A 288,358-nucleotide genomic window follows, 5' to 3' on the forward strand; every position below is an offset into this window, starting at 1 on the left:
TCAGATGGGGGTGGAGGGGCTAATGGTTTTACTGGGGGTGATGGCTTAGCATACGAAGGTGCGGTAATCTCTTCAGATGAGATTGACAGTGCTGGTTCTGTTGGCAGGAGTGACTCACAGGAATTTAGGGGCTCAGTGTCTCCAGTTTCCCGTTTAAAAAAAAAAAAAAAAAAAACTAACTAAATGCATTGACATCAAGTCGATTGCAACTCATTGCGAACCTGTAGGACAGAGTAGAACTGCCCCATACTGCCCCATAGGGTTTCCAAGGAGCAGCTGGTGGATTAGAACTGGCAATCTTTTGGTAAGCAGCTGAGCTCTTAACCACTGAGCCAACAGAGCTTCCTGATTATCTGCCCATATGTCCTCATCCCAAGTTTCAAGACCCCATTTCTTCCCAAGCAATGCCCTCACTTTAATTTCAGGCACCATTTGAGAATAAGAATTCAATTGGCATTGTAATTCGGCCACTCTTACGATAACATGGCAGGGCTGGTTTTCAGCAATATCGGCTCTGTGACTACCAGAAATAAGGCTGTCTTTCAAGGCACAGGTGGAAACTCGGAGGTCATTTACGCAGCGCTTCAGCTGTGACTCTGAAGTCCTGAGCTCATGTCTTTCTTTCACCGTTTTGTCTAGCAAAAGCAGGACCAGTGCACAAGCTTCTTTATACTTCTCAATCTGACAAAATTGTAGAAAGTTACCAAACGTGAGATCACCCAGAACTTGGACTCTCACCAATACCTGATCTATTGGTGGTGATATTTTTTGTATTTCTATTGGCACCTCGTGCCTCGGATTAGCAGTGTTCTCTTCACTTCTGGAAGCAGAGCTATCAACATCTCTAAGACTGACCAGAGTTAAGAACCAATTCAGGAAACTCAGCCTTACAATTTTGTTTCTGTAGAAACATTAGTCAATGTTCAACCATTTCGGGAGGTAGTATATAATCAAGAATCGATGGTACTGAAGGAAGAAATCCAAGCTGCACTGAAGGCACTGGCAACAAAACAAAACAAGGCTCCAGGAATTGGCGGAATACCAACTGAGATGTCTCGAAGAATGGATGCAGCACTGCAAGTGCTCACTCATCTATGCCAAGAAATTTCAAAGACAGCTACCTGGCAAGCCACTGGAAGAGATCCATATTTGTGCCCATTCCAGAGAAAGGTGATCCAACAGAATGCGGCAATTATTAAATAATAATACCACATGCGAGTAAAATTTTGCTGAAGATAACTCAAAAGCAGTTGCAGCAGAACATAGACAAGGAACTGCCAGAAATCCAAGCCGGATTCAGAAGAGGACATGGAACTAGAGACATCATTGCTGTCAGATGGATCTTGGCTGAGCACAGAGAATACCAGAAAGATGTCTGCCTGTGTTTTATTGGCTATGCAAATGCATTCAAATATGCGGATGACAAAAAAATTATGGATAACATTGAGAAGAATGGGAATCCCAGGACGCGTAATCGTGCTCATGAGGTACCTGTACATAGGCCAAGAGGCAGTTGCTTGAACAGAACAAGGGGATGCTGCTTGGATTAAAATCAGGAAAGGTGTGTGTCAGGACTGTATCCTTTCACCATACCCATTCAGTCTGTATGCTGAGCAAATAATCCAAGAAGCTGGACTATATGAAGAAGAACGGGGCATCGGGATTGGAGAAAGACTCATTAGTAACCTGCGATATGCAGATGACCCAACCTTGCTTGCTGAAAGTGAAGAGGACTTGAAGCACGTACTAATGAAGATCAAAGACCACAGCCTTCAGCATGGATTCCACCTCAACGTAAAGAAAACAAAAATCCTCACAACTGGACCAATAAGCAACATCATGATAAACAGAGAAAAGACTGAAGTTGTCAAGGATTTCATTTTACTTGGATCCACCATCAATGCCCATGGAAGCAGCATCAAGAAACCAAAAGACACGTTGCGTTGGGCAAATCTGCAGCAAAAGACCTCTTTCAAGTGTTAAAAATCAAAGAGGTCACTCTGAGGACTAAAGCGTGCCATACCCAAGCCATGGTATTTTCAATCACCTCATATGCATGAGAAAGCTGGACAGTGCATAAGGAAGACCAAAGAAGAATTGACCCCTTGGAATTACGGTGTTGGAGAAGAATATTGACTATACCAGAAGGACTGCCAGAAGAACGAACAAATCCGTCTTGGAAGAAGTGCAGCCGGGGTGCTCCTAGGGAGCAAGGATGTTGAGACTTCGTCTCATGTACTTTGAACATGTTATCAGGATGCATCAGGCCCTGGAGACGGACATCGCGCTTGATAAAATAGACGGTCAGCAAAAGAGAGGAAAACCCTCGACAAGAGGGATTGACCACAGTGGCTGCAACAATGGGCTCAAGCATAGCAAAGAGTGTGAAGGTGGTGCAAGACTGGGCAGTGTTTCGTTCTGTTTCACAATGGGTCGCTGAGTCTGAACTGACTCGACGGCTCCTAACAACAACAACAACAAGAACCATCTTCGTACCAAATGTCTCAGGCTGGGCTCTCTAGAGGAGCAAAACCAGTGACGTGTGTAAATATATACAGAGAGAGATTTATGTCAAGGAAACGACTCATGCAGTTGTAGAGTCTGGCAAGTCCCAAATCCGTGGATCAGGCTGTATGCTTCTCGTGACTCAGATAGCTGTAGGGGCTGGCACCCCTAAATCGGCAGGTCAAATAGCAGAGCACTGGTTCACAGGCTGCGGAGGCTGGCGAATCCCAAGATCAGCAGGGAAGCTGCTAGCCCAAGTCCCAGGAAGCGGAGGTCAGATGAACAGGAGCCTGCTGCAGGATCCCGAGCGAGCAAAACCCAGCGAACTTGGCCGGAAAGTCCACCAATATTGGATGCAGGCCACAACCCCGAGGAATAAGGAAGACCAAAGAATTGGTGCCTCTGTATTATGGTGTTGGCGAATAATATAGACTATACCAAGGACTGCCAGAAGAACAAATAAATCTGTCTTGGAAGAAGTACAGCCAGAATGCTCCATAGAAGCAAGGATGGCAAGACTTCGTCTCACGTACCTTGGACATGTTATCAGGAGGGACCAGTCCCTGGAGAAGGACATCATGCTTGGGGTAAAGTAGAGGGTCAGAGAAAAAGAGGAAGACCCTCCTCAATGGGATGGATTGATGCGGTGGCTGCAACAATGGGCTCAAGCACACCAACGATTGTGAGGATGTCGCAGGACCAGGCGCTGTTTCGTTCTGTTGCACATGGGGTCGCTCTGAGTCGGAAGCGACTCCGTGGCACCTATCAACAACAGGATGGCTAGAATTATAAACAAAATCAAGTGTTAGTGAAGACGTGTAGAAGTTGAAACCCTCCTCCATTGCTGATGGGACTGTAAAATGGTATAGCCTCATCTCTGTGGTGTATTCCCTTTCAGGCAACAATGCTAACTGTGGACACCAGAGAGTCCAGGTGAGGTAGACACCTTGGTTCTACGACGCTTTAAAGTGAACTCTACCCGTGCTGCGCCCTGCCCACCATTCCCCGGGCTTGAGCCCACATGCCCACATCCTGACACCCAACCTATCTCCTTTGCTCACATGCATGCTTCATTGTTTCATCAGACTTCACTTATAACACACCGGTTCATCAACAGATGAATGGATAAACCAAATGTGGTACATATATACAACGGAACATGACTCAGCCGAAAAGCATTGTTCCCAGTGGCAGCACAAACCTAGCTCTGCGTACTCAGCACTGTTCTACTCCCCCACCATGTGTTTACCCCCACGTATGTAACCTGTGTCACGGTTCCCTTCCGCCCACCCCCTAGTAAGCAGGGCAGGATCAGAATCCCTGAAGGCACCCAGGTGCACTCAGGGTGTCAAGCAGGTTGGGAGCTGAGCTTCAGTGCTGTGAGGAACAACAGGGAAAGAAGCCAGGCAGGAAAGTTGGAGCCAAGGATACTGTCTCAGTGTCTGGGAGCTAACAGTCAGACCCTGACCCAGGAGGTGGCATTGTGTCCTCACTTTCTGGAAAAGATGACTTGGCCAATGGGAGACAGGCCCTGAAATGAGGCTGTGAGGTGGCTGGAGCCTTCAGGAAGCAGCAGGCCTGAGCCCGGCTGTCTGCTGCAGAATCCTGAGCCCTCATCCCTTCCAGAGCAGAGGAGTGGCCCCAGCCCAGCCGGGATAGAGCCCCGCCTGAGGGAGGCAGAGTAGTGCACCCTGTCTCAGGACTGTGTGGGCACAGGGACCATCTTGGGTCAAGGAGAAGCGGAGCCGTCTCCGCTGTCTCAGCCGGGCACCTGGGATGAAGATGAGAGGAGCACCTACCAAGAAGATGCTGGGCTCCCTACGGATGCTCCAGAAGCTGTGGCGCGAGGGGAACCAGTTGTAGGAGCTGAGTAGACATTTGTCTTCCCTCCTTTGGCCCACGTGGCAGGTCTGCCCCGAGACTCAGGAGTGGTCAAGCTGAATCTGATGGTGGAGCAGGGGGAGTGGGGGGACACCCTAGCCTTGGCCCTCTCAGCAAGGTGTCAGCTCCTCCATACTCTTTTGGTTTCTGGTGACACTTGTGTGTTTGAGAATCTGCGTGGTTTCTGCATCTGTAATGCTGCTTCGTCCTGCTGCCTCTGCTCACCTTTGAGTGAAGAGCCCGAACCCCAGTCCCCAACACCCAGCACCCAGCTGCAGCTCTCGAAGAGCTGGACGCCTGGGGGACCGTTCTCAGTCTCACTGGGCGGCACAGCCTTGCAGCTTCTGCAACTGCCTCGGGTTCCTGGTGGGCATCCCTACTGTGACCGCCCCCCAGGCTCTTCACTTCTCCCCGTCAGCCTCCTAAGGGAGCTGGGGGTGCCGGCCCCACCACATCCCAGCCTTTCCCCCACAGCAGAGTGTGAGGTTGCCCTGTGAGGGGATTGTCGCTGGGTGCCATTGAGTCGATTCCAACTCATAGTGACCCTATAATAGGGCAGAGTAGAACAGTCCCAGAGGGTTTCCAAGGCTGCAGTCTTTACGGGAGCAAACTGCCAGGTCTTTTCTCCCACAGAACAGTCGGGTAGGTGTGAACCACCACCCTTGGGCTGCTAACCGAATGCTTAACCATTGCACCACCAGGGCTCCTCGGCTTGCTTCTCCTCAAAGGCCGAGTGAGCTGCAGTGCTCAGCGGATGCTATGGAGTCAGCCACGCTCCGCCCCAGCTGCAGAGACAGTCAGATAGTGGATGAGGATGGCAGGAAGGAGCCAACGAGATGAGCTGCTGTGGGGAGAGCAAGCCTGGAGCAGACACACAGGAGACAGAGAAGGAGCCGGGGTGCCAGGTGGTCCCTGCGCAGGGTGGGTGAGGACTGCCTCACCCCTCAAGGCGTGCGAAGCGGGTCTGAGCAGGGCTAGCATCCTCACTGCACGCCCTCCCCCTGCCCACCCACATCAGGGACACCCGCACCCTGCGTGCACGTTTACTTGGAAGAAGGCCAAGGAGGGCAAGAGTTGGTAGGCAGAGCTGGTGGGGTTCTCTGGGGACCCCTCTCCCTCCCACAGGGACTGAGCCATTCTCCTGTTCAGGCATGCTGTCTCCCTCGGGCCCAGGTGAAGGGAGCAGGCTTGGGGTGGCAGGGCAGATGGGCAGCGCACAGTGAGGCCTGAGAGGGCTGCAGAGTAGCCAAGCATGGAGCCCCTGACCTGCTTCCCGAGGAGGTGTCACCAGTCCAGAAGCCAGCTGCCCCCAGTCTCTAATGCGGCTACAGGTCGCCAGGGAAGGCATTCTTAGTTCACTCCCCCTCCCTGTGGACATGAGGAAAGGAGCAACGGTTTCTCCCTGAAGATCGAGCAGAGACCGGGGGTCTGGGGGGGGGGGGGGCGGGGGGGCTAGAATGGCCAATTCCTCCAGCGCCCTGGCTCCTGCCAGCCCGTCTCCTGTAACTCAGGGATCCTCCCTGCCCTGCTCCTCTCAGGGGTGGGGAGGAGGAAGTGGTCACCTGGCTAGTCATGGGCTACCTGGCCTCGGCTGGCTGGCAGGGGATCAGTGCTCTGGTCATCAGGTGGGGGTCACCTGGGACGGAAGTTCCCTGGGCTGCAGAAACTGCTTTCACTCCCTGCGGGATGGCGGTGGTAATGGCACCCTGCCCAGAGAGTGTCCTTGTCAGCTGCTCTTTCAGCCTCAGGAGGGGCCACCCAAGGTGGCCCAGGGCAAATGAGAACAGCACCAGGAAAGAGGGGCAGGAACCTCTGAGGCCGAGGCCAGAGCAAACGGCGGTGGGACTGTCAGGTGGCCAAAGACTGAAGCTGGCCAGGCCCAGGCAGGAGTGTGCCTTCTTCAGACCTTCAGGGGCCAGCCTGAACAGCCCAGGAGGCTCTTGGCTAGTGGGTAGGGTCAGACCAGGCCAGCCTTCTCGGCTGGGAATCAAAGCTGTTGGTGGTGGTGGCCCCCGCCAGGGGCCTATGGCTTCAAGCACGCATTGGTGCCCAGGCCTGGAGATGCCTATCCATCTGCAGCCCCACGGGCTCCCAGCTTGTAGTGGGGTGAGAGGTGCTGCTGGCAGCACGGGTTCTGGGGATAATGAACCTAGAATGAGGCCTGGGCCTGGAAAGGGGAAGATGAGCTCCACTGTGCTGAAACAACCGCCAAGGGGAGGCCGGCCATTGTGAGGCCAGTGGAGAAACGGGGGTGCTCAGGCAGAGAAGGGGAGAGAGGGAGAGCCAGGTGAGGAGCCGAGAGAAGAGGAGAGGGTCTGGGACTCCGGAAGCGGCTGCTTCATTCCTGCTGAAGGGAAAGGGGAAAAGCGATGATCAACGGGAATGATGACACCCCAAAAAGAGATGGGGAAAGAACGGTTAAGAGTGCAAGTAGAGGCAGAGCCACATGTCCCCAGACCCACATGGCCCCCGGAGCCAGGTCACCGTGGCCAGCCGGGATCCTGCCCAGAGGCCAGCCGAGGTTCCCCCACAGAGAGAAGGCAGACCACAGGATCCAAGAAGTACTTTATTTTGCAACTACAGAAAACGTGGGGATGGACGCTGTGCCAAACCACAGGGGATGGCCAGCACGGCAGACCTCGGAAGAGGCAGGCAGGGAGGATGAGGAGGGGACAGGCGGGAGCCGGTGTGGCTACAGCTCCTGGCCTCAGGAGATACCTGCTGCTCCTGAGTGCAGAGAAACTCTGTTCAAACTGTCAAAGGGAGCAGAGTCAGGGAGAAGCCCCAGGTCATGGCCAGCCCCTGGTCCCCCTACTCGGCCACAGCTGCAGGAAGGGGCGTGGAATGTACCACTCACGTCAAAAGATCTGCAACTTGTTGATGAGGCAATACATGTTCGCTGAAACAGAGAAAGGCATAGCCAGGCACTGCAAGCATAGGGATATGGAAACCCTCCCCTGTCCCCCGGGGACAGGCCTAACCCTGCAACCCCACCCTCCCCCATCCAAACTTGGCTGTGTGCAGCCCTGGGACTGACCCGCCCACTTGTCACCTGAGTTAAATGTAGATATGTTTCTAAATGGGAAGACAATGTACAAGCACTTTGCAAACTGGTGTGTATCAGAAGCATTCAGAATCTGTCCAAAAATGCATATTCCCTGCCAAGCAGCAGTTAGAGAGAAAATAAACATGCGTCTCTAACTGTACTAAGAGAAGGCGATCTCTAGGACCTGGTGGCAAAGTGTACAAGCAATTCAAATAATGCATTTCTGCGTGAGTATCTCTCTCTCCACACACACACACACACACACACACGCGCGCGCGCCCCTAGATGTAAATGCCCAGAAGGCTCCAGGGCCAGGCCCACCAGGGTCTCCTTCCCACAGGAATGCTGGTCCCTGGGAAGCGGCCTGCAGCCCCAGCCCCCACACCCCCGGGGTTCTGCACTAAAATACCCTGCTCTGTCCCTGCCTCAGCCAGGAGTTCGTCATACCAAGTTGATCTTTGAGGTCCTCTATTTCCTGTTGCAATAGAGGACACTAGACCAGCAGGCAGGGGAGAAAGAAAACTGGTTAGAATGTCCTTGCCTCTTCTCTCTCCTCACCCCCCTCCCTCCCAGGCCCCTATCTCCCGCGTCCCAAAGCCCAGTGGCTAGACTGGAAGTGAACTTTCAATGGAAGGAAGGTGCCCTCCCTCCTCCGTGGGCTGGGAAGATAGCATAAACCCACTTAACCTGGACAGAGACCCCACCACCTAGCTTAGCTAGCATTACTTGAAGGCAGCACTGTACTACAGACGGTTGCTGGTTCCTCTCTTCTCCTGAAGCATGGGGACGTGGCCCCTGGTCACCTGAAAGAGAACACCAAAATCCAGCTTCAAAGCCCAAGTGAGGTGGAAAGGGGCCGGCACGGTCTGAAGGGAGGCAGCAGCACCCTCCGCCAGCAGCAAGTTGCTCCTGCTCTGCCCAGCAGCGCCAACCTTCTCTCCAGGCCTGCCTTCCCTGCTCCCCAGTCTCAGCCCATCAGAGAGAGGCTGGGGGCCCAAGAACTCTGGCTGGGCTGGGCCCAACAGAAAAGGCTCAGTCCTGCCGAAAGTCGCCTCCTGGAGTTGAAGTTTGGAGCACTGGTGTAACACAGCCTCCCACAGAGGACAACTGGGCTCAAGGCCAGCCCTGTCTCTACCCTGTTTCCCCGCGGGAGAACTGCCTGGGTGGGCAGAAAGTTCTGGGAGCAAGGCTGAGGTCCCAGGAGTGACAGAGCCAGATTCTTCCCCCCATGTCCTTCTCCCCACAAACCAAGCCCTCGAGACTCACCAGAGGGTGAGGGCACTTTGGGCGTGGCTCCCTGGGCCGTGGCCAGCAGCGGTGAGTTTCCCGAAATTTGGGGCTCTCTGGTCTTGGGGTCCCTATCGGCGCATCCTCCATGATCTCCACGGTGCACGGACAGGCGAGATGGCCCTGGCCTGCATGCTGACGGCTAAAACACAAATCTCTGGCTGATGAGGATTTTTGCATGTGTGTGCACCCACACACTCAGGGACTGGGATGAGGTGGGGAATACGCAGGGGAAGCAAGAGCCCAAGATCTTGAGCACTTTCTCCCTGGGTCAGCCAAGGAGGCCATCGGGGCAAGGAGGAATCAGGAAGCCGACAAGTCTAGACTGCAAGCTTTGCAGCCCAATTCTTGAGGGGTTGGCCAATAGAAATCAGCGGCCAGCCCCCCTTCTTCCCAGCGTCTCTCTGGAAAAGAGGCCCAAAGCGTGTAAAGTGTTGCAAACAGGGCCTGGCGCTTTTTAAGTGCTTGCTCTTGTTAGAATGACCCCAGCTGGGCATCCTAATGACAACCTCAAAGGACAGAAGGAGCATACGTAAAGTAAAGACGTCCGTGTTGGGGATAGGGATGGGACAGGGAAGGGAGGGGGAGGGGGAGGGAGGAGGGTGGCCTACTCACTTGGCCCTTCAAGGCTGGCCTACTCACTTGGCCCTTCAAGGCTGGATCTCTATGTGGGAGGTTATCTTCCTTGGCCACCAGCTCAGATGCCCTTATCCTGCTCACCACCGCGTTCTTGCCAGCATTCTGTTTGGTCATTTTGGGTCCCCAAGGGCCCAAGGAATAGCCTTCAGACCTCTCAAGCACTGGAAGTCCAGAGATCGGGGGGAAGGTGGCTGGTCCCTGGGGACCTCGTGAGAGGTAGGTTTGGGACTTTCTCCCCAGGACCAACTTTGTGGTGGTGCCAGCACCTAGCGATTTCTTCTCCTGGGGCACCTTCCCCCTAGAAGTGGTCTGGGGTGGGTAGCTGGGCCTGTCCCCTCTCTTCCTGCTCTCCACACTCTGCATTTTCTTAGCTGATGGTTTCCTGGGAGAACAGGTGTCGATCTCAAACTGCCTTTCAAAATGTGAAGCTAAGGAACGCCGGATGGAGCTCAGCCCACAGAAGACATTGTCTCTGAGTATGCCTCCAGGGTCCTTCAGGAGGCTAGACCTTAGCTGGCTTAGAGTTTCAGGGTTAACGTCCACCCTTATCGGCTGTGGCTCCGGGTACTCATCTGATGACGGGTCAGAGGCCTCAGAGTCAGACGGTGGCTGGTCCAGGGATGTCGGCCCCTGGGGTCACACAGAGATAGTCAACCTACTCTTAGTCACTCTCAGGGTTTCCCCAGCCCCGATCTCTCTCACCCAAAAAGGTTGAAAAGGGTGGGAGCAGCCTGGGGGCCCCCATTCAGTCAACCCTCAACTGACTGCTCCCTCCCCAAGGACATCCTCGTCCAGGCCCACCTTGTGCCCCCTGCCAAGTGAGACCCCCTTACCCAGGCCGCACTCGATGCTGTCCGGTGGGGGAATCCCTCAGCCAGGCCCCGCTTGCCCCCAACTACCAGTGAAGCCCCCTCACCAAGGCCAGGATCACCCTTGCCGCACCGAGGGCCCCTCACCCGGCCACCATCTCCCCCGACGATGCCCCATATAGCTCCCTCGTTGGCCGCCATCTCCGGGACGGCGCCAAGTGCCCCTCACTCCCCAGGGCGCCTCCCTAGACGCCCCGAGCGAGGGGCCCCGTCGTCACTCTTGCTGCCCTCCCCAGCCCCGGGCCAAGGTCCGTTCCCCAAGCGAAAACCTCATCGTTGGGGGAGCTCATGCCTCCGTGGAGCCCAGCCGCCGGACACGGAGAGGACGTTCCTCAGGACTGAAGGGCGCTGAAACCCTGGTTGGGAGGGAGCGGGGGGGGGGGGGGGCACTCCGCAACCATGGCAGCAGTGCGCACCTGCCCCAGCCCGCCAATCGGTGCGCACCTTTGAGTCCCACGCCACAAAGCACCCCGCCTCTCATTTACAGCCTGGTCCTTGAAGGGCCGGCCATGAGGCGCATGCTGATTGGCCAGGGTGGGAGAGGGCCCGAGGGGCTGCAGCAGGCGCCTGCCAGGTGCTGAGGCGTTGGGAGGCCCATGAGGTGGTGGATCCGGGTCGAAGGCCCTGGTGCAACCACTTCCAGTGCCTCCTCCGCTGAGCCTCAGTTTACCATCTCTGAAAGGCAGAAGTCGCAGCCCTTCTCTCCCGGGGTTGTGAAGACGAAATGCAAAGATGAATGTAAAGCACCTGGGGCAGAAAAGAGACGCCATCCTATACTCCCACACGAGACTAACAACCCACTAGGCAATGAACAGAGGATGTGAACGGTTTGTCAGGGGTTGGCCGACCTCTTCCGCAAAGGGCCAGACGGTAAATAATTTCCCCTTTGCAGGCCGTGTGGTCTCCATTGAAACAACTCCCCTCTCCCATGTGGCGGGAAAGCTGCCCTAGCCGATATGTGAACTAATCAGTGTAGCTGGGCTCCAATCCAACTTTGTTGGCTGGCTTTGGGTCGCCGACCACAGTTTGCAGACCTCCGCATTAATTCAAAGGAGAAGGAATTCCAATGCTCATCGTCACTCAGCTGGAGATGCAAAGTAAAACCACAAATCAATGGTCACACGTCAGATTTGTAAAACTTAAAGAGCATAACAAGTCCGAGGTGATGAGGAAACCGGTGCTGTTCCACACCGCTGGCGGGCACATACATGGGGACAGCCACTTGGCAGGGCAGTTTGGAAGAATCTATGAATAGCAAATTGTACACTCACTCAGCGTCTATGATAAACGGAGAAAACATTGACGTTGTCAAGGATTCATTTCACTTGGATCTCCAATCAAAGCCCGTGGAAGCAGCGTCAAGAAACCAAAAGACGCATTGCGTTGGGCAAATCTGCTGCAGAAGACCTCTCTCAAGCATTGAAAAGCAAGGATGTCGCTTTGAGGGCTAAGGTGCGCCTGAGTATTTTCAATCACCTCATATACATGCGGAAGCTGGACAACGAACAAGGAAGACGGAAGAAGAATTGATGCCTTTGAATTATGGTGTCGGCGAAGAACACTGAATATACCTTGGACTGCCAGAAGAACGAACAAATCGGTCTTGGAAGAAGTACAGCCGGGATGCTCATTAGAAGCGAGGATGGTGAGACGTTGTCTCGCATACTTTTGGACATGTTATCGGAAGGGATCAGTCCCTGGAGAAGGACATCATGCTTGGTAAAGTAGACGGTCAGCGAAAAAGAGCATGTCCCGGTACTGATTTATTTAAGCATTGCTCTATGTCCTGACATTTAGAGCTTTTGTCCAAAATTCTTACAATCTCAAACGGTGCTTTTTAACAAGCCTTCTGGTACATACGTGCCATGTGCGTATGTATTTCTGTAGCACGGATGCATAGAGGTGGCGTGATGCCGTGAGGTGCCAATGTGGGTCTTTTCTATTTTCCTGGAATTGGTTATTAAAGTTCACAGCTGTGGGGAGAAAAAAGTCCTGAAGATAGCTCCCATTCTAAAGTAAAAAAAGACCACCTGTCCAAGACCAACCACCTCCTGAGGGGAATTGCCAAAAGCTGCCATTTCAGAGGAGCCCCTTCCACAGCATCTTCATAAAGAGGGTTAGAGTGGAAGAGTCACCTTTGGGTAGGGTAGTCACCTTTGCGAGAAACCACCCTTATCCTTCTCATAGTTCCCCCCCAAATTGGGGAGGGTACAAGGGCAAGCACCTCACTTGCACAGCTGTGGGAGTCTGCAAAAAGCATAAGCTGGCATTTCGTTCCTGGTTGGGCATTAGCTGAGCCACTCGACTTTCCAGCCCACCTCAGTACTTTCAGAGTGGTGGGAAGAAAAGCAGATTGCTGCAGTGTGAGGGAGAGGTGTGCGATGCAACTGCCAGCTGAGGGCCAGCTGCTCAACTAAATTGATTATCCGAATGTTTGATTTTTACAGCCCCCCCAAAAGGGCTGCACCGATTTGCGCTCCCACCAACGGTACTTCCCCAAGCCCTAATCCACGCTAAATGTTTCTCATTTGTGTTAATATGATAAGTGAAAAGTGATTTTCTTGTTGTTGTTTAAACGCGAATGTTTGTTTCTTCTCTACTGAACTGTGTATTTGTACCTCCAAAGTTAGGCAACGGTCCACAAGATTTCCCTAAGTCCTGACACCAGCTGCAAGTTTGAGGGTCCCCAGGACCACCCTCAGGTTCGATAATTCACTGGAAGTGTTCACAGAATTCACTGTAAGTTGTTATTCTCACAGCTACCGTTCATTACAGTGGAAGGATACAGATTAAAACTGGCCAAGAGAAGAGATGCAAATGGGACAGAGTCCAGGAAAGTTCCAAACACAGAGCGTCCAGTTGCCCTCTCCCAGTGGGGCCACAGACAGCGTTAGCTCCTCCCAGAAGTGATGTATGACAATACGCATGGAGCGTCGCCAACCAAAGAAGCGCACCCGAGCCTTGGCGTTCAACGTTTTTATTTGTAGCTCAATCACGTAGACATGATTGACTTCCCACCTGGCTGACCTTTAGCCTCCAGCCCTTCCAGAGGGAGAGCAGATACCACATGGCCCAAAGTCCCCGTCGTAAATCGCATTGTTAGACTCTCTGGCGTGGCCTAACGCCCCCTGATAAACAAAGGCACTCTTTTCAAGCAGGGCATTCCATGGGCCTAGAGGTCATCTCCCAGGAGCTGAGGGCAAAGGCCAGACCTCTCTTCGGGTAAGGTTAATCCTTTGCTACGCAGTGCCCTCCGGCCGTTTTCCTACTGGAGTGTTTATCTTTCACCTGAGTCATCTGCAAGAGGTTTTATGTAGAAAGACTATTATTTTTCCGCTGTGTGTGTCGCCAGCCTTGCTCCTCGTGTGTGCCTTGTATTTTATTTTCATTTAAGATGCAGGCGACTCAGCAGTTTTGCATTTCTGTGTCATCAGATCTCTGCCTGTGGGTGACTTATTCCATTAGGTTTACGCCTTGAAAGTCCTTTTGCATTCCACAAGTGTTCACTCTCAGATACAAAACTTCCAGGGCACCTAAAGCCATTGTTGTGTCACTGTCCGTCAGGACTTGATCCTACACGCTACCCCCCTGAGGGCAGCTTTCACATCCTCATTTCTCAGGGTGTAGATGAGGGGATTTAACACTGGGGTCACTGCTGCATAAAATAGAGAGACGATTTTGTCCCTATCTTGGGACTTTTTGTTCTGGGGTGTCACATAAATATACGCGAGTGTCCCAAAGTAGATGGCGACCACAACCAGGGGAGAGCCACACGTGGAAAAGGCTTTAAGCCTCATCGTAATTGGGTGGATTCTTAAGACAGCCCTGAGGATACCAAGGTAAGAGGTCAGAATGAAAATTAGAGGTACTGGCCTTGAAATGACAGCACATACCATCACTGCAACCTCTAGGGAAACGGTGTGAGGACAGAGCAATTTAAAGGTGGCTTGGACTTCACAGGAAAAGTGATCGATTGCATTATGCCCACAGAAGCTGATGGGAAAGAGCAGAATGGGCATAACAGTGAGCAGGAAGGCTGTCGTCCATGCAACCAGAGCCATTAAAATGCAGGCTCGGGAAGACATGACCAGGTTGTACCCGAGTGGGCTTGAGATTGCCACAAATCGGCCGTAAGCCATAATGGCAAGAAGGAAACACTCAGCCCGTGCCAAGAAGGCTCGAATGGCAAGTTGGGCAAAGCAGGACCTGCAGGAGATGGTGGGGAAGTTCTGCAGTGAGTTCACCACGACCAGAGGCACAGCACTGGTGGAGAAAAGGATATCCCGTAAAGATAAGTTACCATGGAAGGAATGCATGGGGGTGTGGAGCTGAGAATTGGCTCCTACCAGGAAAACGCTCATGCTGTTTCCTGCTAAAGTAACTCTGTAGAGAAACATCAGTGCCCAGAAGAGGACACTCTGGGATGGGGGGTGTTTGGACAGTCCCACGAGAATGAATTCAGTCATCTTGGTGTGGTTTTCAATTTCCTGGGACTTCCTCTCCTCTATCCACAGCTGCAAGAGGGGAGAAAAAGCAGGCAGATAAATCAGCTTTGTCAACAAGGAATGCACTGATAAACACTCAGGTTGGTAAAAGTTCAGCAGCCCTCGAAAAGATCTCATCTCTGAAGTTTTTAGCCCCTAACCCACCAACAGCTTCAGTAACCCACCCCCACCGTTGCATTCCCTGTTGGGAAAACAAAAAGGCAATCTTCCAAGGGGGGGGGGGCGGAGATCAGGATCCCTGAACTTGTGTGAACGCGATTTTTCCTTTAAGGAGATGAGACCTGACCCCAGGTGGAAACCGACTGCCTTGTGATTCAGGCTCTTGGTTTTGGAGAGGACAGAGGAAGCAGAAAGATGAAAGTGTGGTAGCACAGGAAAAGGTCCTGAGGACAACATTTGGATTCACTCGCGCTCACCACTCAAGGTCCTGTGTCCCTTCCCACTGTGAGGCTGAGACTAAAAGACCTGTAAGGGTTTCCTCCTGCCTCTTCAACTGGCAACTCATAACCCTGCAGGGTAAAGAAAGAGAGAAAGGGAAACTTGGAAGGTCTGGCTACTCAGGCAGGGGAGGAACCCATGGAGGGCCAGCTAAGGACTGTCCTGTTGGGTGTCTTTTTGTTCCCTTTTGACTCTTCCTTACACGGGAGCAAGTGAGGGAGCAGGCCATCCAGGCCGGTGCTGCTCCAGGCTTTGTTGTAAATGTTCTCTTTCTATAGCAAGATCTGACTAGAGTGGTGAGATCTGAGATCTTGGTGCGGGCTTGGTGAACGAGACAGAGTTGGCCACAGATACACGTCTGACTCCCACATCTCTTCACCTATTACATAAAAAAAAAAAAAAATTATATATATATATTTATATATATATATATATAATATGTGTATATAATTTATAACAAACAAATCTCCAGCCCCACTTCTTCAGATTTATATCTCCATTTGTGCATTTGCTATCACCTTAAATACCACTTGAGAAATGTTAGACTCATGATTTTGTCCCCCACCCCTCTGCATTGTTAGTAATGTTTTGTATACTGTTTATGCCATGTGTAAGGGCTTCTAACAGTATACAAAACATTATAAAGAATGTAGAAGAAAAACTAGATAACTGGGAGCTTCTAAAAATCAAACACCTATGCTCATCCAAAGACTTCACCAAAAGAGTAAAAAGACTACCTACGGACTGGGAAAAAGTTTTTAGCTATGATATTTTTGATCAGCACCTGATCTCTGAAATCCACAGGATAGTGCAAAAAATGAACTGCAAAAAGGTAAATAACCCAACTAAAAAATGGGAAAAAGATATGAAAAGACTCTTCAGTAAAGAAGGCATTCAGGTAGCTAACAGATGCATGAGGAAATGCTCACGATTATTAGCCATTAGAGAAATGCAGATCAAAACTACAATGAGATTTCATCGCACTCCAACAAGGCTGGCATTAATCCAAAAAACACAAAACAATGAATATTAGAGAGGCTGTGGAGAGATTGGAACACTTTTACACTGTTGGTGGGAATGTAAAATGATACAACCACTTTGGAAATCAATTTGGCACTTCTTTAAAAAGCTAGAAATAGAACTACCATATGATCCAGCAATCCCACTCCTTGGAATATATCCTAGAGAAATAAGAGCCTTTACACAAACAGATATTTGCACATCCATGTTCATTGCAGCACTATTTACAAAAGCAAAAAGATGGAAGCAACAAAGAAGCCCAACCAAGGGTAAGTGGGTAAATAAATTATGGTATATTCACACAGTGGAATACTATACATCGATAAAGAACAGTGATGAATCTGTGAAACATATCCTAACATGGAGGAATCTGGAAGGCATTATGCAAAGTGAAATCAGTCAGTTGCGAAAGGACAAGTATTGTGTAAGACCACTATTATAAGAACTCAAGAAATGGTTTAAACATAGAAGAAAATATTCTTTAATGGTTATGAGGGGGGGAGGGAGCATGGGAGTGGGGTATTCACTAATTAGATAGTAGATAAGAACGACTCTAGGTAAAGGGAAAGACAACACACAATACAGGCGAAGTCAGCACAACTGGACTAAACAAAAAGCAAAGAAGTTTCCGGAACAAACTGAATGCTTCAAAGTCCAGCGTAGCAGGAGTGGAGATTTGGGGACCATGGTTTCAGGGACATCTAAGTCAATTGGCATAATAAAATCTATTAAGAAAACATTCTACATCCCACCTTGGAGAGAGACTTCTGGGGTCTTAAACTCTAGCAAGCGGCCATCTAAGATGCATCAATTTGTCTCAACCCACCTGGATCAAGGGAGAACGAAGATCACCAAGGACATAAGGTAATTACGAGCCCAGGAGATAGAAAGGGCCACATAAACCAGAGACTACATCATTCTGAGACCAGAAGAGCTAGATGGTGCCTGGCTACAACCAATGGCTGCCGTGACAGGGAACACAACAGAGAACCCCTGAGGGAGCAGGAGAGCAGTGGGATGCAGACCTCAAATTCTCATAAAAAGACCAGACTTAATGGTCTGACTGAGACTAGAAGGACCCCGGTGGTCATGGCTCCCAGACTTTCTGTTGGCCCAGGACAGGAACCATTCCTACAGCCAACTCTTCAGACAGGGATTGGACTGGACAGTGGGTGGGAGAGGGTTGCTGGTAAGGAGTGAGCTTCTTGGATCAGGCGGACACTTGAGACTATGTTGGCATCTCCTGCCCAGAGGGGAGATGAGAGGGCGGAGGGGGTTCGAAGTGGAGGAATGGACACAAAAAGAGAGAGTGGAGGGAGAGAGCGGCCTGTCTCATTAGGGGGAGAGTAATTGGGAGTATATGGGTTTTTGTGTGAGAGACTGACTTGATTTGTACACTTTCACTTAAAGCACAATAAAAATTATAAAAATTTTTTTTCTAGAATCAAATGAGAATGAAAACACATCATACCAAAACCTTTAGGACACAGCAAAGGCAGTCCTCAGAGGTCAATTTATAGCAATAGATGCACACATCAAAAAAGAAGAAAGGGACAAAATCAAAACATTAGCTACACAGCTTGAACAAACAGAAAGAACTGCCAAAGAAGCCCACAGCCAGCAGAAGAAAGGAAATAATAAAGATCAGAGCAGAAATAAATGAAATAGAGAATAGAAAAATAATAGAAAGAATCAACAAAACCAAAAGTTGGTTCTTTGAAAGGATCAAGAGAATCAACAAACCACTGGCTAAATTGACAAAAGAAAAACAGGAAAGAATGCAAATAATCCAAGTAAGAAATGAAATGGGGGCCTTACAACAGACCCAACTGAAATAAAAAGGATCATAAGAGAGTATTACGAAAAACTATACTCTAACAAATTTGAAAACCTAGGGGAAATGGACAAATTTCTAGGAACACACTACCTACCCAAACTAAAACAAAATGATGTTGAAAATCTGAAGAGACCCATAACAAGAGAAGAAGTTGACAAGACAATTAAAAAAAACTCTCAACAAAAAAAGCCCTGGCCCAGATGGCTTTACTGGTGAATTCTACCAAACATTCAGAGAAGAGCTTATGCCAGTACTAATCAAACTATTTCAGAACATAGACAAAGAAGCAATACTTCCAAATTTATTCTATGAATCCAGCATAACCCTGATATGAAAACCAGGCAAAGACACCACAAAAAAAGAAAATTATAGACCAATATCTCTCATGAATATAGATGCAAAAAATTCTAACGAAATTCTAGCCAATAGAATTCAGCATCATATCAAAAAAAAATAATACACCACGGCCAAATAGGATTCATACCAGGTGTGCAAGGATGGTTCAACATTAGAAAATCAATCAGTGTAATCCACCACGTAAATAAAAAGAAAGAAAAGAATCACATGATCATCTCAATCGAGGCAGAAAAGGCATTTGACAAAGTCCAACACCCATTCCTGATAAAAATTCTGTATGAAATATGTATAGAAGGGTAATTTCTCGACATAATAAAGGACACATGCAAAACCAAAGGCCAACATCATTGTTAACGGAGAGAGACTGAAAACATTTCCTTTGAGAACAGGAAAAAGACAAGGATGCCCTTTACCACAGCTCTTATTTAACATTGTGTTGCAAGTCCTAGCTAGAGCAAAAAGGCAGGAAACAGAATTAAAGACCATCCAGACTGGTAATGAAGAAGTTAAACTGTCCCTATTTGTGGCTATACATAAAAAACCCAAAAGACTCCACAAGAAAACTATTGGAGCTAATAGAAAGATTCAGCAGTGTAGCAGGATACAAGATAAAAGTACAAAAATCAGTTGGATTCCTATACACCAATAAAGAGAACTATGAAAAGGAAATCAGGAAAGCAATACCATTTATAATAGCCCCTCCCCCAAATAAAATATCTGGGAAAAAAATCTAACCAGGGATGTAAAAGACCTATAAAAATAAAAATATAGGCGGGGCCAAGATGGCGGACTAGGTGGACGCTACCGAGGATCCCTCTTGCAACAAAGACTCGGAAAAACAAGTGAATCGATCACATACATAACAATCTACGAACTCGGAACAAGAAACACAGATTTAGAGATGGAGAACAAAAAAATACGGGGAGACAATGATTGTTTTCAGAGCCAGGAGCCAGCGTACCAGGCAGGTGACCTTCGGAGCCCGATTTGGGGCAGAGCCCAGGGGGGCAGACGGCACAGTCAAGGGGCCCAGCCCTAGCCCCTGAACTCATCCCGGGAGGGAGCCCAGCCAGTTGGCGCGGGCGCCGTGGCAGCACAGCCGGTGGGAGAAGTCCCCGGGAGGCAGTGACTGGTCTTGGAGCGGGGAGAGCAGCGTCCCAGCCGGGGAGCCGTCCCGCCAGGATTTTGGTGGGCGTGGGCGTGGCGTGAGTGCGGAGAGCAGCTACATCCCCCTGAATTGACCCCGGGGGCGGGCCCAGCCGGTTCGTGTGGGCGGCGCCCAGCCGGTTCACGCGGGCGGCACGGCGGCACAGCCAGTGGGAGAAGTCCCCGGAAGCCAGTGACAGGTCTTGGAGTGGGGAGAGCAGCGTCCCAGACAGGGAGCCGTCCCGCAGGGATTTTGGTGGGCGTGGGCGTGGCGTGAGCGCGGAGAGCAGCTACAGCCCCCTGAATTGACCCGGAGGGGGTCCCAGTCGGTTCGCGTGGGTGGCGTGGAGGCGCAGCCGGTGGGAGAAGTCCTCGGGAGGCAGTGGCTGGTCTTGGAGCGGGGAGAGCGGCGTCCCAGCCGGGAAGTGCAGTTGCGGGGCAGGCGTGGGGAGCTGCTCCGCTCTCCTGAGCTGACCCGGGGGGGGACCAGCCGGTTTGCGGGGGCAGCGCGCTATGCGGCTGGCGGGACAGGGAGTCCCCGGGAGGCAGCAACTGATTTTGGAGTCGGGAGTGCACCGTCCCAGTAGGGGAGCCTTAACCTTGGAGGTGGGGCTGACAGCGGAGGATCTGACCGTGACTCAAGCGGGCCAGACCCCCCGGGGGGAATCTCCACACAGCCAGTACATATAGGCGACGCGCCCCGCGGAAATCTCACATATAATAGTCATTCCAAGCAAGACAAGCAACTCTGGCTATATTTGGAGGTGCTACTCTCCTAGCTCTCTGATCCCTCCCCCACCCTCCCCAGGAGGCTCCATTAACATCCAAATAGCCTGAGCCAGAGGGAGAACTCTGATGGGGATCTGACTGCATTTTTTTAGCGGATTTTCTGGAAAAACTAGTTTCCCAGTGATGGCTCGGAGACAGCAGTCCATATCAAACCACATAAAGAAGCAGACCATGACAGCTTCTCCAACCCCTCAAACAAAAGAATCAAAATCTTTCCCAAATGAAGATACAATCCTGGAATTATCAGATACAGAATATAAAAAACTAATTTACAGAATGCTTCAAGAGATCACAAACGAAATAAGGCAAACTGCAGAAAAAGCCAAGGAACACACTGATAAAACTGTTGAAGAACTCAAAAAGATTATTCAAGAACATACTGGAAAAATTAATAAGTTGCAAGAATCCATAGAGAGACAGCATGCAGAAATCCAAAAGATTAACAATAAAATTACAGAATTAGACAACGCAATAGGAAGTCAGAGGAGCAGACTCGAGCAATTAGAATGCAGACTGGGACATCTGGAGGACCAGGAAATCAACACCAACATAGCTGAAAAAAATCAGATAAAAGAATTTAAAAAAATGAAGAAACCCTAAGAATCATGTGGGACTCTATCAAGAAGGATAACTTGCGAGTGATTGGAGTCCCAGAACAGGGAGGGAAGACAGAAAACACAGAGAAAATAGTTGAAGAACTCCTGACACAAAACTTCCCTGACATCATGAAAGACGAAAGGATATCTATCCAAGATGCTCATCGAACCCCATTTAAGATTGATCCAAAAAAGAAAAACACCAAGACATATTATCATCAAACTCACCAAAACCAAAGATAAACAGAAAATTTTAAAAGCAGCCAGGGAGAAAAGAAAGGTTTCCTTCAAGGGAGAACCAATAAGAACAATTTCAGACTACTCAGCAGAAACCACGCAGGCAAGAAGGGAATGGGACGACATATACAGAGCACTGAAGGAGAAAAACTGCCAGCCAAGGATCATATATCCAGCAAAACTCTCTCTGAAATATGAAGGAGAAATTAAGATATTTACAGATAAACACAAGTTTAGAGAATTTGCAAAAACCAAACCAAAGCTACAAGAAATGCTAAAGGAGATTGTTTGGTCAGAAAACCAACAATATCAGGTACCAGCACAATACAAGGTCACAAAACAGAACGTCCTGGTATGAACTCAAATAGGGAATTCACAAAAACAAACAAATTAAGATTAATTTTAATAAATAAATAAAATAATACACATAACAGGGAATCATGGAAGTCAATAGGTAAAAGATCACAACAATCAAAAAGAGGGACTAAATACAGGAGGCATTGAACTGCCAGATGGAGAGCGATACAAGGCGATATAGAACGATACAAGTTAGGTTTTTACTTAGAAAAATAGGGGTAAATAATAAGGTAACCACAAAAAGGAATATCAACTCCATAACTCAAGATAAAAGCCAAGAAAAACGTAACGACTCAACTAACATAAAGTCAAACACTATGAAAATGAGGACCTCACAATTTACTAAGAAAAATGTCTCAGCACAAAAAAGTATGTGGAAAAATGAAATGGCCAACAACACACATGAAAAGGCATCAAAATGACAGCACTAAAAACTTATTTATCTATAATTACGCTGAATGTAAATGGACTAAATGCACCAATAAAGAGACAGAGTCTCGGACTGGACAAAGAAACACGATCCGTCTATATGCTGCCTACAAGAGACACACCTTAGACCTAGAGACACAAACAAACTAAAACTCAAAGGATGGAAAAAATATATCAAGCAAACAATAAGCAAAAAAGAAGAGGAGTAGCAATATTAATTTCTGACAAAATAGACTTTAGACTTAAATCCACCACAAAGGATAAAGAAGGACACTATATAATGATAAAAGGGACAATTGATCAGGAAGACATAACCATATTAAATATTTATGCACCTAATGACAGGGCTGCAAGATACATAAATCAAATTTTAACAGAATTGAAAACTGAGATAGACACCTCCACAATTATAGTAGGAGACTTCAACACCCCACTTTCGGAGCAGGACAGGACATCCAGTAAGAAGCTCAATAGAGACACGGAAGACCTACTTACAACAATCAACCAACTTGACCTCATTGACTTATACAGAACTCTCCACCCAACGGCTGCAAAATATACTTTTTTTTCTAGTGCACATGGAACATTCTCTAGAATAGACCACATATTAGGTCATAAAACAAACCTTTGCAGAGTCCAAAACATCGAAATATTACAAAGCATCTTCTCAGACCACAAGGCAATGAAACTAGAAATCAATAACAGAAAAACTAGGGAAAAGAAATCAAATACTTGGAAACTGAACAATACCCTCCTGAAAAAAGACTGGGTTATAGAAGACATCAAGGAGGGAATAAGGAAATTCATAGAATGCAACGAGAATGAACATACTTCCGATCAAAACCTCTGGGACACAGCAAAAGCAGTGCTCAGAGGCCAATTTATATCGATAAATGCACACATACAAAAAGAAGAAAGAGCCAAAATCAGAGAACTGTCCCAACAACTTGAACAAATAGAAAGTGAGCAACAAAAGAATCCATCAGGCACCAGAAGAAAACAAATAATAAAAATTAGAGCTGAACAAAATGAATTAGAGAACAGAAAAACAATTGAAAGAATTAACAAAGCCAAAAGCTGGTTCTTCGAAAAAATTAACAAAATTGATAAACCATTGGCTAGACTGACTAAAGAAATACAGGAAAGGAAACAAATAACCCGAATAAGAAACGAGAAGGACCACATCACAACAGAATCAAATGAAATTAAAAGAATCATTTCAGTTTTTTTTTTTCAGATTACTACGAAAAATTGTACTCTAACAAATTTGAAAACCTGGAAGAAATGGATGAATTCTTGGAAAATTACTACCTACCTAAACTAACACATTCAGAAGTAGAACAACTAAATAGACCCATAACAAAAAAAGAGATTGAAACGGTAATCAAAAAACTTCCAACAAAAAAAGCCCTGGCCCGGACGGCTTCACGGCAGAGTTCTACCAAACTTTCAGAGAAGAGTTAACACCACTACTACTGAAGGTATTTCAAAGCATAGAAAATGACGGAACACTACCCAACTCATTCTATGAAGCTACCATCTCCCTGATACCAAAACCAGGTAAAGACATTACAAAAAAAGAAAATTATAGACCTATATCCCTCATGAACATAGATGCAAAAATCCTCAACAAAATTCTAGCCAATAGAATCCAACAACACATCAAAAAATAATACACCCTGATCAAGTGGGATTTATACCAGGGATGCAAGGCTGGTTTAATATCAGAAAAACCATTAATGTAATCCATCACATAAATAAAACAAAAGACAAAAACCACATGATCTTATCAATTGATGCAGAAAAGGCATTTGACAAAGTTCAACACCCATTTATGATAAAAACTCTCAGTAAAATAGGAATTGAAGGAAAATTCCTCAACATAATAAAGGGCATCTATGCAAAGCCAACAGCCAATATCACTCTAAATGGAGAGAACCTGAAAGCATTTCCCTTGAGAACGGGAACCAGACAAGGATGCCCTTTATCACCGCTCTTATTCAATATCGTACTTGAAGTCCTAGCCAGGGCAATTAGGCTAGACAAAGAAATAAAGGGTATCCGGATTGGCAAGGAGGAAGTAAAGTTATCACTATTTGCAGATGACATGATCTTATACACAGAAAACCCTAAGGAATCCTCCAGAAAACTACTGAAACTAATAGAAGAGTTTGGCAGAGTCTCAGGTTATAAGATAAACATACAAAAATCCCTTGGATTCCTCTACATCAACAAAAAGAACATCGAAGAGGAAATCACCAAATCAATAGCATTCACAGTAGCCCGCAAGAAGATAAAATACTTAGGAATAAATCTTACCAAGGATGTAAAAGACCTATACAAAGAAAACTACAAAGCTCTACTATAAGAAATTCAAAAGGACATACTTAAGTGGAAAAACATACCTTGCTCATGGATAGGAAGACTTAACATAGTAAAAATGTCTATTCTACCAAAAGCCATCTATACATACAATGCACTTCCGATCCAAATTCCAATGTCATATTTTAAGGGGATAGAGAAACAAATCATCAATTTCATATGGAAGGGAAAGAAGCCTCGGATAAGCAAAGCATTACTGAAAAAGAAGAAGAAAGTGGGAGGCCTCACTCTACCTGATTTCAGAACCTATTATACAGCCACAGTATTCAAAACAGCCTGGTACTGGTACAACAACAGGCACATAGACCAATGGAACAGAATTGAGAACCCAGATATAAATCCATCCACCTATGAGCAGCTGATATTTGACAAAGGACCAGTGTCAGTTAATTGGGGAAAAGATAGTCTTTTTAACAAATGGTGCTGGCCTAACCGGATATCCATTTGCAAAAAAATGAAACAGGACCCATACCTCACACCATGCACAAAAACTAACTTCAAGTGGATCGACGACCTAAACATAAAGACTAAAACGATAAAGATCATGGAAGAAAAAATAGGGACAACCTTAGGAGCCCTAATACAAGGCATAAACAGAAAACAGAACATTACCAAAAATGATGAAGAGAAACCAGATAACTGGGAGCTCCTAAAAATCAAACACCTATGCTCATCTAAAGACTTCACCAAAAGAGTAAAAAGACCACCTACAGACTGGGAAAGAATTTTCAGCTATGACATCTCAGACCAGCGCCTGATCTCTAAAATCTACATGATTCTGTCAAAACTCAACCACAAAAAGACAAACAACCCAATCAAGAAGTGGGCAAAGGATATGAACGCACACTTCTCTAAAGAAGATATTCAGGCAGCCAACAGATACATGAGAAAATGCTCTTGATCATTAGCCATTAGAGAAATGCAAATTAAAACTACGATGAGATTCCATCTCACACCAACTAGGCTGGCATTAATCCAAAAAACACAAAATAATAAATGTTGGAGAGGCTGTGGAGAGATTGGAACTCTTATACACTGCTGGTGGGAATGTCAAATGGTACAACCACTTTGGAAATCTATCTGGCGTTATCTTAAACAGTTAGAAATAGAACTACCATACAACCCAGAAATCCCACTCCTTGGAATATACCCTAGAGATACAAGAGCCTTCACACAAACAGATATATGCACACCCATGTTTATTGCAGCTCTGTTTACAATAGCAAAAAGCTGGAAGCAACCAAGGTGTCCATCAACGGATGAATGGGTAAATAAATTGTGGTATATTCACACAATGGAATACTACGCATCGATAAAGAACAGTGACAAATCTGTGAAACATTTCATGACATGGAGGAACCTGGAAGGCATTATGCTGAGCGAAATGAGTCAGAGGCAAAAGGACAAATATTGTATAAGACCACTAGTATAAGATCTTGAGAAATAGTATAAACTGAGAAGAACACATACTTTTGTGGTTACGAGGGGGGGGGAGGGAGGGAGGGAGGGAGAGGGATTTTTATTGATTAATCAGTAGATAAGAACTACTTTGGGTGAAGGGAAAGACAACACTCAATACATGGAAGGTCAGCTCAATTGGACTGGACTAAAAGCAAAGAAGTTTCTGGGATAAAATGAATGCTGCAAAGGTCAGCGGAGCAGGGGCAGGAGTCTGGGGAACATGGCTTGAGGGGACTTCTAAGTCAATTGGCAAAATAATTCTATTATGAAAACAGTCTGCATCCCACTTTGAAATGTGGCATCTGGGGTCTTAAATGCTAACAAGCGGCCATCTAAGATGCATCAACTGGTCTCAACCCACCTGGAGCAAGGGAAAATGAAGAACACCAAGGTCACACGACAACTAAGAGCCCAAGAGACAGAAAGGGCCACATGAACCAGATACCTACATCATCCTGAGACCAGAAGAACTAGTTGGTGCCCGGCCACAATCGATGACTGCCCTGTCAGGGAGCACAACAGAGAACTCCTGAGGGAGCAGGAGATCAGTGGGATGCAGACCCCAAATTCTCATAAAAAGACCATACTTAATGGTCTGACTGCGACTAGAGGAATCCCGGCGGCAATGATCCCCAAACCTTCTGTTGGCACAGGACAGGAACCATCCCCGAAGACAACTCATCCGACATGAAAGGGACTGGTGAGCGGGGGGCGGGGAGAGATGATGCTGATGAAGAGAGAGCTAATTAAATCAGGTGGACACTTGAAAGTGTGTTGGCAACTCTTGTCTGGAGGGGGGATGGGAAGATAGAGAGAGAGGGAAGCTGGCAAAATTGTCACGAAACGAGAGACTGAAAGGGCTGACTCAATAGGGGGAGAGCAAGTGGGAGAAGGGAGTAAGATGTATGTAAACTTACGTGTGACAGACTGATTGGATTTGTAAATGTTCACTTGAAGCTTAATAAAAGTTAATTAAAAATAAATAAATAAATATATAAAACGCTACTGCAAGAATCCAAGAGATCTACATAAACGGAAAAACATGCCATGTTCATGGATAGGTAGAATCAACATTATGAAAATGACAGTTCTACCAAAAGCGATTTACAAATAAAATGCAATCCCTATCCAAATACCAACAGCATTCTTTAAAGGGATGGAAAAATTTATCATTAACTTTATACAGAAAAGGAAGAAGCCCCAGATAAGTAAAGCACTATTGAAGGGGGAGGACTCTCACTACTTGACCTCAGAACCTACTGTGGAGTTACAGTAGCCAAAACAGCCTGGTACTGGGTACAACAACAGATACATTGGCCAATAGAACAGAATTGAGAACCCAGGTGTAAATCCATCCACCTATGGTCACCTGATCTTTGACAAGTGCCCAAAGTCCATCAAATGGGAAAAAGCCAGTCTTTTTAACAAATGGTACTGGCAAAACTGGATGCTCATGTGCAAAAAAATGAAACAGGACCCATACCTCACACCATATACAAAAACTAACTCAAACTGGATCAAAGACCTAAATATAAAGCCAAAAACCAAGAAGTTCATAGAAGAAAAAATAGGATCAATAGTGGAGGCCATAATACATGGCATTAACAGCATGCAATCTACAACCAACAACACACAAACTCCAGAGGATGAGCTAGATAACTGGTATCTTCTAAAAATTAAATACTTGTGCTCATCAAAAGACTTCAACAAAAGAGTAAAAAGGGAACCTACAGACTGGGAAAAAAAAATTGGCTATTACAAATCAGACAAAGATCTAATCTCTAAAATCTACAAGAGAACCCAACAGCTCTACAACAAAAAGACAAATAATCCACTTAAAAAATGGGCAAAGGAAATGAACAGACACTTAACCAAAGAAGACATTCAAGCGGCCAACAGACTTTAGCCATCATAGAAATGCAAATGAAAACCACAATGAGATACCATCTCACACCGGCATTACTGGCACGAATCAATAAAACAGAATATAATGAATGTTGGAGAGGCTGCGGGGAGATCAGAAATTTTATGCAGTGCTGGTCGGAACTCAAAATGATACAACCATTTCTGAAAATGATACGGTGCTTCCTTAGAAAGCTAGAAATAGAAATACCATATGATCCAGCAATCTCACTCCTAGGAATCTATACTAGAGAAATAAGAGTCATCACATGAATAGATAAATGTACACCCATGTTCATTGCAGCGTTGTTCACAATAGCAAAAAGGTGGAAACAACCTAGGTGCCCATCAACAAATGAATGGATAAACAAACTGTGGTACATATACACAATGCACCAATAAAGAACAACTATGTATCTGTGAAGCATCTCTTAACATGGATGAATCTGCAGGGCATTATGCTGAGTGAAATAAGTCAATCACAAAAGGACAAATATTGTATGAGACCACCACTGTAAAATTCATGAGAAGGCTTACACACAAAGAGAAACAATCTTTGAGGGTTATGAGGGAGGTGAGTGGTGGGGATGGAAAAACACTTAATAGATAAGTGGTAACTTTGGCGAAAGATAAGACAGTGTACAATATTGGGGAAGTCAGCACAAATTGTGCAAGACAAGGCCATGGTAGCTCCATAGACACATCCAAACTCCCTGAGGGACCGAATTGCTGGACTGAGGGCTGTGGGGACATGGCCTCGGGGAACATCTAGCTCAACTGGCATAACATAGTTTATAAAGAAAATGTTCTACATTCTGCTTTGGTGAGTAGCGTCTGGGGTCTCAAAAGCCTGTGAGCGGCCATCTAGGATACTCCACTGGTCTTACCCCTTTGGAAGCAAGGAAGAATGAAGAAAACTAAAGATAGAAGGGAAAGATGAGTCCAAAGGACTAATGGACCACATTTACCACGGCCTCTATTAGACTGAGTCCAGTACAACTACATGGTGCCCAACTGCTGCCCCTGACTGCTCTGACAGGGATCACAATACAGGGTCCCAGACAGAGCTGGAGAACAATGCAGAACAAAATTCTAACTCAAAAAGAAAGACCAGGCTTGCTGGCCTGACAGAGACTGGAGAAACCCTGACAGTATGGCCCCCAGACACTCTTTCAGTTCAGTAATCAGGTCACTCCTGAGGTTCACCCCTCAGCCAAAGATTGAACAGGCCCATGGAACAAACAAGACTAAAGGGGCACACCAGCCCTGGGGTAGGGACTGGAAGGTAGGAGGGAACAGGAAAGTTGGTAATAGGTAACCCAGGGCTGAGAAAGGAAAGTGTTGACATGTTGTGGGGTTGGTAACCAATGTCATACAACAATGTGTGTACTAACTATTTAATGAGAAACTAGTGTGTTCTGTAAACCTTCATCTAAAGTTAAAAAAAAAGAGCAGGTTTGGCGATATTAATCTGACAGCATAGACTTTAAAGTAAAATCCACCACAGAGAATGAGGAAGGACACTATATAATGATTAAAGGGTCAATACACCAGGAGGGCATAACAATAATATTTACAGACACAACAACAGGGCACCAAAACATATAAAACAAACTCTAACAGCATTGAAAAGAGAGATAGGCATCTCCGTACTAATAGTAGGAGACTTCAATGCACCACTTTCAGTGAAGGACAGAACATCCAGAAAGAACCTCAATAAAGACACAAAAGATCTAAATGCCACAATCGACCAGCTTGATCTCATAGACAAATACAGGACACTCCACCTAAAGAGCCAAGTATACTTTCTTTTCCAGTGCACATGGAACATTCTCTGGGGATAGACCACATATTAGGCCATGAAGCAAGCCTTAACACAATCCAAAACATCAAAATATTACAAAGCATCTTTTCTGACCATAAAGCAATGAAAGTAGAAATCAATAACAGAAAAAGCAAGGAAAAATAATCAAACACATGGAAACTAAACCACACTGTGCTCAAAAACTACTGGGTTATAGATGAAATTGAGGATGGAATAAAGAAATTCAGAGAATCAAATGAGAATGAAAACACATCCTACCAGAACCTTTGGGATACAGCAAAAGCAGTGCTCCGAGGCCAATTTATAGCAATAAAAGCACACATGCAAAAAGAAGAAAGGGCCAAAATTACAACATTAAACCTACAACTCAAACAAATAGAAAGAGAGAAGCAAAAGAAGTTCTAGGGCTCAAGAAGAAGGCAAATAGTAAAAATTTGAGCAGAATTAAATGCAATAGAAAAATAATTGAAGGAGTTAACAAGACCAAAACCTGGTTCTTTGAAAAGATCAACAAAATTGATAAACCATTGGCCAAACTGACAAAAGAAACACAGGAGAGGAAGCAAATAATATAAATAAGAAATGAGATAGGCCATATCACAACAGACACAACTGAAATTAAAAGAATCATAACAGAATACTATGAAAAATTTTACTCTAACAATTGGAAAACCTGGAGGAAATGGACAAATTTCTAGAAATACACTACCTACCTAAACTAACACAAACAGAGGTAGAACAACTAAATAAATCTATAACAAAAGAAGAGATTGAAAAGGTAATTAAAAAAAAAAGAACTCCCAACAAACAAAAGGCCTGGGCCCAGATGGTTTCACTGGAGAGTTCTACCAAACTTTCAGAAAAGAGTAAACACCACTACTACTAAAAGTATTTTAAGGGCATAGAAAATGATGGAATACTCCCAAACTCATTCTGTGAAGCCAGCATATCCCTGATACCAAAACCAGGTAAAGACACCACAAAAAAAGAAAACTACAGACCAATATCTCTCATGAACATAAGTGCAGAAATCCTCAACATTTCAGCCAATAGAATTCAAGAACATATCTAAAAAAAAAAAAATTCACCATGACCAAGTGGGATTCATACCAGGTATGGAGGGATGGTTCAATATTAGAAAAACAATCAATGCAATCCATCACATAAGTAAAACAAAAGACAAAAAGCACATGATCTTATTAACTGACGCAGAAAAGGCATTTGACAAAATTCAACACACATGATAAAAAAAACTCTCAGCAAAATAGGAATAGAAAGGAAATTCTTCAACATAATAAAGGGTATTTATACAAAGCCAACAGCCAACATCATCCTAAATGGAGTGAGTCTGAAAGCATTCCCCCTGAGAACGAGAAGCAGAAAAGGATACCCTTTGTCACCACTCTTACTCAACATTGTGCTGGAGGTCCTAGCCAGAGCAGTTAGGGTAGATAAAGAAATAAAGGGCATTCAAATTGGTAAGGAGGAAGTAAAAGTATCTCTGTTTGCAGATGACAGACCTTATACACAGAAAACCCTAAGGAATTCTCAAGGAAACTACTGAAACTGATAGAAGAGTTCAGCAGAGTATCAGGATGAAAGATAAACACACAAAAATCAGTTGGATTCCTCTACACCAACAAAAAGAACATCAAAGAGGAAATCACCAAATCAATACCATTTATGATAGCCCCCAAGAAGATAAAACACTTAGGAATAAATCTAAGCAGGGATGTAAAAGACTTACACAAAGAAAACTACAAGACACTACTGCAAGAAAACAAAAGAAAAGTACATAAGTGGAAAAACATACCTTGCTCATGAATAGAAAGACACAACATTGTGAAAAGGTCTATTCTACCCAAAGAGATCTACAGATACAATGCAATTCTGATCCAAATTCCAATGACATTCTTTAATGAGATGGAGAAACAAATCACCAACTTCATATGGAAAGGGAACAGGCCTCGGATACATAAAGCATTACTGAAGAAGAACAACAACAAAGTGGGAGGCCTTACTCTACCTGATTTTAGAACCTATTATACCTCCATAGTAGTCAGAACAGCCTGGTACATAGACCAACGGGACAGAATTGAGAATCTGGACATAAATTCATCCATCCATCTATGAGCAGCTGATATTTAGCAAAGTCCGGAAGTCTTTTAATTGGGGAAGAGAAAATCTATTTAACAAATGGTGCTGGCATAACTGGATATCCAGCTGGGAAAAAAAAATGAAACAAGACCCATACCTCACACCATGCACAAAACTAACTCAAAATGGATCAAAGACCTGAATACAAAATCTGAAAAGATAAAGATCATGGAAGAAAACATAGGGACAACGCTAGGTGCCCTAATACTTGGCATAAACAGAATACAAACCATTACTAACAATGCACAAACACCAGAAAAGAAATAGATAACTCATACAATGTTCTGCTGCTATTAATAAGGTTTTCACTGGCTAATTCTTTTCAGAAGTACAGTGCCGGGTCCTTCTTCCCAGTCTGTCTTAGCCTGGAAGCTCAGCTGAAACCTGTCCTCCATGTGTGGCCCTGCTGGTATCTGAATACCAGTGGCATAGCTTCCAGCATCATGCAAGCTCCCACAGTACGACAAACTAACAGACATGTGACAGACACCTCAACATAAAGGAAACAAAAATCCTCACAACTGGACCAATAAGCAACATTATGGTTAATGGAGAAAAGATTGAAGTGGTCAAGGATTTAATTTTACTTGGATCCATAATCAACACCCATGGAAGTAGCAGTCAAGAAATCAAAAGATGCTTTGCATTGGACAAATCTGCTGCAAAGACCCTCTTTAAAGTGTTGAAAAGCAAAGATGTCACCCTGAAGACTAAGGTGCACCTGACCCAAGCCATGGCATTTTCAATCACATCATATGCTCGTGAAAGCTGGACAATGAATAAGGAAGACTGAAGAAGAATTGAATTGTGGTGTTGGTGAAGAATATTGACTATACCAATGCGCTGCCAAAAGAATGAACAAATCTGTCTTTGAAGAAGTTCAACCATAATGCTCCTTAGAAGTAAGGATGGTGAAACTGAGTTCTACCTACTTTGGGTATGCTGTCAGGAGGGATCGTCAGTCCCTGGTAAAGGACATCATGCTTGGTAAAGCACAGGGTCAGTGGAAAAGAGGAAGACCCTCAACGAGAGGGATTGACACAGTTGCTGCAACAATGGACTCAAGCATAGCAACGATTGTAAAGATGGCGCAGGACCCGGCCGTGTTTCGTTCAGTGATACATAGGGTCGCTATGAGTCAGAACGGACTCGATGGCACCTAACAGCAACAATGCTCATCCAATGACTTCACCAAAAGAGTAAAAATACAACCAACAGACTGGGAAAAAATTTTTGGCTATGACAAATCCTATCACCGTCTAATTTCTAAAATCTACAAGATACTGCAAAACCTCAACAACAAAAAGACAAATAACCCCATTAAAAAATGGGCAAAGGATATGAATGGGCACTTCACCAAGAAGACATTCAGGTGGCTAACAGATACATGAGGAAATGCTCTAGATCATTAGCCATTAGAGAAACGGAAATCAAAACTACAATGGGATACCATCTCACCCCAATAAGGGTAGCATTAATCCAAAAAACACAAAATAATAAATGTTGGAGAGGTTGTGGAGAGACTGGAACACTTATACACTGCTGGTGGGAGTGTAAAATGGTACACCGACTTTGGAAATCAATTTGGGACTTCCTTAAAAAGCTAGAAATAGAAGTACCATACGATCCAGCAATCCCACTCCTTAGAATATATCCTAGAGAAATAAGAGCCCTCACACTCAGCATTGTTCACAATAGCAGAAAGAGGGAAAGAACCTAGGTGCTCATCAACCAACGAATGGATAAACAAATTATGGTATATTCACACAATGAAATACTACACAACGATAAAGAACAATGATGAAATCTGCAAAACATCTCATAACATGGGTGAATCTGGAAGGCGTTATGCTGAGTGCAATTAGCTGCAAAAGGACAAATATTGTATGAAACCACTCTTATAAGAACTCAAGAAAAGGTTTAAACAGAGAAGAAAACATTCTTTGATGGTTATGAGGGTAGGGAGGGAGGGAGATGGGTGTTGACTAACTAGATAGTAGATAAGAATTATCTTAGGTGAAGGGAAGGACAGCACACAATACAGGGTAAGTCAGCACAACTGGACTAAACCAAAAGCTAAGAACTTTCCTGAATACAACCAAACACTTTGAGGGACAAAGTAGCAGAGGCAGGGGTCTGCAGACCATGGCTTCAGGGGACATCCAGGTCAATTTGTATAACACAGATTAGTAAGGAAATGTTCTGCATTCCACTTTGGTGAGTGGCGTCTGGGGTCTTAAAGGCTAGCAAGCGGCCATCTAAGGTACATCAATTGGTCCCAACTGACCTGGAGCAAAGGAGAATGAAGAACATCAAAGACACAAGGAAAACATTAGCCCAAGACACAGAAAGGGCCACATAAACCAGAGACTCCATAAGCCTGAAACCAGAAGAACTAGATGGTACCCGGCTACCACCAATGACCACCCTGACAGGGAACACAACAGGGAGTCCCTGACGGAGCAGGAGAAAAGTGAGTGCAGAACTCAAATTCTAGTGAAAACACCAGACTTAATGGTCTGACTGAGACTGGAGGGAGCCTGGAAGAGATGGTCCCCAGACTCTCTGTTAGCCCAGAACTGAAAACACTCCCGAAGTCAACACTTCAGACAAAGGTTACACTGGACTATAAGATATAAAATGATACTTATGAAGACAGTGCTTCTTAGGTCAAGTAGATAAATGAGACTAAATGGGCAGCTCCTGCCTGGGAGCAAGATGAGAAGGCAAATAGGGACAGGAGCTGGTTGAATGGACACGGGAAATTTGGGGTGGAAAGGAGAAGTGTGCTGTCACATTATAGGGAGAGCAACTAGGGTCATATGACAATGTGTGTATAAATTTTTGGATGAGAAACTAACTTGAAGTGTAAACTTTCACTTAACGCACAGCAAAAAAAGTAAAAAGAAAAAAAATGAGCAAAGGACCTGAACAGACACTTCAATAAAGAGGACATTCGGGGGCAACAAACACTTGAAAAGATGCTCACAATCATTAGACATTCTTATTGTTGTTGTTAGGTGACGTCGTGTCAGTTCCAACAACAGAAGGAAACACTGCCGGGTCCTGTGCCATCCTCACAATCCTTGTTGTGCTTGAGCCCATCCTTGAGACCACCATGTCAATTCATTTCATTGATGACCTTTCTCTTTTTCTCTGACCTTCTACTTTACCAAGCATGATGTCCTTCTCCAAGGACTGATCCCTCTTAATGACATGTCCAAAGCATGTGAGACCAAGTCTCGACATCCTCCCTTCTAGGAGCATTCTGGCTGTACTACTTCCTAGACAGATTTTCTCGTTCTTTTGGCAGTCCTTGGTACAGTAAATATTCTTTGCCAACACCATAATTCAAGGTGTCAATTCTTCTTTGTCTTCCTTATTCATTGCCCAGCTTTCACATGCAAATGAGGCAATTGAAAACACCATGGCTGGGTCAGGTGCACCTTAATCTTCAAGGTGACATCTCTGCTTTTTAACACTTTAAAGAGACCTCTTCCAGCAGATATGCTCAACGAAATGCGTCCTTTGATTTTCTGATTGTTGCTTTCATGGGTGTTGATTGTGAATCCAAGTAGAATGAAGTCCTTGATAACTTCAATCTTTTCTCCATTTATCACGATGTTGCTTATTGGTCCAGTTGTGAGGATTTTTGTTTTCTTTATGTTGAGGTGTAATCCATACTGAAGGCCGTGGTCTTTGATGTTCATCAATAAGTGCTTCAAGTCCTCTTCACTTTAAGCAGACAAGATTGTGTCTTCTGCATATCCTGGGTTTTTCATAAGTCTTTCTCTCATCCTGATGCCCTGTTCTTCTTCATATAGTCCAGCTTCTAGGATTAATTGCTGAGCATACAGACTGAATAAGTATGGTGGAAGGATACAACCCTGAGGCACAGCTTTAAACCACACAGTATCTTCTTGTTCTGCCCGAACGACTGACTGCCTCTTGATCTACGTACAGGTTCCTTATGAGCCCAATTAAGTGTTCTGGAATTCTCATTCTCCACAACGTTCTCCATAATTGGTTATGATCCACACAGTCAAATGCCTTTGCATAGTTAATAAAACACAGGTAAACCTCTTTCTGGTATTCTCTGCTTTCAGCCAGGAGCCATCTAACATCAGCAATGATATCCCTGGTTTCACATCCTTTTGTGAATCCGGCTTGAATTTCTGGCAGTTCCCTGTCAATATACTGCTGCAGCTGCTTTTGAATATTGTTCATCAAAATTTTGCTTGTGTGTGATATTAATGATATTGTTTGATAATTTAAGCATTTGTTTGGATCACCTTTCTTAGGACTAAGCATAAATATGGATCTCTTCCCATCACTTGGCCAGGTAGCTGTCTTCCAAATTTCTTGGCTAGATAACTGGGATCTTTTGAAAATCAAACACTTATGCTCATCAAAAGACTTCACCAAAAGAGTAAAAAGAGAACCTACAGACTGTGAAAAAACTTTTGACTATTACAAACCAGACAAAGGTCTAATCTCTAAAATCCACAAAAAAATCCAACACCTCCGCAACAAAAAGACAAATAATCCAATTAAAAAATGGGCAAAGGAAATGAACAGATCTTCACCAAAGAAGACATTCCAGTGGCCCACAGGCACCTGAGGAAATGCTCACGATCTCTAGCCATTAGAGAAATGCAAATCAAAACCACAGTGAGATACCATCGCACCTGGTCGTTACTGGCGCAAATCAATAAAACAGGAAATAACAAATGTTGGAGAGGCTGTGGGAAGATCAGAACCCTTATGCACTGCTGGTGGGAATGCAAAATGATACAACCAATTTGGGAAATGATATGGCACTTCCTTAGAAAGCTAGAAATAGAAATACCATATGATCCAGCAATCCCACTCCTAGGAATCTATACTAGAGAAATAAGAGTCATCACACGAATAGACATGCACATCCATGTTCACTGCAGTACTGTTCATAATACCAAAAAGGTGGAAAAAACCTAGATGCCCATCAACAGATGAATGGATAAACTGTGATACATACACACGATGGAGTATTATGCAACGATAAAGAACAATAATGAATCTGTGAAGCCTCTCATAACATGGATGAATCTGGAGGACATTATGCTGAGTGAAATAAGTCAATCACAAAAGGACAAATATTGTATGAGACCGCTACTGTATAAACTCATGAAAATGTTTACCTACAAAAAGAAAAAATCTTTGATGGTTATGAGGGACGTGAGCAGTGGGGTTGAAAAAACACTTGATAGATAAGTGGAAACTTTGGTGAAGGGTAGGTAAGACAGTACACAATACTGGGGAAGCCAGCACAACCGGCATAAGTCAAGGTCATGGTAGCTCCGTAGACACATCCAAACTCCCTGAGGGACCGAACTGCTGGGCTGAAGGATGTGGGGACCATGATCTTGGGGAACATTTAGCTCAATTGATATAACATAGTTTATAAAAATATGTTCTACATTCTACTTTGGTGAGTAGCATCTAGGGTTTTAAAACATGTCAGCAGCCATCTAGGATACTGCACTTGTCTCACCCCTTCTGGAGCAAGGAAGAATGAAGAAAACTAAAGATACAAGGGAAAGATGAGTTCAAAGGACTAATGGACAACATCTAACATGGCCTCCACCAGACTGAGTCCAGCTACCGCCACCAACTTCTCTGACAGGGATCATAATAAAGGGTCCCAGACAGAGTTGGAGAACAATGCAGAACAAAATTCTAACTCAAAAAGAAAGACCAGACTTGCTGGCCTGACAGAGACTGGAGAGAGCCTGAGAGTATGGCCCCCGGACACTCTTTCAGTTCAGTAATGAGGTCACTCCTGAGGTTCACCTTTCAGCGAAAGATTGAACAAGCCCATGGAACACAACAAGACTAAAGGGGCACACCAGCCCTGGGGCAGGAACTGGAAGGCAGGAGGGAACGGGAAAGCTGGTAATAGGCAACCCGTGGTTGAGAAGGGAGAGTGTTGACATGTCGTGGGGTTGGTAACCAAATCATAGAACAATGTGTGTACTAACTGATGAGAAAATTGCTTGTTCTGTAAACCTTCATCTAAAGTACAATATTAAAAAAACAAAAAACCTAGAAATAGAAGTGCCATACAATCCAGCAATCCCACTCCTAGGAATATATCCTAGAGAAATAAGAGACGTCACACGAATAAACATATGCACACTTACATTCATTGCAGCATTGTTCGCGATAGCCGAAAGATGGAAACAACCTAAGTGCCCATCAACAGATGAATGGATAAACAAATTATGGCACATACACACAATGGAACCCTACGCAAAGATACAGAACAATGTTGAATCCAAGAAACATCTCACGACGTGGATGAATCTGGAGGGCATTATGCTGAATGAAATAAGTCAATCACAAAAGGACAAATATTGTATAAGATCACTACTATAAAAACTCACGAAAAGATTTATGCACAGAAAATAACTGTCTTTGATGGTTAGGAAGGAGGGGAGGGATGGGGAGGGAAAAACACTAGACAACGGATAACTGGTAACTTTGGTGAAGGGTAAGACAGCACACAATACTGGGGAAGCCAGCACATCTTGACCAAGGCAAGGTCATGGAAACTTCATAGACACATCCAAACTCCGTGAGGGACTGAATTGCTGGGCTGAGGGCTGGGGACCATGGCCTAGGAGAAATCTAGCTCAATTGGCATAACATAGTTTAAAAAGAAACATTCTACATCCTACTTTGGTGAGTAGCGCCTGGAATCTTAAAAGCTTGTGCACAGCCATCTAAGATACTCCACTGGTCCCACCTCGTCGCGAGCAAGGGGGAATGAAGAAAACCAAAGACACAAGGGAAAGATTAGTTCAAAGGACTAGTGGACCACTACTACCACAGCCTCCACTAGACTGAGTCAGGCCCAACTAGATGGTGCCCAGCTACCACCACCGACTGCTCTGACAGGGACCACAGTAGAGGGACCCAGACAGAGCTGGAGAAAAATGTAGGACAAAATTCTAACTCACAAAAAAAGACTAGACTTACTGGTCTGACAGAGACTGGAGAAATCCCAAGAGTGTTACCTCTGGACACCCTTTTAGCACAGTACTGAAGTCTCTCCTGAGGGTCACCCTTTAGCCAAAGATTAGACAAGCCCATAAAACAAAACGAGACTAAATAGGCACACCAGCCCAGGGACAAGGAAGAGAAGGCAGGAGGGGACAGGAAAGCTGGTAATGGTCGAGAAGGTCGAGAAGGGAAGAGTGTTGACATTTGGTGGGTTTGGCAACCAATGTCACAAAACAATATGTGTATTAATTGTTTAAAGAGATACTAATTTGCTTTGTAAACCTTCATCTAAAACACAATAAAAAACTCTCAAAAAAAAAAAAAAAACAACAAAACGCTGCCACTCTTTTTTTAAATATTTATTTATTTTTATTGTGCTTTAAGTGCAAGTTTACAAATCAAGTCAGTCTCTCATACAAAAATTTGTATACACCTTGCTATGTACTCCTAGTTGCTCTCCCCCCTTAATGAGACAGCACACTCCTTCTCTCCACCCTGTATTCCCCGTGTACATTCAGCCAGCTTCTGTCCCCCTCTGTCTTCTCATCTTGCCACCAAACAGGAGCTGCCCACACAGTCTCATGTGTCTACTTGGGCAAGAAGCTCACTCCTCACTAGTATCATCTTCTATCCTATAGTCCAGTCCAATCCCTTTCTGAAGAGTTGGTTTTGGGAATGGTTCCAGTCTTGGGCTAATAGAAGGTCTGGGGACCATGGCCTCCTGGGTCCTTCTAGTCTCAGTCAGACCATTAAGTCTGGTCTTTCTATGAAAATCTGAGGTCTGTATCACACTGCTCTCCTGCTCTATCAGGGATTCTCTGTTGTGTTCTCTGTCAGGGCGGTTATTGGTTCTAGCTGGGCACCGTCTAGTTCTTCTGGTCTCAGGCTGATGTAGCCTCTGATTTATGTGGCCCTTTCTGTCTCTTGGGCTGGTAATTACCTCGTGTCTTTCGGTGTTCTTCATTCTCCTTTGCTCCAGGTGGGTTGAGACCAATTGGTGCATCTTAGATGACCCCTTGCTGGCGTTAAAACCCCAGACGCCACTCACCAAAGTGGGATGCAGAATGTTTTCTTAATAGATTCTGTTACGTCAATTGACCTTGACGTCCCCTGGAACCATGGTCCCCAGACCTCCGTCTCTGCTACTCTGGCCTTCGAAGCATCCGGTTTGTTCAGGAAACTTCGAAACTTCTTTGGTTTTGGCAGAGTCCAGTTGTGCTGACCTCTCCTGTATTGTGTGTCGTCTTTCCCCTCACCTAAAATAGTTCTTATCTACTATCTAATTAGTGGATACCCCTCTCCCTTTCTACCCTCATAACCATCAAAGAATATTTTCTTCTGTGTTTAAACTATTTTTGGAGTTCTTATGATACTGGTCTCACGCAACATTTGTCGTTTTGCAATTGACTGATTTCACTCAGCATAATGCCTTCCAGATTCCTCCATGTTATGAAATGTTTCACAGATTCATCGCTGTTCTTTATCGATGTGCGGTATTCCATTGTGTGAATATATCATAATTTATCCATTCATCTGTTGATGGACACCTTGGTGGCTTCCACCTTTTTGCTATTGCAAAGAGTGCTGCAATGAACATGGGTGTGCGTATATCTATTCATGTGACGGCTCTTATTTCTCTAGGATATCTTCCAAGGATTGGGGTTGCTGGATCGTATGGTACTTTTATGTCTAGCTTTTCAAGGGAGCTCCAAATCGATTTCCAAAGTGCTCGTACCATTTTACATCCCCACCAGCAGTGTATAAGTGTTCCAGTCTCTCCACAACCTCTCCAACGTTTGTTATTTTGTGTTTTTTGGATTAATGCCAGCCTTGTTGGAGTGAGAAGGAATCTCATTGTAGTTTTGATTTGCATTTTTTTTTAATGGCTAATGATCATGAGCATTTCCTCGTGTATCTGTTAGCTACCCGAATGTCTTCTTTAGTGAAGTGCGTTCATATCTTTTGCCCATTTTTTTAGTGGGTTGTCTTTTGGTAGTTGAGTTTTTGCAGTATCATGCAGATTTTAGAGATCAGATGCCGATCAGAAATGTCATAGCTAAAAACTTTCTCCCAGTCTGTAGGTAATCTTTCTACTCTTTTGGTGAAGTCTTTGGATGAGCATAGGTGTTTGATTTTTAGGAGCTCCCAGTTATCTAGTTTCTCTTCTGGTGTTTGTGCATTGTTAGTAATGCTTTGTATACTGCTTATGCCGTGTATTAAGGCTCCTAGTGTTTCCCTTATTTTTTCTTCCATGATCTTCATCATCTGAGATTTTATATTTAGGTCTTTGATCCATTTTGAGTTAGTTTTTGTGCATGGTGTGAGGTATGGGTCTTGTTTCATTGTTTTGCAGATGGATATCCAGTTATACCAGCACCATTTGTTAAAGGGACTGTCTTTTCCCCTTTTAATGACTTTGGGCCTTTGTCAAATATCAGCTGTTCGTCTGTGGATGTATTTATGTCTGGATTCTCAATTCTGTTCCATTGGTCTATGTATCTGTTGTTGTACCAGTACCAGGCTGCTCTGGCTACTGTGGTAGTGTAAAAAAAAAAAAAGAAAAAAAAGTGTAATATGTTCTAAAATCAGGCAGTGTGAGGCCTCCCTCTTCGTTCTTCTTTCCTCAGGGAGAGATAGTGAGCCAGCCACACAGTCTACTCACACCTCTGGAACCAGAGAAGACAGCGCTCTTGGCAAAACTAAGTACTTGCGTTTATTTTACCATGCCCCCAGTCCCCAAGCCGGCTTCAGTGGCAGACCCCAGGTGGTGGTGGGTCTGTGGCTCTCTAGCCGTGGTTGGGAGGCCAGGTCTGACAGAAGGGGGGAGAGGTGGTGTACGGGGATAGGTGGGAGGGAGAAAGAAAAGGAAGAATGAGAAAAAAAAAAAACCTAATAATAAAATAAAAATGGCGGAGGCTGGTGAGTGGGGACAGGGTAGATCTGAGGGCCAGTGGAAAGGCAGGGAGATGATCTACGGGGCTAAGGGTGAGGGAGAAAGAAGAGAAAGAAAAAAAAAAAAGCAGAAAAAATTGTGGCAAAGAGGGAGCTGGTGGGTGGAGATGGGGCAGAACCAGTGTGGCGGCAAGCCAGTGGCTCTCTAGCCTAGTGACATAGCATGGTCCATCAGGAAGGAGTGGAGGTGGCATACAGGGCTAAGTGGGGGAGGGGGGGGGAGAAAAAATATGAAAATGATAAAACAATAAAAATGAAGCTATGGGAGCCAGCCGGTGGGGGTGGGGTGGACCCAAGGTGGTAGCAGTCTGATGGCTCTCTAGCTAGTGGTGCAGCATGGCCCGTCAGGAAGGGGTGGAGGTGGTGTATGGGGCAGAAGGGTGAGGGGTGGGAAAGCGTGTTTCTCCGGGTACCAGGTGCTATGTCTCCTTTTGGGAGCTCCATGAAGTTGTCTTCCTGTACTCCCCATCCAGGGTCCTTGCTGGCTGTGTTCCAAGGTGGTGACATTGTGCAGTGTTAGTTGGCAGGGAACCTCCAATCCGTATATCTCATCATTCTGTTTTTCATCAGTTTCTTCTTCCATTGGGTGTTTGATCTAGTTCTTCACCCCTTCATTTGATACTTAGGGTTCCAGGATTGATGTTTGTATCTGTTTTACTTAGGTTTTCAGGTCTTTGTTGCAGAGGGCTGGCGTGATACATCTGTCTATGGTGCCATGTTGGCTCCTTACCTTAACATTGGTGATTTTAAAAACCTTCTCCCTTGGTGTCCTCTCTCCCATTTCTGTCTGCGATGGTTATCTCTTGGTAGACTGTCTAGGTAGCTGTCATCCTGGGACTTCGTCTGGGGTTGAAATTCCTGTTCTGAATTGCACACCTTTCTCTTTACTGTTTTATTCATTATTTTTGTTCGTTTGTTTGTTTTTTGTAACTCAGGCTTATGAGGTAATTTACATACTGCAAAATAGACTCATTTTAGGTGAACAGCTCTAAGAATTTTATAAGTGTATATTGTTGTGTAGCCATTACCACACTTAAGATATAGGACATTTTCTACACCCTGAGTTGCCTCATGCCCTTTGCAGACAAACCCTCCCCCAGCCTGTGCCAACCACTGATCTATGTCTCTATAGTGTGTGTGTTTTTTTTTTGCATTAATGCTGTTGCTTGATTTTTTATTAAGTAAAAGGTCATATAACACAAAATTAACCATTATAACCGTTCTGAAGTTTACAATTCAGTGGCATTTAGTACATTACAATGTTCAACCATCACCTCTATATAATTGCAGAACGTTTTCATCACCCTAAAAGGAAATCCTGTAGCCATTAAACAGTCTCTACATATTCCCAGTTCTCCCCTGTCCCTGGCAACCACTAACCTGCTTTTTGTCTCGGTCGGTTTACCTATTCATATCTCATGTAAACAGAATCATACAATATGTGTGTGACCTTTTGTATCTGGTTTCTTTCACTTAGCATAATGTTTTCAAGGTCCATCCATTCGTAATTAAAAAGAAAGAATGAAAATGAATTAATTGGTAACTCAAAAGGATCAGAAACAGCACGGAAGTAATCAGAAGAAAACCACAAGAAAGGAAGTTAATAAAGATAAAAGCTGAAGTTAATGAGGTAGAGAATGAGGAATGATAAAGTTGTCATGGCAAAAATTTGGTCCTTGAAAAAGTCAACAACGTTGACAAACTAGCGACCCTATAGGACAGAGTACAACCGCCCCATACAGTTTCCAAGGAGCTCCTGGCGGATTCGAACTGCCGACCCTTTGGTCAGCAGCCGTAGCACTTAGCCACTGCGCCACCAGGGTTTCCATTAACCTAATAAAGTAAGTTAAAATACACAAATAAGCATAAATATACAAAAAAAAAAAAAAAAAGACAAGGGAGAAATTAGTATCAAAACAACACGAATTTATGAGCAGGAGACTATTTTGAAGACCTCTATAGAAAAAATAGAAAAAGAATTTGAATGCTTGGATGAAGTGGATAATTTCTGGGGGAAATGTAATTTATGAAAATTAACCGCGTTGGAGATAGAACACTAAACAGACCAATTTGAGCAGAAGTAATAAAGTTGTCAAGGATAAATGCATCAGACCCACGTGATTTTGCAAAGGAATTCTACTCAGCCTTCAAACTCAGAGTGTCCCAAATGCTATAGAAATTATTCCAGAAAATGGAAGCAGAGAGAAAATTTCCAAACAACTCTTAGGAAAAAATATACTATGGATGACTAAATCAGATAAAAAAAGATAGTACAAAAAAGGAAAAATACAGAATGGTTTCATTCACGATTACCAAGACAAAAATCCCTTATATAAACTTTTAGCAAGCGGAAGGTACATCACAGTAAGAAAATAATACATTATAACAAAGTAGGGTTTATTTAAGGAATGCAATATTGATTAAATGTTGTAAAATCCATTACAGTAATACACTGTACTAACAGTTCAAAAGAAAAATGATGTGATATTTTAGTTTTCCACTCTTTCTTTTTAGTATTTATTATGTTTTAAGTGAAACTTTAAAATTCAAGTCAGTCTCTCCATTCTGCCACTCTCTCTCTCTTTATTGGTGCATTTAGTCCATTTACATTCAGCGTAATTATGGATAGGTATGAGTTTAGTGCTGTCATTTTGATGTCTTTTTTTTGTGTGTGTTATTGACAGTTTCTTCTTCCCACTTAATTTTTTGTGCTGAGTAGTTTATCTTTATATACTGTCTTCTCCTCTTATTCGTTGTTGTTGATTTCGTTTCTGCTGAGTCTCTATTTTTTTCTTGTATTTTGTTTTGATGAGTAGGATTGTTAGTCTCCTTTGTGGTTACCTTAATATTTACCCCTATTTTTCTAAGTTTAAATCTAACTTTTATTTCTTTATATCGCCTTGACTTCCTCTCCATATGAAAGATCTATGACTACATTTCTTAGTCCCTCTTTATTGTTTTAATGTTGTCTTCTTTTACATAATGACATCGCTGTTTTCCCTGTTTTGAGCATTTTTTTTTTTTTTAATCTTGGTTTATATTTGTGATTTCCCTGTCTGGGTTGACTTCTGGTTGCTCTGTCCTGTGTTCTAGCCTTGGGTTGATATCCGATATTATTGGTTTTCTCACCAGAGAACTCCCTTTAGTATTTCTTGTAGTTTTGGTTTGGTTTTTATGAATTCCCTAAACTTCTGTTTATCTGGAAATGTCCTAATTTCGCCTTCATATTTGAGAGACAGTTTTGCTGGATATATGATTCTTGGCTGGCAATTTTTTTTCCTTCAGTGCTTTATGTAAGTCATCTCATTGCCTTCTTGCCTGCATGGTTTCTGCTGAGTAGTCCGAGCTTATTCTTTCTGACCCTCCTTTGTAGGTGACTTTTAGTTTATCTCTAGCCGCTCTTTAAATTCTCTCTTTATCCTTGGTTTTGGCAAGTTTGGTTATAATATGTTTTTTGGTGACTGTCTTTTGAGATCTACCTTATGTGGACTTCGATGAGCATCGTGGATAGATGCCAACAAATCTTCAACAATTCTCTCAGTATTTTCTGCATTTATGTTCATGAGAGATATTGCTCTGTAATTTTTGTGTGTGTGTGTGATGTCTTTACCTGGTTTTGGAGTCAGGGGTATGCTGGCTTCATAGAATGAGTTTGGGAGTATTTCATCATTTTCTGAAATACCTTTAGTAGTAGTGGTGTTAACTCTTCTCTAAAACTTTGGTAGAATTTTCCAGTGAAGCTGTCAAGGCCAGGGCTTTTTTTTGTTGTTGTTGGGAGTTTTTTTTTTAGTTACCTTTTCAATCTCTTCTTTTGTTATGTTTTTGTTAGTTGTTCTACCTCTGTTTGTGTTAGTCTAGGTAGGTAGTGTGTTTCTAGGAATTCATTTCTTCTAGGTTTTCACATTTGTTAGAGTACAGTTTTTCATAGCAATCTGATATGATTCTTTTAATTTCAGTTGGGTCTGTTGTAATATCACCCATGTCATTTCTTCTTTGGGATATTTGCTTCCTCTCCTGTTTTTCTTTTGTCAGTTTGACCAATGGTTTATCAATTTTGTTATTTTTTTCAGAGAACCAGCTTTTGGTCTTGTTAATTCTTTCAATTGTTTTTCTGTTTTCTATTTCATTTAGTTCAGCTCTAATTTTTATTATTTGTTTTCTTCTGGTGCCTGATGGAGTCTTTTGTCGCTCACTTTCTATTTGTTCAAGTTGTAGGGACAGTTCTCTGCTTTTGGCTCTTTCTTCTTTTTGTATGTGTGCATTTATCGATATAAATTGGCCTCTGAGCACCGCTTTTGCTGTGTCCCAGAGGTTTTGATAGGAAGTGTTTTCATTCTCGTTGCATTCTCTGAATTTCTTTATTCCATCCTTAATGTCTTCTATAATCCGGACTTTTTTGAGCAGGGTATTGTTCAGTTTCCAAGTGTTTGATTTCTTTTCCCTGCTTTTCCTGTTATTGATTTCCACTTATGGTGGCATAGTGGTTAAGTGCTACGGCTGCTAACCGAGAGGTCAGCAGTTCAGATCCACCAGGTGCTCCTTGGAAACCCTATGGGGCAGTTCTAGTCTGTCCTATAGGGTCACTATGAGTCGGAATCGACTCGACGGCAGTGGGTTTTTTTGGTGTTTTATGGCCTTATGGTCAGAGAAGACGCTTTGTAATATTTCAATGTTTTGGATTCTGCTAAGGCTCGCTTTATGACCTAATATGTGGTCTATTCTCGACAATGTTCCATGTGCACTAGAAAAGAAAGTATACTTGGTTGCTGTTGGGTGGAGTGTTCTGTATATGTCTACCAGGTCAAGTTGGTTGATTGTGGCATTTAGATCTTCCGTGTTTCTATTGAGCGTCTTTCTGGATGTCCTGTTCTTCACCGGAAGTGGTGTGTTGAAGTCTCCTACTATTATTGTGGAGCTGTCTATCTCACTTTTCAATGCTGATAGGGTTTATGTATCTTGCAGCCCTGTCATTGAGTGCATAAATATTTAATATGGTTATATCTTCTTGGTGTATTGCCCCTTTAATCATTATATAGTGTCCTTCCTTATCCTTTCTGATGGATTTAACTTTAAAGTCTATTTTGTCAGAAATTAATATTGCCACTCCTGCGCTTTTTTGATTGTTGTTTGCTTGATATATTTTTTTCCATCCTTTGAGTTTTAGTTTGTTTCTGTCCCTGAGTCTAAGTTGTGACTCTTGTAGGCAGCATATAGATGGATCATGTTTTTTAATCGAGCCTGAGACTCTCTGTGTCTTTGGAAGCCCTGGTGGCGTAGTGGTTAAGTGCTGCAGCTGCTAACCAAGAGGTCGGCAGTTCAAATCCACCAGGCGCTCCTTGGACAGTCTGTGGGGCAGTTCTGCTCTGTCCTGTAGGGTCACTATGAGTCGGAATCGACTCGATGGCATAGGGTTTGGTTTTGGTTTGGTGCCTTTATTGGGCTTCTTTCTGGGTGTCCTGTCTCCTTTACCAAAACAAAGCGGTGTGTTGAAGTCTCCTACTAGTATTGTGGCGCTCTCTATCTCACTTTTCAATACTGTTAGAGTTTGTTTTACTGTTACTCAGCCTGGAAGCCACACAGCATTACTTTCACTGTACTCCATTGCTGTAGCAGCCACAAGCCCACCCACATTCAACGGGAGGAGACAAAGACTGCTCCTCTCAGTGGAGGCTGTCAAGGTCTCCCTGTAGAAGAGTATGTGGGATGGAGCTCTTGTTGTGTCTATCCTTGGGAAATACACTCTGCCACACTGTGGTTATTATTACCATTTGTACATGTCTAGAAATGATGGTGAATCCATTCTCTCGACTCTCTCCAGGTGCTTTGCTTTCTAAAGCTGTGTTGGTAGACCGTGAGCCACACGTGAGTTTTGCATATCTTTTTTACCACGTGGTTTACAGTGGTAGTGATTGGTGCCTTGAAGTCATGAGCTGTGCATCTACTACCACCTTCTGACAGTAGATCGTAATTGCAGATTTGGTTTAAACCTCTTTCCTTGGATCCAACAAATAATTGCTCACAAAGCAGGTGAGAACACTGTCACTTGTCCTCATCTAGAAAATGGGGATAACGACAGCATCTCCTACACAGGGTGGTTTGTAGATTGAATGAGTCAATACCTATACTCACACCAAACGGGCCAGCACATGGTGTTACACTCGAAAATTTGTTATGATTCATGCTAGGACCCAGGGCCGATGGTTAAAATTCATGGGGCATGCCGGGTTTGAGAGGGAACATGAAGGACAAATGGAATAGACTGAAAACTGAAATCTCTAGCAAACAAGCTGTCCTCCAGGGCCCGGCACACGGGAGTCACTGGAGGGTGCTGGCTGAATGAGTGGGTGAAGAAGGCGACAGCAGAAATGCAGACCAAGCTGGAAACCTGTCACATCCTGCTCACAGACAGCCCCTTCCCCACATGAAGGGGAGAGGAAGAGGAGGCATCTTTGATCAGACACAGGAGTCACTGTCACCATGTGGAGACCTTCTTCCAGCTGAGGAGACTCCTCAGGGCCCCCTTCACGTCCTTATTCCTTAGGCTGTGAATGAAGGGGTGGAGCGTGGGTGCCACCAACTCATCAGAGCAAAGAGGAAGAACTGGCAGAGGAGACTGAGGATCAACATGTGGTGAGGAGGGGGAGAAACGGAGAGTGTGCAGTGGCATTCTGGAACAAGGCTGAGGTCCCCAGGTGTCAGGAGGTGGAGTGATCAGTTGTCACGTGATGCTGAAGGGTCATGTACGAGGAGGTCTGGGAACCCACCCTGGGTTTAGTAACGAGACGGCGGTGGTTTGAGGGGAGGTGAGGGTGCTAGGAGGGACTGGGAAGTGAGGAATTGGGGACAGAGAGCCCAGACAACCCTTGCGAGGGGTGGCACTCTGGCTGTGAAGAAGAGGAGGAGAAAGTGCTCTAGGTGGAGGGGGACCTGGGGTCCAGGAGAGGCTGGCGGGTTGTGAAGAAGTGAGAGGTTGGAGCCGTTCAGGTGCTCACAGGGGCTGTCGGGTACAAGGGAGCACTGACTTGTGTGGGAGAGAAGAGTTTACCTGGCGGGGAGGGGGCTGTGCACACGGGAACCTGCCTCTCCCCCAAGCCTCACTCCAGGGGACCCTTCCTTCCCCCACCCCAGATTCTGAGTGCCATGGACTGAGATGCCTCTTGTCGAAAGCAGAAGTTGTGCCAGAAGCTGGAACAGACGTCCAACAACAGCTCAGGGTGGTGCAGTTGGGTAAGGAGGGGGCTTCTCTGTCCTGAGCCATCCGCAGACGAGGGAGGGTGGCTCATGCCTGGTCCACAGGCTGAGACTCTTAGGAGGTGCGTGGGGGAGGCACTGGACCAGTAGGACCCCAGCACACCTGGGTCCCATTCACTAGTGCCTTGCTTCGGGCCCTGGGGCGGGGGAGGGGAGGCAGGACCAAGCCCCCCCCCCCATCCCAACAGCAGCAATAAACTCACCCTCCTGCCCTGGTGCCCAGCTGTGGCAGTAGCCCCTGTCCACCTTCCTATTTACACCCCAACGACGTATTTTTTTTTTTTTTAATTAACTCCACCTCAGTGTTTCCATGTGTAAAAGCGTGTCCCTCCTGGGATGTGGCCAAGTGCACTAACATTCTGCCCGGATTCCCCTCCGCATATTCTCAGTGGGAGGCAGAAGGATCCTGTTAAGATGTAAGGCGAGTTACATCCCCGCTCTGTTCAAAACCCTCCAGTACCTTCAAATGCACCCACACTCCTTAAACGCTGGCAATGCCTTACTGTCCCAGGTGTCTCTCCTATCAGGATGCACCTACCTACCTCTTGCTCCCACACCTCTTCAAGTGGCGCACAGGTAGGGGGGAGCAAGTCAAGCCGGGAGCACTCCGGGACAAGAGAATGGCATCTAACAAGCCCTGTGAGAGACCATGGTCTGATTAAGGAGCGAGGGTGTCTGGGGCTACTCGGTGCCAGGCAGGCACTGTTCCAGGAGCTACGGATACGTGGGCAGAGGGGGAGAAGAGCCATGATTGCTGCCTGGCTGAGGGAGGACATTTGAGAAGGACCTGGAGGAGGTCAGGGAGTGAGCCAGACGAGTCCCAGGGGAAGAGAGTTGCAGACAGAAAAAAGCCTGTGCCAAGATCCTCAGGTGGGAGTGGGCTGGGGTGTTTCAGAAAGGGCGAGTAAGCCAGTGTGGCTGGATCATCGTGAGCAAGGGAGAGATTGGGAGAGACGGCGACCGGAGAGGAAAGGGGCAGGACCACCTTGGGCTCTGTGAGCCACTGTGAGGGCTCTGGCTTTGCCTCTGGGAGAGATGGGAGCCCATTGGAGGGTTTGGAACAGACGCGATGGGGCCTGGGACCTGAGTCTTTTTAAGACACAAAAATTTTTTTTTTTAGCAGCTTTAGCAGTCCATCTGTAGGGCCAAGGCTGCAGGCTGACTCTGGGCTTTGCAGGGCGAGGAAGTGTCAGAGTCAAGTCCTGTCCCCAGTGAACTGGCCCCACATTTTGGGGCCAAATTTGGGAGCCCTATTTTTATCTGGAAAGCAGGAAACCCTGGTGGCGAAGTGCTTAAGTGTTGCGGCTGCTAACCAACAGGTCAGCAGTTCAAATCCACCTGGTGCTCCTTGGAGACTCTATGGGGCATTCTACTCTGTCCTATAGGGTCGCTATGAGTCGGAATCCACTGGACGACAACAGGTTTTTTTAATCTTAAAATGGAGGTACTGGTGCCCTTCTCCTTGGTCCTTTCCACCAGCTATTGCCTTGGGGTCCCCCACCCCATGGTTCCTTTGGATTCTGATCCACAAAAGCCTCATGTGTCTCCTTTTGCAGGGTACTATGGCTTGATGGCTTATCAGCAAAGGAGCCAGTCCCTTATCAAGGATACATGCCATTTCTTCCCTGAAGGATAAGAGGGCCACGTCCTCAGGCCAGGTTAGTAGGATAGGTAAGAAATAATCCTATGGTCCTTCATTTCAAATAGAGGAGACTTTTCTATTGCAAGTTAAATACCAAAGAGGAAGTAAAACACCCAACAGGCTAAAGCCTGAGGGGGCGCTATGGGTCTGTGCAACTGAAAGGACTGCAGGAAGTTGCTGGCTTCAGGCATGGCGAAATCCAGGATTTGGTTCTCTTGAGGTTGGTCTTCCTGCTCCAGCTTCCCCAGGGTTTAGAAGAGAGGAGCCACGTGACCTGCCTTATGTTGTAAACAGCCCAGCAGCTTCAGCTGTCCATCTTTGGGGCCAAGGCGGCAGACTGCCTCTGGGCTTTGCAGGGTGAGGGAGGAAGGGTCAGACTGAAGCCTGGTGTCCCACAGATCCAGAGCTGCAGAGGGAGAGAAGCCTGGAGATGGGCAGAGGGTCCCCTGGAGTATGGAGCAGAGTTCTGATGGGCACATGCCTGAGGAGACTCCGAGAGTCCATGGGAAGGACCCCTGGTAAGGGTTAATGGTGGTAACCACGCCCAGCAGGGCCAAGCAGGACCAGGAATAGAACCTGTCCCTTTCCACTGGAACGGAAAACGTCAGGATCCAGGAGCCATGGGGTAGAGTACTGAGCAGTGAGGAAACATTCATGGTACTCTTAAAGCCGCTTGGGTCCCACTGAGCAAATCTTAAAAGTAAGGCTTGGAAGGGAACATACTGTTTCCAAGAAACTTAAGAGCATCCTGGGAACAGACAAAATTATCGGGTACCCAAGGTAAAAGTCACCATGTCTGACAACCAGTCTGAAAGAACCAGGTCTACAGAGTCGGAACCGACTCGATGGCAGGTAACAACAATTAACAGCAAAAAGCAGCAGGACAATCCAACCCATAACAGGGAGAGAAATCAATGAGAGAGGAACAGATTGGAAAGGTAGATGCAAGACTGCCTGTATTTGCAGTCAACATGATCGTCTAAGTAGAAAATCTGATGGAATCTACAAAGCAGCTCCTGCCAACTAAGAAGTGAGTTTAGCAAGGCTGCAGGACACAAGGTATTTTAGAGGGAACTAACCCTCCCCACCCTGCCCCCGCCAGCCAGGCCCAGGCCCAAACACTTTACCTATGGTCCCAGCATTCACCCCCCCCCACCCCCACTGATCTGAAACAAGTCCAGTAAACCACAAAATTCCTCCTCTAGTTTTTTTTTTTTTTTTTAGTGTTTTGGGGTAGTTTGCTCTCCTCATGCAAACTGGTTTTTTTTTTTTTTTTTTTTTTTTAACTTGGGCAGGAAGAGGAACCCAGAGGTGTCAGGGATGTGGGGGAAACCAGAATCCTGGCGGGTAGTGGAAACATTTTCTGGAGAGTAATCTTGTGCTGTAGATCAAGAACCTTAAATCATAAATACAAAAGAAATATTTCACTCCAATAATTCCACCTCTTTTCGGAGTCCATCTTAAAGAAATAACCACCCATGGAAACACTGATATAAAAGAATCCCACTGAACAACTACCTATTAATAAGGGGAAAATTAGAACAGATTTATGTGATCTGCAATTTCACGATAATGCACTTTTATGCATCCATTCAACAGCCTGTTTCCGAGGACGTTTTAGAAACAGGAGAAGCTCGTATGTTAAATGGAAAAATTCAGGAAAAAAATGTAATGCTAACGACAACAAAAATTCAATGTTAACCTTGCAAAAAATTGTACTTTATATATGAGTGTTATAACTTTACCACGCAGAGGCGACTGTAAAACCAAACCAAACCAAAAAAAAAAAAAAAAAAAAAATCCAAAATGTTGAGAGTGGTGAATGCTGAATGAAAGGACACAAGTGATTTTCCTTTTCTCCCATTTCCCAAATGGTCTTCAATTACCTCGTACTATTTGAATGTGTGAGTCCCAGAAGCTCCCCTCCAACCTGAGGACAAGGAACTCTGGAGGTGTGGGAGCTGAAAAGGAACTCAGAGGCGGAGTAGAAGCTCACTTTTATTTTCTGCAGTGACAAACATTTAAGCACATCCCCCTCCCCTTCCAGCAACAAGGAAACAAAACAAGTGGGCAGAGAGTGCCCAAGTGCCAGTGTAGGCAAACCGTTAGACTGCTGCCATCGGAAAGTGGCAACTACTCCAGGAACCAATGCCCGGGGCGGGGCGGGGGGACCACTGCCCAGGAGGGGACACAAGCCTAGGCCTCAGCCCCGGTTGTCCATGTAAGGCTGAACAAAAGAGAGGTACACACAGCGTTGTATGATGCGCACCAAGAGGGAAAGCTGGTCGATACAGGAGATGACGGAAGTCCGCAGGAGGCCTGGGTCTTCGGCACTCAAGCGGCTAAAAGACAGCAACAGAGAAAATCAGGTTGACGGTGAGAACCTCGCACTTTTCACCTTCCACTCCCGCAGGTTTTGAGAGGCCCAGTGTGCTACTTGGAAACCCTGGTGGCTAGTGGTTAAGTACTAAGGCTGCTAACCAACAGGTGGGCAGTTCGAATCCACCAGGCACTCCTTGGAAAGTCTACGGGGCAGTTCTACTCTGTCCTATAGGATCACTATGAGTCAGAATTGACCGGACGGCCGTGGGTTTCAGTGCGCTACTCAGACTTCCGCCTTTGGGGTGTCCACGTCGCCCCCTGGGGCAAAGATTGGCCCCGGCCACCTGCCACCATCCCTACCGCCCTCCAGAACTGACACAGTCAGAGCGCGGCCGGTCACCGTCAGCTCCTTCCGAACTGGCCCTGGCAGTTGGGCCTGTGAGGTCAGGAACTGCTGGGCGGCCTCCGCCTCCAGGGGGGACGGGAACGGCACGGTGAAGGTGCTGGTGGACATACAGTTAAGGCACCACCCGACAGTGACTCTGCCTGTTCCCCAGCCTCTTTGTCCCTCCCAGGTTTCCCCTCCTTAGGCTCAGGCGGCCCCCCACCCCCCAATCTCTGTCACTGCCACCCTCTGTCCATCCTCCCCAGGCCGACCCCTTAGCCGCACTGGGTTCCCCTTGCACACTCCCCCCCCCCACCCCCCAGTCCTCTCAAACCACTCGCTGCTGCTGCCCATTTCCCTGCCCCCCGCCGCCACAGGTCACCCCCAGCCCGGCCCCCTCCCCGAGGCCCTGTGGGCTCCTCTGAGAGGATACAACTCGAACAGGCGCCTTCTTGGTCCGCCGGCCTCGGGCGCTGCGTCCCCACCAGGCCCGGAGGCATGCGGTGCCTGCTCCATCTGGGGCACACCGCCAACTGCGGCGCCCGCCTGGCCCGCAACACCGGGGTCCCCTGGGCCACCAGGCCCGTCCTGGCCCTTGGCACCACCTGCCGCCCCGTCTGCCCCGCCTGCCCCGCCTGCCCCTGCGCCGCCGTCGTCTTTGGCCTGCATGGCTTCCGTGCCTTCGCCCTCACAGCCCACCCGGAGCCCGGCCACCCTCTCTGCAGGCTGCTGAGAAACTGAGGCGTCCCACGGGGGTCTGCCCCTAAGCACGATGGGACCCCCTGTGCGCCTGCGCAAACAGACCCCCTGCTGAGGACGCCCGCCCGGCACTTGACTGGTTCCCGTCAGGCGGGCCCTGGGGCCTGGCGCTGGAGACCCCGTAGGTGCGGAGGGACAGCACCCCCTCACCAAGCTCCGCCCCTTAGTGCTCCCTGTGACCTCAGGGCGCCTGCGCAAACAGACCCTCTGCTGAGGCATCCCCCAGGGCTTCCTGGCCCTGCTGCAGTCCTCGGGAGAACCCATAGGGCCGAGAGACTCAGGGGCGTGAAGAAGATCCCCCCCTTAGTGTACGATAACACCCCAGTGCCCCTGCTTGCTCCAACAGGCCCACGTGGGGTGGGGGTCCAGGCACCTGACTGTTTCCCGTCAGGCCGGCCCTGTGGAGACTACACCTCAGCCTCTGTTTTGAAGGGACTGAGACACCCTCACGAAGCTCCGCCCCTTAGTGCAGGATGGGACCCCAGTGCGCCTGCGCAAACGGACCCGCCTGAGGGGGCGGGCATGTGACCGTTTCCCGCCAGGCTGGCCCAGACGCACGACCCATGAGGACCGTGCCAAGGCCAGCTGGAGGGAGTCAGGCGCCTCTGGGCCAAGCCCGTCACACCCCTCTGGTCTCCCATACTTGGCCTCGGTCTGCTGGGGCGCAGCCCTTGGGGGCGGAGGCCAGGGGGATACGAGGTGGGAGGGTGGAGGTTGCGTTGCATTGGGAGGTGTGTGGTTGTGCCCCCACATGCCCCCTTCACCCGCACGTCATGGGGTCAGAACATGTAGAGTTGTGCTCTGTGAGGATCTGGCCTGCTCACCTGGTGTGCTCAGCCTTGCTCACACCCTGCTCCCTGAGCTGGGCCAGGATGGCAGGGATCTGAGGTGGGCACAGCCCAGGGAAAAGATCCTGGGCACGGCTGCCCCCCCCCCCGCAAGTTTAAGGCTGACGCAGTTGACACATCTGAAGTCTTCCACGTAGCAGCTTTGACCCACGTCTGTGTCACGTGGAAGCCCAGGCAGCTGAGAAAGGATTCTCCCACACCCTGAGTGACATAGGTGGAGGGGTGGGCGCAGGGCCACGGGGACATTCTTACTGTGTGGCTACAAAGCCACTGCAGACGTAGCAATAAAAAGGTGTCATTTCCCAAAGCGGCTCCTGCTTCTACCTCAGCTGCTCTGAGCAAGTATTTGAGGTCCCCAGGTGTCAGGAGGTGGAGTGATGAGTTGTCACGTGCTGCTGAGGGGTCAAGTACAATGAGGCCTGAGAACTTTCACTGGGTTTGGCAGCAAAATGGCAGTGGTCTGGACGAGAGCGGTTTGAGGGGAGGTGGGGGTGCTAGGAGGGACTGGGAAGTGAGGAATTGAGGACAGAGAGCCCAGACAACCCTTGGGAGGCTGTGAAGAAGAGGAGGAGAAATTGCTCTAGGTGGAGGGGAACCTGGGATCCAGGAGAGGCTGGTGGGTTGTGAAGAAGTGAGAGGTTGGAGCCGTTCTGGTGCTCACAGGGGCTGTGGGGCCCGAGGGAGCACTGAGGCGTGTGGGAGAGAAGAGTTTACTCGGAAGTGGGGGCTGTGCACACAGGGACCTGCCTCACCCCCAAGCCTCACTCCAGGGGACCCTTCCTCCCCGCACCCCAGATTCTGAGTGCCCAGGTCCAAGGTGCATCTTGTCGAAAGCATAAATTGGGCCAGAAGGTGGAACAGTTCATCAGGCCTGTGTGCAACAACAGGTGAGGGTGGCCCATTTGGGTGAGGAGGGGGTTTCTCCATCTTGAGGCATCTTCTGATGGGGGGGGGGGAGCTCTCACCGGATCCCCAAGGGTGAGTCCTGGGGGAAGAGAGTTGCAGACAGGAAAGAGCCCGTGCAGAGGTCCTGAGGTGGGAGTGGGCTGGGGTGTTTCACAAAAGGTGAGTAGTCCAGTGTGGCTGGATCAGAGTGAGCAAGGGGGAGAAGAGGAGGGAGGGCGGCCAGAGAGGAAGGGGCACGAGCACCTTGGGCTCTGTGAGCCACTGTGAGGGCTCTGGCTTTGCCTCTGGGGGAGATGGGAGCCCATTGGAGGGTTTGGAACAGGAGCGATGGGGCCCGGGACCTGACTCTTTTTAAGACAGCCCAGCAGCTTCAGCAGTCCCTCTGTGGGGCCAAGGCTCCAGGCTGATTCTGGGCTTTGCAGGGCGAGGGAGGGTCAAAGTCAATTCATGTACCCAGTGAACTGGCCCCACATTTCGGGGCCAAAGCAGGAAACCCTGGTGGCATAGTGTTTAAGTTTGCGGCTGCTAACCAAAAGGTCAGCAGTTCGAATCCACCTGGTGCTCCTTGGAGACTCTATGGGGCATTCTACTCTGTCCTATAGGGTCGCTATGAGTCGGAATCCACTGGACGACAACAGGTTTTTTTTTAATCTGAAAATGGAGCTACTGGTGCCCTCCTCCTCTGTCCTTTCCTCCAGCTACTGCCTTGTGGTCCCCCACCCCACCGCTCCTTTGGGTTCCTATCCACAAAAGCCTCATGTGTCTCCTTTTGTAGAGTACTATGGCTTGATGGCTTATCAGCAAAGGAGCCAGTCCCTTATCAAGGATACATGCCATTTCTTCCCTGAAGGATAAGAGGGCCACGTCCTCAGGCCAGGTTAGTAGGATAGGTAAGAAATAATCCTATGGTCCTTCATTTCAAATAGAGGAGACTTTTCTATTGCAAGTTAAATACCAAAGAGGAAGTAAAACACCCAACAGGCTAAAGCCTGAGGGGGCGCTATGGGTCTGTGCAACTGAAAGGACTGCAGGAAGTTGCTGGCTTCAGGCATGGCGAAATCCAGGATTTGGTTCTCTTGAGGTTGGTCTTCCTGCTCCAGCTTCCCCAGGGTTTAGAAGAGAGGAGCCACGTGACCTGCCTTATGTTGTAAACAGCCCAGCAGCTTCAGCTGTCCATCTTTGGGGCCAAGGCGGCAGACTGCCTCTGGGCTTTGCAGGGTGAGGGAGGAAGGGTCAGACTGAAGCCTGGTGTCCCACAGATCCAGAGCTGCAGAGGGAGAGAAGCCTGGAGATGGGCAGAGGGTCCCCTGGAGTATGGAGCAGAGTTCTGATGGGCACATGCCTGAGGAGACTCCGAGAGTCCATGGGAAGGACCCCTGGTAAGGGTTAATGGTGGTAACCACGCCCAGCAGGGCTCAAGCAGGACTGGTGGTAACCACTGGTGGTAACCACGCCCAGCAGGGCTCAAGCAGGACCAGGAATAGCACCTGTCCCTTTCCACAGGATCCAGGAGCCATGGGGTGGAGTACTCAGCAGTGAGGAAACATTCATGGTACTCTTAAAGCCGCTTGTGTACCACTGAGGAAATCTTAAAAGCAAGGCTCGAAAGGAGCATACTGTTTCCAAGAATCTTCAGAGCATCCCGGGACAAGACAAAAACATCGGGTACCCAAGGTAAAATTTACCGTGTCAGACATCCAGTCTGAAAGAGCCAGGTCTACAAAGAGTTGGAACTGAGTCGACGGCAGATAACAACCAAAAAAACCCAAACCCAGTGCCGTCGAGTCGATTCCGACTCATAGCGACCCTATAGGACAGAGTAGAACTGCCCCATAGAGTTTCCAGGGAGCGCCTGGCGGATTCGAACTGCTGACCCTTTGGTTAGCAGCTGTAGCACTTAAACACTATGCTTTGCCCTGCCTGCCCGCGCGGCTGCCTGCCTGCTGCACCAGCTCTTTCTTCCACCCTCAGCCCACCACAAACCATGTTTTCAGGCTCACCAAAGAGACTGGGGTATGAGAGGCCTCAAGAGTCAAAATAGATGCTTAATAAATATTTATAGGGTGAATGAATGAATGAACAAATGAACGAATTCTCATTGATGAAGGCCCAGCTGAGGCCTGGCCTGGGGTAGCTGGCAGGTGGCTCCAAAGATCCCATCTTTGTTGAATTGAATGAATGAATGAATGAGGGAATGAATGAGTGCTCTCCAAAGTTTGAAACTACCAACCACCTAACTGGAAGGACTTTCTAAACGTCTCCAGACCCTGGCACTTGAAACTTTGCCAAAAATTCTATCTTTGTCTTTCTTTTTTTTAAAATAATACATGTTCATTGTTTACCAAAATAAAACCCATACTGAAGTGTCCAGGGTGGCCTTCCTCTTGGCACGGGCCATCCTGTGCATCCCTCATCTGGCTTGGGGCTTTACTCCATGGAACCCTTCCCCGCACATGGGACCCGCCGACCGTCTGCTCTGATGGGAGATCTGGGTGTCGCTGTCTCCTGCCTCTCTCCAGCTTGACGCACAGAGCCCACCACCAGGTGCCGTAGAGTTGACCCTGACTCACGGCCACTGTGTGTCAGAGTAGAACTGTGTTCCACAGGGACCTCCGTGGCTAATTTTTCAGACGCACATCACCAGGCCTTTTTCCAAGGTGCCTCTGGGTGGACTCGCACCTCCAACCTTGCGGTTAATAGCGACGTGTGCCACCCAGGGACTCAGTGCTCAGGAAGAACACAGTGAACCACTGCTTCTGTGGAGGAGGGGTGCTACTATAAATTCCACCATAATCCCAGTCTCGGTTGTAAACAAGATGATGGAGGCAGACTGCCTGCTACAAGCAGGCACTCTCTAAATGGTGGCCTTTGTTGTTTGAAAGCGATCGTACCCAGTTCTGTGCCCTGTGTGCAGGCCTTGCAGGCTGTGAGACCCCTGGGCCTCAGAAGGTTGACACCTTCCCTGAGCAGCAGCCTCAGGAGCCCAGCTGCTGCTCCGCCCCCCAGCAGGTCACTGCTGTTGACACCTAGGCACCCTCAGCCTGGTCTGTGCCTCAAAAGTGCCAAGCCGTTGGGGGCAGGGCAGAGCACACACACCGGTTTTCTCTGGGGGCTGACTCCCACTCTCCTGTGCCTTCGCCCCCACTAGGCTCCACCAGTAGACCCTCATAAGAGCAGCCGGGTGTGGGGCGGGGGGGGGGGGGCTTGTCTGGATCAGGCACTTGGAAGGAGACACAAGACACAGATGCTGCTCACTGTTCCCCGCCTCAGCCTGTGGAATCACAGTCCTGGGATGGCCCAGGACCCTGGATTCTAAGGAGCTCCTCGGGGGACGCTGACGCAAGCCACAGTGGGAACCGGCAGCAGATAGAGAGCAGGGTGGGGTCAGCTGTGCACTCCAGATGGCCGTGGGACCTGGCGGGCAGGGGAAGTGTAGGAGTGGAAGTAGGGAGTCCAGCTGGGTGGTGTCGTGTCCCTAGATTTGGGTTTGGGTGACAGGCCCGTGTTCACCCCTGTGTCCTCTGCATATTTTCAGGCACATCGTGGGTGCTTAATAAAATGTTTACAGACGTGAGTGGCTACATGAACAACGGACAGGGACCCCAGAGGAGGAGTGGGTTTGGGGGCCAGTGAGGTAGAATTTGAGGTCCTCAGAGGACTGCCCAGATAGCCCCCCTCTCAGTCAGTGACACCTGGCTTTCACTTATGTGGAAAGAGGGCCACTCCAAACCCTCATGAGGGGTCACGAGGCTTAGCTGTCGGGGAGGCACTGCCTCCAGCAGAGCCAGGGAGCTAGGTCGTGGGTGGTTTCTTAGTGGTGGCTTGTGCTATTGCTTTCATTCATGCTCAATTTTTAATTACAAAAGTGTCTTAGTCATCTAGTGCTGCTATAACACGCGTGCACACACACGTGCATAATTACCTCTTGACCGAGCACCTCCGGCTGCCATCCAATCAACTCACCGTGACCCTACATGTGTCAGGGTAGAACTGTGCTCGTAAGGCTTTCAGTGATTGATTTTTCAAAAGTAGATTGCCAGACCTTTCTTCGAGGTGCCTCTTAGTGGACTCAAAGCTCTAACCTTTTGATTAGTAGCTGAGTGCATTGACCCTTAGTACCATCCAGTGGCTCCCTGAGTGAGCACCTTCTCATGCTCACCCCTGACGATCCAGAGGGAAATCAGACCTGGGCCTGCCTTAAGGGGGCATCATGGTCCTATTGGGGACAAGGTGGTAAGTTACCCTGTAGTGGGTGCACTGTAGCATGATGAGGTCAGAGAGGGTGCCCAAAGGCAGAGGGGCGCACTGCAGGGTGGTGGGACTTTGGGAAGGCTGACAGGCCATGGGACTTGAACTGGGCCTTCTCAGACAGTTGGCAGTGTCTAAGCTGGAGTGGGGGGAGGAGAGCATGGGGCAGGGTCCCTAGGGACTCTGGAGGCTCGGCTGGCACACACGGGGGAGGGAAGGTAGGCTGGGGGAGGCCTTGGCTTGGGTGCTGGGCCGGGGAGATAGTATTTTACTCTGGAGGATCTGGGGCCATTGTGGGTTTTCACAGGAAGTGACCTGGGCCAGGCTGTGTCTGCGGAAGGAGGCTTCTGCAGCAGCGAGTGGCTGGACACAGTGGGAGGAGGAGTCTGGGGTGAGGACTAGGGGAGGCGGATGGTGTGGTGCTTGCTGCCATGGACAGTCCAGCTCTTCCTGCTCTGGGAGCTGCTGCCCGTCAGCCGTATATGACCCCTTTATAGGTCAACCCCCCCATCCCCCCCCCTCCTCCGTACCTGTCAGTGGGGGACTGGGGCCTGTGCTTCAGAATTCCCCTGGGACGCTGGTGCCAACTGAGTGCAGATGCCCCCAGGGTGCCACTGTGCCCCACTTGCCACCCTCTGACACTTAACTGCTCCCCAGAAAGACCTTGTCACAAAGAGAGCAAGGAAGGAACACGCTTCCACGGTGCGGCCCATCTGGGTGCCTGTGTTCTTTTCCTGATCTCAGGGAACATCTGTTCCTGCCTCTTCTCTCAGAGCAGGGAGCCTCAGTGAACGCTGGCCCTGGGACAGGAGGGGCTGGGAGGGCCACGTCCTCTGCTCTGCATCCTCCCCTGCTGCCCACCCACCAGCAGCCTGAGTCTCCCCTTTTTGGGCTACTTGTGGGTGCTCCTCACCCCTTTAAGGTGCCCGTGGCACTCCCCCCCCAGGGCAGAGTACCCACGTGCATGTTGAGGACCCATCACTGTCTCACACATGCGCACAGAGCCCTTTTCTGAAAGACACGGCTGCCAAACAAACTCCATTTGTTACGTCATGATTAATTCATCGCCCCATTTTTTTTTTATTAATCAAAGACATCCATAACTGCCTATCTGTGCTTGGGGTAGGGCGATCACCGGGCGGGGCCTCCAGCTGACAGCCTTCCAGCCCAAAGTGAAGGGAGTGCTGGGTTTTTGTCTGGGTGGCCTCGCTTGGGGTAAATGCAGAGTATCCCGAGATGCCTAGAAGAAATAGAGATGGCCTGCAGACCCCGCGCGTTCCCTCCCCCTGCCCCTGAAATCACTGGGGTGTTTTATAACCTCCTCTCCAGCCAGCTCTGGGCTCAGGCCAGCCACTTGGCACTTAGCCACTGGCCGATGGCTGTGTGGCAGAGAATGGGAGGGCAGAGGATGGGAGGACAAAGGGGGAGAGTGGGCTGAGGCTCCCAGCTCTAGAGGCCACCATTAGTCCAGGGAGGAGACTGGGGCCGTGGGCCAAGGTCGGGCCAGAGCTTTGGGCAGCTGTCAGAGGACTGTCCCGGCAGCTGGCCCCAAGCACAGAGAATTTTGGGTTCAGAAGGCATTTTGGACGCTCCTCTTCTCACCTCCCAGGGGCAAGGTGGGTGTGTATTTTTAGCCCCAGGACAGATGGGGAAGCGAGGTAGGCCTTTGGCCATCCGCTCCTTCTTCAACACTGACCATGTGGCCTGGCTCCCCCCAGGGATGTACCTACTCTCAAGGTATTCACAGTCTAGTGGGAATGGGAACAGATGCCCAAACAGTCATTACTGCCCTGTGTGGTAAGTGCCAGGAGCTGACCAGGTTGCAGACAGCCCCACAAGAAGGTCCCTAACTCAAACTGAGGGAGCAGCCAGGGTGTGGTCAGGGAAGGCTTCCCGGAGGAGGTGTTGGCTCCAAGTTGGGTTTGTTTTTTTTTTTTAATTTATTTGGTTTTGTCTTTGTGCCACATGCTGTCAGGTGCTTCTTACATTGTCTTGTTTAATTTGCACAGACAACCCAGTGAAGTAGGAAATAACTTTCACATGTCACCAACGAGTAAGCCAAGGATCAGAGGGGGGCAGTTGCTTAGCCAACTCCCTCAGCCAGGATTAGAACACCAGGCAGTTCTGTAAGGGCAACAGAGGTATACGGATGGGTGGGAGGGAAGACCAGTGTCCCCGGCAGAAAAAAGAGCTTACGTAAAAACATGGCTTTGGAGCAGGCTTGGCATGGGGTCTGCAGGGCTAGAGTGAGCCGAGGTGGGACTGGGTCAGGGAGAGCCTTGGATGTTGGCAGCAGGGAGCTAGGGAGTCAAGGCTGGCATGTGAATTAGGGAGTGGTGGGTCCTACTGCAAGTCGCTGCGAGTCACTGGGGGCTCCTGCTCCTAGTCAGACCCTGCAACAGCCAAGGACGTGAGACCCCACCCCAGGGCACCCTGCCCGGCTGTGCGTTTTAGGCACCTGGCCCCAAACACACCTCTCAGACCCCTTCCCTGCTCCTGACTTCAGGAGGCAACAGTCAGGCTGGCATACAGCATCAGCCCCGGGGCCTCCTGGACCCCGCCCACCCCCCTCCCCCCGCACTGCCCATCTTCGTTGCCCTGCCCAGAAGGAGGCTGAGTGGCTGCCAGTGTCTTGCACCAGCTGCCTCCAGGGACAGTCCCTCCTGCCTCCCCTGAGAGCCGGTGCTTCCGCTGCTGCCTGATAGCTCTCCTGGCTGGAGATGCTGGGTCCTCGATATTCAGTCTGCGTGGCAGGAGCCTTAATAGCAGCATCTCGCCCTCCCTGTTCTTGCCTCCTGAGCCCCAGAGATGGGCCTGCTCACCTCCTGAGCTGACATCCTCCAGGAGCTTCCAAGCATCCGGCAGAGCAACCTTCTGCCTACTCCAGGCAATATCGGGAATTAACAAGCACCCAGGAGCACCCACGTGTGGAATTTTCTCCTCCGAGATCCAGAGGTGCCTGTGAGAGGGTGTTATGAGCATTGCCCCCATTTTACAGGTGGGGAAGCTGAGGCTCAGAAAGGGACTGTGATGCAGACAGACCACTCTGGCCTCATCCTGACTCCAGGAAATGGGCCGAGTTGCCTCCTGCCCCAGGGCCTTATGTCTGCTCCTCTCTGCCTGGAGCGCTCTCCACCCTGCTTCTGTCTTAGATCATGCTCAGAGGAGCTTTCCTCCCCAGGACCCTGTGAGTATTTTATTAAAGTTCGCCTTGCCCTCCAAACTATAACCCCCATGAGGGCGGGGCATCGTGCCCACCTTTATAGCTCCCCTCTGTACTGCCAGCACCCAGCACAGAGCACATAGAGCCCGTGTGGGTGGTGTTAGCTGCCATCAGGTTGTGATCCGTAGCACTTTCATTGGCAGATTTTGGGAAGAAGATTACCAGGCCTTTCTTCCTAGCACATATTAGTTTGGAAGTTCTGCTGAAACCTGTTCGGCATCATTAGCAACTCGTAAGCCTCCACTGACAGACAGGTGGTGGCGGTGCGTGAGGTGCACTGACTGGAAGTCAAACTCTGGTCTCCCACAGGGACAGTGAGAGTTCTACCACTGAAGCACCGCTGCCCACACATAGGGCCCATAGGCCCTCAGTGAATATTTGTGCAATGAGTAAATGAATGAATGGGCAAGTGAGCCCCTGCGCTAGTTAGGGTAAGGCTAGTTGCAGTAACAAACAAACCCTAGCGTTCCTAGCTATTTTTCACTCCCAAGGTTACTGAGTGTTTCTGGCTGGTGACTGTTTCTGCCTCCCCTGTGGCCCCCTCATGGTCTGCATCAAGCCAACAAGGGGCAGGGGGCGCGGGGTGGGGGGGAGGGTGGAACATGGGGGAGTGGTATAGAGGCCAAGCCTGGAAGAGGCACCTCATTTCCACCCTCGTTACCTGGGCTGGGACTCAGCTACATGATCACCCCCAACAGCAGGGAGGTTGGGAAATGCAGTCCAGCTGCGGCTCCAAGGATGGGAGGCAGGTTCTGCTGACGCCAGAGCCTCTTGTCTAGGCTACCATATTGGTTTCTCTAATGACCAGAGCCACCCTTCCCCAAGCCATGGGCCACGTGCTTTTCAAAGCACTTTTCTCACATTGGCCTATTTAATTCCCACAACAATCCTGTTGTTGTTGTTAGGTGCTGCTGAGTTGGTTCCAACTCATAGCAACCCTGTGTGCAACAAAACAAAACACTGCTTGGTCCTGCGCCACGCTCACTGTCATTATGCTCGAGCCCATTGGTGCAGCCACTGTGTCAGTCCATCTCATTGAGGGTCTTCCTCTTTTTCGCTGACCCTCTACTTTACCAAGCATGATGTCCTTCTCCAGGGACTGGTCCCTCCTAATAACATGTCCGAAGTATGTGAGACAAAGTCTCACCATCGTCGCTGCAAAGGAGCATTCTGGCTGTACTTCTTCCAAGACAGATTTGTTTGTTCTTCTGGCAGTTCGTGGTACATTCAATATTCTTCGCCAACACCATAATTCAAAGACATCAATTCTTCTTCAGTCTTCCTTACTCACTGTCCAGATTTTGCATGCATATGAGGCCACTGAAAATACCATGGCTTGGGTCAGGCTCACCCTAGTCTTCAAGGTGACAGCTTTGCTTTTTAACACTTGAAAGAGGTCTTTTGCAGCTAATTGGCCCAATGCAATACGTCGTCTAATTTCTTGACTGTTGTTTCCATGGGCGTTGACAACTTCAGTATTTTCTCCATTTCCCATGATGTTGCTTACTGGTCGAGTTGTGAGGATTTTTGTTTTATGTTGAGGTGTAATTCATACTGAAGGCTGTGGTCTTTGATCTTCATCAGCAGGTGCTTCAAGTCCTCTTCACTTTCAGCACGCAAGGTTCTGTCATCTGCATAACGCAGGTCGTTAATGAATCTTCCTCCAATCCTGATGCTGCGTTCTTGGCATAGTTCAGCTTCTCGGATTATCTGCTCAGCATACACACGGAATAAGTATGGTGAAAGGATACAACCCTGACGCACACATTTCCTGACTAAACCGCACAGTATCCCGTTGTTCTGTTCGAATGACTGCCTCTTGGTCTATATACAGGTTGTGCATGAGCACAACTAAGTGTTCTGGAGTTCCCATTCTTTGCAATGTTGTCCATAATTTGTTATGATCCACACAGTCAAATGCCTTTGCTTAGTCAATAAAACACAGGTAAACATCTTTCTCTGCTTTCAGCCAGGATCCATCTGACATCAGCAATGATATCCCTTGTTCCATGACCTCTTCTGAATCCGGCTTGAATTTCTGGCAGTTCTCTGTCAATGTACTGCTGCAACCGTTTTTGAATTATTTTCAGCAAAATTTTACGTGCATGTGATATTAATGATATTGTTCAATAATTTCCACATTCCGTTGGATCTCTTCCAGTCAGTTGTCCAGGTAGCTGTCTTCCAAATTTCTCGGCATAGACCAGTGAGCGTTTCCAGTGTTGCATCCGTTTGTTGAAACATCTCAGTTGGTATTCCGTCAATTCCTGCAGCCTTGTGTTCCCCCAGTGCCTTCAGTGCAGCTTGGACTTCTTCCTTCAGTACCATCGGTTCCTGACCATACGCTACCTCCTGAGATGGTTGAACTTTGCCCATTTCTTTTCGGTGCAGTGACTCTGTGTATTCCTTCCATCTGCCTTTGATGCTTCCTGCATCATTCAATAATTTGCCCATAGAATCCTTCACCGTTGTAACTCTGGGCTTGAATTTTTTCTTCAGTTTCTTCCGCTTGAGAAATGCCAAGCACATGCTTCCCTTTTGGTTTTCTATCTCCAGGTCTTTGCACATTTCATTATAATTCTTTGTCTTCTCGAGCTGCCCTTTAAAATTTTCTGTTCAGCTCTTTTACTTCTTTTCTTCCGTTCGCTTTAGCTACTTTACGTTCAAGAGCAAATTTCTAACGTCCATTTTGGTCCTTTTTTCTTTTTCTTTTCCTTCTTTTTAATGACCTTTTGCTTTCTGCATTTACAATGTCCTTGTTGTCATCTCACAACTCATGTGGTTATTAGTGTTCAGTGCATCAAATCTATTCTTGAGATGGTCTCTAAGTTCAGGTGGAATATACTCAGGGTCGGACTTTGGCTCTTGTGGCCTTTTAATTTTCTTCAGCTTCAACTTGAACTTGCATATGAGTAATCGATGGTCTGTTCTGAAGTCTCCCCGGCCTTGTCCTGACTGGTATTACTATCCCCCCCCCTTTTTTTTTTTTTACAGATAAGGAGACTGAGGCTCACATGGCCTATTAAAGAACAGAGCTGACTCCAGTAAGCCCTGCCTTGCTTCCTTAAAAGCCCACCTTTCCAAAGAACCTTCTGGAAACATATAGCTGGGGTCTAGAGATGCCACAGCCAAAGGCTAAGGCCTTAAAGACCCCCTGACTCTTTATACACCAAATACCTCAGGTCTTTTTTCTTTTTGATTATCTAATTGCACTGGGCTTTTTTAAATTGTGGTTAAAATATAACAAAATATTTGCCAGCTCAACATTTTTTTTACACGTATGATTCAGTGACACGGGTTACATTCTTCCTGCTGTGCAACCATCACCACTGTCTATTTCCAGATTATTCTACCACCATTACCAGAAACTCAGTGCCCCTAAACAATGACTCCCTTCTCCCCCCACCCCTGGTAACTACTAATAAACTTTTGTCTCTATGCATTTGCCTATTCTAGATATTTCATATAAGTGGGGTTGTATAGTATTTCTTCCATTGTGAGTGACTTATTTCACTCGCCAAACGTTTTCAGCAATCATTCATGCTATAGCATGTATCAGGACTTCTGCTGCTAACCGAAAGCGGTTCGAATCCACCAGCTACTCCAAGGGAGGAAGATGTGGCAGTCTGCTTCTGTAAAGATTTACAGCCTTGGTAACCCTATGGGTCAGTTCTCCTCTGTCCTATAGGGTTGCTGTGAGTCTGATGGAAGGCAACGGGTTTTAATACTCCACTGTATGTATATTTTATTTTATTTAGTATGTATATGCCACATTTCGTTTACCCGTTTATCCATTGGTGGACACTTGGGTTTCCACTCTTTGACTATTGAGAACACTGCTGCAGTGAACATCGGTGTGCTCCGTGGGTTTTCAGGTAAGCAGGCTCGTGTTTTGTGTGGCTGAGCACAGGTGCTGGCCTCTGTTTTCCCTTCTCACCTGGGAAGGCACATGTCTCAGAGACTCAGCTCAGGGCCCAGGCCAGTTCAGGGCCAGGGCTCAGCTCTCTTGCTCACTTCCACTGCCCTTTTGGAGGGCATCTGCTCCTTTCTGCCTCACCAGCTCTGGGCCTGTGGTGGGCACTGAGGTGGGGTGGGAGGATGGTTGGTTAAAGTAGGACTCAATTCCCACACAGTGGGAATATGGACACACAGGTAGCTACTGACCACTCGCCTTCAGGAAGCATGGGAAGGGAAGAAGAGGAAAGAGGAGGGAAGGACAAGCGAAACAAAAACAGGGTGAGGAGGGGAAAAGAACCAATACTGACTGGCTGAACGCCTCCGGGCTGTTTGTGCTGTGTCACTCTCAAGCTATCGCCTCTTCTCCCTTTGCTCACTCCGCTCTGGACAGGGTGGCCTCCTTGCTTTCTTTCCTGCACAATGCTGCCTCAGGGCCTTTGCGCTGGCTGTTCCCTCTGACTTCAGTGCTCTTCCCACAGATGTTCACATAACTAAGTCCCTCTCCCCCTTCGAGTCTTCACTGAAATGTCACCTTGATGAGCCTACCAGACCACCTATTTAAACCTACAAACTGCCTCCCTCACATTCCGCATTCTCCTTCCTCCACTGTATGTTTTCTCCATAGCATCTAATCACCTTCTAACATCCTGTTCAATTTGCTTATTTCTTTGCTTATTAGCTGCCTCGGTTCTCCCTCTCCCTCGAATCTAAGCCGCCTGAAGTCAGCTTTTTTTTAATCTGCCGTGTTCAGTGATGGAGCTTAGCCTCTGAACATAAAAAAAATAGTAGGCGCTTAATAAACGTTTGTTCAGTTATTGAGCGAATTCTATCCTGGGCTGAATGTTACCCCGTTTCACAGAATGGAATGGAGGCTCAGGCCCCACGTCTCGCAGCCACGTGCGGGTTTAGGCAAACGTACCCCGGGAAGGTTCTAGATGGCATCTCCAGCCTCCCATCCCCCACCCCCCATCTCCCCACCCCCTCCTATACTGCGGCCGTGGAGCAGGCATCTTTCCCTGCCGAGCACAGGGCGGTGCGCGGGTGCTGGTAGCCATGGTTACGGCGCCAGGGACGACTTGCATTTCCTGCCTTTTGTGTGCGTGCAGACCCCGCCCCTAACCCATGACGCCATCTCTGATTGGCCGCAATGCTGGGGGGGCGGGGCAGAGGAGGTACTTCCCCATCTCTGCCCTGTACCCAGAGGGGGCGGGACCATTCCTCGTGGGCGGGGAAAGAGGGCGGGGTCTTCTATCTGCGGCCCCTCCTCCCTATGGGCAGTGCGAGGCTGCCGCTAGAGGACAGGGCGGGGTCGGCGCGCGCCGGGCCAATGATTGACAGGGCAGTGCGGTGGACTCCGGGGGAGAGGGGGAGGGACGGGGCCCGCGGCTCAAGATGAAGGCTCCCCTGCTCGCTGTTGGAAAGGCGCGGGGCTTGGGACGCCGCCGGGAGCGCGGTTGGCGGAGGGGGCGGGTGAGTGCGCGTTGATGGCGGCCCCCGAACAAAGGACGCCCCCTGCCACCGTTCCATCTCTTGGTGGTTTCTTTTGGTCCCTCGGGGCAGAGATGAGAGGCCTGCCTGGGCCAGCGCCCCCTCATCCTCAACCGTGTCCCACTGTACTTGTCCCGCTGGTCTCCTGCGCCGTCCAACCTCAGGGCCTTTGCACAGCACTCCCTGGGCCTGCCCCGCCCTGCTCTGCTCAGCACTTCCTGCTGATGCAGTTTTATCTTTATTTCTGCATCCTCCTTCCACACCTGGCCCAGTCCTTTGGGGCAAAGTCTGTGGCCTGGCACATAGTAGGTGCTCAGTCCGTATCTGTTGAATGAGCCCATTCATGCCTTGGCCGGAAGGCCTCCTTGTGCTCTGTGCTGGGCGCTGGGACCTGGGTGGAGAGGACACCGATGCCACTTCACTCACAGACACAGACGAGCTTGTCTCCAAGGCCAGGGCATGAGACAAGCCTTTGGCCTGGACTCCAGACCAGAGGAGCCTGGTTTGGTCAGTGCCCTTCGTCAGTGGTCCACTGTGCTGCTCGGACTGGGTGTCCCCAGGGGCTGGCCCTGCCTCAGGAGGAAGGCGGTGTCCCAGAAACGTGACGGGGTGGGGGGCTGCTGGAAGCACTTGGGGTGGAGACCCTACCATCTCACTGTCATGTGTTGGGTATCCACCCTAGCTGCATGGGGGTGCAGGGAGAAGACCTCCAAACCTTCTGCCCTCTAGGTGTACCCACAACAAATCAAAAGGGAGATAAAATCATGAAATGAGTTACATGTCTATACATGGGTAACCCTTTTGGGGTTCCCAAAAGGGAAACCCTGGTGGCGTAGTGGTTAAGTGCTACGGCTGCTAACCTTCAAAAGGTTGGCAGTTCAAATCCACCAGGTGCTCCTTGGAAAATGCAGTTCTACTCTGTTCTGTAAGCTTGCTATGAGTCGGAATCGACTCGACAGCAACGGGTTTGGTTTTTAGTTTTTGGTGGGCTTTTAGTTCCCACCACCACCAAAAGAAAAATACAGTGTACCACAAAACCAGTAATGACCATTTTAGGTCAGAGCCTTAAGTCAGAGCTTTGTGGCTTTGGGAGTTATATAAACATCCCAGGAGTTTGTCCCAGGGGCAGATTCCTGAGCTCAGGCCACCCCCAGATCACAGATGTGAGGAGTGGGAGCCAGGAATCTGCCCTTTTTCAAGTTACCTAGGTGATATCGATGCTCAGGGTCTGAGGTCCGCTTCTGGAGAAATAGAATGATAAATATTTGTGTTCCCGAATACATTCAGAGCCCTCCCCAGGTCCTAGCAGGTTCCCTCTGCTACTCTCCATCCCAGATCCTGGGCCCAGGTTCAAGTCTAGATTGTGGGGGCTTAGCCTTTGTGGGCCACTGGACTGTTTGGGAATTGGGGAAAAAGCTTTGGCCCATTTTCAGAAAAATGTGCTTGTTCACAGACACATAGACAAACTTTGTGTTTGATTTCAGGAGGTTCTAACACCTGGGCTGAGTGGTTTGAAAGGCGGGTGAGACCTATATGGGGAAAGGCCTCCATGCTGATGCCTGAATCTGGAGCTAACGGGTCCAGTTGTGCAGGCTGTACACTGCACAAGTGTTCCTGGCAGAAATCCAGCCTACATGGCACTGGCCATCCCCTATGTGGGATGTCTTTTCCTATTTTGTACAAAGGCAGCCCTCCTCTTCTTACTTCCCCTCTTGCCTCCCACGACAACTCAGGTTAGCAGCACTAATGAAGTTACAGAAACTACGCACATTATTGGTGAAAGGCTGACCTTCCATAAACTCTGCTATTAAAGCGATAACAAATGACCCGACAGCCCTCAGCTGCTGATGCGTGGTTCCTGGAGCCCTCAGAGCCCTGGGCTCCTATTGAGCAGTGGTTAGGGCAGGGGCCGCCCCAGGGAACCATCCTTAGCTTGAGATGGGAAGATGGGTTAAGGGCCCAAGAGAGTGGGTAGGTGGGTGGGGCGGGGGCGGGGGGAGGAATGGGAGGAGAGCAGGAGCCTGCCACATGGCAGGTGCTCAGTAAATATTTACCCAATCTACATGAATGACTCATTGGGTCCATTTTTTGGATCAGGAAAACTGAGGCCCTGAGAGGACCAGTACATTTGGAGTGGAGAAAGCCCATCTGTTTGGGGAGACTCATGAACAAAGGCTTTGATGTAGGACAGGGAGGAGGCCAAGGAGGGAGAGAAGAAGGGACCAGAGCTATACCCCAAAACTCCTCACACGACACCATCAACCAGCTGAAGTGACATCTCCTAGAAGCCTCCCGGGCCCTTTGGGGTGGTTAGCAGCCTCCCCTGGGCTCCCACGGCCTGGGCTTCTGTCACAGTGCTGACCACCCTGGCTTGGCAGGCCTTTGTGTGCACTGTCTGTCTCCCAACAACCTGGCTATGCCCCGGCGCTGGACTGCAGCCTCAACACGGGGCCTGGCCGAAGGCCGGTACAGAGCACAACTTCACTGGATGAACGAATGATGTGTGGTTGATTAAGTGGACTCCTGGCTTCTAGTGCTCTTTACTGTTAGACAGAAAGACCTGAGAAGCGAGGGGGTGAGTGAGGGCAGGAGGAGTGGGGGGTCTCGGGGCAGGACAGAAAGGAGGGGTGCAGGCCTGCAGCTAGATAGAGAGGCCAAGGGGAGCATCAGGCCTGGGAGTTGGCTGGAAGGTTGAGTTGGCGTTTCCTGCTTGCCAAGGTCTTGGTGGCTGCCCTCACTAACCTCCCACCCAGCCCAGCCTGGCTGAGGGCAGCAGAGCCAGGACAGTGGAACCCTGGGTGGGTCGAGCCCCCACTCCTCTACCACAGACCCTCAGGCTCTCAGGAGCTGTGTTCTTCCCACCTTCAGGCTAGACATGCCTCCTCAGGGACCCCTTGCCCCTGTGAACTGAGGACCCTGAAAGCCCCTCCCAGGCAGCCTTCTCAGTCACCGTCAGTCAGGGTCCCTGCTGACATGGGGGTCTTCCCTGAGCCAGAACGGGAGGTCCTCTCTCCCTCTCCCTCCATCCCTCCAAGCCTGGCCATCTATCTCCCACTCTGCCTCCCTACTATCCTGTCCCCCTTCTCTCCCCACAAGTGGCCTTTCTGTCCCTACCATATGACTAGGTCACCCTGTGGCTCTCAGAATACAGCCCAGGGTCTGCGCCTGGTGTCAGCCGCCCAAGGCCTTGCCTCCACATGCTCTACCAGCCGATTTGCTCACTGTGTTCTTTCTTCCTGCCAGCATTGGCTGGGCTGTGCCCTCTGCCCAGATGGGCTAGCATTGGCTGGGCTGTGCCCTCTGCCCAGATGGGCTAGCATTGGCTGGGCTGTGCCCTCTGCCCAGATGGGCTAGCATTGGCTGGGCTGTGTGCCCTCTGCCCAGATGGGCTAGCATTGGCTGGGCTGTGCCCTCTGCCCAGATGGGCTAGCATTGGCTGGGCTGTGCCCTCTGCCCAGATGGGCTAGCATTGGCTGGGCTGTGCCCTCTGCCCAGATGGGCTAGCATTGGCTGGGCTGTGCCCTCTGCCCAGATGAGCACCCCCGTCTTCCCTTCTCTCCCTTCGTTGATGATACTTGCAGCTCACCAGGCACTGTTCTAAGCCCAATAGTGTATTGCTTGACCCTGCAAATGGCCACGCATATGGCACCTCCTCCAGGCAGACTTTCTGGCCCAGCCTGGCTTCCTCCCTCCAACATGGCCCTTGGCACTTGGTCGGGCAATTATTAGGGTGTCTTTTGGGCTGCCCTGAGCTCCCCAAGTGGAGCCATGTCCCATTCTTCAGTGTCTCCAGCACTGGTCCAGAGGAGGGGCTCGGGGAATATTTGATGAGTGAATGAATGAGTGTATGAGTGAGTGACTGCCTGTTGTTTCTGCAGGGCCTGGCCTCCTGGAGGAACACGATGTGGGAGTTGGGTCACAGGCAAAGAGGACTTAAACCCAGGAGGGACCTTGGCCTGATGCAGCGTCCAAGACCCCATCAGCAGCAGGAGAGAAGCTCTCCAGGCTAAGGGGAGTGCGTGCAGTGTCCACGTGGTCTGGCCCTCAGATGTCTCCAGTCTGTTCATTAGTCACGGCCAGCTGAGAAAGGCAAGGGCGTCAGGCAGGCCCTCCCCTCCCAGGCCCTGTGACGAAGCCTAGGTCTCGGGGCAGTTGGTTATTTGAGGGCCTGTTGGTGGGTCTGTCTGTTCTTGGCCCCATGATGGGAGCTCTGGGGCCTGGGGAACTTCAGAGCCCAGCATGGGTCCTGGCACAGGGGGTACCTAGGGACACCTGACCACAGCCCAAGGGAATGGATGGGCAAAATGGATGAGTCAATGAATGAATGAGGATGCCAAGAATGATGAGAGAGAAATGAGGTAGGGGGTGGGGAGGGGGGAGGGGGGAGGGGTGAGCCTCTCTCACATCTGCTCTGCCTCTCCATCCCCCCACCCCTGGCTCCCCCGATGCCCACACAGGCAGCCCCAGTTCACACGAGGGCTCGGAAGGTGCTCGTGCACACTCGGGGTCTCTTGCCTCTGTTTATCCATCCACTCCTGGTTCAGCTGTTATGTGCTGGGGACACAGCGGGGCCCTGAGAACAGCATATAGCAACAAATAGACGTCAGGTGGTGACAAGCCTGGAGAAGCCGACTGGGGAGGGTAGAGTGGGACTGCTAGGGCTGCTGTAGGGGTTGGCCTGGCAGGCCTCTTGGAGGTGGTGCTGTCTGAGCTGAATGGAGAGACCCCTTCGTCCCAGAGCCTCGGTCCTCTCACCTGATGAATGGAGGTGACAGGCAATGGATGGAGAGACCCCTTCTCCCCGGAGCCTTGGTCTTCTTGCCTGTTAATTGGGGGTGACAGGCAAGAATGGTGTTCTGATCGTGATTACCGTTACCCTTAACAGCCACTCACCGCAGAGGGTAAGGTGGGGTCACTCTCCTCCTCCCTGCCCCCGTGGCTGCTGTGGGTGCATATGAAGCCCGTGCTGATATCCACACCCACAGCAGGAAGACTCATGAAGCCCTGAGCCCAGAAGCACCCCTATTTGTAGCTGAGGGATGGCACATCGTTGGGGACACCATCAAGGGGAGGGAGCCACATCGGTGTTAAGGTGCCTAGTCCTCTGCCTGGTCCCTCTGGCTGTGGAATCAGGAAAGATGTCCTGAAGGAAGGGGACGTCGAGCCCGGACTCCCAGCTGCAGGGGAATTTGAAGACGCAGGAGAGCCTCCCAGGGGAAGGGACCACGTTCCAGGTGAAAGCTGGAGTGAGCAATTCGAGGTGAATGAGCTCCTTCAGGTAGCTAGTGTGTGTGTGTCCTCGTGTATGTGGACGGTGGGCCTCAGGGGGCCTCAGGCTCTGGCCCTAGCCTCCTCATGCCCTTGCCTGTGCCGCTCCCTCTCCAGCCCAGCCCTGTGGCGTTGTGGGGCCCTCCTGGTGGGGCCCTGCTCCCATGGAGGCAGGCGAGGGAGGATCCTTCTCCAACTCAGCAACAGCCGCCACTGGCAGCAGCGCAGAAGGGAAGTCAGGACTTGCATTTTGCCTCTGTAGCTCCTGTAATCAGTCCACACAGCCCCCGCCACAGGCGCCCCATCAAGCTGCTTCCGGAGACTAGTTGAGATACACCTGCTCTTGCTAAAAGGAGAAGCAGCAATCCATCAAAACAACCCTGGCACCGGGGCAGGAGAGGGGAGAGACTTAGCAACCCCTGGCATAAAATGGGGCAGCATGTGGCATCTACAGTCCCTGCAGGTCCTGGCATTCTGGAGTCACCTGGCTAAGTCACTTCTCCCCCCTCTGGGCCTGAGTTTTCCCGCCCCGTCAAAGGCGGCAGGGAGATGAGCTCCCAGCTCCTGTGGCTGGGCCTCCTCCCGCACCCCCACCCTCATCTCTTCCTTTCCAGAGACATTATGAATCAAACGGCTTAGAACGTAAAAAAAAAAAAAAAAGAAAGAAATGGGAAAAAAAAGAAAGAAAGAAAGAAAGAAAGAAAAGGCATCGAAACCTTCATCTATTATTAACGCTGACGGTAAATTCCCCCTCCGAGCATTTTACATAGCAACTGTTACCAAGACTCGCTGGTGGAGCTGCTGTGCCAGCCAGCCTCATCTCAGCAGCTTCGGCAGGATGGCAGGCCCTAGCCAAGCCACCTGGGCACCCTCCGGGCCCTCTCAGGGTGGTGGGAGGGGAGGGAGCCCTTGGCAGAGGAAATGGCTGGCTTCCTGCTCAAAGGGGGTCCTGGCTGCCTTTGTCAGGCCCCACCCAAGGCCCTCCAAGGCCCCCAGCTCCTGCCCAGACGCTCCACACCCCTCAGAGCCAGCACCGTGATGGGGATGGGACCTGGAGTCTCCCCTCCACGCTGCCCCAGCCAGAGGTGGCCAGTGAGATGGGCGGCGGGAAAAGGCTTTGTAAACTGTGAAGGGCTGTGCAGATGTTGTTTACCAACACCCCCACCCGTCAGCTAGACGTTTCCCGAGCGCCTGCTTCTCTGAAGGCGGTATCTGGGCACCAGGGATTTAAAACAAAGAGGCCTGTCTGTCCCTGTCACGTCCGGTGTAGCAGGAGTCGGACACGTAAGCCCTAAATGCAATGAGTGCCATAATCAATGTGTGCACAGCGTGCCGATGAGGTGAAAGAGGGGTGGGGGGCAGGAAGGCTTCTCAGAGGGGTTGGGCAGGGTTTTGAAGGATGAATAGGAGAGGGTCTGTCTGTTCTGGACAGAGGGACCAGCATGTGCCAAGGCCTGAAGGCATGAAGCAGCCCAGTGGGCAGGTGGGTTATGGGGACAGGGCTGGAGGGGTCAGAGGGCACATGGCCTTGAATGCCAAGCTCCAGATTTTAGACTTTATTTGGGGGGCACTGAGGAGCCATGGAAGATTGTAAGCTGCACAGGAACGAAGTCAGATTTGGGTTTGCAAAAGAGCTGTAGATACTGCTCGGTCTCTCTGGCTCCACTCTTTAGGCATGGGGGGCGGAGGCGGGTAGCTAACATTTACAAGTGCTTTGATTGTCACCCTGGCCTGACATGGAGGCCTGGAGGGGTGAGAACACCTCCCCCCGGGAAGCAGGGGAGGCGGGCCACTCTGCAAGCACTAGGCACCTTGTGCGTGCGCGTACACAGCCCCACGTTGGGCTGTGCTCCCTGCTAGGGAACTTGCCTTCATGGTGGGGAGGCCAGACCAGTGCCAACCCAACCAGGGCACAGCAGCACAGGCAAACTGGGTGGCCTCGATCCTGGGACCCATGCCCACAGGATACAGCCTGGGACACAGATTTCATCCCAGTTAAATGGAGGCATCAATTAGCAGATCCCTGCCCCTCCACCCCCAGTGATAGAGAGTATATGTCCACTGTAGAAAATTCAGCAACTAGACCAAAGTCCCAAGAAAATAAGTCCCCTGGGACCCCACCCTGCACCAATGGCCAGGTCACCTCTTGCACATTCTTCCTGCCTGCCCTTTATGGCCTGCTTTTCTCATACTTTGGGGCTCCTTCCCTGGAGTCCTCACGTCCTCAGGGAAAGAACTGGCTGACCTGGACTGTGTAGCCCTCGTCTGACTCGCTTGTCTTGGAGCAGCAGCCGAAGCTACCAGGTTTACCTGCCCACCCCCAGCATCGCAGTGGGCACCCCCAGCGCCGTGGTGGGCACCCCCAGCAGCTATGAATACAGAGTAGGAGAAGAGCGATGTTCTTCCCTGGAAGCAAGCCATCTGAAGTTGGGTGTGGCCCATGAGGTGCTGTGATTTGAATCTGGGGCTAAATTGGGTCTTGGGGGTGAAAAGTGTGGTGATCGAAGGCCCTTGATGATCGGAGTAGGAGGGGGTAAGGAGTTGAGTGAGGGCTTCCTGGAGGAGACAGGCCATGGGCCATTGCGGAAGGGAAAGAAATGCATTAGCATCATTTGCTCATCTAGCAAGCATCTATGACAGGCTCCCTCCTGGCTCAAAGCCCCATGCTGGGCGGTGCTGGGACCCAGAGAGGCTCTGCCCTCACAGTGCCTCCAGGGAGAGACAGACAGTCGGTCCTGTCCTGTCCTGTGTCTGGAACAAGTAGGCTATGTGCTCAGTGCTGTAATGGTGGAAAGGGCAGCTAGGGAGGCAGCGGGCGGGGGGGGGGGCGGGGGGGTGGCAGACCCAGAGCGGGGCTTGGCATCAGGGCCAGAGACACCCAGACTACCCCAAAGCTTGGTTCATTCAGCACCCCTTGGCCTTTGGGGAGCTCAGCCAGTACCCTGCCTCAGGGGTACCCTGGCCCGGGGGCCCCCCAGCCTTGGAGAGACCCCTACAGCCCAGTGCTCACTCCCTGTGCCTTCACCCCCACAGGACTGGGAGTCCAGAAGTGGAGTTGGAATGCTGCTGTGTGGCCTGGGGATGGAGGGTCTCAGTTAACGTTTTAGATCCTCAGCTTCCTCAGCTGTAAAATAGGGGCACACAACTCCCTGCCTGCCCTACAGGGTGTTTGCCAGGCTAAAATCTAATGTGTTCTAGATGCTGGCACCACTAGGTTTAGAATTACACCCCCAGAGACTCCCTCCTCCTTTGCACTACCCGGCCACCCAGGGCCAGGCTGAGAAAAGCCCTGGAGAGAAGCCTCCACCCCTGACCAAAGGATTTGGGGATTTGCCCAGGGGAGGGAGGAGTTTGGCAACAACGTATGGCTGCAGGTGGGTAGAAATGAGGGCTCGGGAGGGAAGCCTGACAGACGTTTCACCTTCCGGAGCTTTCTAGAACTTCATGCTCAGGTCACAGGCAGCTCACTTCAGTTGAAGGCATGTATTTTGGAGGCAAACAGACCTGGATTCAAGTTCCAGCTCCTCCACTTCCTGACCGTGTGACCTCGAGCGAGTTCCTTGCCCTCTCTCCTCAGTGTCCTCGTCTCTACATTAGGGATAATAACAGTTGTTGTTATTAGTGGCCACTGAGTCAGCCCCCGACTCATGGTGACCCTGTGTGCAACAGAAAGGAACGCTGCCCAGTCCTGCACCATCCCCATGATCGATTAGAGAATCGGACCGTTGCAATTACCTGGTGTTATTTTGAGGGTGGAAAGAGGCGGCACACATATGAATGACCTCAGCTCAGTGCCTGGCACACAGTCGGTGCCTTGCCAGTGAAAGCTGCTGTTGTTGCTTTTGCTAGTGCCCCGGGGGTGGAGGTGGTAGATTCCTTGCCTGTCTCTTATGTCCCTGGCACATGTCCAGCCACTGGGTTCTACCTCTGGAGTCACATGGAACCAGCCCATTCACCGTGTACTGACAGCTTTTTCTGAGCGCCTGCTATGTGCCAGGCCCTGGGGGCACTGCTGTGGGACTTCCAGGAGGTGATGGTGCAGATCCTGGCCTGCAGAGAGACCGATGCCACAGTGGAAGGTGGCAGGGGACAGGTTAGGGAAGCCAGGACAGGCACCTGCCTGTTGGGGAGTCACTGTGAGGTTTGAGAGGAAGTGATCCCTGGGCTGAGGCTCCAGAGCCCGGAGGGGAGAGGATCCCAGGCAAAGTGCACAACTGTGCAAAGGTTAGAGGCACAAGTGACCCATGGGTGCAGGTCACTCATGGTGGGGGAGATCTGTGAAGTCTGAGGTGGAAAGGTGGCAGGGCTCACTTGTAGCTGCCAGGCCGAAGGGGCAGGACATTTCTCATGGTGATGGGGCCATGGAGGGTGAGAGGAAGATGGAGAGACCAAGGCCGAGATGAAGGGACAGGAGAAGGGAGGCCTGAGCTCAGAGCTGCCCTGGGCGTGGAGGCGGCTCACCGCAGGGCTTTAGGAGGTAGAATCGGCAGGTGGGTAGGGAAGGAGAGGGGAGTCAGGAGGACGCCCAGGTGCCCAGGGGTCTCCAGGCTGAACCAGGGACCCCCAGAGTGACAGCTACCGACCTCACTCCTGGCCCCAGATGCTGCCAGGGATGGCATCAGGGAATCCCTGCCCCGGCCTGTCCATTCGGCAAGCATGCATTAGGTGCCTGCTATGTGCCCAGCATGACTCCAGCTCCTGGAGACTCCACAGTGAATGGGCAGATAGGACCCTGGCCTCCTGGGGCGTCCTATCCGGTGGGGCAGACAGACAAGAAAGAGGTGATTTCAGAGCAGGGTAGGAGCTGTGGGGGTGGGGAGGTCCTCTGAGAGGAGATGGCCTTTGGGCAGTGAGAAGGCTCAGGGACGGTGGCCTGGGCAGGGGGAGTGGCGTGTGCTGGAGCCACGGGGGCTGGTATTGCTGGGGTGTGTGGGAAGAGGGCGGAGAGATGAAGGGGCACAGTGCCCCTCGCACAGGGCAGGGTAGACTGAGGTAACCTGACCAGCTGCAGGACTCCGAAGAGCAGTTCATTTCTTCTCCACCCACTAAGGCAGGAGAGCAGCCCCCAGCCCCAGCTTTCCTGTGTGACCCTGAGCAAGCTCCTCACCCTCAGTGTCCTCTTGTGGCAAAGCAGAGGTGGCCGAGGGGCTCTGTGGTTGGGGGCTGTTGGAAGGGCGCAGGTAGAGATGAACTTGATAGAACTAAGAGTCCCCAGACACAGGGGACCCTGGGGGGCACTGCTTGGCAGATTCACTCCTTAATGTGCCCCCAGACTCCTGCCCACACTGTTCCCATTCACCCCTTGCCTCTCACCAAACCTGGAAGCAAGAAGCAGCCCAGGCATCCATGAGGCCATCCTCATGGTGGATGGGCGGAGCCAATGAAAGGCTGGGCTGAAGCCCCTGCAGCATTGCGAGCTCTGGAGTCATCTGGCACAGCCATCAAACAGGCCTTTCTAAACGAATGGTGCGGTGCCTTCCCCGGGATTCCAATGCACATCATCGAAAACAGGCGAATCCAAGGCACCTTTTTTCCCTGAGCACCCCTAGATCCTTACCTGCGTCCCCCAACATCCCTGAGGCAGTCAAAGGCCTTGGATGGGGATGAGGGGGGAGGTTTCTGAGAGCTGTGTATTCCGAGGGTGCTGGCCAAGGCGGGGCCACCTTCAAAGTCCATCCCTGCAGAGCTGCAACTCAAGAGGTTGTGTGTCTTTCCTTCCCTGCTTGTCCTTGTAGGAAATAATGACTGGCCCCTGGCTGTAGGCCCTGCCCCCAAGGAGCCACTGTCAGCAGCAGGAGAGGGTGACGAGGGCCGTGGCTGAGGGTGCTGAGGGGATCTGGAAGAGGAGCCTGCCCGAGTGGTCCGGAGCTGGAGCCGTTTGCCTGGGAGGCAAGGAGGCGAGATTGCTGGGCGGAGGTGCAGAGGACTCGGTGCATTTGAACAACAGACTCCAGCACGGCTGGAGCGTGAGTCACGGGGCACACAGCCAGGATGTTGATATTTTGCAAAGCCAGAGCAGTTACCAGGGACCAGGCCACAGGATCCTCAAGTGCCTGGATGCACTGTGAGTCAGAGTGGGTGGGGTTGTGCTGCAGTAACAAACGTTTCCAAATTCAAGGCCGTCGCTCACTCGCGCTCCATATCTCTCGCCCGACAGTGGAGAGACAGTTCACTGATGTCACTCGGGGGGCAGGCAGACGGGGCCACAGCTGCTTGGATGCTGCAGGCCAAAGGCAGAGAAACAGCGGCACAGGGCTTTTGGAGCTTCCTCCCTAAGGCAAGCGCCTGCCGCTTTTACCCCAATTTCATTGACCAAAGTAGGTCATGTAGCCACACCTGGCTTCTTTGGGGCTGGGAACCTGCATCCTGCCATTGGTCGAGGAGGACGAGAAATATTTGGTGGTGGTGCCACTGTTGACCACATAAGCCAGGTAGTGTTTATACTTTACCCTAAGCAACGTGAGGCGCCCCGGGTGGGGTCAGGCAGACAACTCCGGGGTCCTGTTTGGTTTCACTTTTTAACTTTTTATTAAAGTGTTACCTGCATCCAGAGAAGGGCAGGGACCGGAAGTGAACAGCTGATAGAGTTTTGCAAACCAAACACATTCCTATCAGCAGCCCTGAATCTGGAACACTGGCAGCCCCCAGAAGTGCTCCTGCGGCCCCCCTTCCCACCCAAGATTAGCGCTGTCTGATTTTGAGTTTCAGACGCTCCCAGTCTTTTCAGTCCAACTTGTCTTACCACTTGCAGAATATTTCTGAGACGCGTGGAGTTGTGTGTAGCAGCCGCCCGTTGTTCATTGCTGTGCAGTGTTCCGCCGTGTGAACATACCGGTTTGTTTACCCCTTCTACCTTGATGAGCATTTGGGTTGTTTACAGCTTGGGGATCTGATGAATAGACCAAGGAGGCCTGGTGGCACAATAGTCAAGTGCTGGGCTGCGAACCAGAAGGTCAGTGGTTCGAACCCACCAGTAGCTTCTCGGGAGAAAAGACCTGGTGATCTGCTTCCGTAAAGGTTACAGCCTAGGAAGCCCTATGGGGCAGTTCTACTCTGTCACATGGGGTCGCATCAACTCGATGGCACATAACAACAATGAATAAACCTGCCAGGAACATTCTAGAACATGTTACTTGGTGCCCGGATGGAGCATTTCCATTGGGAGTACACTGGAAGTGTGATATGGCCTCATTTGTGTTTAAAAAAGCCCCCCCTCCCCGAAACAGAGGAGACCAGAGCAGTGGTCCAGGCCAGGACGGGAGAGGAAGAGAGGGGGGTGAGCCGTACCCTGTGCCTCCACAGCCTCAGAATCCAGAAGCACCCCCAGTGCAGTCTCATCTTCCGTGGAACTTGGGGAGGTCTAAATTGTGCACATACCATTAATACCCTCAAAACCCCTGTAAAGCAAGGCCCCGGTTCATCCCCAACCGGTAACATGTAGGCCTTGCTATGACGTGATAGCACATCATAGTACAAGTGCAGGAGTCACTTTATAATGGTTCAACACCTGGACCTCATGTCAACCAAGTGCATGTGCGACGGCCCCCACTGCCGTCCCCAGGAAGCCTGGGGTGCCCAGCTTTGCTCTCTGCTCCCAGGTGTACAGGAGGAGAGAACCAGGGGAGGTGTTCCTCACAGGGATGGGGGACGTGCCCTGCTACCTTCTTAAAAGTGGAGCCCAGAGAGGGGGGCTGCCCAAAATGAAGATGAGATAATGGGGCGGGGGGGGGGGGGTCAGGCCTCACCACTGCAAGACGTGACTACGGGGCCACCCATCAGAGCTACCCAGGCCTCTCCAGTGCATCAGGCCCCTTAAGTCACAAGGATCTCACGGGGCAGCAATGGGCAGAGTTGCCTGGTGGCTATGTTGCCGGAAAGATCTGGCTTGGGGTCCTGGTTCTGAGGTGCTCAGCAGGGCTTGTGTCTCAGGGCCTCAGGCGGCCTCTGCCGCACGTAAAGGCCACACAAGGTGGTACGTGGGAAGCTGCGTGCAGGGACCAGCTCCAGGCCTGCCTGCACCCTCTATCAGTCTGGTAGTGTGCACGGCTTTTTGTAGTGAATCTATGGCGCGATTATTGTTTTGGCTGCTCTGCCCCGCTGTGTTTGGGTGCTCCAGGCACGAGGTGGTCCCTCAGACCCCCAGCCCTGGGGGCAGGGCGCATCTGGGGAAGCCAAGGGGACACCGGCCAGTTGTTAGAAGTAATGCATCTTCGTCGCAAGCACATGTGACCCTTTATGTGAGTGATTTTGGGGTCCAACAGAAAGAAGGAACATGAGGCTTTGATGCACACACCACCTCTCAGCCAGGCTACTGGGTCACCCAGCCGCTATTATTAAGGAGCTGTCAGCTTTTCTCAGGCTGGAGACTGGGGGGAGGGGGGCTCTCCTAGCAGGAGGGGCCTGAGGGCCTTCCCTGCTCAGAGCTGTCTGTGGAGGCCTAGAGAGGGTTGGCGTGTGCAGGAGGGCGCACCAGAGCGTGGAGATGTCGATGGATTCCCGAAGTACTGCACTAGGCTTGAGGGCCTGGCTCATGGATGAGGCCTGCGGAGTAGCAGGCACGCCAAGAGGTGGCTGGGCACTAGGCTCTGGTCACGGCAGCCACAGCCTGGCTGGGAACCAGGAGGGAATTGCCGCCTGTTTTTTTTTTTTCTGGGCCAGATGAGGCGGGGTGGAAAGGAAGGGGCTCCAGGCAAGGGGAACTGAAATGTGAGGAGGTGTGGACGCCCAGGGAGTGAGTCATGGTCCCTAGGAGCACTGGCAGGTAAAGCCAGAGAGGATGGCAGGGGCGAGCTGTGGAGGTAGAAGTGAGTTCGCATCTAGTGGACCTCAGGGTGGTAGGGACCTCAGGGTTGTGAACAGGAGAGGGTGGGGTGAGATCCGAGTTTGAGGGAGGCCTGGGGATTTGTGAAGGACAGCGAAGGCGGGAGCCAGCAGAGGCTAGAGCCAGTGAAGACCATAGCCAGCGAAGGCCAGAGTGGCGGTTGGTTGGATACCAGCACACCCTGGGACGAGCTGCAGGAGACTGCCAAGATGCTCAGCTCCTCCCAGCCAGATCCAGCCCCTCCTGGTGTCCACAGGCCAGCTGGATGGAGGCACTCCAGAGGTACCCCAAGGCTCCCTCAGGTCCCAAGGAGGTTTCTGAATCCTCAACAAGGCGCTCACCATCATAGGTCCAAAACCGGTGTGTGGGGAGCTGGCTCTTGGACCTGCATGGTGTCTACAGCGACTGTCTCTTAGTCACAGCCCCCCTTCCCCATTCGGCCTAGAAAAATCAGAACTGCTGATATTTTTTAAATTTTTATTTTATTTTTGTTGTTGTTAAGAGTAGACACAGCAGAACATACACCCATTAAACAATTTCTACGTGGACAATTCAGTGGCATTGATTACATTCTTCAAGTTGTGCAGCCATTCTCACCTCCTTTTCTGAGTTGTTCCTCCCCGTGAACATAAGCTCACTGTCGCCTAAGTTTCGTAGCTAATCTTTTGAGTTGCTGTTGTCCATTTGAACCCATGTAGATAGACCTTAAAAGAGCACAGTGCTCAAGGCAGACATTCTTTACTAGTTAACTATTATTTGTCTTAAGAAGACTTCAGAAGATATTTTTGGTTTAAAGTTTAAGGTTTAAAGAGTGCCTCAGGACAATAGTTGCAGTGGTGCATCTGGCCTCCATGGCTCCAGAAAGTGTGGAGTCAAGGAGAATTTGAAATTCTGTTCCACATTTCCCCCCTTTTGATCAGGAGTCTTCTATAGAATCTTTGATCAAAATATTCAGTAATGGTAGCCGGGCACCATCCAGTTCTTCTGGTCTTATGGCAAAGGGGGCAGTTGTTTGTGAAGGCAATTATTCACACATTCCATACCCTTCTATTCCTGGCTTCCTTCTTCCTTTGTTGTTCCAGGCAAATAGAGACAAATTGTTGTGCCTTAGATGTCCACTTGCAAGCTTTTAAGACCCTGGGCACTACACAATGAACTAAGAAGTAGAACAGAAGTACTAAACATGTTATTAGGCCAGTTAACTGGGATGTCCCATGAAACCATACCCTAAATCTCCAAACCAAGGACCCAAATCCCATGAGGTATTTGGCTGTACGTAAGCAGCCTCAGCAACTTCTTTTTGTTGTTGTTTTCATAAATAAATCTATCACACAATTTTTGCCAATTTGAATTTTTACAAAAAGACAAATAACGCCCTCAAAAAATGAGCAAAGGATCTAAATAGACATTTCACCAAAGAGGACATCCAAATGGCCACCAAACACAAAGTGCTCAACGTCATTAGCCATCAGAAAGAGGCAAATCAAAACCACAATGAAACTTTCACTGAAAACGATAAAATATTATTAAAAAAATAATAAAACCATAATGAGATACCATTTCACTCCCACTAAGATTAAAAAAAAAGGAAACAAATGTTGGCGAGGATGTGGGGAAATTAGAGCCCTTATCCATTGTTAGTAGGAACGCAAGACGGAACAGCTGCTATGGAAAACAGTGTGGCAGTTCCTCAAAAAACTAAAAATAGCACTACCATCATATAAGCCAGCAATTCCACTCCTAGGTGTATACCCAAAAGACTTAGAAACAGAGACTCCTAGACTTGTACGCCAGTGTTCACTGCAGCACTATTCAGAATAGACCAAAGGTGGAAACAACCTCAATGCCCATCAGCGGATGAACGGGTAAACCCAATGTGGTACATACATACAATGGAATACTACTTAGCCAGTAGGAGAAATGAAATCTTGATACATGCTACAATATGGATGGAGCTGGAAGGCATTATGCTGAGTGAAATAAGCCCATCCCAACAGCACAAACATTGTTTGACCTCACTTATATAAAAAGACAACAAGAGGCAAACGTATAGAGAGCAAAGTTTATTAGTGGTTACCAGAGGCGAGAGGGAGGGGGTAGGGAGGGTTACTGCTTATGGAGCACTGAGTTCGAATTTACGGTGATGGAAAAATCGCATCGCACAGCCAATTCATCTAATTGCTGTCAATACGTTGATCTTTTGAAAAATTAATTTTTTCCTTGTTTTTAAGTGCTCATTGCAGAAAATATAGATAATACCAAAAAACTTGAAGGAAAAACCACCTCTGGTCCCTCTGACTAGAAGACACTGATGTTAGTATTTGTGTGTTTCCATCCAGTTTGTTGGTTTCGCAAAATTGGAATCGTGTTGAACATCCACTTGTGTCCTGCCTTTCTTCATTCATTATGCACCGTATTGAGAGCATTTGCTCAGGGTGGAAAAGTGTCTTTGGAAACTGGGCAGCTGGGAGCTGCGTCCAGGCCAGGGTTCTGGGCCTGCTGTGCGGTATGACTTGCTGGAGCTGGCCGCCTTCTCTGAGCCTCAAGCTTTGCCTTTGCAGGAAGATGGAGAGACTAGATGGTCTCTCAGGCTCCATTTAGAGCCAACATTTGGGATCTCGGTCTTTTACTGTCACATAGCCTCACTCCCCAGGGAATACTGTGGTCGTGTCTGTGGTGCAGCGGGCACCAGGCTGGCCCATGGCCAGGGGTTCAATCCATGCACTCGGGGGCCAGCCTTGGGGTCAGGTATGGCCTGGGGCTCACTTCTGCCTCCAGCACTTTCCCCTGTGGGATCTTGGGGAAATCATTCGGCCTCTGAACCTTTGTTTCTTCCGCTGCAGCATTGGGTGGTTGTGACAATTCACTTCGCACGTAGCTAGTGCTCAGTAAATGTGCGCCATTGTGGCTGTGATGATGAGCCTCAGCCTCGCGGGCCTGAGGATTAAATCAGATGTATTCATACGGCGTCCCCGGGGTGCCCGGGACCTAGCAAGCAACCACCAGGAGTGGCGACTGGTCTTCTCACCCTTCTGTAGCCAGGGCTGGCTTTGGAGGTCCTGCCTGGGCAGGCACACAGAAGGCTCCTGCCTGGTTTAATGCTCTGCTGCTATCGTCTCGAAGTTCTTTAATCTTTCTGAGCAAGGGGCCTGCGTTTTCATTTTTGCACATGACAAAACTCTTAACAAAGGTCCCTCATGGGTCTGTAAGGACTGCCTGCTGGGCACCCTGCGCACAGTAGGTGCTCGGCGACTTCTGTGCCCCCCAAGGCCCAGAGGTCAAGCACTGAAGTGAGTACCAAGCAGGCCAGCACATCACACAAGGGGCTGACTCTGCCACTGGCAGAAAGTCGCCTGGAGTGCCAGTGAAATAGACAGGGCAGGGCCGCCACACCAGACGCACCACCCGGGAGATGCAGGACGACTGAATTGACAGGAATGGAGCCAAGAGCTCGGGCGCTGAGCACACATGGGAGGTTTGTGCTCGCCTGTGTCTCCCCCTCCCTCCCAGGGTGGATGGGAAGTGCCCAGTTAGGAGAAGATGCCTCCTAGTGCCTGGGCACCCGCCCACGAGGGGTAAAGGAGGGGACAGGGGCCAGCCGCCTGGTGTCCCCAGGCTGAGACAGCTGTGCAGGGGGCTCAGGGGCAGAGAGGGTGACAGCCCAGGGTGCTGAGGAGGCCTGAGGGCCTCCACGAGGAGCTGGGGCTGGGTGTGTGGAGAAGGGGCGTTGAGGACACGGTGGGCAGCAGGGGGGTGGCGGAGGCCTCTGACTGACAAAGGCAGCTCAGCAGAAAGGAAAAGAGGAAACTAAAGAAAAAAAAAAAAAAAAAAAAAAGACTTGTCGGCCGGAAGCTTCACAAAGGAGGGAGAGGATTGGTGTGGAGGAGCTGGAGTGAGCGGCAGACCTCCTGGTGGGAGGACCAGAGCAGCACAGGAGCCCGTGCCTTCCAGCTAGGTCACCCTACAGGCGGCCGTGCCGGCCCCAGAGCGGCCTCGGAAGACGAGGCCAGCCTTGGCTCTACCTGTTACTCGTTGTGTGTGGGCCTTCTAGGGGCCATGGCCCAGTGTGCCCCTGCAACTTTGTCCCCCCTGGCACATCCAGCCTGTTGGCATCTGGATTTTATGGTGCAGAATCGAGGCCCTGAGAGGCACAGGCTATGCCGCGGTCGCTCGGGAGAGAGGAGGTATCCCACAGGATAGGGGGCTGGAGGAGCCGCATAGGGACCATGACCACCCCAAGGAGGGGAAAGAACTGCTCCCAGCTGAGGAAGTCAGGAAAGGACCTTCAGAGGCCACTGCCGCCTGAGATTTGGCCCTGGAGAGATGGCAAGGGGGATGGGGAAAGAGAAGGGGTCAGGCCAGAGGAGCCACCAGCTTAAGTAGAGGCTTGGAGGTGGGACAGCCCCTTCATGGGACACCAAAGTTAGATATCAGACTAAGGGGCGGCCAGAGCCAGGTCTTCCCTAATGAGATCCGAATACCGTTTTGAGGAGCAGGGACTTGAGCTGGCTGAACGTAATAGGGAGCCATGTACAGAGCTAGTGCGGGGCCACACAGGGCCAGAGGCTCGGGCTGGGGAGACCCCACCAGCCTAGAGGTAGTTGTGGGATTCCTGGCCCAATTCTGGGCTGTGGCTGTGGGGACGGGCAGGAGGATCTGAGAGAGGAGGGAGGGACACAGTGAGGACTCGGAGGACATGGGACGGGACGGGCAGGGGGGGCAGACAAGGCCCTCCCTGAGAAGGATCACAGGACAGCTTGGGCCAAGGACACGGGGGTCGTGAGGCAGCTGGGCCCAGGGTCTGAACTACAGAGAGGCATTCAGGATGGAACGGGGATGGGAGGCTTTGGCCCTCAGAGGCTCTGGGGTGAGATAAGATAGCCAGAAAGAGAGGCCAAAGGATAGGACTGAGGAACACCACACTGAGGGGCAGGAGCAAAGGCAGAGATGGGAGGAGCAGAGAGGTGGGTGGGGCTGAGGCGAAAGGGCCCTGGGGACAGGCAGCTCATGTCCAGAGGGATGATGGTAGGACGAGGGCACTGATGTCAGGATGCTGGGCACCAGAAGCCCCCCACCCCAGGGCCGTCCTGAGTGAGGCCTCAGGATGAAGATCCAGGGCACGGGGTCCTGGTCCATCTGCCAGGTGGGGCAGCCGTCCCCAAAGGGCGGTGGGGTGGCGGGCCTCAAGGACAAAGGCAGGCAGGGGCAGAGGAAGGAGCTATGGCTGGGAGCTTAATGGCCCCAGAAAAAAAAGAAACATAAAACCAGAGAATTATGGGGAGACATAAACAGAGCTGTCAGGTCTTAGCTGCGGGGAGACGGCTGAGCCTGGGGAAGAACTGCTGGCGGCTGAGCCAGGATGCTTGCATTGCATAAGAAGACAGAAGTTATAAAAGGAGGGAGATTAAGAAGATGCTGCCCCTCCACGCTAGGCTCCCGGCGGATTCTGTTCTCACGCCCCAGCCAGACGCACGCCGACCCTGAGGGGCCGCACGCTGACCCTGAGGGGCCGCACCCTGACCCTGAGGGCTGGCTGGCGTGGCCTGGCCTGGCCAGGGCAGGGGCCAGGGCCTGTCAGGGGTGGAGGGGCCAGGTGGGGGCTGGCATGCCGGGAGCTGGGCCCAAGGATGGAGGCGGTGCTGGCCGCGGCAGTTTATGGGCGCTGACACACCCTGCCATCTTTCATTTTCACCACTGCTGCTGATGTCATTAGCCAAGCACTAATGGGCTTAAATTTCACCTTAAACCATCCCCGCTGTCCTCGGCAGGTGACAAATGCCCTGTTCTTGCCGGTGCTGCAAAGCTGCCAGGCAGGCTTCGCATAGGGCAAGCCCCTCCCTCCTCTTGTGCCCTTCTGGCTCCCCAGGGCTCCCAGGGACCCGGCTGGAGACATTTAAAGGTCAGGGGAAATCCTGGGGGGTCTCAGAACCTGGAGGGAGGGGTCGGGTGTCTTGGGAGCTTTGGAGGCATTGGGGTGACGTGGCATGGGGAGGAGGGGCCCAGGGTCTGGTGGCCCCTCCCTGTTTGCCACGCAAGCTTCCTAGGCCTGGCATCACAAAGGGGGCGGTGGCAGAGGGGATCCATGGGCAGGCCCTGGGAACTACCTGCCATGTTCTTAGAAGCTTTAGGGAAATCGTGTTTTGTTCAGGCTAGCAAAAATAGCAATGGTGATGCTTTGGGCTGGAATTTCATTCATTCATTCATTCAGTCAGCAGACACTGGCTTATGAGTCTCTGCTCTCGAATGTCTGTCCAGAACCCTGATTAGCAGCTCTTTTGAATCCCATGAGAGAGAACGAGGTGGGGGCGGGGGGCGGGGGGAGACAGTCTTTCTAGCAGTGGCTCTGAAGGTAGGAGGGAAAGTGACAAAGGTGCCCTGGCTGGGGGGTACGGTCCCACTGGCCTATACACTGTGCAAGGAAGGCGTGAGCCTGAAAAGGAGCGGGGCAAGAGTAAAGACAGAAGCAGCTGCAAGGGCTCCTTGGAGTTTCCTCGCTCGTGTTTGCACATGTCCATGGCCACGGCCACTGCCACCTTTGTCTCCCAGCAAGGGGCTGGTGCCCGAGGGGTGGCTGGGCTTATCCACCATGGAAGTGGAGCAATCCCTTTCCCATGGGAATCTCTCACCTTCCAAGTCCCCGGCACCCGCCTCTGTCATTGTGTTGGGAGTGGGTACCCACTGACAGCCAGCCGGTGGTGAGAGGAGGTTATGGCCAGAAGAAGGCCACCCTACAGGCCTCGGTGTCACACTGTCCCCTCCCTTCCCAGGCTCGTGCCCTCCCCCTGCAGCGAGCCAAGGAGAATGGAGAGGTTGGTGCCTGCTACAGTGGGAGGCAGGGGTGTGAGCTGGCGCTCTGTGGCCCCCTTGCCCTCTCTGTTCCTTTGCTGACTCCTGCACATCCCTCAGATCTCAGGAGAGGTGTCACTTCCCCTAAGAGGCTTTCTCTGGTCTTCTGTTCCTACCCACCTATGATCTGGGCCCCTCCTTCTCCAGGAGGCTATAAAATCTGTGCTTATCTCTGGCTCCTCAGTTCCTGGCACCTGTGTGGCACATAGTAGGTGCTTAGTAACTGTTTCTCAGATGGGTGGGTGGATAGATGAGTGAGTGGATGGGTGGATGAGTGGGTGGGTGGATGGGTGGATGGATGTGAGGTGGATGGATGGATAGGTGGGTGTAAGGGAGGGATGGATGGATGAATAGATGAATGGGTGTGAGGGTGGATGATGGATAGGTGGGTGTGAGGGATAGATGGATGAATGGATGGGTGGATGGGTGGGTGATAGGGTGGATGGATGGACAAATGGGTGGGTAGATGAGTGGGTGTGAGGGTGCATGGATGGATGGATGGATGGGTGGATGGGTAGGTGTGAAGGTGGTTGCATGGATGGGTGGGTAGATGGGTGGATGTGAGGACGGACGGACGGTTGGGTGGGTGGGTGGGTGGATGGATGGATGAATATGAGGGTGGATGGAGATGCCATGTGGTTTGTGAGGGAGCCCCTAAGGGCCAGGAATTGGGGTTCTGAGCCTTGGGCAAGTCACTGCCTCTCAGTGGACTTCCACGGCAAGTGTAGGAGCTCAGGGTGAGCTGGGATGAAGGTGGAAGCTCTGGAAAGCAGTAGTCAGATGCTCAAAAGACAGTGTTCAGTGGAACAATTTTGCTCAGAGTCCCTGCAGCCATCAAAAGCCCCCTTCTTCGGAGGAATGCCAGCACCCTCCATTCTTGCTTACACCCAGGATCCTTGCCCTCGGTTGCAGACTTGGAGTTGGGCTGGTCGAGTGCAAATCTACACTTTGCTGCTCCCCCCGGGCCCTCCACCTCTGAGGCTTCGATCCCACTCTCTAAAGCAGATTAAAGCAATTCGACAAAGAAGGCACTTCCCTCACTGCCCAACTCACAGAGGGCACCCAGGGAACATGGAGCTTCAGATCCCAAAGCCTGCATGAGCTACTCTGCACTAGCCCCGCTGTGAGCACCACACCCCAGCCATAGCACCCTGGCCTTTCTGCCCTGGCCAGCACTGCCTGTGGGGAGCTGCGTTTGAAGCTTCCAAAGCCTAGCCTGACCCCTGAGCCATATTTACCTAGGATGGTGCTTTTGCCACTTACCAGCTGTGTGACTTTGAACAAGTGCCCCAACCTCTCTGTGCCTTAGTTTCCTCATCGTCTGTATAGACCACACAGAAGAAGGTTTGGCACAGGGGAGCACTATACGAGAGAGACATGGCTGTGGGGATGATCATGACAGAGCACCTTTATGTCCATTTTCTCATCAATCTTTTGCTTGCCCTGTGATGTGGGTCCTGACCACCATCCCTATTTTACGGGTGAGGAAACGGAGGCCCAGAGGTGTAAAGTGGCTCTGATGAGGCCACACAACTTGCCAGGGCCTCAGGTACTTGGTGTTCTTTCGAAAGACTCGTGAGGCTCTGGTCTGGAAAAAGCCAGGCCTGGGCTGGGGTGGAACACAGGAGCCTTTCTGAGCCGTCTCTCCCCAGGCCTGTGGCCACAGGGCCTCCAGCCAGTTGGCCAAGTCTGTTCCGCCTGACGTGCCAGTCAGGGAACACAGACAGCCAGCCCCTGTACCAGGACAGTGTGGCCGCCCCCCTACCCCGATCCGGGGAGGGGACAAGCTGCTCCTAGGACCGAAGGGGGCTGGAATCAGATGCCTACCACTCCAAGGAGCTCCTGGCTTCCTGGCCTCACCTCCACAGGCAACAAGGGCCAGTCTGGGATTTTCTTGAACTTTCCTCTGTTATAAATATTTACTTTTTAAAAATAACAGCTAACTTATTGTATTCTTCTCTGCCGGCCAGAGCTCTAACTACTTCGTGTGAGTCCTCTCATTTGATCCTGCACCGCCCTCTGAGATACATGCTGTCACTGCTGTTTTACTGGTGAGGGAACTGAGGCATGGACAGCTCCCGCAGCCAGAAGTGTCAGAGCCCAGATTTGGACTGGCCCCGGGGGAGAGGCCCACTCCTAGACTGCCTCCTAGGCAGCCCCGGCTTCTGGCATGGCTCGTAGGGCTAGCCAGCGCCACCAACCCGCCTGTCCCTTCCTTCTGATGATTCAAGGAAAGCACATGGTTGATGGAACGTACAGGAACATGTGAAACCAGGAGCTGTTCCTTTAGGACCAGACTGGACTTAATCCTTGACCCTTGCTGCAGTGGGGAGCTGCCCATACTACTTAGGGTTGAAGCCAGTTCCTGCTTCTGTACCCCGCAAGGCTGTCCACCCAGAAGTGAGGACACAGCCTATTTGGGGATTCGAATGTGGTTTACCCCTTGGGGCCTCGGTTTCCTCATCCGTAAAATGGGGGCGGGGACAGGTGATTCCCGTTCTGCCCTTTGCCCAGGCTGGCATCGCGTCCCATCCTGCTGATAAGAAAACTGGGGCTGTGGGGCTAACCTGCTGGCCTAGAGCTGAACAGCTGGAAAGTGGCAGAGCCAGAACTTGTACCTGAACTGGGCCCTTTCTTCAACCACCTTGCATAGTCCAAAGGGTAGATATTTATTCATATAACAAGTTTTTAAATCTTTTAGGAGACATCACATGCTTATGGTTAAAAAAATGAAACACATGGATACACTTTCTACACAGCTTTTTTTCACCAGACTTGGGGGCTTACTCCCCGCTAATACAGAAACTTCCTTACTCTTTCTAGTGTCCAGTGGTTTAGAATTTCCCAAATGTGTCCCCCTCAGAGGGACACTTAGGGGCTCTCAGTCCTTTGCTCCCATGGACAATGCTTTGTGCAGACGACATTGGCCAGAGCAGAACGGCTGGGCAAAGGGCACATGAAATTTCTATTTCTGTCAACACTGCCAAAAAGTTCTCCAAAGAGGCTGTCCTGGCTTACCCCCACCGCCCCGGCTAGACTGGGGCACCTTTTCCTCACACCTTCATCACCCAGGTGGATGGGGTGCACAGTCATGGCGCCTGCTCTGTGCCAAGGAAACCAAGTGGGGTGTTTCCTTGGTGTGCTGGGAGGAGCCAGAGCCCAGCCCTGCAGGCTCAAGGAACCGGGCCTGAGCCCCTCCCACCACACACCCCTCACCACCTGTGAGCTTGGACAACAGGCCTCCCTCTCTGGGGCTCACCTGTAAAACAGGGGCGGGGGGTAAAGTACCCCTCTCGCGGGGTTGCTGTGAGGACGAGGTGAGTTTGTAGATGCACAGTGCTAAGGACTATGCCTGGCTGTTCTTAGTGGCCTGGGTGACGCTGTGTCCCAGGGACTCTTGCTGATGGGGTGGGAGCCCCACCCCTGGGGCTGATGCTCAGGTGGTGAATTTCAAGGCGAGGGCAGACGGGCGCAGGGAACCATAAAGGGAAAAGAGGGTATCAGTTTATCCCAGCCTCCCCCTATATAGATGGGGGAACTGAGGCCCAGAGAGGCCCAGGACCTGCAGCGTTTGCAAGCTTCTTGGTGCAAAACTGCTTATGCTAGCTGAGAAGCAAATGCCATATGCAGGGTCTGGGGCTTGCCCAGTTCACTGCAGGGACCTAGCTTTAAAACAAAGGGCCCGTTGCCGGGGCCCTGGAGGGCGCTCCCTGGGCAGGACAGAACCTGTATCATCCCCTTGCCAAGCCTAGCCTCCAGGACTCAGCAGGACCTGGAGTTCTAGGGCTGAGCCCTCGCTGGTCTAAATGCGATCCATAGACCAGCAGGCTCAGGTCACCTGGGAGCTTGCTGGAAAAGCTGACCCTCAGGCACCCTCCCTTCCCATCTGTCCACTCCCTCCCCACTCAAAGCATCAGAATCTGCATTTCACCAAGGTCTCTAGGCAATTCCTGTCGGAAGTGAGAGAACCCAGCCAGGAAAATAAGGGAAGATGCCTTTGGGGACAGGATATATCTCTGAGGGCACTCCCAGAATGCCCTCCACACCTTTCCTGCAGACCTACTATGTTCCAGACACAGGCAGCTCCCCAGGAGACAGAGGAGGATCATGTGTGGACTTGATCCCCATGAACACAAGAACTGTAGTGCTGGGAGTTGCTGCCCTTCCCTGGGCCTCTGCCAGCTGCCAAGCCCACAACCCCAATTACTCTCACGAATCCCATTAATGAGAGCATTTACAGTGAGGAGCGGGAAGCTCAGAAAGTGTGAGCGAGTGGCCAGGGTCATCCAGCAGGTATGTGTGCAGGGCTGAACTTGAATCTAGAGCTGTCCAGCTGTAAAGGGCAGCAGAGAGGCGGGAGCAGAGGAGGCCGCCCCCACCCTGAAGCCAGCTCACGTCATAGCTGGCCATTGTGAATCCAACACCCCTCTCTTGCTCACTGCTCTTGGGAGCAGGAGAGGCCAGTAATTCTTCAAGGCTGCATAAGAAAACGAGCCAAGAGGGGGTTTCCTTGGACTTTCTAAAACAAGACAGCCTAGGGGGTCAGGCCATGTGAGCATCATACAGCTGGAAGAGGCTGTCTCTCCCAGGTGCCGTTGACTGGAAGCGAGTGGGAGGGTGTTCCGGAAGGGTCTGGTGCAGTGGGAGGTAAGGCCAAGGGGGCTGGGCCTGGGAGTACCAAATGGGCCTTTAGCGGTAGGCTCAGAGACTACTCTACTCACTCTGGGAGAAAACGGGACTATTATTGGGCATGGCCAGGTGCTGCACTGAGACAGTACACAATATTGGGGAAGCCAGCACAACTGGCATAAGTCAAGGTCATGGTAGGTAGCTCCATAGACACATCCAAACTCCCTGAGGGACCGAATTGCTGGGCTGAAGGATGTGGGGACCATGATCTTGGGGAACATCTAGCTCAATTGACATAACATGGTTTATAAAAATATGTTCTACATTCTACTTTGGTGAGTAGCATCTGGGGTCTTAAAACATGTCAGTAGCCATCTAGGATACTGCACTGCTCTCACCCCTTCTGGAGCAAAGAAGAATGAAGAAAACTAAAGATACAAGGGAAAGATGAGTCCAAAGGACTAATGGACAACATCTACCATGGCCTCCACCAGACTGAGTCCAGTACAACTACATGGTGCCCAGCTACCGCCACCGACTTCTCTGACAGGGATCACAGTAAAGGGTCCCAGACAGAGCTGGAGAACAATGCGGAACAAAATCCCAACTCAAAAAGAAAGACCAGACTTGCTGGCCTGACAGAGACTGGAGAGAGCCTGAGAGCATGGCCCCCGGACACTCTTTCAGTTCAGTAATGAGGTCACTCCTGAGGTTCACCTTTCAGCCAAAGATTGAACAAGCCCATGGAACACAACAAGACTAAAGGGGCACACCAGCCCTGGGGCAGGAACTGGAAGGCAGGAGGGAACGGGAAAGCTGGTAATAGGCAACCCGTGGTTGAGAAGGGAGAGTGTTGACATGTCGTGGGGTTGGTAACCAAGTCATAGAACAATGTGTGTACTAACTGATGAGAAAATTGCTTGTTCTGTAAACCTTCATCTAAAGTACAATATTAAAAAAAAAAACAAAAAACCTAGAAATAGAAGTGCCATACAATCCAGCAATCCCACTCCTAGGAATATATCCTAGAGAAATAAGAGACGTCACAAGAATAGACATATGCACACTTACATTCATTGCAGCATTGTTCGCGATAGCCGAAAGATGGAAACAACCTAAGTGCCCATCAACAGATGAATGGATAAACAAATTATGGCACATACACACAATGGAACCCTACGCAAAGATACAGAACAATGTTGAATCCAAGAAACATCTCACGACGTGGATGAATCTGGAGGGCATTATGCTGAATGAAATAAGTCAATCACAAAAGGACAAATATTGTATAAGACCACTACTATAAAAACTCACGAAAAGATTTAAGCACAGAAAATAACCGTCTTTGATGGTTAGGAAGGAGGGGAGGGATGGGGAGGGAAAAACACTAGACAACGGATAAGTGGGAACTTTGGTGAAGGGTAAGACAGCACACAATACTGGGGAAGCCAGCACAACTTGACCAAGGCAAGGTCATGGAAACTTCATAGACACATCCAAACTCCGTGAGGGACTGAATTGCTGGGCTGAGGGCTGGGGACCATGGCCTAGGAGAAATCTAGCTCAATTGGCATAACATAGTTTAAAAAGAAACATTCTACATCCTACTTTGGTGAGTAGCGCCTGGAATCTTAAAAGCTTGTGCACAGCCATCTAAGATACTCCACTGGTCCCACCTCGTCGCGAGCAAGGGGGAATGAAGAAAACCAAAGACACAAGGGAAAGATTAGTTCAAAGGACTAGTGGACCACTACTACCACAGCCTCCACTAGACTGAGTCAGGCCCAACTAGATGGTGCCCAGCTACCACCACCGACTGCTCTGACAGGGACCACAGTAGAGGGACCCAGACAGAGCTGGAGAAAAATGTAGGACAAAATTCTAACTCACAAAAAAAGACTAGACTTACTGGTCTGACAGAGACTGGAGAAATCCCAAGAGTGTTACCTCTGGACACCCTTTTAGCACAGTACTGAAGTCTCTCCTGAGGGTCACCCTTTAGCCAAAGATTAGACAAGCCCATAAAACAAAACGAGACTAAATAGGCACACCAGCCCAGGGACAAGGAAGAGAAGGCAGGAGGGGACAGGAAAGCTGGTAATGGTCGAGAAGGTCGAGAAGGGAAGAGTGTTGACATTTGGTGGGTTTGGCAACCAATGTCACAAAACAATATGTGTATTAATTGTTTAAAGAGATACTAATTTGCTTTGTAAACCTTCATCTAAAACACAATAAAAAACTCTCAAAAAAAAAAAAAAACAACAAAACGCTGCCACTCTTTTTTTAAATATTTATTTATTTTTATTGTGCTTTAAGTGCAAGTTTACAAATCAAGTCAGTCTCTCATACAAAAATTTGTATACACCTTGCTATGTACTCCTAGTTGCTCTCCCCCCTTAATGAGACAGCACACTCCTTCTCTCCACCCTGTATTCCCCGTGTACATTCAGCCAGCTTCTGTCCCCCTCTGTCTTCTCATCTTGCCACCAAACAGGAGCTGCCCACACAGTCTCATGTGTCTACTTGGGCAAGAAGCTCACTCCTCACTAGTATCATCTTCTATCCTATAGTCCAGTCCAATCCCTTTCTGAAGAGTTGGTTTTGGGAATGGTTCCAGTCTTGGGCTAATAGAAGGTCTGGGGACCATGGCCTCCTGGGTCCTTCTAGTCTCAGTCAGACCATTAAGTCTGGTCTTTCTATGAAAATCTGAGGTCTGTATCACACTGCTCTCCTGCTCTATCAGGGATTCTCTGTTGTGTTCTCTGTCAGGGCGGTTATTGGTTCTAGCTGGGCACCGTCTAGTTCTTCTGGTCTCAGGCTGATGTAGCCTCTGATTTATGTGGCCCTTTCTGTCTCTTGGGCTGGTAATTACCTCGTGTCTTTCGGTGTTCTTCATTCTCCTTTGCTCCAGGTGGGTTGAGACCAATTGGTGCATCTTAGATGACCCCTTGCTGGCGTTAAAACCCCAGACGCCACTCACCAAAGTGGGATGCAGAATGTTTTCTTAATAGATTCTGTTACGTCAATTGACCTTGACGTCCCCTGGAACCATGGTCCCCAGACCTCCGTCTCTGCTACTCTGGCCTTCGAAGCATCCGGTTTGTTCAGGAAACTTCGAAACTTCTTTGGTTTTGGCAGAGTCCAGTTGTGCTGACCTCTCCTGTATTGTGTGTCGTCTTTCCCCTCACCTAAAATAGTTCTTATCTACTATCTAATTAGTGGATACCCCTCTCCCTTTCTACCCTCATAACCATCAAAGAATATTTTCTTCTGTGTTTAAACTATTTTTGGAGTTCTTATGATACTGGTCTCACGCAACATTTGTCGTTTTGCAATTGACTGATTTCACTCAGCATAATGCCTTCCAGATTCCTCCATGTTATGAAATGTTTCACAGATTCATCGCTGTTCTTTATCGATGTGCGGTATTCCATTGTGTGAATATATCATAATTTATCCATTCATCTGTTGATGGACACCTTGGTGGCTTCCACCTTTTTGCTATTGCAAAGAGTGCTGCAATGAACATGGGTGTGCGTATATCTATTCATGTGACGGCTCTTATTTCTCTAGGATATCTTCCAAGGATTGGGGTTGCTGGATCGTATGGTACTTTTATGTCTAGCTTTTCAAGGGAGCTCCAAATCGATTTCCAAAGTGCTCGTACCATTTTACATCCCCACCAGCAGTGTATAAGTGTTCCCGTCTCTCCACAACCTCTCCAACGTTTGTTATTTTGTGTTTTTTGGATTAATGCCAGCCTTGTTGGAGTGAGAAGGAATCTCATTGTAGTTTTGATTTGCATTTTTTTTTAATGGCTAATGATCATGAGCATTTCCTCGTGTATCTGTTAGCTACCCGAATGTCTTCTTTAGTGAAGTGCGTTCATATCTTTTGCCCATTTTTTTAGTGGGTTGTCTTTTGGTAGTTGAGTTTTTGCAGTATCATGCAGATTTTAGAGATCAGATGCCGATCAGAAATGTCATAGCTAAAAACTTTCTCCCAGTCTGTAGGTAATCTTTCTACTCTTTTGGTGAAGTCTTTGGATGAGCATAGGTGTTTGATTTTTAGGAGCTCCCAGTTATCTAGTTTCTCTTCTGGTGTTTGTGCATTGTTAGTAATGCTTTGTATACTGCTTATGCCGTGTATTAAGGCTCCTAGTGTTTCCCTTATTTTTTCTTCCATGATCTTCATCATCTGAGATTTTATATTTAGGTCTTTGATCCATTTTGAGTTAGTTTTTGTGCATGGTGTGAGGTATGGGTCTTGTTTCATTGTTTTGCAGATGGATATCCAGTTATACCAGCACCATTTGTTAAAGGGACTGTCTTTTCCCCTTTTAATGACTTTGGGCCTTTGTCAAATATCAGCTGTTCGTCTGTGGATGTATTTATGTCTGGATTCTCAATTCTGTTCCATTGGTCTATGTATCTGTTGTTGTACCAGTACCAGGCTGCTCTGGCTACTGTGGTAGTGTAAAAAAAAAAAAAGAAAAAAAAGTGTAATATGTTCTAAAATCAGGCAGTGTGAGGCCTCCCTCTTCGTTCTTCTTTCCTCAGGGAGAGATAGTGAGCCAGCCACACAGTCTACTCACACCTCTGGAACCAGAGAAGACAGCGCTCTTGGCAAAACTAAGTACTTGCGTTTATTTTACCATGCCCCCAGTCCCCAAGCCGGCTTCAGTGGCAGACCCCAGGTGGTGGTGGGTCTGTGGCTCTCTAGCCGTGGTTGGGAGGCCAGGTCTGACAGAAGGGGGGAGAGGTGGTGTACGGGGATAGGTGGGAGGGAGAAAGAAAAGGAAGAATGAGAAAAAAAAAAAACCTAATAATAAAATAAAAATGGCGGAGGCTGGTGAGTGGGGACAGGGTAGATCTGAGGGCCAGTGGAAAGGCAGGGAGATGATCTACGGGGCTAAGGGTGAGGGAGAAAGAAGAGAAAGAAAAAAAAAAAAGCAGAAAAAATTGTGGCAAAGAGGGAGCTGGTGGGTGGAGATGGGGCAGAACCAGTGTGGCGGCAAGCCAGTGGCTCTCTAGCCTAGTGACATAGCATGGTCCATCAGGAAGGAGTGGAGGTGGCATACAGGGCTAAGTGGGGGAGGGGGGGGAGAAAAAATATGAAAATGATAAAACAATAAAAATGAAGCTATGGGAGCCAGCCGGTGGGGGTGGGGTGGACCCAAGGTGGTAGCAGTCTGATGGCTCTCTAGCTAGTGGTGCAGCATGGCCCGTCAGGAAGGGGTGGAGGTGGTGTATGGGGCAGAAGGGTGAGGGGTGGGAAAGCGTGTTTCTCCGGGTACCAGGTGCTATGTCTCCTTTTGGGAGCTCCATGAAGTTGTCTTCCTGTACTCCCCATCCAGGGTCCTTGCTGGCTGTGTTCCAAGGTGGTGACATTGTGCAGTGTTAGTTGGCAGGGAACCTCCAATCCGTATATCTCATCATTCTGTTTTTCATCAGTTTCTTCTTCCATTGGGTGTTTGATCTAGTTCTTCACCCCTTCATTTGATACTTAGGGTTCCAGGATTGATGTTTGTATCTGTTTTACTTAGGTTTTCAGGTCTTTGTTGCAGAGGGCTGGCGTGATACATCTGTCTATGGTGCCATGTTGGCTCCTTACCTTAACATTGGTGATTTTAAAAACCTTCTCCCTTGGTGTCCTCTCTCCCATTTCTGTCTGCGATGGTTATCTCTTGGTAGACTGTCTAGGTAGCTGTCATCCTGGGACTTCGTCTGGGGTTGAAATTCCTGTTCTGAATTGCACACCTTTCTCTTTACTGTTTTATTCATTATTTTTGTTCGTTTGTTTGTTTTTTGTAACTCAGGCTTATGAGGTAATTTACATACTGCAAAATAGACTCATTTTAGGTGAACAGCTCTAAGAATTTTATAAGTGTATATTGTTGTGTAGCCATTACCACACTTAAGATATAGGACATTTTCTACACCCTGAGTTGCCTCATGCCCTTTGCAGACAAACCCTCCCCCAGCCTGTGCCAACCACTGATCTATGTCTCTATAGTGTGTGTGTTTTTTTTTTGCATTAATGCTGTTGCTTGATTTTTTATTAAGTAAAAGGTCATATAACACAAAATTAACCATTATAACCGTTCTGAAGTTTACAATTCAGTGGCATTTAGTACATTACAATGTTCAACCATCACCTCTATATAATTGCAGAACGTTTTCATCACCCTAAAAGGAAATCCTGTAGCCATTAAACAGTCTCTACATATTCCCAGTTCTCCCCTGTCCCTGGCAACCACTAACCTGCTTTTTGTCTCGGTCGGTTTACCTATTCATATCTCATGTAAACAGAATCATACAATATGTGTGTGACCTTTTGTATCTGGTTTCTTTCACTTAGCATAATGTTTTCAAGGTCCATCCATTCGTAATTAAAAAGAAAGAATGAAAATGAATTAATTGGTAACTCAAAAGGATCAGAAACAGCACGGAAGTAATCAGAAGAAAACCACAAGAAAGGAAGTTAATAAAGATAAAAGCTGAAGTTAATGAGGTAGAGAATGAGGAATGATAAAGTTGTCATGGCAAAAATTTGGTCCTTGAAAAAGTCAACAACGTTGACAAACTAGCGACCCTATAGGACAGAGTACAACCGCCCCATACAGTTTCCAAGGAGCTCCTGGCGGATTCGAACTGCCGACCCTTTGGTCAGCAGCCGTAGCACTTAGCCACTGCGCCACCAGGGTTTCCATTAACCTAATAAAGTAAGTTAAAATACACAAATAAGCATAAATATACAAAAAAAAAAAAAAAGACAAGGGAGAAATTAGTATCAAAACAACACGAATTTATGAGCAGGAGACTATTTTGAAGACCTCTATAGAAAAAATAGAAAAAGAATTTGAATGCTTGGATGAAGTGGATAATTTCTGGGGGAAATGTAATTTATGAAAATTAACCGCGTTGGAGATAGAACACTAAACAGACCAATTTGAGCAGAAGTAATAAAGTTGTCAAGGATAAATGCATCAGACCCACGTGATTTTGCAAAGGAATTCTACTCAGCCTTCAAACTCAGAGTGTCCCAAATGCTATAGAAATTATTCCAGAAAATGGAAGCAGAGAGAAAATTTCCAAACAACTCTTAGGAAAAAATATACTATGGATGACTAAATCAGATAAAAAAAGATAGTACAAAAAAGGAAAAATACAGAATGGTTTCATTCACGATTACCAAGACAAAAATCCCTTATATAAACTTTTAGCAAGCGGAAGGTACATCACAGTAAGAAAATAATACATTATAACAAAGTAGGGTTTATTTAAGGAATGCAATATTGATTAAATGTTGTAAAATCCATTACAGTAATACACTGTACTAACAGTTCAAAAGAAAAATGATGTGATATTTTAGTTTTCCACTCTTTCTTTTTAGTATTTATTATGTTTTAAGTGAAACTTTAAAATTCAAGTCAGTCTCTCCATTCTGCCACTCTCTGTCTCTTTATTGGTGCATTTAGTCCATTTACATTCAGCGTAATTATGGATAGGTATGAGTTTAGTGCTGTCATTTTGATGTCTTTTTTTTGTGTGTGTTATTGACAGTTTCTTCTTCCCACTTAATTTTTTGTGCTGAGTAGTTTATCTTTATATACTGTCTTCTCCTCTTATTCGTTGTTGTTGATTTCGTTTCTGCTGAGTCTCTATTTTTTTCTTGTATTTTGTTTTGATGAGTAGGATTGTTAGTCTCCTTTGTGGTTACCTTAATATTTACCCCTATTTTTCTAAGTTTAAATCTAACTTTTATTTCTTTATATCGCCTTGACTTCCTCTCCATATGAAAGATCTATGACTACATTTCTTAGTCCCTCTTTATTGTTTTAATGTTGTCTTCTTTTACATAATGACATCGCTGTTTTCCCTGTTTTGAGCATTTTTTTTTTTTTTAATCTTGGTTTATATTTGTGATTTCCCTGTCTGGGTTGACTTCTGGTTGCTCTGTCCTGTGTTCTAGCCTTGGGTTGATATCCGATATTATTGGTTTTCTCACCAGAGAACTCCCTTTAGTATTTCTTGTAGTTTTGGTTTGGTTTTTATGAATTCCCTAAACTTCTGTTTATCTGGAAATGTCCTAATTTCGCCTTCATATTTGAGAGACAGTTTTGCTGGATATATGATTCTTGGCTGGCAATTTTTTTTCCTTCAGTGCTTTATGTAAGTCATCTCATTGCCTTCTTGCCTGCATGGTTTCTGCTGAGTAGTCCGAGCTTATTCTTTCTGACCCTCCTTTGTAGGTGACTTTTAGTTTATCTCTAGCCGCTCTTTAAATTCTCTCTTTATCCTTGGTTTTGGCAAGTTTGGTTATAATATGTTTTTTGGTGACTGTCTTTTGAGATCTACCTTATGTGGACTTCGATGAGCATCGTGGATAGATGCCAACAAATCTTCAACAATTCTCTCAGTATTTTCTGCATTTATGTTCATGAGAGATATTGCTCTGTAATTTTTGTGTGTGTGTGTGATGTCTTTACCTGGTTTTGGAGTCAGGGGTATGCTGGCTTCATAGAATGAGTTTGGGAGTATTTCATCATTTTCTGAAATACCTTTAGTAGTAGTGGTGTTAACTCTTCTCTAAAACTTTGGTAGAATTTTCCAGTGAAGCTGTCAAGGCCAGGGCTTTTTTTTGTTGTTGTTGGGAGTTTTTTTTTTAGTTACCTTTTCAATCTCTTCTTTTGTTATGTTTTTGTTAGTTGTTCTACCTCTGTTTGTGTTAGTCTAGGTAGGTAGTGTGTTTCTAGGAATTCATTTCTTCTAGGTTTTCACATTTGTTAGAGTACAGTTTTTCATAGCAATCTGATATGATTCTTTTAATTTCAGTTGGGTCTGTTGTAATATCACCCATGTCATTTCTTCTTTGGGATATTTGCTTCCTCTCCTGTTTTTCTTTTGTCAGTTTGACCAATGGTTTATCAATTTTGTTATTTTTTTCAGAGAACCAGCTTTTGGTCTTGTTAATTCTTTCAATTGTTTTTCTGTTTTCTATTTCATTTAGTTCAGCTCTAATTTTTATTATTTGTTTTCTTCTGGTGCCTGATGGAGTCTTTTGTCGCTCACTTTCTATTTGTTCAAGTTGTAGGGACAGTTCTCTGCTTTTGGCTCTTTCTTCTTTTTGTATGTGTGCATTTATCGATATAAATTGGCCTCTGAGCACCGCTTTTGCTGTGTCCCAGAGGTTTTGATAGGAAGTGTTTTCATTCTCGTTGCATTCTCTGAATTTCTTTATTCCATCCTTAATGTCTTCTATAATCCGGACTTTTTTGAGCAGGGTATTGTTCAGTTTCCAAGTGTTTGATTTCTTTTCCCTGCTTTTCCTGTTATTGATTTCCACTTATGGTGGCATAGTGGTTAAGTGCTACGGCTGCTAACCGAGAGGTCAGCAGTTCAGATCCACCAGGTGCTCCTTGGAAACCCTATGGGGCAGTTCTAGTCTGTCCTATAGGGTCACTATGAGTCGGAATCGACTCGACGGCAGTGGGTTTTTTTGGTGTTTTATGGCCTTATGGTCAGAGAAGACGCTTTGTAATATTTCAATGTTTTGGATTCTGCTAAGGCTCGCTTTATGACCTAATATGTGGTCTATTCTCGACAATGTTCCATGTGCACTAGAAAAGAAAGTATACTTGGTTGCTGTTGGGTGGAGTGTTCTGTATATGTCTACCAGGTCAAGTTGGTTGATTGTGGCATTTAGATCTTCCGTGTTTCTATTGAGCGTCTTTCTGGATGTCCTGTTCTTCACCGGAAGTGGTGTGTTGAAGTCTCCTACTATTATTGTGGAGCTGTCTATCTCACTTTTCAATGCTGATAGGGTTTATGTATCTTGCAGCCCTGTCATTGAGTGCATAAATATTTAATATGGTTATATCTTCTTGGTGTATTGCCCCTTTAATCATTATATAGTGTCCTTCCTTATCCTTTCTGATGGATTTAACTTTAAAGTCTATTTTGTCAGAAATTAATATTGCCACTCCTGCGCTTTTTTGATTGTTGTTTGCTTGATATATTTTTTTCCATCCTTTGAGTTTTAGTTTGTTTCTGTCCCTGAGTCTAAGTTGTGACTCTTGTAGGCAGCATATAGATGGATCATGTTTTTTAATCGAGCCTGAGACTCTCTGTGTCTTTGGAAGCCCTGGTGGCGTAGTGGTTAAGTGCTGCAGCTGCTAACCAAGAGGTCGGCAGTTCAAATCCACCAGGCGCTCCTTGGACAGTCTGTGGGGCAGTTCTGCTCTGTCCTGTAGGGTCACTATGAGTCGGAATCGACTCGATGGCATAGGGTTTGGTTTTGGTTTGGTGCCTTTATTGGGCTTCTTTCTGGGTGTCCTGTCTCCTTTACCAAAACAAAGCGGTGTGTTGAAGTCTCCTACTAGTATTGTGGCGCTCTCTATCTCACTTTTCAATACTGTTAGAGTTTGTTTTACTGTTACTCAGCCTGGAAGCCACACAGCATTACTTTCACTGTACTCCATTGCTGTAGCAGCCACAAGCCCACCCACATTCAACGGGAGGAGACAAAGACTGCTCCTCTCAGTGGAGGCTGTCAAGGTCTCCCTGTAGAAGAGTATGTGGGATGGAGCTCTTGTTGTGTCTATCCTTGGGAAATACACTCTGCCACACTGTGGTTATTATTACCATTTGTACATGTCTAGAAATGATGGTGAATCCATTCTCTCGACTCTCTCCAGGTGCTTTGCTTTCTAAAGCTGTGTTGGTAGACCGTGAGCCACACGTGAGTTTTGCATATCTTTTTTACCACGTGGTTTACAGTGGTAGTGATTGGTGCCTTGAAGTCATGAGCTGTGCATCTACTACCACCTTCTGACAGTAGATCGTAATTGCAGATTTGGTTTAAACCTCTTTCCTTGGATCCAACAAATAATTGCTCACAAAGCAGGTGAGAACACTGTCACTTGTCCTCATCTAGAAAATGGGGATAACGACAGCATCTCCTACACAGGGTGGTTTGTAGATTGAATGAGTCAATACCTATACTCACACCAAACGGGCCAGCACATGGTGTTACACTCGAAAATTTGTTATGATTCATGCTAGGACCCAGGGCCGATGGTTAAAATTCATGGGGCATGCCGGGTTTGAGAGGGAACATGAAGGACAAATGGAATAGACTGAAAACTGAAATCTCTAGCAAACAAGCTGTCCTCCAGGGCCCGGCACACGGGAGTCACTGGAGGGTGCTGGCTGAATGAGTGGGTGAAGAAGGCGACAGCAGAAATGCAGACCAAGCTGGAAACCTGTCACATCCTGCTCACAGACAGCCCCTTCCCCACATGAAGGGGAGAGGAAGAGGAGGCATCTTTGATCAGACACAGGAGTCACTGTCACCATGTGGAGACCTTCTTCCAGCTGAGGAGACTCCTCAGGGCCCCCTTCACGTCCTTATTCCTTAGGCTGTGAATGAAGGGGTGGAGCGTGGGTGCCACCAACTCATCAGAGCAAAGAGGAAGAACTGGCAGAGGAGACTGAGGATCAACATGTGGTGAGGAGGGGGAGAAACGGAGAGTGTGCAGTGGCATTCTGGAACAAGGCTGAGGTCCCCAGGTGTCAGGAGGTGGAGTGATCAGTTGTCACGTGATGCTGAAGGGTCATGTACGAGGAGGTCTGGGAACCCACCCTGGGTTTAGTAACGAGACGGCGGTGGTTTGAGGGGAGGTGAGGGTGCTAGGAGGGACTGGGAAGTGAGGAATTGGGGACAGAGAGCCCAGACAACCCTTGCGAGGGGTGGCACTCTGGCTGTGAAGAAGAGGAGGAGAAAGTGCTCTAGGTGGAGGGGGACCTGGGGTCCAGGAGAGGCTGGCGGGTTGTGAAGAAGTGAGAGGTTGGAGCCGTTCAGGTGCTCACAGGGGCTGTCGGGTACAAGGGAGCACTGACTTGTGTGGGAGAGAAGAGTTTACCTGGCGGGGAGGGGGCTGTGCACACGGGAACCTGCCTCTCCCCCAAGCCTCACTCCAGGGGACCCTTCCTTCCCCCACCCCAGATTCTGAGTGCCATGGACTGAGATGCCTCTTGTCGAAAGCAGAAGTTGTGCCAGAAGCTGGAACAGACGTCCAACAACAGCTCAGGGTGGTGCAGTTGGGTAAGGAGGGGGCTTCTCTGTCCTGAGCCATCCGCAGACGAGGGAGGGTGGCTCATGCCTGGTCCACAGGCTGAGACTCTTAGGAGGTGCGTGGGGGAGGCACTGGACCAGTAGGACCCCAGCACACCTGGGTCCCATTCACTAGTGCCTTGCTTCGGGCCCTGGGGCGGGGGAGGGGAGGCAGGACCAAGCCCCCCCCCCCATCCCAACAGCAGCAATAAACTCACCCTCCTGCCCTGGTGCCCAGCTGTGGCAGTAGCCCCTGTCCACCTTCCTATTTACACCCCAACGACGTATTTTTTTTTTTTTTAATTAACTCCACCTCAGTGTTTCCATGTGTAAAAGCGTGTCCCTCCTGGGATGTGGCCAAGTGCACTAACATTCTGCCCGGATTCCCCTCCGCATATTCTCAGTGGGAGGCAGAAGGATCCTGTTAAGATGTAAGGCGAGTTACATCCCCGCTCTGTTCAAAACCCTCCAGTACCTTCAAATGCACCCACACTCCTTAAACGCTGGCAATGCCTTACTGTCCCAGGTGTCTCTCCTATCAGGATGCACCTACCTACCTCTTGCTCCCACACCTCTTCAAGTGGCGCACAGGTAGGGGGGAGCAAGTCAAGCCGGGAGCACTCCGGGACAAGAGAATGGCATCTAACAAGCCCTGTGAGAGACCATGGTCTGATTAAGGAGCGAGGGTGTCTGGGGCTACTCGGTGCCAGGCAGGCACTGTTCCAGGAGCTACGGATACGTGGGCAGAGGGGGAGAAGAGCCATGATTGCTGCCTGGCTGAGGGAGGACATTTGAGAAGGACCTGGAGGAGGTCAGGGAGTGAGCCAGACGAGTCCCAGGGGAAGAGAGTTGCAGACAGAAAAAAGCCTGTGCCAAGATCCTCAGGTGGGAGTGGGCTGGGGTGTTTCAGAAAGGGCGAGTAAGCCAGTGTGGCTGGATCATCGTGAGCAAGGGAGAGATTGGGAGAGACGGCGACCGGAGAGGAAAGGGGCAGGACCACCTTGGGCTCTGTGAGCCACTGTGAGGGCTCTGGCTCTGCCTCTGGAAGAGATGGGAGCCCTTTGGAGGGTTTGGAACAGAAGCGATGGGGCCTGGGACCTGACTCATTTTAAGATAGTCCAGAAGCTTCAGTAGTCCCTCTGCGGGGCCAAGGCTGCAGGCTGATTCTGGGCTTTGCAGGGTGAAGGAGGGAGGGAGTGGCAGACTCAAGTCTTGTCCGCAGTGAACTGGCCCCACATTTTTGGGGCCAGATTTGGGAAGCCTATCTGGAAAGCGGGAAACCCTGGTGGCCTAGTGGTTATGTGCTACCTCTGCTAAACAAAAGGCCAGCAGTTCGAATCCACCTGTCACGTCCTTGGATAATGTATGAGGCATTCCACCCTGTGCTATAGCGTCACTATGAGTCGGAATCGACTCAACGGCAACAGGTTTTTTTTTTCTTAATTTGAAACTGGTGGTCCTAGTGTCCTTCTCCTCTGTCCTTTCGTCCAGCTACCCCCTTGTGGTCCCCCACCCCACCGTGCCTTTGGGTTCTTATCCACAAAGGCCTCATCCGTCTCCTTTTGTACGGTACTATGGCTTGATGGCTTATCAGCAAGGAGCCAGAACTTTACGAAGGATACATGCCTGTTTCTTCTGTGAAGGGTAAGAGAGTCATGTCCTCAGGCCAGGTTAGTAGGATAAAGAAATAATCCTGTTGTCCTTCATTTCAAATAGAGGAGACTTTTCTATCGCAAGTTACATACCAAAGAGAAACTAAAACTCCCAATAGGCTAAAGCCTGAGGGGAGGCTATGGGTCTGTGCAATTGAAAGGACTGGAGGAAGTTGCTGGCTTCAGGCACGGCAAGATCCAGGATTGCTCACACGCTACTCCCTGGGCTGGGCCAGGATGGCAGCAATCCGAGGTGGGCACAGCCCAGGGAAAGGATCCTGGGCACGGCTGCCGCCTCCAAGCTTAAGGCTGACGCACTTGACACATCTGAAGTCTTCCACGTAGCAGCTTTGACCCATGTCTGTGTCACGTGGAAGCCCAGGCAGCTGAGAAAGGATTCCCTCACACCCTGAGTGACATAGGTGGAGGGGTGGGCGCAGGGCCACTGGGACATTCTTACTGTGTGGCTACAAAGCCACCGCAAACATAGCAGTAAAATCGTGTCATTTCCAAAGCAGCTCCTGTTTCTACCTCAGCTTTCCTGGGAGTGGGGGCGGTGCAGGAGGTAAGGGGAGGAGATCTTCCCTCAGCTCCAGATGATTCATTCAGTCTAAACAGACCTATAGCAATAAGGAGATTGCTTAGAGTTTAGAGATGGCTGGCTGCTCTCGAACGTTCAGGTTGGAGAGAGACTACATTTCTGAGCCTCCCGTGCAGTTAGGTGTTGGTATGAGAGTTCTCGCTAATGAATTGTGAGTGGGAGTAATGTGTGCTCCTTCTAAGCCAGGCCCACAAATATTTAGCATGTGCCCTCCTCCATGTTCTTTTCTGCTTCTGCAATTGGAGTGGGGATGGCTGCAGGCGTCCCTGCAGTGCTGACAAAGCAAAAGCTATTTCACCACTTACCTGAATAGGGTTGTGATGAGGATTGAATATGGACATGAATACTTAGCATAATTCCTGGCCAATATGGTTAGTTTCTGTAATTATTATTACAGTCTTTGAGTGCTCCAGTAATCGTCTGCGGTGGGAGAGAAGTGAAGATCCCTACCTCATTCAGCAGACAGTACAATTAGGACTGGGCTTCTGTCGGCAAAGTCTCATACTTGCTGATGCTGGCAGTCTTTTCTCTTTCTGCACCGTCCCTATGTTGATGAAACAAGTCTCAGCCACCTTACAGAAAATTGAACGAACCATAATTTGAGATATGCTGATGTAACAAAATGCAGTTTAAACCAAAAACAATATGAAAAGCTTGGTTATAATAGTTATGAAAATTCTAAAGTGAACTAGAACATCTTGCATTTACACAACACCGTTCTGTAAAACAGCTCTGTGACACAGTCTGACTCTAGTTTTGATGTGTGACAATTGACAACTTGTAAGCTCACCCTTGTAAGCTCTTCCCCTTCTGTCCACCCCTAGAAAAGCTGATAAGAAAGCCTGAGCGCCCCTCCTTGAGTGGGAAGTTCAAACCCTGCAAGCCCCTGCTTGTGTGTGGGAACACTCACTCCAGCCTCACCCCTTAACCACAACAAAAATCCTAGGTCGGTCTCATTTCCCTGACCTCTCAAGCCACTTTGGACCTGCTTGGAAGCCAGCCCTGCTCTCCCCTGAAAGTCTCATTATGTGAGTAATGAGCCTTTTCATACTCTGTTGGTGCACGTGTGGCATCATCAGCCTCAACATCCCAACAAAATTTTGGGTGGCGGGAGGGGTCCGTGTGCCTCTGTGAGGTGTCCACAACAATTGGCGCTACAAGCAGGATGTCTAGGGGCTGTCCCCGACCAGCTGGGGTCTTTCTTCTCATGCTTTGGCTTGCCAACTGGCTCTGCTGCCTGCTGACGAGCATGTACTTTGAGCTGCTGCTAGCTGACTAGCTTGTGCTTCAAGCCGAGCTGCTTTGTGCTGCGTTTTACAAATCCTACCTATCTATCCTCTGTTGGGGATTTGACTGATGTAAGTCAGAAGTTTCAAGAATTGGCATTTAGGGATGGGAGTATGGGATCAGGGCCCTACGTAAAGTGGCCCTGGGTCCTGTGTCTCAGTCCAGACCTATCTGTGTGTCTTAGATGAATCATGTGTTTCAATTCCAGCATAAGCTGTGAATGACACTAAACTCAAGGAAATGACTCTTACCCTGTGACCACTGGTTGTGTGTCTCAACCAGTTGTTGGCCTCAATTGTATAGAGAGCCTGGGGGTGGGGGACAACTGATACCTTATGCAATACCCAAGCCAATTGAGTGGTGGCTCGTGTGGGGTAAGAACAGTTACTATGTGGGAACACTAAGGTCACACTCTTAAGGCAGATGGCTCACTAAAACCTTACAGAATGCTTCTGCTTCTGCTGCCTATACCTCTGTCACCAAAAGAGACCCTGATCCTTAGAGTTATAGGGAGAAACACCCATCGTACCCTCTGGCACAGCCAAGGGATTGATTCAACCATTGACCGAGAAACCACGGGAGCCTAGCACAGATGTGAAGCAACCAACTACAGGCCAAAAAAAACAACCAACCCCAAGCCCCAAAGGGAGGAGAAAGAAGACCTTCTGTCAACCCAGGTCCAGAAACATCGAAAAGATCAATGACCCTACCCATGGTCTTCCTCTTCTTCCCCATATACCTCCAAGGCTTCTATTTGTCCTTTCCTGGCCAAACTCACTCCTCAACCTGAGCCCTTTTTATGAAGCCCCCCTTCCTATCCAGTCCTCCTTCTGAACTAATTCCCTTCTGTTTCCATACAAGGCGAAGAAGATAACCATGAGGGTAAAATTAGCCCTTCAACAGAGTTCGAGAAAGCCTAAGAAAGGAGAAAGGTCAAAAATATTAGTCTTACCACAGGAAGAATAAGAAAATGAACAAAAATAAGGCAGACCAGGAACAAGAGAGCCTGAAGACCAGCACCACTCCAAGTAATGCCCTGTGCGTAGCAAAGCTCAGAGACCTAGAACTATCTTCTGTGTCTCCAAAGGAGACTCTGGAGAAATGGTTAACCACGTAGAAACCAAATCTTACACCAACAGGGTGCAAGGATGCTGGAAATTACATAAGTAAAATAAAATCAACAAGTTATGAGAACTAGATGCGTGTGTGTGTGTGTGTGTGTCTGCGAGTTCTCTGATGGTGGGGAGGGAGGGAAGGAAGGGAAGAGGCCAGCACGTGAGAAGGGAGAGGAGTGGCATCCTGCAGGGTTGGGGGCCAGACTGGCAGCTCCACAGTGAGCCGGACACTGGGGATAAGGACTGGGTCAGGACTGAGCACTGAAGAAAAATTTCTCTCCTTGACACTTTAACCCACAAACCAGGGAAAAAGGGAGAGGTTGCTGTGTCTGCCTGTGTGTGCAGGAGAAGGGAGTGGGGGAAAGGCAACACCAAGGTGTAGATTGCAGAGCCCACGTGGGGAGAGGTATGATATGTGTCGGGTGGCAGTGTGTAATAAAGAGCCTGGCTCCATTTTTTGATGTTTGACTGCTGACAGCTTTTAAGCTTCACTTTCCTTCTTCCTCTTCTGCCCCACATCTGAGCAAGCTGATAAGAAATCCTGGGTGCTCCCTCGTTTGGTGCCAACAGGAGGCTCAAACCACACAAACCCCTGCCCAAGTGTGGGGACCCTTGTCCCAGCCCCACTTCTTAACTACAATAAAACCCCAAGCCAGTCTCCTTTCCCTACTCTCTCAAGCCATATTCAGACCTGCTTGGAAGCCACCTTGCTCTCTGCAGAAAATCTCTCATTATGTGAGTAATAAACCTTTCATACCCTCTTGGCGTGATTGTGGCATCATCAGTCTTAACATAGGAACCAAATTTACTCAACTCCATGCCAATAAACTTGGGAATCTGGAGAAAATCTTTGCTTTTCTGTGAAATATACATGACCAAAACTGGCCTTAGGAAAGAGAAACTCTTTAAAAAAAAAAAAAAAGGTACTGTAAAAGAGAGACTGTTTTAAAAAAAAAAAAATCCCCCAAAGGAAGCACTGTTGTTGTTGTTAGGTGCCATTGAGTCGGTCCTGACTCATAGTGACCCTATGCACAACAGAACAAAGCGCTAAGTTAATTGAATTCATATGGAATTCAGTCAAACCTTTAAGGTGCCAGGAACTCCAATGCAGGCGATTCAATGGTAGAATTCTTTCCTTCCATGTAGGAGACTGGGGTTTGGTTCCCCGCCAATGCACCTCATGCTCAGCCACCACCCACCTGTCAGTGTGGCCTTGTATGTTGCTATGATGCTGAATAGGTTTCAGCAGAGCTTCCAGATGAAGACAGACTAAGAAGAAAGACCTGGAAATCTATTTCTGAAACTCAGCCCATGAAAACCCTATGGATCACAATGGCCCAATCTGCAACCAACCATGGGGATGGTTCAGGACGGGACAGCCTTTTGTTCCGTTGTGCCTGGGGTCACCGTGAGTAGGGGCTGACAAAACAGCAGCTAACAATGACAAGACAAAATAAACGTACAACTTCCAACTAATAAAAACCGTCTGCCTTGAGCATTACGCTCTTTTAAGAACTATCTATATGGGATCAAAGTGACAACAGCAACTCGAAAGATTAGATAGGAACCTTAGCGGGCAGTGAATGTATGTTAATGGGGAGGAACAACTCAGAAAAAGAGGGTGAGAATGGTTGCGTGTCTCGAAGAATGTAATCGATGTCACTGAATGGTACATGTAGAAAGTGTTGAACTGGTGTATGTTTTACTGTATGTATGCTCAACAACAACAACAAAATGAAATCATATTGAAAAAAAGAAGTCAGGAGGCGGGACCAAGATGGCTGACTAGGTAGAAGCTTCCGCTTATGCCTCTTGCAACAAAGACTCGAAAAAAAAAGTGAACCGATTACATACAGGACAATCTACGAACCCTGACCATCAAACACAGAACTAAGGAGTTGACCTGAGTGACAGGAGCGAAAAGCCACACGCTGAAGCAGTGACCGCTTCCGGAGCCAGTGTGCCACGCCGTAGGCTTGAGCCCTTGCGGTTCCCGGGTGCCAGAGTGGTGGGGCTGATTGTGGCTTACTGAGACGGGGCAAGCACGGACGCAGGCCTAGCCCTCGGGACCAACCTCGGAAGGAACCCGGCCAGCACATGTAGGCTGCACACCCGACGCGGCTGGCATGCAAACGAAAAACCACGGGGAAGCAGCGACTGGTTTTGGAGCCTGGAGCGCAGTGTCCCAGACAGGAAACCTTGGCACTGGGCTCTGGACTAAGCGTGGAGGAGCTGATTGTGGCTTCCTGAGATGGCACAAGCATGGGACGCAGCCCTAAACCTCTGGGGCAGTCTCAGTGGGGAACCAGCCAGTGCACACAAGCTACACACCCCTCTGGAATCTCAGAAAAAACAGTCCTCACCAAACAACATAAGTAACTTTGTCTACCTTGCCCCGCTGCTACTCTCTACTAACTATCTGATCCCTCCCCTCCCTGCCCCAGCCGGTTTCATTAACATTGGAGTTCCCTGGACCAGAGAGTGAAGTGCACTGCCGGTTTTTTTCTTTTCTTTTCTTTTCTTTTCTAACCCATTCTCCTGGCCTGAGAAAAGCAGCATTTAACAATCCAAGGAAAAATCCCTCCCTGAATTCCCTAAACTGGAGTAACAATACAGAACCAGCTCCATCCAGGCATAAGAGACCCACGGTCTTTGGCTTTCATCCCTACAGGTAACCAGGTGGCTATTATAATGCAAAGGCAATTCTGATAGAGATCTGACTGTAAGTGTTTTAGCTGAGCAGAGGAAAGGCAAGTTTTGGAGGTCAGATACCTCTCTAACTATTAAACAGAGCCCTCACTGATCCACACCAGGGAACTGAAGGCTGAACCTCCACCCACACCACCTAGCCACCTGCTAAAGGGGACTGAGGATAGTGACGCCTACCAATCTTTAGAGGTACAAGCATTGGATGCCTAAGATACAGCTGCAGAGTCCACCCACCAGAACACTCTAGAGAATAGAGCCGCTCCTACCTCACTGACACTTGGGGGAAGGCTGTCAGCAACCTGCCCTCCTTGGAGTGTGACCCCCTGCCGCTACTAGAAACTGGCACATACAACCATCACCACTACTCCTCTAAGTTAATAGGTGAGAGCCTATGCCACACACCAGGTGACCCTGAGGACTAGGACACCTGAGCTGATTCTATTCAAGAATAGTGAATGGACTCATAGGCTTATATACCTGGTAGCAGCTCAGACCAGCTGGTAACAGGACATAAGTGATTCAAAAGCTACAGCAATCAAGGTAGTGCAATCTAGCAGCCCATCTTGGTGTATTGTAACAAAACAAAACAAGAAGATAAGACTCGGTGAGCAAATATAAAAGAAAACATTACAGTATCTTGAAGATGGCTCGGAGACAGCAGTCAATATCAAATCACATAAAGAAGCAGACCGTGATTGCTTCTACAAACTCCCAAATCAAAGAATCAAAATCATTCCCAGATGTAGATACATTCCTGGAATTGCCAGATGCAGAATATAAAAAACTAATGTACAGAATGCTTCAAGGTATCAGGGAAAAGGAACCAAAAATTGGAAACTGAACAATACCCTGCTCAAAAAAGACTGGGTTATAGAAGACATTAAGGAGGGAATAAAGAAATTCATAGAATGCAACGAGACTGAAAACACTTCCTATCAAAACCTTTGGGACACAGCGAAAGCAGGGCTCAGAGGTCAATTTATATCAATAAATGTACACATACAAAAAGAAGAAAGAGCCAAAATCAAAGAACTGTCCCTACAACTTGAACAAATAGAAAGCAAGCAACAAAAGAATCTGTCAGGCACCAGAAGAAAGCAAATAATTAAAATTAGAGCAGAATTAAATGAATTAGAGAAGAGAAAAACAATTGAAAGAATTAACAAAGCCGAAAGCTGGTTCTTTGACAAAATTGATAAACCATTGGCCAGACTGACTAAAGAAATACGGGAAAGGAAACAAATAACCCAACTAAGAAATGAGATGGGCCATATCACAAGAGACCCAACTGAAATTAAAAGAATCATATCAGATTACTACGAAAAATTCTACTCTAACAAATTTGGAAACCTAGAAGAAATGGATGAATTCCTAGAAAGACACTACCTGCCTAAACTAACACAAGCAAAAGTAGAACAACTAAATAGACCCATAACAACAACAACAACAACAAAAAAACAGATTGAAAAGGTAATAAAAAAAATTCCCAACAACAACAACAAAAAAGCCCTGGCCCTGACGGCTTCACTGGAGAGTTCTACCGAACTTTCAGAGAGGAGTTAACACCACTGCTACTGAAGGTACTTCAGAACATAGAAAAGGACAGAATACTACCTAACTCATTCTATGAAGCCAGCATAACCCTGATACCAAAACCAGCTAAAGACAACAAAAAAAAAAAAAAAGAAAATTACAGACCTGTATCCCTCATGAACATAGATGCAAAAATCCTCAACAAAATTCTAGCCAACAGAATTCAACAACATATCAAAAAAATAATCCACCATGAGCAAGTAGGATTTATACCAGGTATGCAAGGAAAAAAAAACAAAAAAAAATTTTTTTTATGCAAGGACGGTTCAATATTAGGAAAACAATTAATGTAATCCATCATATAAAAAAAAAACAACAACATGATCTTATCAATTGATGCAGAAAAGGCATTTGACAAAAGTCCAACACCCATTCATGATAAATACTCTCAGCAAAATAGGAATAGAAGGAAAATTCCTCAACATAATAAAGGGCATTTATACAAAGCCAACAGCCAACATCATCCTAAATGGAGAGAGCCTGAAAGCATTTCCCTTGAGAACAGGAACCAGACAAGGATGGCCTTTATCACCGCTCTTATTCAACATTGTGCTGGAGGTCCTAGCCAGGGCAATTAGGCTAGACAAAGAAATAACGGGCATCCAGATTGACATGGGAGAAGTAAAATTATCTCCATTTGCAGATGACATGATCTTATACACAGAAAACCCCAAGGAATCCTCCAGAAAACTACCGAAACTAAGAGTTCAGCAGAGTATCAGGTTACGAGATAAACACACAAAAATCAGTTGGATTCCTCTACATCAACAAAAAGAACATCGAAGAGGAAATCACCAAATCAATAGCATTCACAGTAGCCCCCAAGAAGATGAAATACTTAGGAATAAAATCTTACCAAAGATGTAAAAGACCTATACAAAGAAAACTACAAGGTACTACTGCAAGAAACCAAAAGTGACCTACATAAGTGGAAATACATGCCTTGCTCATGGATAGGAAGATTAACATTGTAAAAATATCTCTTCTACCAAAAGCCATCTATGTGTACAATGCACTTACGATCCAAATTCCAATGACATTTTTTTTAATGAGATGGAGAAACGAACCACCAGCTTCATATGGAAGGGAAAGAAGCCTCGGATAAGTAAAGCATTACTAAAGAAGAAGAACAAAGTGGAAGGACCCACTCTACCTGATTTTAGAACCTATTATACCACCACAGTAGTCAAAACAGCCTGGTACTGGTACGACAACAGATACGTAGACCAATGGAACAGAATTGAGAATCCAGATATAAATCCATCCACATACGAGCAGCTGATATTTGACAAAGGCCCAGTGTCAGTTAATTGGGGAAAAGATAGTCTTTTTAACAAATTGTGTAGGCATAACCGGACACCCATCTGCAAAACAATGAAACAGGATCCATACCTCACGCCATGCACAAAAACTAACTCAAAATGGATCAAAGACCTGAACATAAAATCTAAAACGATAAAGATCATGAAGAAAAAATAGGGACAACGTTAGGAGCCCTGATACATGGCATAAACAGTATACAAAACATTACTAAAAATGCAAAAGAGAAACCAGATAACTGGGAGCTCCTAAAAATCAAACACCTATGCTCATCTAAAGACTTCACCCAAAGAGTAAAAAGACCACCTACAGACTGAGAAAAAAATTTCAGCTACGACATCTCCGACCAGCACCTGATCTCTAAAATCTACGTGACTCTGCTAAAATTCAACCACGAAAAGACACACAACCCAATTGAAAAATGGGCAAAGGATATGAACAGGCACTTCACTGAAGAAGAGATTCAGGTGGCTAACAGGTACATGAGGAAATGCTCTCTATCATTAGCCATTAAGAGAAATGCAAATCAAAACTACGATGAGATTCCATCTCACTCCAACAAGGCTGGCACTAATCCAAAAAAAAAAAAAAAACACAAAATAATAAATGTTGGAGAGGCTGTGGAGAGATTGGAACACTTATATACTGCTGGTGGGAATGTAAAATGGTACAACCACTTTGGAAATTGATTTGGCGCTTCCTTAAAAAGCTAGAAATTGAACTACCATACAACCCAGCAATCCCACTCCTCGGAATATATCCTAGAGAAATAAGAGCCTTTACACGAACAGATATATGCACAGCCATGTTTATTGCAGCACTGATTACATTAACAAAAAGGTGGAAGCAACCAAGGTGCCCGTCAACAGATGAATGGATAAATAAATCATGGTATATTCACACAATGGAATACCATGCATCGATAAAGAACAGTGAGGAATCTGTGAAACATTTCATAACATGGAGGAACCTGGAAGGCATCATGCTGAGTGAAATTAGTCAGTTGCAAAAAGACAAATATTGTATAAGACCACTATTATAAGATCTTGAGAAATAGTTTAAACTGAGAACACACTCTTTTGTGGTTACGAGAGGGGGGAGGGAGGGAGGGTGGGAGAGGGATATTTACTAAACAGATAGTAGGCAAGAACTACTTTAGGTGAAGGGAAGGACAACACTCAACACAGAGGGGGTCAGCACAACTGGACTAAACCAAAGCAAAGCAGTTTCCTGAATAAACTGAATGCTTCGAAGGTCAGTGAAGCAGGGGCAGGGGTTTGGGGACCATGGTTTCACGGGACATCTAAGTCAACTGGCATAATAAAATCTATTAAGAAAACATTCTGCATCCCACTTTGAAGAGTCGCGTCTGGGGTCTTAAGCGCTAGCAAGCAGCCATCTAAGATGCGTCAATTGGTCTCAACCCACCTGGACCAAAGGAGAATGAAGAACACCAAGGACACAAGGCGATTACGAGCCCAAGAGACAGAAAGGGCCACATGAACCAGAGACTATATCATCCTGAGACCAGCAGAACTAGATAGTGCCCGGCTACGACCGATGACAGCCCTGACAGGGGAACACAACAGAGAACCCCTGAGGGAGTAGGAGAGCAGTGGGATGCAGGCCCTAAATTCTCATAAGACCAGACTTAATGGCCTGACTGAGATTGGAAGGACCTTCTGTTGGCCCACTGCAGGAAACATCCCCGAAGCCAGCTCGTCAGACATGGATTGGACTGGACAATGGGTTGGAGAGGGATGCTGGTGGGGCGTGAGCTACTTGGTTCGGGTGGACACTTGAGACAATGTTGGCATCTCCTGCCTGGAGGGGAGATGCGAGGGTAGAGGGGCTTAGAAGCTAGCAAAATGGTCCTGAAAAGAGAGAGTGGAAGGAGGGAGCGGGCTGTCTTTGGCGGGGGCGGGGGGGGGGGGAGTAATTGGGAATATATAGCAAGTTGTGTATGGGTTTTTGTGTGAGAGACTGACTTGATTTGTAAACGTTCACTTAAAGCACAACAAAAATTATTTTTTTAAAAAAGAAGTAAAACTTCCATATTTTAGTTATGAGAGATTGATATCAGCAAAGCACAAAAACATAAAACTACAGAAGAGTCTCACTTAAGAACATAAGGTAAAAATGCTAAATAAAATACTACCAGACAAAATCTGTTGTTGTTGTCATGTGTCATCAAGTCGGTTCCGACTCACAGTGACCCTGTGTACAACAGAATGAAACACTGCCCAGCCCTGCACCATCCTCATGATCTTTGTTATGCTTAAGCCAATTGTTGGCAGCCACTGTGTCAATCCATTTTGTTGAGGCTCTTCCTCTTTTTCGCTGACCCTCTACTTTACCAAGCATGATGTCCTTCTCCAAGGACTGGTACCTCCTGAAAGCATGTCCATCCTTACATCCAAGGGGCATTCTGGTTGTAGTTATTTCAAGACAGATTTGCTCGTTCTTTCGGCAGTCTACGGTACATTCAATATTCTTCTCCAACGCCGTAATTCAAAGGCATCAATTTCTTCTTCGGTCTTCCTTATTCACTGTCCAGCTTTCACATGCATACGATGTGATTGAACCTTTTCTTGAGTTCTTATAATAGTGGTCTCATACAATATAATCCTCTTTAATACAAAATTACAAGCACAAAATGGAGGATGACCACACAATACGGGGAATCAAGGCCCAGTCAAATCGAAACACACATTCTTGGGGGGACACAATTCAATCCATGACAGGTACCGTGGATGTTTTTTCTTGTAGTATTGAGATTCAGGGTCTTTGTTGTAACAGAGACATAGGCGGCAGCAGCAGCAGCAGCAGCAAAGGCATTTTGTGTGGTTCTAGTGAGCCATCTGCTTTTAGGAGTATAGACCTAAGCAATCCAAATGTTCAAATAGTAAATGCTCCTGAAATAGTGTATCTTCTTCTTCCACATGCCTATAGTGGGCCTGTCTATCTCACAGAGTATAAATCTGTCCCTTCAGTGCTCTATAACAAGGGATAATGCCTGGCTGGGATGTACAACCATTTGGTCACTCTCTTCCCCGAACATAGCATCAGTCCCAGCTTATGCTGCAATTGAGACACATGCCCATGCCATGACACATGACTTAGGACCACTTTAAGGAGGGCCCCAATCTCATGCTCCTGTCCTTAAATGCCAGTTATTGAAACTTCCGAATGAGGCTGGTTAAATTTCTAACCAACTTGGTAGACTCAGCAAATGCGGCACAAAGCAGCCCAGCACAAACCACGAGCTAGCCTGCAGGTTATTGCTGTTAGGTGCCATCGAGTCAGTTCCAACGCATAGCAACCCTGTGTACAACAGAACAAAACTCAGCCCGGTCCTGTGCTATCCTCACAACTCTTGATATGCTTGAGCCCATCCTCGCAGCCGCTGTGTCAATCCACAGTGTCAATCCATCAGCCAGCAGGTAGTAACTAAAAATGTATGCTCACCAGCAGGCAGCAGAGCAAGTTTGGAAGCCAAACAAGAGAAGAAAGTCACCGGTGGTGGTGGTCATCGTCTAGACACCCTGCTTGCTACACCAATTGTTGTAGCCACACTACATGACAGGTTGGATACCCACCAAATTTTGATAATGTCAAGTTCCTCTTCGTGTAGGTTATACACATTTACCTGTCCACCAGCATTGTGTGAGTGTGCTTGCCCCTTCCTGCCACCCCCTCATCTGTACTGCCCAATACAGTAGCCAAAACCACATGTGGCTATTGAATAGTTGGAGTAAGGCAAGTCCTAACTGAGATGCTGGTATAAAATATGCACCAAATTTCGAAGACTTAGTATGGAAGAAAAAAAAAAAAAGCAAAATGTCTCATTAATACTGGACAGCCGATGTTAAACGCCTGGACTGTGTCTTTCCACATCTTTCTCCGTGCTCACACAATCGTATAAAATGTACACATCTATACATACGTCAATCCATATTGACTGCATGTTTGATCAATTTCAGACTGCAGAAGTTGGTAAAAATCTTCAATTTCTTCATCTTTGGCATTACTGGTTCGTGTGGAAACTTGAATTAATAGTCGTATTAACCGGCCTTCCTTGTAGGCCTGTGGACGTTATCCTATCACCGACAGCGTTGTACTTCAGGATAGATCTTGAAATGTTCTCTTTGACGATGCACGTGATGCCATTCCTCTTCATTTCGTCGTTCCCGGCAACATCACGAGAAACGGAAAAAAGATTGAAGTTGGCAAGGATTTCGTTTTACTTGGATCCACAATCAACACCCATGGAAGCAGCAGTCAGGAAATCAAACGACATGTTACATTGGTCAATTCTGCTTCAAAGGCCTCATTAATGTAACTTGTTCATAAGCGAAGATGTCACCTTGAGGACTAACGTGCGCCTGACCCAAGCCAGGGTGTTTTCAATCGCCTCATATGCACGTGAAAGCTGGACAATGGATAAGGAAGACTGAGGAAGAACTGAGGCCTTCGAATTACGGTGCTGGCGAAGAAAAGTGAACACGGACGGCCAGAAGAACTAACAGGTTCTGTCTTGGAAGAAGTACCGCTTGGACTTCTTTCTTCAATACCGTCAGTTCTTGATCATATGCTACCTCCTGAAACGTTTGAACGTCGACCAATTCTTTTTGGTACAGTGACTCTGTGTATTCCTGAAATCTTAGTATGATGCTTCCTGGGTCATTCAATATTTTGCCCATCCAAAAAAATGAAAATCAAACCCACTGCCGTCGAGTCGATTCTGGCTCATAGCGACCCTATAGGACAGGGTAGATCTGCCCCATCGGGTTTCCAGGGAGGACCTGAGGATTCGAACTGCTGACCTTTTGCTTAGCAGCCGTAGCTCTGCAACCACTACCCCCACAGAATCCTTGAAAACTGCAACTCGAGGCTTGGCTTTTTTCTTTGGTTCTTTCCTCTAGAAGAATGCTGAGCCTTTTCTTCGCTTTTGGTTTTCTTTCTCCAGGTTTTTACCCATTTCATTATACTACTTTACTTTGTCTTCTCACGCCGCCCTTTGAAACCTTCCGTTCGGACCTTTTACTTCATCCTTTCTTCCATTTGCTTTAGCTACTCTACAATCAAGAGCAAGTTTCAGAGTCTCTTCTGACATCCACGTTGGTCTTTTCTTTCTTTCCTGTCTTTTTAATGACCTTTTGCTTTCTTCATGTATGATGTCCTTGGTGTCATCCCACAGCTCGTCTGATCTTTTGTCATCAGTGGTCAATGCGTCAAATCTATTCCTGAGATGGTCTCCAAATTCAGGTGGGATATACTCAAGGTCGTATTGTGGTTCTCCGGGACCGGTGTTCATTCTCTTCAGCTTCAGCTTCAACTTGTGTATGAGCCGTTGATCGTCTGTTCCACAGTCGGCCCCGGGCCTTGTTCTGTCTGACGATCTTTTCCATTGTCTCTTTCCACAGACGTAGTCGATTTGGTTCTTGTGTTTTCCAATCCGGTGAGTTCCCTGTGTATAAAACAAAAAAACTGTTTAATGTAGTTGACAAAAAGGTATTTGCAATGAATAGGTCATTGGTCTTGAAAAATTCTATCTTTGATCTCTGCTGTCATTTCTATCACCAAGGCCATATTTTCCAACTAAACATCCTTCTTCTTTGTTTCCAACTTTCGCATGCCAATCACCAGGAATGATCAATGCGTCTTGATTGCATGTTTGATCAATTTCAGGCTGCAGAAGTTGGTAAAAATCTTCAATTTCTTCGTCTTTGACCTTAGTGGTTGGTGTGTAAATTTGAATGACAGTCGTTATTAACTGGTTGTCCTTGTAGGCGTATGGCTATTATCCTGTCACTGACAGCATTGTGCCTCAGGATAGATCTCAAAATGTTCTTTTTGATGATGAACGTGACGCCATCCCTCTTCGTTGTCATTCCCGGCACAGTAGACCATATGATTGTCCGGTTCAAAATGGCCCATACCAGTCCATTTCAGCTCACTAATGCCTAGGATATGGATGTCTATGCCTTCCATTTCATTATTGATGACTTCCAATTTTCCTAGATTCGTCCTTCATACGTTCCACATTCTGATTATTAGTGGATGTTTGCAGCTGTTGCTTCTCATTTTGAGTTGAGCCACATAAGCAAATGAAGGTCCCTAAAGCTTGACTCCATCCACGTCATTAAGGTCGGCTCTCCTTTGAGGAGGCAGCTCTCCCGCAGTTATATTTTGAGTGCCTTCCCCGCTCGAGGGGCTGATCTTCCAGCACTGTATCAGACAATGTTCCTCTGCTGTTCGTAAGGTTTTCACTGGCCAATATTTTCAGACGTAGACTGCCGGGTCCTTCTTCCTAGCCTGTCTTGGTCTGGAAGCTCCGCTGAAACTTGTCCACCATGGGTGACCCCGCTGGTGTTTGAAATAACAGTGGCATAGCTGCCAGCATCATAGCAACACCCATGCCTCTTGGTCTATGTACAGGTCCTTCATCTGCACAATGAAGTGTTCTGGAACTCCCATTCTTTGCAAGGTTGTCCGTAAAATATTATCATCCACACAGTTGAATGCCTCTCCATCGTCAATAGAAGGTAAACATCTTTCTGGTGTTCTTTGCTTTCAGCCGGGATCCATCTGACATCAGCAATTGATATTCCTCTTTCCACATCCTCTTCTGAATTCGGTTTGAATTTCTGCTAGTTACCCACCCATGTACTGCTGCAACCAATTTTGAATGATCTCCAGCAAAATTTTACTTGTGTGCGATAATAATGACATAGTTCAAAACTTCCACATTCGGTTGAATCACCTTTCTTTGGAATGGGTACAAATATGGATCTCTTCCTGTCGGTTGGCCAGGTAGCTGTCTTCCGAATTTCTCGGCGTAGATGAGCGAGCACTTTCAGCTCTGCATCTGTTTGTTGAACCATCTCAATTAGTATTCTGTCAATCCCTGCAGCCTTGTTCTATGCCAATGCCTTTAGTGCAGCTTGGACTTCTTCTTTCGGTACCATCGGTTCCTGATCATATGCTGCCACCTGTAGTTAAAGCGAAAGGAAGAAACGATGAGGTAAAAGAGCTGAACAGAAGATTTCAAAGGGCGGCACGAGAAGACAAGGGGAAGTATTATAATGAAATGTACAAAGACCTGGAGCGAGAAAACCAAAAGAGAAGAACATTCTTGGCATTTCTCAAGCTGAAAGAACTGAAGAAAAAATTCAAGCCTCGAGTTGCGGCATTGAAGAATTCCACAGGGAAAATACTAAACGACACAGGAAACAGCAAAGAAGATGGAAGAAATACACAGAGTCCCTTTACCAAAAAGAATTGGTGGACGTTCAACCATTTCAGGATTTTGGATAGTTTAGGTAAAACAACATTTGCTGATGGACTGGATGTGGGCCAGGAGAAGAAGAGAAGAGTCAAGGATGACTGCAAGGTTTTTCACTCAAATGATTAGAAGGACGGGGAAGCAGAAACAGAAGTTGGAAAGACTGGGGGTTGAGCAGTTTTATAGAGGTTAGTGGGCAGGTATCAGGAATTCTTCAGAACCACACAGGCCTTCCTTGGGAAGTGAATAAAGCACTTGGAGAAGGTCAGAGCCCTCTCAGAATGGGTGGGAGGAACGGTGCGAAGGTAGATAGGCGTGGACTTGGGAAGATGGAGGCCAAGGACAACTCTACAAGGAAGTAGAAATGGCAAGTAGGCAGCTGAATATAGGAGTCTGGAGTCTAAGGGAACATCTGGGATGGAGATACACATGTGGAGAAACACATGGAGGTAACTGTCTGGGATGCTGAGCCATTAGATGGCATATAACGCCCTGAGCCTCGAGGAGCTCACCCAGAGAGGCAGGGGGTTGGAGTAGAAGGAGAAGAGGCCCACGTACCGAGCCCTGAGGTCCTTGGAGGGTCAGAGGGTAAAGAGAGGAGCGGCCGAGTGGAGGGAGGGAATCCGAAAATGTGGGGTGGCCTCCTGGAACAAGAGTGAGGCTACCTGGTGTTAAGAAATAGGGAGTGATTAGTTTTCAGATGCTGCTGAGGGGTCAAATATGATGAGGCCTGAGAACTTCCACTGGGTTTGGCAGCAAAATGTTGGTGGTCTGGACCAGAACGGTTTGGGTGGAGGTGGGGGTGCTAGGAGGGACTGGGAACTGAGGAATTGGGGACAGAGAGTCCAGACAACCCTTGGGAGCAGTGGCATTCTGGCTGTGAAGAAAAGGAGCAACTGCTCTAGGTGGAGGGAGATCTGGGGTCCAGGAGAGGCTGGTGGGTTGCGAAGAAGTGAGAGGTTGGAGCCGTTCTGGTGCTCACGGGGGCTGTTGGGTACGAGGGAGCAGTGAGGCATGTGGGAGATGTCCAACAGCCACGGGTAGCGCAGTTGGGTGAGGAGGGGGTTTCTCCATCCTGAGCCATCCTCTACCAAGGGGGGGGGGTGGTGGCTCACGCATGGTTCCCAGGCTGAGACTCGTGGCAGGTGCATGGGGGAGGCACCAGGCCAGTGGGACCCCAGCACACCTGGATCCCCTTCACTAGTGCCTTGCTTTGGGCCCTGGGGCGGGGGATGGGAGACGGGACCAAGTCCCCCATCCCAGCGGCAGCAATAACCTCACCCTCCTGCCCTTGTACCCAGCTGTAGCAGTAGCCCCTGCCCACCTTCCTATTTATACCCCCCCAAAAAATGTATACCCCAACCACCTATTTTTTAAATTAACTCCACCTCACTGTTTCCACGTGTAAACGTGTGTCCCTCCTGGGACGTGGCCAAGCACACTAAAATTCTGCCTGGGTTCCTGCTTGGCATATCCTCAGCAGGAGGCAGAGGGATCCTGTTAAGATGTAAGGCGAATTACATCCCCGCTCTGTTCAAAACCCTCCAGTACCTTCAAATGCACCCACACTCCTTAAACGCTGGCAATGCCTTACTGTCCCAGGTGTCTCTCCTATCAGGATGCACCTACCTACCTCTTGCTCCCACACCTCTTCAAGTGGTGCACAGGTAGGGGGGAGCAAGTCAAGCCGGGAGCACTCCGGGACAAGAGAATGGCATCTAACAAGCCCTGTGAGAGACCATGGTCTGATTAAGGAGCGAGGGTGTCTGGGGCCACTCTGTGCCAGGCAGGCACTGTTCCAGGAGCTACGGATACGTGGGCAGAGGGGGAGAAGAGCCATGATTGCTGCCTGGCTGAGGGAGGACATTTGAGAAGGACCTGGAGGAGGTCAGGGAGTGAGCCAGACGAGTCCCAGGGGAAGAGAGTTGCAGACAGAAAAAAGCCTGTGCCAAGATCCTCAGGTGGGAGTGGGCTGGGGTGTTTCAGAAAGGGCGAGTAAGCCAGTGTGGCTGGATCATCGTGAGCAAGGGAGAGATTGGGAGAGACGGCGACCGGAGAGGAAAGGGGCAGGACCACCTTGGGCTCTGTGAGCCACTGTGAGGGCTCTGGCTTTGCCTCTGGAAGAGATGGGAGCCCATTGGAGGGTTTGGAACAGAAGCGATGGGGCCTGGGACCTGACTCATTTTGAGACAGCCCAGCAGCTTCAGCAGTCCCTCTGTGGGGCCAAGGCTCCAGGCTGATTCTGGGCTTTGCAGGGCGAGGAAGGGAGGGAAGGTCAGACTCAAGTCCTTTCCCCAGTGAATGGGCCCCACATTGTGGGGCCAAATCTGGGAGCCCTATTTTTATCCGGAAAGCAGGAAACCCTGGTGGCGTAGTGGTTGAGTGCTACTGCTGCTAAAGAAAAGGTCAGCAGTTCGAATCCACCTTGTGCTCCTTGGAAACTCTTTGGGGCATTCTACTCTGTCCTATAGGGTCGCTATGAGTCGGAATCCACTGGACGACAACAGGTTTTTTTAACCTGAAAATGGAGGTACTGGTGCCCCTTCTCCCTGGTCCTTTCCTCCGGCTACCCCCTTGTGGTCCCCCACCCCACCGTTCCTTTGGGTTCTTATCCACAAAAGCCTCACCTGTCTCCTTTCGTATGGTACTATGGCTTGATGGCTAATCAGCAAAGGAGCCAGTCCCTTATCAAGGATACATGCCCCTTCCTTCCATGAAGGATAAGAGGCCCTCAGGCCAGGTTAGTAGGATAGGTAAGAAATAATTTTATCATCCTTCATTTCAAATAGGGGAGACTTTTCTATTGCAAGTTAAATACCAAAGAGAAAGTAAAACACCCAACAGGCTAAAGCCCGAGGGGACGCTATGGGTCTGTGCAACTGAAAGGACTGCAGGAAGTTGCTGGCTTCAGGCACAGCGAAATCCAGGATTTGGTTCTCTTGAGGTTGGTCTTCCTGCTCCAGCTTCCCCAGGGTTTAGAAGAGAGGAGCCGCGTGACCTGCCTTATGTTGTAAACAGCCCAGCAGCTTCAGCTGTCCATCTTTGGGGCCAAGGCGGCAGACTGCCTCTGGGCTTTGCAGGGTGAGGGAGGAAGGGTCAGACTGAAGCCTGGTGTCCCACAGATCCAGAGCTGCAGAGGGAGAGAAGCCTGGAGATGGGCAGAGGGTCCCCTGGAGTATGGAGCAGAGTTCTGATGGGCACATGCCTGAGGAGACTCTGAGAGTCCATGGGAAGGACCCCTGGTAAGGGTTAATGGTGGTAACCACGCCCAGCAGGGCCAAGCAGGACCAGGAATAGAATCTGTCCCTTTCCACTGGAACGGAAAACGTCAGGATCCAGGAGCCATGGGGTGGAGTACTCAGCAGTGAGGAAACATTGATGCTACCCTTAAAGTCGCTTGGGTCCCACTGAGCAAATCTTAAAAGTAAGGCTTGGAAGGGAACATACTGTTTCCAAGAAACTTAAGAGCATCCTGGGAACAGACAAAATTATCGGGTACCCAAGGTAAAAGTCACCATGTCTGACATCCAGTCTGAAAGAACCAGGCTGTGGCCTACCAGCATGCCGTGTACCCTCGGGATGTGTGAGTAATAAAGTTCTTTATCTCCATTTGTGTGTCTTGTGTTTGTGGTTGAAGCGTGATTTTCCATCTGGGGCAATATACATAACCTGGGCTGTGGGCGATTGCTGCCTGTCTCCTTCCTCCTGGGGTGACCTATAACCTACCTACTGCCGTCGAGTCGATTCCGACTCATAGCGACCCTATAGCTGAGTTAAAATCAAACACACGCAGGACAACGATGGGGTCCAGAGACAGCAGACGAATAAATGCCTCAACCTCCCATCCTTTGGAGAGACAATTCTGTCGAATGAATGGAGCGAAAGGAATGAACGGAAAAAAGGGTGGAAAAATGAGCACCGACTAAATAAACTGTTGTTGCTTATCTCTGAAGAAGAATGACAGTGGTGTGTGAAGGAATACTTGCACATCTCACTCCGTATTTCTATATTATGTGAATCGTTTATCATGAGAGTGTATCCAAGTGTTAGACGAGTAATAAAATTAAAATCCTTAAGAAGATTTCAATGAACTTTACTTAGATTTTTGCATGGGGAAGGATTTTCCTAAACATACTAGCAATGGAATAACAGTAACTGATAGCATTTAGCGGGTGATTACCATGGTCTAGCCACTGTTCTAAGCTCATTAGCTTAACCTGATTTAGCTCATTTCATCCTGAAATGCACCAACGTTTTCACTGTAGTTGTCTTTAGTGGTGAGATAATGGTTGATTTTTGTTGTCTTCTCCAAACTTGCCTGTATTTCCTCTATTTAGTCCAGCCAATATGTATCACATCTGTAGGCAGAAAAAATGCTTAAGAAACTTACTCAGCACTTGTTGTTGAGAAAAACTTCTAATTAGCTCCCAAGTGGACAACTTTGCTGGAGTTTTAATTATCCTGTTCATTGGAGGCCACATTCATCCTCTGAAATTTCTTCTAATCAGCACGTTTTCTTGATGCAATTAGGAGGCCTGTGCTGAGACGAAGCCCCCGAAGTCTTAGAGCTGTGGGGTCAAGGCTCCGGCCTTGGGGCCAAAGAGATGGGGCAGCCTGCGGAATAGCTGTCCCTGTCGCTGTGGCTTTGGGCTGCTTCTCAAAACAACGCTTTCTAAATTTTACCCATGGTGCTCATCCTACATTGGAAATTATTCCTCCAGAGGCCAGCCGATAGTTTGTTTCATCACCATTTCATCAATATTACATAATGCAAAATTGTTTTCTTCCACCCCTTCCAAGTACTCACATGTAAATGCTTATGTGCCAGTGAACACAAAACATACACGAATGCACAGACAGGTACTCAGGAGGCATTCAGGAAATAACACCCCCTCCTCTCCATAGCCCCAGTCCTAGCCCCAACACTGTGTAGCAGTCAGGGCCTTTGCCTCTCTGAATCGGACAAGACTTCTTGGAAACATATGAAATATATTTAAAAAACCCATTAGGCATAATCTGTAATGACCAAGGCTAAGAGGTGACATGGCCAGGGCGTACAAATTCAAGGAAGGTGATGGCTACATACACGAGGACTTGTTTGCCGGTTTCCGGATACTTAACATTTTTCTTGAACTTCTGAGCTTCAAGCCGGTATAGCCACCTGAACTTGGATGTCCCTACAGGCGCCTCAAACATCATCAGCCCCCAACTGACTCTTCGTCTGGGTCCCCTACTCGAAACGTTCGTCCTTCTCCTTTGCTCTTTGTCTTGGTGAGAGGCATTTCTACAGCCTCGCACTCTCTCATCCCACCTCCCATTCAGTCAATTCCCCTAAATATGTTCTATCCATCCTCACCACTTCCACCCTAGGCCAGGGTGGCATCACCTCTTATCTGTACAACTAGAACAGCCTCCTCATCTTCACAGATTCCTGGGTCCCTTCTGTGGAGCTTCTGCTTGAATAGACCAGGGTGGGGCACTCCCAGGGATGGATTACCCAATAAGCAAGGTAAGCACGTGTTTAGGGCATAAACAAAACAGGGGCACCAGTTGTCCTAAGCACAGACCTATAGATGCCAAGCAGACAAGACACAAGGAAAAGTGAGCATCACAGCAGAAGGGAAGTGGGAGGGCACTAAATGAAATTGATACCAGCTCCAGTGTGTGAGAATGTGCCAGCTGGAAATAAAGCTCATGAAGGGCCATGGGGGCACCCGCGAGCAAGGTTATTCAAGCTATGAGGCCCCTACCACTTCAACACTTTTGTTGACATCTGCCCCCTCCCGTGTAATTGAAACTCCTTTTTTTTTTTTTTTTTAATCTCGGCAGGTCTCTTGGGAGTATACTATTTCTTTCTAATAAATAAGAGGTGGGGGTGAGCTGTCGAGTCTAAGTCTTGCTACATTCACCCAATATGCAACTGGATCCAACAGAAGCGGTTACTGGGCAAGGATGGATTATATTAATAGATAACAGACCTCTGCTTCATTCTGATTGACCCACCTTGTACATCCAGGTCTGCTGATCCAGCAACTCCAGCCAGAAGGGCCAGCAATGCTCTTTGCCGTGATACAAACACAAAGGTATGTTCTCGCGCACGTCCTGGTGAACGACCAACGGGAACTCCAGTCCCAGATGACATGCAAAATTGAGGGAACTCGAGTAAGTGGACCGTTACAATGAATTCAATCAAGTTACTTTTTAGTCGTATAGCATTTAGGTACAGAGTTGTGTCCTAAGTTTTGTAAACAATGATATTTATAACTTTAAGTTTAAAATATGTTTGGCATACATGCAGATGCAATCTAATATACTTTAATAAAATACTAACATGGGTAATAATTTAGTATAATACTAACAGAGCAAATGTCCAAAAAATGCTGGAAATATCTATATTTATCTAACACAAAAAGTTTTCATTTATGCATCAAGTGAGTTTCATTCTTTATTGTCTGATGCTCAGGACACAGTGCTTGGTATTACTCTATTAAAAAAAAAAATACGCTACTAAATGAGGTATCAGGCACATTAAGAAGGTGCAAAATTCTATATTTATTTGTTGTGCAAATACGTTTCTGCTTTGCAACAATGAGTGCGTGTCTAAATTTGTCATCCGAGAGAGCAACAAAGGGCATTTATCAGAACATTACATTTATATTTTATCGGAATATTTACATATCTCTGTGTAAGGAAATTGGACAGTTCCTAGGGGAAATAAATGAATATTTAGATAATAAGAATTATGTAAATGTATTTTATTTTCCATTTCCCTTCAGACTGACTTTCTTTTAAGAAATTTATTGATATTGTTATGACTTGCAAGTCGAGAAATGGTGCTATTGTTACATCGATGATGTACGTATCTCTGAACATGGGAGTCAAATGATTACACAAAGAAAAAATGTACATTTTATAAATTTTGTATACCATAACAATTATATATTCCTTTTCATTTTGGACCGATCAGGCATAACCTCACGTTTAGTTCTCTCTCCTCGACCACATAAGAGAGTGCCAACGGCACTATAATGAAGTGCCTCATGACGTATCAGTTCCTGTCCCGTGCAAAGTGACCCAAAACGCATTTTCAGATTGAGTATACCTGGCACTATAATCAAGTGACCCATGACGTATCGGGTCCTGTCCTGCGCAGAGCGACCCAAAACGCATTCTCAGATTGAGAATACCTTTGTACTTGCATCATGCTCTTTGCTATCACTCTCGCCCCCATTGGGTATCTGCAGTAGGCCAATGAACCGTGAAGATGCAGCATCGAAGGGTGGAAAGTGAGTGCACAAGTTTTTAAACATTATTTCAAGATGAAAAACTCATGGAGATCTGCAAAGGGGCCAACAACAAACACTGTATGACAAACGAATGAAATTATTTCTGGCTCCCTTGTAAAGTACTATTTCTTTTGAGTATCTCAGACCTGAAGAAAAAAATTACGTTCCAAATAAATTTTTTTACTTACAGATTTCAATAAATTTTTGTGTTACCTTCCAAATTTGAATGCGAATTTTGCTTTTGTAAATTTTCCTTGTTTTATGTTTTATTTATTTTCAATCATTCAAATTCATTTGCTACAGTGGAACCAAATTTAAAAAGTGACATATGTTATATCCAAGGAAAATGAAATGACAACAACAAACTGGAGGAGGGCAGGAACAAAATCTCACAGAAGATAAAAAGAAAAAGATTTGTGAATCCCTAAAGACAATTCCAAACTCAACTTCCTTTTTAAAATGTAATGAATCTCCCATTGATGCTCGAGTTTAATGGGTGCAAATCGTTGTACTAGTACCACTAGTGTTGAAATTACTAATAACAATATGAATATAGCAGAAATTGTTCCAAATTTTGCATCCATTCCTGGCTGTAGTAAAAAAAAAATATTAATACTGGTGCAGAAAGTGAAAGTATTTTCGAATCTGAAATTGCTGCATCTGCAGACCCCATGAATAACAAATACAGATCCTGCCTTGTGGAAAAAATTTTTCTTCTAATAATGCAAATTATTGGATCTAAAGATAGCCCAGTGTTTGTCAACATCACAGTGAACCATTTGAAAATTTGTGTTGAAAATTTCTGAATGGTAAACAAACAAGGTTGTGTAGCCAGACCATATTTCTAGGGTGCAAAACTAATGGTGAAAATTATAAGAGGGAGTGCCTACTGTATTCTCCATTAGTCAGCTCTGTATATTGTTTTGTTTGCAGACTATCCAGTCCTAAATCATTTAGTTCTCGATTTGGTGCAACTGGAATATGATTGATAAACATGAAAACAGTTCAATTCACAGAGATTGCACGTTGTCATATTTAAACCGAAGACATGGTTTTGACTTAACTCACGAACTGGAAACACAAATTAATGGAGAACGTCAGTATTGGAAAGCTGTTTTGCGATACATGGTTGCATCATTATAACAATCGCTGAACACCGTCTATCTTTTCAAGGAAGAAATGAAGTGTTTGAATCCCCACAAAACGGAAATTTGGGGGGTTTACTTGAACTTGTTGCTTAGCTTGATCCGTTTTTAGCAGGTCACATCTCAAAATATGGTAACAGAGGAAAGGGCAACCCATCGTATATGTCTAAAACAACATGTGAAGAATTAATAAACTTAATAGGTAATAAAGTTTGATCAACTCTTTTCAGTGAAATAAGTATAGCTCAATATTTCAGTTTATCTGTAGATTCCACTCCTGATCTTTCTCATACAGATCAGCTAAGTACTGCTTTAAGATACATATCTGCAACAGATGGAGAACCTGTTGAGTGATTTATCACATTGACTAGCTTAAAAAGTCATACCAGTGGACAAATTGCAAATCAAGTACTTCATTTTTTATGTGAAGTCTGCAAAATTGATTTTTCTAAGTGCAGATGCCAGTCCTACATGCTGCCAATATGTCAAGGTGTTATAAAGGCATGCAACGGAAAATTTTAAAACATAATGAATATGCCATTTTCATATCATGTGCTGTGCGTTCCCTTAATCTTGTAGGACGTAGCAAAGTAGGTCGTTGTTTGGAAGCAGTTGATTTTTTTTTTCTGCTGTTCAGTTACTCAACACATTTTTTGCTGCCTGTACTCACGGACGGTCAGTTCTTAAAACATATTGAGGCAATAATCAAGTATTAAAATGTCTTTCTAACACACCTTGGGAACCGCGTGCTGTAGCAATGAGTGCAATCCTGGAATAGTACGCTTAGATTCTAGATGACTTAGAAAACATTGCTTGAAGACCAGACACAAAAAGGAGATATCGAAAGAGAAGCCGAAAACATTGCCAACAAAACGCAAACACTAGAGTATGTATTTATGTTGGTTATGAAGAATGATAAATTGCAGCACTTTTGTCAGATGAGTCAAGCTCTCCAAGATTCAGAAGTAAATTTAAAGGCATGCACAGACCTCTACCAGTCATTAACAGGGTATGTACATAATTTAAGAGAAGCTTTTGAAAATGTTGAAAACAGAAAAAAACAAATACTGCCAAATACTGATTATCAAGCAGTTCACCATCGCAGAAGCATTAGGAAAAAAAAAGCAAATGACGGAAGTAGTCCAGAAATACCGAGTGCCAGAGATGAATTTCACATAACCACACACTACACCAACATCTAAACATCAGTATCCTAGGCATTAGTGAGCTGAAATGGACTGGTATTGGCCATTGTGAACCGGACAACCATATAGCCTACTACGCTGGGAATGACAACTCGAAGAGGAAAGGTGTTGCATTCATCGTCAAAAAGAACGTTTCAAGATCTATCCTGAAGTACCGTGCTGTCAGTGGTAGGATAATATCCATACGCCTACGAGGAAGACCAGTTAATATGACTGTTGTTCAAATTTACACACCAACCACTAGGGCCAAAGATGAAGAAATAGAAGATTTATATCAGCTGCTGCAGTCTGAAATTGATTGAACATGCAATCAAGATGCATGATAATTACTGGCGATTGGAACGCGAAAGTTGGAAACAAAGAAGAAAGATCAGCAGTTGGAAAACATGGCCTTGGTGATAGAAACAATGCCAGAGATTGAATGACAGGATTTTGCAAGACCAACGACTTCTTCATTGCAAATACCTTCTTTCACCAACATAAACGGCAACTATACACGTGGACCTCGCCAGATGGAACACACAGAAATCAAATTGACTACATCTGTGGAAAGAGACGATGGAAAAGCTCAATATCATCAGTCAGAACAAGGCCAGGGGCCGACTGTGGAATAGACCATCAATTGCTCATATGCAAGTTCAAGCTGAAACTGAAGTAAATCAGAGCAAGTCCACGAGACAAAAATATGACCTTGAGTATATCCCACCTGTATCCAGAGACCATCTGAAGAATAGATTTGACGCATTGAACACCAGGGACCGAAGGCCAGATGAGTTTTGGAAGGACATCAAGGACATTATCCATGAAGAAAGCAAGAGGTCACTGAAAACACAGGAAAGAAAGAAAAGACCAAGATGGATGTCAAAGACTCTGAAACTTGCTCTTGAGTGTCGAGCAGCTCAAGCAAAAGGAAGAATTGATGAAGTAAAAGAACTGAACAGAAGATTTCAAAGGGCCTCTCGAGAAGACAAAGAGAAGTGTTATAATGACATGTGCAAAGAGCTGGAGATGGAAAACCAAAAGGGAAGAACACGCTCGGCGTTTCTCAGGCTGAAAGAACTGAAGAAAAAATTCAAGCCTCGAGTTGCAATAGTGAAGGATTCTATGGGGGAAAATATTAAATGGTGCAGGAAGGATCAAAAGAAGATGAAAGGAGTACACAGAGTCATTATACCAAAAAGAATTAGTCGATATTCAACCATTTCAAGAGGTGGCATATGATCAGGAACCGATGGTACTGAAGGAAGAAGTCCAAGCTGCTCTGAAGGCATTGGCGAAAAACAAGGCTCCAGGAATTGATGGAATATCCATTGAAATGTTTCAACAAACAGATGCAGCGCTGGAGGTGCTCACTCGTCTATGCCAAGAAATACGGAAGACAGCTTCCTAGCCAACTGACTGGAAGAGATCCATATTTATGCCTATTCCCAAGAAAGGGGATCCAACCGAATGTGGAAATTATAGAACAATACCATTAATGTCGCACGCAACCAAAATTTTGCTGAAGATCATTCAAAAACGGCTGAAGCAGTATATCGACAGGGAACTGCCAGAAGTTCAGGCTGGCTTCAGAAGAGGACGTAGAACCAGGGATATCATTGCTGATGTCAGATGGCTCCTGCCTGAAAGCAGAGAATACCAGAAGGATGTTTACCTGCGTTTTATTGATTATGCAAAGGCATTCGACTGTGTGGATCGTAACAAATTATGAATAACACGGCGAAGAATGGGAATTCCGGAACACTTAATTGTGCTCATGAGGAACCTTTACATAGATCAAGAGGCAGTTGTTCGGACAGAACAAGGGGATACTGATTGGTTTAAAGTCAGGAAGGGTGTGTGTCAGGGTTGTATTCTTTCACCACACCTATTTAATCTGAATGCTGAACAAATACCCCGAGAAGCTGGACTGTACGAGGAAGAACGGGGCATCAGGATTGGAGGAAAACTCATTAACAACCCGCGTTATGCAGATGACACAGGCTTGCTTGCTGAAAGTGAAGAGGACTTGAAGCACTTACCAATGAGGATCAAAGACCACAGCCTTCAGTATGGATTACACCTCAACATAAAGAAAACGAAAATCCTCCCAACTGGACCAATGAGCAGCATCATGATAAACGCAGAAAAGATTGAAGTTGTCAAGGATTTCATTTTACTTGGATCCACAATCAACAGCCATGGAAGCAGCAGTCGAGAAATCAAAAGACGCATTGCACTGGGCAAATCTGCTGCAAAGGACCTCTTCAAAGTGTTGAAGAGCAAAGATGTCACCCTGAAGACTAAGGTGCGCCTGACCCAAGCCATGGTATTTTCAATCGCCTCATATGCATGTGAAAGCTGGACAATGAATAAGGAAGACCGAAGAAGAGTTGGCGCCTTTGAATTGTGGTGTTGGCGAAGAATATTGAATATACCATGGACTGCCAAAAGAACGAACGAATCTGTCTTGGAAGAAGTGCGGCCAGAATGGTCCTTAGAGGCAAGGATGGCGAGACACTTTGGACATGTTGTCAGGAGGGATGCGTCCCTAGAGAAGGACATCATCCTTGGCAGAGTACAGGGTCAGCGGAAAAGAGGGAGACCCTCAACGAGGTGGATTGACACAGTGGCTGGAACAATGGGCTCAAGCATAACAACGATTGTAAGGCTGGCGCAGGACGGGGCAGTGTTTTGTTCTGTTGTGCATAGGATCGCTATGAGTCGGAACCGACTCGACGGCACCTAACAACAACAACGCCAACACCAACATTATTGAAACGCTTGAATATTGCATGGAAAGAAGGATGAGAATGTATGAAATTCTTTCAAATTTATTTTCCTTCTTAAAAAATGTGAATGTTTCTGATATTGGTTGAATGGACACGGGGAACACAGGGTGGAGAGTCGGAATGTGCTGTCTCGTTAAGGGGAGAGCAGCTGGGAGTGCACGGCAGGGTGCGTATGGCTTTTTGTAAAGAGAGACTGACTTGATTTGTAAACTTTCACCTAAAGCACGATAAATAAATTAAAAAAAAAAATGTGAATATTTCTGATGAAGAATGCATGAAGACATCCAAGAAATCAGTGCAGGCTTATCCCAATGACAAATACAAACCTTTACGGAGAAGTGAGACAATTTCATTCCTACATGAGAACTAAGGTTACTGATTCAGGAAAGATAAATTTTACTCACGTAGGCATGTGTGATTCCATACTACAAGATAAAATACAATGCATATTTCCCAATGTTGAAACTGCTTCATACATTTTCCTAACTTTAATGACCACAAACTGCACAACAGAACGCTCATTTTCGTCGCTAAAGAGACTAAAAAACCCTTAGCGTACAACGATGATTCAAGAAAGACTGGACTCATTACCCTTATTATGTACGGAAGTGGACATTGTTCGGCAGCTTAATTGGGATGAAATCATTGAAGAATTTGTAAGAGCAAAGAATAAAAAGAAATGTTTTTAATTATAACGTGTTAGAGACGAAAGATCTAAAAACAAAATACAGGAATTTGTTATAATATTTGTTTTCTGATCATTAAATTTTTCTTTTGTGACATCTTTTCACTTGTTCACTTATAATTCAAGTGTTTATTAGAAAGCAAACATCAAAATTGAAGCATGAGCCATTTAAAGTAAAACTGGTGAAAATCAATTTTTTGTCATGGGAGAGCAACAAAACTTCACATCGATTGTCGAAACAACTAAGTTCACTGGTTCAGTTTCTTTGTTGTAGAATATGTGGAGCACTCCTTTTTAAAAAAAACTTTGTTTGCTAAAAATTAAGTTCCCACTTAACAATTTTTATACAAGTTGTTCCAGGACATTGGTTACATTTTTCGCAACGTGTCAATATTCTCATTATTTCTGTGCCTTTTTGTTCTATTTCTGTTAATACAGCTTCTCTGCCCCTCCTTAGCTTGTCATCTTTGTTTTAGGGTTGTTTTAGTGTTGACTGTTTGGTCTCATACAGCTGATATATTTAAGGAAGCACAGTATTCACGGGTGACATTGTTTATTTTATAAGCCAATCTATTGTTTGGATGACAGGTGACCACCAGGAGTGGCTTCAGTTCCAAGTTCAAAGGATAACTTAAGGGGGTAGTCTCGGCGGTTCCTCTAGTCTCTATTGGTCCAGGAAGTCTCGCCGTTTTCGTGAATTTGATTTTCATTCTGCATTTTCTCTGTTTCTGTCCGGGACCTTCTATTGTGTCCCTGGTCAGAATGGTTGGTGGTGGTATCCTGGTACCCTCTAGTTCTTCTGGTCTTAGGCTACACGAGGCTGTGGCTTATATGGACCCTGAAGGCACAGTGGTTAAGAGCTTGGTGGTCAGCCAAAAGGCCCGAATTTCGATTCCACCAACTGCTCCTTGCAAACCCCGTGGGGCAGTTCTACTCTGTCCTGTAGGGTCACTATGAGTCGGAATCGACTCGACGGCAATGGGTATTAGTCCTGCGGACTAGTTTCTTCTTTGAGTCTTTGGTTTCTCTCTTTTTCTTTTGTTCCAGATGAGTAGAGACCAATAGTTGCATCTTAGATGGCCACTTGCAAGCCTTTAAGACCCCAGACGCTGCTCACCAAACTAGGATGTAGAACATTATCTTTACCAACTATGTTATGCCAATTGACCGAGTTGTCCCTCAAGACTATGGCTCCAAGCCTTCAAACCTAGGAATTCAATCCCGCGAGGTGTTTGGTTATGTCTAGGAAGTATCTGTAACTGTGCTGCAGTGAAAATGGCATGGCAGTGGCATCTGACCTCCTCTAACGTCACATGGGAGAAGGAGAATCAAGATCAACAGCCCAAGGCTGATTCCTATGAGGCAGAGGTCAGACACGCCTCCTCCTCCTGCCATCTTTACCAAGTCTGACACCAACCGTCCCTCCCGTGGCACTCTGTACTTCTCTGCTGGGTTCGATAATTCACTGCAATGGCCACACAGAACTCACAGCTCATACTCATAGTCATGAGGTTTATTAGGGAAGTAACAGGTTACAGTTCAGATTCGGGAACACTCTTCCATCAGGACAGGCCCTCCTCTCTCTGGCCCTTGGCAGGGCAAGTGTTACAAAGCTCGTTTAGCTCTGCCAACAAGTGCCCAGAGGCACCCCACTCTACCACCAAGCCTCCTGCCCAAAAGCACTCAACCTTCTTACTCTGTGGGCTGACAAGCCCACTGTGCTGTCTCCTGTCAGTCTCCTGTGGTCTCCTGCCGGTCTCCTGGTTCTGCTGGTCTTCTGATTCTGCTGCCGCTGTTTCTCTGCCACTGCTTCTCGTTGTCTTCAGTGTTACAGATTTTCTCTCTCGCTCACTTTGTCCCAGGAGCTTCTCAGCCCAGGGATCCTGGGTTCAAAGGATGTGCTTCACTCTTGACTCTTCTTCCTTGATGGTGGTGAGATGCTCCCTTTCCTGCCTCTGGGATGGTTCGTTTGAAGCCTAGCAGGATGGCAAAACTGACCAATCCCTTCATTAGGTTTCCAGAGACCTTATTTGCATAGTCCCACCCCCACACGGGTGCCATGAACTTTATTTGCATTATTAGCAAGCTATCCAATCCCCTTGGCTGGCCAGAGTTACCATATTTGCATAGTCCCACTCAATCATTCGGGTGGGAGTTACAAGACCACGGAGAGAAAAGCCATATAAAACGATCCATTGCACCGAAGCCCCCTATGTGGTTTATTATCTACACGAATATATATACAGAGCACAGAAACACGTATATACGTATGCTGACAGATGCACCTGTACGTTCACACCCATACACTCGTATGTATCCTCCTATACACATACACACCCTGGTGGCACAGTGGTTAAGAGCTTGGCTGCTAAACAAAAGGTCGGCCGTTCGAATCCACCAGCCGCTCCTTGGAAAACCTGCGGGGCAGCTCTACTCTGTCTTATAGAGTCACTATGAGTCGGAATCGACTACTCAATGGCAACGGGTTTGGTTTCTTTACACAGGTATGTACATGTCTACATATGTAACCACAAACATACTTTTTGGTTGTTATTATTTTTGTTGTAAAATTGTATGTTATAGCCTTTACCAGAACTGTCCCTTATTCTTACATACATCTTACTGTCTTCATTTACCTTGGACAAGTTGTGCAAATTTCACCCATATTGGGTATTGCCTTTCTCATCACCAAAAATAACTAGAAAGTGATTCCCCATTCCTCACCCTCCAATCCGTGGGAACCATCAAGAATGTTGCTTTCCTTGTGTATACCTATTCTTGACTTTTTATAAAAGTAAGACCATACAATATTTGTCCTTTTGTGATTGACTTATTTCACCCAGCATAATGTCCTCCAGATTCATCCCCGTTATGTTTTGTGGACTCCTCGTTATTCTTTATAGCTGCATTTTATTCCATCGTATGTATGTACCAGAATTTGTTTATCCATTCCTCTCTTGATGGGCACCTAGGTTGTGTCCACCTTTTTGCTATTGCGAATAACGCTGCAATGAACATAGGTGTGCATACGCCTATTCCTGTCATTACTCTTATATCTCTAGGATATATACCTAGGAATGGGATCGTGGGATCTTATGGTATTTCTATTTTTAGCTTTTTGAGGAAGCGCCGTGCTGTTTTCCATACTGGTTGCAACATTTTACAATCCCGCCAGCAATATATCAGAGTTCCAATCCTCCCACAACCTCCCCAGTATTTGTTCATTTCTGTTTTTTCAATCATTGCCATTTTTGTAGGGGTGAGGTGGTATCACAGGGTAGTTTTGATTTGCACTACTCGGGTTAATGTCAAAAAGAACATTTCAAAATCCATCCTGAAGTACAACGCTGTCAGTGATAGGATAATATCCATACACCTACAAGGAAGACCTGTTAGTACGACTATTATTCAAGTTTGTGTGCCACCCACTAAGGACAAAGATGAAGAAATTTAAGATTTTTACAAGTTCTGCAGTCAGAAATCGATCACACATACAATCAGGATGCATTGATAATTACTGGTGATTGGAATGCAAAAGTTGGAAACAAAGAAGAAGAATCGGTAGTTGGAAAATATGGCCTTGGTGATAGAAACGATGCCAGAGATGGAATGATAAAATTTTGCAAGACTGACAACTTCTTCATTGTAAATACACTTTTTCCAGCAACGTAAAAGCACATACACGTGGGCCCCAATGGATGGAATACACAGGAATCAAATAGACTACTGTGATGGTTAAGATTGTGTGTCCACTTGGCTGGGCCATGATTCTCAGTGTTTATATGTGATCACCCCCTTGATGGGATCTGCTGTGAGTGGCCGGTCCGTTGAAAGGGCGTTTCCTTGGGCGTGCGGCCTGCATCCAAATAAAAGTGGACGTTCTGGCTTTTGCCTGTTCTGGATCCTGCAGCTGCCTCCTGTTCGTCTGACTTCTGGTTCTTGGGACTTGAACTAGCAGCTTACCTGCCGATCTTGGGATTCATCGATCTTCACAGCCCGTGAGAAAGAGCCCTGCTCTCTGACCTGCCAATGTTGGGTTTGTCAGCCCCTGCCAGATACTTGAATCAGGAGAAGCCTTGTGGTCTTGCCTGCTAATCTTGGGATTTGTCAATCTTCACAGCCTGTGAACAAGGGCCCTGCTCACTGACCTGCCGGTCTTGGGTTTGCCAGCCCCTGAGGCTATGTGAATCAGGAGAAGCCTTTATGCTGACCATGGACTTGGGACATTCCAGCCTCTACAATTGCGTGAGCTGTTTCCTTGATATAAATCTCTCTCTCTCTCTCTCTCTCACTATATATATGCTGTACTGGTTTTGCTTCTCTAGAGAACCCACCCTGAGACAGAATCCTTCCCTATTGCAACTTGAGGCTTGAATTTTTTCTTGAGTTCTTTCAACTTGAGAAATGCTAAATGTCTTCTTCCTTTTTGGTTTCCTAACTCCAGGTCTTTGCACATGACATCATAATACTTTACTTTGTCTTCTCAAGCCGCCCTTTGAAATCTTCTGTTCAGCTCTTTTTCTTCATCATTTCTTGGGTTCACTTCAGCTACTGGACGTTCAAGAGCAAGTTTCAGAGTCTCTTCTGACATCCATTTTGGTCTTTTCTTTCTTTCCTGTCTTTTTAATGACATCTTGCTTTCTTCATGTGTGATCAACCTTGTGTCATTCCACAACTCATCTGGTCTTTGTTCATGGGTGTTCAACACATCAAACGTATTCTTGAGACGGTCTCTAAATTCAGGTGGGATATACTCAAGGTCGTACTTTGGCTCTCACGGGCTTGTTCTAATTTTCTTCAGCTTCAACTTCGACTTGCATATGAACAATTGATGATCTGTTCCACAGTTGGCCCGTGACCTTGTTTTGACTGATGATATTGACCTTTTCCATTGTGAAGGATTCTATGGGCAAAATACTGAACAATGCAGGAAGATCCAAAGAAGATGGAAGGAATACAAAGAGCCACTGGGCCGAAGAGAATTGGTTGACATTCAACCGTATCAGGAGGTAGCATACAATCAAGAGCTGATGGTACTGAAGGAAGAAGTCTAAGCTGTACTGAAGACATTGGGAAAAAGCAAGGTACCGGGAATTGACGAAATACCAATTGAGCTGTTTCAACAAACAGATGCAGCGCTGGAAGTGCTGACCAGTCTATGCCAAGAAATTTGGAAGACAGCTACCTGGCCAACTGACGGGAAGAGACCCATATTTATGCCTATTCCCAAGAAAGGTGATGCAACTGAATGTGTAAATTTTTGAAAAATATCCTTAATGTCACATGCAAGCAAAATATTGCTGAAGATCATTCAAAAGCAGCTGCAGCAGTATATTGACAGGAAACCGCCAGAAATTCAAGCCGGATTCAGAAAAGGACGTGGAATGAGGGATATCATTGCTGATGTCAGATGGCATTCGACTGTGTCGATCATAGCAGATTATGGACAACATTGCAAAGAATGAGGATTCCAGACCACTTAATTGTGCTCATGAGGAACCTGTACATAGATCAAGAGGCAGTCGTTCGGGAAGAACAAGAGAATACTGTGTGGTTTAAAGTCAGGAATGTTTTCCGTCAGGGTTGTATCCTTCCACTATACTTATTCAATCTGTACGCTGAGCAATTAATCCTAGAAGCTTGAGTATACGAAGAATAACGGGCCATTGCTATAAATTGACCTCTGAGCACTGCTTTTGCTGCGTCCCAAAGGTTCTGGTAGGATATGCTTTCATTCTCGTTTGAGTCTATGAATTTCTTTATTCCGTCATTAATTTCTTCTATAACCCAATAGTTTTTGAGCACAGTGTTGTTCAGTTTCCATGTGTTTGATTTATTTTCCTTGCTTTTTCTGTTATTGATTTCTACTTTTATGGCTTTATGGTCAGGAAAGAGGCTTCATAGTATTTTGATGTTTTGGATTCTGTTAAGGCTTGCTTAATGGCCTAATATGTGGTCTATTCTGGAGAATGTCCCATGTGCGTCGGGGGAAAAAAGTATACTTGGCTGCTGTTGGGTCGATGTGTTTTTATTCTCATTTGATTCTAGGAATTTTTTGATTTCATCTTTGATTTCTTCTATTATCCTGTGGTTTTTAAACAGGGTGTTATTCAGTTTCCATGTAATTGATTTTTTTTCTCTTGCTCTACTTGTCGTTAATTTCTACATTAATGGTGGTGTGGTCAGAGAAGATACTTTGTACTATCTCAGTGTTTTGGATTTTGTTGAGGGTTGCTTTGTGGCCCGAGATGTAGTCTATTCTGGAGAGCGTTCCATGTGCTTTGGAAAAGAATGTGTGCATTGCAGCCTTTGGGTGGAGTGTTCTATATATGTCTATGAATTCAAGTTGGCTGATTGTGTCCTTTATATCGTCTGTATCTTTGTTGAGTTTCTTTCTAGGTATTCTGGCCTTTAACGATAGTAGTGTGTTGAAGTCTCCTACCATTTTCATGGAACCGTCAATTTCTCTTTTCAGTGCTGTTAAGGTTTGTTTTACGTATTTTTTAGCCCTGTCATTGGGTGTGTAGGTATTTATTATGGTTATGTCTTTATGATGGATCATCCCTTTAATCATTATATAGTGCCCTTCTTTGTTTATTATGATGGATTTTGTTTTAAAGTCTATTTTATCTGAGATTAGAATTGCCACTCCTGTTCTTTTTTGGTAGAAGTTAGTTTACTTCATATATATATTTTTTCCCATCCTTTGATTTTTAATAAATTTACATCTTTGTTTCTAAGGTGTGTCTCTTGTAGAGAGCATATTAATGGATCCTGTTTTTTTTTTTTTTTTTTAATCCATTCTGTCACACTCTCTGTCTCTTTATGAGTGCATGTAGGCCATTTACCTTCAGCGTAGTTATTGATAGGTGCGAGTTTACTGCTGTCATTTTGTGGTTTTTTTTTTTTTTTAATGGTGCTGATATTTTCTTTGTTCTTACCCTCCTGTGCTCAATTCCTTTCGTTTGTGGATTTTTTTTTTCATTTGTTTTGTTTTTGTAGATTTTCTTTTTACTGGGACTTTATGTTTTTCTTCTTTATTTTGTTGAGTAGGTTTGTTAGCTTTCTTTGTGGTTACCTTGAAATTTACCGTTATCTTCCTGGGTTTGAACCAGTCTATTATTACTTACTTGGTATTGTCTTGCCTTCCTCTCCATTAGAAAGTTCTGTACCTACGCCATTTATTCCCTCTTTTATTGTTCCGACATTGTTATCATTTACAGATTAACCTCTTTGGTCCCCTCTTGTAAATCTTTTGGTTTTGAATAGTCCTTGAGAGTTCATTTCCTAGGTCGGTATCTGGCTAGTGCAATCTTGCGTCCTAGATTCAGGCTGTTGTTTGATGTTGTTAGTCCTCAGACTGAAGGACTCCCTTTAATATTTCTTGCAAGTTTGATTTGGTTTTTTATATATTCCCTTAATTTCTGTTTTCCTGGAAATTTCCTAATTTCGTCATGATATTTGAACTAGAGTTTTGCAAGATACATTATTCTTGGCTGGCAATTTTTTTCTTTCCAAGTCTTATATGTGTCATCCCATTGCCTCCTTGCCTGCATGACTTTTCATTTTTCTCAAGCTGCTGTCAGGATTCTTTGTCTTTGGTTTTAGCGAGTGTGATCATGATATGCCTTGGTGATTTTCTTTTGGGGTCTATCCAATATCGCGTTCATTGAGCTTTCATGATATTAGGGAAGTTTTCTGCCAGCAATTCTTCAATTATCCTCTCTGTGTTTTCGGTTTTCTCCCCCTGTTCTGGAAGTCTGATCACTCACAAAATTTTGCTTTAGATTGTATCCTACATCGTTCTCAGGGTTTCTTCATTTTTCTTTGTTCTTTTTTCTGATTTTTCCTCAAACAAAGTAGTATTCCAGCATTTGTCTTCAATTTTGCTGATCTTGTCTTCCACTGTTTCAAACCTGCTCCTCAGACCTTCTATGACACTGTCCATTTCTGAAATCTTCTTGTTTATCTTTTGGATTTCTTAATTGTTGTTTTCGTATGATTTCTAGTTGTGAATTTATTTTGGCATTTTGTTCCTGTATTGTTTTCCTGAATTTTTGCACTGTTTTGTCTGTATTTTCCATGAATTTGTCTGCCTTTTTCATGAATTTGTCTATTTTTTCCTCATTTTTGTCTGCTTTTTGCTTCAACCCTTGGATGACTCTGAGTATTAGAGATATGAATTCCCTATCGCATAGTTCCAGTGCATTTGCTTCTACTGGAAAGTTGTCTGGTGTTTTATTTTGATGCCTACCAGAACCATCCTGTCCTGTTTTTTTCCTAATATGCTTTTGATATTGTCTGTTGTCTTTGGGACATTCAGTAGTTATTTTCTTCATTTAACGATTGAAGGTTTGTTTGTTTCGTCCTGCTTTTTTGCTTGGTTTGGTTATGTCTGAGCAGGTGGGCTGTGCATTCTTTGTTGTTTGCTCATCTGTGGGCAGGATACATTTCACTTCCTTGTCTAATGGGCAGGGCCAGTTGCTCAGCTATGGTGGAGCAGGGCAGGTCCATTGGGTGCTCTGTCTCCTGCTGGGAGTTCCATGAAGCTGTTTTCCCCTACGCCCTGTCCGCCGATCTCTGACAGGAGTCCAAGATGGCGAATCCATGCTGCATTGGCTGATAGGGAACCTCCACTCGTGTCTCCCCTCACTCTTTGTTCTTTGTTAGTTTCTTATTCCATTCGGTGCTTGGTTGAGTTCTTTCCCTGTTCATTTGACACTCAGGGTTCCGGGATTGACGTTTGTCTCTGTTTTATTTAGTTTTTCAGGTCTTTGCTGTGGAGGGACGGTGTGGTGTTTCCATCTATAGCGCTACGTTGGCCCTGCGTCTTGGTAAACCCAGTGCCGTCTTTTGATCATCATCATAAGTTCTCAATTTTTAGGAGGTCCCAGTTGTCTAATTTATCTTCTGTCATTTGTGCATTTCCAGTTGTCTTTGATAGACCATTTATACTAAAAATTAGATCCCCTGGTTTTGACCCTACGTTATCATCCAGGAATTTTGTAGTTTTGACTTTAACATTTAGGTCTTCGATCCATTTTGTGTTAGATTTTGTGCATGGTGTGAAGTATGGATCCTGATTATTTTTATGTGTAGGGTCATCCAGTTTTGCCAGCATCATTTGTTAAAGAGACTGTTTCTTCCCGGTCGAATGGACTTTGGCCCTTAGATGGATGGATTTACTTCTGTGTTCTCAATTCTGTTCCATTGGTCTATACGCCTGTCATTGAACCAGTACCAGGCTGTTTTGATTACAGTGGCTGCATGCTAAGTTTTGAGATTGGGAAGTGAGAAGCTTCCTACTTTGCCCTTCTTCAATATTGCTTTAGCTATTGGGACCTCCTTCCTTTCCGTATAAAGTTGGAGATTAGTTTTTCCATTTCATTAAAGAACATTGTTGGGGTTTGGATTGGGATTGCGTTATATGTATAGATTGCTTTTGGCAGTTGTCTTAGTCATCTGGAAACCCTGGTGGCGTAGTGGTTAAGTGCTACGGCTGCTAACCAAGATGTCGACAGTTTGAATCCGCCCGGCACTTCTTGGAAACTCTATCAGGCAGTTCTACTCTGTCCTACAGGGTCTCTATGAGTTGGAATCGACTCGACGGCAGTGGGTTTTTTAGTGGGTCTTAGTCATCTAGTGCTGCTGTAACAGAAATACCACAAGTGGTATATAAATAAACAAAAGTTTATTCCATCACAGTCTAGTAGAGTAGGAGTCCAAATTCAGGGCATCAGCTCCAGGGTAAGGCTTTCTGCCTCTGTCGACCCTGGAGGAAGGTCCTTGTCATCAATCTTCCCCTGGTTGAGGAGCTTCTCGGGCGCAGGGAACCTGGTTCTAAAGGATGTGCTCTGCTCCCGGTGCTGTTTTCTTGGTGGTATGAGGTCCCTAACTGTCTACTTGCTTCCCTTTCCTTTCATCTCTTGTAAGATAAAAGGTGGTGCAGGCCACACCCCTGTGAAACTCCCTTTACATTGGATCAGGGATGTTACATCCCACCCTAATCCTCTTTAACATAATCTAATTTTGCCTCATTAACCACAGGCAGAGATTAGGATTTACAACACATAGGGAAGTTATATCAATCACAAAATGACAACCACACAATACTGGGCATCACGGCCTAACCAAATTGACGTGTATTTTGGGGGAGGGGGGCACAGTTCAATCCATGACACTAGTATTGACATTTTCATGATGTTTACGTCTGTCAATCCATGAGCATGGAATGCTTTCTTTTTTTCCCCCATTTGTATAGATCTATTTTTATTAATTGCAGCAGCGTTTTATAATGTTCCTTGTATAAGTCTTTTATGTCCCTGGTTAGGTTTATTGCTAGGTGTTTTATCCTTTTGGGGGCTATTGTACATGGTATCAATTTCTTGATTTCCTTTTTGTAGCCCTCCTTGTTAGCGTAGAGGAACCCAGCTGATTTTTGTGTCTTGATCTTGTACCCTGCCACTTTGCTGTATCCTTCTGTTAGTTCCAGTAACTTTCTTGGGGAGTCTCTGGGATTTTCTATTTTTTTAGGGTCATATGGTGGAATATTCTTTTTTTAGAAAATGTGGTATATAGTAAACATTTTAGTACCCTGCATCCACTGAAAATTTTGTGATCCAGTTCATCTCATTCTACTAAAAAGGCATAAACCACTTTTGTGTTCAATCACTAATATTATAGTTGCATTTAAAAAGAAGTTACATCATGGCTAGCTAAGACACCCATAAAAAAAACCAAACCCGTTGCCATCGAGTCGACTTCAACTCATAGCGACCCTATAGGATAGAGTAGAACTGCCCATAGAGTTTCCAAGGAGCCCCTGGTAGATTCGAACTGCTGGCCTTTTGGTTAGCAGCAGTAGCACTGAACGACTACACCACCAGAGTGTCCAGCTGAGACACATGCACACACACAGACATACATATATTTATGTATATATATACATGTGCATATCTATAACTCACATATCTCATTCAAATTCGTGAGTAATCAGAGGACGAGGCACCACAGATTATCAGTGTTTAGGGCCCTCACATGCCTTAATCTGGCGCTGGGCACTCCTTCCTTGGCACGGGGGAAGAGGACAGCAGAGGCTGGCCTAATATGGACCACAGGGTGGGCCCAACCCTACCCACCAGGACAGGGGCCTAGCCTGGCTTTGTGCCCTTGGTCTTCTCTGAGCCTTGCTAGGACACCCTTGGCCTGGACTACCCTCCCACCCCACCGCCAGCCCTTGTGGCAGTTTAAAGGCAGCAGCCAGGGCAGGGAAAGGACAAGCCCTAGGGCAGTGTCTTAGTCATCTAGTGTTGCTATGACAGAAATACCACAAGTGGATGGCTTTAACAAAGAGAAGTTTATTCTCTCACAGTCCAGTAGGCTAGAAGTCTGAATTCAGGGCACCAGCTCCAGGGGAAGGCTTCCTCTCTCTCTGGGCTCTGGTGGAAGGTCCTCATCATCAGTCTTGCCTTGGTCTGGGAGCATCTCAGGGCAGGAAGTTCAGGTTCAAAGGACACGCTCTGCTCCCGGCACTGCTTTCTTGGTGGTGTGCGGTCCCCTGTCTCTCTGCTGGCTTCTCTCTTTCATATCTCAAAAGAGATTGGCTTAAGACACTGTCTAATCTTGTAGACCTCATCAATATAACTGCCACCGAGCCATCGTATTACATCATAGTGATGGGATTTGCAACACATAGGGAAATCACATCAGATGATAAAATGGTAGACAATCATACAATCATACAAGGAAATCATGACCTAGCCAAGTTGACAGATGTTTTTGGGGGACACAACTCAATCCATGACAGGCAGATTCTCTGAGCTGCCCAGCTGGTCCTCAAAGCACTGCCTGTGTGGCCCATCCATGGCCCTTCTGATGGGGCCCAACCCCTTCTCACCTCACCTCACTCCCCCCAGCTGACTCCCTGACTCCCTAGACCCATATTTTCTGATTATGGGCCTTTAGATTCCAGAGGGGATTCCAAAGGTGAACTCCTAGAAAGCCTGTCAGGTCACAGCCCAACCCCGGGACAGCACCTCTCTGCCCCGACTGTATGCTGCACCCCGCCCCGCAACAGACAGGAGGCTGAGACATGGGTTCCCGGGTAAGGCCGAGTGGTTGCCGTGGTGACAGGGGTACAGGGCGCCTGCCCAGGGTGGAGGAGGCAGCTCCTTAACCACTTCCCCTGTGCTGAGCGGGGCTGCCGCCTACAGCCCAGCAACCCGTTAGGTGGGAGTGGGGTGGGGAGGCCGGCACAGCTGAGCTGAGCTCTGCTGAGGCAGCGGGATGCGGGGAGCCCCACTCGTGGCGTCTGCTGACCACCCGAGCACAGACTCCCCCCCATCCTGGGCCCTGAGCTCACGGGGCCCTCCTCTCCTGCAGCTGGAGCAAGGGGGGCCTCTGGAATCCTCATGCTTTTCAGTCACCTCAGCCAGTCACCCACCAGCTGGTTCCTCCACACTCGAGGCCCCTCCCGTGCCCCAGCCCTTAGCGCCTCCTGTCAGCTCAGCTCTGCGGTGGCTGGGGACCCCCACACCTCTGCACAAAAGGGGTCTCTGCCCAACACCTCCGCTTCCCCTGGCCCGAGCCCCAGCCCCACCCCAGGGCAACAATGGTATTTCCCAAGCAGCCACCCAGCCTTCCTCTGCCCAACACCTCCGCTTCCCCTGCCCCGAGCCCCAGCCCCACGCCAGGGCAACAATGGTATTTCCCAAGCAGCCACCCAGCCTTCCCCTTCCCAGGCACCGTTCCCACCCCTCCCATCAGCATGCGGTCAAGTGCCCGGCTTCTGGGCTCTGCTCCCACCCAGCCCCACAGGCCCCTGGACCTGTCACCCTCCGGACCTGTCCTCTCTGGACCCTGTGGAGGCCCTCCTTGGCCCTGTCTATGGGCCCAGCCTGTCCTTTCTCTGGCCCCCATGGCCCTGTGATTGCACGGTATTGTCATCATGCCTCTAGGGGTGTCTCCCCATTCGCTTCTTAACCCCCCCTGCACATCTGCAGGCTCCGGGCAGACAGAGCCCAGTCCACGCCCCATCGCCCTGGCTGGGGGGCTCTCCCTCCTCCCTGGTCCCTGAAAGCTCCATGAGCTACCAGCCCCTGGCCCACTTCCCCGGGGCTGTCACTCCTGTCCCTCACAGACAGTAAAGCCATCGTGGACGGGAACCTCAAGCTGATCCTGGGGCTCACCTGGACCCTGATCCTGCACTACTCCATCTCCGTGCCCATCTGGGATGAGGAGGAGGATGAGGAGGCCAAGAAGCAGACACCCAAGCAGAGGCTCCTGGGCTGGATCCAGAACAAGCTGCCACAGGTGCCCATCACCAAATTCAGTCGGGAGTGGCAGAGCAGCCGCCCCCTGGGTGCCCCGGTTGATAGCTGTGCCCTGGGGTAAGACGGGGCAGGGACTGACGCAGTGCCCACTGTGGTCAGGGCAGGGGGACAGTTCTGTGAGGTCCTGAGGCCCTCGGGCTCACAGCTCTCTCCTCCCTGCAGGCCTGTGTCCTGAGTGGGACACCTGGGATGCCAGCAAGCCCGTGAACAATGGGCTGGAGGCCATGCAGCAGGCCGATGACTGGGTGGGCATTCCTTAGGGCAGGGACCTAGTTTAAAATGGCTCCAGTACCTTTGCTACCTCAGTAGTGCCCTTCTAAGCAATGATCCAATCACAAAAGTTTCATGGAATCAGTGGCATTTGAGCCTTGTCTTCAGGGAAGAGTCAAGCTTGGATATATGACAAAGATGGAGAGGTCTTTTATTTTCAGTTGTTTTATTACGGAAATGGCACATCTACACAAAAGTAGAGAGAACAGTATGAAAACCTCATCTACCCTTCACCCAGCTCCAAGAGTTGTCAATGGTTGGGCGCTAACACTTAAAGCAATGAAAGAAGAGGCACTCACCTGAGTTTGCTCAAATAAAGGGTGCTCCCTGTAGGGCTATATGGAGCTGGAGGGGGTGTTGTTGGACACCAAGCAGCTATTATTTTTATCGCTGTCTCTCTTGTTCTCGCTCCCGTTTTTTCTGTCTCTGTAGCCATGTGGAATTCATTCATCTGATTTAACTACCACCTCACCTTCCCTGCCTTCTGCCCAAGTGATTGACCTGGAATCTCCATCTGAGCTTCCTGCACTCCAACACTCCCATCAAGGAGTGCCCCTCCGGTGGCCTCTTTGAGGCAGAAGGCGGGGTCTTCACCTAGGCGTGATGAGGGAACCGGTAAGGGCCACGAGGTGAGAAGAGCAGACAAGGGTGAGAATAACTGCTTAGTGTTTTTTTCTTCATGCCTCGTGAATTTTTTTTTTTTTTTTGGCTTAAATAATACAAAAATATATTGCTGACTGAACACAAGTCCAGAGGGAGACGGTCATGGGGTTGGTTTAGTTGTCCAATGAAAAGTCCATCAAGGACCGAGGCCTCCTCCTTTTTGACCCTTTTAACACTCAAGTTCATAGAAATAAGTTGGGTGGTGGGGATGGGTCATCCCTTCGTATGCGTGAATAGGTGTAACACATTGTATTAAAATGAATTGTTTTTGTGCTTTATCACCCAGGCTCATTTGTGGGCTCCTGTAGGGCAGGGACCATGTCTTACACTTTTCTGTATCCCCAGTGCCAAGAGCAGTGCTTGGTACACACAAGGTACTCATTCATTCATTCAAGAAATACTTACTCCTAAGTGCTATGACGGAGGGAAACACAGGGATCCATGGCACTTAGCCCAGCCGGTGCGGTAGGAGCGTGGTCAGAGAATGCCTTCTTGTGATTATTACACCTGAACTGAGTCCTCAGATCAGAGAGGCCTCAACCTGGAAGGATATTGAAAGCTTTCATTCCATTAACAAGTGAGGTCTGAAGATATTCCTAAGCCAAAGCTTATGGTGGTTCATGGTTCAGGTCAATTAACATTTATTGGGCATCTATTCTGTGCCAGGTGCTGGGGTGACAGAGATAAATCGCAGTTCTTGCCTTCAAGGAGCCTCTAGGCCAGTTAGGGACACAGAAGAGCGGTGGGAAAGGGCTTGTCTGCACAGGCTTCTGGGACCAAGTGGCCCTTTAGCTGAGATTCAGAGGACGAGGAGGAGTCAGCTGGGCCAGAAGCTGGAAGGGGGGCAGGTCCTGAAGCACTTTAGTGAGGATGGTGAGCTGGATGAGGCCCCAGTGCTGCTGCTGCTTCAGTTTGCACTGTTGTGTCTCAGCCGGACTCTGGGCCATTTTCCGGTGATGAGGGAATTCACTTTCTGGGATGGCTCTGCCTGCTACCCGTTCACTTTATCTAGTTTGGACTTGGGGAGCTCCCTGTATTTCCATCCCTGCTGGTTCCTCGGCCAGCGACGTGGCTGACATAATGCTTTGTTTGGGTCATCTCGTGACCTGCTTCCCGTCAGTGTCCGTGACTCTGACACTGATTCAGTTAGTGAATAACACTGTCCATGAGGGGACAGAGAAACATCCACAAATGCCCCAGAACTGCTCTGTCTCTGAAACCCTTAGCATTCGTTCCAGCTCTCTGACCACAGACAAGGAGGCAGCGAGTTCCAGGTGCACTCAGAACCATGGTGCAGCCCTCACAGGAAGGAACAGGGCAACTAGGCGGAGGGAGGGTGGTGGGTGAGATGTCCCACTGGCTTCTTCAAAGAAGGCCAGGTTAGTCGTGGCGGGCCCCACCTTCCCCTTCAACTTGCCTTGGGCTGCCGCTTCGTCCGGTTGTGGCTCTCCAGGAGTCTCCCGAGGGCACCCTTGACTTCCTTGTTCCTCAGACTATAGATCATAGGGTAGAGCATGGGGGTTATATTGGTGTAGATTAAGGACACGATTTTGTCCTGTTCTGGGGTGTAGCATGACTTAGGGCGAATGTAGATGGTTATTGCACAGCCGTAGTGCAGAAGAGAGACCAGTAAGTGCCCAGCGCAGGTGGAGAAGGCTCTGCTTCTGCCCTCAGCCGAGTGGATCCTGAGGATGGTGGCAATAATAAATCCATAGGAGAGCAGGATCAGCAGGAAGGGAATCAACAGGATGAGCATGCAAACGACGAAGACTGCAATCTCATTGGCTTGCGTGACGGAGCAGGCCAGGAACAGGACAGCAGGGATGTCGCAGAAGAAATGATTGGTCTCGTGGGACTGGCAAAAGGGCAGGAGGAATATCAACGTGGTAAGGGTGAGTGAGAGTGCAAAGCCACTGACACACGCCAGCACCAGCATCTGCAGACAGAGGGCCCTGGTGATGATGAGTGTGTAGCGCAGGGGGTTGCAGATGGCCACAAATCGGTCATAGGCCATCACGGCTAGGAGAAAGCACTCTGCCCCACCCAGGGCAATGAAGAGGAGCATTTGCAGGGCACAGCCCAGGAAGGGCATTCGTTGGTTCCTGGACAGGAAATTAGCCAGCATGTTGGGGACAATAACCAATACGTAGCAAATTTCAATGGTGGACAGGTTGCGAAGGAAAAAATACATGGGAGTCTGGAGGCAGCAGTCAATGAGGGTGACGAGCACAATAGTCGTGTGCCCTGCTAGGGTGACAAGATGCACGATTAGAAAGATTCCAAAGAAGAGAATCTGCAGTTCTGGCAGGTTCTCAAAGCCCAAGATAGTAAACTCAGAGCTTAAGGTGTGGTTCTTCAGCAGTGGGTCCATCCTGTATCCTCCTTTGTAGAACTCCTTGGCTGGGAAGGACAGCCTTCTAGCAATTCTTCAGGTCGTGGGAGACTCTGGAGCACTTGCCATCGGTGGGATTGTAGCTGGCTTCCCAGGACCTCCAGCTCCCTTTCCTGGGCTTAGCTCTCACTTTCATTCTATGAGTGTTTTGGATGCTGCCCTCCGGTCCCTGAGAATGAAGAGCTGCTCACTGTGATGTCACTTTGGCTCACCCGTTGAGTTACTGAAAATACCACCCAGGATGAGTAAAGTCTAAATTCGGAGTTGTTTTTCATAAACTCTGAAGAAAATATTCCTGTCAGAGCTGTTCTACATTTTGAAGAGTGCCTTGGGGTGGGATGGGGGCTGAGCTTGAGGCATGATTTTTACTAAAGAGATCTAAGCTGAGGCTGGGCCTGCACGGTCACTGGCGCTACAAGGAATTCCTTTAGGATGTAGGGTTTGGTGAGGTGATCTTAAAGACACTTTTCACCTTGCGGGTGACTATATTGTCTTTCCCTTACTGCTGCCCCGAATTCCCCAGGATTCCTGCAGCCCGAGGGCTGTGAACAGGATGCCCTAGAGAGGAAGGAAGCCTAATCAGCAGTAGTTGCTCCCTCCCCTGTTTCGGTGCTCCTTAACCATGGGGAGACCCCAGTTTCTGTGTCGTCTCCTTCCAGATGCCTCTCCTGACTCCCTAGGCTGGATACTCCCTACCTGATATTGCCACAGCGCTCTGGACTTCCTTAGTCATATTATTGACCGCTGAGCCCTGTAATTCTTTAATTATTTATCTGTCTACCTCGACAGCCATGATGACGACAACGACGTCTTATTCAGCCTCTAGAACATATTAGGAGACACATATTAAGGGTATCAATACATACTTGTTGAATCGATGCCTGTCGCTCATTTTTGCACCCTCCCCAATTCGTACAGGGTTTGGCATAGAGTAAGTGCCTAGCAAATACGCTTGAATAAATGATTGAGTGAGACGAGGGAATCTTTGACAGATTGGTGAGAGTTGAAGGCGTGACTGTTCAAAGAGGGTGTAGAGTGAGGGGAGCAGAGGGCACAGGGGCAGGGCAGGCCACAGGGTAGGAGAAAGTCGATGTGGGAATGAGAACTCTCTGGACCACGGGGAGTTCAGTGCCTGGAGGGACAATGGCTTTAGCTGGTCAGCGTCCAGAGTGTGGGGGTGAGGGACTAACACCAGGCAGCTTCCCAGACTTCGGGGGAGATGTTTGCTTCCTCTTTCCCTTGGCAGGACTGGGACGGGAAGGAGAGGAGAGGAAGGCCTTGGTGACGGGACCCACGTTATAAGTAGGAAGCCTTAGGTTTAGCCTCCGATTTCTCCCTGCACCTCCTCCATCACCACAATGGAGAGGAGGAGACAGTTTCTAAGGGTTCTAGAGATTTAACAAATTAAGAACCAACCGGATTTAAGGGCACTGGGGAAGTGTAGTTGCCACCTAAGAGATGAGAGGTCATTCTTTTTGGACATACCGTTTCTACCGGGGCCATTGAGGCTGAAAGTGGGTTTACTAAAACCTGAAAACCAATTTTAGTAATAGCTTTGCTTGGCCCAGAAGGTGGCTGTAATTCTGGTTTTCGCAATCCCTAGCGTGTGCACTGAGTTTTATTTTGGTTTTCGTTTACCTAACGGATACCTGGAATCTTGAGCTGGGCAGGTCCCGAGAGGGCAACGTGCCCACTCCTCACTTCATCCCTGGATGACCCACCCCTGGTCTTGCCCCCACCACCAGCCCTGCTCCAGAAATCACAGTGAGCCCTCTGCCTGAAGTCTTCTGCCCTGACAGAGCACACAACCCAGGCGGAGCCTCCATCTTCCATGCCCCCCACCCCTGTGGTCACAGGCGGCCAGGATGGCAGGGTGGACCAGCCTCCCTCCTGACAAGGACCCCCTGCAGCTTGGGCTCGACCCCCTCCCACCACCCAGCCCATCATCCCACCTTCCCGGCTCTCAGCCTTCCCAGGAGCCCATCAGTCCCTTGGTAACTCTGTGAGTGAGAATGTGCTCTCTGGTTTCAAGGTTGACTTCTCTGGACTTGTAGCCTTGGCTTTAACCACACCAAATCACTTCCCTTTTTTTTTTTTTTTTTTTTTGCTATGACGGAAATGTGGGGATGGCTTTGTTTTATTTGGGCCCTAAGCCTTGAAAATACTGAAAAATACATATATTAAAGTCACATACGATCCGAACACTTAAAAAGCGAGAAGTGCAAGCCCTGTTTCTGCTCCTTCAGTCTTACCCCACTCTCCCAGAGATAACCATTCTTAGCAGTGTGGTTCATTTCCTTCCCTGCTTTGTCCTGTGCATATAAACACACATGCACCCACACGCACACAAACATACACACAAACACACACACACATTTATGCACTCATACACATATATACGCACACTCTCATGCACATTCAAACACATATACACACATACTTATGCATGCACGTATATATACACGCACACTCACACACATACGCACATGCACACATACTTACACACATACATGCATGCGCATAAACATGCAACCCACACAATACACACACGCATACTTACAACTCACGTGCATAAATACACACGTGTACGCACATAAAAACACAGGCCATACTCCCACGCACATATACATACACATTCATACTTACACATATACATACACGTTCACGCACGTGTATGCACACACGCACACACATATACGCATGCACACATTTATTACCACATAAACTCACATACATACGCACACCCACAGAAGCATACGCATACACACTCACCACACTCCCACGCATGTACACACACACTCACGCACTAAAAAATGTGTAAACGGGATCATAATATATAAACTTACTGCCCTGGTTGTTTTCACTTAATCATATGTCTCGGAGAGCTTTTCAGCCAGCACCTATGGGTTTACTTCATTCTTTTTAACTGCTGCATTCCACAGTAGGGATGCATCCTAATTTAATTATGAAATAAAAACAAATACATAATAATAAACAAAATATATAAAAATTATAATTTAACCCACCCTTTAAAAAAAAAATTTTTTTTTTTTAATCCCTTAGGCTTTGAAGTGGTTTCTAGCCTTTCCTTGTTACACTCCGTGGCACAAAACAACATCCTTGTGTGGAACGTAGAGCAGCTGCCTAGCTGCAACTGCTGTCCGTGTGTCCTCACCTGCTCTTTTCTCAAGTTCCTTGAACACACCTAAAGAGGAGATCTGGGGCTACCCGGAAGGGCCAGGTCAATGGATAAAGGGGACAAAGTCCCCTTTGGCTCTTCTTCTGTTACCTGGTCTGCTGTTAGTGAGAAGCGTGAGAGGTATGAGCACCCCATCTTCAGGGGAGCGGTGGTGGGCCGAGCGGCCTGCACTTGGCAGCACAGTTTCCCAGAGCCCAGATGGTGGCTCTCCAGCCTCTCTGGACCACAGGGAGCAGCCCTCGGAAGTATCGCCTGATGGCTGTCTGGAAGGGAGTGTCCTTAGAGGAGCTGCCACGCTCTGTGACTTGCATTAAATAGTGGCAAAGGCAGGCCTCCAAAGGTCCCAAAGGAAGGAGGCCACACCTTCACCAAGGGGAGTATCTTAACAAGGTCACAGAGTTGGTGAACAGCTGAACCCAAACTAAACCCCAATGATTTATGCTTTATTCCTAAAACTTGGATAACAATACAGGTCCTGACAATGTTATTTAAGTCAGATGGCCTGAAACTGCAGGTCCTCATTGTGTAATCACCAGAGTGGTAGCGGGCCTCGCTCAGGTTGCTCCTAGAGGCAGAAAAATGTGTAGGTTTGGCTAGGTGCTATCAAGTGACCAGGCTTTGTAAGAGAGGTACGTAAAGTGGGCGGTGGAGACTGAGACTGGCGGCCTTTTAAGGCCCTGCCCACTGCTGAGGTTCTGGGATTCTCTGTAATGACGAGGAGGGTGCACAGCCTGGATTCTCAGGCCCTCCACTGCTCATCTGCAAGATCAGGCTTAGAGAAGTGAAACCTTGAGAATACTACTCAGCTAACCTAACCTCCCATCTAATAGTCACGTCTCCCAGGCAATCCTATCCACACCCCGCACTTCTCCTTTGGGCTGACGACTCCTGATCTGTGTGTGGCCCAAGCGTCTGGCCTGCCCCACGGTCTGCGTCTATGTAAAGCAGGTCCTCAGCCTCTCCCTCCTGGCCCTGTGTGCCCCAGTTGCATCTAGGGCCCCCTGAAGATGCTTCCCTTGCCTTCGTAAAGCAGTCTTCCAGCTGCAGCCACTGTGCTGCTGACCCTGGCTCTTCCTCTTGGCTCACTTCCACCACTGCCCTTTTTAGGAACGCCAGCACCCAGGCCAAATCCATTTCCGTGACTTGGAAGCTTCTAGTCCTTGGAGTGCCAGCACAGTGCTGGTTCTAGACATCCCCAACTTCTTGCCACACCCTGAAACAAGACCGCCAAGTAACTGTTCGAGCTTAGAAGTATCACGTAAAAATCCCCTTTGAGTTGTTCCAGTAGCTTCTGCCTCTGGCCCCTCTCCAAGTGGGGTTCTGGAGAGTCCAGGGTGAATGCATGGCGCTTTTCCAGCCCCTTCACCTTCCTCTCCTCTTCTCTAGCCATCCTCTCCTCTTGGCCACATTTTATAAAATCAAAACTCCTCTGCGTTTTAGTGGAGATAAAGGCCGCGGAAACCTTACTCTTCCAGGCACCCATGGAACAGGCTTTGGGAAAACCTCTGCGACGTGATCTTGCCCGACACGCGTTGTAAAGTGAAAGAGACTGACCTAGGAAATAAACGGAAAGGTAACAAAGTTCTAGTGCCTGTAACAAAGTTCTTGGGAGAAGCCACGGAGCCGGAGGGAGAGACCAGGCCTGGAGGTAGAGGTCAAAGGCTCAGCAATTCTTTATTTAGCAAAGGCAGCAGACATGCCACTGTAGTCCAGGGCTGCGCGTGCCTGCTCGTGGAGACTGGTGAATCGTGCACGCTCTCGGTTTGGTCCCAGGGTTAGCTAGACGTGGGGCCCAAAGGCAGGAATGGATGTTAAGAGGTTTTAAATAGAAAGTTGACACTTTGAAACAAAGGCACCCCCAGTGAGACTTAAGTAACTGGACTGACACCATTGCAAATTCCTAAAGCAGTGATAGCTTAGGTACACATCTCTCAAAATTCACCAGATGTCTGCATCTCCCTCCAGTTAGATACCACGGATTCCGAGAAGATTGTGGCTGACTTCAGGGAACATAGTTCTGCCTGGGACTGGACGTTGGCTTCCCTTCTCAATACGGTGGATACAGGGCTAAGGGTTGCGTATTCCTTTTTTCATTTTATTTATTTTGTTGTTGTTGTTGAGAATACATACAGCAAAACACACACCGACTCCATAGTTTCTACATGTACAATTCAATGACGTTGTTTACATTCTTCGAGTTGCGCAAGCGTTCTCACCCTCCTTTTCTGAGTTGTTCCTGACCATTAACATAAATTCACTGTCCCCTGAGTTTCCTACCTAATCTTCCGTGTTGCTATTGTCAGTTTGACACGCTTTACTAGTTAAGCTAAACTATTTGGTTTTAAGAAGACTTCAGGGGATAATTTTGGTTCAAGGTTTAAAGATTATCTCGGGGCAATAGTTTCAGTGGTTCATCCAGCTGCCATGGCTCCAGAAAGTCTGGAGTCTCTGAGAATTTGAAATTCTGTCCTATTTTTTCCCCCTTTTCAAAAGGATTCTTCCATAGAATCTTTGATCAAACTGTTCAGTAAATGGTAGCTGGGTAAGGGGTTGGGTGTTCTTGTGCATCTTATCAACTCACTGGATTCTTTAAAAGCAAAAGTCATGGGTGAATTGGCACTGGCGTAACATAATTGCCAAGACCTTGAATGAACAACACCCATTCCTGTGTGTGGCGGCTCAGATGGCAGAATTTGCCTCCACCAGCCGTCAAGAATCTCTGGCTGAGTTGGAGCAGAGGGCAAGTTGGAGAGAGAGTTTTGGGACTTTAGCTTCTTTGAACTTTAGCTCACAAGATCAAAAGACTTCTATTTGGGGCGTTCCTTTAATGTCTGAACTTTAACTTGCAAGGAGACTACAGGCTTTGTTGCCTCCCCCAGGAAAATCACAGTGGGAGAGGGTTCATGTTGGAGACGTCTTGTATGCCAGACTTTGATTATCACAGTCTCTCATGGTTGTCATTTGATGTTGTCGCAGAATCTCTGATAAGATATGTTGGGCAACATGACTTGACATAGTCCGAGATGAAAAAATAAAATAAGGAATAAACTTTCGGCCTTGGGTACACCATAGACTTAATGGTTAAGTCCAGTGGGTTAAGAGGGCCAAAAATCTGAAATGTTGGGTGTGTGTGAGGGTAACTTTTCTCTCCTCTGGTTTCCTCTAGGAAGGAGAGATCCCATCGGGGTGGGGTCAATTCATGGTTGGTGGGTGGCATCCATGGGTGCACATTTCTTGACAGAGTAGAGTTCATTGTGGGGAGGGGGGTGGGATTTGGTCTCTTTTGCCTTGTCTTTCCGCCCAGCCCAGTGGGAAGCAGCAATATTGGGGATGTGAACCTACTTTGCAGACCCCAGGCTTCCCTCACATGAGCTGACTGAGTGACCAGGAATCCAGGCTGTCTAGACAAGTCTAGGCTGAGCGGGGGTGGTGGGAGGCAGAAATTAGCAAACTCACTGAGCTTGCATCACAGCCATCCTCCAACTGAGCCTTTACCAGTACAAAGGTTGTGTTTTGGATCTACATCTGCTGGCACTTTTGTCTTATTTGTCAAATGGTTCAAAACTCAGGCAGGGAAGTGGTATGCTATTTATTGACCCCTCCCTTCCCCCTCCAAATCTTCAATTTATTAAGTGCTATTATTCCTATCTAAATTTCTTAGAAATTGTGGTGCTGAATATGCAGGAATGCAGTCCTGATCAAGAGAGCTCAGATTTCCTGTGGGCCAACACTTCTGGTCTCTACTTCTTTGATGCCTGCCAGGGAGGGTGAGAAAGCCACAGGGTAGCTGTGCAGACTGGCCCACGCGTCCTCCAGCCCCTGGAACACTAAGGCTCATGCTCTATGGAATTATCTAAATGTATTCTGTTAAAATGTGATGAAGCGATCCGGTTGGTGGATCATTTTTTCTCACTTGAGCTTACTGACTAGCCTCCTCACTTTTTACAAAGGTTAGATGCAAATTTATATGTTCTCTTTATTTTCCTGTCTTGCATTTGGGGCAGTTACAGAGAATTTCGTAGTTGGAAATGTCTGAAGGTAGGTAAGGATTGGAGTTCTAGGTCTGGTATGCGCCCCTTTGCACCCTCCCACACAGACGCTAAGACCACACAGATCTTGGTGATGAGGTGGCTGTTCTCACCCATTCCATATTTTGGAGTTCATGGGGATCCCTTGTCACTAGTTCTGTTGTGGATGTTGTCCTGGGTTTTTGTTTTTGCTCTTTTACAGGCTCTTTTTGTTTTGTTTTGTTTGGGGCTGGAGGGCTGTGAAGAATCAAAACAATGTTACTGCCGCTGCTGCCACTTTCCGAATCTGGAAATCGTATTACTTCTGTATCAGAATAATTAATAAAGATGTTTTAACATTAATAAAATAAAACACAAAAGCAGTTAAAACCTTTGGGTAAAATACGGATTTGAGGGCATGGATCTGAGGCCTCTCTCTAGATTTCTCTTGAACAACAAACAAAATACAAATTATAGGGTGAAACAGGTTCAGCAGTGGGCCTTCACTAGAAACTGAGAATTGCAGCTAGCTAGCTTTTAGAGTAGTGCTTCTCAACTCTTTGGAGAAGAACCTTTTTTTTTTGTATTCCTCGTAATCTGTCATGGACTGAGACTTTTGCAAAATACGATAAAAACTAGTAGTAAAATAATTAATTGGAAAAAAAAAAGGACCTACCAAACACCAGCCCATATTTATTTATAATTAGATTCAACACACGTGAAATCACTCAATTTCTGCACTTATCATGGGCCAGTAACAGTTTGTGGATCATCATCAGACTGCGGACTGTATCAGTTTCCTGGGGCTGCCGTAATGAAGGACCAAGAACTGAGTGGCGTAAAATAACAGGAATTTTTTTTTGTCTGAAATGAGGTGTCATCAGAGTCGGTTCCTTCTGGATGCTATGGGGGAAAATCTGTTTCATGCCTCTCCCCTACCTTTTGACGGTTGCTGGCAATCCTTGCCATTCATTTTTTGTACGTGTATCACTCCAATCTCTGCCTCTGTCTTCATGTGGCCTCTTCCTCTGTGTGTCTCTCCTCTTTGTCTCTTATAAGGACACTTGAGATTGGATTTAGGGCCCATCCAGTTAATCCAGGATGACCTCCTCATCTTGAGATCCTTCACTTAATTACACCTACAAGAACTTTTTTCCAAATAAGGTCACTGTGATGGTTCATTTTTTTGTGTCAACTTGGTTAGGCTATGGCGATCAGTTGTTTGGCCTAATACTAGCCTAGGTGTTGCTGTGAAGGCATTTTGTAGATGTGATTAAATTTTACAATCGGTTGGCCTTAAGTAAAGGAAATTACCCTCGATAATGTGTCTGTCAGTTTGTCGTACTGTTGTGGCTTGCATGTTGCTGTGATGCTGGAAGCTTTGCCACCGGTATTTCAAGCACCAGCAGGGTCACCCTTGGTGGACAGGTGTCAGCAGAGCTTCCACACTAAGACAGGCTAGGAAGAAGGACCTGGCAGTCTGCTTCTGAAAACATTGGCCAGTGAAAACCTTATGAATAGCAGCAGAACACTGTCTGATATAGTGCTGGAAGATGAGCCCCTCTGGTCGGAAGGCACTCAAAAGATGACTGGGGAAGAGCTGCCTCCTCGAAGGAGAGTCGACCTGAATGACGTGGATGGAGTCAAGCTTTCGGGATCTTCATTTGCTGATGTGGCACAACTCAAAACGGGAAAAAAAAAAAAAAAAAAACAGCTGCAAACATCCCTCAATAATCGAGATGTGGAAGGTGCAAAGTATGAATGTAGGAAAATTGGAAGTTGTCAAAAACGAAATGGAAGGCTCGAAGATCGATGTCCTAGGCATTAGTGAGCTGAAATAGACTGATATTGGCTATTTTGAACCAGACAAACATACGATTGTCTGCTATGCCGGGAACTGGAAGAGGAATGACATCGCGTTCATCGTCAAACAGAAAGTTTCGAGATCTATCCTGAAGTACAAAGCTGTCAGTGATAGGGTGATATCCATATGCCTACAAGTAAGACCCGTTAATACGACTATGATTCAAATTTGTGCACCAACCACAAACGCCAGAGATGAAGAAATTAAATATTTTTACCAACTTTAGCAGTCTGAAATTGATCAAACATGCAATCAAGATGCACTGATGATTACTGGTGATTGGAAAGCAGAAGTTGGAAACGAAGAAGGACTGGTATTTGGAAAATATGGCTTTGGTGATAGAAATGATGCCAGAGACCGCATGATAGAATTTTCCAAGACAAATGACTTCTTCACCGCAAATGCCTTTTTTCCCGCAACGTAAACAGCAACTATACACGTGGATGTTGCCGGACAGAATACACAGGAATCAAATCGACTACATCTGTGGAAAGAGTTGATGGAAAAGCTCAATATCAACAGTCAGAACAAAGCCAGGGGCCGACTGCAGAACAGACCATCAGTTGCTCGTATGCAACTTCAAGTTGAAGCTGAAGAAAATTAGAACAAGTCCTTGAGAGCCAAAGTACGACCTTGAGTATATCCCACCTGAATTTAGAGACCATCTCAAGAATAGAGTTGACGCACTGAACACTAATGACTGAAGACCAGACGAATTGCAGGAAGACATCAAGGACGTCATACATGAAGAAAGGAAAAGTTCATTTAAAAGACAGAAAAGAAAGAAAAGACCAAAATGGATGTCAGAAGAGACTCTGAAACTTGCTGTTGAACGTAGAGTAGTTAAAGTGAATGGAAGAAATGATGAAGTATTAATATAAAGAATTATATTAATCTGTTTCTTAATATTGATCCATCCTTACATTCCTGGAATAAATCACATGTAGTCTTGGGTTAAGATTCTTTGGAGTAAAAATTTATTTTATGTATTATTTTTGCATTAACATTCACAAGTGATATTAGCTCATAGTTTCCTTTGTGATATCTCAGGCAGGTTTTGGTATTAGTGTCTCACTGTCTGTGTAAAAGGAGTTGGGAAGATTTTCTTCTTTCTTTATGCTCTGAGGCACTTTAGATAGCATTGGAATTACCTTTTCCTTGCATGTTAGGAATCATTGCTCTGAAAAACCAGTTGGCCCCACTTCTTCTCTTGTTACATAGCTGTTTGAAGACTTTCTTAAGATCTTCTTTTGGGGGGGTGGCTTTGAGCAACTTGATTCTTCAGCCTCTTAGTGATTCTCTGAGCCACCCCAAATCCTCATAACAATTTCTTGTGGCTTAATCAGACATAACTGGCTTCTGTTGCTTAAAACTAAGAACGCTGACTCGCACATCTTTAAAAGAAATACTTAAAACTTAACGCCTTTATTTATCAACTGTAGAAATAAACAGTGTATTCCTCTCCCACCATCTAAGCGGTTTTCATTCTATGCAGACTAATGCTTAATTCTTCTCTGCTCCGAGTGTTTGTATTTGGTCGTCTATTAGCCTGTGAACTCTTGCTGAGTTTTGTCTCCCTCACAGCAGAGAGCACAGACTCTGGTACAGAGTAGGTGCCCAGTAAATGATGGCAGTTAGTCTAGTAATCTTTGTATCCGGACAAGTCACTCATTCCCAGAAGGACCTAAAATGCAGCTTTGGACAAGGCATGCAGAAGTCTCATGCACTGGGCTGTGAGAGTGCAGCAGTAGCTTATTATTTGTTATAATTCTTTTGCTCAAAGAGTCGGTCAGTCTGTTTGCTCCACCAGGGACCTTGACATTCGTGACCTTTCACAGAGGCTACTCACAAATTCAGTAATATGGTTGGCATAAACCTCTAATTGTTTCCCCCGAGGTTCTCCTGCCAAGATCTTTTTGTCTATCCTAGGTCTGTATATGCTTAATAAAGCCATCAGAGGTAATTCCCGAGTCAACTCTTTCCTCTCAAGCCAATTGTAGGTTGGAAAGCCAGGATTACTTTCTTGAGTCACACTGTGAGCCACATTGACTCCAAAAATATCTCTGTCTCCCTAGGGTGTGAGTCTAGTTGGAGTCATACCAGGTGTAGCCGGCCTTTGTATGTCCCTAGCAAGAAGAGGAGACTTTCATATTACCTGTCATGGAGCTTCACTACAGCCATGAGTCGTGGGCAGTGAGGTAGAAGAGGAGGGCTATAGGTAATGCAGATTCAGATGGTTCTCTCGGCATAGTCCGGGCCCCAGAAGTCCTCGGCAAGCTTGTCCCTGGAGGCATACACCTTACCTCAGCCCCAGGTGGACCTCAGAATCTGGGGACCAACTAGTTAGGAAATGCTGATAATTATGGAGGAAACGGTGATATTTAGCCCACGCCCCTGGGAAAGGAGGAATGCTCATCTCTGCTCGCAGGTTCATCCTCTACCGCAGTCCCTGCTTTTCAGAAGTAGAAGGGACTTACCTATCCAGCATTCAGTCCCTGAAGAAGGTATCAGGAAAGAATTTATTGACTACTGACATAGCCCATGCTTAGGTCCTTAAGGCTATTTTATTATCTTAGTATTGAGCTCCTCAAGTCGCTAACGATTGGGGCGATGGCTTCTGCCAGAAGGAAAGCACTTGCTTGAGCAGAGGTCATAGCTCTTTCCATCCCCCAGCTGGACTACAAGTCAACATTTTAGGCAAGTGAAGACTTCATGGTTGTCCAAAACAGTATTGAATCCAGGCAAAACATGTTATGACTTGACAAGAAAAGCGTTGAGAGAATCTCATCATATTCATCCCAAAGCTGATTTCTTCTCGGAAAAACAAAGTTTGGCTCCAAGTCAGAACAGGGAGGAGCTCTCTTTCTTGATTTTCTCTACTATCCCTGAGAGTTTATGTTCCTTCAGTGAAAGAAGCCTGATGACGGACGTGAGAGAAGCCCGACTGATTTGAGTCAGCTGCTCAGTCCATCTCATAGACGTGATTTGGTGATGACTCCCTCTTAGAGCCAGGTGTCTGAAATGTCATTTTTGGAAGTAAATGCCATCCATGGTATTTTTGGTGAAGAGTATGCTGGGGCCTTTTCCTTGGGGATGGTGTTGGCAGTGTCTCAGTGGTGCGGGCTGCTCACTTGAGACCTCCAGACACGGTTCCCCACAACAGAGGGGTCAGTACACTCACATAAGCGCATCCGCATGAGGCTGGAGTCTGCCTGATGGCAACAAGAAATGATTGCATTCCAAAATGAGGAGCCTGTTCCACGCCTTAGGATGCAGTAGGCTTTGGAAGAGGAGCCCACGGTGGAGCAAGACTCTTCGGTGTCTTTTGAGAGGTTGTCTGGCCTTAGGGCCTGCTCTTCAAAATGGGGTATGCACGCCCCTGAGGGTAAATGAAGCCCTTCTAAGGAATAGTTTTGAATGATAAGTATTTGAAGTAAACCAGAAATCATATCTTTGCAACTATCTATCTAAACTTATGAAAAAATTCAGACGCAAGTTTCAAAATGTGTGTGTGGTGGGGACATAGTTTTACGGAATTCTTCTGGGGGCTGTTGTTGTTGTTAGGTGCCGTCGAGTCCATTCTGACTCGTAGCGACACTATATACAACGGAGCAAAACACTGCCCAGTCCTGCAACATCCTCACAATTGTTGTTACGCTTGAGCCCACTGTTGCCGCCACTGTGTCAAACCATCTGGTTGAGGGTCTTCCTCTTTTTCCCTGACCGTCTACTTTACCAAGGATGATGTCCTTCTGCAGGGAGTGATCCCTCCTGATAACATGTTCAAAGTATGTGAGACGTAGTCTCACCATCTTTGTGTCTAAGGAGCATTCTCGTTGTACTTCTTCCAAGGCAGACTTGTTAGTTCTTCTGGCAGTCCATGGTATATTCAATATTCTTTGCCAACACCATGGTTCAAAGGCATCAATTCTTCTTCAGTCTTCCTTGTTCATTGTCCAGCTTTCTCATGCATATGAGGCGATCGAAAACACCACGGCTTGGGTCCGGCCCACTTTAGTCCTCAAAATGACATCTTTGCTTTTCAACGCTTTACAGAGGTCTTTTGGGGGGGTACATGACCGAAAATGTTTGAAGTCCATTGGTCTAGTAGACAGAATTTTGGACCTGGCTCTAACCAGAAGTGGTCTCTGCTCTCTCACTTGCCGGCTCCGAGACCTTGGGCAGGTGCGTTTTCTCATCTGTAAATGGATATGATAATCCCTCCCCACAGTGCCTCACGGGAAAGTTACGTTCACTCGCACCCACCCACTGTGAGCTCCTGCTTTGTTCAGGCTGTATGCTAGGTCCCAGGCGCAAAGGCGGGAAAGACGTTGCTGCTTCTTCCAGGACCTCACGGTGTTATTAGGATCAGATGCCATGAAGAAATAAAATGTGAAGAGCTGGAGCCACATGATAGGGATGTGGCAGGGCTCCTTAATACGGAGTTTGTGCTTCGGCTAGACAGGCCTGTGGAACAGCAGGGAGGGCGCTTTTCCTTGATGAAATCAGGCTATCGGAAGACTTGGGGTCACAAACGAGGAGGGGCAGGCTGGTTTCTCTAGGACTGAAGCCGAATACTTGTCTCCGTCATTCTGACGCTGGTACCCTGTAATTATTAAGCGTCTGAAAAGCCGCCTATGTCTGTTTCTCTCTCATTCCCCCTTGAGGACAAACGTCGCCAGGACGTGATTACATTGTACATCATGAAATTCTACTTGAATTCAGAGGTTCTCAAACTTTAGAGGCATCAGAACCACCTAGAGGGCTCGTTAAAACACAGAGGGCTGCGTTCCCCCCCTAGAGTTTCTGACCCCGTAGGTCTGGGGGGGAACTTTAGGATGTGCATCTCTAACAAGTCCCAGATGCTGCTGATGCCGCTGACCCACGAACCACACTTTGAGAACCACTGTTCTGACCATATGCATCCATCTGTGGCAACTGAGATGAACTGCTCATAAATTACGTTAGTCCTTTCCTCTTTGATACCTCCCTGTGTCTAACCATCTTGGTCCTATATTGGAATGGTTGCATTTTTTCACCCCCATAAATTGTGAGCTGGGACTGGTATATTCGTCTTTGTTTTTTTCTGTTTCCCCTCCTTCTCTCCATGACTGGCTGGTTCCTACTCATTCTTCACGTCTCGACTTAGATGTCATTTCTTCCCTGATCAAGATTGGTTAGGTACCCTTCCTGTGTGCTTTTGTAGGACCAATATACCACATATCGATTGTATTTGTTGTCGTTGTTAGTAGCCGTTGAGTAGATTCTGACTCATGGCGACCCCGTGTGTGCAGAGTAGAGCTGCTCCATAGGGCTTTGAAGGCTGTGACCCTTTAGAAACAGATTGCCAGGCCTCTCTTCAGAGGTGCCTCTGAGTAGGTTCAAAGAGCCAACCTTTGAGCCAGTAGTCCAGCACTTAGCCATTTGTGCCACCCAGGGACGCAGTGTATTATAATTGCCTATTTTCTCATGTGCCCCATCCATTAGATTGTGAACCCCTCCAGGGTAGGGAATGCGTCCAGGAGGTTGCTAGTACTGAGTCTTGGCATGTGGTAATGAGCTCCTGGTCTCCAAAAACATGGAAATAGAGAAAAAGGGATGCATATGAGGGATACTGTAAAGGAAAGTTCTCGAAGGTGCCTGACCCATAGTAAACCAAACCGAAACACCAAATCCGTTGCCATCAAGTCGATCCCTACTCGTCGTGACCCTACAGATAGGTGTCCATAAATCCTTATTCAGTTAAACCGATGTATTCACAGAGCTCGTTGACTGATGGGTTTTGGAGGGTAAAACGGAGTAAGGATTTGACATTCGGTGAGCCCCTTATAGGTGAGAGACGCTGACAGAGACGGTAAAGTTGAAGATGGTGTGACTTAGAGGGGAGGGGGACAAAATCATGAGTCTAACATTTCTCAAGTGGTATTTAAGGTGATAGCAAATGCACAAATGGAGATATAAATCTGAAGAAGTGGGGCTGGAGATTTGTTTGTTATAAATTATATACACATATTATATATATATATATAAATATATATATATAATTTTTTTTTTTTTTTATGTAATAGGTGAAGAGATGTGGGAGTCAGACGTGTATCTGTGGCCAACTCTGTCTCGTTCACCAAGCCCGCACCAAGATCTCAGATCTCACCACTCTAGTCAGATCTTGCTATAGAAAGAGAACATTTACAACAAAGCCTGGAGCAGCACCGGCCTGGATGGCCTGCTCCCTCACTTGCTCCCGTGTAAGGAAGAGTCAAAAGGGAACAAAAAGACACCCAACAGGACAGTCCTTAGCTGGCCCTCCATGGGTTCCTCCCCTGCCTGAGTAGCCAGACCTTCCAAGTTTCCCTTTCTCTCTTTCTTTACCCTGCAGGGTTATGAGTTGCCAGTTGAAGAGGCAGGAGGAAACCCTTACAGGTCTTTTAGTCTCAGCCTCACAGTGGGAAGGGACACAGGACCTTGAGTGGTGAGCGCGAGTGAATCCAAATGTTGTCCTCAGGACCTTTTCCTGTGCTACCACACTTTCATCTTTCTGCTTCCTCTGTCCTCTCCAAAACCAAGAGCCTGAATCACAAGGCAGTCGGTTTCCACCTGGGGTCAGGTCTCATCTCCTTAAAGGAAAAATCGCGTTCACACAAGTTCAGGGATCCTGATCTCCGCCCCCCCCCCCCTTGGAAGATTGCCTTTTTGTTTTCCCAACAGGGAATGCAACGGTGGGGGTGGGTTACTGAAGCTGTTGGTGGGTTAGGGGCTAAAAACTTCAGAGATGAGATCTTTTCGAGGGCTGCTGAACTTTTACCAACCTGAGTGTTTATCAGTGCATTCCTTGTTGACAAAGCTGATTTATCTGCCTGCTTTTTCTCCCCTCTTGCAGCTGTGGATAGAGGAGAGGAAGTCCCAGGAAATTGAAAACCACACCAAGATGACTGAATTCATTCTCGTGGGACTGTCCAAACACCCCCCATCCCAGAGTGTCCTCTTCTGGGCACTGATGTTTCTCTACAGAGTTACTTTAGCAGGAAACAGCATGAGCGTTTTCCTGGTAGGAGCCAATTCTCAGCTCCACACCCCCATGCATTCCTTCCATGGTAACTTATCTTTACGGGATATCCTTTTCTCCACCAGTGCTGTGCCTCTGGTCGTGGTGAACTCACTGCAGAACTTCCCCACCATCTCCTGCAGGTCCTGCTTTGCCCAACTTGCCATTCGAGCCTTCTTGGCACGGGCTGAGTGTTTCCTTCTTGCCATTATGGCTTACGGCCGATTTGTGGCAATCTCAAGCCCACTCGGGTACAACCTGGTCATGTCTTCCCGAGCCTGCATTTTAATGGCTCTGGTTGCATGGACGACAGCCTTCCTGCTCACTGTTATGCCCATTCTGCTCTTTCCCATCAGCTTCTGTGGGCATAATGCAATCGATCACTTTTCCTGTGAAGTCCAAGCCACCTTTAAATTGCTCTGTCCTCACACCGTTTCCCTAGAGGTTGCAGTGATGGTATGTGCTGTCATTTCAAGGCCAGTACCTCTAATTTTCATTCTGACCTCTTACCTTGGTATCCTCAGGGCTGTCTTAAGAATCCACCCAATTACGATGAGGCTTAAAGCCTTTTCCACGTGTGGCTCTCCCCTGGTTGTGGTCGCCATCTACTTTGGGACACTCGCGTATATTTATGTGACACCCCAGAACAAAAAGTCCCAAGATAGGGACAAAATCGTCTCTCTATTTTATGCAGCAGTGACCCCAGTGTTAAATCCCCTCATCTACACCCTGAGAAATGAGGATGTGAAAGCTGCCCTCAGGGGGGTAGCGTGTAGGATCAAGTCCTGACGGACAGTGACACAACAATGGCTTTAGGTGCCCTGGAAGTTTTGTATCTGAGAGTGAACACTTGTGGAATGCAAAAGGACTTTCAAGGCGTAAACCTAATGGAATAAGTCACCCACAGGCAGAGATCTGATGACACAGAAATGCAAAACTGCTGAGTCGCCTGCATCTTAAATGAAAATAAAATACAAGGCACACACGAGGAGCAAGGCTGGCGACACACACAGCGGAAAAATAATAGTCTTTCTACATAAAACCTCTTGCAGATGACTCAGGTGAAAGATAAACACTCCAGTAGGAAAACGGCCGGAGGGCACTGCGTAGCAAAGGATTAACCTTACCCGAAGAGAGGTCTGGCCTTTGCCCTCAGCTCCTGGGAGATGACCTCTAGGCCCATGGAATGCCCTGCTTGAAAAGAGTGCCTTTGTTTATCAGGGGGCGTTAGGCCACGCCAGAGAGTCTAACAATGCGATTTACGACGGGGACTTTGGGCCATGTGGTATCTGCTCTCCCTCTGGAAGGGCTGGAGGCTAAAGGTCAGCCAGGTGGGAAGTCAATCATGTCTACGTGATTGAGCTACAAATAAAAACGTTGAACGCCAAGGCTCGGGTGCGCTTCTTTGGTTGGCGACGCTCCATGCGTATTGTCATACATCACTTCTGGGAGGAGCTAACGCTGTCTGTGGCCCCACTGGGAGAGGGCAACTGGACGCTCTGTGTTTGGAACTTTCCTGGACTCTGTCCCATTTGCATCTCTTCTCTTGGCCAGTTTTAATCTGTATCCTTCCACTGTAATGAACGGTAGCTGTGAGAATAACAACTTACAGTGAATTCTGTGAACACTTCCAGTGAATTATCGAACCTGAGGGTGGTCCTGGGGACCCTCAAACTTGCAGCTGGTGTCAGGACTTAGGGAAATCTTGTGGACCGTTGCCTAACTTTGGAGGTACAAATACACAGTTCAGTAGAGAAGAAACAAACATTCGCGTTTAAACAACAACAAGAAAATCACTTTTCACTTATCATATTAACACAAATGAGAAACATTTAGCGTGGATTAGGGCTTGGGGAAGTACCGTTGGTGGGAGCGCAAATCGGTGCAGCCCTTTTGGGGGGGCTGTAAAAATCAAACATTCGGATAATCAATTTAGTTGAGCAGCTGGCCCTCAGCTGGCAGTTGCATCGCACACCTCTCCCTCACACTGCAGCAATCTGCTTTTCTTCCCACCACTCTGAAAGTACTGAGGTGGGCTGGAAAGTCGAGTGGCTCAGCTAATGCCCAACCAGGAACGAAATGCCAGCTTATGCTTTTTGCAGACTCCCACAGCTGTGCAAGTGAGGTGCTTGCCCTTGTACCCTCCCCAATTTGGGGGGGAACTATGAGAAGGATAAGGGTGGTTTCTCGCAAAGGTGACTACCCTACCCAAAGGTGACTCTTCCACTCTAACCCTCTTTATGAAGATGCTGTGGAAGGGGCTCCTCTGAAATGGCAGCTTTTGGCAATTCCCCTCAGGAGGTGGTTGGTCTTGGACAGGTGGTCTTTTTTTACTTTAGAATGGGAGCTATCTTCAGGACTTTTTTCTCCCCACAGCTGTGAACTTTAATAACCAATTCCAGGAAAATAGAAAAGACCCACATTGGCACCTCACGGCATCACGCCACCTCTATGCATCCGTGCTACAGAAATACATACGCACATGGCACGTATGTACCAGAAGGCTTGTTAAAAAGCACCGTTTGAGATTGTAAGAATTTTGGACAAAAGCTCTAAATGTCAGGAAATAGAGCAATGCTTAAATAAATCAGTACCGGGACATGCTCTTTTTCGCTGACCGTCTACTTTACCAAGCATGATGTCCTTCTCCAGGGACTGATCCCTTCCGATAACATGTCCAAAAGTATGCGAGACAACGTCTCACCATCCTCGCTTCTAATGAGCATCCCGGCTGTACTTCTTCCAAGACCGATTTGTTCGTTCTTCTGGCAGTCCAAGGTATATTCAGTGTTCTTCGCCGACACCATAATTCAAAGGCATCAATTCTTCTTCCGTCTTCCTTGTTCGTTGTCCAGCTTCCGCATGTATATGAGGTGATTGAAAATACTCAGGCGCACCTTAGCCCTCAAAGCGACATCCTTGCTTTTCAATGCTTGAGAGAGGTCTTCTGCAGCAGATTTGCCCAACGCAATGCGTCTTTTGGTTTCTTGACGCTGCTTCCACGGGCTTTGATTGGAGATCCAAGTGAAATGAATCCTTGACAACGTCAATGTTTTCTCCGTTTATCATAGACGCTGAGTGAGTGTACAATTTGCTATTCATAGATTCTTCCAAACTGCCCTGCCAAGTGGCTGTCCCCATGTATGTGCCCGCCAGCGGTGTGGAACAGCACCGGTTTCCTCATCACCTCGGACTTGTTATGCTCTTTAAGTTTTACAAATCTGACGTGTGACCATTGATTTGTGGTTTTACTTTGCATCTCCAGCTGAGTGACGATGAGCATTGGAATTCCTTCTCCTTTGAATTAATGCGGAGGTCTGCAAACTGTGGTCGGCGACCCAAAGCCAGCCAACAAAGTTGGATTGGAGCCCAGCTACACTGATTAGTTCACATATCGGCTAGGGCAGCTTTCCCGCCACATGGGAGAGGGGAGTTGTTTCAATGGAGACCACACGGCCTGCAAAGGGGAAATTATTTACCGTCTGGCCCTTTGCGGAAGAGGTCGGCCAACCCCTGACAAACCGTTCACATCCTCTGTTCATTGCCTAGTGGGTTGTTAGTCTCGTGTGGGAGTATAGGATGGCGTCTCTTTTCTGCCCCAGGTGCTTTACATTCATCTTTGCATTTCGTCTTCACAACCCCGGGAGAGAAGGGCTGCGACTTCTGCCTTTCAGAGATGGTAAACTGAGGCTCAGCGGAGGAGGCACTGGAAGTGGTTGCACCAGGGCCTTCGACCCGGATCCACCACCTCATGGGCCTCCCAACGCCTCAGCACCTGGCAGGCGCCTGCTGCAGCCCCTCGGGCCCTCTCCCACCCTGGCCAATCAGCATGCGCCTCATGGCCGGCCCTTCAAGGACCAGGCTGTAAATGAGAGGCGGGGTGCTTTGTGGCGTGGGACTCAAAGGTGCGCACCGATTGGCGGGCTGGGGCAGGTGCGCACTGCTGCCATGGTTGCGGAGTGCCCCCCCCCCCCCCCGCTCCCTCCCAACCAGGGTTTCAGCGCCCTTCAGTCCTGAGGAACGTCCTCTCCGTGTCCGGCGGCTGGGCTCCACGGAGGCATGAGCTCCCCCAACGATGAGGTTTTCGCTTGGGGAACGGACCTTGGCCCGGGGCTGGGGAGGGCAGCAAGAGTGACGACGGGGCCCCTCGCTCGGGGCGTCTAGGGAGGCGCCCTGGGGAGTGAGGGGCACTTGGCGCCGTCCCGGAGATGGCGGCCAACGAGGGAGCTATATGGGGCATCGTCGGGGGAGATGGTGGCCGGGTGAGGGGCCCTCGGTGCGGCAAGGGTGATCCTGGCCTTGGTGAGGGGGCTTCACTGGTAGTTGGGGGCAAGCGGGGCCTGGCTGAGGGATTCCCCCACCGGACAGCATCGAGTGCGGCCTGGGTAAGGGGGTCTCACTTGGCAGGGGGCACAAGGTGGGCCTGGACGAGGATGTCCTTGGGGAGGGAGCAGTCAGTTGAGGGTTGACTGAATGGGGGCCCCCAGGCTGCTCCCACCCTTTTCAACCTTTTTGGGTGAGAGAGATCGGGGCTGGGGAAACCCTGAGAGTGACTAAGAGTAGGTTGACTATCTCTGTGTGACCCCAGGGGCCGACATCCCTGGACCAGCCACCGTCTGACTCTGAGGCCTCTGACCCGTCATCAGATGAGTACCCGGAGCCACAGCCGATAAGGGTGGACGTTAACCCTGAAACTCTAAGCCAGCTAAGGTCTAGCCTCCTGAAGGACCCTGGAGGCATACTCAGAGACAATGTCTTCTGTGGGCTGAGCTCCATCCGGCGTTCCTTAGCTTCACATTTTGAAAGGCAGTTTGAGATCGACACCTGTTCTCCCAGGAAACCATCAGCTAAGAAAATGCAGAGTGTGGAGAGCAGGAAGAGAGGGGACAGGCCCAGCTACCCACCCCAGACCACTTCTAGGGGGAAGGTGCCCCAGGAGAAGAAATCGCTAGGTGCTGGCACCACCACAAAGTTGGTCCTGGGGAGAAAGTCCCAAACCTACCTCTCACGAGGTCCCCAGGGACCAGCCACCTTCCCCCCGATCTCTGGACTTCCAGTGCTTGAGAGGTCTGAAGGCTATTCCTTGGGCCCTTGGGGACCCAAAATGACCAAACAGAATGCTGGCAAGAACGCGGTGGTGAGCAGGATAAGGGCATCTGAGCTGGTGGCCAAGGAAGATAACCTCCCACATAGAGATCCAGCCTTGAAGGGCCAAGTGAGTAGGCCAGCCTTGAAGGGCCAAGTGAGTAGGCCACCCTCCTCCCTCCCCCTCCCCCTCCCTTCCCTGTCCCATCCCTATCCCCAACACGGACGTCTTTACTTTACGTATGCTCCTTCTGTCCTTTGAGGTTGTCATTAGGATGCCCAGCTGGGGTCATTCTAACAAGAGCAAGCACTTAAAAAGCGCCAGGCCCTGTTTGCAACACTTTACACGCTTTGGGCCTCTTTTCCAGAGAGACGCTGGGAAGAAGGGGGGCTGGCCGCTGATTTCTATTGGCCAACCCCTCAAGAATTGGGCTGCAAAGCTTGCAGTCTAGACTTGTCGGCTTCCTGATTCCTCCTTGCCCCGATGGCCTCCTTGGCTGACCCAGGGAGAAAGTGCTCAAGATCTTGGGCTCTTGCTTCCCCTGCGTATTCCCCACCTCATCCCAGTCCCTGAGTGTGTGGGTGCACACACATGCAAAAATCCTCATCAGCCAGAGATTTGTGTTTTAGCCGTCAGCATGCAGGCCAGGGCCATCTCGCCTGTCCGTGCACCGTGGAGATCATGGAGGATGCGCCGATAGGGACCCCAAGACCAGAGAGCCCCAAATTTCGGGAAACTCACCGCTGCTGGCCACGGCCCAGGGAGCCACGCCCAAAGTGCCCTCACCCTCTGGTGAGTCTCGAGGGCTTGGTTTGTGGGGAGAAGGACATGGGGGGAAGAATCTGGCTCTGTCACTCCTGGGACCTCAGCCTTGCTCCCAGAACTTTCTGCCCACCCAGGCAGTTCTCCCGCGGGGAAACAGGGTAGAGACAGGGCTGGCCTTGAGCCCAGTTGTCCTCTGTGGGAGGCTGTGTTACACCAGTGCTCCAAACTTCAACTCCAGGAGGCGACTTTCGGCAGGACTGAGCCTTTTCTGTTGGGCCCAGCCCAGCCAGAGTTCTTGGGCCCCCAGCCTCTCTCTGATGGGCTGAGACTGGGGAGCAGGGAAGGCAGGCCTGGAGAGAAGGTTGGCGCTGCTGGGCAGAGCAGGAGCAACTTGCTGCTGGCGGAGGGTGCTGCTGCCTCCCTTCAGACCGTGCCGGCCCCTTTCCACCTCACTTGGGCTTTGAAGCTGGATTTTGGTGTTCTCTTTCAGGTGACCAGGGGCCACGTCCCCATGCTTCAGGAGAAGAGAGGAACCAGCAACCGTCTGTAGTACAGTGCTGCCTTCAAGTAATGCTAGCTAAGCTAGGTGGTGGGGTCTCTGTCCAGGTTAAGTGGGTTTATGCTATCTTCCCAGCCCACGGAGGAGGGAGGGCACCTTCCTTCCATTGAAAGTTCACTTCCAGTCTAGCCACTGGGCTTTGGGACGCGGGAGATAGGGGCCTGGGAGGGAGGGGGGTGAGGAGAGAGAAGAGGCAAGGACATTCTAACCAGTTTTCTTTCTCCCCTGCCTGCTGGTCTAGTGTCCTCTATTGCAACAGGAAATAGAGGACCTCAAAGATCAACTTGGTATGACGAACTCCTGGCTGAGGCAGGGACAGAGCAGGGTATTTTAGTGCAGAACCCCGGGGGTGTGGGGGCTGGGGCTGCAGGCCGCTTCCCAGGGACCAGCATTCCTGTGGGAAGGAGACCCTGGTGGGCCTGGCCCTGGAGCCTTCTGGGCATTTACATCTAGGGGCGCGCGCGCGCGTGTGTGTGTGTGTGTGTGTGTGTGTGTGTGTGTGTGGAGAGAGAGAGAGAGATACTCATGCAGAAATGCATTATTTGAATTGCTTGTACACTTTGCCACCAGGTCCTAGAGATCGCCTTCTCTTAGTACAGTTAGAGACGCATGTTTATTTTCTCTCTAACTGCTGCTTGGCAGGGAATATGCATTTTTGGACAGATTCTGAATGCTTCTGATACACACCAGTTTGCAAAGTGCTTGTACATTGTCTTCCCATTTAGAAACATATCTACATTTAACTCAGGTGACAAGTGGGCGGGTCAGTCCCAGGGCTGCACACAGCCAAGTTTGGATGGGGGAGGGTGGGGTTGCAGGGTTAGGCCTGTCCCCGGGGGACAGGGGAGGGTTTCCATATCCCTATGCTTGCAGTGCCTGGCTATGCCTTTCTCTGTTTCAGCGAACATGTATTGCCTCATCAACAAGTTGCAGATCTTTTGACGTGAGTGGTACATTCCACGCCCCTTCCTGCAGCTGTGGCCGAGTAGGGGGACCAGGGGCTGGCCATGACCTGGGGCTTCTCCCTGACTCTGCTCCCTTTGACAGTTTGAACAGAGTTTCTCTGCACTCAGGAGCAGCAGGTATCTCCTGAGGCCAGGAGCTGTAGCCACACCGGCTCCCGCCTGTCCCCTCCTCATCCTCCCTGCCTGCCTCTTCCGAGGTCTGCCGTGCTGGCCATCCCCTGTGGTTTGGCACAGCGTCCATCCCCACGTTTTCTGTAGTTGCAAAATAAAGTACTTCTTGGATCCTGTGGTCTGCCTTCTCTCTGTGGGGGAACCTCGGCTGGCCTCTGGGCAGGATCCCGGCTGGCCACGGTGACCTGGCTCCGGGGGCCATGTGGGTCTGGGGACATGTGGCTCTGCCTCTACTTGCACTCTTAACCGTTCTTTCCCCATCTCTTTTTGGGGTGTCATCATTCCCGTTGATCATCGCTTTTCCCCTTTCCCTTCAGCAGGAATGAAGCAGCCGCTTCCGGAGTCCCAGACCCTCTCCTCTTCTCTCGGCTCCTCACCTGGCTCTCCCTCTCTCCCCTTCTCTGCCTGAGCACCCCCGTTTCTCCACTGGCCTCACAATGGCCGGCCTCCCCTTGGCGGTTGTTTCAGCACAGTGGAGCTCATCTTCCCCTTTCCAGGCCCAGGCCTCATTCTAGGTTCATTATCCCCAGAACCCGTGCTGCCAGCAGCACCTCTCACCCCACTACAAGCTGGGAGCCCGTGGGGCTGCAGATGGATAGGCATCTCCAGGCCTGGGCACCAATGCGTGCTTGAAGCCATAGGCCCCTGGCGGGGGCCACCACCACCAACAGCTTTGATTCCCAGCCGAGAAGGCTGGCCTGGTCTGACCCTACCCACTAGCCAAGAGCCTCCTGGGCTGTTCAGGCTGGCCCCTGAAGGTCTGAAGAAGGCACACTCCTGCCTGGGCCTGGCCAGCTTCAGTCTTTGGCCACCTGACAGTCCCACCGCCGTTTGCTCTGGCCTCGGCCTCAGAGGTTCCTGCCCCTCTTTCCTGGTGCTGTTCTCATTTGCCCTGGGCCACCTTGGGTGGCCCCTCCTGAGGCTGAAAGAGCAGCTGACAAGGACACTCTCTGGGCAGGGTGCCATTACCACCGCCATCCCGCAGGGAGTGAAAGCAGTTTCTGCAGCCCAGGGAACTTCCGTCCCAGGTGACCCCCACCTGATGACCAGAGCACTGATCCCCTGCCAGCCAGCCGAGGCCAGGTAGCCCATGACTAGCCAGGTGACCACTTCCTCCTCCCCACCCCTGAGAGGAGCAGGGCAGGGAGGATCCCTGAGTTACAGGAGACGGGCTGGCAGGAGCCAGGGCGCTGGAGGAATTGGCCATTCTAGCCCCCCCGCCCCCCCCCCCCCCAGACCCCCGGTCTCTGCTCGATCTTCAGGGAGAAACCGTTGCTCCTTTCCTCATGTCCACAGGGAGGGGGAGTGAACTAAGAATGCCTTCCCTGGCGACCTGTAGCCGCATTAGAGACTGGGGGCAGCTGGCTTCTGGACTGGTGACACCTCCTCGGGAAGCAGCCCCAGGTCAGGGGCTCCATGCTTGGCTACTCTGCAGCCCTCTCAGGCCTCACTGTGCGCTGCCCATCTGCCCTGCCACCCCAAGCCTGCTCCCTTCACCTGGGCCCGAGGGAGACAGCATGCCTGAACAGGAGAATGGCTCAGTCCCTGTGGGAGGGAGAGGGGTCCCCAGAGAACCCCACCAGCTCTGCCTACCAACTCTTGCCCTCCTTGGCCTTCTTCCAAGTAAACGTGCACGCAGGGTGCGGGTGTCCCTGATGTGGGTGGGCAGGGGGAGGGCGTGCAGTGAGGATGCTAGCCCTGCTCAGACCCGCTTCGCACGCCTTGAGGGGTGAGGCAGTCCTCACCCACCCTGCGCAGGGACCACCTGGCACCCCGGCTCCTTCTCTGTCTCCTGTGTGTCTGCTCCAGGCTTGCTCTCCCCACAGCAGCTCATCTCGTTGGCTCCTTCCTGCCATCCTCATCCACTATCTGACTGTCTCTGCAGCTGGGGCGGAGCGTGGCTGACTCCATAGCATCCGCTGAGCACTGCAGCTCACTCGGCCTTTGAGGAGAAGCAAGCCGAGGAGCCCTGGTGGTGCAATGGTTAAGCATTCGGTTAGCAGCCCAAGGGTGGTGGTTCACACCTACCCGACTGTTCTGTGGGAGAAAAGACCTGGCAGTTTGCTCCCGTAAAGACTGCAGCCTTGGAAACCCTCTGGGACTGTTCTACTCTGCCCTATTATAGGGTCACTATGAGTTGGAATCGACTCAATGGCACCCAGCGACAATCCCCTCACAGGGCAACCTCACACTCTGCTGTGGGGGAAAGGCTGGGATGTGGTGGGGCCGGCACCCCCAGCTCCCTTAGGAGGCTGACGGGGAGAAGTGAAGAGCCTGGGGGGCGGTCACAGTAGGGATGCCCACCAGGAACCCGAGGCAGTTGCAGAAGCTGCAAGGCTGTGCCGCCCAGTGAGACTGAGAACGGTCCCCCAGGCGTCCAGCTCTTCGAGAGCTGCAGCTGGGTGCTGGGTGTTGGGGACTGGGGTTCGGGCTCTTCACTCAAAGGTGAGCAGAGGCAGCAGGACGAAGCAGCATTACAGATGCAGAAACCACGCAGATTCTCAAACACACAAGTGTCACCAGAAACCAAAAGAGTATGGAGGAGCTGACACCTTGCTGAGAGGGCCAAGGCTAGGGTGTCCCCCCACTCCCCCTGCTCCACCATCAGATTCAGCTTGACCACTCCTGAGTCTCGGGGCAGACCTGCCACGTGGGCCAAAGGAGGGAAGACAAATGTCTACTCAGCTCCTACAACTGGTTCCCCTCGCGCCACAGCTTCTGGAGCATCCGTAGGGAGCCCAGCATCTTCTTGGTAGGTGCTCCTCTCATCTTCATCCCAGGTGCCCGGCTGAGACAGCGGAGACGGCTCCGCTTCTCCTTGACCCAAGATGGTCCCTGTGCCCACACAGTCCTGAGACAGGGTGCACTACTCTGCCTCCCTCAGGCGGGGCTCTATCCCGGCTGGGCTGGGGCCACTCCTCTGCTCTGGAAGGGATGAGGGCTCAGGATTCTGCAGCAGACAGCCGGGCTCAGGCCTGCTGCTTCCTGAAGGCTCCAGCCACCTCACAGCCTCATTTCAGGGCCTGTCTCCCATTGGCCAAGTCATCTTTTCCAGAAAGTGAGGACACAATGCCACCTCCTGGGTCAGGGTCTGACTGTTAGCTCCCAGACACTGAGACAGTATCCTTGGCTCCAACTTTCCTGCCTGGCTTCTTTCCCTGTTGTTCCTCACAGCACTGAAGCTCAGCTCCCAACCTGCTTGACACCCTGAGTGCACCTGGGTGCCTTCAGGGATTCTGATCCTGCCCTGCTTACTAGGGGGTGGGCGGAAGGGAACCGTGACACAGGTTACATACGTGGGGGTAAACACATGGTGGGGGAGTAGAACAGTGCTGAGTACGCAGAGCTAGGTTTGTGCTGCCACTGGGAACAATGCTTTTCGGCTGAGTCATGTTCCGTTGTATATATGTACCACATTTGGTTTATCCATTCATCTGTTGATGAACCGGTGTGTTATAAGTGAAGTCTGATGAAACAATGAAGCATGCATGTGAGCAAAGGAGATAGGTTGGGTGTCAGGATGTGGGCATGTGGGCTCAAGCCCGGGGAATGGTGGGCAGGGCGCAGCACGGGTAGAGTTCACTTTAAAGCGTCGTAGAACCAAGGTGTCTACCTCACCTGGACTCTCTGGTGTCCACAGTTAGCATTGTTGCCTGAAAGGGAATACACCACAGAGATGAGGCTATACCATTTTACAGTCCCATCAGCAATGGAGGAGGGTTTCAACTTCTACACGTCTTCACTAACACTTGATTTTGTTTATAATTCTAGCCATCCTGTTGTTGATAGGTGCCACGGAGTCGCTTCCGACTCAGAGCGACCCCATGTGCAACAGAACGAAACAGCGCCTGGTCCTGCGACATCCTCACAATCGTTGGTGTGCTTGAGCCCATTGTTGCAGCCACCGCATCAATCCATCCCATTGAGGAGGGTCTTCCTCTTTTTCTCTGACCCTCTACTTTACCCCAAGCATGATGTCCTTCTCCAGGGACTGGTCCCTCCTGATAACATGTCCAAGGTACGTGAGACGAAGTCTTGCCATCCTTGCTTCTATGGAGCATTCTGGCTGTACTTCTTCCAAGACAGATTTATTTGTTCTTCTGGCAGTCCTTGGTATAGTCTATATTATTCGCCAACACCATAATACAGAGGCACCAATTCTTTGGTCTTCCTTATTCCTCGGGGTTGTGGCCTGCATCCAATATTGGTGGACTTTCCGGCCAAGTTCGCTGGGTTTTGCTCGCTCGGGATCCTGCAGCAGGCTCCTGTTCATCTGACCTCCGCTTCCTGGGACTTGGGCTAGCAGCTTCCCTGCTGATCTTGGGATTCGCCAGCCTCCGCAGCCTGTGAACCAGTGCTCTGCTATTTGACCTGCCGATTTAGGGGTGCCAGCCCCTACAGCTATCTGAGTCACGAGAAGCATACAGCCTGATCCACGGATTTGGGACTTGCCAGACTCTACAACCGCATGAGTCGTTTCCTTGACATAAATCTCTCTCTGTATATATTTACACACGTCACTGGTTTTGCTCCTCTAGAGAGCCCAGCCTGAGACATTTGGTACGAAGATGGTTCTTGTTGTTGTTGTTGTTAGGAGCCGTCGAGTCAGTTCAGACTCAGCGACCCATTGTGAAACAGAACGAAACACTGCCCAGTCTTGCACCACCTTCACACTCTTTGCTATGCTTGAGCCCATTGTTGCAGCCACTGTGGTCAATCCCTCTTGTCGAGGGTTTTCCTCTCTTTTGCTGACCGTCTATTTTATCAAGCGCGATGTCCGTCTCCAGGGCCTGATGCATCCTGATAACATGTTCAAAGTACATGAGACGAAGTCTCAACATCCTTGCTCCCTAGGAGCACCCCGGCTGCACTTCTTCCAAGACGGATTTGTTCGTTCTTCTGGCAGTCCTTCTGGTATAGTCAATATTCTTCTCCAACACCGTAATTCCAAGGGGTCAATTCTTCTTTGGTCTTCCTTATGCACTGTCCAGCTTTCTCATGCATATGAGGTGATTGAAAATACCATGGCTTGGGTATGGCACGCTTTAGTCCTCAGAGTGACCTCTTTGATTTTTAACACTTGAAAGAGGTCTTTTGCTGCAGATTTGCCCAACGCAACGTGTCTTTTGGTTTCTTGATGCTGCTTCCATGGGCATTGATGGTGGATCCAAGTAAAATGAAATCCTTGACAACTTCAGTCTTTTCTCTGTTTATCATGATGTTGCTTATTGGTCCAGTTGTGAGGATTTTTGTTTTCTTTACGTTGAGGTGGAATCCATGCTGAAGGCTGTGGTCTTTGATCTTCATTAGTACGTGCTTCAAGTCCTCTTCACTTTCAGCAAGCAAGGTTGGGTCATCTGCATATCGCAGGTTACTAATGAGTCTTTCTCCAATCCCGATGCCCCGTTCTTCTTCATATAGTCCAGCTTCTTGGATTATTTGCTCAGCATACAGACTGAATGGGTATGGTGAAAGGATACAGTCCTGACACACACCTTTCCTGATTTTAATCCAAGCAGCATCCCCTTGTTCTGTTCAAGCAACTGCCTCTTGGCCTATGTACAGGTACCTCATGAGCACGATTACGCGTCCTGGGATTCCCATTCTTCTCAATGTTATCCATAATTTTTTTGTCATCCGCATATTTGAATGCATTTGCATAGCCAATAAAACACAGGCAGACATCTTTCTGGTATTCTCTGTGCTCAGCCAAGATCCATCTGACAGCAATGATGTCTCTAGTTCCATGTCCTCTTCTGAATCCGGCTTGGATTTCTGGCAGTTCCTTGTCTATGTTCTGCTGCAACTGCTTTTGAGTTATCTTCAGCAAAATTTTACTCGCATGTGGTATTATTATTTAATAATTGCCGCATTCTGTTGGGTCACCTTTCTCTGGAATGGGCACAAATATGGATCTCTTCCAGTGGCTTGCCAGGTAGCTGTCTTTGAAATTTCTTGGCATAGATGAGTGAGCACTTGCAGTGCTGCATCCATTCTTCGAGACATCTCAGTTGGTATTCCGCCAATTCCTGGAGCCTTGTTTTGTTTTGTTGCCAGTGCCTTCAGTGCAGCTTGGATTTCTTCCTTCAGTACCATCGATTCTTGATTATATACTACCTCCCGAAATGGTTGAACATTGACTAATGTTTCTACAGAAACAAAATTGTAAGGCTGAGTTTCCTGAATTGGTTCTTAACTCTGGTCAGTCTTAGAGATGTTGATAGCTCTGCTTCCAGAAGTGAAGAGAACACTGCTAATCCGAGGCACGAGGTGCCAATAGAAATACAAAAAATATCACCACCAATAGATCAGGTATTGGTGAGAGTCCAAGTTCTGGGTGATCTCACGTTTGGTAACTTTCTACAATTTTGTCAGATTGAGAAGTATAAAGAAGCTTGTGCACTGGTCCTGCTTTTGCTAGACAAAACGGTGAAAGAAAGACATGAGCTCAGGACTTCAGAGTCACAGCTGAAGCGCTGCGTAAATGACCTCCGAGTTTCCACCTGTGCCTTGAAAGACAGCCTTATTTCTGGTAGTCACAGAGCCGATATTGCTGAAAACCAGCCCTGCCATGTTATCGTAAGAGTGGCCGAATTACAATGCCAATTGAATTCTTATTCTCAAATGGTGCCTGAAATTAAAGTGAGGGCATTGCTTGGGAAGAAATGGGGTCTTGAAACTTGGGATGAGGACATATGGGCAGATAATCAGGAAGCTCTGTTGGCTCAGTGGTTAAGAGCTCAGCTGCTTACCAAAAGATTGCCAGTTCTAATCCACCAGCTGCTCCTTGGAAACCCTATGGGGCAGTATGGGGCAGTTCTACTCTGTCCTACAGGTTCGCAATGAGTTGCAATCGACTTGATGTCAATGCATTTAGTTAGTTTTTTTTTTTTTTTTTTTTTAAACGGGAAACTGGAGACACTGAGCCCCTAAATTCCTGTGAGTCACTCCTGCCAACAGAACCAGCACTGTCAATCTCATCTGAAGAGATTACCGCACCTTCGTATGCTAAGCCATCACCCCCAGTAAAACCATTAGCCCCTCCACCCCCATCTGATGAGGTTAACCCAGCCCCCGTCGGAAGAGCTTTTGTCTGAGTCATTGCCTGGGGCATTGCCTGAGGCAAATGCCTTACAAAATGTTGCTGAATGTTCTCAGGACACATCCCTAAAACTGATTTTTGCTTCTAGACCTTTAACTAGACTTCAGTTCCAGTGAGCCCCAAAAGGTGAAGTACAAAGTGTGACCCAGGAGGAGGTATGCTGCACTCCAAAAGAACTGCTTGACTTTTCTAATAAGTACAAACAGAAACCTGGGGAATATTTGTGCGAATGGCTATTAAGGGTGTGGGACAATGGTGCAAGGAACATATAGTTGAATCAGTCTGAGTTTATTGATAGAGACCCACTAAGCGTGGATTTTTCATTCAATGTTTCAGCTTGAGAGGTTAGAAAGGAGCTAATAATTTATTTGGTTGGTTGGCCGAAGCATGTATTACGTGGTGGCCCACACTAACTCAAGTTCAACTGCCAGACCTGCCTTGGTGTAGTGTATAACGAGGAAGCCAAAGACTTAGGGCGATTGGCATGTTAGAGTGCATTTATCACGTTAGACCCACAGACCCAGACCTGGAGTGCCCAGAGGACACACCTTTTACCACAACTGTGGGGAGCAAATTTGTGAATTGAGCCCCAGCATCCTTGAAGACTGATGTGATTGCTACTTTATATAAATACGATTTGACAGTGGAAACGGCTCTAACTGAATTAAGACCCTAACTATAATGCGGCTGATTCACCCAGTGGTGGTAGGGGCCAAGTGGTGCAACTGAATACACAAAGACAAGGTGGACATGGTTCCCGTAATGGACAGCAGAGTCAAAGCGGTAATCAGAATACTCTGACTAGTGTAGACTTATAGCATTGGCTACTTAGTCACGGTGTCCCTAGGAGTGAAAGAAATCGGAAATTTACTAAATATTTACTTGTTCTGTACAAGCAGAAGAATTCTCGGTCAAGCGAATGGCAGTTTAACTTGAATCTCCAAAATAGGAAGTCAGGCCCATCAATCAAATCTCAGACTTGGGCCAACTTGCAGACCCACAAGCCCTTGAATGCAGGGAAGGCCGGTTCACCTTAAGGAAGGACCCCACTAAACTGCCCACAATTTATACTGTTAATCTCTCTCCCAGCCTTCTCCGAAGGGATCGACGGCCATTCATGAACGTGACTGTTCACTGGGGGCAAAGGAAATCACCAGGCATTTCGAGGATTACTGGATACTGGCTCTGAACTGACACTAATTCCAGGAGACACAAAACATCACTGTGGCCCACCAGTCAGAGTGGAGGCATACGGAGGTCAGGTTATTAATGGATTCTTAGCCCAGGTTCAGCTCATAGTAGGTCCAATGTGTCCCTGAACTCATCCTGCTGTGACTTCCCCACTTCCAGAATGAATAATTGGAGTGGATGTATTCAGCAAACTGGCAGAACCCCCACACTGGATCTCTGGCAAGTGGAGTAAGGGCTATTATGGTAGGAAAAGCCAAGTGGAAACCATTAGAACTTCCCCTACCTAGGAAAATAGTGAACCAAAAGCAATACCTCATTCCTGGAGGGACTGCAGAGATTGGTGCCACCATCAAGGACTTGAAGGATGCAAGGCTGGTTACTTCCACCACAACCCCATTCAACTTGCCTATCTGGCCTGTGTGTGCAAAAAAAAAAAAAAAAAAAAGATGGATCTTGGAGAATGACAGTGGATTATTGAAAAGTTAACCAGGTGTTGACTCCAATTGTAGCTGCTCCAGATGTGGTTTCATTGCCTGAGCAAATTAATACATCTCGTGGTAGCTGATGGAACCGTGGTGGCTCGGTGGTGGTTAATTAAGAGCATGGCTTCTAACTAAAAGGTTGGCAGTTTGAATCCACCAGCCTCACCTTGAAAACCCTGTGGGACATTCTACTCTGTCCTACAGGGTCGCTATAAGTTGGAATCGACTCAATGGCAAAGAGTTTTGTTTTGTTTTGTACCTGGTATGCAGCTACTCCCCCACGTGTCTGTCAGTTTGTCGTACTGTGAGGGCTCGCGTGTTGCTGTGATGTGGGAAGCTATGCCACCGGTATCCAGACACCAGCACGGTCACCCGTGGAGGACAGGTTTCAGCTGAGCTTCCAGACTAAGACACACTAGGAAGAAGGACCCTGCAGTCTACTTCTGAAAAGCATTAGCCAGTGAAAACCTTATGAATAGCAACAGAACATTGTCTGATATAGTGCTGGAAGATGAGCCCCCCAGACCAGAAGGCACTCAAAAGTTGACTGGGGAAGAGCTGCCTCCTCAAAGTAGAGTCGGCCTTAACGATGTTGATGGAGTAAAGCTTTCGGGATCATCATTTGCTGATGTGGCACGACTCAAAATGAGAAGAAACTGATGCAAAAATCCTTTGATAATTGGAACCTGGAATGTACAAACTATTAATCTAGGAAAATTGGAAATCGTCAAAAATGAAATGGAATGCATAAACATCAATATCCTAGGCATTGGTGAGCTGAAATGGACTGGTATTGGCCATTTTGAATCGAACAATCATATCGTCTACTATGCTGGCAATGACAACTTGAAGACGAATGGTGTTGCATTCATCGTCAAAAAGAACGTTTCAAGATCTATCCTGAAGTACAATGCTGTCAGTGATAGGAAAATATACACACACCTACAAGGAAGACCAGTTAATACAACTGTTATACAAATTTACGCACCAACCACTAGGGCCAAAGATGAAGAAATAGAAGATTTTTTTTTTTAACAGCTGCTCCACTCTGAAATTGATCGAACATGCAATCAAGATGCATTGATAATTACTGGTGATTGGAATGCAAAAGTTGGAAAGAAAGAAGAAGGATCAGTAGTTGGTGATAGAAACAATGCTGGAGATTGAATGATAGAATTTTGCAAGACCAATGACTTCTTCATTGCAAATACATTCTTTCACCAACATAAACGTCGATTATACACAGGTACCTCGCCAGATGGAACACACGGAAATCAAAATGACTGCATCTGTGGAAGGAGACGATGGAAAAGCTCGATATCATCAGTGAGAACAAGGCCAGGGGCCGACTGTGGAAGAGACCCTCAATTGCTCATATGCAAGTTCAAACTGAAACTGAAGAAAATCAGGGCAAGTCCACGAGAGCGAAAATATGACCTTGAGTGCATCTCACCTGAACTTAGAGACAATCTCAAGAATAGATTGGACACATTCAACACTAGTGACGGAAGACCAGACGAGTTTTGGAATGACATCAAGGGCATCATACATGAAGAAAGCAGGAGGTCATTGAAAAGACAGGAAAGAAAGAAAAGACCAAGATGGATGTCAGAGGGAACTCTGATTGAAACTTGCTCTCAAATGTCGAGCAGCTAAAGCAAAAGGAAGAACTGACGAAATAAAAGAACTGAACTGAAGATATCAAAGGGCAGCTCAAGGAGACAAAGTAAAGTATTATAATGACACGTGCAAAGAGCTGGAGATGGAAAACCAAAAGGGAAGAACACGCTCAACATTTCTCAAGCTGAAAGAACTGAAGAGAAAATTCAAGCCTCGGGTTGCAATAGTGAAGGATTCTATGGGGGAAAATATTAAACGACACAGGAAGGATCAAAAGAAGATGGGAGGAATACACTGAGTCATTATGCCAAAAAAGAATTAGTCGATGATCAACCATTTCAAAAGGTAGCGTATGATCAGGAACCAATCGTACTGAAGGAAGAAGTCCCAGCTGCTCTGAAGCCATTCGCTAAAAACAAGACTCAAGAAATTGATGGAATATCAATTCAGATATTTCAACAAACAGATGCAGTGCTGGAGGTGCTCACTCGTCTATGCCAAGAAATATGGAAGACAGCTTCCTGGCCAACTGACTGGAAGAGATCCATATTTATGTCTATTCCCAAGAAAGATGAACCAACCAAATGTGGAAATTATAGAACAGTATCATGAATACCACACCCAAGCAAAATTTTGCTGAAGATCATTCAAAAACGGCTGAAGCAGTGTATCGACAGGGAACTGCCAGAAATTCAGCCTGGTTTCAGAAGAGGACGTGGAGCCAGGGATATCGTTGCTGATGTCAGATGGCTCCCGGCTGAAAGCAGAGAATACCAGAAGGATGTTTACCTGTGTTTTATTGATTATGCAAAGGCATTCGACTGTGTGGATCATAACAAATTATGGAGAACACTGCGAAGACTGGGAATTCCAGAACACTTAATTGTGCTCATGAGAAACCTTTACATGGATCAAGAGGCAGTTGTTCAGACAGAACAAGGGGATACTGATTGGTTTAAAGTCAGGAAACGTGTACGTCAGGGTTGTATTCTTTCACCATACCTATTCAATCTGTATGCTGAGCAAATAATCTGAGAAGCTGGACTATATGAAGAAGAACGGGGCATCAGGATTGGAGGAAGACTCATTAACAACCTCCGTTATGCAGATGACACAGGCTTGCTTGCTGAAAGTGAAGAGGATTTGAAGCACTTACTAATGAAGATCAAAGACCACAGCCTTCAGTACGGATTGCGCCTCAACATAAAGAAAACAAAAATCCTCACAACTGGACCAATGAGCAACATCATGATAAACAGAGAAAAGATTGAAGGTGTCAAGGATTTCATTTTACTTGGATCCACAATCAACAGCCATGGAAGCAGCAGTCAAGAAATCAAGACACACTTTGCATTGGGTAAATCTGCTGCAAAGGACCTCATTAAAGTGCTGAAGAGCAAAGATGTCACCTTGAAGACTAAGGTGTGCCTGACCCAAGCCGTGGTATTTTTGATCACATCATGTGCATGTGAAAGCTGGACAATGAATAAGGAAGACCGAAGATTTGACACCTTTGAATTGTGGTGTTGGTGAAGAATACTGAATACACCACGGACTACCAAGAGAGTGGTCAAATCTGTATTAGAAGTACAACCAGAATGCTCCTTAGAAGCGAGGATGGCGACGGTGCATCTTACATACTTTGCACATGTTGTCAGGAGGGATCAGTCCCTGGAGAAGGACATCATGCTTGGCAAAGCACAGGGTCAACGGAAAAGAGGAAGGCCCTCAGTGAGGTGGATTGGCACAGTGGCTGCAACAATGAGCTCAAGCACAACAACAATTGTGAGGATGGTGCAGGACCGGGCAGTGTTTCATTCTGTTGTGCATAGGGTCGCTACGAGTCGGAGCCGACTCGACGGCACCTAACAACAACAACAACATGCAGCTACTGACCTGGCTAATGTCTTTTTCTCCATACGTTCTTTTGAAGGACCACAAAAAGCAGTTTGCCTTCAGCTGGCAAGGCCAGAAATACATCTTCAGTGGCCTACCTCAGGGGTATATCTCTTCTCCAGCTCTACGTCATAATTTAGTTCAAGGGACCTTGAATGCCTTTGCCTTCCACAAGACATCACACTGGGCCATTACACTGATGACATTATGCCGGCTGTACCTAGTAAGGAAGGAGTTTCAACGACTCTGGAGTTATGGTAAAACATTTGTGTGCTAAAACCCAAAAAATAATTGCCTCTGATTGTTTTCAAGAAAACTCTCTTGGGGGAAAGACCATTCTCACTGGACTGGTCAAGGCAAATAAAGACAGCCCTGTGAGTGGGGTCTTGCAAGAAACTACCACACAGATGAAATAACAATGATTGTCTCAGAATGGAGCTTTGAAGGAGCTCCAGACCCATTCTGACCCTCCAGTGGTTTCTTGGCTTCTGGCTTTCACCATAATAACAGGCTGTTGGTGAATGAGGCTACTGCAGAGCGTGTTGCTTTGATACTAGAAGCTTTGCCACTGGTATTTCAAATACCACCAGGGTCACCCTTGGTGGAGAGGTTTCAGCGAATCTTCTACACTAAAACAAACTAGGAAGAAAAGCACCTGTTAATCTACTTCTGAAAAAAACTGCCCAGTGAAAACCTTACCAACAGCAGGGGAACGTTCTCTGATATAGTGCCGGAAGATAAGCCCCTTAGTTTGGAAGGCACTCAAAATACGACTGGGGAAGAGCTGCCTCCTCAAAGAAGAGTCGACCTTAATGATGTGGATGGAGTCAAGCTTCCAAGACCTTCATTTGCTCAAAATGAGAAGAAACAGCTGCAAACATTCATTAATGATCGTTAATAATTGAAACGTGGAATGTGCGACGTACGAATCTAGGAAAATTGGAAGTTGTCGAAAATGAAATAGAACACTTAAACATTGATGCCATAGGCATTAGTGAGCTGAAATGGACTGATGTTGACTCTGTTGAATCAGACAATCATATGGTCTACCAGAAATTATAGATTGCAGAGGAATGGTGTCGCATTCATTGTCAAAAAGAGTGTTTCAAAATCTATTCTGAAGTACAAAGCTGTCAGTGATAGAATAATATCCATATGCCTACAAGGAAGACCAGTTAATACGACTATTATTCAAATTTACACACCAACCACTAAGGTCAAAGCAAAGAAAATGAAGATTTTACCAACTTTTACAGTCTGAAATTGATCAAACATGCAATCAAGATGCATTGATAATTACTGGTGATTGGAATGTGAAAGTTGGAAACAAAAAAGAAGGGTAAGTAGTTGGAAAATATGGCCTTGGTGACAGAAACGACGCTGGAGATCGAATGATAAAATTTTGGAAGACCAAAGACTTCTTCATTGTAAATATCTTTTTTCAGCAACATAAACAGTAACTATACACTTGGACCTTGCCAGATGGAATACACAGGAGTCAAATTAACTACATCTGTGGAAAGAGATGTGATAGAAAAGCTCGATATCATCAGCCGGAACGAGACCGGGGGCCAACTGAAGAACAGACCATCAAATAATCATATGCAAGTTCAAGGTGAAGTTAAAGAAAATTAAAACAAGTTCACGAGAGCCAAAGTACCTTGAGTATATCCCAGCTGAATTTAGAGACCATCTGAAGAATAGGTTTGTCGAATTGAACGCTAACGACCAAAGACCAGACGAGTTGTGGGAAGACACCATACACGAAGAAAGCAAGAGGTCATTAGAAAGACAAGAAAGAAAGACCAAAATGGATGTCAGAAGAGACTCTGAAACTTGCTCTTGAATGTAGAGTAGTTAAAACGAGTGGAAGAAATAATGAAGTAAGAAAGCTGAGCGGATTTCAAAGGGAGGCTCGAGAAAACAAAGTAAAGTATTATAATGCTATGTGCAAAGACATGGAGATAGAAAACCAAAAGGGAAGAACACCCTTGGCATTTCTCAAGCTGAGAGAACTGAAGAACAGAATTCATGCCTCGAGTTGCAATACTGAAAGACTCTATGGGGAAAATATTAAACAATGCAGGAAGCATCAAAAGAAGATGGAAGGAATACACAGAATCATGACACCAAAAAGAATTGGTCGATGTTCAATCATTTCAGGAGGTAGCATATGATCAAGAACCCATGGTACTGAAGGAAGAAGTCTAAGCTGCACTGAAGTCTTTCATAAAAAAACAAGGCTCCAGGAATAGAAAGAACAGCAATTGAGATGTTTCAACAAATGGATGCAGGGCAGCAAGTGCTCACTTGTCTATGAAAAGAAATTTGGAAGACAGCTGCCTGGCCAACCAACTGGAAGAGATCCATATTTATGCCTATTCCCAAGAAAGGTGATCCAACCAAATGCTGAAATAATCAAACTATATCACTAATATTACATGCAAGTAAAATTTCGCTGAAGATCATTCAAAAGTGGATGCAGCAGTATATTGACAGAGAACTGCCAGAAATTCAGGCCGGATTCAGAAGAGGACGTGGAGCCAGGGATATCATTGCTGGTGTCAGATGGTTCTTGGCTGAAAGCACAGAGTATTAGAAAAATGTTTGCCATGTTTTATTGACTATGCAGAGGCATTCGACTGTGTGGATTATAACAAATTATGGATAACATTGCAAAGAATGGGAATTCCAGGACACTTAATTGCTCATGAGGAACCTGTACATAGATCAAGAGGCAATGTTCGGACAGAACAAGAGGATACAGCATGGTTTAAAGTCAGGAAGAGTGTGTGTCAAGGTTGTATAATTTCACCATACCTATTCAATCTCTGTGGTGAGCAAATACTCTGAGAAGCTGGACTACACGAAGAAGAATGGGGCATCAGGATGGGGGGAAGACTCATTAACAACCTGCGTTATGCAAATGACACAACCTTCCTTGCTGAAAGTGAAGAGGACTTGAAGTACTTGCTGACGAAGATCAAAGGGCACAGCCTTCAGTATGGGTTGCACCTCGACATAAAGAAAACAAAAATCCTCACATCTGGACTACTAAGTAAAAAAAAAAAAAGTAACATCATGATAAATGGAGAAAAGGCTGATGTTGTCAAGTATTTCGTTTTACTTGGATCCACAATCAACACCCATGGAAACAGCAGTCAAGAAATCAAAAGTCACATTGCATTGGGCAAATCTGCTTCAAAAGACCTCCTTAAAATGTCGAAAAGCAAAGATGTCACCTTGAAGACCAAGGTGCGCCTGACCCAAGCCATGATATTTTCAAGCACATCATATGAATGTGAAAACTGGACAATGAATAAGAAGAAGAATGGATGCCTTTGAATTGTGGTGCTGGCAAAGAATATTGACTATACCAAGGACTGCCAAAGAATGAACAAATCTGTCTTGGAAGAAGCTACACCAGAATGCTCCTTAGAAGCAAGAGTGTCAAGACTGCATCTTATATACCTTGGGCATGTTGTCAGGAGAGATCAGTCCGCGGAGAAGGACATCATGCTTGGTAATGTAGAGGGGCAACGGAAAAAAGGAAGACACTCAACAAGATGGATTTACACAGTGGCTGCAACAATGGACTCAAGCATAAAAACAATTGCGGGCATGGCGCAGGACCAGGCAGTATTTCATTCTGTTGTGTGTAGTATCACTGTGAGTCAAACGATTTGACAGCACCTAACAACAACAACAGCAAATCTTTGGCTGAAGGGTGAACCTCAGGAGGGACGTCATTACTGACCTAAAAGGGTGTCTGTGTGCCATGCTCTTAGGGTTTCTCTGGTCTCTGTCATACCAGTAAGTCTGGCCTTTTTTAAAAAAATTTTATGCGACTAAGAATTTTGCTCTACATTTTTCTCCAGCTATGTCTGGGTCCCTCCATTGTGATCCCTGTCTCATTGTGGCCTTTGGATCTGTGCAGCACCACTCAGCAGGGTAGCCCTTTTCCCCCAGTCCGGTCCTCCAACCCAGAAGACTTCCTCGGGACATTTTTTTTTCTTTTCTCATTTTCTTGTCTCTCTCTACCTCCCTTCCTTTCCTTCCTTTCCTTCCTCCTGGACACCTGACACCGTGTTCCCTCTCCACTCCTTCTTGACTGGCCGGGCAGCACCCCTCAGCTAGAGCTTCTTCCTTGGTATGTACTGACATGCCAGTAGGCTCCCTTGGGGTATTTTCTTTCAGTTTTTCTTGGTTTCCTGTCTCTCTATTCCTTCTTTCCTTTTCTTCCTCCCTACCACCTGGCGTTTTTTTTTTTTTTTTTTGGTTTTTGTCTCTATTATCCTTCCTTTCTCTCTCCTGATCACCACGCTGTGTGTACCTTTCTCTCCCTCTTTTTAAAATCTACTTTCTTGTCTCTTTCCCCTTCCTTCCTTTCCCTTCTCCCTCCCACCTATCTGTGTGTGCTGTATCTGTCCCTTCTTGATGGGCTGTGCCACATTCCCTGGCTAGAAAGCCACCTGCACACAGCTTCCCCAAGTCTGCACCACTCCAACAGTGGGTTCTCTCAGCACATTTTTGGGTTTTTTTTTTTTTTTTTGGCTTCTGTTCGTCTCTTCTTTTTCTCTTCCTCCCCACACCCACTTTACTCCAGACATCACATCCTCTCCTCTCCCTCCTGCCTATCTGCACCTTGTGCTGAGCATTACACCCCCAAGTGGGAAAGGCACGGCCTACCAGAACCTGCCCTGCACTGCCCCCTGATCCCGCCTTCCAAGCCCTTCCCCCTCCACTGGATCTGCCCTGCTGCACTGTAGCTGAACATTTGGCCCTGCCCATTGGATACGGTGGTGAGAAGTATCATGCCCACAGATGAGCAAGCAACGAAGAACGGCCAGCTTGCCTACTCAGACATAGCCAAATAAAACAAAGAAGCAAGATGACGCAAACAAATCTACAATCACTAAATGAAGAAAATAATTACTGAATGTCCTGAAGACAGCAAACAATTTGAAAACTTAAAAAAAAAAATGGACAGGATGGTTCCAGTAGGTGTCCAAAATAAAACATCGGATGACTTTGCAGTAGAAGAACAGGCACTGGAAGTACCTGACAGGGAATTCAAATCTCTAATATTCAGGAATATCCAAGAGATGAAGAAAAAGTAGACAAAAAAGAGAAAAAAATAGACAAAATCATGGAAAAGATTAACAAAATAATGGAAGAATTCAGGAAAATAATACAGGAACAAAATGTCAAAATAAACTCACAACTAGAAATCACACAAAAAACAGCAATTACAAATCCAAAAGATAAACAACAAAATTTCAGAAATGGACAGTCTCATAGAAGGTTTGAGGAGCAGGGTTGAAATAATGAAAGACAGGATCAGCAAAATTGAAGACAAATCCTTGGATACCACTTTGAGGAAAGATCAGAGAAAAGATGGAAGAAAAATGAAGAAGCCCTGAGAACGATGTAGGACACAAAAAGCAAAAATTTGCGAGTGACCGTAGCTCCAGAACAGGGGGAGAAAACAGAAAACACAGTGAGGATCATTGAACAATTGCTGACAGAAAACTTCCCTAATATCATGAAAGATGAAAAGCTGACCATCCAAGAAGCTCAATGAAACCCATATACGATAGACCCCAAAAGAAATTCACCAAGGCATATCATAATCACACTCGCTAAAACCAAAGACAAAGAAAGAATCCTGAGAGCAGCCCAAGAAAAATGAAAAGTCACATACAGACGGGAAGCGATAAGATTAAACTCTTATTACTTGGCAGAAGCCATGCGGGCAAGAAGGCAATGGGATGACATATATAAAACCTTGAAACAAACAAACAAACAAAAAACACCAACCAAAAACAATATATCCTGCGAAACTCTCACTCAGATATGATGGTGAAGTTGGGACATATCCAGGTAAACAGAAATTAAGGCAATATGTAAAAACCAAACCAAAGTTACAAGAGTTATTAGAGGGAGTCCTTCAGTTAGAGAACCAACAACATCAGACAACAGCCTGAATCTAGGATGCAAGACCACCTCAACCAGATACTAACCTATGTAATGAATTCTCAAGGATAAAACAAAACTAAAAAGTTTACAACAGGGAACCAGGGATGTTAATCTGTAAATGACAGCAACATCAGAGCAATAAAAGAGGGAATAAACGATGTAGGTATGGAACTTTCAAATGGAGAGGAAGTCATGGTGATACCAAATACTAAAAGACTGGTTTAAACTTAGGAAGATAAGAGTAAATTTCAAGGTAACCACGAAGAAAGTTAACAAACCTACTCATCAAAATAAAGAGGAAAAACAAAGTCTCAGTAAACACAAAATCTATAAAAACAAAATAAATTTTAAAAAACCCACCAAAAAAAAAAAAAAAAAGAATTCAGCACAGGAGAGTAAGAGGAGCAAAGAAAACATCAGCACCACAAAAAATGCTCTACAAAATGACAGCAATAAGGCCACGGTGTTTTTAATTGCCTCATATGCATCTGAAAGCTGAACAATGAATAAGGAAGACCAAAGAAGAATTGATGCCTTTGAATTATGGATGTTGGAGAATAATACTGAATATACCATGCACTGCCAGAAGAATGAAGAAGTCTGTCTTGGAAGAAGTACAGCCAGAATGCTCATCTGAAGCAAGGATGGTGAGACTATGTCTCACATACTTTGGACATGTTATCAGGAGGGATCAGTCCCTGGAGAAGGACATCGTGTTGGTAAAGTAGAGGGTCAGTGAAAAAGAGGAAGACTCTTGTCTTAAGCTGGATTCTCTAGAGAAGCAAAACCAGTAAGGTGTATAAAAGATTAGGTAGGTAGATAGGTAGATAGACAGACAGACAGACAGACAGACAGACAGAAGACAGACAGACAGACAGACAGATAGATGATAGATAGATAGATAGATAGATAGATAGATAGATAGATAGATAGATAGATAGATAGATAGATAGATAGATAGATAGATAGATAGATAGATGATAGATAGATAGAAGATAGATGATAGACAGACAGACAGACAGACAGACAGACAGACAGATAGATAGATAGATGATAGATAGATAGAAGATAGATGATAGACAGACAGACAGACAGACAGATAGATAGATAGATAGATAGGGATTTATATCAAGGAAATGGTTCATGTGGTTGTAGAGGCTGGAAAAGTCCCAAGTCCGTGGGTCAGGATAGAAGCAGACACTCTATGATTCACATAACTGCAAGGGCTGAGGAACCCAAGATCGCCAGGTCAGAGAGCAGGGCTCCTGCTCACAGGCTACAAAGATTGACGGATCCCAAGATTGGCAGGCAAGACTGCAGGTAAGCTGCTAGCTCAAGTCCTGAGAGCCAGAGGTCAGACGAACAGGAGCCAGCTGCAGGACCCTGAGCTAGCAAAAGCCCATGAGCCATGCCAGAATGTCCATTTATATCTGATGCAGGCCACGTGCCCAAGGAAACTCTTTTCCAACTGAATTGGTTCCTTACAGCAGATCCCATCATGGAGGCGATCCCATTGCATCAAATTTCATCACGGAAGTGATCACAACATCACATGACTGCCAAAACACTGAGAATCGTGCCCAGTCAAGTTGACAGCAACCTTAACCATCACAGCCCACCCTCTGTCAACTTGCCTCCGGTACACATCTCCTTAAACCATGCATAACCTCTGAATAAAGACAATTATAAAGTCATACTTGCTCCTAACATGATACAACGAACACACATGCAACCAAAAATGCACTAGCTCAGTTTACGTTGTATATTTCTTAAGAGAAGAAAACAAAAATATTTGATGGACACATACGAGGCAGCAATACTCATAACAATTACAGTTCTGGTTTCTGCAACTGGTCATGTGGTCGTAACTGGTATTTACAACTACCTTCTTTGACCACCCATTCTGTATTCCCTTTGCCCTCAGCAAGCATGTCAGCTGGTCATGGTTCTTTGCCTGGTGGGGTGACCCAAACCTTCATTCATGAAAGATCTGGGCCATTAGTAGTCATGTCAGAATTGGGTTATTGTAGTTTTCCACTGACTTTAATCACAAGGCATGGTAGTTCTAAGAGACACCCTAAGGGATCTCCTACATTCCAGACATACTCTTCTTTACCGCCATTATGTAGTGTCAATCCAATTTCCTCTTGGTAATCAGGATCAATCGCATCAGCCAATATGGTTATTCCCTCCTTTGCCTGTTGATCCGGAGACACAAGGAGCCCAAAGTGGCCAGGTGACGTTCTTAGCTTCCAGTCCAATGGAATCAGTGATGTGTCTCCAGGTGGGAGCATTCATCCCTTAGGGATTAAGATCGCTAGACCTGCAGAGCATAAGGTCGTGGGGACAGGAAGCAAAAATTTTGTGAGTGGGTCACTAGGGGAAATAGTGAGTGGTGCCACTCCCATTTCTACCCCTTGATTCCTGGACCCATGAATTCCTGTTATAGGAGAAACAGCACCATATATTGGATGGAGGTTTAGAGCATATACAGCCTCCTGGAGAATATTGCCCCAACTCTGCAAGATACTGCCCCCTAGCTGGGGTCGTAATTGTGTCTTTCGAAGGCCATTCCATCGTTCTATCAAACCAGCTGCCTCAGGATGATGGGGAACCTGGTAAGATCAGTGAATTCCATGAGCGTGAACCCATTGCCGAACCTCATTTGCTGTGAAGTGAGACCCTTGATCAGAGACAAAGCTGTGTAGGATAAAATAACGGTGGATAAGGCATTCTGTAAGTCCACGGATGGTAGTTTTTGCAGAAGAATTGCATGTAGGGAAAGGCAAATCCATATCCAGAGTAAGTGTCTATTCCAGTAAGAACAAAACGTTGCCCTTTCCATGATGGAAGTGGTCCAACGTAATTAACTTGCCCCCAGGTTGCTGGCTGATGACCTCGAGGGATGGTGCCATACTGGGGACTCCGTGTTGGCCTTAGCTGCTGGCAGATTGAAAGTACAGCAGCGCATTAGCCAAGTCAGCCTTGGTGAGTGAAAATCCATGCTGCTGAGCCCATGCGTAACCTCCATTTCTACTACCATGGCCACTTTGTTTACGAGCCCATTGAGCAATGACGGGAGTGGTTGGGGAAAGAGGATGACTGGTTTCCACAGAGCATGTCATCCTATGCACTTGATTGTTAAAATCCTCCTCTGCCGAGGTCAACCTTTGGAGACCATTCACGTGGGACACAAATATCTTCACTACTTTGGCCCATTCAGAGAGCTCTATCCACATTACCTCTTCTCCATATTTCTTTGTCTCCAATTTTCCAGTCATGTTCCGTCCAAGTCCCTGACCATCCAGACAAACCATTGGCCACAGCCCATGAATCAGTATACAATCACAAAACTGGCCATTTCTCCTTCCAAGCAAAGTGAACAACCAGGTGCTCTGCTCAGAGTTCTGCCCATTGGGAGGATTAATCTTCACAACTGTCCTTCAGGGAAGTCCCAGAGGGGCCGCAGTGCTGATGCTGTCCACTTTCAAATGGCGCCTGCCTATCTCGCAGAGCCATCTGTAACCAGGCACGAGTTTTCTCTTCCTCGGTCAACTGATCAGAAGGAACTCCTCATGAGACCACAGGCGCAGGCTGGGAGATGGAAGATAATGTGACAGAAGTGGAGACTATGGGCATTTGGGTCACTTCCACATGCTACTTACTTGTGCCTACAAGTCCTGCTTGGGCCCGATCTCGTATATACCACTTCCATTTAATGATGGAGTGCTGCTGTGCACGTCCAACGTTATGACTCTGTGAGTCAGACAACACCCAGTTCCTGATGGGCAGCTCAGGCCACGTGGTGACTTGGTGGCCCATGGTTAAGTGTTCGGTCTCTACTAAGGACTAGTAACAAGCCCAAAGCTGTTTCCGAAAAGGAGAGTAGTTATCTGCAGAGGACAGCAGGGCTCCGCTCCAAACTCCTAAGGGTCCGTGCTGTGATTCACCAATACGGGCCTGCCAAAGACCTCAAACAGCATCTCTGTCTGCCACTGACATGTGAAGCACCATTGGTTCAGCCGGATCATATGGCCCAAGGGACAGAGCGGCTTGCACGGCAGCCTGAACCTGTTGTAGAGCCTTCTTTTGGTCTGGGCCCCACAGAAAACCAGCAGCTTTTTTCAAGTCACTTGATAAATAGGCTGGAGTAGCGCACCCATATGAGAAATATGTTGCCTCCAAAATCCGAAGAGGCCCACTAGGCATTGTGCTTCGTTTTTAGTTGTGTGACGAGCCAGATGCAATAACTTATCCTTCCCTGCAGAAGGCATATCTCAACACGCCCCACACCACTGGACCCCTTGAGATTTCACTGAGGTGGAAAGTGCCTGAATTTTTGTGGAATGAATGTCCCACCGTATAGCACACACATGTTTTACCAATAATTCCAAAGTCATTGATACTTCGTCCTTACTAGGTCCAATCAGCATAATGTCATCAACGTAATGGACCAGTGTGACGTCTTGGGGAAGGGAAAGAAAGGATCAAGGTCCCTGTGGACTAAATTATGACGTAGGGCTGGAGAGTTGATGTAGCTCTGAGGTAGGCAATTGAAGGTGTCTCGCTGGCCTTGCCAGCTGAAGGCAAACTGCTTCTGATGGTCCTTTGAAATAGGTATGGAGACAAAGGCATTATCCGGATCAACAGCTGCATACCAGGTACCGGGAGATGTATTAATTCGCTCAAGCAATGAAACCACATCTGCAACAGCAGCTGCAACTGGAGTCACCACCTGGTTAAATTTTCAGTAATCCACTGTCATTGTCCAAGATCCATCTGTTTTTTGCACAGGCCAAATAGGTGAGTTGAACGGGGATGTGGTGGGAATCACCACCCCTGCGTCCTTCATGTCCCTGTTGGTGGCAGTGATCTCCACAATCCCTCCAGGAATGTGGTATTGCTTTTGATTTACTATTGTCCTAGGTAGGGGCAGTCCTAATGGCTTCCACTTGGCTTTTCCTACCATAATAGCCCTTACTCCATTTGTTAGGGATCCAGTGTAGGGATTCTGCCAGTTGCTGAGTGTCTCTATTCCATTTATGGATTCCTGAACTGGGGAAATCACTACAGGTTGGGTTTGGGGACACACTGGACCTACTGTGAGACCGACATAAGCTAAGACTTCATTAATAACCTGGCCTCCATATGCCTCCATATGGGTCATAGTGGCATTTTGGGTCTCCTGGAATTAGTGTGAATTCAGAGCCAGTATTCAGTAATCCCCGATAATCCCCGATAAACCTGATTATTTCCTTTCCCCCAATGAACAGTCACTCTCGTAAAAGGCTGAGAGAAAGATTAACAGTATAAGTCTTCGCCAGTGTATTGGAGTCCTTCCTCAAGGGGATCCGGCCTCGCCTTCATTCAAGGGGTCATAGGTCATTAAAGTCCCACAAGCTTGTGAATTGATTGATTTAGGGGCCATGACTCTATTCTGGTGATTCCAGGTAGACTGCTGTTCACTTTACCGAGGATTCATCTGCTTGCACAGATTAAGTAAATGTTTAGTAGATTCCCCATCTATATCAGTCCTCATGACACCATGACTAAGTAGCCAATTACTGCTTTGACTCTGCTGTCCATTATGGTAACCATGTCCACCTTTTCTTTGTTTATTGAGTGGCACCATTTGGCCCCTACCACCATGGGGTTCAATCAGCTGCATTGCAGTTATGGTCTTAATTCAGTTAGGCAGTTCCCACTGTCACATCTGATTTACAGAAAGTAGCAATCACGGCAGTCTTCGAGGATGCTGGGGCTCCCTTCACAAATTTGTCCCCCACAGTTGTGGTAAAAGGTGCACCCTCTGGGCACCCCGTGTCTGGATCTGTGGGCCTAACCTGATAAATTCACTCTAACATGCCAATTTCCCTAAGTCTTTGGATACTTCCTTCTACGGTATACCAAGGCAGGTCCAGTACTTGAACTTCATTTAGTGTAGGCCACTTCGTAACCCATGCTTCAGCCCCCGCCCCCCCCCCCCCGCCCCAACCAAATAAACTGCTAGATCCTTTCCCAACTTCTCGAGATGAAACACTGAATGAAGAATCTGCGCTTAGCGGGCCGATGTCAATAAACTCAGCCTGATCCATCTTTACATTCCTTGCACCATTATCCCACACCCTTAGTAGCCATTCCCACACATATTCCCCAGGTTTCTGTTTGTGTATGTTAGAAAAGCCAAGCAGTTCTTTTAGAGTGTAGTGTACCTCTTCTTGGGTCACTCTTTGAACTTCACCTTTTGGGGATCAATGGATCTTAAGTCTAGTTATAGGTCTAGAAGCCAAAGACGGTAGTGGGGCAATATTTTGAGACCATTCAGCTTGCCTTATAAAGCGTCTGCCTCAGGTGATGCCCCAGGCAATGACTCAGACAAAGGCTTTTTAGACACAGGTGGGTTAATCTCATTAGATAGGGGTGTTGCTGTTGTTAGGTGCCCTGTTATCTGTTCCGACTCCTACCGATCCTATGGACAACAGGAGGGAACACCGCCCGGTCCTGCGCCATCTTCGCAGTCGTTGTTGTGCTTGAGCCCATTGTTGCAGCCACTGTGTCAATCCATCTCATTGAAGGTCTTCCTCTCTTTCGATGACCTACTTAAACCAAGCATGATGTCCTTCTCCAGGAACTGACCCCTCCTGATAACATGTCCAAAGTATGTGAGACGAATTCTTGCCATCCTCGCTTCTAACGAGAATTCTGGTTGTACTTATTCCAAGACAAATTTCTTCATTCTTTTGGCAGTCCATGGTATGTTCAATATTCTTCACCAACACCACAATTCAAAGGCACCGACTCTTCTTTGGTCTTCATTATTCATTGTCCAGCTTTCACATGCATAGGAGGCGATTGAGAGCTCCATGACTCGAGTCAAGCTCACCTTTGACATCTTTGTTTTTTAACACTTTAAAGGGTTCTTCTGCAGCAGACTTTCCCAATGCAATGCGTCATTTGATTTCTTGACTGCTGCTTCCATGGACGTTGACCGTGGATCCAAGTAAAATGAAATCCTTAGACAGCTTCAATTTTTTTTCTGTTTATCATGATGTTGCTTATTGGTTCAGTCGGGAGGATTTCTGCTTTCTTTATGTTGAGGTGCAATCCATACTGAAGGCTGTAGTCTTTGATCTTCATCAGTAAATGCTTCAAGTCCTCTTCACTTTCAGCAAGAAAGGTTGTGTCACCTGCCTAATACAAGTCTTACTCCAATTCTGTTGCCGAATTCTTCTTCCTATAGTCCAGCTTCTCAGATTATTTGCTCAGCATAAAGACTGAATGAGTATGGTGAAAGGATGCAACCATGACGCACAGCTTTCCTGACTTTAAAACATGCAATACCCCCTTGCTCTGTGCGAACGACTGTCTTGATCTATGTACAGGTTCCTCATGAGCACAATTAAGTGTTCCGGAATTCCCATTCTTTTCAATGTTATCCATAATTTATTATGATCCACACAGACAAATGCCTTTGCATAGTCAATAAAACACAGATAAGCATCTTTATGTTATTCTGCGCTTTCAGCCAAGAGCCATCTGACATCAACAATGGCATCCCTGTTTCCATGGCCTCCTTCTGAATCTGGCTTGAATTTCTGGCAGTTGCCTGTCCATGTACTGCTGCAGCTGCTTTTGAATGATCTTCAGCAAAACTTCTGTTGCATGTGGTATTAATGATATTGATCGATAATTTCTGCATTTTGTTGGATCATCTTTCTTTGGAATAGGCATAAATACGGATCTTTTCCAGTCAGTTGGCCCGGTAGCTGTCTTTCAAATTTCTTGGCATAGAAGAATGAGCACTTGCAGGGCTGCCTCCGTTTGTTGAAACATCTCAATTCATATTCCGTAAATTCCTGGAGCTTTGTTTTTCGCCAAAGCCTTCAGTGCAGCGTGAACGTCTTCCTTCAGTACCATCGGTTCCTGATCTTATGCTACTTCCTGAAATGGTTGAACGGCAGCCATTTCTTTTTGGTACAGTGACTCTGTGTATTCCCTCCATCTTCTTTTGATGCTTCCTGTGTCGTTTAATATTTTCTCGTAGAATTCTTTAATATTGTAACTCGAGGCTTGAATTTTTTTCTTCAGTTCTTTCAGCTTGAGATATACCGAGCCAGTTCTTCCCTTTTGGTTTTCTAACTCCGGGTCTTTGTACGTGTCATTATAATATTTTACTTTGTCTTCTCAAACTACCCTTTGAAATCTTCTTTTCGGCTTTTTTACTTACTTATATTTTGCGTTTGCTTTGGCTGCTTGATGTTCAAAAGCAAGTTTCAGAGTGTCTTCTGACATCCGTTTTAGTCTTTTCTTTCTTTCGTATCCTTTTTTGTCTTTTTATTGTACTTTAGATGAAGGTTTACAGAACAAATTACTTTCTCATTGAACAATTAATATACACATTGTTTTGTGACATTGGTTGCTGTCATGGATTGAACTGTGTCTCCCCAAAATATGTGTCAGCTTGGTTAGGCGATGATTCCCAGTATTGTGTTATCCTCTATTTTGTGATTGTATTTTTTTTTTTAATTTTTATTGTGCATTAAGTGAAAGTTTACAAATCAAGTCAATGTCTCATGCAAAAATTTATATACACCTTGCTCTATACTCCTAATTGATCTCCACCTAATGAGATAGCCTGTTCCTTCCCTCCACTCTCTCTTTTCGTGTCCATTCCACCAGCTTCTAACCCCCCCTGCCCTCACATCTCCCCTCCAGATAGGAGATGCCAACACAGTCTCAAGCGTCTACTTGATCCAAGAAGCTCATTCTTCACCATCAACCTTTTCTATCCAATTGTCCAGTCTGACCCTAGGCTGAAGAGTTGGCTTTGGGAATGGTTCCTGTCCTAGGCTAACAGAAGGTGTGGAAGCCATGACTACTGGGGTCCTCCTAATCTCAGTCAGACCATTAAATCTGGTCTTTTTACAAGAATTTGGGGTCTGCATCCCACTGCTCTCCTGCTCCCTCAGGGGTTCTCTGTTGTGTTCCCTATCAGGGCAGTCATCAGTTGTGGCTGGGCACCATCTAGTTCTTCTGGTCTCAGGCTGATGTAGTTTCTGGTTTATGTGGCCCTTTCTGTCTCTTAGACTAGTAATTATCTTGTGTCCTTGGTGTTCTTCATTCTCCTTTCGTCCAGGTGGTTTGAGACCAATTGAAGCATCTCACCTGGCCACTTGCTAGCATTTAAGACCCCAGACGCTGCTCTCCAAGGTGGGATGCAGAATGTTTTCTTAATAGATTTTATTATGCCAATTGACTTCGATGTCTCCTGAAACCATGGTCCCCAAACCCCTGCCCCTGCTATGCTGGCCTTTGAAGCATTCAGTTTATTCAGGAAACTTCTGCACTTTTGGTTTAGTCCAGTTGTGCTGACCTTGCCTGTATTGTGTGTTGTCGTTCCCTTCACCTAAAGTAGTTCTTATCTACTATCTAATTAGTGAAAACCCCGCTCCCACCCTCCCTCCCTCCCCCCTCTCATAACCATCAAAGAATATTTTCTTCTCTGTTTAAACTATTTCTCAAGTTGTTATAATAATGGTCTTATAGAGTATTTGTCCTTTAGCAACTGACTAATTTCACTCAGCATAATGCCTTCCAGATTCCTACATGTTATGAAATGTTTCACAGATCCATCGCTGTTCTTTATCAATGCGTAGTATTCCATTGTGGGAATATTTTGGTGAAGTCTCTGGGCGAGCATAGCTGCTTGATTTTTAGGAGCTCCTGGTTATCTAGTTTTTTTTCTACGTTGTTAGTAATGTTTTGTACACTATTTATGCCATGTATTAGGACTCCTAAAGTTTTCCCTATTTTTTCTTCCATGATCTTTATCGTTTTATATTTAGGTCATTAATCCATTTTGAGTTTGTTTTGTACTCTAACAAATTTGAAAACCTAGAGGAAATGGACAAATTTCTAGAAACACACTACCTACTTAAACTAACACAGAGGTAGAACAACTAAATAAACCTACAAAAAAAAGAGAGAGAGAGAGATTGAAAAAAAAAAAAAAAAGCCCTGGCCCTGACAGCTTCACTGGAAAATTCTACCAAACTTTCACAGAAGAGTTAACATCACTACTATTAAATGTATTCCAGAGCATAGAAAAGGGTAGAATACTCCCAAACTCATTCTATGAAGCCAGCATAACTCTGATACCAAACCAGGTAAAGACACCACAAAAAAAGAAAATTACAGACCAATATCCCTCGTGAACATAGACACAAAGATCCTCAACAAAATTCTAGCCAACAGAGTTCAACAACATATCAAAATAAACAAATAAATAATCACCATGACCAAGTGGGATTCATAGAAGGTATGCAGGGATCCTTTAACATTAGAAAAACAATCAATGTAATCCATCATATAAATAAAACAAAAGACGAGAAACACATGATCTTATCAACTGATGCAGAAAAGGCATATGACAAAGTCCAACACCCACTCATGATAAAAACTCTCATCAAAATAGGAATAGAAGAGAAATTCCTCCACATAATAAAAGACTTTTATACAAAGCCAACAGCCAACATAATCGTAAGTGGAGAGAGTCTGAAAGAGAACGGGAACCAGACAACGACCCCCTTCCTCACCACTCTTATTCAATATTTTGCTGGAGGTCCTAGCCATAGCAATTAGGCTAGAAAAAGAAACAAAGGGCATCCAAATTGGTAAGAAAGAAGTAAAACTACCTCTATTTGCAGATGATATGATCCTATACACAGAAAACCTGAAAGAATCCACAAGTAAACTACTGGAAGTAATAGAAGACTTCAACAAAGTATCAGGACACAAGATAAACAAAAATTCAGTTGGATTCTTCTACACCCCAGAAAGAGAATGTTGAAGAGGAAATCACCAATACTATTTACAATAGCCCCCACGAAGATAAAATATTTAGGAATAAACCTAACCAGAGAAGTAAAAGACCTTTGCAAAAAAAATTGCAAGACACTACTGCAAGAAGCAAAAAGAGACCTACATAAGTGGAAAAACATACCTTGCTCATGGATAGGAAGACTCCACATTGTGGAAACGTCTATTCTACCCAAAGCCATCTACAGATACGATGCAATCCCGATCCACATTCCAATGGCATTTTTTTAATCAGATGGAGAAACAAATCACCAACTTCATATGCAAAGGGAAGAGGCTCTGGATAAGTAAAGCAACAATGAAAAAGAACAAAGTGGGAGGCCTAACACTACCTGATTTTAGAACTTATTATGCTGCCACGGAAGTCAAAACAGCCTGGTACTTGTACAACAAGGATGTATAGACCAATGGAACAGAATGGAGAATCCAGACATAAATCCATCGACCCATGAGCAGCTGATATTTGACAAAGGCCCAAAGTCTGTTAAATGGGGAAAAGACAGTCTCTTTAACAAATAGTGCTGGCATAACTGGATATCCATCTGCAAAAAAAAGAAAGAAAGAAAGAAACAAGAACCATACCTCACGCCATGCACAAAAACGAATTCAAAATGGATCAAAGACCTAATATAAAATCTGAAATGATAAAGATCGCGGAAGAAAAAACAGGGACAACGCTAGGAGCCCTAATAAATGGCATAAACAGTATACAAAACATTACTAACAATGCACAAACACCAGACGAGAAACTAGATAACTGGGAGCACCTGAAAATCAAATACTTATGCTCATCCAAAGACTTCACCAAAAGAGTAAAAAAATGACCTACAGATTGGGGAAAAATTTTTTTTTACCTATGACAAATCCGATCAGCATCCAATCTCTAAAATCTACAAGATAGGGCAAAACCTCAACAACAAACAGACAAATCATCCATTTTAAAAGTTGGCAAAGGATATGAACAGGCACTTCACCAAAGAAGACATTCAGTCAGCTAACAGATACATGAGGAAATGCTCACGATCACTAGCCATTGCTGTTGTTGTTAGGTGCCCTTGAGTTGGTTCCGACTCATAGCGACCCTATGCACAACAGAACGAAACACTGCCCCGTCCTGCACCATCCTTACAATCGTTGTTATGCTTGAGCTCATTGTTGCAGCCACCGTGTCAATCCATCTCGTTGAGGGTCTTCCTCTTTTCCACTGACCCTGTACTCTGCCAAGCATGATGTCCTTCTCCAGGGACTGATCCCTCCTGACAACATGTCCAAAGTATGTAAGACGCAGTCTTGCCATCCTTGCCTCTAAGGACCATTCTGGTTGTACTTCTAAGACAGGTTTGTTTGTTCTTTTGGCAGTCTATGGTATATTCAATATTCTTCGCCAACACCACAATTCAAAGGCGTCAACTTTTCTTCGGTCTTCCTTATTCATTGCCCAGCTTTCACATGCATATGATGCGATTGAAAATACCATGGCTCGGGTCAGGCCCACCTTAGTCTTCAATATGACATCTTTGCTCTTCAACACTTTGAAGAGGTCCTTTGCAGCAGATTTGCCCAATGCAATGCGTCTTTTGATTTCTTGACTGCTGCTTCCATGGCTGTTGATTGTGGATCCAAGTAAAATGAAATCCTCGACAACTTCAATCTTTTCTCTGTGTATCATGATGTTGCTCACTGGTCCAGTTGTGAGGATTTTTGTTTTCTTTATGTTGAGGTGTAATCCATACTGAAGGCTGCGGTCTTTGATCTTCATTAGTAATTACTGTGCTTCAAGTCCTCTTCACTTTCAGCAAGCAAGGTTGTGTCATCTGCATAACGCAGGTTGTTAATGAGTCTTCCTCCAAAATTGATGCCCCGTTCTTCCTCATATAGTTCAGCTCTCGGGTTATTTGTTCAGCATACAGATTAAATAGGTATGGTGAAAGAATACACGCCTGACACATACCTTTCCTGACTTTAAACCAATCAGTATCCCCTTTTTCTGTCCGAACAACTGCCTCTTGATCTATGTAAAGGTTCTAAACGGGCACAATTAAGTGTTCCAGAATTCCCATTCTTCGCAGTGTTATCCATAGTTTGTTATGATCCACACAGTCAAATGCCTTTGCATAATCAATAAAACACAGGTAAACATCCTTCTGGTATTCTCTGCTTTCAGCCAGGATCCATCTGACATCAGGAATGATATCCTTGGTTCCTCGTCCTCTTCTGAAACCAGCCTGAATTTCTGGCAGTTCCCTGTCGATATACTGCTTCAGCCGTTTTTGAATGATCTTCAGCAAAATTTTGGTTGCGTGCGATATTAATGGTATTGTTCTATAATTTCCACATTCGGTTGGATCCCCTTTCTTGGGAATAGGCATAAATATGGATCTCTTCCAGTCAGTTGGCTAGGAAGCTGTCTTCCGTATTTCTTGGCATAGACGAGTGAGCACCTCCAGCGCTGCATCTGTTTGTTGAAACATTTCAATGGATATTCCATCAATTCCTGGAGCCTTGTTTTTCGCCAATGCCTTCAGAGCAGCTTGGACTTCTTCCTTCAGTACCATCGGTTCCTGATCATATGCCACCTCTTGAAATGGTTGAATATCGACTAATTCTTTTTGGTATAATGACTCCGTGTATTCCTTTCATCTTCTTTTGATGCTTCCTGCACCATTTAATATTTTCCCCATAGAATCCTTCACTATTTCAACTCGAGGCTTGAACGTTTTCTTCAGTTCTTTCAGCTTGAGAAACACCGAGCGTGTTCTTCCCTTTTTGTTTTCCATCTCCAGCTCTTTGCACATGTCATTATAATACTTTATTTTGTCTTCTCGAGAGGCCCTTTGAAATCTTCTGTTCAGTTCTTTTACTTCATCAATTCTTCCTTTTGCTTTAACTGCTCGACGTTCAAGAGCAAGTTGCAGAGTCTCCTCTGACATCCATCTTCGTCTTTTCTTCTTTCCTGTCTTTTCAGTGACCTCTTGCTTTCTTCATGGATGATGTCATTGATGTCATTCCACACATTGAACAATAATGACTTAAGACCAGATAAGTGTGGAATGCCATCAAGGATATCATCCATGAAGAAAGCAAGAGGTCATTAAAAAGACAGGAGAGAAAGAAAAGACCAAAATGGATGTCAGAAGAGACTCAAACTTGCTCTTGAACTTCGAGTAGCTAAAGCAAAAGGAAGAAATGATGAAGTAAAAGAGCTGAACGGGAGATTTCAAAGGGCGGCTCAAGACGACAAGGTAAAGTATTATAATGACACATGCAAAGAGCAAGAGATAGAAAACCAAATGGAGGAAGAATGTGCTTGGAATTTCTCAAGCTGAAAGAACTGAAGAAAAAATTCAAACATCGAATTGCAGTACTGAAGGATTCTACGGGGAGAATATTAAATACTAAAACGTTAAAGAAGATGGAAGGAATACACAAAGTCACTGGACCAAAAAAGAAAAAAAAAAAAAAAGAATTGGTGGACATTCAACCATTTCAGGATTTTGGATAGTTTAGGTAAAAGAACATTTGCTGATGGACTGGATGTGGGCCAGGAGAAGAGAAGAGTCAAGGAAGACTATAGGGTTTTTCACTCAAATGACTACAAGGGTGGGGAATGACAAATAGAAGTTGGAAAGACTGTGGGTTAAACATGTAAGGTGAACTACACTGCCACTCTGTTCAAAACCCTCCAGTACCTTCAAATGCACCCACACTCCTTAAACGCTGGCAATGCCTTACTGTCCCAGGTGTCTTTCCTATCAGGATGCACCTACCTATCTCTTGCTCCCACACCTGTTCAAGTGGAGCACAGGCAGGAAGGAGCAGGACAAACAGGGAGTGCTCTGGGACAAGAGAATGGCATCTGACAAGCCCTGTGAGAGACCATGATCCGATTAAGGAGCGAGAGTGTCTGGGCCTACATTGCGCCAGGCAAACACTTTTCCAGGAGCTAGGGTATGGCGGGGGGGGGGGGCAATGAGCCGTGAGCAGTGGGGGTGGCATGCATGCTTAAGTAGGGGGTCAGGAAAGCCTGGCTGAGGGGGGACATTTGAGAAGGACCTGGAGGAGGTCAGGGAGTGAGCCAGGCGAACCCCGGGGGAAGAGAGTTGCAGAGAGGAAAAAGTCCATGCAAAGGTCCTGAGGCACGTCTGGGCTGAGGTGTTTCAGAAAGGGCGAATAGGCCAGTGTGGCTGGATCAGAGTGAGCAAGGGGGAGGTTAGAGAGGCCAGAGAGGAAAAGAACAGGACCACCTTGGGCTCTGTGAACCACTGTGAGGACTCTGGCTTTGCCTGTGGGAGAGATGGGAGCCAATTGGAGGGTTTGGAACAGGAGAGATGAGTCCTGAGACCTGACTCGGTTTAAGACAACCCGGGGGGGGGGGCAGGATGGCAGAGTAATCAGATACTTCCAGTGATCCCTCTTACAATAAAGACCCACAAAAAACAAGTGAAACGATTATATATATGACAATCTAGGAGCCCTAAACATCAACAGCAAAGTTCAGAAATTGGACTGAGCGGCAGGGGGTGGGAGAGACGGTTCAGAAGTGGCGATGAGTTGTCGGACCTGTCTTGCTGGGAACCAGCCCCCCTGGAGTGACCACAGTCGTGCTGGCAGTAGCTGGCATTCAGGATGCAGTTTCCTCATGGAGCAACAGCAAGCTGCACCATCTATTCACACCTCCAGAACCAGAGAAATATGGTGTTCTCAGCAAAAGCTATGTGCTTGGGTTTATTTTACCGTGCCCTCAGCAGCCAAGCTGGCTTCAGTGGCTGTCGGTTTCCCTGGGGCTGAGATAGGTCCTGCTGCATGCTCTGAGCCATTCTCTTGGCCTTGGAGAAGGAGTAAATTAAGAATTGGGGGAAAAGATATTCTGCTAGCTCCACTAAGCTGTGGAGCTCAGGACAGAAGGAGCTCCTGTCCAGGCTCAACTGGTCCATGGACTTTGAATACCTTTCACCCCTGCATGGACCTGTGTGGGCCCATTTCAGGAAATTAGACCCTTGTTGGAAGACTGTGTATATGCTTGAGATCTGCCTTCAACTGTTTCAGCTGTGTGGTGGAGAGGTGGGTTTTTGATGTTTTACACTGCTTTGCCTATTAAACAGGGTCCTCACCTACACATATCAGGGGCCTGAGGACTGGTGGCTCCACCCATGTCACCTAGCCACCCAGGACAGGTGTTCAAGGATAAGTGGCACCTCCCGTTCCTTACAACCAAAAGCAGTGGGTGCCCGTGATCTGACTGCAGAACCCACCCTTCTGTATGCTCTGGGGAACAGGGACACGCTTTCCTCACAGGTACTTGGGAGATGGTTGTCAGCCCCCTGCCTTGTTCAGGTGTGACCTCCCTGCTGCAACCAGATACCTGTGGTTACAACAATTACCCTGCCCCTCTAAGACTGTAGGACAGAGCCTGTACTGTACCATACACTTGATGATCAACTACCTGGACACCTGAGCTGAATCCATATAAAACAAGTGAATGTACTCCTAGGCTCACATACCTGGTAACAGCTTTAGCCATCTGATGACAGGACGTTAGAGCTTCGAAGGCAGAAATAATCAAGATAGTTCACTCAAGCAGCCTATTTTGGCATATCAAAACAAAAGAAAGCAAGAAGCTACGATACAGTAAGTAAAGATAAAATAAATTAATATGATGACTTATAGATGGCTTCAAGAAAACAGTCAATATCAACCACATAAAAAAGCAGACCATGATCGCTTCAACAAGCTCCCAAAACAAAGAATCAAGGAATTTCCCGAATGAAGGTGTCTTCCTGGAATTACCAGATGTAGAATACAAAAGATTAATATACAGAACTCTTCAAGACATCAGGAAGGACATCAGGCAAAACACAGAAGAAGCCAAGGAACACACAAATAAAGCAATTGAAGAAATTAAAAAGGTTATCCCAGAACATAATGAAAAATTTAATAGGCTGCAAGAATCCATAGAGAGACAGAAATCAGAAATTTAGAAGATTAACAATAAAATTACAGAAGTAGCCAACTCAATAGAAAGTCACAGGAGCAGAATTTAGGCAATGGAATTCAGAATTAGTGAAACTGAAGATAAAGCACTTGGCACCAATATATTGGAAGAAAAACCAGATCAAAGAATTAAAAAAAATGAAGAAACCTTAAGAATCATGTGGGACTCTATCAGGAGAAATAACCTACGAGTGACTGGAGTACTAGAACAGGGAGGGATAACAGAATACAGAGGGAATTGTTGAAGGTTTGTTGGCAGAAAACTTCCCTGATATCGTGAAAGATGAGAAGATATCTATCCAAGATGCTAATCAAACTACACATAAGGTAGATCTTAAAAGAAAGTCAGCAAGACATATTATAATCAAATTTGCCAAAACCAAAAATAAATAGGGAAATTTTAGAGCAGCTAGGGATAAACGAAAGGAGAATCAATAAGAATAAGCTCAGACTACTCGGCAGAAACCATGCAGGGACGAATGCAATGGGATGACTTATTTAAAAAATTGAAGGAAAAAAATTGCCAGCAGAGTCATATATCCAGCAGAACTGCCTGTCAAAATACGAAGGTGAAACTAGGACATTTCCAGATAATGAGAAGTTTAGAGAATTCTTAAAAACCAAACCAAAACTACAAGAAATACTAAAGGAGTACTCTGGTTAGAAAATCCATAATATCAGATATCAAGCCAAGATTAGAATATGGGGTAGAGCAACCAGATATCAACACAGATAGTGAAATCACAAAAATAAATCAAAATAAAAAAAACTCTCAAAACAGGGAAACAGCAATGTTATTATGTAAAAGAAGACAACATTAAAACACTAAAAAGGGGCTAAGAAACGTAGTCATAGATCTTCCATATGGAGAGGAAGACAAGGCGATACAAAGAAATAAAAGTTAGGTTTAAATTTAGAAAAATAGAGGCAAATAATAAGGTAAGCACAAAGCAGACTAGCTATCCTACACATCAAAATAAAATACAAGAAAAAATAGAGACTCAGCAGAAACAAATCAACAACAACGAATATGAGGAAAGGACAATATATAAAGACAATCTACTCAACACATAAAATTAAGTGGGAAAAAGAAAGTGTCAACAACACACACAAAAAAACATCAAAACGATAGCACTAAATTCATACCTATCCATAATTATACTGAATGTAAATGGACTAAATGCACCAATAAAGAGAGAGAGTGGCAGAATGGATTAAAAAACAAGATCCATCGATATGCTGCCTACAAGAGACACACCTTAGAGACACAAACAAACTAAAACTCAAAGGATGGAAAAAAATATATCAAGCAAACAACAACCAAAAAAGAGCAGGAGTAGCAATATTAATTTCTGAAAAATATGCTTTAAAGTTAAATCCATCATAAAGGATAAGGAAGGACGCTATATAATGATGAAAGGGACAATAAACCAAGAAGTTATAACCATATTAAATATTTATGCACCCAATGACAGGGCTTCAAGATACATAAAACAAATTCTATCAGCATTGAAAAGTGAGATAGGCAGCTCCACAATAATTAATAGTAGGAGACTTCGGCACACCACTTTCAGTGAAGGACAGGACATCCAGAAAGAAGCTCAATAAAGACACGGAAGATCTAAATGCCACAATCAACCACCTTGACTTCATAGACATATACAGAACACTCCACCCAACATCAGCCAAGTAAACTTTCTTTTCTAGTGCACATGGAACATTCTCTAGAATAGACCACATATTGGGTCATAAAGTAAGCCTTAGCAGAATCAAAAACATTGAAAGATCACAAAGCATCTTCTCTGACCATAAAGCCATAAAAGTAGAAATCAGTAACAGAAAAATCAGGGAAAAGAAATCAAACACTTGGAAACTGAACAATACCCTGCTCAAAAAAGATTGGATTATACAAGACATTAAGGATGGAATAAAGAAATTCATAGAATCCAAAGCAAATGAAAACACTTCCTATCAGAATCTTTGGGACACAGCGAAAGCAGTGCTCTGAGGTCAATTTATATCAATAAATGCACACATATTAAAAGAAGAAAGGGCTAAAATTAAAGAATTATCCCTACAACTTGAACAAATAGAAAGAGAGCAACAAAAGAAACCCTCAGGCACCAGAAGAAAACAAATAATAAAAACTAGAGCAGAACTAAATGAAATAGAAAACAGAAAAACAATTGGAAGAATTAAGAAGACCAAAAGCTGGTTCTTTGAAAAAATTAACAAAATTGATAAACCATTGGCCAAACTGACAAAAGAAAAACAGGAGAGGAAGTAAATAACCTGAATAAGAAATGAGATGGGAGATATTACAAGAGACCTAACTGAAATTAAAAGAATCATATCAGGTTACTATGAAAAATTGTGTTCTCACAAATTTGAAAATCTAGAAGAAATGGATGAATTCCTAGAAACACATTACCTACCTAAACTAGCACAAACAGAGGTAGAACAACTAAATAGACCCGTAATGAAAGAAGAAATAGAAAAGGTCATAAAAAAAAACTCCCAACAAAAAAAAGCCCTGGTCCAGATGGCTTCGCTGCAGAGTTCTACCAAAGTTTCAGAAACGAATTAACACCACTAGTACTAAAGGTTTTCCAGAGCATAGAAATGGATGGAATACTCCCAAACTCATTCTATAAAGCCAGCATATCCCAGATACCAAAACCAGGTAAAGACACCACTAAAAAAGAAAATTACAGACCTATATCCCTCATGAACATAGATGCAAAAATCCTCAACAAAATTCTAGCCAGCAGAATTCAACAACATATAAAAAAAATAATCCACCATGACCAAGTGGGATTAATACCAGGTATGCAAAACAAAAAAAAAAAATTTTTTTTTTTATGCAGGGATGGTTCAACATTAGAAAAACAATTAATGTAATCCATCACATAAATAAAACAAAAGATAAGAACCACCTGATCTTATCAATTCAGGCAGAAAAAGCATTTGATAAAGTTCAACACTCATTCATGATAAACACTCTCAGCAAAATAGGAATAGAAAGAAAATTCCTCAACATAATAAAGGGCATTTATAAAAGCCAATAGAATATATCATCCTAAATGGAGAGAGCCTGAAAGCATTCCCCTTGAGATCGGGAACAAGGGACAAGGATGCCCTTTATCACCGCTGTTATTCAACACTGTGCTGGAGGTCCTAGCCAGAGCAATTGGGCTAGGTGAAGAAATAAAGGGCATCCAGATTGGCAAGAAAGAAGTAAAAGTATCTCTATTTGCAGATGACATGACCTCATACACAGAAAACCCTATGGAATCCTCGAGAAAACTAATAGAAACTAATAGAAGAGTTCAGCAGAGTATCGGGATACAAGATAAACATACAAAACTCAGTTGGATTCCTCTACACCAACAAAAAGATTATCGAAGAGGAAACCACCAAATCAATACCATTTACAGTAGCCCCCAAGAAGATGAAATACTTAGGAATAAATCTTGCCAGAGATGTAAAATACTTACACAAAGAAAACTACAAACACTTCTGCAAGAAACCAAAAGGACCTACATAAGTGGGAAAACATACCTTGCTCATGGATAGGAAGACTTAACATTATAAAAATGTCTATTCTACCAAAAGCAATCTATACATTTAATGCAATTTCGATCCAAATTCCAACGACATTCTTTGCGAGATGGAGAAACAAATCACCAACTTCATATGGAAGGGAAAGAGGCCCTGGATAAATAAGGCATTATTGAAAAAAAAAAAAAAAAAAAACAAAGTGGGAGGCCTTACTTTAGATGATTTTAGAACCTATTATACCTCCACAGTACTCAAAGTAGCCTGGTACTAGTTCAACAACAGATACAAAGACCAATGGAACAGAATTGAGAATCCAGGCATAAATCCATCCACATATGAGTAGTTGGTATTTGACAAAGGCCCCAAAGCAGTTAAATGGGGAAACCAAAAACCAAACCCAAACCCGCTGCCGTTGAGTCGATTCTGACTCATAGAGACCCTATAGAACAGAGTTGAACTGCCCCATGGAGTTTCCAAGGAGCACCTGCTGGATTGAAATTGCCGACCTCTTGGTTAGAAGCTGTAGCACTTAACCACTACGCCGCCAGGGTTTCCTAAATGGGGAAAAGATAGACTTTTTAACAAATGCTGCTGGCATAACTGGATATCCATCTGCAAAAAAATGAAACAAGACCCATACCTCACTCATGCACAAACACAAACTCAAAATGGATCAAAGACCTAAACATAAAATCTAAAAAGATAAAGATCATGGAAGAAAAAATAGGGTCAACATTAGGAGCCCTAATACATGGCACAAACAGTATATAAAACATTACTAACAATGCAGAAGAAAAACTAGATGACTGGGAGTTCCTAAAAATCAAACACCTACGCTCATCCAAAGACTTCACCAAAAGAATAAAAAGATTGCCTAGACACTGGGAAAAAGTTTTTAGCTATGACATTTCCGAATAGCGCCGGATCTCTAAAATCTACATGATGCTGCAAAGACTCAACTACAAAAAGACAAAAAGCCAAATTAAAAAACGGGCAAAAGAGATGAACAGACACTTCACTAAAGAAGACATTCAGGTAGCTAAGGGATACATGAGGAAATGCTCATGTTCATTAGCCATTAGAGAAATGCAAATCAAAACTACAATGAGAGTCCATCTCACTGCAACAAGGCTGCCATTAATCCAAAAAACACAAAATAATAAATGTTGGAGAGGCTGTGGAGAGACTGGAACACTTCTACGCTGCTGGTGGGAATGTAAAATGGTACAACCACTTTGGAAATCGATATGGTGCTTCCTTCAAAAGCTAGAAATAGAACTACCATACAGTCCAGCAATCCCACTCCTTGGAGTATATCCTAGAGATACAGGAGTCTTTACACGAACAGACATATGCACACCTATGTTCATTGCAGCACTGTTTACAATAGCAAAAAGATGGAAGCAACCAAGGTGCCCATCAATGGATGAATGGATAAATAAATTATGGTATATTTACACAGTGGATATCGATAAAGAACAGTGATGAATCTGTGAAACATTTCATAACATGGAGGAACCTGCCTGGAAGGCATTATCTGAGTGAAATTAGTCAGTTGCAAAAGAACAAATATCATATAAGACTATGATTATAAGAACTCGAGAAATAGTTTAAACAGACAAGAAAATATTCTTTGATGGTTACGAGAGGGGGGAGGGAGAGAAAGTGGGAGCGGGGTATTCACTAATTAGATAGCAGATAAGAACTACTTTAGGTGAAGGGAAAGACAACACACAATACAGGTGAAATCAGCACAACTGGACTAAACCAAAAGCAAAGAAGTTTCCTGAATAAACTGAATGCTTCGAAGGCCAGCATAGCAGGGGTGGGGGTTTGGGGACCGTGGTTTCAGGGGACATCTAAGTCAATTGGCATAATAAAATCTATTAAGAAAACATTCTGCATCCCACCTTGGAGAGAGACATCTGGGTTCTTAAACGCTAGCAAGTGGCCATCTAAGATGCATCAATTGGTCTCAACCCCCCTGGAGCAAAGGAGAATGAAAAACACCAAGGACACAAGGTAATTATGAGCCCCAAGAGACAGAAAGGGCCACATGAACCAGAGACTACATCAGCCTGAGACCAGAACTAGATGGTGCCCGGCTACAACCGATGTCTGCCCTGACAGGGAACATGAGAGCCCCTGAGGGAGCAGGAGAGCAATGGGATGCAGACCCCAAATTCTCGTAAAAAGACCAGACTTAATGGTCTGACTGTGACTAGAAGGACCCCGGTGATCATGGCCCCCAGACCTTCTGTTGGCCCAGGACAGGAACCATTTCAAAAGCCAACTATTCAGACAGGGATTGGACTGGACAACTGGATGGAGAGGGATGCTGGTGAGGAGACTATGCTGGCGTCTCCTGTCTGGAGGGGAGATGAGAGGGTAGAGGGGGTTAGAAGCTGGCGGAATGTTCAGGAAAAGAGAGAGTGGAGGGAGGGAGCAGTCTGTCTCATTAAGGGAAGAGCAATTGGGAGTATTATTAAGGTGTATATAAGTTTTTGTGTGAGAGACTGACTTGATTTGTAAACTTTCACTTAAAGCACAATAAAAGTTAAAAAAATTCAAAAGCTACATGAATAATAAAAAATATACTACTTTGAAATACTGCATTTTTCAAATAGCACACCAAATTGTAGGCCATAAAATAACAACACACGCTTAAATAAAGACTATTTAAAAAAAAAACAAACTACCAGACCTTTTCCCAAAGTGGTTGTACCATTTTACGTTCCCACTAACAAAGGATGAGAGTCCTGCTTGTTCTGTATCTTCACCAACATTCGGTGTTGTCCGTCTTGTAAATTTTATCATTCCCAGTGGGTGCGTAGTGCCATTGTATTGTTGGTTTAGTTTGCATTTACCTGATGTCTATTGACCTTAAGCACTTTTTCAAGTATTTATTGGACATTTACACATCTTATTTTGTGAAGTGTTTGTTCAAATCTTTTGCCCATTTTAATTGAGTTGTTTTTTCTTGTTATTATTGAAGTTCGGATATTTTTTATGTGTTCTAGGTAACAGTTCATTGTCAGTTATGTTTTGCTAATGTTTTCTCCCAACATGTAATTTGCCTATTCATTTTCTTAACTGTATTTAATGAGCAGAAGCTTTAAATTTTAAGGAAGTCAAATTTATAAATTTTTTATTTTCTGGTTATTGTTTCCTCTGATCTGCCTAAGAAACTTTTGCCTACCCCAGTCGTGAAGATATTTTCTTATGTTTTCCTCCAAAAGCTTTGTAGTTTGGACGTTTACTTTTAGGTATATTATCCATCTCAAATTATTGTTTTAAACAGTCGTATGTATTTTGATGAAAGAAAGGGAAAAATAATCTTACATTTTTACCCAAGTATTTATCATTTCTGATGCTTTATTTCTTCCTTCCTAAAGATGTGACTTTTCATACAGTATCATTTCCCTTCTGCCGAGGAACTTCCTTTAATGCTTCTTGTAGTGAAGGTCTGCTAGTGAAGCATGCCCTTCATTTTCTTTTATCTGAGAATGCTTTTATTTTGTCCTTATTCTTTCTTTAAACATTTTATTTTTTGAGGTGAAATCCACATAACATAAAATTATTGTAAAGTGAATAATACAGTGGCACTCAGTACATTCAAAATGGTATGCAACTGTCACCTCTATTTAGTTCCAAAACACTTTCATCATCCCCAAAAGGAGGCTCTGTACCCATTAGGTGGTCACTCCTTATTCCTCCCTTCCCCCATTCCCTGGTAACCACTAACATGTTTTCTGTCTCTACGGATTTACCAATTTTGGACGTTCCACATAAATGGAATCATACAATATGTGACTGTTATGGATTGAATTGTGTCCCCCCCAAAATGTGTGTCAACTTGGCTAGGCCCTGATTCCCAGTATTGTGTGGTTGTCCTCCATTTTTAAATCTGATGTAATTATCCTAGGTGTTGTAAATCCTAACCTCTATGGTGTTAATGCGGCAAGATTAGAGGCAGTTATGTTAATGAGGCAGGACACAATCCAAAGGATTAGGTTGTGTATTGAGTCAATTTATTTTGAGTTATAAAAGAGAGAAGCAAGCAGAGAGGACGGGGACCTCATTACCACCACGTAAGAAGAACCAGGAGTCCCTTAGACCCAGGGTCCCTGCACTAAGAAGCTCCTAGACCAGGGAAAGATTAATGACAAGGACCTTACCCCAGAGCCGACAGAAAGAGAAAGGCTTCCCCTGGAGCTGGCACCCTGAATTCGGACGTCTAGCCTCTTTAAACTGTGAGAGAATAAATTTGTTTGTTAAAGCCACCCACTTGTGGTATTTCTGTTATAGCAGCACTAGATAACTAAGACAGTGACCTTTTGTGTCTGGCTTCTTGCACTTAGTATAATTTTTTGAGATTCATCCACATTGTACCATGTACCAGGACTTCATTCCTTTTTATGACTGAATAATATTCCATTGCATGGATATACTACATTTAAAAAATCTATTCAGGGCGGAGCCAAGATGGCGGAATAGACAGACGCTTCCGGCGAGCCGTCTTTACAACAAAGACCTGAAAAAACAAGTGAAACGAGTATATTTGTGACAAGCTGGGAGCCCTGAGCATCAAAAGCAAGCTTAGACAATGAACTGAGGGGCAGGGGGAGGAAGAGGCTGTTCAGAAGCGGAGAGGAGTTACCGGACCTGGGTCACAGGGAGCCCTCAGGCACCATTCCCGGAGCAGCGGCCGTGGTGGGCTGGTCCTAGCATTCGGCCGCAGTTTTCTCAGGGAGAAGCAGCAGCCACACAGCCCACTCACACCTCCGAGACCTGGGGAGAACGCAGTTTCCTCAGGGAGAAGCAGCAGCCACACAGCCCACTTACACCTCCAGGACCTGAGGAGAACCGCGCTCTTGGTAAAAACTAAGTACTCACGGATATTTTACCGCGCCCCCCCACCCCCAAGCCGGCTTCAGAGGCTAAATCCCTGGGCCTGACATAGACCCAGGTGAGCACCTGGAGCCATCCTCCCGGCCCTGGGGAAGGAAAAAATTTGCAACTGGGGGGAAAAGATAATTTGCTAGCTCCATTAACTGGGGGAGCTCAGGACAGAAGCGGCTCCTGTCCAGGCATAAACCATCCGGGGACCTTGGGCACCTTTCCCTTTTGCGTGGACCTGTGTGGGCCTATTTTGGGAGAATAGGCCCTTGTTGGCAAACTCCAACCATTTCAGCTGTGCAGTGGAGAGGTGGGTGTTTGATGTTCGACATCGCTTTGCCTATTAAACAAGGTCCTCATCTACCTACATCAGGGACCTAAGGACTGGTAGCTCCACTCAGGTCACCCAGCCACCCGTGACAGGGGTCCAAAGATAACTGGTACCTCCCAGTCCTTACAACCAAAACCTTTCAGTGCCCATGGTCCCTCTGCAGAACCTACCCACCAGCATGCTCTAGGGAACAGAGATGCGTTTTCCTCAGAGACACTTGCGGTTCGGTTCTCAGCCCCCTGCCTTGTTTAGAGCATGACCCCCCTGCTGCAACCAGGTACCGGTATATACGCCAATCACCCCTGCCCCTCTAGGACTGTAGGACAGAGCCTGTACCACACACTTGATATCAGCTACCTGGAAACCTGAGCTGAATTCATAGAATAAAACTGAAGGGACTCCTAGACTGATATACCTGATAACAGCTCTAGCCAGCTGAGGACAGGGCACTAGAGATCCAAAGGTGAAAATAATCAAACTAGCTTACTCAAGCAACCCATAAGGGTATACCAAAACAAAACAAAGCAAGAAGCTACGACACAGTAAGCAAGCATAAACTAATACAGTAACTTACAGATGGCTCAGAGACAGCAGTCAATATCAACTCACATAAAGAAACAGACCACGATCACTTCAACAGTCTCTCAAAACAAAGAGTCCAGGGATCTTCTAGATGAAAGTGCATTCCTGGAATTACCAGATGCAGAATACAAAAGTTTAATATACAGAACCCTTCAAGACATCAGGAAGGAAATGAGGCAATACGCAGAACAAGCCAAGGAACACACAGATAAAGCAACTGAAGAAATTAGAAAGATTATTCAGGAACATAACGAAAAGTTTAATAAGCTGGAAAAATCCATAGACAGACAGCAATCAGACATTCAGAAGATTAACAATAAAATTACAGAGTTAGACAACTCAATAGAAAGTCAGAGGAGCAGAATTGAGCAAGCAGAAGCTAGAACTTCTGAACTCAAAGATAAATCCCTTGGCACTAATATATTTGAAGAAAAATCAGATAAAAGAATTCAAAAAAAGGAAGAAACCTTAAGAATCATGTGGGACTCTATCAAGAGAAATAACCTACGAGTGATTGGAGTACCAGAACAGAGAGGGATAACAGAAAATACAGAGAAAATTGTTGAAGATTTGTTGGCAGAAAGCTTCCCTGATATTGTGAAAGATGAGAAGATATCTATCCAAGATGCTCATCAAATTCCACATAAGGTAGATGTTAAAAGAATGTCACTGAGACATATTATAATCAAGCTTGTCAAAACCAAAGATAAAGAGAATTATAAGAGCAGCGAGGGATAAACGAAAAGTCACCTGCAAAGGATAGCCAATAAGAATAAGCTCGGACTACTTGGCAGAAACCATGCAGGCAAGAAGGCAATGGGATGACATATTTAAAAAATTGAAGGAAAAAAATTGTCTGCCAAGAATCATACATCCATCAAAACTCTCTTAAATATGAAGGTGAAATTAAGATATTTCCAGATAAACACAAGTTGAGGAAATTCGTAAAAACCAAACCAAAACTACAAGAAATACTAAGAGGAGTTCTTTGGTTAGAAAATCAATAATATCAGGTATCAACCCAAGACTAGAACACTGGGCAGAGCAAACAGAAGTCAACCCAGGCAGGGAAATCCAAAAAAAAAAGAAAAAAAAAAAACAAAGCAAGACTGTAAAAAAAAAAAAAAAGCCCAAAACAGGGTAACAGCGATATTATTTTATATAAACGAAGACAACATTAAAATAATAAACAGGGACTAAGAAATGTAATCATACACCTTCCATATGGAGACGAAGATACGGCAATACAATGAAATAAAAGTTAGTTTTAAATTTAGAAAAATAGTGGCAAATAATAAGGTAACCACAAAGGAGACAAACTATCCTACTCACCAAAATAAAATACAAGGGGAAAATACAGACTCAGCAGAAACAAAATCAACAACAACAAATATGAGGAAAGTACAATATATAAACAAAATCTACTCAGCACATAAAATCAAGTGGGAAAAAGAAACTGTCAACACACAAAAAAAGACCTCAAAATGATAGCACTAAATTCATACTTATCGATAATTACCCTGACTGTAAATAGACTAAATGCACCAATAAAGAGACAGAGAGTGGCAGAATGGATTAAAAAAACAAGATCCGTCTATATGCTGCCTAAAAGAGACACACCTTAGACTTAGAGACACATACTAAAACTCAAAGTATGGAAAAATAGATCAAGCAAACAACAGTCAAAAACAGGACTGGCAATATTAATTTCTGACAAAATGGACTTTAAAGTTAAATCTATCAAAAAGGATAAGGAAGGACACTATATAATGATTAAAGGGACAATACACCAAGAAGATATAACCATATTAAATATTTATACACCCAATGACAGGGCTGCAAGATACATAAAACAAACTCTATTAGCATTGAAAAGTGAGATAGACAGCTCCACAATAATAGTAGGAGACTTCAACACATCACTTTCGGTGAAGGACAGGACATCCAGAAAGAAGCTCAATAAAGACACGGAAGATCTAAATGCTACAATCAACCAACTTGACCTCGTACACATATACAGAACACTCCAACCAACAGCGACCAAGTATGATTTCTTTTCTAGTGCACATGGAACATTCTCTAGAATAGACCATATATTAGGGCTTAAAGCAAGCCTAAGCAGAATCCAAAACATTGAAATATTACAAAGCATCATCTCTGACCATAAGGCCATAAAAGTGGAAATCAATAACAGGGAAAGCAGGGAAAAGAAATCAAAGACTTGGAAACTGAACAATACCCCGCTCAAAAAAGACTGGATTATAGAAGACATTAAGGATGGAATAAAGAAATTCAGAAAATCCAATGAGAATGAAAACACTTCCTATCAGAACCTTTGGGACACAGCAAGAGCGGTGCTCAGAGGCCAACTTATATCAATAAATGCACACATCCAAAAAGAAGAAAGGGCTAAAATCAAAGAATTATCCCTACAACTTGAACAAATAGAAAGAGAGCAACAAAAGAAACCCTCAGGCACCAGAAGAAAACAAATAATAAAAATTAGAGCTGAACTAAATGAAATAGAAAACAGAAAAACAACTGAAAGAATTAACAAGACCAAAAGCTGGTTTTTTGAAAAAAATCAACAAAATTGATAAAGCACTGGCCAAACTGACAAAAGAAAAACAGGAGAGGAAGCAAATAACCCAAATAAGAAATGAGATGGGCGCTATTACAAGAGACCCAAATGAAATTAAAAGAATCACATCTGATTACTGTGAAAAATTGTACTCTAACAAACTTGAAAACCTAGAAGAAATGGATGAATTCCTAGAAACACACTACCTACCTAAACGAACACAAACAGAGATAAAACTGTAGAATGACTAAATAGACCCAAAACAAGAGATTGAAAAGGTAATCAAAAAACTCCCAACAAAAAAAAGCCCTGGTCCGGACGGCTTCACTGCAGAGTTCTACCAAAGTTTCAGAGAAGAGTTAACACCACTACTACTAAAGGGAAAAGAAAATTATACACCTATATCCCTCGTGAACTTAGATGCAAAAATCCTCAACAAAATTCTAGGCAAGGGGGGCGGGGCCAAGATGGCAGACTAGGTAGACGCTACCTCGGATCCCTCTTGCAACAAAGACTCGGAAAAACAAGTGAATCGATCAAGTACATAACAATCTACGAACCCTGAACAACAAACACAGATTTAGAGATGGAAAACGAACAAATACGGGGAAGCAGCGATTGTTTTCGGAGCCTGGAGCCAGCGTCCCAGTCAGGTAACCTTTGGCGCCCGATTTAGGGCAGAGCCCAGGGGAGCTGACGGCGCAAACAAGGGGCCCAGGCCTACCCTCCGAACTCACCCGGGGAGGGGGCCCAGCCGGTTCGCGCGGGCGGCGTGGAGACGCAGCCAGTGGGAGAAGTCCCCGGGAGGCAGTGACTGGTCTTGGAGCTGGGAGAGCAGCGTCCCAGCCGGGGAACAGTCCCGCTGGGATTTTGACTGGGCGCTGGCACGGCACAAGCACGGGGAGCTGCTCCACTCCCCTGAACTAAACCCGGGAGGGGGCCCAGCTGGTCCGCGGAGGCAGCACGGCGACGCGGCTGGCGGGAGGAGAAGTCCCCGGGAGGCAGCGACTGATTTTGGAGCCGGGAGTAAAGCGTCCCAGCAGGGGAGGATTTAGACTGGCAGCGGGTGGCTTCAGAGAGCCAGACCCCCGGGGGCAATCTCCACACAGCCAGCACACATAGGCGACACGCCCCGTGGGAATCTCAGATATAATAGTCATTCCAAGCAAGACAAGCAACTCTGGCTATATTCTGAGGTGCTACTCTCCTATCTCGCTGATCCCTCCCCCACCCTCCCCAGGCGGCTTCATTAACATTGGAATTGCCTGAGCCAGAGGGAGAACGGCTCCGGCTCCGCGGCGGCTTTGCTTCCCCCCCCTTTTTTTTTCTTTTGGTCTTTTCCTAACCCACTCTCTCAGCCTGAGAGAAGGAACAACAACAACAAAAAAAACCCAGGGACCAAAAATCCACCCCTAATTGGACTAAAAACACAGAACCAGCTACAGCCAAGCATATATGATCCAAATCTCAGACTTTCATCCTTACAGGGAACAAGGTGGCGGTTATAATCCAAAGGCAATTCTGATAGGGATCTGACTGCATTTTTTTTTAGCGGATTTTCTGGAAAAACTAGTTTCCCAGTGATGGCTCGGAGACAGCAGTCCATATCAAACCACATAAAGAAGCAGACCATGACAGCTTCTCCAACCCCCCAAACAAAAGAATCAAAATCTTTCCCAAATGAAGATACGATCCTGGAATTATCAGATACAGAATATAAAAAACTAATTTACAGAATGCTTCAAGACATCACAAACGAAATAAGGCAAACTGCAGAAAAAGCCAGGGAACACACTGATAAAACAGTTGAAGAACTCAAAAAGATTATTCAAGAACATAGTGGAAAAATTAATAAGTTGCAAGAATCCATAGAGAGCATGCAGAAATCCAAAAGATTAACAATAAAATTACAGAATTAGACAACGCAATAGGAAGTCAGAGGAGCAGACTCGAGCAATTAGAATGTAGACTGGGACTTCTGGAGGACCAGGGAAACAACACCAACATAGCAGAAAAAAAATCAGATAAAAGAATTAAAAAAAATGAAGAAACCCTAAGAATCATGTGGGACTTTATCAAGAAGGATAACTTGCATGTGATTGGAGTCCCAGAACAGGGAGGGAAGACAGAAAACACAGAGAAAATAGTTGAAGAACTCCTGACAGAAAACTTCCCTGACATCATGAAAGACGAAAGGATATCTATCCAAGATGCTCATTGAACCCCATTTAAGATTGATCCAAAAAGAAAAACACCAAGACATATTATCATCAAACTCACCAAAACCAAAGATGAACAGAAAAATTTAAAAGCAGCCAGGGAGAAAAGAAAGGTTTCCTTCAAGGGAGAATCAATAAGAATAAGTTCAGACTACTCAGCAGAAACCATGCAGGCAAGAAGGCAATGGGATGACATATACAGAGCACTGAAGGAGAAAAACTGCCAGCCAAGGATCATATATCCAGCAAAACTCTCTCTGAAATATGAAGGCGAAATTAAGATATTTACAGATAAACACAAGTTTAGAGAATTTGCAAAAACCAAACCAAAGCTACAGGAAATACTGAAGGATATTGTTTGGTCAGAAAACCAATAATATCAGATACCAGCACAACACAAGGTCACAAAACAGAACGTCCTGATATCAACTCAAATAGGGAAATCACAAAAACAAATTAAGATTAATTAAAAAAAAAACTCATAACAGGGAATCACAGAAGTCAATATGTAAAAGATCACAATAATCAAAAAGAGGGACTAAATACAGGAGGCATAGAACGGCCATATGGAGAGTGATACAAGGCGATATAGAACCATACAAGTTAGGTTTTTACTTAGAAAAATAGGGGTAAATAATAAGGTAACCACAAAGAGGTATAACAACTCCATAACTCAAGATAAAAGCCAAGAAAAACGTAACGACTCAACAAACATAAAGTCAAAGACTACAAAAATGAGGATCTCACAATTTAATAAGAAAAACGTCTCAGCACAAAAAAGTATGTGGAAAAATGAAATTGTCAACAACACACATAAAAAGGCATCAAAATGACAACACTAAACACTTATTTATCTATAATTACGCTGAATGTAAATGGACTAAATGCACCAATAAAGAGACAGAGAGTCTCGGACTGGATAAAGAAACACGATCCATCTATATGCTGCCTACAAGAGACACACCTTAGACGTAGAGACACAAACTAAAACTCAAAGGATGGAAAAAATATATCAAGCAAACAATAAGCAAAAAAAGAAGAGGAGTAGCAATATTAATTTCTGACAAAATAGACTTTAAACTTAGATCCACCACAAAGGATAAAGAAGGACACTACATAATGATAAAAGGGACAATTGATCAGGAAGACATAACCATATTAAATATTTATGCACCCAATGACAGGGCTGCAAGATACATAAATCAAATTTTAACAGAATTGAAAAGTGAGATAGACACCTCCACAGTTATAGTAGGAGACTTCAACACACCACTTTCGGAGAAGGACAGGACATCCAGTAAGAAGCTCAATAGAGACACGGAAGACCTAATTGCAACAATCAACCAACCTGACCTCATTGACTTATACAGAACTCTCCACCCAACGGCTGCAAAGTATACTTTTTTTTCTAGTGCACATGGAACATTCTCTAGAATAGACCACATATTAGGTCATAAAACAAACCTTTGCAGAGTCCAAAACATCGAAATATTACAAAGCATCTTCTCAGACCACAAGGCAATAAAACTAGAAATCAATAACAGAAAAACTAGGGAAAAGAAATCAAATACTTGGGAACTGAACAATACCCTCCTGAAAAAAGACTGGGTTATAGAAGACATCAAGGAGGGAATAAGGAAATTCATAGAATGCAACGAGAATGAACATACTTCCGATCAAAACCTCTGGGACACAGCAAAAGCAGTGCTCAGAGGCCAATTTATATCGATAAATGCACACATACAAAAAGAAGAAAGAGCCAAAATCAGAGAACTGTCCCTACAACTTGAACAAATAGAAAGTGAGCAACAAAAGAATCCATCAGGCACCAGAAGAAAACAAATAATAAAAATTAGAGCTGAACTAAATGAATTAGAGAACAGAAAAACAATTGAAAGAATTAACAAAGCCAAAAGCTGGTTCTTTGAAAAAATTAACAAAATTGATAAACCATTGGCTAGACTGACTAAAGAAATACAGGAAAGGAAACAAATAACCCGAATAAGAAACGAAAAGGACCAAGTAGACACATGAGACTATGTGGGCAGCTCCGTCTGGAGGGGAGGTGAGAAGGCAGAGGGAATCAGAGGCTGGCAGATAGGCCATGAAAATAGAGAGTGGAGAGAAGGAGTGTGCTGTCCCATTGGGGGAGAGCAACTAGGAGTATATAAAAAAATATATAGCAAGGTGTATATAAATTTTTGTATGAAAGACTGACTTGATTTGTAAACTTTCACTTAAAGCACAATAAAAAAAAGACCACTATTATTATAAGAGCTTCCAAAATAATTTAAACAGAGGAGAAAATATTCTTTGATGGTTATGGGGGAGGAGGGAGGGAGGGAGGGAAAGGTGTTTTCACTAATTAGATAGTAGATAAGTCTTATTTTAGGTGAGGGGAAGGACAACACACAGTACAGGAGAGGTCAACACAACTTGACTAAACCAAAAGCAAAGAAGTTTCCTGAATAAACCCAACGCTTTGAAGGCCAGCGTAACAGGGACAGGGCTCTAGGGACCATGGTTTCAGGGGACATGTATGTCAATTGGCATAATACACTCTATTATGAAAACATTCTGCATGCCTCGTTGGAGAGTGGCGTCTGGGGTCTTAAACACTAGCTAATGGCCATCTACGATGCATCAATTGGTCTCAACCCACCTGGAGCAAGGAAGAATGAAGAACACCAAAGACACAAGGTAAGTATGAGCCCTTGAGAGAGAAAGGACCACATAAACCAGAGACTTCATCATCCTGAGACCAGAAGAACTAGATGGTGCCTGGCCACAAAGGATGACTGCCCTGATTGGAAACACAACAGCAAACCCCTGAGCTAGCAAGAGAGCAGTGGGTTGCAGACCCCAAATTCTCATAAAAAGACCAGACTTAATGGTCTGACTGAGACTAGAAGGACCCCTGCGGTCATGGTCCCCAGACATTCTGTTAGTCCAAGACTGGGACCATTCCCAAAGCCAACTCTTCAGGCAGGGATTGGACTGGACTGTAAGACAGAAAATGATACTGGTGAGTTTCTTGGCTCAAGTAGACATATGAGACTATGTGGACAGCTCCAGTCTGGATGGGAGATGAGGAGGCCAGAAGCTGGCTGAATGGACACGGGGAGTACAGGGTGGAGAGGAGGAGTGTGCTGACTCATTGAGGGGGGAGCAAATAGCAGTACATAGCAAGGTGCATATAAGTTTTTGTATGAGAGTCCGACTTGATTTGTAAGCTTTCACTTAAAACACAGTTAAAAAAAAAAAAAAAAGACACCCCAGCGGCTTCAGCAGTCCATCTGTAGGGCCAAGGCTGCAGGCTGATTCTGGGCTTTGCAGGGTGAAGGAGGGAGGGAGGGTCAGACTCATATCCTGTCCCCAGTGAGCTGGCCCCACATTTCAGGGTCAAATTTGGGAGCCCTATCTGGAAAGTGGGAAACTCTGGTGGCATAGTGTTTCAGTTTGCGGCTGCTAACCACAAGGTCAGCAATTTGAACCCACCTGGCGCTCCCTTGGAAACACTACGGGGCATTCTACTCTGTCCTATAGGGTCGCTATGAGTCGGAATCCACTGGACAACAACAGGTTTTTTTAAATCTGAAAATGGAGCTACTGGTGCCCTCCTCCTCTGTCCTTTCCTCCAGCTACTGCCTTGTGGTCCCCCACCCCACCGCTCCTTTGGGTTCCTATCCACTAAAGCCTCATGTGCCTCCTTTTGTAGGGTACTATGGCTTGATGGCTTATCAGCAAAGGAGCCAGTCCCTTATCAAGGATAAATGCCCCTTTCTTCCATGAAGGATAAGAGGCCCTCAGGCCAGGTTAGTAGGATAGGTAAGAAATAATTTTATCATCCTTCATTTCAAATAGAGGAGACTTTTCTATTGCAAGTTAAATACCAAAGAGAAAGTAAAACACCCAACAGGCTAAAGCCTGAGGGGGCGCTATGGGTCTGTGCAACTGAAAGGACTGCAGGAAGTTGCTGGCTTCAGGCACAGCGAAATCCAGGATTTGGTTCTCTTGAGGTTGGTCTTCCTGCTCCAGCTTCCCCAGGGTTTAGAAGAGAGGAGCCGCGTGACCTGCCTTATGTTGTAAACAGCCCAGCAGCTTCAGCTGTCCATCTTTGGGGCCAAGGCGGCAGACTGCCTCTGGGCTTTGCAGGGTGAGGGAGGAAGGGTCAGACTGAAGCCTGGTGTCCCACAGATCCAGAGCTGCAGAGGGAGAGAAGCCTGGAGATGGGCAGAGGGTCCCCTGGAGTATGGAGCAGAGTTCTGATGGGCACATGCCTGAGGAGACTCTGAGAGTCCATGGGAAGGACCCCTGGTAAGGGTTAATGGTGGTAACCACGCCCAGCAGGGCCAAGCAGGACCAGGAATAGAATCTGTCCCTTTCCACTGGAACGGAAAACGTCAGGATCCAGGAGCCATGGGGTGGAGTACTCAGCAGTGAGGAAACATTGATGCTACCCTTAAAGTCGCTTGGGTCCCACTGAGCAAATCTTAAAAGTAAGGCTTGGAAGGGAACATACTGTTTCCAAGAAACTTAAGAGCATCCTGGGAACAGACAAAATTATCGGGTACCCAAGGTAAAAGTCACCATGTCTGACAACCAGTCTGAAAGAACCAGGTCTACAGAGTTGGAACCGACTCGATGGCAGGTAACAACAATTAACAGCAAAAAGCAGCAGGACAATCCAGCCCATAACAGGGAGAGAAATCAATCAATGAGAGAGGAACAGATTGGAAAGGTAGATGCAAGACTGCCCGTATTTGCAGTCAACATGATCGTCGGAAAGGTAGATGCAAGACTGCCCGTATTTGCAGTCAACATGATCGTCTAAGTAGAAAATCTGATGGAATCTACAAAGCAGCTCCTGCAACTAAGAAGTGAGTTTAGCAAGGCTGCAGGACACAAGGTATTTTAGAGGGAACTAACCCTCCCCACCCTGCCCCCGCCAGCCAGGCCCAGGCCCAAACACTTTACCTATGGTCCCAGCATTCACCGCCCCCCATCCCCACTGATCTGAAACAAGTCCAGTAAGCCACAAAATTCCTCCTCCAGTGTTTTGGGGCTGTTTGCTCTCCTCATGTAAACTAGGTTTTTTTGTTTTTGTTTTTTTGTTTTTTTTTTAACTTGGGCAGGGAGTGGAACCAAGAGCTGACAGGGATGTGGGGGAAACCAGAATCCTGGCTGGTAGTGGAAACATTTTCTGGAGAGTAATTTTGTGCTGTAGATTAAGAACCTTAAGTCATAAATAGCAAAGAAGTAAATATTTCACTCTAATTCTACCTCTTGGAATCCACCTTAAAGAAAGAACCACCCATGGAAACACTGATATACAAGAATCCCACTGAACCATTGCCTATAATAAGGGGAAAATTGGAAAGGATTGAAGTGTTCTGCAATTTCACGATAATGCACTTTCATGCATCCATTCAAAAGCCTGTTTCCGAGGACATTTTAGAAACAGGAGAAGCTCATATGTTAAGTGGAAAAATTCAGGAAAAAATGTAATGCTAACGACAACAAAAATTCAATGTTAACCTTGCGAAAAATTGTACTTTATATATGAGTGTTATAACTTTACTACATAGAGGCGACTATAAAACCAAACCAAACCAAACCAAAAAAAAATCCAAAATGTTCAGAGTGGTGAATGCTGAATGAAAGGACACGAGTGATTTTCCTTTTCTCCCATTTCCCAAATGGTCTTCAATTACCTTGTACTATTTGAATGTGTGAGTCCCAGAAGCTCCCCTCCAACCTGAGGACAAGGAACTCTGGAGGTGTGGGAGCTGAAAAGGAACTCAGACACGGAGTAGAAGCTCAGTTTTATTCTCTGCAGTGACAAACATTTAAGCACATTCCCCCCCTCCAACAACAGGGAAACAAAACAAGTGGGCAGAGAGTGCCCAAGGGCCAATGCAGGCAAACCGTTAGACTGGCACAATCAGAAAGTGGCAACTACTCCAGGAACCAATGCCCGGGGCGGGGGGGAAGCACTGCCCAGGAGGGGACACAAGCCTAGGTCTCAGCCCCCTTTTGCCCACCGAGGCTTAGCGGAAAACAGGGGGCCCAAAGCGCTGAATATTCCGCACCACCAGGGAAAGATGGTCGAGGAAGGAGTTGACAGCAATTTGGAAGAGAACAGGGTCTTCAGCAGTCCATCTGCTAAAGTGAGGGAGAAAATAAAGCCAAGTTATAGGTCAGGAACTCTGTCTATGCTAAGTGCACCACGCCCCTTCCTTCAACCTAACATTTAGGTGTCTCCCTGTCTCCAGGAAACGCTGGCGGTGTAGTGGTTAAGTGCTATAGGGCTGCTAACCTAAAGGTCACAGTTCGAATCCACCAGGTGCTCCCTGGAAACCCTATGGGGCAGTTCTACCCCACCCTATAGGGTCGCTATGAGTCGGAATCCACGGGACAGAATGGGTTTGGTATTTTTGGTTTGCCCTGTCTACACTACAGCTCCGCTGCTACTGAGATTAGCCCGGGCACCTGCGACCCCAGCAGGCACCCTCTCGAACTTACACAGCCAAGATGCTTCCGTCCACGGTAAGCTCCTTATGAATCACCCCTTGGTGGCGCTGGATAATATCTGGGGCCAGGGCCCTGCGGGCCATGTCCGCCTCCAGGGGCGATCGGAAAGGCACGGTGAGGGAGCTGGCGGGCATGTGGTTAAGGCACCCCTGGATACTGGCTTTGTGCCCCAGACTCCTTCTCCCTCCCAGGCCCACTGCCCCCCATCCCCCTCCACACCAGCTCTGGCCACCTTGGCCTGCCTCCCTCCTCATTCAGTCGCCCTTTGTCTGCCTTCTTCCCCGCTCCAGCCCTTCAGCCATCCCCACCCCCTGTCCTATGAGGCTTCCCCAGGTCGCTCCCCCTCCCCTCAGTCCTCCCACCACTTCCCACTCAGTCCCGCCCACAAAAGCCGCTCTTGGTCGGTACTCCTAACCCCAGACCACCCCCCCTCCACACCTGCGGTCCCGGTGCGAGGGGCGGGGGCTGCTCTCTTTGGAAAGGATACAACTCGATCAGTCGGCTTGCTGGTCCTCCAGCTGCAGGCACCGTGTCTCCATCCGGCCCAGGGCCATGCGGTACCAGCTGGACCTGAGGAGCCTGGTCGACTGGGGCGCCCACCGCTCCCTGGCCGCTGGGGCCGCTGGGACCTCCACGGCCGGGGCGGCCACCAGTGCCAACCTGGCAGCCACCGCCAGGGCCATCAGGGCCACCCTGGTGGCTACTGCTGGGGCCCCCCTGGCCACCGTGAGCACTCTGGCCGCCGGGAGCACCCTGGCCGCTGAGACCACCCTGTCGGCCACCCCCGGGGCCATCCTGGCCGCCGGGCCCGCGAAAGCCATCGGGGCCGCCTCGGCCTCGGGGGCTTCGGGGGCCACGGGGGCCGTCGGGGCCATTGGGGCCGTCAGGGCTGTGGGGGCCGCCTCGGCCTCGGGGGCCGTCGGGGCCGTCGGGGCCGTCGGGGCCGCCTCGGCCTCGGGGGCCATCGGAGCCGTCAGGACCGCCCTGGCCACCCTGACCGTTGGGGAGGCGGCGGCCACGCTGGTCGTCTGCACCTCCTGGCGCACCCGCCGCGCCGCCTGCGCCGTCGTCTGCGGCCTGCATGGCTGCTCCTGGCCTTCGAGTCCCAGTTCAGAGCACAGCAAGAACCAGCCGACCCTCTCCACAGCGGCTGAGAGAAGCCACTCCCCTTAGTGCGCGCTGAGACTCCAGTGCGCCTGCGCAAACAGGCCCCCCAGAGGACGCAGGGCACGTGATGTGACCTGTTCCCGCCAAGCCTGCCCTCTCCTGGTTGCAGTAGACCCTCAGGAAGCTCCGCCCCTTCGCTTGTTTTTTGTCCCAAGTGCGCCAGTGCAAACAGGTCCTTTTTCATGGTGCCCAGTGAGTGCGTGGTCAGTTCTTACCAAGGGGGCTATGCCATGATGTTGGTGTGGAGGGAATGAGGCTCCCTCAGTAAGCTGCGCCCTCAACGCTCCATAAGACCACTCGGTACCAGAGCCAACAAGCCCTCCCTTGGCCTCCAGTGGCCCCAAGTGAGAAGTTGCACGTGGACGGCCCCACCCTGACTCCTCTGGATGCCCTAATGCCCCCACCCATTACTTCGTGTGGGTCAAGGCATGGCCCCCAGAATGGGCAGGCCGGCCCTGGTGCAGGAAGCCTTGGGGCCAGCTCCGACTGGGGCGGGTGGAGGGAACACTAGGCCTCGACAGCCCGGGAGTGGCAGGGGGAGGAGGGCGGTCCTCAGCTTCCTTCTCCTGTCCCGACACCCACTCAACCCTGCTTTCACGGTGCAGGGAGTGGGCTGGACAGGGGCGCACCAAGAGAGCAGGTGGCAGGTGGTGAGAACCTGGACACAGGCAAAGAGGACGGCGTATGAGACCACTATTATAAAGAAGTCAAGAAAAGGTTTAAACACAGAAGACAACATCCTTTCATGGTTATGAGTGTGGGGAGGGAGAGGAAGGGGAAATCAGTAACTAGATAGCAGACAAGTGTCAACTTTGATGAAGGGAAAGACAACACACAATACAGAGGAAGCCAGCACAACTTGACCAAAGCGAAGCCATAGACGTTTCCTAGACACATCCACACACCTTGAGAGACCAAGTTACTGGGGTGGGGAGCTGGGTTCATGTGGTCCTTTGGTTTAATATTTTCCTCGTGTCTTTGGTTTTCCTCATTCTCCTTTGCCCCAAACGTGCTGGGACCAATGGATGTAATCTTAGATGGCCGTTCTCAAGCTTTTAAGACTGCAGACGCTACTCACCAAGGTAGGATGTAAAGCATTTTCTTTATGAAGTATGTTATGCCAGTTGACCTATATGTCCTCTGAGACTGTGGTCCCCAGCTCCCCAGGATGGGATGTAGCACCCTTGCTCAGGCCACATCCCTGATCCAATGTAAAGGGAGTTTCCCTGTGGTGTGGTCTGCACCACCTTTTATCTTACCAGAGATGAAAGGGAAGCAAGCAGAGAGTTGGGGACCTCATACCACCAAGAAAGCAACACCGGGAGCAGAGTGCGTCCTTTGGACCTGAGGTTCCTGTGCCGAGATGCTCCCAGACCAAGGGAAGACTGGTGACAAGGACCTTCCTCCAGAGCCCACAGCGGGAGAAAGCCTTCCCTTGGAGCTGGAGCCCTGAATTTGGACTTTTAGCCTACTGGAACTGTCAGAGAATAAGCTTCTCTTTGTTAAAGCCATCCACTTGTGGTATTTCTATTCCAGCAGCACTAGATGACTAAGACAGTACCCATGTGGCACAGCCAAAGGGGTAGTTCAAACCCAACTTGAACCCAAGGTTTGGAAACCCAATAGAACAACCATTCCCATGGGGGAGACCTCTAACGCTGATGATACTGATTTGACACCGCTGGGAGACAAAGACACTTATAACTCTAAGCAGGGTAGAGAGAACCCCCACAAACCAAACTATATCCAATAAACACACGCACACACCCTGAGAAAGAAGACAAAAAACTGAAACGGAGGCCCACAATTTGATCCAATTGGAAGTCCAAAATTTACTGAAAGAATGTATACCAAAAAATGACAGAAGGGTGCTGACCGATCTTAACATTTGAACCCAAATCTGGGAGGGGTCCACCCACCTTTGCCGGCTGACAAGATCACATACTTCACGGAAACTTTCTTAATTTATGGAACGGACATAATATGTACGTGAGGATGGCACTTTATACCAGTCATTCAGGGAAGAAATAAATATGTCTTGAATGCCTAGTATGTGTCGGGCATGGTTCTAGGCCCTGAGCTTAGAGTGAAGAACAAGAAACCGAAGTTCCCTCCGTCAGGAGTTTACATTTTCATGGGTGAAAATGGGGTGGCTGAGGATGGTGGTGGGGGATGGAGCAGCTGCTTTAGCTGAGGGTGTGGAAAAATATCTGAAGAATTGACATTTGAGTTGAGACCTGAGCAATGAGATGGAGTCAGCTGTGGGAAGATTTCAAGGAAGAGGATTCCAGGTAGAAGGAGTGGCAAGCAGCTTTCAGCAGTCTCTACAGAGTTTTTGCATTTCGTTACCCCTTCCTCTTTAGAGTGTTAAAAAGCAAAGGTGTCACTTTGAGGACCGAGGTGCTCCTCACCCGAGTCGGGGTATTGTCAATGGGCTCATATGCATGCAAAACCTGGGCAGTGAATGAGGAAGACCAAAGAGTAATTGATGCCTCTGGATTATGGTGTTGGCCAAGAATACTGAATATACCATGGGCTGCCAGAAGAAGGAACAAATCTAAATCTGTCTCGGAAGACATACAGCCAGAATGCTCCTTAAAGGGCAGGATGGAGAGACTTTGTCTCATGTATTTTGGACATGTTATCAGGAGGGGCCAGTCCCTGGAGAAGGACATCATGCCGGTAAGGTAAAGGGTCAGCAAAAAATTGGAAGGCCCTCAAGGAAATGGATTGACGCAGTGGCTGTAACAATGGGCTCAAACACAGCAATGAGTGTTAGGGTGGCGCAGGACTGGGGGGCTTTTCGTTGTGTTGTACCTAGGGTCACTACTAACTGACTCTACGGCACCTAACAAAAACAACCACCTTTCCTCCACTGGACAGCCGATGTTAAACGCCTGGAGTGTGTCTTTCCACATCTTTCTCCATGCTCACACAATCGTATAAAATGTACACATCTATACATACGTCAATCCATATTGACTGCATGTTTGATCAATTTCAGACTGCAGAAGTTGGTAAAAATCTTCAATTTCTTCATCTTTGGCATTACTGGTTCGTGTGGAAACTTGAATTAATAGTCGTATTAACCGGCCTTCCTTGTAGGCCTATGGACGTTATCCTATCACCGACAGCGTTGTACTTCAGGATAGATCTTGAAATGTTCTTTTTGACGATGCACGTGATGCCATTCCTCTTCATTTCGTCGTTCCCGGCAACATCACGAGAAACGGAAAAAAGATTGAAGTTGGCAAGGATTTCGTTTTACTTGGATCCACAATCAACACCCATGGAAGCAGCAGTCAGGAAATCAAACGACATGTTACATTGGTCAATTCTGCTTCAAAGGCCTCGTTAATGTAACTTGTTCATAAGCGAAGATGTCACCTTGAGGACTAACGTGCGCCTGACCCAAGCCAGGGTATTTTCAATCGCCTCATATGCACGTGAAAGCTGGACAATGGATAAGGAAGACTGAGGAAGAACTGAGGCCTTCGAATTACGGTGCTGGCGAAGAAAAGTGAACACGGACGGCCAGAAGAACTAACAGGTTCTGTCTTGGAAGAAGTACCGCTTGGACTTCTTTCTTCAATACCGTCAGTTCTTGATCATATGCTACCTCCTGAAACGTTTGAACGTCGACCAATTCTTTTTGGTACAGTGACTCTGTGTATTCCTGAAATCTTAGTATGATGCTTCCTGGGTCATTCAATATTTTGCCCATCCAAAAAAACGAAAATCAAACCCACTGCCGTCGAGTCGATTCTGGCTCATAGCAACCCCATAGGACAGGGTAGAACTGCCCCATCGGGTTTCCAAGGAGGACCTGAGGATTCGAACTGCTGACCTTTTGCTTAGCAGCCGTAGCTCTGCAACCACTACCCCCACAGAATCCTTGAAAACTGCAACTCGAGGCTTGGCTTTTTTCTTTGGTTCTTTCCTCTAGAAGAATGCTGAGCCTTTTCTTCGCTTTTGGTTTTCTTTCTCCAGGTTTTTACCCATTTCATTATACTACTTTACTTTGTCTTCTCACGCCGCCCTTTGAAACCTTCCGTTCGGACCTTTTACTTCATCCTTTCTTCCATTTGCTTTAGCTACTCTACAATCAAGAGCAAGTTTCAGAGTCTCTTCTGACATCCATGTTGGTCTTTTCTTTCTTTCCTGTCTTTTTAATGACCTTTTGCTTTCTTCATGTATGATGTCCTTGATGTCATCCCACAGCTCGTCTGATCTTTTGTTGACTCAATGGGAAAGGGTTTTTTTTGGTATCTGGCTATTTATGCAGCTACTCCCCCACATGTCTGTCATTTTGTTGTACTGTGGGGGCTTGCACGTTGCTGTGATGCTGGAAGCTATGCCACCGGTATTCAGATACCAGCAGGGTCACCCATGGAGGACAGGTTTCAGGTGAGCTTCCAGACTAAGGCAGACTAGGAAGAAACACCCGGCAGCCTACTTCTGAAAGCATTAGCCAGTGAAAACCTTATGAATAGCAGCAGAACATTGTCTGATATAGTGCTGGAAGGTGAGCCCCCCAGGTCGGAAGGCACTCAAAAGTTGACTGGGGAAGAGATGCCTCCTCAAAGTAGAGTTGACCTTAATAATATTGATGGAGTAAAGCTTTTGGGATCTTCATTTGCCAATGTGGCAGGACTCAAAATGAGAAGAAACAGCTGCAAACATCCATTAATAATGGGAACCTGGAATGTACCATGTATGTCTCTAGGAAAATTGGAAACCATCAAAAATGAAATGGAATGCATAAACATCAATATCCTAGGCATTAGTGAGCTGAAATCGACTGGTATTGGCCATTTTGAATCAGACAATCATATAGTCTACTGTGCTGGGAATGACAATTTGAAGAGGAATGGTGTTGCATTCATTGTCAAAAAGGACATTTCAGGGAGGCGGGGCCAAGATGGCTGACTAGGTGGAAGTTACCTCGGATCCCTCTTGCAACAAAGACTCAGAAAAACAAGTGAATCGATCACATACATGACAATCTACGAACCCTGAACAACAAACACAGATTTAAAGAGTTGACCTGAGTGACAGAGATGGAGAACGAACAACTACGGGAAAGCAGCAACTGTTTTTGGAGCCTGGAGCCAGAGTCCCAGTCAGGTAACCTTGGCGCCGGGCTTAGGACTGGGTGCAGGGGAGCTGAACAGGACATCTGTGACGGCGCAAACATGGGGCACAGCCCTACTCCCCTGAACTAACCCCGGGAGGGGGCCCAGCCAGTCCGCGGAGGCAGCGCGGCGACGCGGCTGGCGGGACGAGAAGTCCCCGGGAGGCAGCAACTGATTTTGGAGCCGGGAGTGCAGCGTCCCCACAGGGGAACCTTGACGCTGGGCGTTGGACTGGCAGTGGAGGATCTGACCGCGGCTTCAGCAGGCCAGACCCTCGGGGACAATCTCCACACAGCCAGCACACATAGGTGACACTCCCCTAGGGAATCTCGGATAATATAGTCATCCCAAGCAAGATAAGCAACTTTGGCTATATTCCGGGGTGCTACTCTCTCCTGTTTTTCTGAATCCTCCCCTCCCCTTCCCAGGCGGCTTTATTAACATTGGAATTTCCTGAGCCAGAGGGAGAACTGCTCCGGCTCCGAGGCTTTGCTTTTCCCTTTTTTTTTTTGGTCTTTTCCTAACCCATTCTTCTGGCCTGAGAGAAGCAACCACAAAAAACCCAGGGACCAAAAATTCTTCCCTAATTGGACTAAAAACAGAACCAGCTCCAACCAAGTATATATGATCCAAATCTCGGGCTTTCATCCTTACAGGGAACAAGGTGTTATACTTCAGTTCTGATAGGGATCTGACTGCATTTTTTGTAGCGGATTTACTGGAAAAACAAGTTCCCCAGGTCTGATATCTCTGCTTATTCAACAGAGCCCTAACTGACCCACAACAGGGGACTGAGGGCTGAAGCTGCCCACAGACCACCTAGCCTCTTGCCTTAGGGGTCTAAGGAGGGTGACACCTACCAATCAGTAGAGGTACTTGAATTGGGGGCCTAAGGTACAGCTGAAGAGCCCTCCCACCAAGGTGCTATAGGAATAGAGACACACCTACCTCACTGACACTTGGGGGAAGCCTGTCAGCATCCTGCCCCCCCTGGAGAGTGAACCCCAGCTGCTAATAGAATCTGGTGCACACAACTATCACCACTACTTCTCGAGGTGGATAGGTGTTAGGGTGCAGCACACACTTGATGACCCAAAATCAGATTCTACTCAAGAATAGTGAATAGACTCAGGCATATATATCTGGCAACAGCCCAAACCAGCTGGTAATAGGTCATAAGTAAGTCAAGGGCTACAACAATCAAGACAGCACAATCTAGTAGCCCATCCACGTATATTGAAAGAAAACAAAACAAGATAAGACTCAGTGAGCAATTACAGAATAAACCACTAGTGATGGCTCGGAGACAGCAGTCGATATCAAAGCACATAAAGAAGCAGACCATGACAGCTTCTCCAACCCCCCAAACAAAAGAATCAAAATCTTTCCCAAATGAAGATACAATCCTGGAATTATCAGATACAGAATATAAAAAACTAATTTACAGAATGCTTCAAGACATCAGGGATGACCTCAGAAATGAAATAAGGCAAACTGAAGAAAAAGCCAAGGAACACACTGATAAAACAGTTGAAGAACTCAAAAAGATTATTCAAGAACATAGTGGAAAAATTAATAAGTTGCAAGAATCCATAGAGAGACAGCATGCAGAAATCCAAAAGATTAACAATAAAATTACAGAATTAGACAACGCAATAGGAAGTCAGAGGAGCAGACTCGAGCAATTAGAATGAAGAGTGGGACATCTGGAGGACCAGGGAATTAACACCAACATAGCTGAAAAAAAATCAGATAAAAGAATTAAAAAAAATGAAGAAACCCTAAGAATCATGTGGAACTCTATCAAGATGGATAACTTGCGTGTGATTGGAGTCCCAGAACAGGGAGGGAGGGAGGACAGAAAACACAGAGAAAATAGTTGAAGATCTGCTGACAGAAAACTTCCCTGACATCATGAAAGACGAAAGGATATCTATCCAAGATGCTCATCGAACCCCATTTAAGATTGATCCAAAAAGAAAATCACCAAGACATATTATCATCAAACTCACCAAAACCAAAGATAAACAGAAAATTTTAAAAGCAGCCAGGGAGAAAAGAAAGGTCTCCTTCAAGGGAGAATCAATAAGAATAAGTTCAGACTACTCAGCAGAAACCATGCAGGCAAGAAGGCAATGGGATGACATATACAGAGCACTGAAGGAGAAAAACTGCCAGCCAAGGATCATATATCCAGCAAAACTCTCTCCGAACTATGAAGGCGAAATTAAGATATTTACAGACAAACACAAGTTTAGAGAATTTGCAAAAACCAAACCAAAGCTACAAGAAATACTAAAGGAAATTGTTTGGTCAGAAAAACAATAATATCAGATACCAGCACAACACAAGGTCACAGAACAGAACATCCTGATATCAACTCAAATAGGGAAATCACAAAAACAAATTGACATTAATTTAAAAAAAAAAAAGCTCAAAACAGGGAATCATTGAAGTCAATATGTAAAAGACCACAATAATCAAAAAGAGGGACTAAATACAGGTGGCGTAGAACTGCCATATGGAGAGGGATACAAGGCGATATAGGACAATACAAGTTAGGTTATTACTTAGAAAAATAGGGGTAAATATTAAGGTAACCACAAAGAGGTATAACAACTCCAGAACTCAAAATAAAAGCCAAGAAAAACGTAACGACTCAACAAACATAAAGTCAAATACTATGAAAATGAGGATCTCACAATTTACAAAGAAAAACGTCTCAGCACAAAAAAGTAAGTGGAAAAATGAAATTGTCAACAACACACATAAAAAGGCATCAAAATGACAACACTAAACACTTATCTATAATTACACTGAATGTAAATGGACTAAATGCACCAATAAAGAGACAGAGAGTCTCGGACTGGATAAAGAAACACGATCCATCTATATGCTGCCTACAAGAGACACACCTTAGACTTAGAGACACAAACAAACTAAAACTCAAAGGATGGAAAAAATATATCAAGCAAACACTAAGCAAAAAAGAAGAGGAGTAGCAATATTAATTTCTGACAAAATAGACTTTAAATTTAAATCCACCTCAAAGGATAAAGGACACTACATAATGATAAAAGGGACAATTGATCAAGAAGATATAACCATATTAAATATTTATGCACCCAATGACAGGGCTGCAAGATACTTAAATCAAATTTTAACAGAACTGAAAAGTGAGATAGACACCTCCACAATTATAGTAGGAGACTTCAACACACCACTTTCGGAGAAGGATAGGACATCCAGTAAGAAGCTCAATAGAGACACGGAAGACCTAATTACAACAATCAACCAACGTGACCTCATTGACTTATACAGATCTCTCCACCCAACGGCTGCAAAGTATACTTTTTTTCTAGCGCACGTAGAACATTCTCTAGAATAGACCACATATTAGGTCATAAGACAAACCTTTGCAGAATCCAAAACATCGAAATATTACAAAGCATCTTCTCAGACCACAAGGCAATAAAACTAGAAATCAATAACAGAAAAACTAGGGAAAAGAAATCAAATACTTGGAAACTGAACAATACCCTCCTGAAAAAAGACTGGGTTATAGAAGACATTAAGGAGGGAATAAGGAAATTCATAGAATGCAACGAGAATGAGGATACTTCCTATCAAAACCTCTGGGACACAGCAAAAGCAGTGCTCAGAGGCCAATTTATATCAATAAATGCACACATACAAAAAGAAGAAAGAGCCAAAATCAGAGAACTGTCCCTACAACTTGAACAAATAGAAAGTGAGCAACAAAAGAATCCATCAGGCACCAGAAGAAAACAAATAATAAAAATTAGAGCTGAACTAAATGAATTAGAGAACAGAAAAACAATTGAAAGAATTAACAAAGCCAAAAGCTGGTTCTTTGAAAAAATTAACAAAATTGATAAACCATTGGCTAGACTGACTAAAGGAATACAGGAAAGGAAACAAATAACCCGAATAAGAAACGAGATGGGCCACATCACAACGGACCCAACTGAAATTAAAAGAATCATTTCAGATTATTACGAAAAATTGTAGTCTAACAAATTTGCAAACCTAGAAGAAATGGATGAATTCCTAGAAAAACACTACCTACCTGAACTAACACAATCAGAAGTAGAACAACTAAATAGACCCATAACAAAAAAAGAGATTGAAACGGTAATCAAAAAACTCCCAACAAAAAAAAGCCCTGGCCCAGATGGCTATACTGCAGAGTTTTACGAAACTTTCAGAGAAGAGATATCACCACTACTACTAAAGGTATTTCAAAGCATAGAAAATGACGGAATACTACCCAACTCATTCTATGAAGCCACCATCTCCCTGATACCAAAACCAGGTAAAGACATCACAAAAAAAGAAAATTACAGACCTATATCCCTCATGAACAGAGATGCAAAAATCCTCAACAAAATTCTAGCCAATAGAATTCAACAACAAATCAAAAAAATAATTCACCACGACCAAGTGGGATTTATACCAGGTATGCAAGGCTGGTTTAATATTAGAAAAACCATTAATGTAATCCACCATATAAATAAAACAAAAGACAAAAACCACATGATCTTATCAATTGATGCAGAAAAGGCATTTGACAAAGTCCAACACCCATTTATGATAAAAACTCTCACCAAAATAGGAATTGAAAGAAAATTCCTCAACATAATAAAGGGCATCTATGCAAAGCCAACAGCCAACATCACTCTAAATGGAGAGAGCCTGAAAGCATTTCCGTTGAGAACGGGAACCAGACAAGGATGCCCTTTATCACTGCTTTTATTCAACGTTGTGCTAGAAGTCCTAGCCAGAGCAATTAGGCTAGACAAAGAAATAAAGGGCATCCGGATTGGCAAAGAGGAAGTAAAATTATCTCTATTTGCAGATGACATGATCTTATACGCAGAAAACCTCAAGGAATCCTCCAGAAAACTACTGAAACTAATAGAAGAGTTTGGCAGAGTCTCAGGTTATAAGGTAAACATACAAAAATCCCTTGGATTCCTCTACATCAACAAAAAGAACATCGAAGAGGAAATAACCAAATCAATACCATTCACAGCAGCCCCCAAGAAGATAAAATACTTGGGAATAAATCTTACCAAGGATGTAAAAGACCTATACAAAGAAAACTACAAAGCTCTACTACAAGAAATTAAAAAGGACATACTTAAGTGGAAAAACATACCTTGCTCATGGATAGGAAGACTTAACATAGTAAAAATGTCTATTCTACCAAAAGCCATCTATACATACAATGCACTTCCGATCCAAATTCCAATGACGTTTTTTAAGGTGACGGAGAAACAAATCACCAACTTCATATGGAAGGGAAAGAAGCCTCGGATAAGCAAAGCATTACTGAAAAAGAAGAAGAAAGTGGGAGGGCTCACTCTACCTGATTTCAGAAGCTATTTTATAGCCACAGTATTCAAAACAGCCTGGTACTGGTACAACAACAGACACATAGACCAGTGGAACAGAATTGAGAACCCAGATATAAATCCATCCACATATGAGCAGCTGATATTTGACAAAGGCCCAGTGTCAGTTAATTGGGGAAAAGATAGTCTTTTTAACAAATGGTGCTGGCATAACTGGGTATCCATTTGCAAAAGAATGAAACAGGACCCATACCTCACACCATGCACAAAAACTAACTCCAAGTGGATCAAAGACCTAAACATAAAGACTAAAACGATAAAGATCGTGGAAGAAAAAATAGGGACAACCTTAGGAGCCCTAATACAAGGCATAAACAGAATACAAAACATTACCAAAAATGACGAAGAGAAACCAGATAACTGGGAGCTCCTAAAAATCAAACACCTATGCTCATCTAAAGACTTCACCAAAAGAGTAAAAAGACCACCTACAGACTGGGAAAGAATTTTCAGCTATGACATCTCTGACCAGCGCCTGATCTCTAAAATCTATAGGATTCTGTCAAAACTCAACCACAAAAAGACAAACAACCCAATCAAGAAGTGGGCAAAGGATATGAACACGCACTTCACTGAAGAAGATATTCAGGCGGCTAACAGATACATGAGAAAATGCTCTCGATCATTAGCCATTAGAGAAATGCAAATTAAAACTACGATGAGATTCCATCTCACTCCAACAAGGCTGGCATTAATCCAAAAAACACAAAATAATAAATGTTGGAGAGGCTGCAGAGAGATTGGAACTCTTATACACTGCTGGTGGGAATGTAAAATGGTAGAATCACTTTGGAAATCTATCTGGCGTTTTCTTAAACAGTTAGAAATAGAACTACCATACAACCCAGAAATCCCACTCCTCGGAATATACCCTAGAGAAATAAGAGCCTTCACACAAACAGATACATGCACACCCATGTTTATTGCAGCTCTGTTTACAATAGCAAAAAGCTGGAAGCAACCAAGGTGTCCATCAATGGATGAATGGTTAAATAAATCGTGGTATATTCACACAATGGAATACTACGCATCGATAAAGAACAGTGACGAATCTGTGAAACATTTCATAACATGGAGGAACCTGGAAGGCATTATGCTGAGCGAAATTAGAGGCAAAAGGACAAATATTGTATAAGACCACTATTATAAGATCTTGAGAAATAGTATAAACTGAGAAGAACACATTCTTTTGTGGTTACGAGGGGGGGAGGGAGGGAGGGAGGGAGAGGGTTTTTTACTGATTAATTAGTAGCTAAGAACTGCTTTAGGTGAAGGGAAAGACAATACTCAATACACGGAAGGTCAGCTCAACTGGACTGGACCAAAAGCAAAGAAGTTTCCAGGATAAACTGAATGCTTCAAAGGTCAGTGGAGCAATGGCGGGGGTTTGGGGACCATGGTTTAAGGGGACTTCTAAGTCAATTGGCAAAATAATTCTATTATGAAAACAGTCTGCATCCCACTTTGAAATGTGGCGTCTGGGGTCTTAAATGCTAACAAGCGGCCAACTAAGATGCATCAGTTGGTCTCAACCCACCTGGAGCAAAGGAGAATGAAGAACACCAAGGTCACACGATAACTAAGAGCCCAAGAGACAGAAAGGGCCACATGAACCAGAGACCTACATCATCCTGAGACCAGAAGAACTAGTTGGTGCCCGGCCACAATCGATGACTGCCCTGACAGGGAACACAACAGAGAACCCCTGAGGGAGCAGGAGATCAGTGGGATGCAGACCCCAAATTCTCATAAAAAGACCAGACTTAATGGTCTGAATGAGACTAGAGGAATCCCGGCGGTCATGGCCCCCAAACCTTCTGTTGGCACAGGACAGGAACCATTCCCGAAGACAACTCATCAGACATGAAAGGGACTGGACAGTGGGTAGGAGAGAGATGCTGATGAAGAGTGAGCTAATTATATCAGGTGGACACTTGAGACTGTGTTGGCATCTCCTGTCTGAAGGGGGGATGGGAAGAAAGAGAGAGTTGGAAGCTGGCAAAATTGTCACGAAAGGAGAGACTAGAAGGGCTGACTCATTAGGGGGAGAGCAAGTGGGAGTATGGAGTAAGGTGTATATAAACTTATATGTGACAGTCTGACTTGATCTGTAAACGTTCACTTGAAGCTCAATAAAAGTTATTAAAAAAAAAAAGAGCTCAACCTAAAGACTAATTGTACATTTTGGTCAAAGATTCTATAGAAGAATCCTGATAAAAAGGGGGGAAATGCAGAACAGAATTTGAAATTCCCAGGGACTCTAGACTTTCTGGAGCCATGTAGGCTGGATGAATCCCTGAAACTACTGTCCTGAGATAATCTTTAAACTCTAAATCAAAAATATCCCCTGAAATCTTCTTAAAACCAAACAATAGTTTAGCTTAACTAGTAAAAAATGTCTGCTTTGAGCATTATGCTCCTTTAAGAACTATCTATACGGGATCAAATTGACAACAGCAACACAAAAGGTTAGTTAAGAAGCTTAGGGGGCATGGAGTTTATGTTAATGGAGGAGGAACAACTCAGAAAAGAGGGCGAGAATGGTTATCCAACTCAAAGAATGTAACCAATGTCACTGAATTGTACGGGTAGAAAGAGTTGAGTCGGTGTATGTTTTGCTGTGTATATTCTAAACAACAACAAAATACATAAAATTTAGAGAAAAAAAGCACATAACCTAAAAAAAAAAAGACTAATTTGTGCACGTGTGAATTGCTAGGTCTGGTATCCCCATTAAGAATCAATCAGCTGATAACCCAAAATCTGCAACTTTGGCTAGTCTGAAATCTTTTTTGGGAGGTGGAGCATGGTCTGTGTGATTATTGCAACCCTAAGCTGAGACCGAAATAGAAACTCCAAGAATGAATAAAATAAAAATATCAAAAGTAATGGAAGATGATGGAAAAAAATCTTAAATCCACCATATTAGCAATTTTTAAATCAATTTTATGTAATTTTCCCTAGTCATGACAATTACTGTGTGTTTTGTCAGGTTTTAAAGGGTTTTTATGAGTTGGAATTGACTCAACGGCACTGGGGGTTTGTTAATGTATTTAAGAAAAATCCAATGTGTTACAGTGGTGATTTTAATGAAATAAACTGAACTTAATTTCGGCTTGCAAGCAACACTAAAATGTTTGGGAAAAATTATTTTCTTAAAATCATAAGATTGCTCTAATACATACATCATGTGTAGATACAGAAATATTGACCATTTAGTCTGGAATGTTAATTGTTTAATGGATTTATGAGATAGATTAATAAATTGGATATTAAAAAAAAAAAGAACATTTCAGGATCTATCCTGAAGTACAAAGCTGGCAGTGATAGGATAATACCCATATGCTTACAAAGAAGACCAGTTAATACGACTATTATTCAAATTTATACACCAGCCGCTAGGGCCAAAGATGAAGAAATAGAAGATTTTTATCAGCTGCTGCAGTCTGAAATTGATCAAACATGCAATCAAGATTCATTGATAATTACTGGTGATTGGAATGCAAAAGTTAGAGACAAAGAAGAAGGATCAGTAGTTGGAAAATATTGCCTTGGTGATAGAAAGAATGCCAGAGATGGAATGATAGAATTTTGCAAGACCAACGACTTCTTCATTGCAAATACCTTCTTTCACCAACATAAACGGCAACTATACACATGGACCTCGCCAGATGGAACACACAGAAATCAAATTGACAACATCTGTGGAAAGAGACGATGGAAAAGCTCAATATCACCAGTCAGAACAAGGCCAGGGGCCGACTGTGGAACAGACCATCAGTTGCTCATATGCAAGGTCAAGCTGAAACTGATGGAAATCAGGGAAAGTCCATGAGAGCGAAAATATGACCTTGACGAGTTGTGGAATGACATCAAGGACATCATACATGAAAAAGCAAGAGGTCATTGAAAAGACAGGAAAGAAAGAAAAGACCAAGACGAATGTCAGAGGAGACTCTGAAACTTGCTCTCGAAACTCGAGCTGCCAAAGCAAAAGGAAGAAATGATGAAGTAAAAGAACTGAACAGAAGATTTCAAGGGGCGGCTCGAGAAGAGAAAGTATTATAGTGACATGTGCAAAGAGCTGGAGATGGAAAACCAAAAAGAAAGAACATGCTCGGCGTTTCTCAAGCTGAAAGAACTGAAGAAAAAATTAAGCCTCGAGTTGCAATAGTGAAGGATTCTATGGGGAACATATTAAACGATGCAGGAAGCATCAAAAGAAGATGGAAGGAATACACAGAGTTATTATACCAAAAAGAATTAGTTGATGTTCAACCATTTACAAGAGGTGGCATATGATCAGGAACCATTGGTACTGAAGAAGTCCAAGCTGCTCTGAAGCCATTGGCAAAAAACTAGACTCCAGGAATTGATGGAACATCAATTGAGATGTTTCAACAAACAGATGCAGCGCCGGAGGTGCTCACTCGTCTATGCGTGTGATATTATTGTTTAATAATTGCCACATTCTGTTGGATCACCTTTCTCTGGAATGGGTACAAATATGGACCTCTTCCAGTGGTTAGCCAGGTAGCTGTCTTTCAAATTTCTTGGCATAGACGACTTAGCACTTGCAGCGCTGTGTCTCTTCTTCGAAACATCTCAATTGGTTTTCAGTCAATTTCTGGAGCCTTGTTTTTTGCCAGTGCCTTTAGTGCAGCTTGGATTTCCTCCTACAGTACCATCTAAATATGGATCTTTTCAGTCAATTGGCCAGGTAGCTGTCTTCCAATTTTCTTAGTATAGATGAATGAGCACCTCCAGCGCTGCATTCCTTTGTTGAAACATCTCAGTTGGTGTTCCATCAGTTCCTGGAACCTTGTTTTTTGCCAATGCCTTCAGTGCAGCTTGGACTTTTCCCTTCAATACCATTGGTTTTTGATAGTATGCTACCTCCTGAAATGGTTGAACATCGGCCAGTTCTTTTTGGTACAGTGACTCTGTCTATTCCTTCCATCTTCTTTTGATGGTACCTGTGTCATTGAATATATTGACCATATATATATATAGAATCCTTCAAAATTGAAACTCGAGGCTTGAATTTTTTCTTCTGTTCTTCCAGCTTGAGAAATGCTGAATGTGTTCTTCCCTTTTGGGTTTCTAACTCCAGGTCTTTGCACATTTCGTTATAATATTTTACTTTGTCTTCTCCAGCTGCCCTTTGAAATCTTCTGTTCAGCTCTTTCGTTTCTTCCATTTGCTTTAACTGCTCTATGTTCAAGAGCAGGTTTCAGAGTCTCTTCTGACGTCTGCTCTGGTCTTTGCTTTCTTTCCTGTCTTTTTAATGACCTTTTGTTTTTTTCATGTATGATGTCCTTGATGTCATCACACAACTCATCTGGTCTTTGGTCATTAGGGTTCAGTGCATCAAATTTATTCTTGAGATGATCTCTAAATTCAGGTGGGATATACTCAAGGTCGTACTTTGGCTCTTGTGGACTTGTTTTAATTTTCTTCAGCTTCCACTTGAACTTGAATATGAGCAATTCACAGTCTGTTCCTGAGTTGGCCCCTGGCTGTGTTCTGACTGATGATATTCAGCTTTTCCATCATTTCTGTCCACAGATATAGTTGGTTTGATTCCTGGGTTTTCCATCCGGTGAAGTCCAAGAGTATAATCATCATTTATGTTGTTGAAAAAAATGTATTTGCAATGAATAAGTCATTCATCTTGCAAAATTCTATCATGCTAGCTCTGGCATCAGTTCTATCACCAAGGACCTATTTTTCAACTATCGATCCTTTTTTCTTTTTTTATTGTGCTTTAAGTGAAAGTTCACAATTCAAGTCCATTTCTCATAGAAAAACTTATACACACATTGTTATGTGACCCTAGTTGCTATCCCTACAATGTGACAGCACACTCCTCCTCTCCACCCTGTATTTTCCATGTCCATTCAACTAGCTCCTGTCCCCCTGTGCCTTCCCATCTCACCTCCAGACAGGAGCTTGCCACATAGTCTCATGTGTCTATTTGAGCTAAGAAGCATGCCCCTTACCAGTACCATTTTATGTCTTATTGTCCAGTCTAATCTTTGTCAGAAGATTTGGCTTCGGGAATGATTTCAGTTCTGGGCTAACAGAGAGTCCAGGGGCCATGTCCTCTGGGGTCCCTTCAGTCTCATCAGACCATTAAGTCTGGTCTTTTTTTTACTGGAATTTGAGCTCTGCATCCCACTTTTCTCCTGCTCCATCAGGGGTTCTCTGTTGTGTTCCCTGTCAGGGCAGTCATTGGTGGTAGCCCGGGACCATCTAATTGTTCTGGACTCAGGCTGATGGAGTCTCTGGTTTATGTGGCCCTTTCTGTCTCCTGGGCTCATATTTTCCTTGGGTCTTTGGTGTTCTTCATTCTCCTTTGCTCCAGGTGGGTTGAGATCAACTGATGAATCTTAGAAGGCAGCTTGCTCTCTTTTAAGACCCCAGACACCACTCGCCAAAGTGGGATGCAGAATGTTTTCTTAATAAACTTTGTTATGCCAATTGACCTAGATGTCCCCTGAAACCATGGTCTCCAAACCCCGGCCCCTACTACTCTGTCCCTTGAAGTGTTTGGTTGTATTCAGGAAAGTTCTTAGCTTTTGGTTTAGTCCAGTTTTGCTGACTTCGTCTGTATTGTGTGTTGTCCTTCCCTTCACCTAAAATTATTCTCATCCACTATCTAGTTAGTGAATATCCCTCTCCTTCCCTCCCCACCCTCGTAACCATCAAAGAATGTTTTCTTCTGTGTTCAAACTTTTTTAAGTTCTTATAATAGTGGTCTCATACAATATTTTTCCTTTTTCGACTGACTAATTTTACTCAGCATAATGCTTTTGAGATTCATCCATGTTATGAGATGTTTCACGGTGTGTTAGTCATCCAGTGCTGCTATAACAGAAATACCACAAGTGGATGACTTTAATTAAGAAAAGTTTATTTCCTCACAGTAAAGTAGGCTAAAAGTCCAAATTCAGGGCATCGGCTCCAGGGGAAGGCTTTCTCTCTCTGTTGTCTCTGGAGGAAGGTCCTTGTCCTCAATCTTCCCCTAGTCAAGGAGCTTCTCAGGCGCAGGGACTCCCCAGTCCAAAGGATGAGCTCTGCTCCCGGTGCTGCTTTTTCAGTGGTATGAGGTCCCCAACTCTCTGCTTGCTTCTCTTTCCTTTTAACTATTAAGAGGTAAAAGGTGGTGCAGGCCACACTCCAGGGGAACTCCCTTTACATTGGATGAGGGAGGAGAGTAAGGGCAGTGTTACAATCCCACCCTAATCCTTTTAACATGAAATTACAATCACAAAGTGGAGGAAAACCACACAATAATGGGAATCACTGCCTAACATACACATTTTTGGGGGGGACATAATTCAATCCATGACACACAGATTCATCATTGTTCTTTATCGTTGCGTAGCATTCCATTGTGTGAATATACCATAATTTGTTTATCCATTCATCCATTGATGGGCACCTTGGTTATTTCCATTTTTTTGCTATTGTGAACAGTTCGGCAACGAACATGAGTGTGCATGTATCTATTCATGTGAGGGCTCTTATTTCCCTAGGATATATTCCAAGGAGCGGGATTGCTGGATTGTATGGTACTTCTATTTCTAGCTTTTTAAGGAAGCGCCAAATCAATTTCCAAAGTGGTTGTACCATTTGACATTCCCACCAGCAGTGTATAAGTGTTCCAGTCTCTCCACAATTTCTCCAACATTTATTATTTTGTGGGTTTTTTTGATTAATGCTAGCCTCGTTGGGATGAGATGGTATCTCATTGTTGTTTTGATTTGCATTTCTCTCATGTCTAATGATCGTGAAAATTTCCTCATGCATCTGTTAGCCACTTGAACCTCTTCTTTGGTGAAGTGCCTGTTCATATCCTTTGCCCATTTTTTAATTGGGTTATTTGTCTGTTGTTCAGTTTTTGCAGTATCATGTAGAATTTAGAGATCAGATGCTGATTGGAAATGTCATAACTAAGAACTTTTTCCCAGTCTGTGGGTAATCTTTTCACTCTTTTGGTGAATTCTTTGGATGAGCATAGTTGTTTGATTTTTAGGAGCTCCCAGTTATCTAGTTTCTCTTCTACAGTGTTAGGAATGTTTTTTATACTATTTATGCCATGTATTAGGGCTCCTAGCTTTGTCCCTATTTTTAATTCCATGATCTTTATCGTCTTAGATTTTATGTTTAGGTCTTTGATCCATTTTGAGTTAGTTTTTGTGCATGGTGTGAGGTATGGGTCTTTCTTTTTTTTTTTTTTGCAAGTATATATCCAGTTATGCCATCACCATTTGTTAAAGAGACTGTCTTTTTCCCAATTAATGGACTTTGCGCCTTTGTCAAATATCAGCTGCTCATAGGTGGATGAATTTACTTCTGGATTCTCAATTCTGTTCCATTGGTCTTATTTATCTGTTGTTGTACCAGTACCAGTATGTTTTGCCTACCATGGTGGTGTAATAGGTTTTAAAATCAGGTAGTTCGATGCCTCCCTCTTTGTTCTTCTTTTTCAGTAACGCTTTACTATCCTGGGCCTCTTCCCATTCCATATGAAGTTGGTGATTTGTTTCTCCATGTCATTAAAAAATGCCATTGGAATTTGGATCGGAATTTCATTGTATCTGTAGATCCCTTTGAGTAGAATAGACATTTTCACAATGTTGAGTCTTCCTATCCATGAGCAAGGTATGTTTTTCCACTTATGTGGGTCTTTTTTGGTTCCTTGCAGTAGTGTGTTGTAGCCTTCTTTGTGGTCTTTTACATTTCTGGTTAGATTTATTCCTAAGTGTTTTATCTCCTTGGGGGCTATTGTAAATGGTATTGATTTGGTTATTTCCTCTTCGACATTCTCTTTTTTGGTATAGAGGAATCCAACTGATTTTTGTATGTTTATCTTGTATCCTGATATTTTGCTGAAACTCTTCTATTAGTTCCAGTAGTTTTCTTGTGGATTCTTTAGGATTTTCTGTGTATAAGATCATATCTTCTGGAAGTAGAGATACTTTTACTTCTTCCTTACCGATCTGATGCCCCTTATTTATTTTTCTAGCCTAATTGCTCTGGCTAGGACCAGCATAGTGTTGAATAAGAGTGGTGATAAAGGATATCCTTGTCTGGTTCCCGTTCTCAAGAGAAGTGCTTTCAAACTCTCTCCGTTTAGGATGCTGTTGGCTGTTAGGTTTGTATAAATGCCCTTTATTATGTTGAGGAATTTTCCTTCTATTCCTATTTTGCTGAGAGTTTTTATCACGAATGGGTGTTGGACTTTGTCAAATGCCTTTTCTGCATCAATTGATGAGATCATGTGGTTCTTGTCTTTTGTTTTATTATTTATGTGATGGATTACATTGATTGTTTTTCTAATTTTAAACCATCCCTGCATACTTGGTATGAATCCCACTTGGTCATGGTGAATTACTTTTTCGATATGTTGTGGAATTCTCTTGGCTAGAATTTTGTCGAGGATTTTTGTGCCTAAGTTCATGAGGGATATTGGTCTGTAATTTTCTTTTTTTTTTGTGGTGTCTTTACTTGGTTTTGGTATCAGTGTTATGCTGGCTTCATAGAATGAGTTTGGGAGCATTCCATCCTTTTCTGTGCTCTGAAATACATTTGGTAGTAGCTGTGTTAACTCTTCTCTGAAAGTTTGGTAGAATTCTCCAGTGAAGCCATCAGGGCCAGGGCTTTTTTTGGGGGTGGGGAGTTTTTAATTACCTTTTCAATCTCTTCTTTTGTTATAGGTTTATTTAGTTGTTCTACTTCTGTTTGTGGCAGTTTTGGTAGGTAGTGTGTTTCTAGAAACTTGTCCATTTCCTCTAGGTTTTCAAATTTGTTAGAGTACAGTTTTTCATAGTATTCTGTTATGATTCTTTTAATTTCAGTTGTGTCTGTTGTGATGTGGCCTATCTCATTTCTTATTCGGGTCATTTGCTTCCTCTCCTGTTTTTCTTTTGTCAGTTTCGCCAATGGTTTATTGATTTTGTTGATCTCTTCAAAGAACCAGCTTTTGGTCTTGTTAACTCTTCCAATTGTTTTTCTGTTCTCTATTTCATTTAATTCTGCTCTATTTTTTATTATTTGCTTTCTTCTCATTGCCAAGGTCTCCTTTTGCTGCTTTCTTTCTATTTCTTCCAGTTGTAGGGATAATTCTTTGATTTTGGCCCTTTCTTCTTTTTGGACTTTATGTCCATATGATAGATCTATGACTACATTTTTTAGTCCCTCTTTTTTGTTTTAATGGTGTCGTCTTTTACATAATGATGTTTCTGTTTCCCTGTTTTGAGCATTTTAGCTTTGATTTATTTTTGTGGTTTCCCTGTCTGGGTTGATATATGGTTGCTCTGTCCTGTGTTTTGGTCTTGTTATCTGATGTTTTGATTTTCTAACTGGAGGACTCCCTTTAGTATTTCTTATAATTTTGATTTGGTGTTCCCAAATTCCCTAAACTTCTGTTTATCTGGAAATGTCCTAATTTTGCCTTCGTATTTGAGAGACGGTTTTGTTGGATACCTGATTCTTGACTGGCAATTTTTTTCCTTCAAGGCTTTATATATGTCATCCCATTGCCTTCTTGCCTGCATGGTTTCTGCTGAGTAGTTGGAGCTTGGTCATATAGACTCTACTTTGCAGGTGACTTTTTGTTTATCCCTAGCCTCTCTTAAAATTCTCTATCTTTGGTTTTGGCAAGTTTGATTATAATATGTGTTGGTGACTTTCTTTTAGGATCTACCTTTTGTGGGGTTCAATGAGCATCTTGGATAGATATCTTCTCATCTTTTGTGATATCAGGGAAATTTCTGTCACCATCACCACTTTTATTATGAGCCCATTGAGCAAAAATCGGGGTAACTGGGTGTATCATAAGATGTAAAATTTTAAGTGCTGACTTGACATCTTTGAGCCTCACAGGGCCCCAGAAAGACCTAACAGTGTGTTACCTTGCTCTCACTGGATATGAATGCCACTCAGTGGGAAAGGCTGCCCACCTGGCTAGTTCTATTTCCATCAGCCAAACCAAATGTGCCCCATCTGGTCTTCGACCTAATCAGTTTCACCTTCTTGCCAGCCTACGAAATTATTCAGAGAAACCAATCATATCCTCCTGTGGAAATCAGGGGTCACTCCATCCTTTTGGTACTACAAAGCCTGCCTTCCACAGTCCCTGCTGGTTCACTGCTACTGAGTGCAACTCTTGTACGGCTCCGCATGGCATCCAGTGTTCTCCTCCCCTGGGCTGTGAGTACAGGTGACTAAAACACTGCTGTCAATCTCATCTGCCCAGTGTCAGATGGTGTGTGTTTGCCAGTCTCAGATTATTTCGGGTGGGGGATCCCTCCTTCATCAACTGGATGAATAGAAGGTGATCAGAACACTGGGGAAATAAGTTGACTGACATACACAGGGCAGGTAATCTTATTCATCTGATCGTTGAATGTGTCCTCTGCAGTGGCTAAACCTTGGTGAACATTCATGAAGGATGCATGTTTCCTCACACTCTGTGCTCAATCTGGGAAGTGCACTTACATACCTCTTCCCCAGAACCCCTTGCTATCAATCCTCTAGTCTTCTTCCTTCTAAGTCCTGACCATCTAACTTTAACTACTGTACGCCCCCTCCCCAACCCATTAACCTGAGCAGATCTACATTTCTAGCCATGCCCTTCCAGACAAAATAAACAATAAGATGCACTTGTAGAAGTTGTGCCCAAAGAGAGAATTGCCTTTTGCCACTGTGTTTCAGGTTCACTTTTGAATGGGCATGTGTCTCAGTTATCCAGTGCTGCTATGACAGAAAAACCACAAGTAGATGGCTTTAACAAACAGAAATTTATTTCCTCACAGTTTAGGAGGCTAGAAGTCCAAATTCAGGGTGCCTACTCTAGGGAACCCTGGTGGCATAATGATTAAGTGCTATGGCTGCTATCCAAAAGGTCAGCAGTTCAAATCCGCCAGGTGCTCCTTGGAAACTCTATGGGGCAGTTCTGTTCTGTCCTATAGGGTTGCTATGAGTCAGAATTGACTTGACGGCAGTGGGTTTGGTTTTTTGGTTTTACTGTAGGGAAGGCTTTCTCTCTCTTTTGGCTGTGAGGGAAAGTCCTTGTCTCTTTTCTGCTTCTATTCCTTGGTGATCATGTGGCGTGGCATCTATCTTCCCCTCATCTCTGCTTACTTGCTTTGTCACTTGCTCAATCTGCCCCTTTTATATCTCAAAAGAGATTGATTTAAGACACAGCCTACACTAATACTTCCTTATTAACATAACAAAGAAAACCCATTCCCAAATGGGATTATAATCACAGGTATATTGCTGTTGTTGTTAGTGCCATCAAGTAGATTCTGACTCATAGTGACCCTATGTACAACAAAACGAAACGCTGCCCTGTCCTGCACCATCCTCATAATAGTTGCTATGTTTGAGCCTGTTGCAACATGCAGGTGACACAACCTTTGTTGCTGAAAGTGAAGGGGACTTGAAGTGCTTACTGATGGAGTTCAAAGACTACAGCCTTCAGTATGGATTACACCTCAACATAATGAAAGCAAAAATCCTCACAACCACAGGTATAGGGGTTAGGATTTACAACACACACTGTTCGGGAACACAATTCAATCCATAACAGGATGTAATGCTGCAACAAAGCACTTGAAGCAGGTATCAGTATATCATGCCAATTCGCCTATAAACCCACTTTGAAAATATTTTCTCTTCTGTAAAATGATTATAAGGAACTCTCCACCAGGCTGTAGATGTGGGTTGAGGAAGAAATGGCATCATATCAGTAGTAGAAAGGATGAAGCACCTGCTCGTGCAACTTACTGGTGCTTTCAGAACGTGTTTGAGCCTAATCTCTTATCTACCACTTCAGCTGAAGGTGGAATGTTGATGTTAAGAACAAACTTTATGACCTGGAGGATTAGATAAATATCCAGATCACTATAGCACCTAGGTCATGTGGTCACTTAGTGTCCCATGGTTCAGTAGCAACCCAGCAATTTTACTTCAAAAGAATGGTATCCCACCAGAGTAGCTCAAATGGAAAAATGAGACAATATCTTATGTCAGTGAGGCCACAGAGCAAGGGGAAATATCATAAACTACTGGTAGCAGTATAAATTGCACAACTACTTTGGAAAAATTGTTAGTAGCTACTAAAACCAAATATGTACTCAACAGGAAGATATACATATGTTCAATAAGAAACATACTATGATGGTTTTAAAATATGTCTACAAATTTCTTTGATACTTCTCCATTCAAGAAATGGGGCTTAATTTACTGCTCTTTGAGAGTGGGCCGGACTTAGTGATGATTCGCTTCTAATGGATCTGCATATGGCAGAAGTGACAGTGAAAATTTGGAAGCCAGGTAATAAAGGGAATTACAACTTCAGGCTCTTTCTCTTGGTTCACTTGTTTGGGGGGGAAGCCAGCTGCCATGTCATGAGATGAGTTCCAGGTGGAGAGAAACTGAGACCTCCAGCCAACAGCCACATGAGTGAGCTATTTTGTAAGTGGGTCTTCCAGCCCCAGCCAAACCTTGAGATGATTGTAGTCCTTGTCAACAATTGGACTGCAACCCCATGAGAGAGCTTGAGCAAGAACCTGCTAGCTAGACTACTTCTAGATTCCTGACCCCCAGAAACAACAAATGTTTGTTGTTTTAACTGCTAGATTTAGGTAATTTTCTATGCAGCATAGCTAATGAACATAAAGAAGACTATTCGTAGTAGTCAGAACCAATAATAATAGAACACAGGAACACAGTTCAAATATTTATGACTTGTAGAATGGGTAAATAAATCGTGTTACATTCATAAAATTGAACACTGTGCAAGAATGAGAATGAAAGAACTACTGCCATATGTGACAGCATGAGTGAATCTACCAGACATAGTGTTGAGTTAAGGAAGCCAAACACAAAGGAGTACTTACTGAATGATTCCATTTCCATAAATAAAAAACAGGCAACAGCTAATCTATGGTGTTATAAGCCAGGATAGTGGTTTCCCTTGGGAGAAGGTAATGACTGGCAGGGTCATAGTGGGTGCTTCAGGGTTCTGATTATCTTCTCTTTCTTGATCTGTGTGCTATTTACATGGGTATCTTGATTTTGTCAAAATTCATTGAACTGCATATGTATGAAATGTATACTTTGCTGTATGTGAGTTAGTTTTGATAAAAATCTTAAAATTAATAAGGAGAGAATACTTCTCAGTAGAGGACAGCATGATGAGAGAAAACTGCTTCTGATTGTCAGCATTCTTTGCTAACTGGTACAGAGGAAAATGCATTTTCCAGATTAATATCTGCATAGCGGTTGCATACTAACAGCAACTTCAGTTGGTGTCAGCATCTGATTAAGCATGTAATAACACACTGTCACTTTCCAAGAGTTATCTGTCTTTCGTGCAAGTCAGATAAGGTGTTGTATGAGTGTTAACTTCTGTTTTAGTTATCTAGTTCTGCTATCTATAACAGAAATACTACAAGTAAATGGCTTTAACAAACAGAAACTTATTTTCTCACTGTTTAGGAGGCTGGAGGTTTGAAACCAGGGCGCCAGCTCTAGGGGAAGACTTTCTCTCTCTGTTGGCTCTGAGGGAAAGTCCTTGTTTCTTTGAGCTTCTGCTCCTGGGCGATCTTCATGTGGCTTGTCATCTCTCTTCCCCTATCTCTACTTGCTAAAAAAAAAAAAAACTTGCATTTAATCTCTTTTATATCTCAAAAGAGATTGACTCAAGATACACCCTACACTAATCTCATCTAATTAACAAAGACAACCCATTCCCAAATGGGATTATGACCACAGGCATAGAGGTTAGGATTTACAACACATATTTTTGGGGACACAGTTTAATCCATAACATTCCATCCTTTGGCCCCCCCAAAATTTATGTCCCTCCCACATGCAAAACACAGTCACCCCATTACATCATCCCAAAAGTCTTAAATCAACTCCACGTCCAAAATCTCATCTTCTGAATTATCTAAATCAAATATGGGTGAGACTTTAGGCATATTCCATCTTGGGGCAAAATTCCTCTTCATCTGTAAACCTGTGAAATCTAGACTACAAATTATCTGTTTCCAAAGCACAATGGTGGAACGGGCACAAAGTGGACATTTCCATTACAAATGGGAGAAATTCGGGGGAAAGAAGGGATAACAGGCACGAAGAAAGTCCAAAACCCTGCAAAACACATTACATTAGCTCTCAAGCCTTGAAACTAATCCTCTGTTTTCTGGGACCATCTGGGCAACGGTCCTGCCTTCCAGACTCTGGGTGTTGGCCGTGCTGTCTGGATTCTGGGTGGAGGTTCCTCAGCCCTGGGCTTCAGCCCTGTCCTCTAGGCCAACTGAGATGGCAACTCTGCTCCCTTGGCTCTGGGTGACCCCGTTTTCCCAGTCCATCTGAGTGAAGATCCCACTCCCTTGGCCCCCCGCAGATGCCGTTCTTCTGCTCCTTGGGCACAGCAGCCCCACCCCCTCAGCTTTGGGCAGCAGCCCATCCCCCTGGCACTCGTGAATGGCAGCCCCACACTCCAGAACCAAGTAGGTGAAGATCTTTCTCTTTGAAACCTAGGAGGCTGTGGCCCCACCCTTTGGGATCCAGGAGACCACGGCCCCCCTTTTGAAAACAAGAACACGCTGCTTCCAGTGCTCCTTCCAACAGTTCTGCTAATCTCTGAGCTGTTCCATGAATGATCTTTTTCTTTCCTTGGAGGACAACAAATATAGATCCTTTGGCCTGTTTCCTGCCTATAGAATTCCAAGAGGCAAAAGGCATTCTTTCCTTTCATTCTTTCTCTGTCCCCTTCAGTCTAAGCTGATGGGTTTTCTGCTGTGGTAGTTGGTTAGGTCCATCAGCCACAGGCTGAATCTCTTTAACAAAAGATCGTGTAGCCATGTCCTTGGTGAATATTCTAGGACATGTGTCCTTAGTTTGTACAACAGAATTTTCTAAATCTTTAAGTTCTGTTTTCATTTTGCACAGTTCATTTTTAAATCCATCTCTTTCTTCTCGAATTTTACTATAAGTGGCAAGGAGAAACCATGTGGCCCCTTTAAGACCTTGCTTAGAAATCTTCTCAGCTAACTACCCAAGTTCATCACTTACAAGTTTTACCTTCCACCAACCTTTTGAATATAATTTAAACAAGTTCTTTGCCACTGCATAAAAAGCATCATCCTTCCTCCAGTGTTCAATCATGTGTTCATCATTTCCTGTTAAAACCTTACCAGAAGCACCTCTAAGGTCCACATTTCTAGCACCTTTCTGTTGCTGGCACCATATGTATTCTCTAAGACAATAGAGACTTTATGATTCTCCTCACTGCCTTCTAAGCCCTCACCAGAAATGCTTTTGATTTCCATAATTCTACCAACAGGCTCTTCAAGGCAATCTCGGCTTTTACTTTACTATCAGGCACCTTAAAACTCTTCCAGCCTCCATCCATTACCCCCTTCCAAAACCACTTCCATATAGTAGATATTTGTTAGAGCAGCACCCCCACTTCTCCGTACCAAATGCTGTCTTAGTTATCTAGTGCTGCTGTGACAAAAATACCACAAGTGGATGGCTTTAACAAACAGAAATTTATTTTCTTAGTTTTGGAGGCTAGAAGTCTGAATCCAGGGCACCTGCTCTAGGGGAAGACTTTCTCTGTCAGCTATGGGGGAAGGTCTTTGTCTTTTTGAGCTTCTGCTCCTGGGCAATCTTCATGTGGCTTGGCATCTCTCTTTCGCATCTTTACTAGTTAACTTTGTTAATCTCTTTTTTTAAATTTTTATTGTGCTTTAAGTGACAGTTTACAAATCAAGTCAGTCTCTCACACAAAAAACCATATACACCCTTGCTACACAGTCCCAATTACTCTCCCCCTAATGAGACAGCCTATTCTCTCCTTCCACTCTCTCTTTTCGTGTCCATTTCGCCAGCTTCTAACCCCCTCCACCCTCTCATCTCCCCTCCAGGCAGGAGATGCCAACATAGTCTCAAGTGTCCACCTGATCCAAGAAACTCACTCCTTACCAGCATCCCTCTCCAAACCATCGTCCAGTCCAATCCATGTCTGAAGAGTTGGCTTCCGTAATGGTTCCTGTCCTGGGCCAACAGAAGGTCTGGGGGCCATGACCACCAGGGTCCTTCCAGTCTCAGTCAGACCATTAAGTCTGGTCTATTTGCAAGCATTTGGGGTCTGCATCCCACTGCTCTCCTGCTCCCTCAGGGGTTCTCTGTTGTGCTCCCTGTCAGGGCAGTCATCGGCTGTGGCTGAGCACCATCTAGTTCTTCTGGTCTCAGGATGATGTAAGACTCTGGTTCATGTGGCCCTTTCTGTCTCTTGGGCTCTTAGTTATCGTGTGACCTTGGTGTTCTTCATTCTCCTTTGATCCAGGTGGGTTGAGACCAATTGATGCATCTTAGATGGCCGCTTGTTAGCATTTAAGACCCCAGACGCCACATTTCAAAGTGGGATGCAGAATGTTTTCATAATAAAATTATTTTGCCAGATGACTTAGAAGTCCCCTTAAGCATAGTCCCCAAACCCCCGCCCTTGCTTCGCTGACCTTTGAAGCATTCATTTTATCCCGGAAACTTCTTTGCTTTTGGTCCGGTCCAGTTGAGCTGACCCTCCATGTATTGAGTATTGTCCTTCCCTTCACCTAAAGCAGTTCTTATCTACTACTTAATCAGTAAAAAACCCTCTCCCACCCTCCCTCCCTCCCCCCTCGTAACCACAAAAGAATGTGTTTTTCTCAGTTTATACTATTTCTCAAGATCTTATAATAGCGGTCTTATACAATATTTGTCCTTTTGCATCTGACTAATTTCACTCAGCATAATGCCTTCCAGGTTCCTATGTTATGAAATATTTCACAGATTCGTCACTGTTCTTTATCGATGCGTAGTATTCCATTGTGTGAATATACCATAATTTATTTAACCATTCATCCGTTGATGGACACCTTGGTTGCTTCCAGCTTTTTGCTAATGTAAACAGAGCTGCAATAAACATGGGTGTGCATATATCTGTTCGTGTAAAAGCTCTTATTTCTGTAGGGTATATTCCGAGGAGTGGGATTTCTGGGTTGTATGGTAGTTCTATTTCTAACTGTTTAAGAAAACGCCAGATAGATTTCCAAAGTGATTCTACCATTTTACATTCCCACCAGCAGTGTATAAGAGTTCCAATCTCTCCGCAGCCTCTCCAACATTTATTATTTTGTGTTTTTTGGATTAATGCCAGCCTTGTTGGAGTGAGATGGAATCTCATCGTAGTTTTAATTTGCATTTCTCTAATGGCTAATGATTGAGAGCGTTTTCTCATGTATTTGTTAGCTGCCTGAATATCTTCTTTAGTGAAGTGCGTGTTCATATCCTTTGCCCACTTCTTGATTGGATTGTTTGTCTTTTTCTGGTTGAGTTTTAACAGAATCATATAGATTTTAGAGATCAGGCGCTGGTCGGAGATGTCATAGCTGAAAATTCTTTCCCAATCTGTAGGTGGTCTTTTTACTCTTTTGGTGAAGTCTTTGGATGAGCACAGTTGTTTGATTTTTAAGAGCTCCCAGTTGTCTGGTTTCTCTTCGTCATTTTTGGTAATGTTTTGTATTCTGTTTATGCCTTGTATTAGGGCTCCTAAGGTTGTCCCTATTTTTTCTTCTATGATCTTTATCGTTTTAGTCTATGTTTAGGTCTTTGATCCACTTGGAGTTAGTCTTTGTGCGTGGTGTGAGGTATGGGTCCTGTTTCATTTTTTTGCAAATGGATATCCAGTTATGCCAGCACCATTTGTTAAAAAGACTATCTTTTCCCCAATTAACTGACCCTGGGCCTTTGTCAAATATCAGCTGCTCACAGGTGGATGGATTTATATCTGGGTTCTCAATTCTGTTCCATTGGTCTATGTGTCTGTTGTTGTACCAGTACCAGGCTGTTTTGACTACTGTGGCTGTATAATATGTTCTAAAATCAGGTAGAGTGAGGCCTCCCACTTTCTTCTTCTTTTTCAGTAATGCTTTACTTATCCAGGGCTTCTTTCTCCTCCATATGAAGTTGGTGATTTTTTTCTCCATCACACTAAAAAATGTCATTGGAGAGGCGGGGCCAAGACGGCTGACTAGGTAGAAGCTCCCTCGGATCCCTCTTGCAACAAAGACTTGGAAAAACAGGTGAAACGATCACATACATGACAATCTATGAACCCTGACCATCAAACACAGATCTAAAGAGTTGATCTGAGTGACAGAGACTGAGAACAAACAACCCCGGGGAAGCAGCGACTGTTTTCGGAGCCTGGAGCCAGCGTCCCAGTCAGGAAACCTTGGCACGGGGCTTTCGACTGGGCGCAGGGAAGCTGAGCACGGCATCCTGAGATGGCGCAAACATGGGGCGCAGCCCTAGACCCCTGAACTGACCTCGGAGGAAGCCCAGCCAGTGCACGCAGGCAGCGCAGCAATGTGGCTGACAGGAGGAGAAGTCACCGGGAGGCAGCGACTGGTTTTAGAGCCAGGAGTGCGGTGTCTCAGCCGGGGAACCTTGGCGCTGGGCTTTGGACTGGGAGGGGAGGAGCTAACCGCAGCTTCTGAGACAGCGCAACCACGGGACGCGGGCCTGACCCTCGGGGGCAATCTCTACCCAGCCAGCGCACGCAGTCGACGACACACCCCTCGGGAATCTCAGATAAAACAGTCATCCCAAGCAAGATAAGTATTAAAAAAAAATTTTGTCTATATTCCCGGGTGCTACTCTCTCCTATTTATCTGAACCCTTCCCTCCCCTTCCCAGGTGGCTTCATTAACATTGGAATTTCCTGAGCCAGAGAGTGAACTGCACTGCGGTTTTTCTTTCTTTTTGGTCTTTTCCTAACCCATTCTCCTGGCCTGAGAGAAGCAGCTACAAAAAACCCAGGGACCAAAAATCATTCCCTAATTGGACTAAAAACACAGAACCAGCTCCAGCCAAGCATATGTGAACCACGGTCTTGGGCTTTCATCCCTACAGGGAACAAGGTGGCTATTATAATGCAAAGGCATTTCTGATAGGGATCTGACTGTAACTGTTTTAGCGGATTACTGGAAAGACAAGTTTCCCAGGTCTGATATCTCTGCATATTCAACAGAGCCCTCACTGACCCACAACAGGGAACTGAGGGTTGAAGCTCCCCCAAAACCACCTAGCGTCCTGCCTTACGGGTCTAAGGAGGGTGACACCTACCACTCTGTAGAGGTACTTGCATTGGGGGCCTAAGGTACAGCTGCAGAGCCCACCCACCAAAGTGCTTTTGGAATAGAGACATACCTACCTCACTGGCACTTGAGGGAAGCCTGTCAGTATCCTGCCCCCCCTAGAGTGTGAACCCCTGCCTTTACTAGAATCTGGTGCACACAACTATCACCACTACTTCTCTAGGTGGATAGGTGACAGTCTGCACCACACACTTGGTGACACAAAATTAGATTCTACTCAAGAATAGTGAATGGACTCTTAGGCTTATATATCTGGTAACAGCCCAAACCAGCTGGTAATAGGACATAAGTGATTCAAGGGCTACAACAATCAAGACAGCACAATCTAGTAGCCCATCCACGTATATTGAAAGAAAACAAAACAAGATAAGACTCAGTGAGCAAATATAGAATAAATCACTACAATATCTTAGTGATGGCTCAGAGACAGCAGTCAATATCAAACCATGTAAAGAAGCAGACCATGATTGCTTCTACAACTCCCCAAATTAAAGAATCAAAATCTTTCCCAAATGAAGATACAATCCTGGAATTGCCAGATATAGAATATAAAAAACTAATTTACAGAATGCTTCAAGACATCAGGGATGACCTCAGAAATGAAATAAGGCAATCTACAGAAAAAGCCAAGGAACACACTGATAAAACAGTTGAAGAACTCAAAAAGATTTTTCAAGAACATAGTGGAAAAATTAATAAGTTGCAAGAATCCATAGAGAGACAGCATGCAGAAATCCAAAAGATTAACAATAAAATTACAGAATTAGACAATGCAATAGGAAGTCAGAGGAGCAGACTCGAGCAATTGGAGTTCAGAGTGGGAAATCTGGAGGACCAGGGAATTGACACCAATACAGCTGGAAAAAAATCGGATAAAAGAATTAAAAAAAAATGAAGAAAACCTAAGAAGCAAGTGGGACTCTATCAAGAAGAATAACTTGCATGTGATTGGAGTTCCAGAACAGGGAGGGATAGCAGAAAACACAGAGAGAATAGTTGAAGATCTGTTGGCAGAAAACTTCCCTGACATCATGAAAGACGAAAGGATATCTATCCAAGATGCTCATCGAACCCCATTTAAGACTGATCCAAAAAGAAAATCACCAAGGCATATTATCATCAAACTTGCCAAAACCAAAGATAAACAGAAAATTTTAAAAGCAGCCAGGGGTAAAAGAAAGGTCTCCTGCAAAGGGGAATCAATAAGAATAAGTTCAGACTACTCAGCAGAAACCATGCAGTCAAGAAGGCAATGGGATGACATATATAGAGCACTGGAGGAGAAAAACTGCCAGCCAAGGATCATATATCCAGCAAAACTCTCTCTCAAATATGAAGGCGAAATTAAGATATTTACAGATAAACAGAAGCTTAGAGAATTTGCAAAAACCAAACCAAAGCTACAAGAAATACTAAAGGAAATTGTTTGGTCAGAAAAACAATAATATCAGATACCAGCACAACACAAGGTCACAGAACAGAACATCCTGATACCAACTCAAATAGGGAATTCACAAAAACAACTTATGATTAATTTTAAAATGAAAAAAATGCTCAAAACAGGGAATCATTGAAGTCAATATGTAAAAGATCACAAGAATCAAAAAGAGGGACTAAATACAGGTGGCATAGAACTGCCATATGAAGAGGGATGCACAATACAAGTTAGGTTTTTACTTAGAAAAATAGGGGTAAATATTAAGGTAACCACAAAGAGGTATAACAACTCCGTAACTCAAAATAAATACCAACAAAAACATAATGACTCAGCAAACATAAAGTCACATAGTATGCAAATGAGGAACACACAATTTACAAAGAAAAACATCTCAGCACAAAAGTAAGTGGAAAAATGAAATTGTCAACAACACACACACAAAGGCATCAAGATGACAGCACTAAATACATACTTATTTATAATTACGCTGAATGTAAATGGACTAAATGCACCAATAAAGAGACAGAGAGTCTCGGACTGGATAAAAAACACGATCCATCTATATGCTGCCTACAAGAGACACACCTTAGACTTAGAGACACAAACAAACTAAAACTCAAAGGATGGAAAAAAATATATCAAGCAAACAATAAGCAAAAAAGAAGAGGAGTAGCAATATTAATTTCTGACAAAATAGACTTTAAAGTTAAATCCACCACAAAGGATAAAGAAGGGCACTACATAATGATTAAAGGGACAATTGACCAGGAAGATATAACCATATTTAATATTTATGCACCCAATGACAGGGCTGCAAGATGCATAAAACAAACTTTAACAGAACTGAAAAGTGAGATAGACACCTCCACAATTATAGTAGGGCTCTTCAACACCCCACTTTCAGAGAAGGACAGGACATCCAGTAAGAAGCTCAATAGAGACACAGAAGACCTAATTACAACAATCAACCAACTTGACCTCATTGACTTATACAGAACACTCCACCCAACTGCTGCAAAGTATACTTTTTTTTCTAGCACACATGGAACATTCTCTAGAATAGACCACATATTAGGTCATAAAACAAACCTTTGCAGAATCCAAAACATCGAAATATTACAAAGCATCTTCTCAGACCATAAGGTCATAAAAGAGGAAATCAATAACAGAAAAATTAGGGAAAAGAAATCAAATACTTGGAAACTGAACAATACCCTCCTGAAAAAAGACTGGGTTATAGAAGACATTAAGGAGGGAATAAGAAAATTCATCGCATGCAACGAGAATGAGGATACTTCCTATCAAAACCTCTGGGACACAGCAAAAGCAGTGCTCAGAGGCCAATTTATATCGATAAATGCACACATACAAAAAGAAGAAAGAGCCAAAATCAGAGAACTGTCCCTACAACTTGAACAAATAGAAAGTGAGCAACAAAAGAATCCATCAGGCACCAGAAGAAAACAAATAATAAATATTAGAGCAGAATTAAATGAATTGGAGAACAGAAAAACAATTGAAAGAGTTAACAAGGCCAAAAGCTGGTTCTTTGAAAAAATTAACAAAATTGATAAACCATTGGCTAGACTGACTAAAGGAATACAGGAAAGGAAACAAATAACCCGAATAAGAAACGAGAAGGGCCACATCACAACAGACCCAACTGAAATTAAAAGAATCATATCAGATTATTATGAAAAATTGTACTCTAACAAATTTGCAAACCTACAAGAAATGGATGAATTCCTAGAAAAACACTACCTACCTAAACTAACACAATCAGAAGTAGAACAACTAAATAGACCCATAACAAAAAAAGAGATTGAAATGGTAATCAAAAAACTCCCAACAAAAAAAAGCTCTGGCCCGGACGGCTTCACGGCAGAGTTCTACCAAACTTTCAGCAAGAGTTAATACCACTACTACTAAAGGTATTTCAAAGCATAGAAAATGACGGAACACTACCTAACTCATTTTATGAAGCCACCGTATCCTTGATACCAAAACCAGGTAAAGACATCACAAAAAAAGAAAATTACAGACCTATATCCCTCATGAACATAGATGCAAAAATCCTCAACAAGATTCTAGCCAATAGAATTCAACAACATATCAAAAAAATAATCCACCAAGACCAAGTGGGATTTATTTAAAAAAAAAAAAAGTATAAAAAAAAATTTTTTTTTATATGCAAGGATGACTCATATCATAGCGACCCTATAGGACAGAGTAGAACTGCCCCTGGGTTTTTTGGGGTTTTTTATGCAAGGATGGTTCAACATTAGAAAAACAATTAAAGTAATCCGCCACTGAAATAAAACAAAAGGAGGGCGGGGCCAAAATGGCTGGCTAGGTAGAAGCTACTGCAGATACCTTTTGCTACAAGGACTTGGAAAAACAAGTGAATGGATCACATACATGACAATCTACGAACCCTGACCATCAAACACAGAACTAAGGAGTTGACCTGAGTGACAGGGGAGCGAAAAGCCGTGCCCTGAAGCAGCAACTGCTTCTGGATCTGGCGTCCCGCGCCACAGCCTTGAGCGCTTGTGGTTTCTGGTGCGAGTGGTGGGGCTGATCGCGGCTTACTGAGGCAGGGCAAGCACGGGACACAGTCCTAACCCCAAACCACCTGGAGTAACCTCAGTAGGAAGCCAGTGCAAGCAGGCTGCACTCTGATGCGGCTGACAAGAGAACAAGCAACCACGGGAAAGCAGTGACTGTTTTTGGAGCCTGGAGCCAGCGTCTCAGTCAGAAAACCTTGGTGCCTGGCTTTGGATTAAGCGCAGAGGAGCTGATCACGGCTTCCTGAGACAGCACCAGCATGGGATGCACTCTAGCCCCTTGAAGTAACCTCAGAGGAAACCCAGCCAGTGCACACAGGCTGCACAATGACAAGGCTGACAGGGGAAGCAGCGACTGGTTTTGGAGCCTGGCGTGCAGCAGCATCCCAGCCAGAAAACCTTGGCGCTGGGCTTTGTACTAGGAGCTGAGGAGCTGATCACGGCTTCATGAGACGGCACAAGCACGGGACACAGGCCTGACCCTCAGGGGCAGTCTTGACCCAGCCAGCACACACAGGCTACACGTCCCTCTGGGATCTCAGATAAAACAGTCATCACCAAGCAAGATAAGTAACTTTGTCTGTATTGTGCGCTAGTCTCTCCTATCTGTCTGATCCCTCCCCTCCGTGCCCCAGGCGGCTTCATTAACATTGGAATTTCCTGGGACAGGGAGTGAAGTGCTCTGTGGTTTTTTTTTTCTTAACCCATCCTCCTGGCCTGAGAGAAGCAGCAATTAAAAACCCGGGGGGGGGGCGGGGATCCTTCCCTGACTTCCCTAAACTGGAATAAAAATACAGAACCAGCTCCAGCCAAGTGTAAAAGATCCACAGTCTTTGGTTTTCATCCCTACAGGGAACAAGGTGGCTATTATAAGGCAAAGGCAATTCTGATAGAGATCTGACTGTACGTGTTTAAGCGGAACAGTGAAAAGACAAGTTCTGGAGGTCTGATACCTCTCTACCTATTAAGCAGAACCCTCACTGATCCACAGCAGGGAACTGAGGGCTAAGGCTCCACCCAAACCACCTCGCCACCTGCTAAAGGGGTCTGAGGATAGTGAAGCCTACAAATCTTTAGAGGTACAAGCATTGGGTGCCTAAGGTGCAGCTGCAGAGCCCACCCACCAAAGTGCTCTAGGAATAGAGAGATACCTACCTCACTGACACTTGGGGGAAGGCTGTCAGCATCCTGCCATCCTCGGAGCGTGACCCACTGCCACTACTAGAATCTGGTGCATACAACTATCACCGCTACTCCTTTAAGTTAATACGTGACAGCCTACACCACACACCTGGTGACCCAAAATCAGGACACCTAAGCTGATTCTATTCTTGAAGAGTGAATGAACTCTAAGGCTTATATATTTGGTAACAGCTCAAACCAGCTCATAAAAGGACATAAGTGATTCAAAGGCTACAACAATCAAGACAGTGCAACCTAGTAGCCCATCTGGGTATATTGAAACAAAACAAAACAAGAAGATAAGACTCAGTGAGCAAATATAAAATAAATGATAACAATATCTTATGTAGATGGCTTGGAGACAGCAGTCGATATCAAATCACATAAAAAAGCAGACTATGATTGCTTCTACAAACCCCCAAATTGAAGAATCAAAGTCTTTCCCAAATGAAGATACAATCCTGGAATTACCAAATGTAGAATATAAAAAACTAATATACAGAATGATTCAAGACATCAGGGATGACCTCAGAAATGAAATAAGGCAATCTACAGAAAAAGCCAAGGAACACACTGATAAAAAGTTGAAGAAGTCAAAAAGATTATTCAAGAACATAGTGGAAAAATTAATAAGCTGGAAGAATCCATAGAGAGACAGCATTCAGAAATTCAAAAGATTAACAGTAAAATTACAGAATTAGACAATTCAATAGGAAATCAGAGGAGCAGAATTGAGGAATTGGAATGCAGAGTTCGAGGATAAGGCAATTGACACCAAGGTAGTTGAAGAAAAATCAGATAAAACCATTTAAAAAAAATGAAGAAACCCTAAGAATCATGTGGGACTCTATCAAGAAGAATAACTTGCATGTGATTGCAGTTCCAGAACACGGAGGGATAACAGAAAATACAGAGAGAATAGTTGAAGATCTGTTGGCAGAAAACTTCGCTGGCATCGTGAAAGGTGAAAGGATATCTACCCAAGATGCTCATTGAACAGCATACGAGATTGATCCAAAAAGAAAATCACCAAGGCATATTATCATCCATCCTGCCAAAACCAAAGATAAGGAGAAAATTTTAACAGCAGCCAAGATAAAAGAAAAGTCACCTACAAAGGAGAATCAATAAGTTTGGACTACTCGGCAGAAACCATGCAGGCAATAAGGCAATGGGATGACATATATAGAGCACTGAAGGAGAAAAACTGCCAACCAAGAATCATATATCCAGCAAAACCCTCTCTCAAATATGAAGGTGAAATTAAAACATTTACAGATAAACACAAGCTTAGAAAATTTGCAAAAACCAAACCAAAACTGCAAGAATAACTAAAGGAAATTCTTTGGTCAGAAAATCAATAATATCAAATACCAACACAACATAAGGTCACAGAGCAGAACATCCTGATATCAACTCAAATAGGGAAATCACACAAAAAAATAAGACTAATTTAAAAAAAGAAAAAAATGCTCAAATCAGGGACTCATTGATGTCATTATGTAAAAGATTACAATAATCAAAAAAGAGGGACTAAATACAGGAGGCGTAGATCTTCCATATGGAGAAGAAAACAAGGTGATATAGGATGATACAAGTTAGGTTTTTACTTAGAAAAAAAGGGGTAGATATTAAGGCAAACACAAAGAGGTCTAACAATTACATACTTCAAAATAAAAACCAAGAAAAACATAACAACTCAGCAAAAATAAATTCAACTACTATGAAAAGGAAGAAAATAAAATTTACAAAGAAAAACTTCTCAGCACAAAAAAGTAAGTGGAAAAATGAAATTGTCAACAACACACAAAAAAAGGCATCAAAATGACAGCACTAAACTCATACTAATCTATAATTATGCTGAGTGTAAATGGACTAAATGCACCAGTAAAGAGACAGAGAGTCTCAGACTGGATAAAAAACACGATCCGTCTATATGCTGCCTACGAGAGACACACCTTAGACTTAGAGACACAAATACATTAAAACTCAAAGGATGGGAAAAAAATATCAAGCAAACAACAACCAAAAAAAGAGTAGGAGTGGCAATATTAATTTCTGACAAAATAGACTTTAAAGTTAAATCCACCACAAAGGATAAAGAGGGACACTACATCATGATTAAAGGGACAATTGACCAGGAAGATATAACCATATTTAATATTTATGCACCCAATGATAGGGGTACAAGATTCATAAAACAAACTTTGACAGAATTGAAAAGCGAGTTAGACACCTCCACAATTATAGTAGGACACTTCCACAGACCACTTTTGGAGAAGGATAGGACTTCCAGTAAGAAGCTCAAAAGAGACAGGGAAGATCTAATTGCTACAATCAACCAACTTGACCTCATAGATTTATACAGAACACTCCACCCAACAGCTTCAAAGTGTACTTTTTTTTCTAGTGCACATGGAACATTCTCTAGAATAGACCACATATTAGATCATAAAACAAACCTTTGCAGAATCCAAAACATCAAAATATTACAAAGCATCTTCTCAGACCATAAGGCCATAAAAGTAGAAATCAACAACAGAAAAACCAGGGAAAAGAAACCAAATATTTGGAAACTGAACAATACCCTGCTCAAAAAAGACTGGGTTATAAAAGACATTAAGGAGGGAATAAGGAAATTCATAGAATTCAATGAGACTGAAAATACTTCCTATCAAAACCTCTGGAACACAGTGAAAGCAGTGCTCCGAGCTCAATTTATATTGATAAATGCACACATACATAAAGAAGAAAGAGCCAAAATCAGAGAACTGTCCCTACAACTTGAACAAATTGAAAGAGAGCAATAAAAGAATCCGTCAGGTGCCAGAAGAAAGCAAATAATAAAAATTAGAGCAGAATTAAATGAATTAGAGAAGAGAAAAACAATTGAAAGAATTAACAAAGCCAAAAGCCTGTTCTTTGAAAAAAGTAACAAAACTGATAAACCATTGGCCAGATTGACTAAAGAAATAAAGGAAAGGAAACAAATAGCCCAAATAAGAAATGAGATGGGCCATATCACAACAGACCCAACTGAAATTAAAAGAATCATATCAGATTACTATGAAAAATTGTACTCAAATTGGAAAACCTAGAAGAAACGGATGAATTCCTAGAAAGACACTACCTACCTAAACTAACACAATCAGAAGTAGAACAACTAAATAGACCCATAACAACAACAACAAAAAAAACAGTTTGAAAAGGTAATCAAAAAAACTCCCCAAAAAAGAAGCCCTGGCCCAGACAGCGTCACTGCAGAGTTCTACCAAACTTTCAGAGAAGAGTTAACACCACTACTACTAAAGGTATTTCAAAGCATAGAAAATGATGGGCCACTACCTAACTCATTCTATGAAACCAGTATATCCCTGATACCAAAACCTGGTAAAGACATCACCCCAAAAAAGAAAATTACAGACCTATATCCCTCATGAACATAGATGCAAAAATCCTCAACAAAATTCTAGCCAATAGAATTCAACAACATATCAAAAAAAGAATCCACCATGACCAAGTGGGTTTCATATCAGGTATGCAGGGTTGGTTCAATATTAGAAAAATAATTAATGTAATCCGCCATATAAATAAAGCAGAAGACAAAAACCACATGATCTTATCAATTGATGCAGAAAAGGCATTTGACAAAGTCCAACACCCATTCATAATAAAAACTCTCAGCAAAATAGGAATAGATGGAAAATTCCTCAACATAATAAAGGGCATTTATACAAAGCCAACAGCCTTCATCAGCCTAAATGGAGAGAGACTGAAAGCATTTCCCCTAAGAATGGGAACCAGACATGGATGCCCTTTATCACCACTCTTATTCAACATTGTGTTGGAGGTCCTAGCCAGAGCAATTAGACTAGACAAAGAAATAAAGTGCATTCGGATCGGCAAGGAAGAAGTGAAATTATCTCTATTTGCAGACGACATGACCTTATACACAGAAAACCCTAAGGAATCCTCAAGAAAACTACTGAAACTAATAGAAGAGTTCAGCAGAGTATCAGGTTATGAGATAAACACACAAAAATCAGTTGGATTCCTCTACATCAACAAAAAGAATATCGAAGAGGAAATCACCAAATCAATACCATTCACAGTAGCCCCCAAGAAGATAAAATACTAAGGAATAAATCTTACCAAAGATGTAAAAGACCTATACAAAGAAAACTACAAGGTACTACTGCAAGAAACTAAAAGGGACCTACATAAGTGGAAAAACATACCTTGCTCATGGATAGGAAAGCTTAACATTGTAAATATGTCTGTTCTACCAAAAGCCATCTATATATACAATGCACTTTCGATCCAAATTCCAAAGACTTTTTTAAAATAATTTTTTGTGCTTTAAGTGCAAGTTTACAAATCAAGTCAGTCTCTCATACAAAAAACCATATACACATTGCTACACACTCCCAATTACTCTCCCCCTAATGAGAGCCTATTCTCTCCCTCCACTCTCTCTTTTCGTGTCCTTTTCATGAGCTTCTAACCCCCTCCACCCTCTCATCTCCCCTCCAGGCAGGAGATGCCAACATAGTCTCAAGTGTCCACCTGATCCAAGAAGCTCATTCCTCACCAGCATCCCCCTCCAACCCATCGTCCAGTCCAATCCATGTCTGAAGAGTTGGCTTCCGTAATGGTTCCTGTCCTGGGCCAACAGAAGGTCTGGGGGCCATGACCACCGGGGTCCTTCCAGTCTCAGTCAGACCATTAAGTCTGGTCTTATGAGAATTTGGGGTCTGCATCCCACTGCTCTCCTGCTCCCTCAGGGGTTCTCTGTTGTGTTCCCTGTCAGGGCAGTCATCAGTTGTAGCTGGGCACCATCTAGTTCTTCTGGTCTCAGGATGATGTAGTCTCTGGCTCATGTGGCCCTTTTTGCCAAAGACATTTTTTAATGTGGTGGAGAAACAAATCACCAACTTCATGTGGAAGGGAAAGAAGCCTCGGATAAGCAAAGCATTACTGAAAAAGAAGAACAAAGTGGGGGGCCTCACTCTGCCTGATTTTAGAACATATTATACAGCCACAGTAGTCAAAACAGCCTGGTACTGGTACAACAACAGACACATAGACTAATGGAACAGAATTGAGAACCCAGTTGTAAATCCATCCACATATGAGCAGCTGATATTTGACAAAGGCCCAGTGTCTGTTAATTGAGGAAAAGATAGTCTTTTTAACAAATGGTGCTGGCATAACTGGATATCCATTTGCAAAAAAATGAAACAGGACCCATACCTCACACCATGCACAAAAACTAACTCCAAGTGGATCAAAGACCTAAACATAAAGACTAAAACGATAAAGATCATGGAAGAAAAAATAGGGACAACCTTAGGAGCCCTAATACAAGGCATAAACAGAATACAAAACATGACCAAAAATGCCAAAGAGAAACCACATAACTGGGAGCTTCTAAAAATCAAACACATATGCTCATCTAAAGACTTCACCAAAAGGGTAAAAAGACCACCTACAGACTGGGAAAAGATTTTCAGTTATGACATCTCCGACCAGCGCCTGATCTCTGAAATCTACATGATTCTGGTAAAACTCAATCACAAAAAGACAAACAATTGAATTAAAAATTGGGCAAAGGGTATGAGCAGGCACTTCACGAAAGAAGAGATTCAGGTGGCTAACAGATACATGAGGAAATGCTCTTGATCATTAGCCATTAGAGAAATGCACATCAAAACTACAATGAGATTCCATCTCACTCCAACAAGGCTGGCACTAACCCAAAAAACACAAAACAGTAAATGTCGGAGAGTCTGTGGAGAGATTGGAACCCTTATACACTGCTGGTGGGAATGTAAAATGGTACATTTTTACATGTCTGTTGTTGTACCACAGTACCAGGCTGTTTTGACTACTGCTGGTGGGAATGTAAAATGGTACATTTTTACATGTCTGTTGTTGTACCAGTACCAGGCTGTTTTGACTACTGTGGCTGTATAATATGTTCTAGAATTGATTTCCCACTTTGGAAATCAATTTGGCGCTTCCTTGAAAAGCTAGAAATTGAACTACCATACGATCCAGCAATCCCACTCCTCGGAATATACCCTAGAGAAATAAGAGCCTTTACACAAACAGATATACGCACACCCATGTTTATTGCAGCACTGCTTATAATAGCAAAAAGCTGGAAGCAACCAAGGTGCCCATCAATGGATGAATGGATAAATAAATTATGGTATATTCACACAATGGAATGGTGGTGATGGTAAAACACATCGATAAAGAACAGCAATGAATGTGTGAAACATTTCATAACATGGAGGAACCTGGAAGGCATTATGCTGAGTGAAATTAGTCATTTGCAAAAGGACAAATGTTGTATAAGACCACTATTATAAGATCTTGAGAAATAGTTTAAATTCAGAAGAACACACTCTTTTGTGGTTACGAGAGGGGGCAGGGAGGGAGGGTTGGAGAGGGGTATTTACTAAATAGATAGTAGACAAGAACTACTTTGGGTGAAGGGAAGGACAACACTCAACACAGTGGTTGTCAGCACAATTGGACTAAACCAAAGCAAAGAATTTTCCTGAATAAACTGAATGTTTTGAAGGTCAGCGAATCAGGGGCAGGGGTTTGGGGACCATGGTTTCAGGGGACATCTAAGTCAATTGGCACAATGAAATCTATTAAGAAAACATTCTGCATCCCACCTTGAAGAGTGGCATCTGGGGTCTTAAATGATAGCAAGCAGCCGTCTAAGATGCATCAATGATCCACCTGGATCAAAGGAGAATGAAGCCTTCCCCTAGAGCTGATGCCCTGAATTTGGACTTCTAGCCTATTAGACTGTGAGAGAATAAATTTCTCTTTGTTAAAGCCAAAAAAAAAAAAAAAAAGGAGAATGAAGAACACCAAGAACACAAGGTAATAACGAGCCTAAGAGACAGAAAGGGCTGCATGAACCAGAAACCACATCATCCTGATACCAGCAGAACGAGATGGTGTCTGGCCACACCCTATGACTGCCCTGACAGGGAACACAACAGAAAACCCCTGAGGTTGCAGGAGAACAGTGGGATGCAGACCCCAAATTCTTGTAAAAAGAGCAGACTTAATGGTCTGACTGAGACTGGAAGGACCCCACTGATCATGGCCCCCAGACCTTGTGTGGGCCCACTACAGGAACCAACCCCGAAGCCAGCTCGTCAGACATGGATTGGACTGGACAATGGGTTGCAGAGGGATGCTGGTGAGGCCTGAGCTACTTGGTTTGGGTGGACACTGGAGATAATGTTGGCATGTCCTGCCTGGAGGGGAGATGCAAGGGTAGAGGTGCTTAGAAGCTGGCAAAATGGTCAGGAAAAGAGAGAGTGGAAGGAGGGAGTGGGCTGTCTCATGGGGGGAGAAAGTAATTGGGAGTATGTAGCAAGTTGTGTATGGGTTTTTGTGTGAGAGACTGACTTGATTTGTAAACTTTCACTTAAAGCACAATAAAAATTATTTTAAAAAAAAGAAGAAAGGGACAAAATCAAATGATTAGCTATAAACTCCAATAAATAGAAATAGAACAGAGAAAGAAGACCACAGCCACCAAAAGAAGGAAAATAATAAAGATGAGAGCAGAAATAAAATAAGAGAATAGAAAAACAATGAAAAGGACCAACAAAACCAAAAGTTGGCTCTTTGAAAGGATCAACAAAATCGACAAACCATTGGCGAAACTGACAAAAGAAAAACAAGAGAGGATGCAAATAACCCAAATAAGAAATGAAACGGGGGACATTACAACAGACACAACTGAAATTAAAAGAATCATAACAGAGGACTATGAAAAACTCTACTCGGTCAAATTTGAAAACCTAGAGGAAACGGACAAATTTCTAGAAACACACTACCTACCTAAACTAACATAAAAACCAACCAACCAACCAACCAAACCCAATTCCATCGAGTCAAATTCGACTCATAGTAACCCTATGGGACCAAGTAGAACTGACCCATAGAGCTTCCAAGGAGCACTGGGTGGATTCAAACTGCCGACCTTTTGGTTAACAGTCATAGCTCTTAACCACTATGCCACCAGGTTAACACCAACTGAGGTAAAAAATCTGAACAGACCCAGAACAAGAGATTAAAAAGGAAATTAAAAAAAAAACTCAACAACAACAAAAAAGCGCTGGCCCAGATGGCTTCACTGGAGAATTCTACCAAATATTCAAAGAAGAGTTTGCACCAGTACTACTCAATTATTTCAGAACATAGAAAAGGAGGGGATACTTTCGAATCTGTTCTATGAAGCCAGTATAACCCTGATACCAAAACCAGGCAAAGACACCACAAAAAAGAAAATTATGGACCAATATCTCTCATAAATATAGATGCAAATATTCTCAAAACAAAATTCTAGCAAATAGAATTCAGCATCATATCAAAAAAATAATACTCCATGACCAAGTGGGATTCATACCAGGCATGCAAGGATGGCTCAACATTAGAAAATCAATCAACATAATCCACCACATAAACAAAGGAAAACAAAACAAAAGAATCACATGATCATCTCAATTGACACAGAAAAGGCATCTAATAAAGTCCAACATTCATTTCTGATTTAAAAAACTCTCAGTAAAATAGGTGTAGAAGGGATATTCATCAACATAATAAAGGACATCTATACAAAACGAACAGCCAACATCATTCTTTTTTTTTTCAGACAAAACCAAGTCTTTATTTAGGAGTTACATTGTTTGTTTTTAATAGACACATGTGGATATAAGCCTAATATAAACCTGTTTATAACAATTTTGATTATATGTCTCAATTATCATATAATCAGTTATTAACAAAAGCATACTGGGAACCAAAGTATTGGGAAGTAAAGTGTATTTTATTTTTTTTTTTAACAAACACAGTACTGGTGTGCAAGCACTTACTGTGTGCAAACTTGTTTAGGTTTCATTACAATATAAGTTCTATCACTAACTCGATTTTAGAGATTTTGAAGCTGAGGCACAGAAAGTTTAAGTAACATGCTCAAGGTCACACAGCTGTGATTCACACCCTGACAACCTGAATCCAGAGTCTGTACTCTTATCCACTGTGTAAAATCTGCCTTCATCAGAATGCTGAGGGTTAAAGTATAAAATCAACCTCTAATGAAGATTAAAAAAAATGATTAAGATTAGATATGTGCAAAACATCCAAATGATAGAACGTCTTCCAGGCTGAAAACAAAGATAAACAGAGGTGGCTAAAGCCCCTGGGATCCAACTTTCAATTTTTGAACCAAATGCAGAGCTGCCAGGATTTTTTTGAAGGAAAAAAATAATAATAAAAATCCTGTAATTAGTTAGCAAGCATGAACTAAGTCCAAACACCTGCCGCTGTGTTGTGTTTCACTGTTGCCAGGTGTTCTGTAGCAGCCTTGGATCAATAAGTAATTGAGGCTGAATTTAATTAATTATATAATTTTAACATATTCAGCTTATTTCCATTAAAAATGCCTCATAAAACTGGAGTACTTTAAAGGCTGCTCTAGAAAAGGGGAGAACAGAGGCCCTCAGCCGTTTTTATATTTGACTTAGCTTTGAGTCATACCCTCCATGGTGTGAACTCTCTTTTTTTGTTTATTAACTTTTATTGAACTTCAAGTGAACGTTTACAAATCAAGTCAGACTGTCACATATAAGTTTATATACACCTTACTCCGTACTCCCACTTGCTCTCCCCCTAATGAGTCAGCCCTTCTAGTCTCTCCTTTAGTGACAATTTTGCCAGCTTCCCACTCTCTCTGTCTTCCCATCCCCCCTCCAGACAGGAGATGCCAACACAGTCTCAAGTGTCCACCTGATATAATTAGCTCACTCTTCATCAGCATCTCTCTCCTACCCACTGTCCAGTCCCTTCCATGTCTGATGAGTTGTCTTCGGGAATGGTTCCTGTCCTGGGCCAACAGAAGGTTTGGGAACCATGACCGCCGGGATTCCTCTAGTCTCAGTCAGACCATTAAGTCTGGTCTTTTTGTGAGAATTTGGGGTCTGCAATACACTGATCTCCTGCTCCCTCAGGGGTTCTCTGTTGTGTTCCCTGTCAGGGCAGTCATCGATTGTGGCCGGGCACCAACTAGTTCTTCTGGTCTCAGGATGATGTAGGTCTCTGGTTCATGTGGCCCTTTCTGTCTCTTGGGCTCTTAGTTATCATGTGACCTTGGTGTTCTTCATTCTCCTTTGCTCCAGGTGGGTTGAGACCAACTGATGCATCTTAGTTGGCCGCTTGTTAGCATTTAAGACCCCAGACGCCACATTTCAAAGTGGAATGCAGACTGTTTTCATAATAGAATTATTTTGCCAATTGACTTAGAAGTCCCCTTAAACCATGGTCCCCAAACCCCTGCCCTTGCTCCGCTGACCTTTGAAGCATTCAGTTTGTCCCGGAAACTTCTTTGCTTTTGGTCCAGTCCAGTTGAGCTGACCTTCCATGTATTGAGTACTGTCCTTCCCTTCACCTAAAGCAGTTCTTAGCTACTATCTAATCAGTAAAAAACCCTCTCCCACCCTCCCTCCCTCGTAACCACAAAAGTATGTGTTCTTCTCATTTTATACTATTTCTCTAGATCTTATAATAGTGGTCTTATACAATATTTGTCCTTTTGCCTCTAATTTCGCTCAGCATAATGCCTTCCAGGTTCCTCCATGTTATGAGATGTTTCACAGATTCGTCACTGTTCTTTAACAATGCGTGGTATTCCATTGTATGGATATACCACGATTTATTTAACCATTCATCCGTTGATGGACACCTTGGTTACTTCCAGCTTTTTGCTATTGTAAACAGAGCTGCAATAAACATGGGTGTGCATATATCTGTTTGTGTGAAGGCTCTTATTTCTCTAGGGTATATTCCGAGGAGTGGGATTTCTGGGTTGTATGGTAGTTCTATTTCTAACTGTTTAAGATAACGCCAGATAGATTTCCAAAGTGGTTGTACCATTTGACATTCCCACCAGCAGTGTATAAGAGTTCCAATCTCTCCACAGCCTCTCCAACATTTATTATTTTGTGTTTTTTGGATTAATGCCAGCCTTGTTGGAGTGAGATGGAATCTCATCGTAGTTTTAATTTGCATTTCTCTAATGGCTAATGATCGAGAGCATTTTCTCATGTATCTGTTAGCTGCCTGAATATCTTCTTTAGTGAAGTGTGTGTTCATATCCTTGGCCCACTTCTTGATTGGGTTGTTTGTCTTTTTGTGGTTGAGTTTTGACAGAATCATATAGATTTTAGAGATCAGGCGCTGGTCGGAGATGTCATAGCTGAATATTCTTTCCCAGTCTGTAGGTGGTCTTTTTACTCTTTTGGTGAAGTCTTTAGATGAGCATAGGTGTTTGATTTTTAGGAGCTCCCAGGTATCTGGTTTCTCTTTGGCATTTTTGGTAATGTTTTGTATTCTGTTTATGCCTTGTGTTAGGGCTCCTAAGGTTGTCCCTATTTTTTCTTCCATGATCTTTATCATTTTAGTCTTTATGTTTAGGTCTTTGATCCACTTGGAGTTAGTTTTTGTGCATGGTGTGAGGTATGGGTCCTGTTTCATTTTTTTGCAAATGGATACCCAGTTATGCCAGCACCATTTGTTAAAAAGACTATCTTTTCCCCAATTAACTGACACTGGGCCTTTGTCAAATATCAGCTGCTCATATGTGGATGGATTTATATCTGGATTCTCAATTCTGTTCCACTGGTCCATGTGTCTGTTGCTGTACCAGTACCAGGCTGTTTTGACTACTGTGGCTATATAATAGGTTCTGAAATCAGGTAGAGTGAGGCCTCCCACTTTCTTCTGCTTTTTCAGTAATGCTTTGCTTATCCGAGGCTTCTTTCCCTTCCATATGAAGTTGGTGATTTGTTTCTCTACCACATTAAAAAATGACATTGGACTTTGGATCGGAAGAGCATTGTATGTATAGATGGCTTTTGGTAGAATAGACATTTTTACTATGTTAAGTCTTCCTATCCATGAGCAAGGTATGTTTTTCCACTTAAGTATGTCCTTTTGAATTTCTTGTAGTAGAGCTTTGTAGTTTTCTTTGTATAGGTCTTTTACATCCTTGGTAAGATTTATTCCTAAGTATTTTATCTTCTTGGGGGCTACTGTGAATGGTATTGATTTGGTTATTTCCTCTTCGATGTTCTTTTTGTTAATGTAGACCAACATCATTCTTAATGGAGAGAGGCTGAAAACATTCCCCCTGAGAACTGGAACAAGGATGCCCTTTACTGCTCCTATTCAACATCGTGCTGGAAATCCTAGCTACAGGAATAAGCAAGAAAAAGAAGGGCATCCAGATCAGTAAGGAAGAAGTAAAACTATCCCTATTTGTGGATGATAGGATACTATACTTACAGAACCCAAAGGACTTCATGAGAAAACTACTAGAACTAACAGAGAGATTGAGCAGTGTAGCAGGATACACCAATAAAGAGAACTAGGAAAAGGAAATCAGGAAAGCAACACCATTTATAATAGCCCCTAAAAAAATAAAATACTTGGAGTAAATCTAGCTAAAAAAAAAAAAAAAACCTGTTGCTGTTGAGTTGATTCTGACTCATAGTGACCTTATAGGACAGAGTAGAACTGCCCCATAGGGTTTCCAAGGAGCGCCTGGTGGTTTCAAACTGCTGATCTTTTGATTAGCAGCCAAACTCTTAACCACTATGCCACCAGGGTTTCCTAAATCTAACGAGGGATGTAGAAGACCTACTATACAAAGAAAACTACAAAATGCTACTACAAGAAACCAAACGACATGTACATAAATGGAAAAACATACCATGCTCGTGGATAGACAGACTCGACATTGTGAAAATGTCAATTCTACCCAAAGCAATCTACAAATACAATGCAATCCAGATCCAAATACCAAGAGCATTCTCTAACGAGATGGAAAAACTAATCAGTAACTTGTTATGGAAAGGAAAGGAAAGAGGCCCTGGATAGGAAAAGTGCTGTTGAAGAAAAAGAATAAAGTAGGAGGACTCAAACTACCTGACCTCAGAACCTACTATGCAGCTTCAGTAGTCAAAACAGTCTGGTACTGGTACAATGACAGACACATTGACCAATAGAACAGAATTGAGAACCCAGATGTAAATCCATCTACCTATGGTCACCTGATCTTCATCAAAGGCCCAAAGTCCATTAAATTGAGAAAAAAGAGTCCTTTTAACAAATGGTGCTGCCAAAACTGGATGTCCATCTGTAAAAAACTGAAACAGAACCCATACCTCACACCATAAGCAAAAACTAATTCAAAATGGATCAAAGGCTTAAATATAAAACCAAAAACTGTAAAGATGATAGAAGAAAAAATACAGTCAACACTAGAGGTACAAATAGCATACAAACCATAACTGACAATACACAAACACCAGAAGATAAACTAGATAACTGGGCTCTTCTAAAGATTAAGCATTTATGCTCACCAAAAGACTTCACTAAAAGAGTAAAAAGAGAATCTACAGACTGGGAAAAAAATTTTGGCTATAAATCTGACAAAGTCCTAATCTCTAAAATCTATAGGAAAATCCAGCACCTCTACAAAAAAAAAAAAGACAAATAATTCAAACAAAAAATGGGCAAAGGATATGAACAGACACTTCAACCAAAGAAGACCTTCAGGCAGCTAACAGGCACATGAGGAAATGCTCGTGGTCACTAGCCATTAAAAAACGCAAATCAAATCTACAATGAAATACCATCTCACCCTGACGTTACTGGCACGAATTAAAAAAAGGAAAATTACAAATTTTGGAGAGGTTGCAAGGAGTTTGGAACTCTTATGCACTGCTGGTGGGAAAGCAAAATAGTACAACCATTTTGGAATACAGTATGGCACTTCCTGAAAAATCTGGAAATAGAAATACCACACGATCCAGCAATCCCACTCCTAGGAATATATCCTAGAGAAGTAAGAGCCATCACACGAATAGACATATGCACGCCCATGCTCATTGCAGCATTATTCACAGTAGCAAAAAGATGGAAACAACCTAAGTGCCCATCAGCAGATGAATGGGTAAACAAAGTATGGTACACATGCACAATGGAATACTGTGCAACAATAAAGAACAGTGATGAATCTGCACAACATCTCACAACATAGTAGAATCTGGATGGCATTATGCTGAGTGTAATAACTCAATCATAAAAGGACAAATACTCTATGAGACCACTATTACAAAAACTCATGAAAAGGTTTACACACAGAAAATAACAGTCTTTTTTGATGGTTACAAGGGAGGGAAAGGGTGGGGGGGGGCAGCACTAGAAAATAGATTAGTGGTAACTTTTTTTTTTTGGTGAAGAGTAAGACACTACACAATTCTGGGGAAGTCAGCATAACTTGATCGAGGTAAGGTCATGGAAGCTTCATAAACACAACCAAACTCCATGAGGGACCGAGTTACTGTGCTGAGGGCCGGGGACCAAGGTCTCAGGGGACACCTAGCTTAATTGGCATAACATAGTTTGTAAAGAAAATGTTTCACATCCTACTTTGGTGAGTAGCGTCTGGGGTCTTAAGGGCTCTGAGCAGCCATCTAAGATACTCCACTGGTCCCACCCCGTCTGGAGCAAGGGAGAATGAAGAAAACCAAAGTCACAAGGGCAAGATTAATCCAAAGGACTAATGGACCACAACTACCATAGCCTCTGCCAGACTGAGTCTAGTACAACTAGATGGTGTCCAGCTACCACCACTGACTGCTCTGACAGGGATCACAATAGAGGGTCCAGGACAGAGCTGGAGGAAAATGTAGAACAAAATTCTAACTCAGAAAAAACACCAGACTTGCTGGTCTGACAGAGACTGGAGAAACCCCAAGAGTATGGCCCCTGAACACCCTTTTAACTCAGTATTGAAGTCACTCCTGAGGTCCACCCTTCAGCCAAAGATTAGACAGACCCATAAAACTAAACAGGAATAAATGGGCACACCAGATCAGGGGCAAAGATGAGAAGGCAGGAGGGGACAGGAAAGCTGGTAACGGGGAACCCAAGGTCAAGAGGGAAGAGTGTTGACATGTCGTCGGGCTGGCAACTGTCTTAGTCATCCAGTGCTGCTATAACAGAAATACCACAAGTGGATGGCTTTAAGAAACAGACGTTTATTCTCTCACAGTCTAGTAGGCTAGAAGTTTGAAATTAGGGCACCAGCTCCAGAAAAGGCTTTCTCTCTCTGTTGGCTCTGGAGGAAGTTCCTCCTCGTCAATCCTCCTCTGGACTAGGAGGTTCTCCGTGTGGGAACCCTGAGTCCAAAGGACGTGCTCTGATTCTGGTGCCTATTTCTTGGTGGTATGAGGTCCCCACTCTCTGACTGCTTCCCCTTCCTTTTATCTCTTGTAAGATAAAAGGTGGTGCAGGCCACACTTCAGGGAAACTCCCTTTACATTGGATCAGAGATGTGACGTTAGTAAGGGTGTTACAATCCCACCCTAATCCTCTTTAAAGTAAAATTACAATGACAAAATGGAAGATCACACAATACTGGGAATCATGGCCTAATCAAGTATTAGGCAGGTGACACAACCTTTCTTGCTGAAAGTGAAGAGGACTTGAAGCATTTACTGATGAAGATCAAAGACTACAGCCTTCAGTATGGATTGCACCTCAACATAAAGAAAGCAGAAATCCTCCCGACTGAACCAATAAGCAACATCATGATAAACAGAAAAAAAATTGAAGCTGTCTAAGGATTTCATTTTACTTGGATCCACGGTCAACGTCCATGGAAGCAGCAGTCAAGAAATCAAATGACGCATTGCATTGGGAAAGTCTGCTGCAGAAGAACCCTTTAAAGTGTTAAAAAACAAAGATGTCAAAGGTGAGCTTGACTCGAGTCATGGAGCTCTCAATCGCCTCCTATGCATGTGAAAGCTGGACAATGAATAATGAAGACCAAAGAAGAGTCGGTGCCTTTGAATTGTGGTGTTATGAGAGGGGGGAGGGAGGGAGGGTGGGAGCGGGGTTTTCACTAATTAGATAGTAGATAAGAACTACTTTAGGTGAAGGGAACGACAACACACAATACAGGCAAGGTCAGCACAACTGGACTAAACCAAAAGTGCAGAAGTTTCCTGAATAAACTGAATGCTTCAAAGGCCAGCATAGCAGGGGCAGGGGTTTGGGGACCATGGTTTCAGGAGACATCGAAGTCAATTGGCATAATAAAATCTATTAAGAAAACATTCTGCATCCCACCTTGGAGAGCAGCGTCTGGGGTCTTAAATGCTAGCAAGTGGCCAGGTGAGATGCTTCAATTGGTCTCAAACCACCTGGACGAAAGGAGAATGAAGAACACCAAGGACACAAGATAATTACTAGTCTAAGAGACAGAAAGGGCCACATAAACCAGAAACTACATCAGCCTGAGACCAGAAGAACTAGATGGTGCCCAGCCACAACTGATGACTGCCCTGATAGGGAACACAACAGAGAACCCCTGAGGGAGCAGGAGAGCAGTGGGATGCAGACCCCAAATTCTTGTAAAAAGACCAGATTTAATGGTCTGACTGAGATTAGGAGGACCCCAGTAGTCATGGCTTCCACACCTTCTGTTAGCCTAGGACAGGAACCATTCCCAAAGCCAACTCTTCAGCCTAGGGTCAGACTGGACAATTGGATAGAAAAGGTTGATGGTGAAGAATGAGCTTCTTGGATCAAGTAGACGCTTGAGACTGTGTTGGCATCTCCTATCTGGAGGGGAGATGTGAGGGCAGGGGGGGTTAGAAGCTGGTGGAATGGACACGAAAAGAGAGAGTGGAGGGAAGGAACAGGCTATCTCATTAGGTGGAGATCAATTAGGAGTATAGAGCAAGGTGTATATAAATTTTTGCATGAGACATTGACTTGATTTGTAAACTTTCACTTAATGCACAATAAAAATTAAAAAAAAAAATACAATCACAAAATAGAGGATAACACAATACTGGGAATCATCGCCTAACCAAGCTGACACATATTTTGGGGAGACACAGTTCAATCCATGACAGCAACCAATGTCACAAAACAATGTGTATATTAATTGTTCAATGAGAAAGTAATTTGTTCTGTAAACCTTCATCTAAAGTACAATAAAAAGACAAAAAAGGATACGAAAGAAAGAAAAGACTAAAACGGATGTCAGAAGACACTCTGAAACTTGCTTTTGAACATCAAGCAGCCAAAGCAAACGCAAAATATAAGTAAGTAAAAAAGCCGAAAAGAAGATTTCAAAGGGTAGTTTGAGAAGACAAAGTAAAATATTATAATGACACGTACAAAGACCCGGAGTTAGAAAACCAAAAGGGAAGAACTGGCTCGGTATATCTCAAGCTGAAAGAACTGAAGAAAAAAATTCAAGCCTCGAGTTACAATATTAAAGAATTCTACGAGAAAATATTAAACGACACAGGAAGCATCAAAAGAAGATGGAGGGAATACACAGAGTCACTGTACCAAAAAGAAATGGCTGCCGTTCAACCATTTCAGGAAGTAGCATAAGATCAGGAACCGATGGTACTGAAGGAAGACGTTCACGCTGCACTGAAGGCTTTGGCGAAAAACAAAGCTCCAGGAATTTACGGAATATGAATTGAGATGTTTCAACAAACGGAGGCAGCCCTGCAAGTGCTCATTCTTCTATGCCAAGAAATTTGAAAGACAGCTACCGGGCCAACTGACTGGAAAAGATCCGTATTTATGCCTATTCCAAAGAAAGATGATCCAACAAAATGCAGAAATTATCGATCAATATCATTAATACCACATGCAACAGAAGTTTTGCTGAAGATCATTCAAAAGCAGCTGCAGCAGTACATGGACAGGCAACTGCCAGAAATTCAAGCCAGATTCAGAAGGAGGCCATGGAAACAGGGATGCCATTGTTGATGTCAGATGGCTCTTGGCTGAAAGCGCAGAATAACATAAAGATGCTTATCTGTGTTTTATTGACTATGCAAAGGCATTTGTCTGTGTGGATCATAATAAATTATG

General features: G+C 45.7%; 3 long non-coding RNA genes across 6 annotated transcripts; all 3 read left to right on the forward strand.

Annotated features, from left to right (window-relative positions):
* The first annotated feature begins 46,937 nt into the window (after window positions 1-46,937).
* Window positions 46,938-51,614, forward strand: LOC126069263 (uncharacterized). Of its 3 annotated transcripts, XR_007515895.1 has the most exons (4): window positions 46,938-48,401; window positions 48,790-48,888; window positions 50,469-50,570; window positions 50,953-51,614. It is a non-coding gene; the product is annotated as an uncharacterized LOC126069263 (long non-coding RNA). The 3 variants fall into 3 exon arrangements; XR_007515894.1 differs by having other exon boundaries at window positions 46,938-48,411; window positions 50,469-51,614; XR_007515893.1 differs by having other exon boundaries at window positions 50,469-51,614.
* A 52,797-nt stretch (window positions 51,615-104,411) lies between these two features.
* LOC126069265 (uncharacterized) lies at window positions 104,412-230,420 on the forward strand. 2 transcript variants are annotated; one of them, XR_007515896.1, is made up of 3 exons: window positions 104,412-105,875; window positions 106,264-106,362; window positions 230,373-230,420. It is a non-coding gene; the product is annotated as an uncharacterized LOC126069265 (long non-coding RNA). The 2 variants fall into 2 exon arrangements; XR_007515897.1 differs by lacking the exon at window positions 230,373-230,420 and adding an exon at window positions 106,690-111,103.
* Window positions 149,869-151,328, forward strand: LOC126069267 (uncharacterized). The gene is made up of 3 exons (XR_007515899.1): window positions 149,869-149,963; window positions 150,167-150,339; window positions 151,062-151,328. It is a non-coding gene; the product is annotated as an uncharacterized LOC126069267 (long non-coding RNA).
* Window positions 230,421-288,358: the final 57,938 nt, after the last annotated feature.

This window comes from Elephas maximus, chromosome X, assembly GCF_024166365.1.
Source record: "Elephas maximus indicus isolate mEleMax1 chromosome X, mEleMax1 primary haplotype, whole genome shotgun sequence".
In the NCBI taxonomy this organism is placed as follows: Eukaryota; Metazoa; Chordata; class Mammalia; order Proboscidea; family Elephantidae; genus Elephas; species Elephas maximus.